Source organism: Eretmochelys imbricata, chromosome 3 (genome assembly GCF_965152235.1).
Source record: "Eretmochelys imbricata isolate rEreImb1 chromosome 3, rEreImb1.hap1, whole genome shotgun sequence".
Taxonomy (NCBI): Eukaryota; Metazoa; Chordata; order Testudines; family Cheloniidae; genus Eretmochelys; species Eretmochelys imbricata.
In genome coordinates, this window is record NC_135574.1 from 81,346,369 (window position 1) to 81,623,493 (window position 277,125).

The window sequence follows — 277,125 nt, forward strand, 5'->3', positions numbered from 1 at the left end:
TTTTTGTAACTACACTTTAAATTAATGTCTGTGCTGGCGTGTGATTAGTGATTTAGGGCTTTTGTCTTATATAAATGAATGAATGAAGAGTCTACTCCTTTTTGGTTCTTCCGTTTCAGTTCAATTTCAGCCTGTTGAGGGTTTGACCACCCATTGCAAAACTTGGTGCTCATTTGAAGGACCCCTATGAGTAGCTTATTAGCAAACACTAGATAGCAGAAGAGAAAGTGGAGGCAGGAAAAGAGAGTAGCACTGAATATTAATAGCTGAGTAAAAGATGTCCAGATGAATACGATCTGTTTAATAGTAGCTTTGCAAAATAATCCAGTGGAATCATTTGGTTTTTTATCACAAGGAAAGTAAAGAACTGGATTACACTATATTTAACTCATCTTGTTTATAATCATTTCTTGCATTTGTTTGCAGAGTGTCTACAAAGTGAATCTTCTATCTGTTAGCATCTTAGGTGAGACGAATTGAAAGAGGGAGGATTTTAAAAAGAGTCATTGTGGATTGCAATCTATTAAAACCATTATTTTAGGCCAAACTAATAACTGATCAAAATCTGCAATATTCTCTGTGTCTCCCATTTAATCCTATAGCTTCCCAAGAATCAGCAGTAAAAAGCTATTGAAATGTAAGATTACCAAATTGAAGCAATCAGACTGAAGTAATTAAGGAAGGGGACCAGTGTTTTTCTGAGATGACTAAAAGTCATTTTAGTCAGAGTTTCTTATCTCGAAACAGTTATTTCATAACTGGGTTTTAAAATACTACAACGAAAAACCTGTTTTTTCTTGTTAATTAAAATCTGAGAAAGCGTATTTTGCATCATATTTCTATTACCTTCACATCTAAAGTATTGAATCAGTCTTTCCTCACAAAATTGCATAGGGATTTTCAAAGAAAAAAGTGCTTCACTACTTATTCAGTAGTTTAACTGATTATATATCAAACTCATTGATGAAATTTTTGTTTCCTGAATTTATCTTAAACCTAAAAAATGGAGGTGGGAAGGTTCAGCTGAAAGGTCAGAATATTTCAGGATTTGAATCCTGTGAAATTTTTACTTCTTTCCCCTACCCTATCCTACCCAAGAACTGAGACTTAGAAGCTTTTAAAATGTTTTACATTCTATCTAGTTTGGATTAAAATACTTTAAACTGTCAAATCCCAGATTAATTAAATATCAAAGTAAATTTTACAACATCCTATGTACAAAAATATCACTCTGGGAAGACATACAGCATTTGGGGTGGCGGGGAATTTGAGCGCTGGAAAAATTCAGTAAAGGTATCTTAATGATAATTAATGTACATAGAGTCAAACATTGGTGGAAGGTGCCTTACAGATAGTTAAGACCTTGTTTCTGCTTCAAAGACTTTACAGTCCAAGGCTCTGATTCTGCAAACATTTATATGTCAGTAGTCCCTTTGAATTCAATGAGATTACTCATGTATGTAAAGTTGCAGAGTAGCAGCCGTGTTAGTCTGTATCTGCAAAAAGAAAAGGAGGACTTGTGGCACCTTAGAGACTAACTAATTTATTTGAGCATAAACTTTCGTGAACTACAGCTCACTGAATGCATCTGATGAAATGAGCTGTAGCTCACGAAAGCTTATGCTCAAATAAATTTGTTAGTCTCTAAGGTGCCACAAGTCCTCCTGTTCTTAGTACAGTAGAGTACTCCTTATCTTTTCATGTATGTAAAGTTATTCACATGCATAAGTGTATGCAGGATCCAGCCCTTAAGGAGTGTTCATATACAGTATACAGCCTCAACTACATTAATTTTTAATTTATTTGAGGTTCAGTAATCTGGTTGTTTATAATATATTTAAGAAATGTTATGATTTGGGATTTGAAATTTAAAATATAGTAGCTTCTCTTCCTTAAGCAAGTTGAGGACCATGTGATGTTTTTTTAGCTTGACAGTCTGCAGGCAGACTACTTCTGGTGATTTTCTTTTGTGTCTGGAATAACTGTCAAACTGATTTAGCTTATCTGAAGTTACATTTATTTGCTTACCATTCAAGCTGGGAAGAAAATAGTGATGATCAAATTATGTGATAATGTGAAGGGAAAAGTGTTATCCTCTTCCTCATTTGTCATGATGCTGATGATCTTGGGTTAAATTAAGAGCATTGCCACTGAAATTACTTTCAAGTCTGGAAAATTTAATCAGCAAAGGCCTTGGTAGCTATAAATTTGTGGCAGCAGTCCCTAATTCATCTTGTAATTCTATGACAGGCTCCAAATTGCCCGTATTTGGACAGAGATCATCACCTCAGTGAAGTTAATGAAAGAGTAGAGGGAACATGAAGGTCAATCATACTGAATTCTTCTCCCTAACCCTCAATTTTTATTGTAACAGATATTGATTTAATATCATTCATTTAACAGAGCTCTTTTTGTTTCATATATACTGAAAGGTGAATGATTTTGCTCTTGGTTTATGTCTCTTTTCTTTTCTCCCAGTATACACAAAACATTCCAGACTAGAAGCTCCCCATAGTCAAAATATGTCCCTAGAAGTAGCTAACCAAAATCACACTTCTAGCCTGATAGCTTTAAATTCCTATCTTTATTTAGGTATAAGAATAAAACCTTCACTGACTGCACTGGCTGCTGCACATGCACATGTACCTGACTGCAGAATTTGGTCTGACGTGCATGCATCTGAAAATCAACTACATTCATCAGCTGCACACACCCACAAACCTCAAAAAATACTTTTTAGTCCCCTGTGTAACTTAACTACATAGTAAAAATTCTAAGTGATGAACCCCTCATTTGAGTAAAAGTAAATCAGGAGATTCTGTTCAAACTAACAGCATAAAATGGCATTAGGTAATCCTATTGGTCAATAGCTGGGTCAACTTTTGTTTATGAGCCACATCACAAGTGACCTCCACAACTAATGGCTGCTGACCAGACAAAATACAAGATTTTCTAGTGACCTTTAAAACACTGTGATTCTATTTAATAGGGTTCAGAGTAACAGCCGTGTTAGTCTGTATTCGCAAAAAGAAAAGGAGTACTTGTGGCACCTTAGAGACTAACCAATTTATTTGAGCATAAGCTTTCGTGAGCTACTCACGAAAGCTTATGCTCAAATAAATTGGTTAGTCTCTAAGGTGCCACAAGTACTCCTTTTCTTTTATTTAATAGGGGTTCTTAACAACAGTTGGGTAAATAATGATGTAAGGTAACCTTGTCTCTTTCCTGCAATATATCCCCTTCTTGCTTTCCTAGTTTGGGTGTTTAAAAAATATGTTTGTTAACTCTACTTTCTCTTTTTCCGGATCCCTTTTTTCTCTGGAAGTCAACAGCCTTACCTCTTCTTCTCCCTCGTTAACTCTCCTCCCCCAAACCCTCTTCTCTCCTTGGCTTCTTGCTCTCCTCTTTCCTTCCTTCCCTGCTTTTCTTCTTTCAGCCTCCTCTTGTTGCTCCATCTCTTCTTCCATTTGTCTTCCACTTCTTCCTAAAAGGCTCTTTAGCTTGATTTTTCTTTTTTAAGAAGTACACTAGTGACCAGAAGGAAGAGAAATGTTGGAAAGACAAAAGCAGTGGTCATTCAGTGCATAACTCCCAGTATCACTTCAGTTGCAGCAGGAAGCCCTGCTACATCTGATGAAGCTAGATCAGGAATCTCGTACAGCTTCAGGGTCAGCTCTCTTCCTACCAAATTAAAGCTAAAAGCTATTTTGCAGGGGAAAGACAGGAGGTGAGAGAAGTGGGTGGAGAAGGCCACTTTCTTCCTGAGATGCAGGGAAAGCTAGGAAGAGTTTAGAGGTGAGTTTATTTTTTCAAGGTCAGTGGTTAAGTAAAGATTCAGACCTATTCCCGAAGGAATCTCTTTTGTACAACCTGCAGTAGGGACAGAGGGACTAAAGGGGTGAAAAAATTAACTATATAAGACTTGTCTGTTTTTTATCACTGTGGTTAATGTGTAGTCAAGGGTTGCCTCCCCCATGTAAACTCTTTAAAAATAGCTGTTCCCAAAAGGCTATCATTTAGAATTTCACTTAGTTTTTTTAAATAGGCTGTTGACTCACACACAAATTTCCCAACTCTAGTACAGCGGTGGTCATTTCAAAGGTCAACATTCACCAACAGTTACCACACCACAGTGTCTGAGATAAAAGCCGAACTGGGAAGGAACTAGAATTTCTGTTTTGTGGGAAATTCTGTGATTTCAAATTTAGTTTAGTTCTAAATTGGCACAAAAATAAAGAATTTCAAAATTTCCTGAAAAACAAAAAGTCTTACATTTAGTTTTGGGTCAGTCTAAACAATTCACTTCAATGTTGACATTTTAAAAAATTTAAATGTATAATAAAATTTCTAATGAAAAGTTATTTTGAAACTAAAAATGGAAACATTCCATTCCAAAAAATGTCAAAACAAAATGTTTTGGCTTTATCAACATGCATTATTTGTTTTTAAAAAAAAAAATCCAAAATGAAATTTTGTTGAAATTGATACATCCCATGGGAAATTTTTGTTTAGATGAAACAGCATTTTCCAGTGGAAAAACTCAGTGGGTGACCTTCTCATCCTCTGGGCACCTATTATGTATATTAGCACATACATAATAGAAAAGTCATACAAAAAAGTCTTCTAAAAAGGTCTACTCATCCCACCTTAAAGTATAAATGAAAACATATCTACCAGCAAATACAATAATAAAATGAACTCGTAGTATACATAACAAACCCACCAACCCTCAGCCTGTCCTCTCCCTAAAAGCTTGAAGAAGAAAGATGGGTTTTGCAATGAGATCATAAGGGTAACAATTCTAAGCTCTGGCAGACCCAGGGGAGAATGAATTCCGAAGTGAATGATCCCTCATAGGGAACTCCCAGCCAGAATTTTCCACCTCATTTGTATAAGGGGAGCTCCAGTTGAAGGGACTTTTGTGGATCCACTGTTGTGGATCAGAGATGGCAGTGTGGCATGGGAAGAAAGGTGGTCTCTTGGGACCAGTCCTACAATTGAATCTGCACTGATGAAGCTTTGTGCCTGCATGGAGCCCTTTAGAAGTCGATGGGTCTCTGCACAGGCATAGAGGTCCACCCATGTAAACTCAGTTGCAATACTGTGACCTTAGGCAGTGCTTAATTTGTAATGAAAGAGGTGCTGGGGCTCAAGCAATTTTTTTATACTCCTAAATGATGCAGCAAGCCCAGAGGTGCCGGGGCTATGACTGCCAAACCTAGAGGTGCTGATACTTAGCCCTGGCAAGCTTTGGCACAAATTAAGCACTGGCCTTAGGTAGTAAGGATATGCTGCCCTTAGTGCATACATGCAACCCTCAAGAGCTGCATAGCCTTAGGGTTGTCGATGGCCCTAAATTGGCCAGCACATTATATCAATCAAATCCTTGTTGATCACAAATTATTTTTGGTCTGCTTCAGATGAATGAGAAGAAAGTGAAATGTTATTGCCAGATCACCTTCTCACAGCGTTAAAACATAGCATTATTCACTGATAACATGTCTTCAGTTGTACATCTCCTAAATTTTCACAAGTAGCCAGTCTGAGAAAGCTGGGAAACCTGACGGGAAGTGACCAGGATCTGTGCAACTTGTTCTTGCATTTTTTGTGTGCATGCATAGCTTACAGCATTAGATCTTTTATGTAAAGTTGATATGAAGGAAGTAATTTCAGAGTAGAAAAATGGCTTACAGAAAATCTTGGAAATGTTTTTGTTTGTTTTTAGCACCCAGTAACTGTAGCCTTAAATAAACAATCTTGTGCCTAAATACCAATCCTTTATAAAATAATGATTCATAATAAAAATAACAATAAATATTCCTCATTGTGAGAAGAGAAAAAAGTATTAGTGCGGATCCTGCTGGCAGGGTTTCTTTTTACAACTGATTCCTCTGTGGAATGCTAATCAAGTCCATTCAGAAAAGACTTAATTAATTTAATTAAAATCTGTCAGATCAAACTGATTAGCTTGACATCTAGACCTGGATGGAGGAAGTGGGCTTCTGGATGGTGCTTCTGTTGCCACTGCTGTTGAAGTGGGCTTGCTTTCAGCAGTTAAAGATGGATAGTCGCTAAAGTGATCAAAGCACTCTGTCTTTCATTACCATTGGAATAAATGTTATGGTTCCCCCAGGCCAGTAATCCAGTTTCTTTTTGTTAGAGAATATTCTATAATTCAACAGGACCAACAGTTCAGGTAGTGGCAGGTACCCAGCTCTGATTATGACTGAAGGAAAGAGTGGGGTGGCCTTTCTTACCCCTTTGACAGCTGGAATACAGATTAAACATTTTTCATCCCTTTGCGATTCCCTGTCTTAATCATTGGCCATGACCACTGCCACACTTGCAGGAAAGAGACAAAGGCCATGTCATGTGACCCCTTCAGCGATTACTATTGACACAGAAGGCTTTGAGATCCACATTTTAGAGTGGCAGTGAGTGACTTCTCTGCTGTGAAGAGGGAAAGCATTGCTCAAGTGCAGCACTCTCCTGAATGGTCTGGAGATCAAATACTATTAGAAGCTTCTTGAGGGGAAAAGTGAGTATACATCTGACAGTGGGCAATGTTCTTTTTCCATCAATGACAAAAGACAAGTGGGAAGGAGAAGGGTGGAGAGTGAATTTTCTATTTATTGAAGGGGGTAATCCAGACTAACAACTTTCTGCTGTATCCTGACTGATTTCTGTAATCCACTATTGTAGTGAAACATTTTTTACTCCTAATAATGATAAAAATCAAGCAGTACCAAATCAGTACATTTGAGCTTGCAAATTTTCTTTGCTTTCTAGTAGATCAGAAATACATTATGGAGTTCAAGTAAGTAGGGGACACACAAGTTAAATGCTGAAAAAAACTGATGTTTTCCCTAAGAATACATACTTCCATATAACAGTCTGTCTGATTGAGATGTCTACATTTGCTAAAATGCATAATGCTGAAAATGTTAGGACAACTAGAGTATAAATGAAATTAGGATGTTTTGGGGAATATTGCTAGATTGTTCTGCTTTAAAGACATTTAAAGTATTAATCTGATTAGAGAAATCTACCCTTCTTACTTAATGTATACTAGGGAAAGTTTAATTGTAAACTGTTATTTTATTTACTTATTTAATGCAATGATAGGGAAGATGGGAGATATTACAATTATGCAAAATGGAGAAATAATTTAACAGTTTAAGGAACACCTTTGTGCTTCTCAGGTTTTTTTCATACACAAGTTGTTGCAAAAAGAACAGGAGTACTTGTGGCACCTTAGAGACTAACAAATTTATTAGAGCATAAGTTTATGCTCTAATAAATTTGTTAGTCTCAGGATGCCACAAGTACTCCTGTTCTTTTTGTGGATACAGACTAACATGGCTGCTACTCTGAAAGTTGTTGCAAGTGTGTATATATCAGAGCTGTCCACCACTGGAAATACTTCATGCATATGGGGAATTGTTTATCTTAATTTCAGAGACTGAACTGAGCTTGAAGTTGAGAAGTTGCATCCTTTATTATTGGATTAAGCTTGTGAGCTTGTCTACTGAAAATGTCAGGTACTTCCTCAAGTACACAAAGCTTCACAATCCTACAGCTACTAATAGTGAGTTGTAGTTTCCATGGCAAACATCAGGCCCGTCAATACAATCAGTTTTTCTACCCTTCTCTCCCTCTTCTCTCCTTCCACCCCCCCTTGTCCAACATCCACACTTATGCACTTACATTACATTTTTCATCTTCAAAGCAGTTTGTAAACATTTTATATCCACAGTTATGGGCTAGATTCATCAAAAGGATATGGCTAGTTGCTGTTCAGATTTGGGGCCCTGATTCTACCAGGACTTGTGTTTTAACTTTATGTACTGTAAATAATTCCATCAGCTTCAATGGAACTACTCATAGCTCATAAAATTAAGCACATGCATTAGCCTTTGCAGGATGGGATTGTAGCGACTAAATAGTAGTATTCCTATTCAGTAAAAAATCAAAAGGTAGATGAAATCATTCTACTGAGTATCAATTTACTTTATAAGAAAATTTACTATTTATAGAAAACCAGCATTTCTGACAAGGGTAAGAATGGTGGAAGTTGATATTTAGGAAGTGGCCAGTAATCTATACATGTGTGGTAATTATTTGTTGGAATGACTTTTAGAACTTTAATGACCAGAAATGCCACTTGTGTGAAAGTGGAAGCTGTCCAGTCCGATGCATCCAAGGCATGTAGTATAGTGAAAGGATGCTCAAGTGTTTGATAGAAACACGAATAACTTTAGTACTTGGGTTTAAACAAACTTCTTGTCAATATAATTCTACAGCTGCATTGTTGGCAAAGAAAGCAGAAACATGTCTACATGTCACCTGCGGCTATAGTCCCTGACTCCTAACTTTCCAGCTTTATGGCAGTGGCCGTCCAATTGATACGGATATCCTTGAAACAGGCAAGGTAGCTTTAATTTGAACAGTGAACCCTGCAGTAAAGAGAGTATGTTTGGTCAGGGTAAGGTCTTATCACTGGGGAAACATGTTTTATTGAACACATGAGGGTCAGAAGGGTAGGGCAGACAAATGCCACAGAAAGTAAAGAAATTGGCAAATATATTTATAAAATATTGCATTATTTTCTCTTCTTTGCTATATAATACTGTCTTTCTGCCATGCTGGGAAATCTCGGAGTCTCTCTGAGGCCCTGATCCTGCAATGAGCTCTGTGTGGGCACAGGAGTCCACCCACTAGGAACTCATTGCACCGTAGGGGATTTAGTAGACACTATCTTCAGTGATGTCTCCTGATGATGGCTATGCCATGGCACGAGGAGCTTGTTGTCATTGGACTCCCTTTGCATCAGCTATTGCAGGCACACTGCCAAAGTCCTGAAGTATAGTATGCTCACTGCACGCTCATTTTTTACTGTATATTCTCTTTCCTGAAAGTCTCCACACTTCTCCATTAATTTTTGTCTTAAGATGATATACAATTAAATTATAATTTAGTTTACTTATCAAATATTTTCTTTTACATTGTCAAATTTAATCCTTCAAGTACCTATCTTGAGAAAGCCAAAGGCTTCCCCAAGGCCTAGAAAATATCACTTCACATAACAGAGAATGAATCCTTGGCCCTGAACACTGGTATTACACAGCTTACTAGGGATGAATGTGTTGGGAAAAGAGACTTATTTTTTTAATATTATTGACATCTTTTTTTTTTATTTGTCCTATTCCCAAAAAGTCATTGCAAATTATGAATTAAAATAGTGTTCCATTTTCCCTTTTTGCGTCTTAACCTAAAATCTATGGAGAAACTGCACTAGATATAGTGTAGCTCTAATTTTTTTCTCCTTGGTCCTTGGCCCCAATTTAGACCCCACTTCAGCAAAGGGCTTAACTTTAAGCACATGTTCATGTCTCATTTAATTAAATAAGAATTAAGCACATAAATAAGTACTTTGCTGAGCAAGGATGGACTTAAGTATGTGCTGTAAGTTATTTGCCCTAAAATGAAGAAATTTCTGTGCTAGAAAGATGCAAAAAACAAAGGACCTGATTTTGATCTTACAGTGAAATAAATGAGGACATGAATAAATTGACATGAATGGAGTTACATGGATGTAAAAATGGTGTAAAAGGAAGCATAGGCTTGCGGTAAAGGGACTGGAGGTGATATGGTCTCAATTCCTGGCTCTGTTTCAGACTTACTGAATGACTTTTGACAGGTCACCTATGTTCCAGTACTGAACCTTTCTCTGCACAAGTGAATGCCAGCACCCTCAAAAAGTCTCAATGCAGTTAAAAACTGTTTTGCTAAATCCAGAATTGTAGGATTGGGGAAGTTGCCTATGCCTCTGTTCTCTATCTGTAAAATGGACACAATAACATTTCCATTCTTCACCCTTTATCTGTCTTCTCTTTGTAGACTTGTAAGCTCCTTGAGACAGATTAGTGAGCCCAAAGAGGGTTGTTAGAACAATTTTGTTTTAGTTTAATTGCAAAGCCTTTTTGCTAGCATTGAGTACATGGTTGTCTAGAAGTTTGGACTTAGCAAAATAATTTTTGTGATATGACTACAAATCACTTGCAACTAAAGACTTATTCATATGTTGCATTGAAACAAAATAATGGCAGCATCAAATAGTGTTCAGAATTACAGTTCCGAGTAACTTTTATAAGACTACAAAAAGTTGTAAAAATGTAGAATTTGTAGAAATGTGGTAAGCTTACAATTTATAAATTGACTGCTGCTACTTAAGCATATGAAAATTAGACTTTTCTGAATATCAATATGCTCTTCAGCAAATTTATCAGAGGAGGGGAGAATGACCTCTTTATACGGACTGCTTTTATGGTCTTTGTTAAAATATGCATCCCTCTAGGTTGAATTTTTAATGTTTGTCTATGTAATTGTGATCAGTTTTCAATATAAGTAAGAAAAACAAGATGGGTGATGTAATATCTTTTATTGGACCAACTTCTGCTGGTGAAAGAGACAAGCCTTTGAGCTTACACCGAGAAGCTCTTCTTCAGTATTTAGGTTTAACTACCACATGCACAAACAAGAAGCTGGTGTCCAAGCTTAGTGTAGTACATGTTGTTTGCAGTGTTGTTGTTTGTGATTTTCACTTTTAGGCACTTATGATTTTCTCTTGTGTTGTGCCAATTCGTTTAGGTGCTGCCATTCTGAGTAACAAAAGTGGTTGCCCTAAACTGCACGAATGTAAAAATATGTTAATAAGCACCAATGGCGAGTGTAATTTGATCTCTATGGGGTTTTGTTAATGGTTAGCTGTCCCTGCTGAACCTGTGCTCCTTAAACACTACTCGTGTGGGATGAGCTGCTTTTCCCCCCTCCCTGCATCCCAGACAGAGCTTAGGAAGGCTGTGAGACTGGGGCTTTCCTCTTAAGCGAATAGGAGAAGACAGCAGGAGAGCTTTCACTGCCTCTTCAAACAGGAAAGGAAGTCATCATGTGTCTAGAATTGCTATTTTCAAATAAAGACTGGAGGGATGGGTGTGCCAGGGTCTCCGATCTGTCCTGGAGTTCACAGGGCAACTGACCTCACTCAGCTGTTATTTTGCTTGTTTAACTGACTGGTGTCTGAACAGGTGCCCAATGCAGTGTAAGACTGATTGAGATAGCTGGCATAACTTTGCTTTCACACTTCAAGAAAAGGGGAAAAAAAAAAAAGCAAAAACATGCTTTGCACAGGAAGTGACTGTGTGGCGATATTCTGCACAGTGATTGAAGGGGCAATATAGTGATTAAGCTCTGCACTTTCTATATATATAGGTCAGGTAAGTGGAAGGTCTGTGAAACTTAAAGCTGCACTCTGCCATGAAAACGAGAGACTGTGTGCTGATCATCAGATAACAATCATGTTTCTTGAACTTATATATATGATGGCAAAACTTTAGAACTCTGCCGCAAGAGAGACTTCCCACAAGAAGAAGTCTCCACGTTTTGGAACAACAATAGCATTGCATTACCACCCTGCTCAGCGTAAAAGGCTTAGATTAGGGGTAGGTCTGCACCAAAATCCCAGTCTGAACAGCCCTCAAACTTTGGGGAAACTTTGGATCTGGATCTAATTGTTACAGTTCTGGGCCATCTTTTATTTAAACTTATTTTTAAAATAGAGTAGTAAATCAGTTTTACACACATTAAATAAGTAATTATGGTTCTTGCTTACTGTTTCCAAACTCTTACTTTCTACGTGTAGATGGCTGAAATTCAACGTAGAATATCATTGTTGGTTTTAAATCATGTCTAGGCTAGAATCAGTGTATTTCACTCTTTTTTTAATTATTGCCATTTGGTATTCCAGGTTTGTGACCTTGGGTAGTGGTATAGGATAGAGATCAGCAAGCCTGCAAACTACTCCCTCTTTGCTTATGACTTCCTGACTTTAGGCCGTATAGCCTTTTTTTCTTTGATGACATCTGCAAATATTTGCCCTACAAACAAATGAGATTGCTTAGCTCTGAATAAAGTAATAAAATTATAACTATGTAGCCTCCACAACTGGCAACAGAAGCAGCTGTTAGGAAGAAAACTTTAAAATGTAACTGGAATTTGACAAGTTAAACCTATTTTTACTATCAAGATAAAAAATCCTTGTCTGTTAGTATGCTATAGTCTTTTCTCATTTAGACTTCTGATATAACTATATTTAATTCAATGGAGTTACTCCTGACTGCTGTTAGTGAGAAAATGATCAAGTCCTAAGAGAATTAAAAAAAACTAACGTACTTTTCACAATTTATGCTGTTTGTTTACAGTATACTTCATTTCACTCAGGTTGCACAATTAAACTAGACTGGTCGGTTTCACTATTGTTAATAGTTTTACTCTCTAGTTGTCATGTTATTGAAGCTACAGTGCTCACAGTGAATGTCTAAACAAATTTTCACTGAATTTAAAAGGAAATGTATTGGGACAATTGTGTTCTTATTATGTTTTTTAAAATCACTTTTAGAAAGCAAAACCTAAATTTGGGACCCAAAATTATGGTAGTATCATGTTATCTTGACAGACTATTCATACATGACTATTTATTTAATATGATTATTAAAAGCATGGAATTGATGTAAAATAGAGAATGAAATAAAAGCAAATGTGTGTATTTGAAATGGATCAAACAAGAATTTTGCCAGTGCTAAAACATGACTGATTTTGTTTTGTAAATTCGAAGTGATTTTTGCTTAATTTAGGAGGAAGACACACTACATTCAGGAAATATAGTCACACACTGGCTATTCTGGTGTATTATTTTATGAGTTTCAAATTTAGTTTAAGTGAATTTGTATACAAAGGATAAGGCGTGAAATTAAACTACCTCAAGCGAGTCTGAGATTAAGAATCTGAAATAAGAGAATGTCTTTGGACTAAATATTTATTTCTATTTGTTTATTAAACAAAAATCTATCCTGAATTCTGATCCTATTTTTTGCTATTTAGCTTGGAAGTGCATCTTATTAAGCACAGCTATCTTGAATACTGTTCTGTGTTAGGCCATGTTACTCTGATTAAAAAGAATAAAGTCTAGATTCTTATGGAAAAATACTTTTTTAATATAAGAGTCTTTACTAACATTTGTTTTATGGCAATTTTATCAGTTGCAGTGTACCTGCCAAATATTTATAATGCTTTCCCTGGGTGGAAAGTTCATCTGAAATCTTTAACCTTCACAGAACAGAGTGTAGGTCCTAAAGACTGTCTGGAGTACAAAGGTTATGTACTGCTTGTAAAATATCTCCAGAATAAAAGCCCATTTGAGCCATCTCAGCAAGAGAACATCATTACTGGGTTTGAGCTGTCCCCCCCACCTCACCCCAAATGAGATTGAATGTGCTGAAGTACCTTGCTGGGTGTAAAAGAATAAGAATAAATATGAGATGGCTGATGATATTGATCTATAATAGAGCATCCCTTTACAACATTTTCTTTATTGGGCTTAACACCATGAAGAGTAACAAATATATTCTGGGTATTGTATATGGGCCTCATCAAGTGCGCATCAGTCAGTAGAAAGACTTCCATTGATACGAATTGGATTTAGATGGGGCATAAGGCCCAGATTTTTGAAGGCATTTAGGCATTGCTCTGTTCACCATTACAAGACCTAACAGTGGGATTTCCAAAAGTGCCTAAGCACTTTTCCACTGTAGGGGATTTAGACACCTAAGTCCCACTTTCAAAAGTGCCTTGGGCTCCATTGATTTCAACGGGAGTTAGGCACCTAACTACCTTTGAGGACCTGGGCCCTAGGCATTTTTGAACATCCCGTTAGGCAGCTATCTGGATCCTTGGGTGACTAAACACGTTTTTAAAAATCTAGCCTTAAGTGTACATCTATTTGGAAAGCCCTCTTTCAAAGGAGCTTTTCGACTCAGCGAGAGTAATCAGTTTCCTTAGTTCTGTATAAACAGTTTTATGAGTGCATTTGCTGTTTGCCACAAGCATTCAAACTTCTGTATCATATCTTCTGCACCCATTTTTTAATGCTACAGAATATAAACTTATGTCTGGTCAAATTTTTATAAAAAAAACCTGAGTGGAGGAACAGCATATCCTTTCAGTTTATAGCATAATACATATTATTCATCTCCCTTTTCTATTTTGTCGGGGTGGGGAGGAGGGAAATTAACTGAAATTAATTTGATATGAAGTTCTAAAGCAAGCTATTTGACAACAGCAATATCTGTACAGCAGCTAACACTTTTTTTAACAGTCAGTAGTTAATCACCGGGTGTTTGTAACATCATATGGTCCTGATCCAAAGCCCACTGAAGTCATTGACTTCAATGGACTTTAGGAGAAGGCCTTGAGTAACCAACTATTAAATCTGTCCCTTACTAGTAAATTATAATTGAGGATTCCTCTGTGAACATATGTCTCAATCCTTGAAGGTCCTGAGTACCCTCACCAAAATGATTCCTAAGCGCCTTACAGGATTGGGCTCATCGTTTTTAAATTAAAGGTTTATTTTGTGGAACATGCAATTCCCAGATATGCCCGCTGAGCAGTATAAATTGGCATATGAAGGACAGTTTGTGTGTAAATCTAGTTTTGTTGCAGTTGGGGAGCTTAATTTGCAGCATGTCTTAACCAAACATGGAAAATTGCTGTAGAAGGAGGCTTTTATAATACTTAGCTCCCATTATTTTAACACCATTTTGTAATGCAAGCATTAATGAATGATTAGCTCTTACAGAGACTCTTAAACACCAGTTTCTTACATACCTCTAATCTATAGTTATTCATTCAATTCTGTGAATATAAGTCCTGCAGAAAGCAAGCAGAATGGCACATCAGCACTCCTAATTCTTAAAGGACCTTGTGTCCCCCAGTGCTTGCCAATATCTGTTTGTTGAGTGATGCAACAGTTTGCTAATTAAACAGCTCACAGTGGTGAATGGAGCAGAACTTGTGGACATTTAACCAATTGAACAATTTATTGCTGTAATTGAAGGGGTTAGTTGGTGTTTATTAACTAGCCTTCCTGTCATGTTTACAGATGAATCAGGGGAATAACCCTTGGCCCCTGACTTTTGTTTTTAAATGTTCCATAGGTATTATTGACATTTCAGTTGTCAGAATTCAAAGTTGTTACTCCAAGGTCAGAACTTTACTTAATCCCATTTTGCAAATTCAGCAAAGTTATTGGCTTGTTTTTGCAGGGGTGGAGATATTGTATTATAAATGGGGGACTATCCTTTGTAGCACAAAAAGGAGATTTTAGTTACAAAAACAGTGAAAATCTCTTTTGCTGTTCTGGAGACTGGTGGGGTTTCTTTTAGAAAAAGCTGAAACTGCTTATTGTGGGAAAACTAGTTTTAGTCCATACAGTCTTCATGTAAAAAGAAAAGGAGTACTTGTGGCACCTTAGAGACTAACCAATTTATTTGAGCATGAGCTTTCGTGAGCTACCGCTCACTTCATCGGATGAGTGAGCTATAGCTCACGAAAGCTCATGCTCAAATAAATTGGTTAGTCGCTAATGTGCCACAAGTACTCCTTTTCTTTTTGCGAATACAGACTAACACGGCTGTTACTCTGAAACAGTCTTCATGTAGCAGTTCATTTTCCTTATTCAAGCATTGTCACTTCTGTTATCTCCATCATCATTAAAGCAGGCTCCTTAGGTAGGAGAATGACATTATTGCTGTGCCATACAGCAGGGATTCCCATGAAATGTCTGAGGCACATGCAGTTTTGAACACAGATCTGTTCAGTGGAACAATGAGTCCTGATGATGACAACAGGCTGCTTCTCCCACTTCCAAATGAAAGCTGTTTAACTAGAACTAATTGGCCGTTCCTAACGTGCAATTAGCAAGGATATTAATCTAGCCCTGACAAGTGTGAAAATTAGTTTCTCTAGCCCACTCAATAGATACCATATCTGCTTCAGGCTCCCCCAGTTGTGATTATAAACTTGCATGGGGTTTAATGTGTCAGAACTGAAAAATAGCCCATTTTTTCAATCACATTTGACTTGCACAACATAACACGAGAAATTGATGGGAAGGAAGTAGGCTTAATATATCCAGAATACTTGCTGTCAGTTCCACAGTCAGTAAAGGAAATGTTTGCTTCCTTCTTTGTTTTTTTTTTTAATTAGAAGGATGGGTCAGAACTATTCTGAATTAAAATTCAAGCTGTAATTGATAGAACGGATTTTCTATTCATTCTATAGACCCACTCTCTCCCTCAGCTTTCATTGCTTGTTTATTTTTGCGTTTAATTTTTCTTCATCCCACCTCATTCTGGGCACACTGCTGAGGTATAATGACCTTCTAGGCTCAGCCACAATACAACTATTAAATAATGACAATTAATAGGCTTCTGATATTTGGATTCAAGAAGTGCTTGAGAAACTTGGGCTAGATCCCCATCTGCTGTAACTCAGTATAGCTCCTTTGCAGCGTATGTAGCTCAATGGATCTGGGCCCCTGAGTTCAGCAAAACATTCATTATGAATTGCTAAAAGAGTTCCATCTGAATCTCCAGACAGCTGTGCTAAGTGAGCTTTATCCTTAGAACTAGACAAGGAAATTTGTATTTCCTGTTTTAATTAGAAAGGACTTTCACAATACAAGAATAAAAGACAAAGCCTACCCCAAAGACATGCATCTGTTTTAAATAAAATGAATGCAGTATAAGTGTGAAAAATTGCTTGAAGATGGTCTTGATATTGAGAATATGCAGAGTATGTACTTCATAGTCAGCTGAGGCTTTCTTTGCCAATAAGGTTGGGAACCTCTATAATTTTTATTCTTCTGAGAAGCATGTTAATGATACTTCCAGAAGGATGAAACACAGTCTAGACTTCTATGATATTTCTTACAAGTGTGGGAAGGTGGGTGAATAAAGGAAAGAGATCTGCTCCCTTTTTAGGTGTAGAGTAGCTCCACAGCTTGGTCAGCCTGGCTGCAGTGTGTGTACTCTATGGCTGTTTTTTGTTGTCCATCTTAGAAGGCAGGGGCCAGAAGTGAACGTTTGCCTAGGGCCAAGTAATGAGTTAATGCGGCCCTGGTTGTGGGAACCAAATGGGTCAATTTGATCTCAAAACTGAGTAAAAATTATTCAATTTTGCAAGTTGGTGACTTACATTGTCTGAATTACCTAACACTGAATAAAGGGCCTGTTAAAACTGAAAATTGAACTGTGTGCAATTGTCAGTGGTAGGAATATACTACATTATGTTGCTTTCCCGTACCCACTCTTTTATATACAAAAAATGGAGCACAATGAAGATATTTGTTGCCTCTTGCTTAACCCCAAGGAGTTTATGTAGTTTTTAATCATAATTTGATTGTGTTTTCATTCCTATTCAAAACTTCTGTATTTACAAGTTATTTCAGAACCTACATTTCAAAATTGCATTAATGTGTTTTTTCTCTTACAACTTTAAAAAGTAATAATGATGATGGGAAAAAAACCCACCCTTTCCTGCTCTTACTCATTAACAGTATGCTCCGGCTTCTGCCACCTGAGCAGAAAATCGTTGATCAAAATAAAATGTTATCTAAATAGTAACATAGCAGTGAGAGAAAGCTGCAGCTCCTTGCAAGGCAACTGCAAAGAAGCAAGAGAATGAATAATAGCTACCACTGTCCTGAGTTTGAAAAGTCAGAGGAAATGGCAACAAGGAAAAGCAAATGAAGATGGATGAAACCCCAAAAGGGTGAAGGAGATCTCCTCCACAGTGGACAAGGATGGACGACTGACTCCTGGGGGCACCTCAGCTGTTGCTTTTCATAGTGGTGTTTTGAAAGGGCAGTGTTTCAGAGGAGTGCTTCCTGACTGTGACTGCTGCACAGCACTTACAAATGCTGTGTCGGTCAGTCAGAGGTCACTGCAAGTTGACTCAACACCTCAGAGGGAGAGAAAGCTCTAGGGAATAAACCATTTAATATCACCATGTCTCAAAGGCACTTTGATAGTTCAGATCCAGTTATTTGAATGCTTTTCAAAATAAAGTTTTGTGGAGTTTTTTTTTTTTAACACTAGGGGCCTGTGGTGTAGTGATTTTTTGGTTCTCCAAAAAGGCTGATCCAAAATTGATTTGGTTTCTCCCAACTTCATGGTTTTGTTTTTCTCTTTTAAAGCTTGAGTAGATTTCTTTCCTTGAGTTTATCCCTTTGAAACTCTGGGGCCAGTTCTGGCCTCCATTGCAGTCCCTAGGGGCTTCCATGATGATACAAGGGGGTAAAGCCCTGGGCAGGACTTTTTTAATCCCATTCCCCCTCTGCTCCCACATTGTTTCTTGCATTTTTATGCTGGTCCCACCTGCAAAAACCTTAGATCTTGCAAATCCCACAAGAGAGACAGATTTCTCCATGCTACTTTAAAAAAAAAATCAGTTAATATATATGTGTAAATGGAATTCAGACACAATTTTTAGCACTGAAAAAATAAAACCAATCTTGCTTAAAGCATGTAAAAAAACTTCAACTCCTGTTGTAATAGACATCAGCTCTCTTCCTATACCTTGCTTAAATTTAAGTATTAAAACCTTTATTTATTAAATAAAGAGAAACTTGCTTTACATTGTTGAAATTCTATTTATGACAAACTATTGTGCATATCACACAGAATGCCAAAACAAATTGCACCACAGGTTTGCTTTAAAAGGTGCATATTTTTGAAATGATTATAAGAAGTAAGTTTTTTAAAAACCCTGGAATTTTTAAAACTGCTTCTGCACCGTTTTAGAACTTTGAAACATACCATTCGCATTATTTATATGTCATGATTATTATTGCTTTTTGAAAAACATTTAACAGAAAAACTGCTCACAGCACTAGGTTCTTGATAGAAATAAATTTTAGAAAGAGGCTCAAACTAAGTGATTGATAATAAGGTCAACTTAAACATCAGGTGTAGCTAAATTTGCATTCCTCCCTTCTTCCCCCGCCCCCTGCAAATTACTGCAGTCTGTTTTTTTTGCCCATCCAATCCTGCCCAGCACTCACAACAAAGTACATTTTACCAGCTCCTGCTATTATGGCAATGAGTCCTGTGGCACCCACAGGATCCAAGTCCCGCTGCAGAGCTCTGTATGGGGCAGAGCTGCACAGGGATAGGGGAGGAGCAGGAGCAGCATACCCTGCACTCTTGCAACCCCAGCCTAGGCAGCATGCCAGGCCAGTGTATCAATGGCAGCATATAGTGCCTAATACTAGAGATATTGTAAGCAGCTGTGCAAGGCCATAGACAGCCTTAAAGAGGTTGCCATAACCTCTACAGCTGCCCAGAATCCAGAGTGTGTAAAGGAGATGAATATCATGCTACATTGTGCTGTCAGCAGAAAATATAGATAGTTAAAATGTAGAGTGTAAAACTGTGAAATCAAGATTAGAAATTACTTGTGGTATGTCTGATGCCTGTCTGTATAATGAAAGTCCCATCTATGTATTCTGTGGCAAACCAGACCCAGCTCTCTTGTTGCAGGCTGGAAATAGAGTAGCTTCATTCCAATAAAATAAAATTCAAATAAAAATAAATAAATATGAAAATGAATGTTAGAAACAGTACACAGTACTCCATTACTTTTTATGTTGATTTCCGTTTACTTTACACTGTTCCCACATTTTTTCTTTTCAATATGTCGGAAGACCCTGTCTAAATGGGGCTGAAGGTGGATATTGCTGCATGGGTTTGCTCCTGGGTCACATTCCACGACCAGGAAGGCTAAAAGCCTAACTTGTTACAATATAAACTTGGATTCTAAACAAAAGAATTGGAAAAGTTTAGATTTTTGAAGCACAAGGTTTGAAATCTACAGCAAATTCTGCTGTTTACTGACTACTCTGTCCCTGTAAGTAACACTTTTTGGCATGTGTATGTATTGTATATGTGAATAGATCAATAGACACTTTCAAAAATATTTTCTTGTTTCCAATAAAAGTATTTCATTAACTAAACTTTTTCAGATAAAAGCTTACAAAATCGTAGACTTCACATATCCTTGGCAAATTATTTATGAGTGGAAGAGAGCCTGACGAGGTTCTGGTGTTGATTCTGTACATTTCCTTTATTCTTGTGGTTAAAAGGAAATTATAACTTGTTGTTAAGTCAAATCATAGCCTGTGGAGTTGAACTAAAAAGAACCTTAAATGGACTAAAATGCCCTTTTGGTAAAAGAGGAAAATACACAGTGGCAACATAGGATTTCTTTCATTTACAAAGTTGATTTAGGTATATTAATTTGAGTTCAAAGCATCTCTCAAAGGATATGATGCCCACATTTTTAATTTTACCTAATACTGAGCATCTGGTGTGGACTGGTTTGTGGTACAGAGAAGAAAAGGAAATACATTACTCATAGATGAAAGGAGTGAGGGAGAATCACTGTCCTGACTAAAAATAGTCTTTTTCCACCAGCTAATATCAGCTGGAGGTTTGATTAAACAGTAATTATCTAAAAAGACACAATAATTAAGTGTGACTGTTTCCTCTCGGAGGCCAGGCCCAGTGGTGAAAGTTAAGTATTGTCCTTCAGATAAGGTCCTGAAAGCCGTTTTCCTGGATGTCCACTCAGCACTTCTGTAAAATGTCCTCTCTGGGTGCTGAGCTGCAGACAGACATAATCCAGGCCTATTCACAGGGCAGCAGGAGCTTTTGGAGATGTAGCTCTGGAGGATTTTATGACTCCATATTGGATACAATCTGCCTCACCTCTTTGGCTAAAACTCTAACGCAGTGGCTCAGAGATTCCATGAGACAAATGGGTTTAAATTAAGAAATGGAGCTGAAGTCTATAAAAGTCAGAACACGTCTAGTAGGCAACATGTGTAATAAGACTATAATGTTATATCAAATGGGGATATTGAAAAGCCTCTCTAGCAATCCCTCGTCAGGTGTGGATCTGCAGAATTAAAGCCCAGGGAAAGATAAATTAGTTAATCTTTTTCCATTTTCTAGTTAAGACTCTTACATATTTTTTAAACGTGTACTTTGTTTTCAGTACAAATACCATTCTTTTCCTTGTGTGCCTCCCAGTATTCCAGCACACAGGTAACTGGCACAGACTTTTTTATATACGGTGATTATACTACTTAAGTTTTCTGTAGTATTTTCTCTCTAAAGGACATCCTAGTGCTTTATAAACATTAATAAGTAGCACTTGCAAAGCACTTTTCATATTAAAGTATTTAAATATTACCTGATTAATCTTTGCAACCACCCTCTGAGGCAAGGAAGTATAAATACTCCTATTTTGTAGATGGGGACACTGGATCGTAGTGAGGTTAAGTAACTTTCTCAAAAGCCACAGGAAAAAATCAGTGTTGGTACTCAGATTAAAACATTAGGATTCCTAGGCCTGGTTTTAAACCATTAGACCACAATACCTTTTTGAGTTAGGTAAGATTATTCCCATTTTATATGTGAGGAAACTGAGGCACGGGGAGATTAAGTGACAAACAAAAACCACACCAGAATCTTGTGGCAGAGCTGAGCATAGATCCCAGATCTGCTGACTCCAGGGTCTATGATTTAAACACTAGACTCTGCTCCCTCCTGTTATATTTTAAAGTATTTACAGTAGGGTGCCTATTAAATGCAAAAGTAAAGACCCATTGTTATTTGTGTGAGTGGTTTTACGCTTTCTCATTAAACCTGAAGAAAAGCTGCACGAGAACTCTCATGTGTACCTATACAGCCTAGTGCTAATTTTTTCAAAACAGTTGGGCTTGTCTGTGAATACCAGTTCGGCACCTACCTCTGCTGGGAAACTGTTAGCCTTCTGCTACCCACAGATTGGAAGGATAAAATCTGAGAATGCCCACTGAGAATATAATCCTTGTCTGCAGGGGGTTCAGAGATTTCTTCACCTCAAGGAGGTTGCTGGGTGTTTAGAACCTTGGAACCTGGGACTCTTAATTTAGGTTCAGCACAGTATGCTGTACGTACCTAAATTAACAAGTACTGACTGCTTTTAAAAGGGAGGGCGGGGAGGCTGGAGGCTGTTAGCTAACAGTGAAAGGTGATTAGGTTGTCAGTTTCTTTAATGTTTGTCATCCAATTATATATCATAAGGTCCTATTAGATTTGGAAACAATTTTTGAAATGCATCTTTTTAATTACTCATGAAAAGCAAATATTTTACTGGGCTTCTCACCCAATAATCTCTTCTCACCCAGTAATTCATCTATATTTATCATTTTATTTGAATAAAAACTGGGTCAATAAGACCTCGGATAAGAGGTTAAAATAAAGGAAGATTGAGAGTCAATTGCTTCCATATTTTGAGCCTATGACTTCCAAAATCAAAGGTCTGCCCTAGTAATCCTAATGGATTGACTTCCAAAATTCCTTGGATTTGTACTGCTGGACTTGCCTCTCTCCAGGGCTTAGCTGGATCCCTGCAGATAGATTTTCAGGTTTATATGCTGTAATACCACTTAGTCCAGCTGTAAATTTGTGGCGGCTAAATTAATACAACATTATAGGAAAGACCCTAGTATACCTACGAAAGTCCTAGCTTGTATTTCAAATACTCTGGAAAAAAACAGCCTTTTCAATTAGTTGGTTGTGTGGCCTGATTGAAGAACAGCCCTATGGCTAACAAAGCTTTTTCTATAGTATCAGCTTGCTCCTCAGCCAACAGGACAAATAGTGATTCTGTGGTTGGTCATTAACGGGCTAGCCATTGGGTGGGGGTTTTGTTCTTAAATGGGGACTTTGTCTTATCCCTGCTGTTTAAGCCCCCTCCAAGCACTCCTCACCTGTCATATCTGTCATACATTTAATTCATCACGCTCTCTGGTCAAAAGCTACACTGATAGTATCAAAAGGAGAGGAGGGGGCTTCTTATAACTTTAGTGATCAAAGGAGATTACCAAGAAAATAAGATTTTAATGAAGAAGGCAGGTTTGTGAAAGAGAATTTAATGCATTGTGATTCACTAACATATAAAAAGGTTCATTTTCTCCCCTGGCATTGCAAAATAGTATACCAAACCAAAAAATAAAAAAAAATAAAAAAATAGGGGTGCCTAGATTTTGTTTGTTTGTGATTTTTAACTGAAAACTGGGTTGGACAAGATATAGAAAAGGTTTATTTCTACTACTAAGGTTTATTTCTACTACTAAAAATGCCATATTTTCTGTAAAAGTGTAAGCAAACCATTTAAAAATAACAAGTGTGTCACAATGATGACAAAAGCACCAAGCAATCATTTGCCATCAGACCCACACACAGCAGCATATTAGTCTTTGCTTTTTGGATTAGCTTTCTGGAATATTAGTCATAGTATCAATGTAAACTTGGCAACACTGTTTTCAGAGACAAACCAAATGGGCAATTTCCAGTTCCAGATTTGAGCGCCACAGTATTGCTGTGATGAGTACAGAAGCAAGGCCAAAGATGAAGAAATGGACCTTCTGTGTTCACCAATATTTTGTCAGGAAATTAATCCTATATGGAGTTGGGGGAGGGAGGGGAGGTTGCTTACATGTTTACAATGAAAAATACCAACAGCATTCTTGCTATTTTTGTGTGCTTTTTAGTAAGCTTCAAGTATGTAATATTCTGATCAGTGAGTACCCTGATTCAGGCTTCATTTCAACTGAAATTTTAGTCTTTCCATAGTATGCCTACCTAAGTCTAGACTAGTGCTCAAGAACAGTTAACTCCATTTTCTAATAATTTAAAAGCAGCCATTGGTAGGTTATGTATAACAGATGCTGCTGCTACCTGAGGGCAGTGCTGGAGTACTGAGTGGTCAGAGTCATTCAAAAATTCAATTAACTGCAAAGATTTTAAACTGAAAATGTAAAGCAGAGATTCAGTAACTATTTAATCTCACTGCAGTATATTGCCAAACATGCATGTCAACAGCAGAGTTACTAACTGTAATTTATTTGAAAGCTTTGCATAGTGATAAACAAATTTTCTAAACACTAAGTGTAAATAAAGGAAAGAACAGTTACTTGTATTACCACAAAGGTTACCATCTTTTATGGAAAGATGGAGAAACTTATCAAATAGCCTCTATATAGAATTAAAAATATACTGTCCAGATTCTCAGACCCTGAAATCAGCAGAGCTATGCCAATTTATACCAGTCGAGGATCTGGCCCATGTAGGTTTTTTTAAATGTAGTATTGTCTGAGTCTAGTTACATGTGTGAGGAACATGGAGGAGGAGGAGGAGGAGGAGATAACGAAAGCCTGGTTGGGCTTGTCATTGCAGGGGTGGAAACTTTGATTCTCACTTTCCATCCAAAGACACTCACCTTGAAGTACTTTAACCTGAATGTGGATTACATTATTTATTTAAGAATTTAAACATTTTGTGGACCAAGGGCTAGACTTTTAAAGGCAAGGTGCCTAATAAATACTTCTAAAAATCTGGCCTCATATCCTTAGCTCATGTTAACTAGAGTAGCTTCAATAAAATCAACAGAACGAGGCTGATTTACCCCACCAGAGAATCTGGACCTACAAATCTTGCTAAATTTGGTGCTGACTTTGTGTGACTTTCCTGAAGCTGAAACCTAACTTAAGTTAACTGCTATGTTAATTTTCAGTAGCCCCTGATAAGGCCCTTTTACACTATAAATGAAACCAGGTCTCATTGTAGCTGCTATAAAAGGTCTGGAAAACAGTACTGTAGCCTGAGTATCTGAGCCCTTGACTGAACTAGGGAATTTTATCCATAGATGACAACAGGCACAGCTGAACCAGAACTGAAAGCAGTTTTATGTATACGTGTTTACAGGATCAAACCATGTTCAGCACCATTTCAGAAACAATGGTTGAGTCTTTCTTGGAGTAAGGTAAACTGGGTCTTCTAATGTCACACTCACTCAGATGCCACAAGCTTATGGCTGAACTAAGTGGAATTATAGCTGGGAGAAAAGCATGTTTTGGTCATGTCTACCCTTGCAGCTAAACTGTTTCCAGAAATGGTTTAGCTAAACCCATTGCTACTAATAATGTAGGGACTGGAGGGCTCAGGGGTTTTTACCACCATGTCAACCAGATCTGCTTAGAATAAGGCCTTGTCTCCATGAAAATTCTGTAGATTAAACTAAATCAGTTTAGATGAAGTTCAGAAACTGACTTGATCTAAATAAAAGTGTTCACACAAAGGGGTTACACCAATTTTAGTCAAATAAACCAATTTAAACCAAATTAGTTAATAAAAAAGTGTGCAGACAAAGGCTAAGCTCAACTAACACAAAACCACTAGAAGCTGCCAGAGATCTATCTCCACTAGGTTTCTCACCAGCACCAACACTGATTTAAATGAATTGGTATTAGCACCAATGGGAATTGTTTGGTAAAATTCTCTGATGTAAACACAACCAATGCGTGTGTCAGACACACATCCAATATATTGAATTAAATGCAGTTGAAAGACTTTCCAGCTTTAATTCACAAGGAAACTCTATTTTCTTTTTCTAAATACATGTGATGGCACCAGCAATCAAATTATAACAAAGACACCCCCCTTCTCAAATTAGGAGTGCAGTTGAGTTACATGGTACTTAATCTTAAACTCTGATTGTTAGTCTTTGTTATATGTTGTTCTGATTATTAGTCTTAATAGGTATTGGCAGGACTGAACTATTTACATTAGGGAGTGCTTTCTAAAATAAGGAAAGTCCACATGTCAACATATAGAAATCAAATGGCAAAATGATCTACTTTGCTTATATCTACGAAGCTACTTTTTTTCAGTAAGTCCCTAAAATGTTCTGTGGTTGGAGATTTATTTTTAAATCACTTTCTCTCCAAGTTAAGTCTGCCTACAGAAAACTTACCCCATGTGTTTTAAAAACCAAAAAGAAAAATATACCTGTTCAAAAGAATAATTTCAAACTATGTACCCCCTACCTGGGTAGGGAAACAAATGATCATCTGAAATTAGGCAAAAGTTTTCTTTTTCAGCAGAACAAAGTTACGGTGCCAACACTTAGTAATGCAACCCATCAACTGTTCTTATAGGTCATACTTTATTCTCTGTAGGAAAGCTTTGATGGGGGGGGGGGGGGGGAAGAGACACACACACAAGCTCTTCAGAGCCCAATGACACGTGCCAAACACGTGGAAGGTAAATCCCCTAATTCAGTCTATTCTTCCAGCATTCCCTGGCAGGCAGCCAAGCTAAATATTTCTGCTGGATAAAAAATGCACTCTTGTATGCAGCATTCTCTTAATAGGGTGACTGTCTACTGTAGCAGAAGGGGCTTCTCCACAGGGAAAGCACCGCGAGAGCCGACATGTGTGTTCTCTTATCTATTTATTTATTTTATTAAAAAGGGTCTTTATGGGCTGATTGGATTAACTTAGTGAACCCTGGAGGAAGAGGAAAAAAACAAATTGGGAAACTGGTTTAGCGCCCCCACCTTTTTTGTCATCTTCTTTTGGGATTTCCTGGCTGGCTGCCACCTTGAGTCTGTTGAATGTTCTTTAGATAAATCAATTAAAAAGGCTTTAATATTTGGATGATTGGAACACAACATATGGACTGCTGATGCCGGTGTCATGTGGTACTTGCAGTTAATTGAAATGATTAATAGAGGTGTTAGTTTCTTTAAAACTAATTGAAGAAAAGAATATAATTGGAAGCATGGACTTTAATACTATTGTTGCTGAAGCATTTTTAATAAATGCGCCCCTTGAAGCTATTATGTTTTTGTAAAAAGTTACTAGATGCAGTGATTTGCAGAATATTCTGTGCTGTAAATTGGGTGAGGAGGGAGTACAGAGTTTTTATGTAAGTTTATCTGAAAAATTACTTTTTGGGGAGGAGGGGACAGGATTGTATTTCAGCAACCAGCATATACTCTGAGTTTGATATTCAGTTGTCTTTAGATCCTTGTACAGTGATTGGACTTAATAATGAGGTTGGTAAACCAGTTCACTTTACAGCATACACCACTGGGAAACCTAGCTCCAGAACCTAATCTGGATTCTCTTACTGCCCGTAAGGCTGGAGCCTCAGCTAATGTCCTTTAAAGTCAATGGAGCTGTGTCCTTTTACTCCAGCTGAGGATCTGACCCACTAGTGTCTAAGCACACCTCAAAGATAGCAAGTACGGACATTTAAGAGAAAATGCTAACAAGGCTGCATTAGTGCACAGGGCGTCCATGGTTTGATTGATACCCGCTGCTGCTGCCATCTTTTCCAGAAGGAGCCAGCTGTCTATACTGATGGCTGGAAAAATAGTGAATTTTACTGCCAGAAACAGACAAAACATGAGAGAAATTCAGATGATTAGCGTGAAAGCATGCCCTCACTTAGGACTGATCTACATACAGATTTTGTACCAATTAAACTATCTTAGTTAGGGGTGTGATTTTTACAAAAGTGGTTAAATCAGTTCAACCCCTAGTGTGTATACGGATATATCAGTAGAAAGGTGCTTTATATTGGTACAGCTCCTTGTGGAAGAAGAACCTTTACCCTGCAATAACTGCATCCACACTAGGGAAGTTGTATTGCTTTGAGGATACCAATATCATTTTGTGTTTAGACAAGTTCTACATGCCAGTTGGTTGTTTTGCCAGTTTTAAATACTTTCCTCTGTGTCTACTGTATTGACAATGACTGGTGAAACTCAACCTTCAGCTGAACCACCAAAGTAGTTTGTTAGTTTTAGACAAGCTTTTGAAGTTTGTTTTAATTCTCCCTTTCACTTTGTATCCTGATCGAGAGAAAAAGAGATCCACAAAGTTTCCTTTCTCCAGCTCTCTCCACCTGCCTTGCCTCTTCCTCTTTCTATCAACCCATATCAAGCAGATCTCTTTGGCTTTTAACCCTTCCATCATAAGATCTAGTAATGTGGCAGGCAGGCATAAAACTAGCTCCGTTTACATCTTGCATTGTCCTAGAGTTCATTGTATCTGTTATGTATGTACCTATCTGTATATCTGTGGTAATACAGTAACATTCACATCAGCATTCTAGGTGCTTATCCTATAAATTAGGCCTGTGTGGTGATAGTCCATAGTGGATTCTGCAGTCTACCCTTTCCAAATTCCAGAAAGCTCTCTGCTCGTTCTCTTCCCCGTCCCCCACCCTCAAGTAATTATTTTGACTATTATGGGAAAATTTTAGCAAATGATGAATATTGCAGCATGCTGTAAAAGCAATTAGCCTTGGGTGAGTGTAGTTCTCCTAGGCCTCATCTAGATTAGATTTGGAAGGTGTTAACTAACATAGAGAGTTAACATATGATTGGTTTAACACATGTAAAAGGCATACTCCCTTGTCTACACTAGGTTGTTAACATGTGTGAGATAACACCTTCCAAATCCTAGTCTAGACCGGGCTTGATAGCCCATTTCACAAGTTAACCTACTTAACCGAGAGTGCTGAATTTTCAGATCTCACATGCTTTGCCCTTGGTTTTGCTACCTGCCTCGTCCAAGAAGACAGAAGCTTCTTGGCTAACCAAGGATGGAGAGCCATCCTCTGATATTGCTGGATTGTAATCTATTGATGGCCTTGAATTGGCATCAGAACGGAACTGGCAGCTAATGGATGATACAAAGCAGGGGTGCTCTGTGACTAACCCTGCTGAAGAGGTGGACGAGCACAGATCTAACTAGAGATGGTCAGAGTGTGTGACACTCACATGAGGAGCGTAAAGGCAAGAACCAGCAAACGTTCTGTCTGATCTGCTGGACCCCATAATAGGAAGGATAGGGCACAGTTACTACAGTGATGGGCAGTATAGAAAATATTTAGCTCTGGATTATTTAAAGAGTAAATTTATGACTTGAATAAAGGGGTATGGACATGTTTGAAGTTGTATAGTTAAGAAAGGAAGACAAGGCTGGAGGTGGGGTCTTCATCCAAAGAAAACCAAAGAAATTCAGATTTGGGAAAACACCTAAAGGTGTTTATCTTTATTTTCCTGGGGACTCAATGCATTGTTTTCTCCTTTGCCCTCCCTGTCTCCAATTGCTAAAGTAGGAGAAGCATATTAATCTAAAAAAAAAAATCACATTTTGGGTCAGAACTGTCCTCTTGGGAGGCACTTGCAGATCATCTTATTGTTTTTTTGCATTTGTGGTTCCGCTTATATTTGTGCGTCTACTTCAAGAGTCAAAAAGGTTATGTTAACCCAAAATAAATGAGAACAGAGAAGTTGTGGGGCAAATTTAGAATTAAAAAAAATACAGGACTGTTTTAATATTTCATACACTTCCCACACAGATTCTTCGTGATGCTTTGAAGGGAGCTTTCTGCACGTAAAGACTTGAGCTTGCCCAGAAGATGTGTCCTGTTTTGTGTACAGATTTGACTGAAATGGATTGTGGAAAGGAAGTAGCCATCTTGTGGCGGTGGGCTAAGAGGGAAGGAAGAAATGAGGACTGGATGCTAGCTTTCCTTACTCCCAGTTGTTTGATTTGTGGGAAAATAATGTTGAGAATTTTGTAGGAGGAATTTCCTATCTCAGACTAAACTTCTGAAACTCATTTTAATTGATCATTTTAAGGGCAAAATTGGGCATTTTAGGACACTGGTTTACCAAAACAGATGTGTGCTACTGGATTTTCATTCATTTCAAGAAATATATTATCTTACTTTACTAACATGAGCACTTTGACTGCACCTCCTTCCTCTATGATCAGTTCAGGGACACTAATTTTTCTAAATATTACTGTTTTAGGTGTATTTTGGGAATCCTCTGGCTTGGACACAGAAGAAAAATTTTAAAATTCATATTTAAACATTTTTGGTTAAACAAGAAAGCAGAAATTAGTGCATGACTACACTTTATGACTATTAACTGAAGGTTGAATTACTAAGGCCTCAATTCTGCAATGTGATTCATGCAAGTTGGTTCTAATGCCCATGCTGAGCAATGGGGCTGTGCACGAGTCCACAATAGTCATTATAGGATTGTAAAGCTAAATTGCAAACTCCTTGGGGCAGAGAGCTTCATCTACTATATCTGTGTATAGAACCATGTGGTACTTTAGCATTAATTTGATCTAATTCTAGTGTGTTTAAGTGGAACTATAGAAAGAAGAATAGCAGCCTGAGGAAACTAGATTTGTCTATATACAAGTCCTTATATGTGATCTGTATATTTTGCTCATATTATCATTCACATAAAAAAGAGAATTGTGGGTGTGGTGGTGGGGAAATAAACTGAAACATGCTATGTTGTAGACGGGGCTGGTAGCACCACCTATTAAGATTTCCAAGCACTTCCCATTGTAAGACTTTGCTTTCAGCTGTTTATAACTTTGTTAATATTTAACCATTTGGTCTGAAAGTTTCCATGCTCGGAGTCTGCCTCAAGCTGATGGGTTTGTGGTGGGAATATTTCAGCCAAACTGGTTCAATCATTTCTGAGAGCAAGGCTAAAGAAAAGCACATTGTATCCATGCTTTGGAGCAGGTACTTGACAGGGAGGTGGCCATGGTGTCAGGGATGTGCCTTTTGACACCCCCCTGAAAATCCACCCAAATTTGGCCAAATTATATAAGTCTTTGAAAAATTGCAGTTCTCTCATGCCCAGTAGCAACTTCTTAGATTTTAGCAGCAAAATTCCTCAAAGATTCCGTCTGCATCAGGTACAGTGTTCTTCAGCACAGTGCTGACCAGGACTTTCCCTGCAATTGCACCTCTGTGCTGATACGGACTATGTCGGGTCTGGGTCCGGGCACCGAACAGAGAGCAAGGAGACTGTTCTGTCCTATCAGTAACTCTCACTAGGGCCGGGCAGTGTGGAAGAGGAGGAAGCTGCCTGATTCAAATGAAGAGGGGAAAAGGGTGTGGGGGGGAATACATTAGGACAAGGAGACAGGGGGTTGGAGAGATGGAAATTGGGACTGGAGACTGGCAGGCACGGGGAGAGGGACCTGGGAGTTGGGAAGACACTGAGTTTGGGTGGGCATGGAGACTGGCACTGAGCACTGGGGACAGAAACTGGGACTGGGAGCCAGGAGGAGAACTCCAACTGGCTAGGCAAGGTGACTGAAACTAGGAGCTGGGGAGAGGGGGCACTGAAAGCTAGTAGTGGGGTGAGGAGGGGATCAGGGAAAGACTGAGATTGCATGAGGTGCCAGGGGAAACATGGACTGTCTGGGTGAGGAGACTGAGAACCAATGGAGCAGAGGAAAGGAGGTGAGGGAGAGGGAAGACAAATCTGAGAGAGAGCCAGGATGTGAGGGGGAAACTGGGACAGTCCAAACAAAGAGACTGAGGCAATGAGCTGAAAGGGAGGGATCACTGGGATTGGAGGAAGAGCCCCGGGAGGAAGATTGGGAGTCCAGAGGGATGTGGAACGTGAGTGGGGAGGACAGCTGAAGGTCAGCATGCAGCAGAGAAATTGATTAGATGAGGAGCCGGGGTGGAGAGGGGGGGACTTGGGAGTGGCCGGGCAAGAAGACAGGGGACAAGGAGCTTGTAGGTGAGGAAGGGGAAACTGGGAATGGTTGTCTGATTTGCTGAAGCGCTGAGCACTCACAGCTGCTAATGGAGTGAGTGGGAGCTGTGCTTTGAACATATGAAGGGTTACATATTGCTAAGTACTCTGAAAAATCAGGTTTTAGGCATCTCAGATTGGGCACCCAAAGTTAGTGGATACTTTTGACCTTAATCTCTGTATCCTTGCTCAATTAATAATTAATAATATTCCCTCATTTCACAGGTATGTTGGGAAAATAAATTCATTGATGTTTTTGATGCACTCAACCACAGTAGTGACGAGTGTCATAAAAAAGCTCAGAAGGAAATTTATAATTATATCTTCATAGCATGGTTTGAATAGTGTGCAGTTAAATAAGGCCACACATTGAGCTACAAGGAGAAAATGAAATATTGAAGAGCTGCTGATTAATTGAGCTCTATCATATACATATATGCAAAGAATTAAGATTACACATGCAGCTGTATATCTGGCATTTCCTAACTTTTGAGTGCTTAGCAACCTTAATGTCTTTTTTAATGTAGTTTTTTGTGTAATATTATTATATAACATGGCTTTTTATATTAGGCTATTGTTTTACAAATCTGATGGCTCATTACAAGTCTTTATAGAACATTGACTCAAGGCAAGAATGTGGAAGAAGTAGAAAAATTAACTGCTGGAAGTTGAAACTTTCCCTGTGTTTGTGCAATGTGCTCTATTTTGAAACCTTTTGAAATCACATTTGTTGTCTGTCTGCTCAGAAAAATACCTTTGTGCAAATATTGTTGACTTCCAGTGGAAATTAAATCAGTGAAGTAGAGAAATATACCTACCGAATTAGAAGCTCATTGCACAGTTGCTGCAATGAGTGTAGTAATAAATCCTTTATAAAAGAACTTTAGCTTTCTGTTCTTTTAAATTTTTTTTTATCTCAGTTGTTGCTGTAGTTTTAAATAATTGGTGAGATTGCATCTTAAAAGATAACTACTTCATTCAGTTTATATAAAATTGGAGTTGAGAAAATGTCACATAACAGACCACTTATTCAATTCTGGTCTTTCTTTCTGTTCATGAATTCTCCTTGAGCAGATTAGTTTTCACACATTTATTCAAAAATTTAGCTAAATAACTTTAACAATAATTAATTTGGTCTGCTGGTATTTGTGAACAGTTTGTTGCATATATTAAAAATCTGAACTGTGTTAGTTAGTTTTGGTTGGACACACTGATATGTTGTTTCTGTTCTCTGATTGCATTAGTGTCACTTCTAGAATTTTGTTTTAATTCAAATACACATTTACCAATTCAAGATTTGTTCTGGGCAAATATTCTCCAGGAGCCTGATCCAGAACCCAAGGAAATCAGAGGAGGGGTTTTCATCAATTTCACTGGGTATCAGTCACTAGTTGATGTTTTTGTGACATTCCTGACAGTCAACTCATCCAACTAAAGTATTAGTGGAAAGTGAATGGAAAGCAGGTGCAAACCCAGCACAACAATTTTTGAGGCATTAGCCATCAGTTCTGAGCCATAGGTCAACAGGTAGGGAAAAGGACAGCTACTCAAACTGCAACCCATATTTTACATCTCACATTATATTCTTTGGGTCACCGGATAGTTCAAATACAGGAAAAAATTATAAGTAGCATATGTGTATTAGTGTGCATTATAGTCAAGCAACTGTACACTAATATATCAGTGAAAACAATAGTATGAGACAATTGAACCAACAAAGGCATTTTTAAGCTCTAAGTTCAGAGTAGATATTTTTAAGTATGGAATAAAACCTATTGTTCATATAAAACAATGGGGGCAATTAGGTGCCAAAAGGGTATTGTGCAATGTTTTAATTTACCTTCATTTGAAACCCTCTTGCATATCTTAAAACATGACAATCAGAATTATCAGGCCACCGGGATGAGAGGAGTTTGTTTTGTTAATTGCTCTTGCTAAGCCTAATTACTGCATGGGGTGGAGTAGATGTGAAGGGGAGGGGAAATCTGCTAGCAAGAGGAAATTCTAAAGTCCTAAGAGCTGTTTTAGGGAGAGCTAGATGAGAAAACCCCTAAAACCCCTCCAACGCATTATTAAGGATCTACAACCTATCCTAAAGGATGACCCAACACTCTCACAAATCTTGGGAGACAGGCCAGTCCTTGCCTACAGACAGCCCCGCAACCTGAAGCAAATACTCACCAACAACCACATACCACACAACAGAACCACTAACCCAGGAACTTATCTTTGCAACAAAGCCTGTTGCCAATTGTGCCCACATATCTATTCAGGGGACACCATCACAGGGCCTAATAACATCAGCCACACTATCAGAGGCTCGTTCACCTGCACATACACCAATGTGATATATGCCATCATGTGCCAGCAATGCCCCTCTGCCATGTACATTGGTCAAACTGGACAGTCTCTACGTAAAAGAATAAATGGACACAAATCAGATGTCAAGAATTATAACATTCATAAACCAGTCGGAGAACACTTCAATCTCTCTGGTCATGCAATCACAGACATGAAGGTCGCTATCTTAAAACAAAAAAACTTCAAATCCAGACTCCAGCGAGAAACTGCTGAATTGGAATTCATTTGCAAATTGGATACTATTAATTTAGGTTTAAATAGAGACTGGGAGTGGCAAAGTCATTATGCAAGGTAGCCTATTTCCTCTTGTTTTTTCCTAACACCCCCCCCCCCAGATGTTCTGGTTTAACTTGGATTTAAACTTGGAGAGTGGTCAGTTTGGATGAGCTATTACCAGCAGGAGAGTGAGTTTGTGTGTGTATGGGGGTGGGTTTTTGGAGGGGGGTGAGGGAGTGAGAGAACCTGGATTTGTGCAGGAAATGGCCTAACTTGATTATCATGCACATTGTGTAAAGACAGGTTTCAGAGTAACAGCCGTGTTAGTCTGTATTCGCAAAAAGAAAAGGAGTACTTGTGGCACCTTAGAGACTAACCAATTTATTTGAGCATGAGCTTTCGTGAGCTACAGCTCACTTCATCACGAAAGCTCATGCTCAAATAAATTGGTTAGTCTCTAAGGTGCCACAAGTACTCCTTTTCTTATTGTGTAAAGAGTTGTCACTTTGGATGGGCTATCACCAGCAGGAGAGTGAATTTGTGTGGGGGGGGTGGAGGGTGAGAAAACCTGGATTTGTGCTGGAAATGGCCTAACCTGATGATCACTTTAGATAAGCTATTACCAGCAGGACAGTGGGGTGGGAGGAGGTATTGTTTCATATTCTTTGTGTATATATAAAGTCTGCTGCAGTTTCCACGGTATGCATCCGATGAAGTGAGCTGTAGCTCACGAAAGCTCATGCTCAAATAAATTGGTTAGTGTCTAAGGTGCCACAAGTACTCCTTTTCTTTTTGCGAATACAGACTAACACGGCTGTTACTCTGAAACCTGTCTAGATGAGAATGCGTGTGCAAGAGTGTGAGCGCGGGTGTGGTGTGTATGTGGGTGTGCATGTGAGTGAGTGACAGACATTCCATAGGGACTAAAATCCTGGGATGTACGAATTGGAGACTGGGAACCTGTTCTATGTAGATACATGGAGGTACTGCTAAACAAGGAAATGTGCTGTATTTGTCTTTGTGCGTTAACTAATAGCGTGTAGCATTATGACTACCTATTTTAATGTTAGTTTCTTAGTTTCATGATTAGTTTCGGGTTAGGCCTGTTAAATGATGTGCTGTGATATTAACCCTTGATATTCCTGAGTTGTTGGGATTAGTTTGATTTATATAAAAAGAAAAGGAGTACTTGTGGCACCTTAGAGACTAACCAATTTATTTGAGCATGAGCTTTCATGAGCTACAGCTCACTTTGTCGGATGTAGCTATTGATCTATACTGGCATTACATATTTCCTTTAACCATTTTTCCTTATCACCGTTACTGTAGCAAAGAGACACTTCATTAAATAATTGTAATTATTTAGAATGAGTATAATGAAAAGTAACTTCCAAAAAGTCTGTAGTGCTTGATATTGTATTGATTAGTTTGAATGTCATGTATTACACTGGTAGAGGAGTTATGAAGTATGCTTGAATAGTATTGTAGGACTACATTTTCCCTTGGGACCTTCATGGGTAAAAGCACTGTGTCTGATAAGGCTGTCCCAGTGAGCAAAACTGTAAGTAAACTATTATATAACAATTATATGTTGTTCTTAGGGTATGTTACCATACTTGTTTGCTGCCAGGCGGCATTATTGGGTGAAGGGAGGAGACTAGAACAGCAGAGGAGTCACACACTTGTTTTGTTTAATCATAATGTATGCTTTTAATAAACTCCTTAAGTGACATGAATTCAATGGTATTCTAATAATACAGGAGAAGAAAATGCTACTGTTGCAGCTAGGACAGCTTAGTGGTTGGGTGGCTGGAGTAGGTTTGGAACGCAGGGGCTTTTCTTGGCTTGCTGGAGATACTGGTGGGCAAATGTGTTTACTTTTCCTTGTATTTATACTAGTTAATGTGTTGCATCAGATAAATCTATTTCCTGAGTCCATCTTTCAGCTTGCTCCCCTTCCCTCCGTGGTTGACAAATGGCTTGTGTTTGACACAGTTTTATCAGTTGAGCCCCTGCTGGGTGCTGCATGCCTGCCTGTTTATGCTTTACCATGAAAAGTGAATTATCTGTAATATTTTGTTTCCATTCTTGCAGTTGGCAGGCCCCTAGTGTAAGGACTGATTTAGTCTCCATAAGAAGAGTCTGTCATCTTTCTTTGCAAAGCCCAATTGTTATTGTACAGGGCAACAAAAGATTGAGAGCTTTCTGTATTGCAATCTGCTGCTGTCCCCCTTTTTGGTGGGGTGTTTTGTTTTTTTGTTACAGTTACATATGCTAAAATGAAAAACTGAGTGGACTTGTGCAATATCTTAAACTGCAATCTCAAAGGCTTTGTTTGTTTAGGATGACATAAATTATTTTGTAGGGGGCCTCTGATATGTTTTGAACTAGGTATAAGATTACAAGCAAAAGGGAAAGCATCAGCATCTTAAAAGTAGAAGTTGCCTAAGGAAGGGCTGTCAGGAGAGGGACTCTACTGACTTATTTCAAGTTGGCTCCAAATGCTTTAGGAATTAATTAATATTAATGGAGTAGCTGTTTCCTGCATTCAGCTGATACAATCCACACTCTAGGTTTTGTTTTGTTTTGTAAAGGATAACCTAGACTCCAGTTTTAACACTTATTCACATTAATACAAGGACGATAAGCTAAAGTTAAACAGACAGAGACCCCTGAGTTTGTGAGGTCGGCCTCTAAGAGTTCTGGAATTTAGTGTTATATTTTACCTATAGAGTGTGGAAAATCTTGAGTGAGGCCTTCAGGGCAAAAAGAAAAGGAGTACTTGTGGCACCTTAGAGACTAACCAATTTATTTGAGCATAAGCTTTCGTGAAGGGCAGTTTGTGAAGAGGTAGGAGAGAGGATCTGCTAGATATTTTACCAGATGAAATTGTTGTGGGGTAGAAACCAGCTCTGTGTGGGTGAGTGAAAGATCATTATCAAAATGATTTTAAGGGATGCTGACCTTGAATGTTCTAAAGACAGAAATAATATTGCCAACTTCGAGTGTTCAAAAACCATGTCAGGGCCTAAAAGAACTCATGAGATTGGCTGAAAAGTCTTAAGGGTTGGTTTTGTTATGTTTTGTTTTTATGTGGGGGTCTTTCAACATTCTTCTTTGAGTCATTAGCATTCACATTTTCAAACTTTGCTCTGCCACAGGAGGGCTAGAAGCATACTTTAAAAAAATCTAAGAGTCTCGTGTAATAACATGATATGGGGCTTTAAGCAAAATGCCAAATATCATGAGACTCAGGATTAAATTGTGAGAGTTGGCAACACTGTGAAAGGACCTTTCTGATCATAGTCCGACTTCCTGCAGAATGCAGGACGTAGATTTTATTCAGTCATTCCTGCATCTAGTCCAACAAGAACATCTCCCTTTTTTTTTTAAACTTAGACAGGAGTTGTACCATCTATTTCAGAGGAAAAGAATAGTCTAGGCAAGGCATTGTCTGGTAATGACAACAAAATAAGCAAGATAGTAGATACAAAGAGCATCTCTGAAGCCCACATAAATACCCACAAGTTTGGCAGCTAAGATTGATATGGTGATTTGAATTGTCAGTGTGCGTCTGCTCCGTTTGTTGAGCCTAATGAAAAGTAGAGTTTAATCATGGGTGTGCCAAATTGAGCATGATTAGCTGTTATTGCAGATTAGTGCATTGTCTGGAGCTTCAGAATTATTGATCTAGGTGCTGTGTTCTGATGTTTTCCTTGCCCTCTACACTAACCCTCCTCAGTGTTTAGAGGAGGGGAAGAGGAGGAGGAAAGAGGTCCAGATGGGAAGAAAACAGGTCCTGAAAAGACCACATAGGAACTAGGTCAGGTACTCTGGAGATTAAAGAAGCATGCTTCATCCCTGTGTGCAGGAGGCAGGGGCAAGTAGCATACAATTACGAGGAATTAGAACAGCAACAAGTAGTGCAGATTTATCGGCTTTAATTGTCTATTGTCAGGACAGAGCCCTTGTAGATCAGGCCGCAGCCAATGCCTTAATACCTCTAATGGACTCTCTATTGTGGGATTATCTCTCTTAAGGACAATGTCTTTCTTTAAAACTAGTGCTTGTTTTTTTAAAAAAAACATAGCTTCAGCCCTTGGTTTTTCTCTTTGATTCGTTGCATTCTGCAGGAAATAGCTGAGAGCCTCGTGTTGCTGTTCTGTCAGCAGCAGTATTCCTTTAGGGGAACTGAGAGATACCTATTGAACATTAACCCCCTTGTTCCACTTACTTCGAAGAGTCCCATCAGGAAACAATAGCCTGTTGATAAAGAGCAGATAAGCAAGGACACATGGCTTAAGAGTCTCTCTGCTCTCTCTATTCTAAAAGCTTTCCTGGGTTTTGCAAAGTAAACATTACAACATTTAAAGAAGGATAAGGTGTCAACTATTTGTTGTGTTTAATACAAGATGAATTCTTCTTCCCTCCCCACCCTGCACACATCAAGTACACAAGAATGAATAGACTGTCACTTTACCACTGTTGGATATGAAGAGGCAACTATATGCTTTATAGTGAATAGCAAGTGCAAGTCCATCTTTTTCAGAGCCCTAGTTGCCATTCAATTTTTAGCATATAGTTGCAACTTCAGATCCCTTCAGCCATAAATGAGTTTATTTCTACTTTAAGCTCCTTTACGGTGTGTATTTTTTGTTTTGTTAACCTGTTTTGAAACATACTCTGTGGGCCAGATCCACAGCTGTATAAACTAGCATAGCTCTATTCACTGCAAGAAGAATGGATCTGGCTTTTTTTCTCTAATGTGTCTGTCCCCACAGTATCTGGCTGCCTACGCACTAGTTTAAATAAAAGCAAAATTAAGCAGGAAGGAAAACTAGGGTCTGTCACACTGGTTCAAGTCACTCTTTCTTACTTACTTACTGGGAGCGGTGTGCGATGGATCCTGAAAAAAATCATAAGCTTAACGTTAGGAAAAAAGCCTTGCTGGGTTTAGCATATGCCTTATGCCTACTCTCCCAAGACAGTCATCCCCCAGTATATGTGCTCCCTCTGAGAAGCTCCCACATGTATGATGCCTCCTCTGTGATACATCTTCCCTCCCTTATGGGATATGGAGGTAGGTCCTTTCATTCAGTCCTTTTTCTCCTCCTTCTCTCCCTCACCACCCAGAATTCTATTTCCCTCTACCCACCCTAAAACTAAAAGAGATGTCATATGGCATGGTCTCTCCTGAGATTTCTTCCCCAACACCCTCACCCTAATCTGCGGAAGGGAAAACTAGAGAGGGGGATAGTCTCTTCCAGCCCATCTTCTTGCCCTTCCAGTGCACCCACATCAGATAGACACAAAGGGGTTGCCTTTCACAGCTAATTCTTTCCCTCCACTAGGAAAGAGATGTACAAAAGTAGCCCCATTCAGGCTGATCTTTCCTCCACTGAAGGTCCCTGAGGCATTGATTCTGGCTTTTTTCTGCTTCAAGAGAGAGACCTTTTCCCATAAGTGGTTGATGAGAATTGTTTTGACTTGATCCTAAGTAATCTGCACAATATTTGGTTTTAATAAAGCCCAAGTGAGAACAAAAAATAATAAAATATTTTCATTTTTTTAAGGGGGATTTTTAAAAACAGGTGGAAGAACACTGAAATAAAGAGAGATTCAATCTTGCACCAAGCTACAACTGAGAGCATACCCAATAGTGTTTCTCTATTGCACTGCAGAGTCAGAAATAAAGGGGAAGGAATTTGGAAGCCTTACAAGGTAATGACCAAGGTGCTCTGTAATTAAAGGCCATCCCTGAAAGCTGTATATATTAATTCAAAAGCCTCCCAGCTACAATACACACCACCCTAAACTTCCTGGCAAAAACACTCCATGTAGATTTAAATTAAATTTAATTTATCTCCTTGTAGGCAGCATCACACTGAAGTAGTCTAGGACATAGAAAGAGCCTCTTTTAGATCCTATTTAAAGCCTATAAGTGTGCTTCTGCAAGGTCAGGACAGTATGCAGTGTGAGCACCAGGTTTTAATGTTATCGACTGCAAATTTCTCTGCATGGTGACCACTTCTCTTTTCTTTGTATCAGCTTCTGGTCAGGTTTTCAAAAATGCAGGTAAAACTGAGTGGGAAAACTAAGAGGAACAGCAACTTGAATATAGAAAAAATCCTTCTTTGGGCCTTACTTCTGAAGTGATTACTAAGAAAGGTGTAGTGGTCCAAAGACCTCAGTTATTTTCTTCAGAGTAATGGCCACAGTTGGTCACCAAATGTTTACTGGTGTGAAGATGTCTATATACAGGAAGAGGGAAATGGGGTTGGGTCTGATTATTACTATTGATGTGGTCAATCTGCCCCTGACCTTGTTTGGGTAAGGAAGGGGAAGATGTGAAAATGAGACTGTGCTTTAATCTCTTGTGTGCATTATTATCTCCCCTCCAACTTCCTAAAGAAGTTTATTCCACTGGAGCCAGCTTCTCAGACTCATTCTCCCCTCCCTCCTTCTTTCCTCTACACTTACACAATCTCACAGGCATAGAGAAAATAACGCAGCAGCTGAAGCTGAGTAGCATCAGTTTGTTGTTGAGCTGAAGTGGTGATAGCATCAAAGGAAATGGATGGGGATTTCTGAGATCAGAGCTGTTAGGGCCATTCATGATTTGTTGCCAGGCTGAGAGAGGCTGCAAGAGAGATCTGCCTGAGAAATGCTGATTAATAAGGTAATTGAGGTTTTCTATGAGCGAGAGGGGGAAAAAATGAAAATATGACTAAAAATGTTCTTTTTGAAATGAACATTTTGAGATTGCAAATTCCAGACAATAGCAGCAGCTACTGCTATGAACGATTTCTATACAAAAGCAGCAAACTGCCAGTCGAATAAGATGTCTTTTTATGTGTCTCTGTAGGGAGGAAGGTCAGAAGGTCAGTGTCTATTTTTTTTTTCATGGTAAAGTTTCCTCATGCTTGCTACTTTAATACAGAATCTTTACTGTTCGTCTTTATGTCCATCTCTGCTTTCCTTAACATGAGAAGCTTATTTAGTTTTATTCCCGATCATTAGAACAAGACCTACATGAAAGTGAAATCCCATCTCCTAAACTACTGTAGTTCTGCTCTCAGGCCTTTCTTCGCTCTGCTAAAACACCTGGAGCTAATTTCAGGGTTGCTTTGCTGAGTGCCACAAAACTATTTGAAGTGCGTACGCTCCATAAATTCCAGCCTGCTCCATCATCTCTGAAGATGGATTAAAACTGAGTTGGATTGGTGGCATCCTCCTATCATCCAAATAAATATTTGGTTTGATTCAAACAATCTTCTTCCTCTTCCTCACTGAAAAAGTAGCCTCATTTCCTTGAGGCAGACTTACCTGTCCCCGGTTTTCTTTTACTTTAAGTTGATCAGCCCTTGAATTGTGTGTGGGTTACCTTGTAACACACAGGGGTTTTTTTTTTTATGCTGATAAGGAAGTGAAAACACTGAAACATCTGCATCTCAGAGTGAGACTATTTTGTGTGCGTGTGTGTGCGTGTGCAAAAGAACCACTTCAGTATGACTACATTGTTTTTCTGCTCTATGTGGTGTGACTCAGCATCAGTTAATTAACCCAATCAAGTAGGCCGGATTTCTCTTCTTCCTGTTTCAGAGCTTTCCTAGACCTCATTTTGGATGTGCCTTGGTTATACCCTATATATCCAATTACATTTATACCCATCAGCACCAGTGCCCTTGCCACTTTCTTGTGGAATTACACACTGGTAGCAGTTAAGCCAGGACACTCGCTCACAGCAGTTGCCCTACTTACATCCAGTGGCATGAGCCCTTCTGCATTAGAACATGCGGAAGGTCTTTACACAGATATACTATTCTCAGCATTGCAAAACCTAGAGAGGCAAATAATCCTTTCCACCCTTCTTTTTATCAGCAGGAATGGGGTGGGGTGAGGGTGAGAGGGAGGTGTGTACACACTTGAGAGAGCTAGCCATCTGATTTCACAAAACAGTATTTTTCTGAAAAGAAATATGAAACATCCGCATAGGCCTAAACATATAAATGTGTGTTTGTGGGGGGAGGGGGAAGTAAAACATGCTGCATCCTTAGTAAGAGGAAAGAAATTATAAATATGTCTGCAGATGTGAGGCAAGAAGGAAAAGTAGGAGACTTGCCCTTCAGTGAGCCAACTGGTGTTTGTAATAGGGTGGCTGACTATAAATGGAATTGTGCATCATTGTTTCTCCAATCTGGAGGATTCCTCACTGAAGAGACAGGACCACTTGAAGGAAGTAAGGCATCTGGTTGTTTTGTAATGAGAAGCAGGAATGCTCTTAATAATAAACAAACAGGACATTGTATGCCATCATCACAGGATGTCCTTCCTTCAGTCACACATTGACTTGGAGAGAAGGAAAAAATTGACGAGGGCTCAGGGCCCACTAATGACTATACCAATCCTTCTTCCACTAGCAGCGCACTCCCGTTGAATACTGTCTCATACAAGCTTAATGCTGACTCTTTTTTTTTTTACATATTGTACTTAAAATTTGGTGCATGAATGTTTTTTTACTATGTGTTGTTTTGTAGGTATTTAATAAGCTTCCCCATTTATTACTTAGGGTGGAGGAAGCCACTATCTTTTTTTAAATTGATGTATTTTTCCTAACTTCCTTACTAAATATCAGTGTAAACAGATTTAAACGTAGAATTAACTTGTAGCCCTCACTTTTGTAAGAAATCATTTAAATTCCGAGACTCCTGAATTGTATCAAATAAAATACCATAGTTGTTTAGATTTATTTGTTGGAAGCTTTAAATGATATTTTTATATTCTCTAACCTGGAAACGACTTTTTAATTGTTAGTTTTATGGCACCTCTTTTTTTAATTAATGGGAAAATTAGCTGTGTCCTTCAGACCTCACAGTTCAAAATAGTGGTGTAAATTTCTAGTAGACACTCAACGAGACAGCCATAATAATACGAAAGTCATATGTGTGCTTCATGTGGAAGTAAGGCTGGCTCCAGGGGAATGCTTATATCCATATGTAGTAAGAGGAAAAACTCTGTGAAATGTTGTCAGAAAGAAAAAAATTCCCCTTGGCTAATCTCCATATGAGTTACAGGTATAGCCCCACCCCCTGCTTTTGGCAGCCATGACTGTGAGTAAATCAAATGAGTGGCTGAAACAGGGAGGGGAAAGGAACAGGCTGCTTAGTTAACACAGAGACTGAAAGTATTGTAACACTCAGCCCTCCAGTGTTTCTGAGAGGCAAAAGCAGTAAGTGCAGCAGCACCTGTCTGACAGAGAGAGAGAGAGGCACAAGCAAAAGGAGTTAACTCTCTAGGTGTGAGTCAGTCTTACTCTAACATACCCAGTGGAAGGAAGAAGAAATGTTTACTCGGTAGATATGAGCGAGACTTATCTTAAACGTGGAGCTTCTGTTTGGAAACATTTGTGGACTCTACCTTGGTAAGGAACTTGATTCCTTTTTCCCCCCCTGGATCTATTATTGACATTTTAGTGCTGTGTTAATCAATATATTAATCTAAACACTTAGAATAAATAGCAAATGTTTCTTGTTAGCCTTTTCTGCGTTGATTTGGAAGACCTAGATATTAACCCTTTCACTTCTAGATATAACTGTCAGTTCACTGGAGTTTCAATATTAGTCTTTATTTTCATCCTGATATTCACAGTCAGTAAATATTTAGCTGATGATTTGATTTGGCTATAAATTAGACCAAAATGTAAAGAACCAGTTTCTTCCACCCTATAAAGCTAGTGGGAGGCATTATTGTAAATATATGTCAAAAATTAAATGTTGTGATGCAGCATAAATGAGGTAAACTTTGTGTAGAATGTTTTTTTAAATGGATCTACATTATCCAGAAAGAAAGTCTTGATGTGGTTACTGGATGTTTTATTTTAACGAGGAGTCAGAGATTGACAGAGATAAGTTCTCTATCCTTTCCCCCCAAAATGTTTCTTTTTATCTTGTAATCTATTTTTTCATTTTTGGGTTGGGAGAGGGAGGTAGAGGAGTGAACGGAGGAAATTCCATAATGGTTGAATATTTTTAAAGGAAAAATGAGTTTTTGATCCTGAATTTGAAAACCATTTACAACTACCAGTTTAAACAGCAACTGCATTATTTGGTTCTACTTTATCTTACAGAAAGATGATGTTGTAATACCAATCTGACAATTTGGTATTGTATCTGTCCTAAATAGAAATAGGCAGTCAAAGACTTGATGGAATTTTCTCACAAGGATTCTATCTAGTTCCTTAAGCATATAATTCTGTAAGATGTCATCAAGACAAAGAAACATAAGGATTTTTTTTTCTTTTTCATTTTGGTCCAAGTGAATGTATTCCAGTAACTTGTGAAAAGCTTTTGCTGCAACGCTGTTGGCAGGATGTCGGCTTTTTCAGCCTTCCACGCCAAAGGATAAGAGGACGTCAGAAGGGAGCCAGGTTGTTTTGAGAGTTGTTTGTGTGTTGGAAGCCGGTGGGAAAGTTCAGGCTCCTCCATTTGGAAAAGGCTAGGCTGGGTTCCGCTCTTCCAACATGCGCTTTCCATTTTTAGCTTCACTCAGACGCAGACAGCAGCTCCTTCCTCTTCCTCTCCTTGTTTGTGACACTTTTTCTGAGGCAGCTTTTCCACAGGCACTGAGTGGTCTTGCGGCCATGACCCCAGATATTCTTGGGCACAGTACTGGCCTTGCAGAATTTCTTCTGTGAGGTGTTAAGAAAAGGATCTGAGAAAAGTAATGCAGATGCTGATCTTAGGGATTTCCCCCCATTCTTTTGGTTCCCTGATTATTATTAATTATTATTAATAATTATTATTATTACCAAGGCTGGCATTTTAAGATATTGCTTCAGTAAAGGCAACATAGTTTTATGCTGCCTTTTTTTTTTTGGCTATTACTCAACTGTACCAACTGTACTGCATACGCTTTTAAAGTGGCACAGACTGCTGTGTTAGTCACACTGTCTCAAAGGAAACCACAGAAACTGAAGGACAATGAGGATTAAAAGATTTTTTTTCTTCTTTTCCAGGCTGCCACACAGTGTAGCTTGGACGTTGTGAGTTTCCAAACGCTGGTGAAAGGGACGGAGTGGGCAATGAAAATGGACATGGAGGATGCTGACATGACTCTGTGGACAGAGGCTGATTTTGAAGAGAAGTGTACATACATTGTAAATGATCACCCCTGGGATCCCAGCGATGATGGAAGCACCATAACTCAGGCGGAGGCGTCCTTGCCAAGGAACTTGACTTTCAAATATACATTGAACTGCAAAGAGGTAAGCAGCCATCTATTGGGGAAGGTTGGATCCCAACAGCCAAATCACAGTGCTTTGGAAAGTGACCGGTTCATTATGCTTCCGCACGCTAACCACCTTAAAAAATGCCACTGGCATTTTAGACAAATCCTTATAATTCTTTAAGGAACTGTAAACAAATAATCCATCACTTAACACTTCCATGGCTAAGTCACACATCCCTAAAATTGGTTCTGTACCAATTAGCAAACAGTTAAATCTTCAGGCAACTGCATAAGCACGTTTAAAGTGTGGGTTGTGTCCCAGTTTCTAGGCTGCTGTCGGCCAGTCCATTCATTGCCTCTGGTCTAGAGATTAAAGTGCCTCAGTTGTACAATAGCTTTGAAAAGGAAAAAAATATAATTCCTGGAAATGTGTTTAATCATTTTACTCTTCTTTTATGAAATTGCTTTATTCTTTTAATGAACTTGCTTTATTTGCAACTTCCTAAATTCTCAAAACTCTGGCCTACCTATTAAGAAATGTTGGTAAAATTATTGCAATACTGTGCTATGTCTGCATGCCTTAAATTAACTATTGTTTATCTGGGGCAGTACTTTTACTTGTAGCTAGACATGCAAGTATCCTTATCTCTGAAGTGGGTACATTCTTTGTTGTTGTTGTTGTTTCAGAAGGGCTGGGAAAAAATGAGCCTGGATGAGCAATTGGTCGTGTGTTTACTCCATATATACTAGCTATTATCGCTAGGTGTGATGTTCAACAGCATAATAATCCTAGGGACAACCCTTAATTTCTCCTTGTCCTGCGACTTGTGGTGGAGCAGCTATTACCTGTGTTACTACTATGGCTAAATATACTGACCACAGAGCTAAAAAGGGATGTAAATTCATTCTTGTCTAACTATCAAACATGTCCTCCCAAAACAAGTACCATGGAAATGCATTTGCTTGTTTAATCCTGTGTATAGAAATAGGGCCAGATCCTCAACTGAAATAAACTGATGCAGCAGAATTTGGCCCTACAGGGCAGGCTAGACTGCATAGTGGTTTGGCAAGAGGTTAAGGCTAAACATCAAGTGGGAGGGAAAAAGGTATCCTCTAAAAGTCTGAAGGGGAAAAGGAAGCTTAAAACCAGAAAAGCAAAAAAGCCAAAAATTGCTCCTTGTTTGTGGGGTTTTTTGGTTTTTTTTTTTTAGTTAAATATTTTTGTGTTTGGGAGATGAAGCTGTAACTCTGTGATTAACACATTTCCATATTCATTCTGGGTTGCTGACATGAATATGCAGTTTGGGATCGTTCTGAGTTTTATTTTTTTTTTTAAGTTGTTGAAAAGTTTTTCCAATTCTTTCTTATAAAATATGTCCAACTGGGATCCTTTTACTACAGGGAGTCTGAATACAGAACATCCTTTTTTTGTTTACCAAAGTTCCCCATTGTACTTGGCTTGTGCTGAGCGGCACATAGAGTAAGAAACAAAAGGAACTTTTGATTCCTCTCGTTTTATTCCATAGCTCTGAATGAAAGAGCCAATCTGATTATCGCCTTCTATTAAAGCTATAGTACTTCATTTGTAGGCTTGCGATCCACTAGTCACTTGTCAACGTAGTGAAATAGTTGCAGATCGCGTCGGTCACTTTCATCATAGTACCTCTTATTAATTTGGCTCTAAACATTTCTTTTTCCGATTGATTTTAAGGTTTTGTTTTGCTCTTCTGCCCTCAATTTTAGTAACCTGGTTTTTGTGCATAAGTGTTTGAAGGATCAGACCCTTATAGAGGGAGTGAGAAGGGAAGATAAAGGGAGCTTGATTCTGATCTTACCCCGGGTGCCACATCAGTGTAACTCTAATGACTCTAAAAGTTATTCCTGAATTGCAAAGGGTGGAGGTACAAATTGGGCTCTGTGTGTGTGTGTGTGTGTGTGTGTGTGTACGCACGTGCATGTGAACATGGATCTATGGATTTTGTGAGTGAGTTGTCTTCACTGTAAACTTTGGGAAAAGATTGCATATTTATCTTGAGGAAGGATGTGAGCACTGAGCCAATTTATTGACAAAACCATACAGTACATGGTTTATGAAATATTAAAGCTCTCATAATCAGATCTGTATTTTGTAACATATGTCCTAAGGGACTAGGAATACGACAGTGTTCTATGTGCAGACTTGGGTGGCTTTGTTTGTTTGTTTGGGTTGTTTGGTTAGTTTATTTGCAGGGGGGAAGGCTTTTTTTTGCGGGTTATTTTTCCTTTTCATGCATCCCTTAAAGACTTTTATTGAAATGTCAAGAGATTCCATGACACATCATACTTCTGTTTATTCTTGGACCTTGCCCCCGGGATTTTTTTTTTTTTTGAAGGACACGTTTTTCACTAGGAACTCATTATATATGTCAGTATCTTTTTAAAATGAATTGTTTCTGCTCTTAACATTTGGAGTTGTTAGATTTACATGAAGACAGCTGTATATTTTTATGTGGCAGTTAGCTCTTTTCTCCACTTTAGCAATTAATGAAGACTAAAGTGATATACTTTGCAATATTACATGTGACTAATCTTTTTAAGATAACAATTTTAAAACAACGCAGAGTCCTTGTGGCACCTTAGAGACTAACAAATTTATTGAGGCATAAGCTTTCGTGGGCTAGAACCCACATCATCAGATGCATGGAGTGGAAAATACAGGAGCAGATATAAATACATGAAAAGATGTGAGTTGTAGCCATCGAAAGCTTATGCCCAGATAAATGTGTTAGGCTCTAAGGTGCCACAAGGACTCCTCGTTGTTTTTGCTGATACAGACTAACACAGCTACCACTCTGAAATTTTAAAACAGTTTTTCAGGAAATTTCCTTCTGCTTCAATCTTAACACACTCCCCCCACCCCCGCACTTCTTAGTATAAAATATCAGTTAGAAGTTTGGGACCATCAACACACTATTTATCCTGTTGTTTTTACTAAATCTGGAAAAGGATAAATTATGAGGAGTTTACAGAATCCATTACCTGTAGCATAAGATCCTTAATGCAGTACTTTCTATAATAAGGCTACTCTTCAAAGGGATGAGTACTGGATTCCGAGCTGTTTTGACCAAGTCTATTATAAACTGCTTTAAATATACACCTCACTAACCTCACGCACTTGCCCTTTTACAGATAATTCACCGAAGCTGTGTTTTATTTCTATCTTAGATAATTAAGGAGGATATAACCAGAAAGCATTTCCTCTCACTTTACCACTTTTAAAAAATAAATCGCAAGCTGCAGGTCTTGGTTCAGCTGCAGTTTTCTTCCAGTCAATTTAATAAAAATTTTTGTATGTTTCAAAACAAAATGCTAACCGAACCACCATTCCAGATTTACATTTACAATTATTATGAAAATATACTGTAATAAATTGAACCGGGGTGAAAAAAACATGCTATTTATCAGATTTATTTAAGAGCATCCCCTTCTCTCACAACTAATGTGTTATTGGTTAACTCACAGCCCCTACTCCAAACAAAGGAGTGTAAATTCTCCTCAATTTTTTAAAATATCAAAATGAGAATCTAAGGAATACTGTTTTTTGTCTGGGAGCCATGACTTGTCAGGATGTGCTTTGTGACCCAATCCATTGACAAAGATGGATATGCTGAAATGGCAGGGAGGTCGGTGCTGGCCATAAAGTATCTAGTGGAATGGCTTCTGTGGGGGTAGATGAAGCATGAAAGTGTTGAAGCTTTTCAACTTCTCACTGATGTGTTTATAGAAGGCATACAGCAGCCTGCCCCAGCAGTAATTCATTAGGACCCTGGTCAGTTCCAATGGTGTTTCCTTCCTGGGTTAGGTGAACACTGTCATTTAAATGGCCTTTTGAACAAACCTGAGTTCAAGCAGAGTATAAAAAGCAATTATTTAACATCTACATATAATGCACCAATCAAAACACAGCAGTGCTTTCCTTGCAGACAGTATCGGACAGGATCATTGAAGATTCTGCAGCTTGTTGTTCACAATGAGGCAGCTGTCTGCTCTTCTAAATGCTGGCACCTGGTTATCTTAGCACGCAAGCATTGTGTTCATCCTATCACACACAAAGTGGGGTGAAAGTGTCTTAACTTACTTTAGTAAGGAGCATAGCTTATATACATCACAGAAGATATTTCAAATCACAAATCTAACATGAGAAAATGTTTTTTATTGTAGAAATATTGTTTTTCTGATAATGGAATTAATGATAAGTGTTTGTGGCAGTATTAAGAGATTTGAAGTGTCTATACCTTTAAAAGGGAGAAACATAATTTCAAAAAACATTTTGAAAACAGATTTTTGTTTTGTTGCAAAGTTTAAAATTTTAAATCCAAAGATTTTAGAAAAATCCTTAAAGCCTTAACGTTTTTAGTAGTAGCTTACTTGTGAGAGTCATTATCAGACTCATGTTCATCCACAAGATGTGGTAGCTTCAGACAGTATCCTCACAGTTCACAAGGAGTGTGCTGAAGGACACCTTGTGGACAGAAGTTTGAAATGTTTGCTCTGTATCTGCTTTTGGCAACTAAGGCCCAACTTCCTTTCTGCTTTTGATCCGTAGCATTTTTTCTGATTTGTCTACAGTCCTTGGCAACCTTGATTACCAACAAAGAACGAAGTACAATAACTAAATCCCACTACACTATGGCATGGCAAGAGTCTCTTTGATCTTGATTATGGCACAGGACCAGCCTCCTGTCTGGCATGAGATCTAGAACCCAGAGTTGTCTTGGTGTCATCAATGTTCCTCTGCTGGCTTGTGATTTTGAGTTTAATGCTACTTGTTCATAACAGTTGAGCTTTTAGAGACATAATTTATACTATACACTCTGATCAGAAACCACAGGTGGCAAAAAGTAGATAGTCAACAAAACAAAAAAGGGTGTTTAGACACGCATGTGTGTACGCACACTTCTAAAAAATATTATGCCAAAATATCTTCCATTAATTATTGGATGATAAACCATATTAATGTTTTATATATTGGGAAAGAATCAGATGCTGTACATATATAAAAAAAGGATCTGCTGTGTCAGAGAAGCCAATATAGTAAATGTTTCAAGTTGACTACTTCAAGCAGTAGTGATTTCTAGACATTCTGAGAATTTCATTAGATATTTTAATTAAGACCAAGACATTTTAAAACTGTGAAAGAGCTAAAATATACTTTACAGTTAAACTGCTATGAACTTTTCTAGAAAGGGCAGATGGATGTAAATGAAGGTAGATGGGGAAGATGAGAAAGAACATCTGCCTTTTTCAACTCTCTACGAGAAATGTACAAGAAGGATAAAAATAAAACTGGGCCACTGAACATGTTTCAACTTGTGGTAGGTGTAGGAAAATTTCTGGAAGTCCCTTTTTCTCTCACTCTCCAGTCCAGATGCACAAATCTTTGTGTGTGTGCGCACACGCACACACCAAAACACTTGCAAGACAGCATTACCATCTACCACATAATCACCAATCCACTTCCCAATGGACTATATGCTTGATTCCTCAGTAGTTCTTGTTCAGTTCTGTTTCCCATTTCACATAAAACTTTGCTAAGCGTTAATTGTTTGTTTGCATTTCCAGTCAAGAAGTCAAATCAGAATATTTATCCATAGACAATGTACAATACAACCTTACTAATTCTCATTTCACTAATACACAAACCAATAATGTGCTCTCATTCACACACACCCACACACCCAAACAAAACCAGCGTAGCCCCATTTTTCAGCAAAGATTTAATAGCAGAAACAGTGGTTGGGTTTCATGTTATAATGCATAGTCACGTTTACAAAATACCATGTACGATGCAGAACATTTGCTAGAGCACTGTGAAGTGCTTCAAGTAAACCTAAATGCTTACTCATCTGAACAAAGTACATAATTGTGATGATCCTTAATTTATTTGGTTAACTGTGTTTGTTTATTTGTGAATTTGCAGAATTCAGGAATCAACAATGGGGTTCCAATTATTAGTGCCAATCAGCAAGGCTCTGCTGTAGTTCTATGGCACAATAAGAAGTATTACCTAGTAAGGTGTATGAGAGGACTGTATTTAATTGGCTTTACTATGAAAGTTCAGTAAGGTTACCAAACCAACAGCCTGTTTTATTTCTCCTCCCTGCTTCTTAAGCAGTCTTGCAAAGTCCTGATTTTTGGTTTACAAAATTATTCTGCTTATAACACATTGTTTAAATACACAAAAATTCAGAGGACTGGTGGAGAAAAGGGAAGGACAAAACCAAGAACTCAGCCATGTGTTGTAAAGGGTTACTCAAAGGCACGTTCTTCTGAATAATGATGAATTGCTTCCTGATTTGTGGTCAGTGACTTTTTTAGTGTAATTACTGTCAAGGAGGAAGCTGAACAGCTACAATATGTATCTTAAACTTGGTACAGCAGAGCATTTTCACCAAAAACCTACACTTCCTTGACCAGACCCACGTAACACATATTACAGGAACCTCTGTCTCTTTTAAAGACAGTAATCTGTGAGCACACTTTCCCAAAGTCAGTTCATATTGTTTGTTGATTTTTATTGTATGGTAATGGAAGAGTTGTATGTTTTGGATGTTTTTTCAGCCATTCAACAAGGTACCAGAGCAATAAAAGGGTTTTATTTTTATCTAGAAATAGAGACTGCACTGAACCCCTTTTACAAGAAAACTACAAGAGAGTGGTAATTTCAGCACACTGAAGTGCTTACTACTGAATATTTTTAGTTTCTGAGACTAGAATTTTGACATTCACCTTTGATAAGAAAAGCTACATCTGTAAGTGGTTGGGAGTGGTATTAGTATCAGTAGGTTAGAATTCTTTAATTTGCTGATCTTTTCTTAACTCTGAAACACCTGACCCTCTTGTTTTAAGGGAAAAAAATTGCTTTCAGTGAGTCTTTCTGTTTCTGCTTACAAATACAAACAAATTTCTGTATGGCAGTTTTTCATTATTTATGCACCTGAAGCTCTTTTCACTACTGGCCTCCATATTTTTCAGCAAGAAACTGTAAGTTGACATAGTTTTTCATATCAGATGTCAATGTGGCTGTTAGTTTATTTCTGCTTTTCTGACCTCTCATCAAAAATATATTGGGCGTGGGGTTTTTAGTAAGAACAGGAGTGACTTTTGTTTTCTATTGAAGATGGGCTGATCATTTGCTCTTCTCCTTGCAGGTTACTGGAGTTGTAAGTAAAGAGTACATCCCGAAAGGAACACGTTTTGGACCCCTGGTAGGAGAGATCTACACCAACGATACAGTTCCCAAGAACGCAAACAGAAAATACTTTTGGCGGGTAAGCAGGAAAAAAACAGCTCCATGTTGATGCAGTAATCAGATCACTAAATGAGTACAGCTGAAAAGCTGGGTCACTTCCTGTTTCAGACCTGTGTGAGTGCAGGGGGCAACTTCTTTACTCTGACATATATGAACAGAATTCTGAGAGAACAGTGGTGAACTAAGCTGAGTAAACCTCTGGCCCTCTTGGAAATGGGGACAGTGTGGGTGGAGAGTGAGGGAGATGCACAACAGCTCTTGGCTCTGTCTTCTGCAACACATCAGTGCTTGATCATATAAAGAAATAGCTCTGCTACTTGCTGCCAGGGTAGGTTGATTTGCATTTCTACACAAGGAAATAATAATAAGTCCTTCTTTAAGACTAAGAATGTCATGTATTCTTGATTTCTAGCTAATACATACTTGAGAGTGAGTAGGATGTATTCTATAATTATATAATCTTTTATGCTAGAATTATTAAAATCTGAATAACTTTTTAAGCATGTTTCAAATTCAGCTATTGTAAAACAGTGTTTATCTCTTCAATATGTGTATTTTAAATGAACAGACATTTCTAGGGCCAGTTGAGAAAATGTTGCCAAACTGGCTGCCTCATCATGGCCATGTACCCCACTAATGGCAGGCAGAAATGTTAATGTGATGTTTACTGCTCATAAGGTAGTTCAGCGTGGTATGGAGTAGGAGTCTGTGTGTGCTAACTGAGCACTCTGTGTTGATAACTTAGGCACTGGAGGAGTGCCTTAGGCACTCCCTGGAGGAGTAAGGATAGTCTCCTTCCCTTCCGCCCTCCATTTATCTTCTGCCATCCCTTTCATTCAGCCCTTCCTTCCTTCCTTCCTTCTCCTGGTGATTGAGAAACCTCAGTGAACTAATCCCCCAACTTCCTCCACAAACACTTTACCAGTTCTGTATACATCCATTTTGCTCCATCTTCTTCCATGGAACTGAACTTGTTGCCCTCAGATCACTAAGCCGGTCTATCACAGGATTTGATGCAAATATGGGTGAGTGGGAAGAGAGATTTGTACTCTGTATCTGAGCCTTGCCACTGGGAGCCTAATCAAATGGCTTTTTAGTAAGCTTCAGGTTTGCTCTAATTGTCCTGGCACTTGCTTGCATTCTTTATATAGAAAGACTACTGCTACACTGTGCATGCATAAAAGCATAACTTTACTTTTAGGCCTTGTCTACACTGGCCGTGGTGTATATTATATGTGTAGCTACACACTTCAGTAGAATGCGGGCTGCTTCCACACTGCTGCATGCAACAGTGTCAGCTCTAGCACGAGAAGGCAGTAGAGAAAGCTTCTGACAGTGCAGACATGGGAGGAACGACTTGGGCATGTAGGGAACCATGTACGGTACATACCCTAATGTTCTGGAGTGTCTTTACTCGCCTAAGCAGTGCCTTGTCAACTACATTGCTATTTATACCTGTGCTGGGGGGCATGCAGGATGCATATTCTACATGCCGCCCTAAGTGTAGACATAGCCTTAGTGAGCTTTTCTATAGCTCTTTTTGTGGCCTCTAAGGAAAAACTAAGTTAAGTAATTACCTCATTTGGGTTTTCTTATACTTTCTCCCACACAATTTTACTCATTGGCACATGGATAATAATTAACATAAATGTTCACACAAGGTGCAGGAGTGTTTTTACGCTTGTGAGACAAAGATCTTGTACTTAATTACCAGAGTCGAGGTCCCAGAAGGGACTTAGGTGTTGCAACACTCAGCGTTGCCACACCTAACTTTTAGATGCCTTGCTGTCCAGCGGAATCCTCTCAACCCTGAGTTAGGTGTCCAGGCTCCTTTTGCAATGCATGGGAAGAGTTAGGTGCTAAAACAAGGGTTTCACAGATGCAAGCGAGTTGAATGAGGAGTTGCCTAAACTAGCCCATAGGAAATGCTGAGGAGAGGGAAGGTATTTTAGGTGTCTATCTCCGCTCAAGCTTCTTCTGGAGTTAGGCACCTAAGCCAGGTAAGCCCTTTCTCACGAAAAAAATAAAGATAGAGACAGTCACCCACCCTATACCATTATAGCCAATAGTCCAGTGGTTAGAGCACTCACCTGGGCCACGGAACACCTGTTTGCAGATACCTGCTGTGCCTGGTTTGGAGCAGGGCCTTGAACTTGAACACCAGCCTATGGAGTAAATTTGCTCTCTTTCTGAACTAATATTTAATACCAAGTGGAACAGCTCCAAGAGGAGATTGAGCACTTCTCACTCCAGAAGAGCCAACAGTCTGGTGGTCAGGGTATGCACTTGGAATATGGGAGACCTGGAGTCAAGTCTCTGCTCAAATTGGGCAGGATGGGAATTTGAAAACAGGTCTCCCACATCCTGGGTAAGTACTCTAACCACCAAACTATTGGGCTTTCTAGGACACCCGCACACCAGCCAGCCCCAAAAATTCCCCATCTGGTCACTGCTGGCTGGCTTTTTGTGTCAGGCCCAGTCCAGTAGGCATGGTCTGAAAACGCCTTTCTGGCCCCACAGATGGGGAAGTGCCTGTTTTTTGACTTAGGCATGAGGCAGGGTGCCATACAGCTTAGGAGCATCAGGCTTTCAGCAATTTTGCACATGCCCAGCAGCAGAAACTTAGTTGCCAGCAGAGACATTGCCAGCAGAAAGTCAGGCATGTGAGGAATTTGGGTGCCTATATGTTTACTTGGTAGCTGACTGGGTGATTTGAGGAGCTAAGTGTTAGACTTAGGTGCCTTTGTGGGGCTAAGTCCAACACCAGGAGAAAAGAATAATAACTTTTTTGTGTAACATTACCTGTGGGGAATAATTCAGCAAATATTCAAAGATGGTTTTTAACTATTTTCTAGGATTTTAGTTATATATTGCTGTAAGAAAGATGACCTCATTTTTGTGATGTTACTTTGTTTTAATGTAAAGCTTCTTGGAAATAATATAGGAGTCTTCTAAGGGTCATTAAACTTACTATTATAATCTCTTGATTCAGTACAGACACACTGCCGTAACTCAAATGAATTCCTTCCTCAGGGATTGAAACAGTCTTGCACATGCAAAGGAAGCTGTGGGAGATAACTTCCCACATGCTATAAAAGGCATCCTGATTTTGCTGGCAGGAACAGGAACATCTGCTCTGTGTGAACATAAATGTTCCATGCAAATTACACACATGGATAGGAGAAGGGGGACATGAGGGCTGTGCAAACCTCAGAGTGACATCATTTCTTGTAACTGTACTATGAGTCAGCACATTTTTAATCTTCTTGATAATATATGGAAATCTGGTGAGATGGCAGAATAAGGTTTTGTGGGGGTGTGTATGTGACCTCATGATACTGGTATTTTCTTTTTTTAAAAGAAGTACAGTAAATTGTACTATCTATGGAAGGGTAACTGGAAGACCTTCAGAGTAGCTTTAGAAAGCAGCTTCCGTCTCTAGTAGAAGTGCACAGCAATGGAACCCCAAGTTCCTGGAAGTTTGCAAATCGGAGTAAACAAAGAAACTTGAAAACTCCTCTTGATTGCAGAATTCACCCGGCTCTGTTCCATTTTCTCATAACAAACACACCGCAAAATCTCTCACTAGCTTCTTTGATGAAGCCACATGTATTTCCCCCTTCTCAATTTACAGGAAGTTACTCTTAAAAGAAAGTGATTCTGGTGTTTACTGCCTGCATTAAAGGGCCAGGCTGTCTTTTTCCCTTTTTTTTTTTTTTTTTTCTTCTCAGTTGACTCTTGCAGTTACTGTTCAAATGAAAAAGAAAGTAGTATGAGCATAGAGACAGAGAGAGATATATTTCACTGATGAGATCAAACATATTAGGTCTGTTCTTTAGAAAGAGAGAGTTCCTGCCTCAAAGAGATTCCAATCTAAAATCCAAATGGCTCAGTCTAAGACTAACTTTTACCCGATAACTTATTGTGAAACTCAGGCATTCTTAAATGGCTTATTTCATCAAGTAGTGGCTGAACAAATTATTTCCATAAATAAGCTATCTTAATTCTAAAGGACATATTTGTTGAGTTCATTAGATTTTCAATTAATTTTCATATTCTTATAACTTTGTCAAATGACATCTTCACTCATTGAATTGGGTTTTTTTTCTTGTGCATGTTGCCAAGCAGTTTTATACGGTTGGGTTTTGTTTTTTTTTTAAAGTATATGCCTAAACATGCCTATTGAGAGGAAACGTGACTTTCTTACTGTCAAATCTTGGCCCGTTGCCAGGTCTTCAGTTATGGCAGGTGAAGTTCACCTTAGCCCCACCCAGCTTTTCCAGAAAAAAGCTACATTCCAAGAGTGAGCAAGTGTTACTTTAGGACTGTTGGGGGTGGAGGATGTTTGCATAGTTTAAACCTTTGGGCGGAGGTGGTAGGAAACTGCAAGTACAGAGGCCATAGAATAAAACGGAGAAAGAGACTGTGTTTGACGTAGCCTAGCTAGTCAGTCTTATACACAGGTGACTCAAAGCATTAATGCAAGCACACACTCAAACCTGAAGTCAACAGTATCCCACACTTGTTGGATCATAGCAGCAGAAAAAGACCTCTAAGGTAGACTTACTTCAGACAACTCTTCATGCTCTGTGGCTTTCATGTGTGCACATTAATAGAGCAAAACGTTGACTAAACATAAATGGAAAAGGTAACTGGGAGAATGTACCTAATCAAGAATGAGCTTTATTACTCTTAATGCTGAGAATGTCTTATTTGGAAAGGGGACACCCATTTCTGTATTTATTTTGTTGGTTATTTAGTTGATCGTGGTTTTTTTTGTTTTTTTTTTTTAAAGTAATCTCTTATTTGCCATATGTACTCTGTGTGTGTGTGTGTATACACTATACATATATATTCATAATATTCTGCCCTCATTTAGATCTATTCCAGGGGTGAACTTCACCACTTCATTGACGGATTTAATGAGGACAAGAGCAATTGGATGCGCTATGTGAACCCAGCCCATTCTGTTCAGGAACAGAATTTGGCAGCTTGTCAGAATGGAATGAACATCTATTTCTACACTATCAAGCCCATCCCTGCCAACCAAGAACTACTTGTGTGGTATTGTCCGGACTTTGCAGAGAGACTGCACTATCCTTCCTCCAGAGAGCTGATGATGAATCTCAGTAAGTGGATTACAGCATAAACAAAGAATGCTAGTAATGTCTCTTCTGCCTATGTGATCTAATAATATATTGTATAATTATATAGCTGAATCATCTGTTGTGTCACAGTAGGTGGTTTGGAGTAGAAAGAAGGAATTTAAAAACAGTTTCTTGTGCTGTTTAAATACAAACAGATGATTAAAAATTTAAAGTTATTGGTTTATAATCTGAGAATTATCTGATGAAATCCTACACAGACCATTCCTCTCCCTCTCCCCTCCCTTAAAAATAATTGACATTGCTGCATGCTGAGACTTTAGAGATTCTAGGTTTCATGGGTCTATTTAAAAAAATTCTGCTTTGAAAATGTTCACAAAGGGATGTTTCAGAGTAGCAGCCGTGTTAGTCTGTATCCACAAAAAGAACAGGAGTATTGTGGCACCTTAGAGACTAACAAATTTATTTGAGCATAAGCTTTTTTACATGCATCCGGTGAAGTGAGCTGTAGCTCACGAAAGTTTATGCTCAAATATATTTGTTAGTCTCTAAGGTGACACAAGTACTCCTGTTCTTTTTACATAGGGATGTATATTTGGGTTCCAAATGGACTGTCCTTACTGTGCAAGGAACTGGACCCAGGCCATGTGCATGTCTTCCAAACCTTTATGTCTAACTTCATTTCTGATAACAACAAAACTCAATTCTCTCTCGAATCAGTTATAGTGTAGTTTAACACAATGTTGTTGTTTTTTAAATTTCTTTCCATGTGTGTCAAAATTGCTAACGGTGTGAAGATGCATTCCTTTTTTTTTTTAGCTGTATGTTCTGCCATGGTTTCTGACCATCTCCAACTTTAGACTTTTATCCCTAGATTTGATACACTACTGGGGTCTCATCCAGCGTTAACTGAAAGCAGCAGAAAGACTCCAATTGGCTTTAATCAGACCCTTAGATTCAATTTTCTGTTAGCCTTATAATATGCCTTTATATATGTAAGAGTTGGAAACAAAAATTGTAATGCATTTATTTTTATATGAAATGGGATTTACTGCTATCTGGTGATGGAGAATGGGTTATCAAATATCAGTATTAGTTTGGGGGTGGATCAAGATAAAAATGCAGTCCCCATCTTTGTATACAGCACAGACTGCTCAGGAATTGCCAATACACATTTCTCCTCCTTTGTACTTTCATTAGTTGCTTCCCACCCCCTTAGTGATTACAAAGCATGTTTACTCTTTTGAAACACTAGAAATGCTTATTTAGGTACTAAGGATCTGAAGTTCCTAGGTTCCTTACTCAAACAACATTGATTTGCTGACTATAACCTTATCTCAAATGTCATTTCATTAGTTACCATGCAATTTGGTCTCCTGTTACGCCTAAACTGTGCAGGCCTATCCATGTGACATGTCAACAACATTAGAGGTTCATTGGTTCACGTGTACAAGTAGTTTGCAAACATATAATTAGTCACATTTCAAAATTTATCTATGCATCCATTTTTTCCATCTCTGCTGGCCTTTTGTGTTACCTGTACTCCCCACTGATACAGCAAGATATTTGTAAAGTACTGACAAATACTCTGTTGACTATTGTCCAGATCACTGTGTGTGTCTGGAAGCATTCAGCATCTGTATCTTTATGAAACTGTTCTGTAAAAGTAGGTTTTAGATCTGGATTGGAGCCACTAGCAGTGTAAGGAAGTGTACTGTTTCCTAACAGTTTTGTGTACTTGAAAATAGACGACAGAGAACATCCTATATTGGCATGTGGATGGACATAGAGACTGATAGGTCTCTTCCACTTCTGATTTTTGACATTCCTTAAACTCTCTATCATTTTTATTAACTATATTTAAATTAGAGATTGTCCTTGCCTTGCACATCTACAGTTTAGCAATACAGAGAAATGAGCATAAGTCCTTTAGTTTTTTAAATGGGCTTCCTTCCACTGTTAGCACTGGCCCTCCCCTGTTAAAGCAAATCTTGTCTACACTCTTCCTCTCCCCCCCCCCATATCCCTGTGACAAATATGTTTTGGGCAATGAGGCCTACAGTCTGGCAATAAAACCTTCACAATAGGTTGTGTCCAACAACTTTTCTCACCCATTGGACCATCAGACGTTTGTGGTCTGTTCATTGAAGGTATAATGTAGCATTGCAATTCGTACAGTGGTGCTGGAACAATTTTTGTAGTGGGGGTGCTGAAGGCAGAAACCATGTATTTGGGTTGTTATTCCTTCTTCAAACCAGGGGGTGCAGGAGCACCCCTAGATCCAGCACTGATATTTCTCCAGATTTAATATTAGAGAAACTACTATACCAGGAAAAACAACAAGGAGTCCGCTGGCACCTGAAAGACTAACAAATTTATTTGGGTATAAGCTTTCGTGGGCTAGAACCATACCCAAATAAATCTGTTAGTCTTTAAGGTGCCACCAGACTCCTTGTTGTTTTTTGGATACAGACTAACACAGCTACCCCTCTGATACTATACCAGCACTAATATTAGAGACACTGCTATACCAGCTTTAGCTTTCCTCAGCACCAGCTCTTACCAGTTAAAATTAGCAGATACCCACTAATTTCTCCAACCTTCCAGAGAGACCTCAGTGGCAGTCTCCAAGCTAGGAAAAAATCCAAAAGGCCTTGTCCTGGACTGTTAAGATCCTGCACAAGCTGTAGATTTTAGACTTTTTAGACTTTCCAGCGATAAAATAATCAAAGAATTTCCTCTAGCTTAACTGAAGCCCTTAATTGAAGGAAGTTATCAGAACCGCTACATAGAACACACACATAGACACACTCACTTGCCTCCATGAGGACAAATTTTTAACTTTAAATATAACCTTTCAAGTTAGTTCATTTAGGCTCCAATTCAGGAAAGAGTATGTATTCAGGACAGCATTTAAGCACATGCTTAATTATGAGCTTTAGTGCTTTCCTGAATCAAGCCTGAGGCCCATGTTCTGCAAACATTTATGCACAGTGGGACTACTCATTGTAGTAAAGTTGATCATATGCATAAGTGTTTGCAAGGAGATACAAGGTGTTTGTAGGATCAGGGCCCTGATTTGTCTTAGGGGAAGGAAGTATAATCTTACCATTTACATATTTCTGTCTTCCTTTTTTCTTAATCTATTGACATTGTTTTGAATCAAGATTTGAGTAATAACAACAAAGAAAATCACCTTCAAATAGTTCCTGTATTACATGTTGTGCAATACATGTTTTAGGTGTGGTGACACATGATTTCTACATTCTGTGGACCGAGAAAATAATTTCCACTATTTCAAACCTGCTGCACTTACTGAATAACTATTCCAAATGAATCCTGACAGTCACTAATAGTCTAAAGCCTATCATGTTTTAATATAACTGGCATAGACTCAGGAAATTTGATTGTGGTCCCTCATGTTCTGTGGAGCACCTCAATTTTAGAGTTGTGTTGAGGCTGTTTTTTGTTTTTGTTTTTTTGTTAACTTCTCCCAAATAGAATCATGTTGAATCAGGACATGACTGTGTGATACAGTGTCTTTCATTGCATCATAAGATGATGCAACAGCCTGCTGTCCTAACAAGTTTATCCCATCAGACAAACACAGGAAGGTGACACCCTATTTTTGATAAACCTGTGTGAAAGGTTTGGAAATATAATTTGCAGACCTAACAAAAGCCTTTTCAAGAGAGAAAAATGTTAAAGGGACACTGGCTGGGTTAAAAAGAAATCAATACCTGTGCTATCTATGTTAACTTTTGAACAAAACATTTTTTCAAAACTCTAATCTAATTTTCATTCTTTATCCTGCCTCTCTTACATTTTGTACTTCTTTGCTTAAAACAGTTAAAATAGGCTAGTTATTTTCCCATTTGTTTATGGTCAGTTTCACTTTCTGGTTTTAATGTAGTTGGACAATGCTACAATGTTTGGGTTGGCAGGAAATAGTAAAAAAAAAATTGGAATCTTAAAAAGGTCATGGAAAGATTTTATATAGGTTTTGTAAGAGACTTAAATTTGGGGCTAAATTTGACTTTATAGTGCCCCTTTAAAATGTTGAGAATTAAGTTAAGGCCTCTTTCAAAGACCTTCCTTATGCAAAACATTTTTTAAAAAATCAAGTCACACAGTCTTGGACCCATTTAGAAAACAGATGATCAAATTATATACTTGTAAATGTTGGTCTCCATTCTCGGTTTGAGTGGAAACGTTCTTTGTTTTGCCTACTTCAGAACTTCTAGGTTCTCTTTCTACTAGCAAAGGAGGTTCTTAATTTAGATCGAAAATGTGAATCGGCACAATTAAACTTCACCACTCGAAGTGTTGAGTAGCATTTTACTCTTGAAATGACTCTACCCGCCTACAACGGTTTTTCAAGTTTTTAGAAAAAAACAGATCTTTTGTTTTTGTTAACTATCTGAAGCTACAGCTAGGAGAGGCATAAATGAGAACAAAAAGAACTGACAGCTATTCAGCTCGTTGTGAAAATAGGCCCCCAAATCCATAAACTGGAAGGGGCTGAGGGGCTTCACATAGCCTCTCTTAAACATTGTATTAAAACTTTTGAGGAACAAGTGTTTTGCATCTATCTCTTACTCTTCTAAAGCCTGATCCAATATCCATTGAATTAGGTTGGAGTCTTTCCACTGACTTCAGTGGGAGCTAGCTCAGGCCCCTGTAAGAGGAGCATCTTTTTGTCAGTTCAGTAACTTAATGATGCAATCCTATGGTTCCTGTTTGTCACAAACCTATCAACTATTTTGTCTCAGACCAGATGTGTGATAGTGTATGTGTACAATAGGTGTTATTATATCACCAATGCTTAAAGGAAAAAACCCACTTTGGTAAGGAATAATTCAATTTATGGGTACTTTCAAGAATAAAAATTACAAACCTCCAAATCAACTTCAACCCAAGTTTCAATCCAGCTTGCCCAGTAGGACATAGGAGCCTTTCTGTAGGGGAATACTACCAACCACCTGACCAGGATGGTTATAGTCGCTGTGAAATGCTCAGGGAAATTAGAGAGGCTATAAAAATAAAAAACTCAATAATAATGGATGATTTCAACTATCCCCATGTTGAATGGGTACACGTCACCTCAGGACAAGATGCAGAGATAAAGTTTCTTGGCATCTTAAATGACTGCTTCTTGGAGCAGCTAATCCTGGAACCCACAAGAGGAGAGGCAATTCTTGATTTAGTCCTAAGTGGTGCACAGGAGCTGGTCCAAGAGGTGAATATAGCTGAACTGCTTGGTAATAGTGTCCATAACAGAATAAAATTTAACATCAGGGTGGGGAGGGAGAGGAAACAAACCAAAGCAGCCCAACACCATACCATTTAATTTCAGAAGGGCAACTACCCAAAAAAGAGTAAGTTAGTTAAACAGAAATTAAAAAGGTACAAAAGTGAAATCTCTGCAAGTTGCATGGAAACTTTTTAAAGACACCTTAATAGAGACTCAATTTAAATGTCTACCTCAAATTAAAAAACCTAGTAAGAGGACCAAAAAAATGCCACTGTGGCTAAACAACAAAGTAAAAGAAATAGAGACAAAAAAGCATCTTTAAAAAATGGAAGTTAAATTCTATTGAGGAAAATAAAAAGGAGCATAAACTTTGGCAAGTGAAGTGTAAAAATATAATTAGGAAGGCCAAAAATGAATTTGAAGAACAGCTAGCCAAAGACTCAAAAAGTAACAGCAAAAAATTTTTTTTGGCGTACATCAGAAGCAGGAAGCCTGCTAAACAACCAGTGGGTCCACTGGATGATAGAGATGCTATAGGAGCACTCCACGACGATAAGGCCATTGCGGAGAAACTAAATAAATTCTTTGCATCAGTCTTCATAGCTGAGGATGTGAGGGAGATTCCCAAACCTGAGCCTTTTTTTTTTTTTAAGGTGACAAATCTCTGGAACTGTCCCAAATTGAGGTGCATTAGAGGTGGTTTTGGAACAAACTGATAACTTAAATAGTAATAAGTCACCAGGAACAGATGGTACTTACCCAAGAGTTCGAAGGAACTCAAATGTGAAATTGTAGAGCTATTAACTATGGAATATAATCAAATCATTTACATCAGCTTCTGTACCAGACGACTAGAGGATAGCTAGTATGATGACAATTTAAAAAAAAAAAAAATTCCAGAAGTGATCTCAGAAATTACAGGCTGGTGAACCTAACTTCAGTATCAGGAAAAATTGCTTGAAAGTGTAGTATAGAACAGAATTATCTGACACATAGATGAACACAATTCATTGGGGAAGAGTCAGCATGGTTTTTGTAAAGGAAAACCATGCCTCATCAATCTATTAGAATTCTTTGAGGGGGCCAACTAGCATGTGGAAAAGTATAATCCAGTGGATACTTAAATTTTCAGAAAGCCTTTGACAAGGTCCCTCACCAATGGCTCTTAAGCAAAGTAAGCGGTCATGGGATAAGAGGGAAGGTCCACATGGATCAGTAACTGGTTAAAAGATAGGAAACAAAGGGTAGGAATAAATGGTCAGTTTTCAGAATGGAGAGAGGTAAATAGTGGTGTCTCTCAAGGGTCTGTACTGTTCAACATATTCACAAATGATCTGCAAAAAAGGGATAAATAGTGAGGTGGCAAAATTTGCAGATGATAGAAAACTACTCAAAATACTTAAAACCAAAGCAGACTGCGAAGAGTAACAAAGATCTCATAAAACTGTGTGATGGAACAACAAAATAGCCGATGAAATTCAGTGTTGATAAATGCAAAGTAATGCACATTGGAAAACATATCCCAACTATACATATAAAATGATAAAGTTTAAATTAGCTGTTACCACTCAAGAAAAAGGTCTTGGAGTCATTGTGGATAGTTCTCTGAAAACATCCACTCAATGCGCAGCAGCAGTCAAATAGCAAACAGAATGTTGGGAATCATTAAGAAAGGGATAGATAATAAGACAGAAAATATCATATTGCCTCTATATAAATCCATGGTACACCCACATCTTGAATACTGCATGCAGATCTGGTCACCCTATCTCAAAGATATATTGGCATTGGAAAAGGTACAGAAAAGGGCAACAAAAATTATTAGGGGTATGGAACGGCTGCCATATGAGGAGAGATTAATAAGACTAAGACTTTTCATCTTGGAAAAGAGACGACTAAGGGGGATATGATAGAGGTCTATAAAATCATGACTGGTGTGGAGAAAGTAAATAAGGAAGTGTTATTTACTCCTTCTCATAACACAAGAACTAGGGGTCACCAAATGAAATTAATAGGCAGCAGGTTTAAAACAAACAAAAGGAAATATTTCTTCACACAACGCACAGTAACCTGTGGAATTCCTTGCCAGAGGATGTTGTGAAGGCCCAGACTATAACAGGGTTCAAAAAAGAACTAGATAAATTCATGGAGAATAGGTCCATCAATGGCTATTAGCCAGGAAGGGCAGAGATGCACAGCCATGCTCTGAAGTGTCCTTAGCCTCAATTTGCCAGAAGCTGGAAATGAGTGACAGGGGATGGATCACTTGACTATTACTAGTTTTGTTAATTCCCTCTGAAGCACCTGGCATTGGCCACTGTCTGAAGACAGGACACTGGGCTAGATGGACCATTAGTCTGATCCTGTATGGCCGTTCTTATGTAGTTCCCCACATTACACTAGTTTGACACTATACCAGGGATCGACAACCTTTGACCCGCGGACCGCCAGGGTAAGCCCCCTGGCAGTCCGGGCCAGATTGTTTAACTGCCACGTCCGCAGGTTCAGCTGATTGCAGCTCCTACTGGCCGCGTTTCGCCACTCCAGGCCAATGGGGGCTGCAGGAAGCCGTGCCCAGCACATCCTTCAGCCCGCGCCACTTCCCGAAGCCCCAATTGGCCTGCAGCAGCGAACCGCGGCCAGTGGGAGCCACGATCGGCTGAACCTGCGGACACGGCAGGTAAACAAACTTCCCGGCCTGCCGGGGGCTTACCCTGGTGTGCCACTTGCCAGAGTTTTCCAATCCCTGAACTATACTGATGTACTTATTTATGGTTTCAGAGTTTCATCTGTCAGATATCTCCCACTGCAGTGGTGTGCTCAGGTGAGATTAGCATATACAAGGAGAAAAGGCAAATAAGGATTTATGAGAGAAAGATAACATGCAAATTCAAGAAGTCTGGCATGATTATACTTAAAAATACTCCTTAAATAGTTGAGGCTCCTGTCTACACACTGAAATTAGTAGGAGGGAAAGTATTATTGAGATCCCTGAAGGAAAATGGCAATTAAGTTCAGTCTGTCAAGTGGCAATGTTGGACTATTGTGCAAAGAAAATTACATTCCCTGAATAATCTTTCTTGTAGCTCACTCCTACACGTAACAAACGTACCTTCCACACCCTAATTGTTTAATCTCATCACACAGGAAAATTCATTCCTTCAGCTGAGACAGTCTGGATTCCTATGTCATTTTTTCAGCAGAGCTGTCCCTTCTTCTCTCTCTACCTTTTTTCTTCAAAAAACAGAAGTGGCAATTTGAACTTCCTGCTTGACAGGCCTTACTGATATGGGCCTGATAAGCTGATATTTATTTTTTGTCTAGTGGCTTCACAAGCCCTTCTCCTCTACCGGCTTTCAATAACCCCTGATCAGTATCTTTTCTGATAGTGTCACTCTGAATGTTTGCTCTGTGCTGCTGGCTCAGCAAGGAGCAACTGATAATAAGACAGAGATAACATTCTCCTAGAACTCCACTAGGGAGACATGGGAGCTCTTGAACCCAGCAAACTAATATATTGATATTAAGACTTAAAATTATGTATAATTGATTACTAGTTCACAAAGACAGACATTTCAAGTAAAACAGATTTTGTGACTTTAAAAATAAATAAATAAAGCTGTCTCCAGGTCATTATTTTCTCTTTCCTATTTTAATAGGATGGGTGATATTTTACAGGGATAAGCCAGGCTCTTTGTTGCCTGAGACATTTCCCAGAAATGTTGGCCAAGGAGAAAAAGGAAAATTCATGCTGTTATGAAAAGTGGCCTGGGCTGTTAAAAGTCCTCACATAATAGATGAGACCCTAAAAAAAATTAAAAAATGGAGGCCTTATTGAAGATCCACTAACTCTCACACAACTGCAAGGTACACCTTTAAAGAGTGAAGTGTTGAGAGTTCCTTGTTTATTATATTATTAGTAGTAGTTATTAAGGAAGATGTGAGGACTTGAATAATTATACTGGTATCTAGAAAGGCAATTGGGAAGTTGATTGATCATAAAGTACTCTCTGTACTTCTGTTTGTGCTTTCTAGATAGTATTCCAATTTAAAGCATTTGATGCTTAAGCATATGGACATCTCTATACTTTCAATAAATTTTTAAGGTATAAAAGCTGCTCATGTTTTTGGAATTGTCATTGAAAACCCCATATCTATTCCTGATGCTAGTCACTTGCCACTTGATGAAGATTTGACTTTGAGAATTAATTGTTCTAAGTGGAATAAGACTTTGAAAGGTCCTCTTTTTAACCACAGTATTTTTAAGTAAAGGATCATTTTTTGCCTCAGTGTAATACTGCAAATCATAGATTCACTGAATGATTCTCAGTGTTCAGACAACAAACCTATGACAAAAGGGACAGTGCTTACTGGCTCTTAGTATATTGCCTAGTGGTTTTAGTTGATCCACCAAAAATAAGTAGAAGTTTTTTACTGACCAGCTCAGTTAAGAAAAAAAGTCAGTAAGTAGAAACTCTGCAATACTATCAAATAGCACTGCTTCCTCGTGTCAATTGATAGCAATTTACCATTGGATATGCAAAAACGTAGATACAAACAGTTGTGAATATATCATCATTATTATTTGTATTACTATAGTACCTAGTATCCCTAGTCATGATTGTATAAAGCTTCTCTTGTGGTTTATCCTGTAATAAAACATCTTACAAACAATCACTGTATGGTTATATAACTACTAACTTTAGGAGATTAGCTAAAGCAAAATTCTTTCTACTAAAGATACCTCTTATGGTAATTTTTATATCACATATGTCTGGACAAGTATAAAGAGTTTCTGACAGATAATCTAAAATGGCTGTTCTGAACAAATTTAAATGGACACTAGCAAGTATTTTGTTTCAAAATGTAGATTTCTGTAGGGAAAAAAATTGACTTAGGCTGGAGCCATGAATCTTGCTTTCCTTTGCTCTAATTTGGTGAAGTCTTTATAAAGTACAGCTGGAAGTAAAGGGGTTTTGCACACACCGAAAGCCATAGAAAATCTGCAGTAAATAGCCTGCTTTGTTGTAGATGTTACTAGGCAGTATATTGAATGACTAATGGTCTGTTTACTGATGTAGAATACCTTCTTTCTGAAGAAGGCTTTCATCGTAGCCAGTCCCATATTTTTTAGTACTGTAAGTAATTGAACTGGCTGGTGAAGTGCCTGTTGTGGTTTGGCAAAGGTTGATTTGCCATGCCTTGCTATTCCAAGGAAAAGCGTTTCTGAGAGCTCAAACTCTCCAGAGGCTTTCTGTTAAACTTATATTATTAACAAATACTTGTTTATCCCAGTTATTAGAAATCTATTGTATGTAGGGAATTTATAGCGGATCTACTCAAATTCCTGGGGAGGGGGGATAAATCAGTTTGAACATAGACGACTGCCACTCTCAGAACAAATCATCATCAGACTGCTCTAGCTCTGTGTATACTTGCTGATATCCCTTATATTAACGGTGTATATCTGACTTGCTTTTTGTTAACTCTTTACATCCCAAAGTAGTCCTCCTTTGCACAGAAGCTAACTTTTTGGATGAGTTAAAAGATTGTACCTGACAAGAGTCACCTGTTCTTCTGACCTTCTTGTTAAGCTTGTAGAGGTAGATTGTACTTAAAAATGAGGAATGTTGTTTCATATTGACTTGTTAAATAATCATTGCCTTGTCTTTGTCTTTCAGCACAAAGCCACGTTAATCCAAAGCAGCAAAGCACTGATAAAAATGAGCTTTATCAGAAAAGTATCCCAAAGAGAGAGCACAGTGTGAAAGAAATCCTGAAAACTGAACCCAACCATTCAAAAGGAAAGGACTTATTCCAGACTAACATTTCACCAGTTACTCCAGAAAAACACTTGGATGACTTGAGAAAAAACTGTAGCCCGGAAAGGTCTTTCTTTCCTCGTGTTGTCTATCCAATCCGACCTCACATTCCAGAAGATTATTTGAAAACTTCCCTACTTTATGGGATGGAAAGACCTAGCTACATTACTCACTCACCCATCCAGTCTTCTACCACACCAAGTCCTTCAGCAAGGAGCAGCCCAGACCAAAGCTTAAAAAGCTCAAGCCCTCACAGCAGTCCAGGGGTTACAGTTTCACCTCTGGCACCTACTTCTCAAGAACACAGAGAATCTTACCCATACTTGAATGGACCCTATGGCTCAGAAGGATTGGGGTCTTACCCCGGATATGCACCCCCTAGCCATCTCTCACCAGCCTTTTTATCCTCTTATAATTCCCACTATCCAAAATTCCTGTTACCTCCGTACAGTATGAGCTGTAATAACCTGAGTGGTTTGAACAATATCAATGGCATCAACAATTTCAATCTGTTCCCAGGGATGTATCCTCTCTATAACAACCTACTCAATGGAGGAAGCCTTTCCCATCACATGCTGAACCCAGCTCCTCTTCCAAGTTCATTGCCACCTGAAGGAGGCCGTAGATTGCTACAACCCGATCATCCAAGAGACTTTCTCATACCAGCACCTAACAGTGCCTTTTCCATCACAGGTGCTGCTGCCAGCATGAAAGACAAACCATGCAGCCCCACCAGTGGGTCCCCCACAGCTGGCACAGCAGCCACTTCAGAACACATAATGCAACCTAAACCTACCTCAGCAGTGTTGGCTGCCACCAGTGAAGAAGCCATGAATCTCATTAAAAGTAAGAGGAATGTGACTGGTTACAAAACCCTTCCATATCCACTGAAGAAGCAGAATGGGAAGATCAAGTATGAATGCAATGTTTGCTCCAAGACCTTTGGCCAGCTCTCCAATCTGAAGGTAGGCATTAAGGAGATAGCCTAATTATAAGGAAAACATTCCCATCTTTAACAAAATATATTAAGTTTCCGTCATGGTTGGAAGGCTTATATTTTTTTTCTGTAACTTACCTAGCACCCATGCTTTCTTTCTTTTAAGAGACAACCAATTCATCTAGGTTTCATACTATACTTATCACCATGCTATCATGGTAGTAAACGTGGTGGTTTAATTTTTTTTAAAATGTATTTTTTTTTTTTAATGTTGGAGTGGCCTAAAAAAAGTAACTTGAGGATTTCCATGCAATGTGTTCTGCCTGTGGGATGTCTCTAGTAACTTTGCAAATGTTTGCGGGTTTTTGTTTTTAAAGTACTATCTTTGTAATTACTAGAAACTATAGTAAATGTTTTGTTTCTCATTAGGTCCACCTCAGAGTACATAGTGGAGAGAGACCATTCAAATGTCAGACTTGCAATAAAGGGTTCACTCAGCTGGCTCATCTCCAGAAGCACTACCTGGTACACACAGGAGAAAAGCCTCATGAGTGTCAGGTATGTAGTGTTCCATGCACAGCGAGATCATCAGCTTCACTTTTTGCCTGCTACAGCATCTGTCAGACAAGCTGTAGGCCAAATGCTACTCAGCAAGATTAAAAAGTCAATTTGGGGGTGTTTGTTTTAAATGTGAAAGTCTAAAGATGCAGTGATGGCAAGCTTTTTCAACACACCAGGCTTTCCTATTTATCTGCAATTACAAACAAACAAAAACAACCCTCCCACTCACTCACTGTTTGTTTTTGTTTTTTTTTTCCTGTCGCCTCCAAAATTAGGTTTGCCATAAACGATTCAGCAGCACTAGCAATCTAAAGACCCATCTGCGACTCCACTCTGGAGAAAAGCCTTATCAGTGCAAGCTGTGCCCTGCTAAATTCACCCAGTTTGTGCACCTGAAGTTGCACAAGCGTCTCCATACCAGGGAACGGCCACACAAGTGTGTCCACTGCCACAAGAGCTATATTCACCTCTGCAGCCTCAAAGTCCATCTGAAAGGCAACTGCCCTGTAGCCCCTGCCTCTGGCCTCTCAATGGAGGACCTGAATCGTATTAATGAAGAGATTGAGAAGTTCGACATCAGTGACAGTGCTGACAGGCTGGAAGATGTGGAGGACAATATCGATATGGCATCCATTGTCGAAAAAGAAATACTGACCATGCTCAGAAGAGAGCTAGAAGGAGCTAGTCTTAAAGTATCTTTGCAGAGGAACATGGGAAATGGACTTATCTCCTCAGGATGTAACCTTTACGAATCTTCAGACATGTCAATTATGAAGTTGCCTCATGGTCATCCACTACCTCTGTTACCTATAAAGGTCAAGCAAGAAACAGTTGAACCAATGGACCCTTAAGACTTTTTCCCCCCCCCAAAGAAGTGATTTTTATTTATGACTTGGCAAGTCAGGGTGCCTGTAGCAATTGTACATAGTTTCTATGCTGCAAAGCAATCTTGGCTTACAGTAGTTTCCCTCGTCCTCCAGTTGAAAGAAGGAACTCCAAAGTTACTGTATTCTCAGGGCATGAAAAGAGGCAAGGACTATGTATTGCCTCCCCACTTACTAAAAAACAATCACCAATCCATAATTACCTTTTCAATGACAGTACTTCATAATTTATTATGCAATTTACCATTCTAAAAGCAATAATTAGCAAACGTTTACAATGACCAGAAAATTCGTTGTAATTTTGAATATAAATCTTTATATTTTTATCTTGTGGCCATTCTTTGTAGATAATTTTTTTTTCTGTGCACATCTATTTTAAAAACTTAAGATTGGGGGAGGAAACATTACTTCAGTAAATGTGTCTATGTACCAGCGTTTTTGAAAATGAGGTTTTTGTATTGCCAAAGGTGGGTATTTGACATGTTGAATGGTTTGAAAAGTGCTGTGTACTTTCATGGAGCAGGTAGATGTGCAAAATCATTTCCCCTCTCCCCCCACCCTCTGAAAAAAAAAAAGTGACTAGCAGTAAACAGGGAAAAGAATACCATACCTGCCTATCTTTGAGTTGTAAAGAGATTTTTCTACCTGCAGCACTACCCATAACAGATGTGGAATAACAAATACCCAGCCTCACATAAATAATACAACAGGCAGGCTTTTAGAAAATAATAGTAGACACATTACATTCTGCAACTTTGTAACCCAAAGCAATGCATGAATGTGAAAAAGTGGCTGTTTCTAAAAATGACTATTAAACTTTTTGCAAAAACAGCTTAAAAGTCAAACGTATAGATATCCCAAATGTGCTGCCTACAAGGAGTATTTGGCTGAGACTTTATTTCCAGAGTCTTCTGGGGATCAGAAGATGGTCAGATTCCTTGAGAAATAAGGTTTTTTGTTTTTATTCCCCACCCAGTTTCCTTGGGCAGAAGGGGATAATGAAGTCCTTTCCTGGCACTTTTTTTTTTTTTTTTTTTTGGGCTTCCTGTACGATTCAGAGTTTCTTCAGTATTTGTGTTTGTACATTTTGTGGTTAATTTAATTAAAGATGAAAAGGGCATTGGCAAAGTTGTTGAACAACAATTACCTCATTGCGTGTGTCCAGTGGTGCAGAAAATGCTGTTTTATCTAATGCTTTGCTACTTTCGAGAAGAAACCAAATGTTCACAGAAAAGATAGAATGCACGTTCTTTTATCTTTTTGTTTTGCTAAGCCCAAAGATATCATGTTGGCATTGGAGGTGTAGCAAAGAACACATGTATATTTATAGATATATTTATACCACTATACCATATATGTATATAGATATATATTTATACCACTTAAGTTGTGAGCCAAACCATGTAATAAAACCTATTTTTCATCTAAGTGTGAAGATCAAATGTTATCCAACTTTGCATATCATCTGATGAACCCAACCCAATCAGAATGCTGCGTTAAGGCATTTATCACTTGCTAGTACACATGCACAGTTGCTCACTTGAGGCTTGATCTTGCAAACACATTAAGAACTTTACTGACGTGCAGTCTCACAGAATTCAGTGGGATTACACACTTCATAGTGTTTGCAAGACTGGGTCTTGGATCTCCTCCTATCTTTGCCGGTTGATTGGTTTTTTTGAATAACCAAATAACCAGAAAGCTTAACTGAAAAAAACCTGAAAATAAACCAAAAGAAATCAAAATCTCAACCATGTATGGTATAAATATAATACACAATGGTGAAGAGTGGAATGAACTATTTAAAGTAATGTGGATTATTTAGGATGACCCTAATGTCCCATTTTGCTCTGTCCCTTAAGAGTTATGTGGTCACCTGCAACTTGCAGAAAAATAAATGGCATTATTACACCCTTTACCACTGTATACATTCTATCTTTCTATCTACTTATCTTCTTACAAATTATAGATTTTTATAGACCACTTCATAAAGCCGGGGTTTGGGGATTTTTATTTTTAAATGTCATTCTAATGCCTTCTATTAATAAGTAAACCCCAAACCTAAGAAAATACAGCTTTTGAAGGACTACAGTTATACGTTCATTACATTTCTATTCCTATAAATTGTGCGGCTGACATCTTTTAATGTAGCAATGGTTCTCAAAAATAGTACTTAACTGTAGGACAAACCAAGGTATCACTACTGTCACTGGGCACACACTTCTCTTTTTATTTGCCTGTAGTGCTTTCTTTGTATTTGTTACAACTTTTACAAAGATATATATGCATCAGCTTTAAGAATTGTTACTACTCTTTACTGTTTTTTTCCACTTCCCTTAGAACTTTTACATGTGAATGTAGCAACAATCAGTGTTTTTTCTCTTTTAAGAAAGACTCTGACCAAAGTTAACAAGCTTTTTACTTTGCTAGAGCAACAAACTATCTTATGTTTACGTACTGGTTTACACCGTTATTTATGTGCAAATTGTCAAAATGTAAATTAAATATAAATGTTCATTGCTTTATTAATGCTTCACTTGTCTTCGATGTCTTACACTGTCTGCACACGCAACTGATTTTCAGACTACATTCCCACCCTTGGCCACAAACACATTGCAGACTGACAACTATCATGTTGTGAAGAATACTGACTTCTGCCTTTTGTGAGTTCTTCTTTCTGTAATTCAAATACAACATATAACAATGCCAGGGTTGAGTTTAGTATTTTCTTAACTAAATCACTCTCTTGGTTTTTAGCCTATAACACCGTCTTTCTTTTCTTTAGAATTTCACAAGTTATGATGAAAACATTTTTACAATATCTGCCTTTCGGAGACATGACCAGGGTTTTAATATTACATTTTTTTCCAAATGCTTATCATTTCTGGCCTGAAACTGTAACCACTGGGACCACAATGAGACAATCACAATGTTTGCATGAGACCACTTAATCCTGTATTAAGATGGTAGGAACTACATTCAAAACAAATGTGGATCTCACAAAATAGATGTGCTTATGAGCTAATTCTAGAAAAAGTTTGAGCTTGCTCAGCCAAAACTGAACAACAACAGGGGGATCCTTCACAAAGTAAATTCCGTGTTTGCTACTTACATCATCCACTATTAGATCTAAAACAGAATAGGCCATGTGGCGTCCTTTCTTACCTGAACGTTAAAGAAATAATGTTCCTTACACTCAACACTGTATGATGTTTTAAAAGTATTTCACTGTCCTCTTTAAATTCATTTAAACATCTGTCTCAAGAATTTGAAATATTGCCAACAGCGAACTGTGGAGTTAAGAAAACCAGAGCACTGTTGTCATAAATGTGCCAAATGGTGCATGTTATACTCTTTTATTCTACAGAGCAATTGCTGTAATTTTTTTTTTAAAGTAGGATAACCGTTACCACCATAAATCATAGTTCATTACTTGGCAAGGCATTGCTTTGTGCGGGAGAGTTATGTCCTGGGGACACTGGTAAGCTTTAGAAGATGTTTAATAAACCACATTACATAAAAAGACAATGCATATTATACCTCGCAGCCTCATTAGCCTGAAGTCAGCAGCTGTTGCATTTGGTTTTGGTGAAACTGAAGCTAGTTAGCAGGCATTAAAGAGAGCATATTGTGACCAGAAATACAGCGGGCTTTAAAAAAAAAAAAAAAAAATGGGGTTATTAACTGTGTAAGAAGCAAACTGTGCAGGTAAGACATTTTTCCTTCCTATTGCTTCATAGGGACCCAATCCTGCAAGGTATTTAGTGCTTCCTAGCAAGATGCTCAGAACCTACAAGTCCCACTGAAGAAGTGGGATGCTTGTTTACTGTACATTCTCAGTTAAAGTCCTTACAAAAGGCTTAATTTGAAAATCAATTTTAAATATTATAGAGGAAAAAACTCTGATTTCCAGTGGTTTTGCCAGCTGGTCTTGGGCTAACACCACAAAAGAACATAGGCCTTGCAACCTGGGAGAGGGGAGACCCATGTTCAAATGCCTGCTCCACATCAGGCAGAGGGAAGAATTGAACCAGGGTCTCCCACATCAGAGGTAAGTACCCAACCTAGCAGGTTAAAGGCTGTAAGGGAAGAAGCCACCTTCTCCTGTGTTGCAAGGGAAGCTTGCTCTGAGCACACCCACTAGCTCATGCCCTGTAGACAGGGTAGATGAGGCACTGCCTAGTTGGAGGGGCTGCTGGGTCTAAGCAGTAAGGCAGGCGCTAAGCTGCTGGAAGCAGGACTGAGGCAGCTGTTCACATAGCCGGCCACCAAGAACTAGGTGCTTAGGGACCCAGATGGCAAAAATGTAGATGCCAAGGTACTTCGGGGCCTACAGTTAGGCATGTCTGAGATCCTTAAAATCACTGCTCAACTGCTGCCTAAGTTAGATTTAGGCACCTAACTCCATAATGCTTGACACAAGAGCAAACTATATCTAAAATCAATCCAATAAAGCCTTAAAAAGTATTTTCCATCACTGAGTTGTAGAGACTTGTAGTTTAGGGCTAGACTCTAGGACAGAAATGAATTAATCCTCTACTGCTGGCAATGCTGAACTAGAGAAATGAAAAAGGGAAGAGTGACCCCATGAGTTATCATTAGGCTATAAAGCCTTTCAGGTGTAAGTTATTAGTTTGAAGTAAGTGGGCCACCATGCAGATATAGGGGGTCCACAGGCACAGTGGTCATTCCAGGATTGTTGTTTAGAGGTATTAAAGTGGAAAATAGTTTTATATACATAAAAAAACTATCTAATTATTTTTAGCCATGAAACACTCAGCTCAGTACTGCGTATGATAAACCAGAATGGAAGGTATACAGGTAAATTGTGTCTCTATAACTTGCTAGAATGCTTAAAATCAAACACAATCATGGAGCAAGGTCAATACATTGATATAATTTATTTAGAATCACAGAAGAATTTTAATAAAATAATTATAAGGCACAAGAGACAATGAGGGAAATACAACTGTGCTGTGATAAGGTCTAGTGATGGCTCTTAAAATGAGTAGGAGATGGGGAAAATATAAAGAATGATTGGCTAATTCCTAATGTGGAAAGAAGGGAGGGGTGGGGTTCAATATTTTACAACTTGCAAGAGGAAGTGAATTGCTAAGTAGCAAAATACAGCAATGGCACGGTTGTAGGTCAAGGCTGTGAGGAACTCTAGAAGGTCCTAAATACCCAGGAAATTGAGTAACCCAAACATAGGTGAAGATAAATATAGGCAAGTACAAGGAAATGTGCACTGGAAAAAGGAACAAGTCACAGCTGGCCTCACCTCCCCCATGCTGGAGACCACTTGCTCTCTTTAGACCATCCTTTGCTGTGAGTTGCTATGGTTGATTTGAAAGCTAGTAGATGACAGAACAGAACAGTAGCAGTTGTGGGGTGGAGGCTAGCGTGACCAGATAGCAAGCGTGACAAATAGAGTTTCCAGGTGTCTGGTTTTTGACCGGAACACCCAATCAAAAAGCGACCCTGGGGGCTTCGGTTAGTACTGCTGACCGGGCCTTTAAAAGTCAGGCCAGCGGCACAGTGGTGCTAAGGCAAGTTCCCTGCCTGCCTTTGTGCCGCGCAGTTCCCAAAAGCAGCAGCATATCCCCTCTCTGGCTCCTACACATAGGGGCAGTTGGGGGCTCAATGTACCATGCAATGCTCCGCCCCCAGTGCCAGCTTCGCAGCTCCCACTGGCCAGGAACCATGACCAATGGGAGCTGTGGGGGTGGCGCCTGCAGTGTGCAGAGCCGCCTGGCTGTGCCTCTGCATAGGGATTGGAGAAAGGACATGCCATTGCTTCCAGGAGCATCCTGAGTTAAGCGCTACCCGGAGCCTGCACCCCTGCCCCACTCCTGTACCCCAACCCCCTGCCCCAGCCCTGATCCCCCTCCCATCTTCCAAACCCCTCAGTCCCAGCTCAGATCACCCTCCTGCACCTCAAACCTCTCAGTCCCAACCCCACCCCAGAGCCTGCACCTCCAGCTGGAGCCCTCACACTGCCCTCCCTCACCCCAAACCCCTGCCCCAGCCCAGAACCCCCTCCTGCACCCTAAACCCCTCATCCCCAGCCCCACCCCAGAGCCTGCATCCCCAGCCGGAGCCCACACCCCAAAACCCTGAGGCAGCCTGGTGAAAATGAGTGAGGGTGAGGAGAGCGAGCGACAGAGGGAGGGGGGATAGAGTGAGCAGGGGTGGGGCCTCAGAGAAGGGGCAGAGCAAGGGTGTTCGGTTTTGTGCGAGTATAAAGTTGGCAACCCTAGTGACAAATCAGAACAGGAGGTGGGGGGTAATAGGCACCTATATAACAAAAAGCCCTGAATATTGGGACTGCCCCTATAAAATCAGGGCGTCTGGTGACCCTAGTGCAGCCTAAGTATGCTCTCTGCTGAAGAGAGAGATTACTATATACACTCATCTACTCAGCAACTGAGGCTGGAGAGAACCATTTTTTGGTAGCCATAGTGGGGTTTACGAAGGGGCTAGCTGAAAGAGGAACTGAAGCCATTTTAAAGAGGGGAGCAATTGATCAGCTGTGTGCTACAATTTTGCCTGCAATTTTACATAAGTGCCATTTCCCTTGACCAGAGTGTGGACAAATATAAGGGCCAGAGCATTGAGAAACTAGGAATTAAACAAAAGTATTAACTGTTTCAAAAGAACCTGGCCTGTAAAGCAGTACAAAAACTGTGTGTACACCAGGCTAAGGGAAAAGTTCTTCAGAAGAGCGTACTGGATGTTCGCAAAAAGAAAAGGAGTACTTGTGGCACCTTAGACACTAACCAATTTATTTGAGCATGAGCTTTCGTGAGCTACAGCTCACTTCATCGGATGCATACCGTGGAAACTGCAGAAGACATTATATACACACAGAGACCATGAAACAATACCTCCTCCCACCCCACTGTCCTGCTGATAATAGCTTATCTAAAGTGATCATCAAGTTGGGCCATTTCCAGCACAAATCCAGGTTTTCTCACCCTCCACCCCCCCACACAAACTCACTCTCCTGCTGGTAATAGCCCATCCAAAGTGACCACTCTCTTTACAATGTGTATGATAATCAAGGTGGGCCATTTCCAGCACAAATCCAGGCTCTCACCCCCCCGGCCCTGGGGAACACACATACACACACACACAAACTCACTCTCCTGCTGGCAATAGCTCATCCAAACTGACCACTCTCCAAGTTTAAATCCAAGTTTAACCAGAACGTCGGGGGGGGGGGGGCGGGTAGGAAAAAACAAGGGGAAATAGCCACTCCCAGTCTCTATTTAAGCCTAAATTAATAGTATCCAATTTGCAAATGAATTCCAATTCAGCAGTTTCTCGCTGGAGTCTGGATCTGAAGTTTTTTTGTTTTAAGATAGCGACCTTCATGTCTGTGATTGCGTGACCAGAGAGATTGAAGTGTTCTCCGACTGGTTTATGAATGTTATAATTCTTGACATCTGATTTGTGTCCATTTATTCTTTTATGTAGAGACTGTCCAGTTTGACCAGTGTACATGGCAGAGGGGCATTGCTGGCACATGATGGCATATATCACATTGGTGGAAGTGCAGGTGAACGAGCCTCTGATAGTGTGGCTGATGTTATTAGGCCCTGTGATGGTGTCCCCTCAATAGATATGTGGACACAGTTGGCAACGGGCTTTGTTGCAAGGATAGGTTCCTGGGTTAGTGGTTCTGTGGTGTGGTGTGTGGTTGCTGGAGAGTATTTGCTTCAGGTTGCGGGGCTGTCTGTAGGCAAGGACTGGCCTGTCTCCCGGCAAGGACTGGCCTGTCTCCCAAGATTTGTGAGAGTGTTGGGTCATCCTTCAGGATAGGTTGTAGATCCTTAATAATGCGTTGGAGGGGTTTTAGTTGGGGGCTGAAGGTGACGGCTAGTGGCGTTCTGTTATTTTCTTTGTTAGGCCTGTCCTGTAGTAGGTGACTTCTGGGAACTCTTCTGGCTTTATCAATCTGTTTCTTCACTTCCGCAGGTGGGTATTGTAGTTGTAAGAATGCTCGATAGAGATCTTGTAGGTGTTTGTCTCTGTCTGAGGGGTTGGAGCAAATGCTGTTGTATTGCAGAGCTTGGCTGTAGACGATGGATCGTGTGGTGTGGTCAGGGTGAAAGCTGGAGGCATGTAGGTAGGAATAGCGGTCAGTAGGTTTCGGGTGCTACCAGCACTCCCAGCTACCTTCGAGACACCACTGACTTCCTGAGGAAACTTCAATCCATCGGTGATCTTCCTGATAACACCATCTTGGCCACTATGGATGTAGAAGCCCTCTACATCAACATTCCACACAAAGATGGACCACAAGCCGTCAAGAACACTATCCCCGATAATGTCACGGCTAACCTGGTGGCTGAACTTTGTGCCTTTGTCCTTACCCATAACTATTTTACATTTGGGGACAATGTATACCTTCAGATCAGCGGCACTGCTATGGGTACCCGCATGGCCCCACAGTATCCCAACATTTTTATGGCTGATTTAGAACAACGCTTCCTCAGCTCTCGTCCCCTAACGCCCCTACTCTACTTGCGCTATATTGATGACATCTTCATCATCTGGACCCATGGAAAAGAAGCCCTTGAGGAATTCCACCATGATTTCAACAATTTCCATCCCACCATCAACCTCAGCCTGGTCCAGTCCACACAAGAGATCCACTTCCTGGACACTACAGTGCTAATAAACAATGGTCACATAAACACCACACTATACCGGAAATCTTACAACAAAAAAACTTCAAATCCAGACTCCAGCGAGAAACTGCTGAATTGGAATTCATTTGCAAATTGGATACTATTAATTTAGGCTTAAATAGAGACTGGGAGTGGCTAAGTCATTATGCAAGGTAGCCTATTTCCCCTTGTTTTTTCCTACCCGCCCCCCCCCCCAGACGTTCTGGTTAAACTTGGATTTAAACTTGGAGAGTGGTCAGTTTGGATGAGCTATGACCAGCAGAAGAGTGAGTTTGTGTGTGTATGGGGGTGGGGGGGTGTGAGAAAACCTGGATTTGTGCTGGAAATGGCCCACCTTGATTATCATGCACGTTGTAGGGAGAGTGGCCACTTTGGATAAGCTATTACCAGCAGGAGGGTGAGTTTGTGTGTGTATGGGGGTGGGGGGGGGTGAGAGAACCTGGATTTGTGCAGGAAATGGCCACCTTGATTATCATACACATTGTGAAGAGAGTGGTCACTTTGGACGGGCTATTACCAGCAGGAGAGTGAGTTTGTGTGTGGGGGGGCAGAGGGTGAGAAAACCTGGATTTGTGCTGGAAATGGCCCAACGTGATGATCACTTTAGATAAGCTATTACCAGCAAGACAGTGGGGTGGGAGGAGGTATTGTTTCATGGTCTCTGTGTGTATATAATGTCTTCTGCAGTTTCCACGGTATGCATCCGATGAAGTGAGCTGTAGCTCACGAAAGCTTATGCTCAAATAAATTGGTTAGTCTCTAAGGTGCCACAAGTACTCCTTTTCTTTTTGCGAACATCCAGTATGCTCTTCTGAAGAACTTTTCCCTTAGCCTGGTGTACACACAGTTTTTGTACTGCTTTACAGGCCAGATTCTTTTTGCGAAGACAGACTAACACGGCTGTTACTCTGAATACTGGATGTTGTTAGCAGTTCCTTTAGCATAGCTGGTTAGTGTAATTATACTCATTCTTACAGATGGGGAACTGAAGCCCTGAGAGGTGAAGTGACTTGCCCATGGTTAAACTGCAAATCAGAGGCAGAATGGTATAGAAGCCAGATGTCAGACTCTAAGCACACTTCTAACTACTCAACCATGCCTCATGTTTCTGCTACTCAGAAGGTCGCTGGCTCAAACTGGTGATTTCATAAAAGGCACTAAGTGCCTGCCTCGGTTAACTTTACCAATCAAATGGGAGGAAGAAACTGGATTGGCTGCTGGGCAACAAGAGCCATGAGAATGACATTAGGGCTAGGGGGGATTACTAGTTAGTGCTTTTGACAGAAGACAAAGTTGGAGCCAAGCCATTCTTAGGCACAACTGCTGCCACCCAATGCTGCAGTCCCCCTTTATGCAAGGAGCTACATGTTACTTCTCTGCAGGTCATCTGAGCACCTCCCACCTCTAAAAGAGCCAGACATACAGCAGGGAGTGTGGAAAGAGAGAAGGAAAATATCCCTCAAGCCATCAACCAAGTGAGAAAAATCAGAGAAACACCTGCAGCTGGGAAGCGGGGAGGTGAGAAGTGAAACTGAGAAGCACAGGGAAGCCCAAGAGATGGAGCAAAACAGAGCTTCTACTGGGACTAATGCCAAGCAATTAGAGCATAGCCTCGATAATGGGATCTTGGCTTGGTTGGTGAGGCTAGGGAGTTGATGTTTTCATTTGGGGGTTGTTTCCTCTTCCCCAAGGCACACTTAGAAGTTGGAAGGATGGGGGTATGGGACAGAGAAGTTTTTCTTTTAAAAGAAAGTAGGTGGCCCGCAAGACGATACAACAAAAGAACTGGGCAAAACAGTAAGAAGGCATGAAGAGGTACCACGTGTGCCCCTCCTTTCAGCCTTTAATGTAATGTATCCATTTTTAATTCTGAAGAGGGGAGAGATGACAGGAAGTATCACTGTGATGATGATGGTGATAATAATAATAAAGGCAATATCAGAAAGTCACTTTTCTTCAGTCACTGAACAAGGAAGGTACTTTTATTAGAATGACATGAATAGAAACTGTGTTAAAAGAACGATAAGATTGCCAAGTCAAGTATTGAAGTTAACAAATGCCATTATTAAGGTTGCCTGTGTGACCTTAATTCAGCCCTCTTGTGCATATGGATAATGATGCAGGGCTTATTTAAATGATAACATACTATATTTTCCACAGGACCGCTGCCTCATTCTATGAAATACTACCCACACACCCTGTCCCTACCGCATCCCCTGCGCGGCTATCTTCTGCACCTATCATCTCCCTCGCCCACCTCTGCTCCTCACTCCTCTGCACTCCGATCAGACTGTTTTTTCCACCTCCTCTTTGCTGCCTGGCCACAAGGAGTGGGAATATTGAGGGTATAGGCGAGTCAGTCTCTCCGCCACAACAGCCCTTCGTTATCAGGAGGGGCAACCACAGTGAAAGTCCTCAGTGCAGCATGCTCAGTGTAAATGGAATCTTCAGAGAATTTAGCTGCTGATCTCTAACAAGTCTCTACTGAGCTTGTACAAACTGAGATTTTTCAAAGGCATATAAGTTGGCAAAATGTGGGTAGTTTTCCATGGCAATGTTAAAAGGCACATCCCTGACACCAGGAGAATCCCCTGGAAAATTTCAAGTCTCTGCTTTATAGCACAGAGTTGCTAGAGCTTCTTATTAAAGTGGGTGTCAATTTTTCAACATGGGCAAAATACAACCTCATTCCCAGAACTATTTCAGCTGAAATTTTCCATAAAAAATGCAGCCTGAGACAGACACCCAGCATGGAAAATATCAGTCCAATTGGTTAAACTGAAAACGGGGTCTTATACTGGAAAGCATCCTTAACTATAGGTGTTGCTGCCTGTTCCACCTATAATAAGGAAAAAATTATTCCTAAAACTCTCTCTTTCCATTGAGCTGTAGAGCTTCAGCCTAGATCCTTGCTCTTCTTCTCCTGCCTGGCTTCCTGTGACAAAATTAAAGAAAGAAAACACTTATCTTCACTGAGAGAGAGCAGAATGTAGGAAAGGGCACCTTGAAGTTGTGTGTTATAAGGATGGGGAGGGGACCACTCCCAGTTTTGCTCAAGGGAGGCCATCCACAAATTATTATACCTGGGCTCAGCAGAGAGGCAAGTGACCTAAGTGGCACAGAACATAAACTACCCTGTCACCACCTAGAGGTGGAATGTGGTAGGAATCTTGCATTACTGCTGCCCCTGGATTAGGAGAAGACTTCATTTTCCAGGGCTCTCTATCTGCTTTCAGTACCATTAAAATCTCTTAAAAATAAGAGAGAAAACATCAATAAAAATAAGGGTGACTCAATAATACATGCTATTGTTCCTGTGGTGCATTGGGCAAAGCCATTAGTTCTTTTCCAATTGTATTTATCAAGAGTGTGGAATGAGGAAATCATAAACTGGATTAAAAAATAACATGAAAGCAAAATGACTCCGCAATTATGGAATCTAGTTATTGGAAAAAACAGTTGAAGCCCTAGTCTATGGTTTTCTGATATATAATAAACCTTTGTTGGGTGAGTTTAAAAAGGAAGTAGGAAAAAAAATTGAAACTTTCTGGATGTTTATTTCTCCAAAGAGAATAAGGCCACGTCTACACTAGCACTTACGTCGGCAAAACTTTTGTCACTCAGGGGTGTGAAAAAAAACACCCCTCTGAGCGACATAAGTTTTGCCAGCATAAACGCTCATGTGTACCACTGTTCATTGAGCTAGTTTTATTATGTCAATGGGAGACATACCACGGCTACATGAGCGCTCTGACAGCAGAACAGCTGTACCAGTATATCTGTGCTTCTGTAAATCGTCTTAGTAATGCCACTTGGGCCTATGACTTTTAACAGAACTTAAGCAGGGTCAGGGCTGGTCAGTGTTTGGATGGGAAACTCTGTGTACTTCAGGAAGTTTGGTGTTAATTTGGTAAGAGCATAAGAATGGCCATACTGGGTCAGGCCAAAGGTCCATCTAGCCCAGTATCCTGTCTTCCAACAGTGGCCAATGCCAGGTGCCCCAGAGGGAATGAACAGAATAGGTAATCATCAAGTGATCCATCCCCTGTTGCCCATTTCCAGCTTCTGGAAAACTGAGGCTAGGGACACCATCTCTGCCCATCCTGGCTAATAGCCATTGATGGACCTATCCTCCATGAACTTATCTAGTTCTTGTTTGAACCCTGTTATAGTCTTGGCCTTCACCACATCTTCTGGCAAGGAGTTCCACAGGTTGACTGTGCATATGAAAAAAATACTTCCTTTTGTTTGTTTTAAATCCTGCTGCCTATTAATTTCATTTGGTGACCCCTAGTTCTTGTGTTATGAGAAGGAGTAAATAACACTTCCTTATTTACTTTCTCCAATCCAGTCATGATTTTATAGACCTCTGTCATATCTGCTCTTAGTTGTCTTTTTTTCCAGTCTGAAAAGTCCCATTCTTAGTAATCTCTCCTCATATGGCAGCTGTTCCATACCCCTAATCATTTTTGTTGCCCTTTTCTATACCTTTTCCAATTCCAATATATCTTTTTTGAGATGAGACGACCGCATCTGCACGCAGTATTCACTGGTAGATACAGTACTTCACTGCCCACTAAATTAAAGCACTAGTTTGGTGTTTGGGTCACTGTGCTGCTGAAGGTTCTGTCTGTCAAATCAAGCTCCTGACCACTTGGGATCATAACTATACAAGTCCTGTGGCACTTGCTTGAGGAGTAGAGCTGTTACTCCCGGAGTTCTGGCCAAATTCCAGTGTCTGTAATTCTGTTTCCCTAAGTACCTGCCTGTAATTTCAGTTGGATACACCATTCTTCTTCACTTCCTTTCCTAAACTGTTTTGTTTTGAGGATCAAGGTGATTTTGTCTGGACTGGCATTTTTTTACAAGGAAGCTGGGTATTGCAACTTCACACTTGTGGTAGGAGTCTTCGCCTCTAGGACAGAGGCAGGAAGACCTCAAGCAAGGAGCACAGTCTCTCTTCCCCTCATTCTTTTGTTGGACTTGGGAAGATAGTTGGGATTCCAGGCCACCTAACTAGGTGTGACCAAATAATCATTCCTAAGGAAGCCAAACCAGTATGACTTCCTTTTTGTGCAATGAGTAGAAAAGGCATCCCACTATGGAACCTGAACCCAGAGCTCTGTGTCTTTTTCCATTAATTGTGAATAGCCTTGCTTAATTTCCTCATCCAAGTACTGAGTGAGATTCCTTATAGCATTCCAATCCATTAGTGGCTACAGGGCTGGGAATTAGTTGTAGCAATGGGACACAGAGTTTAGAAATAGAGCACAAAATTTAGCTAGGAAAGGTTATGCCTTTAATCTTTGCAGCATGCAGTGCATTTGCCAGATATGATGATGTATTTAAGTATACCGAAACCTTGCTTAAATGAGCATTCAAGGGACTAACAGCAAGCAGTTTCTTAGCAATGAGAAGGTGGTGGTTAAGGCTGAGCACCGGACTCTAGAGAGCTGGGTTCAGTTCCCAACTTTACCACAGACTTTCTGTATGACTTTAAGCAAGTCAGCAAAGCATTCTGTGCCTCGATTCCCCAGCTTTAAAATAGGGATAATACTTGAAGAGGAGCCACCAAGGGAGGGCAGGGCAGCAGTGATCTATGCTTTAACTCCCCACCACCTTCCCCAGGAGCCAGAATTGGTCTTTTCTTTTCTCCCACCCTTTGCCTGTCTTGTGAATTTAGACTATATGCTCTTTGGGACAGATGCTCTCTCTCACTCTGTGTGTTCACAGGGACTAGCACAAAGGGGCCCCTATCTCAGTTGGGGCCTTGAGGCCCCAACCATACTACAATTAATAATCATTAATAGAGATGGACCTTTAGTAAAAAGTAAGATTTCTGTTCATCGTGTTCTGGGTACATTTGGGGAAGTCACTTAAGGCAGGAGGCTTCCTAATGATGGTGGTGTTTTTCACTTTATTTGCATCTGATGATAAAAAAAAAGTTAAACATTCTGTGGAAACTGTAACCAGGTGTGAAAGGGGCACAGATACATGAAAAGTGAAAATTCGTCTTTTAACTAAGCTGTTAAAAATTAGTTGAGTGTTCGAGAGGGAAAAAGCGCATGGGCTTCAAGTCATTTAGAGAAATCTTTTTGTTCATGGGACCCAAGAGCTGCAGAATGAGGCTCCTCATCTAACCTATATTGCAACAATTAGTGCACGTCTGTAGCTGTGGGTGTTATGTATTTTCTACTTTACTGGTAAGTTTCAATTTGATTCTCTTTCAGAAAGATGTGGGGGCATTTTGCACTTGTCTTATCACTTCAGAACACAAATAGCATGACTTTATAACGTACCCTGCCTATTGACACTGCAAAACAGATACAACTCTCTTTAAACATAAAAGTGACCCAAGTAACAACCAAACTGTTTCTCTTCCCGCCGCCCCTCCCCTTCTCCCCACCCAGGGGATCAGAAATTATAACTTACACTTACCAATATTTAAAGGTTTTCCTTCCAATTTCTCCGTTCAGGATCTGAAGGATCCTTCTGTCTCCAACAATGACATTTCAGTTCTACTTTACTTCCCCACAGGAAACCTCACAATACGCCATGTGTACATCTGAGGAGAAGAGCCACCTAAACATAAAAGATAGGTGGGCAATGCTGCACTGGGAGGGAAGAGCTCTAGGAAGAGCAGAGAAGAGGAGCCACCAAGGGAGGGCAGGGCAGCAGTGATCTATGCTTTAACTCCCCACCACCTTCCCCAGGAGCCAGAATTGGTCTTTTCTCCCTTCAGATAAAGGAGTTAGAAATGCATTACTGCCGCTTTTCACTGTGATTCTCCTGAGTCAGTATTATGCATCATGAGGTGGGATCTGAGACACCATATTACATTCAAACCCAAACTGCAGCAAACAGTTGGAAGGCAGCAAGCCAAGTGTAGACATACCCTCATGTTTGGCCTGCTGCCTTCCAACTGTTTGCTGCAGTTTGGGTTTGAACGTAGTATGGTGTCTCAGATCCCACCTCATGATGCATAGCACAGTAGTTTGCTAAATTCGGACACAAGAGGGGAAAGAGGACACCAGCCCCACCTCCTCCTAAGCTCTTTTTTCCCCAGCAGTGGGAATCAGTGTGGTGGATCTGTGTTCTGTTGAGCATTTTAGCCCCTGGCAGTTAGGATCCACAGAGAAATAGGATCTTTGTTTAGACTGCCATGGTTAGGTGGAGTTTGTGGGCCTCCCAAAAAATTTCCCGGCAGGCCACTCCAAGCCAATGGCAAGGGAAACCAGATACTTTCCTGTCATGAATTCCCAGAGCAATCAAGGGACAAATTGTGGCTTTAAGCCATAGCTTTGCATGGGTGCAATGGGTTCTGCAGGATACATTAGACCTGAGGAGCTCAGGTGCCGTACCATTTGCAAGGAGAGGAAACCCTGTAGACCAGAACAAGAGGAGGAAGGCTCATGCATCTCCTCACCCCCTTGTGAGAGAGAGAGTCACTCCACCTACAGATGCTAGCCTGGAGCAGTCCTGGCACTCGGGAGATTACAGGAACTGAAATGATATCTGGCCTCTGTGCAGGGAATGTCGGGGGAGGGGGAGAGGGGCTTTTGCACACACTTCCACTCTCTTCAGGGCCTGGCACAATCCATCTCCAGGGTTTTATTATCCCAAACGTTAACTCCCTGCTTATATATTTGTATCCAAAATAAACTACATTTTTAAAATATAGCACTAGAGGCACGCATAGTGCTTTATGGAAATACTAACCTCTTTTTGTAAACTATTGTACCACCCTCGTCACCACAAGCAGATCACAGAGTGCCTTCCAGCAGTGCATTATGTGGTGTGACTAGCATCTGTCAAAAGTGGTTCATTCACTCACACTCTCCGCAGGGGGAGAACTCTGTGTGCACAGGAGTCTTCTGTTATTATACGGTTTGGGGGGGTTTAAGTGTACATGCTTCGCTATGTTTAGGTTAGAGAAGTCAAGGAGGAAGACACACATCTTGCACTTGGAGCGGAAGGTGGTGAGATTTGGAATGGTCCTTTGTTCCTGTGGGACTTGATTCCAGTCACCTTTGGGAAAGTTCTGTTTCCTGCATATATGAGCTTGACTCTTGAAATGAAAGGTCCCTACCCTGAAGTGTTTACAGTAAAAGAGCTCAAGACTGGAAACCGTTACTTCCATCTGTAGTCCTGTTAACGTCAATGGGAACTAAGTGCCATGTTGAAGGAGGGCCCAGAGCAGTTTTATGTAGGGATGATGGAAATCTTCAGGGAATTTCCTCCACAATCTGCAGCAGACTGAGGGGATTTAACCAAAATCTATGGGGATTTTTTCTCCCATATTCTACCTGACTTGACTTTAGGTCTTTAATGCCAGATATTGTAATATATCAGGAGGCTCACTAATAAAATATGTTCTTTCTCAAGTAGAAATGCACACTTCATAGAAATAAAAATCAACAGCTAACAGCAATATTTAGATCAGAGGTGGGCAAACTATGGCCCATGGGCCACATCCAGTCCATGGGACCGTCCTGCCAGGCTCCTGAGCTCCCAGCTGGGGAGGCTGGCTCCAGACCCCTCCCCCGCTGTCCCCCCTCCTCCGCAGCCATGCGGGCAGCACGGCTTGCGCCCACCCACCTCCCAGGCTTTCCAATAAGCCTGTCCTGCTGCTCTGAGCGGCATGGTAAGGGGGTGGGGGGGGAAGCAGCCAGGAGACAGGGAGCGGGGGGGGGGCGGTTTGATAAGGGGTGGGGTCCTGGGAGGGGGCGGTCAGGGGACAAGAAGTGGGGGTGTGTGTGGAGGGGTTGGGGTCCCTGGGGACTGTCAGGAGGCAGGCGTGTGGATAGGAGTCAGGGCAGTCAGGGGACAGGGGGATTGGATAGGCGGTGGGGGAGCAGTTGGGGCAGGGAGTTCTGGGAGGAGGCGGTCAGGGGACAAGGACTGTGGGGGGTTGGATGGATTGGGGGTTCTGAGGTGGGCAGTCAGGGGCTGGGAAGTGGGAGGGGGCGGGGGCCAGGCTGTTTGTGGAGGCACAGCCTTCCCTACCCGGCCATCCATACCTTTTTGCAACCCTGATGTGGCCCTCGGACCAAAAAGTTTACCCACCCCTAATTTATATAGAGTTAGTTGAATTAGTTGATGTTCCCCCATCCTGCTGCCAAAAAAAAAAAAAAAAAAAAAGTCAGAACTGACTATATGATTTGCTGAACAATCGCTTTTGTTGCTTGTGCTTCCTGGAGAATTGTATCGAGCATTCAGTTATTGTTTTCCCCCAACAAACACAGTCTCCATATGTTTTTATATGGGCTCTGTCAGTACACCATCTGAGCTCTTCAGCTATAGAAATGAATTTACCATCACAACACCCTTGTTAAGTAGGGGACAAATATCCCCAACTTTGCAGAGGAGGAACTCAGGCAGAGGTAAAGGCTGGGATTTTGATGCCCAAAACACATTCAAATTCACAGATTCCCAGCCACCGAACACCTTTCAGCTCCTTTGAAAATACCAGCCTAAATCACTTGCCTACATTCACCCAAGAAGTCCGAGGTAAAGCCTCCAGTTAAACATAGCTGTCCCAAGTCCTACTTTGGTACCTTGTTAACAGGATCAGCCTCCCTCCCACACACTCACACTTTGTAAAAGGTTCTAAACATGAAAAAGGGAACATCTCAAACACATGAGAACTTTAAATCCATGAATACTAGTAGTTACAGCCCCAAGCCACAAAGTTCAGATCCAGATCTGAATTTCCCCAAAGCTTAGAGAGTTCAGATCTGGGATTTTCAGTCAGTGCTATCTCTAGTTCACATCACCACTGAACCGGAACATTTATGCAGTAATTTACTGATTACATCTGAGTATACCTGTAGTCCAAATTTGTACAATATTGTGGATTTATAGGCTTAAACATTTTAATGGAAAATTCAATAATTAGAGGTAGGACAGGGGTCAGGAGGAAACACTCATGACTGCTAGGTTCTGTCATCAGCAACACCATTAACTTGCGGTGTAGTCTTGAACAAGTCAATTAATTTCCCTGTGCATTATTGTACTCCTCTGTAGCATGGGTATGACGATTCATGCAAGTTCTAGCGTCAGGCTGAACTAACCAGGCTTTGAGATCCTCTGATGTAATATGCCACGTAATTGCAAATATTTTTACTATTCCTAGCAAAAATAGGGTACTGAAAAATCCATTGGCTGGGTGCAGAGCTTAAATATCAATTTTCTCTCCTCACATTCCCCAAAAGTTATTTTGTATGAGGTAACACTTCCAGTTGCAAAGATAGTCAGATCTTGCCTGATTAATTAATTGTTCGGGCCTGCAGTTTTGAAACATAGGAGGGACATAAGTCCAGTTCATGGAGATTAATGTAAATTTCAAAAGAATACTTACAGGACTTTTTTTTTTTTTTTTTTTGGTGGTATTTGCCCATATCTACTTAGGACTCATGTTGATGGTGTGGGAAGCTAAAGAGATATCTTTGCTTTTGCAGAAACTAATAAGTTGTGGAGAGCTGTTTCCTTTTCTGCAGCTCAAACAACATTTACCACTTAGGCTGCATGCAAATAACTTCTGCAGGAGCTTAACTAATCTACAACTTAAATGCAGATAGAAGGTAAGAAATGGCAGTTCAGTTTTTATCTTTTTATAAAAACAATGAAAGCTTAGTACTGAACAGCCGCCACTAGAATTTTTTGAACCTTTTAAATACAGTCTCCTGTTAGAGGATGATAGTAACAAACATTACAAGAGAGATTTATAGTTTTATGGGACTGGACTGATAGTCTAGTGTTCATCTTCTTTGGTCTGATCTACATGTGGGTTCCAGGCAAAAACTGACATTATCTAAAGAAAAGCATTCAATATCTTTTCATATAAACTACAGCTGGTCAACAACTAATCCCAGCTTTAAACATAATATATTATCTCTCATCTGTTGCCAGAAATATTACACACTATTGAAAGGCTGGGCCCCCAGAAAATGTGTTAAAACCGAGTGGGCCTTCACCTCACTTAGCTTAGAAGCAAACTGACACTGGAAAAGACGTTCCTCTCTAGGTATCGAATGCAGAGAGCGAAAATTATTACACACACACACACAGAGTTAAAAGAAAATAAGGTTGAAAAATCAAGCACTCAATAATCAGAAAATGCCAGAGTTAAGGTTGCCTGTGCATATGCATTACGATATAGTTTTTAATTATATGAACAAATACTATTTTCCACCCAGGATCCCTGCCTCATTTAGTGCACAAAACAGAGGGAGCTATTCAATATTTTGTTTTATCCTCATTGTTCAGTGCTTGGCCTTAAGCCTTATTTATGGCACACTATTCAAACCCCTTTTTGAAGACAGAATTGTTCATTTCCTCTTGAGCTTTTCTATGGCCCATTCATCACTATAATATCTGAATGCAGGATGGATAGATATAGATAAAAAGAATGCTGGCTTTTAAAAAAATATTTATATCACATTTTTTATCTACATTGATTTTTTTAAATTTAAATTAAATTAAACACAGGTTTATTTTAAAAAAATTAAATTTGAAATTATGACAACCTATGTTAAGTCCTAAATTTATTATCTATTAAAATCATTTGACTTAAATAAAAAAATAATATTAAGCAGTACATGTTTGCTGCCAAGTTTTAAGGAAATTGAAACCACTCACCCAGTGGAAGTCGCTGGCTAAGCACCTGGAACCAGAGTTTGCTGAAATGCTAAATCAGCTTTGGATAGCAATAGCTTCTTCTGCAGGTGCAGAGAGATATTTTCTTCATTTGAGTTTATTCAACTAGTTCAGTTCAGTAACTAGTTGATTCAAAGTTAAGAAGCCAATGGGAGTTGAAAAAGCAGAATAGCTTGTTTTTCTCTTCCAATTGCAAAATAAAAATTTGTGAGAAAGTGAGATCTACTAGTTCTAAAATCTTGAAGGACATGGTAACCAGAAACAATCAGTTCAATTCACTAACTACAGATACTTTCTCTATTTAATAAATCTATGAGTTTTAAATGCAATACATGTTGTGATAAACTTTCCGATAATTTTTCCCTTTTCCAGCACAGTTAAGATAGTTAAATAAAACCTAATAAAAACATTTTAATTGATAGTTTTGTGCATTTTAACTAAATTTGAATTTCCATCCACATAGACCTTGACACCCCCAATTCAGAATTTTAAAATTTAAGCTACTAAATAAGAAATGCATCATTCATTTTCTAACAATAAAAGTTATAAATATTAGGAATCTGAATAAATGTAAATTAAGACATGTAATAATTGCTAAAATAAATGAATAGATATAGTGTATCCTCCTGGCTAGCAAAAAGACTAACCAAACAGTGTAAAAGCTACATTTAGTTGCAAACCAACATGTTTTAGTGGTCACTCACCAATGACAATCAACCTTTCTTTAGGAAAAGAACTAAAAAATACAAACACAAAACAAGATAAAAATCTTGTATTTAAATAAAGGTTTCCTGCTTGCCAATTTAAATCATGATTGAAATCAATCCACCTTGCCTGAATGCTTCACAGACATGAATTAATTTATCTTCCCAACACCCCCGTGGGGTGAAGTGGTGGTATTATCCATATTATACATTTGGGAAACTGAAGTCCAGAGATTAAGAATAAATATTTATTATTATGCAGCACTTTATATGCTCAAAGCACAGCTCCCACTGACTGCAGTTACAGTTACAGGTGCTCAACTGGTGCAAATCAGACCACTACCACCCCCCATCTTAACGCAGGCACCCAGAAAATTAGAAAACACCCATGAAAAGTTTGGTTTAAGTTACTTTTGGAACATCTATCAAGGTTCCTTCCTCACTCTGAACTTTAGGGTACAGGTGTGGGGACGTGCATGAAAGACCCTCGAAGCTTATTCTTACCAGCTTAGGTTAAACGCTGCCACCACCAAAGTGGTGCACAAAGAACAGGGGAAGTACCCACTTGGAAATGTCTCCCCCCTGTCATAAATATAAAGGGAAGGGTAAACCCCTTTAAAATCCCTCCTGGCCAGAGGAAAAATCCTCTCACCTGTAAAGGGTTAAGAAGCTAAAGGTAACCTCGCTGACACCTGACCAAAATGACCAATGAGGAGACAAGATACTTTCAAAAGCTGGGAGGAGGAAGAGAAAACAAAGGGTCTGTGTCTGTCGGTACACTGCTTTTGCTGGGGATAGAACAGGAATGGAGTCTTAGAAATTTTAGTAAGTAATCTAGCTAGGTATGTGTTAATTTATGATTTCTTTAAATGTCTGAGAAAAGAAGTGTGCTGAATAGAATGACTATTTCTGTCTGTGTGTCTTTTTTGTAACTTAAGGTTTTGCCTAGAGGGATTCTCTATGTTTTGAATCTAATTACCCTGTAAGGTATCTACCATCCTGATTTTACAGAGGTGATTTCTTTACTTCTATTTCTATTAAAAGTCGTCTTGTAAGAAAACTGAATGCTTTTTCATTGTTCTCAGATCCAAGGGTATGGGTCTGTGGTCACCTATGCAAATTGGTGAGGATTTTTACCAAACCTTTCCCAGGAAGTGGGGTGCAAGGGTTGGAAGGATTTGGGGGGCAAAGACGTGTCCAAACTACGTTTCCCAGTAAACCCAGTTAGAGTTTAGTGGTGGCAGTGGATATTCCAAGGACAAAGGATAAAATTAATTTATACCTTGGGGAAGTTTTAACCTAAGCTGGTAAAAGTAAGCTTAGGAGGTTTTCATGCAGGTCCACACATCTGTACCCTAGAGTTCAGAGTGGGGAAGGAAACTTGACACCCCCAAAATATTCCCCCCCAAGCACTACACCCCCTTTCCTGGGGAAGGCTTGATAAAAATCCTCACCAATTTGCATAGGTGAACACAGACCCAAACCCTTGGATCTTAAGAACAATGAAAAAGCAATCAGGTTCTTAAAAGAGAATTTTAATTAAAGAAAAAGTAAAAGAATCACCTCTGTAAAATCAGGATGGTAAATACATTACAGAGTAATCAGATTCAAAACATAGAGAATCCCTTGAGGCAAAACCTTAAGTTACAAAAAAACCCCACAAAAACAAGAATATACTTCCCATTCAGCACAACTTATTTGATCAGCCATTTAAACAAAACAGAATCCAACGCATATCTAACTAGATTGCTTACTAACCCTTTACAGGAGTTCTGACTTACATTCCTGCTCTGGTCCCAGCAAAAGCATCACACAGACAGAGAGAACCCTTTGTTCTCTCCCCCCCTCCCCCAGCTTTGAAAGTATCTTGTCTCCTCATTGGTCATTTTGGTCAGGTGCCAGTGAGGTTATCCTGGCTTCTTAACCCTTTACAGGTGAAAGGGTTTTTCCTCTGGCTAGGAGGGATTTTAAAGGTGTTTACCCTTCCCTTTATATTTATGACAATATAAGTAAGCTGTAGCTCATGAAGGCTTATGCTCAAATAAATTGGTTAGTCTCTAAGGTGCCACAAGTACTCCTTTTCTTTTTGTTAATATCAAAGAGGAACTCTTCAACAGAAGCAGGGATAGAATCCAATCCTCCAGGACAGCGTTCAGCTGCCTTAACTATGTGACCCTGATTTTTAGTTCCTACAATTCTCTTCCCCGACACCTCTGACTCTGTTGCCAGGACTTCTTGTTGCTCGTAACTATTCACCTGCCTTTGGCCTGCTAAGCTGCCTGCCTCCACCTGCCCACTTGGGGATTGCAGCTACATTCTACCACAAGCGCATGTGGATACATATACCCCCTTGGGCTTTCCTTCCTCTTCCCCTCAGTTTGCATTGGACTGGTAGACCGCCTCCTCTTTCCCTTGCCTGCCTCCCTCCCTTGCAGTTTGCTGCCCCTCACAGCTTTGCCTGGTCCCCCTCTCCCGTACAGTTCACCACTCCTAACTCCCCACCAGTCTTGCCTGGTCTGCCTCTCTTTTGCAGTTCACTGCTTCACCCATTTCATGTGGTCGCCCCACTCCCTTGCAGGTTATTGCTCTTCCCCCGTTTCATGTGGTCCCCTCATTATCCTCATTCCTATATTTTGTCACCTGCTTCCCTTGCTGCAGTGGAGCTTCCCCCTGGTTGCTTGTTACCTGTCTCCTCTATCCCTCCCAAGGACCCTTCCTTTGTATTTGTTGCCTGCCTCCCCTTCTCTGCCTGCCCTCCCTCATTGTTCCTTGCCTGATTCCCCTGCCCTCCCCCTTGCTGTTTGTTGCCTGCATCTCCTGTCCAGCCAGGGCCCCTCCCCTTCACTGCTTGTTGCTTGCCTCCTCTGCCCTGCCTGGCCCCACTTGCGCTGTGCACCTGCGTACTCCTTGCACTTTTGATCCCGCCATTTCGTCTGATACACCATTCACTGCACCTCCCCCGCCACGCACACTTATATCGGTCCCTCAATCCCAGTGCAAGCGAAGGAGGTAGTTCCCCCCCCAAAAAAAACTGACTCCAGGGACTCCCCACCTTCCTTTATTTGCTCCATTAATCCTCCTCAGTTTCTGTTTACACCTTCTGCCCCCCCACACACAGCCCAGAGGGTAAGAATGGTTATGGTTAGCCTCTCTTTCCCCCCACCCCTTTATCATTTCTATCCCCTACACCCGGCTCCTCTTGTGGCTGTTCCCATCACCAGCCCTCGATGGCAGACCCCCCAACCCAGCCACTTGCTAGGCTTCTTCTCCAGCAGCTTTTTCCATGAGGAAAAGGGAAGGGACACTGAGTGAGAAGGATCCCCAGCCGCTGTCGTCACCCCAGCTCAGCTTTCTCCCTCATCCATCCCCATAGCTACCAACACCTCTGCTGGCAGCTCAGCACCCCCACTAGGGCAGTAGCAAAAGGCACAGGTAGGGACTCCGCTGCCAAGTCTCCTACCACTGCCAACATACCCCATTCAGTCAGCAAAAAGGGCCAAGGCAGGAAAAAGGGCAAGAACCCTGCCCACAAGGCTCCTTCTGCTGTCCCCACCACAAGCTATGCAGGGTGCCCATTTCAGAAGGTGTAGGCTTTCCAGCCATCTTCGTGGAGACTAAGGCCCTGAGAGCGATCCCTCTAGCCCAGGGGAGAATGATGCTTTGCCAGTCCATCATAGCTCCCCCTTTTCCTCATTCCCTTTCCCAGCCTACTGCCTGGGATGCTGCTGCTGCTGCTCTTACTTCTGGGGTGCCCATGCTCTTTCCATCCTCCCCAGCTGTGGATGGTGCCAAGTTCAAAGGTGCTGAGTCCATTGAGGCAAAGGCCAGAGCCAAGCATCTGGGCTCAAAGCTTTCTGGGGTGCTCCCACCTGTAATGGAGCTGTAGTTCCTGGAGCTTTTTGGGGACCCCCAACACCCTCAATCTTCTGTCTGATTTCATGGCTAGGCGGGCCAAGCCCAACTTGGTGCCCAAGTCAAGCATTATCAAGAGGTCCCCTGCCCATTCGACCCATGAGATAGTGCTGCACCTTGGCAACTCAGTCACTGTGGATGCTAATACCACTCCCAACCCCTCCTTTTTCCCCTTCCAACCACTGGGGCTGTCATCCTCCCTTCCTGATAGGGTGACCCTCAGGAGGTGGTATTTGTGTTTCCCCTCCCTGCTCCATCAGGGGCTGCTATGCTCCTTCTGCCGCTCACTCCTCTATTGGGGGAAAAGTAAACCATGGAAAGTGGGTCGTGCTGCACCAGGGTTCTGTCACTGTTGAGAGAGAGGAAACTATACCCCTGCCCAAAGGCCATAGGGATGCTGACGGGGGCCAGCTGGAGGATACCTGAGCCTGTGGGCTTATTCAAGTCTACGGCCCTTTTGGCCCACATTGCACTGTGGGATGAGCTGCACCAGTTCCTGGATGACTCTTGAGGCTTCAGAAGGAAGGTGAAACTTGCTTTCCAGCAGTGGGGGATTTTGATCTCATCCTCCAGGGTGGGAGGACTTTTTTGTGGAAGGAAAAAGAGACCCAGGGGTGGTGTTCCGCAGCCTATCAATGGGCTCACAGCTTCCACAATTCCCTTGTCAACTTTGGGATCGACCATGGCTTGCTGGGGTGAGTGGTGCTGTCACCAGCTGGGAGGATTGTCAAACCCCCCAGTGAGACCTACCACCAGCGTGTCTCAAAACATCAGCAGCTTTAAAGTGAGTCTCTGCAGATGCCAGGTACCCTCCTTCCTTAGGGTGGAGGGATACTCTGTGATCTTCCTGCAGAAGACTCACTCCAATCCAGGCCATTGAAGCCAACTGGTGGCTGGAGTCCGGGGACTGGGTGTACTTCAGCCACATCACTGAGTTCTTGGGCAGAGTGGCGACCCTGTTCTCCCTGGACCTATGGCCCGAAGTACTAAAGGTTGCTGAGCTTGTGCCTGGTCGCTGGCTGCACCGCTAGATCTGTGTTGACAGGCTGATCCTTTACCCTTTTAACATTTATGTCCCAATACCAGGCCCAGAGTGGGTGAAGTTCTAATGGCAGGTATATGCCTTCCTAAGCATCTTGGATCCCTACAAGTGCTTAGTCCTGTAAAGGGACTTAAACACCATCCTGAACATGCGGGACAGCATTGGGAGAGAGAAGTGCCAGGCTGCTGCAGATGTCCTCAGGAGATCACTGGACCATCACTCCCTGGTGAACATCTGGCACAGCCACCCCCTAGGTGACTCTGCCACGTTTATTTACATCCAGGTGGAAGACACTCAGTCATGCCACACTCAGCATTTCTCAATTTAGCATTTTGCTGGTGCACTCCTCCATCATCAGCCCATACCCATTATCTAACCACCACCTGGTGACCACAACAGTCTCATTGATGCCCGAGCGGCCCGGGCTGGCCTACTGGCATTTTAACAGCAGCTGATTGGAGGATGTGGGCTTGTGGTGTCTTTCCAAGAGTTCTGGCTGACCTGGCAGAGGCAGAGAAAAAGAAAAAGAGGGGTGCCAAAAAGCACATTACTTGCTTCTTGGAAGCGGATGGCACACCTCTTACGGATCCAGTGGCGATGTGGGAAAGGGTCAAGGCTTTCTACTCCAGCCTCTTCTCTCCAGACCTGACTGACACTGAAGTGGGCAAAGTCCTGTGGGATGAACTCCATAAGGTCAATGTGGGTGTCTGGGACCAACTAGAGCAGGGGTGGGCAAACTTTTTTGGCCTGAGGGCCACATAGAGTTTCCAAAATTGTATGGAGGGCCAGTTGGGGAGGCTATGCCTCCCCAAACAGCTAGGCATGGCCTGGCCCCAGACCCTTATCCAACCCCCCCCTTCTCGCTCCCTGACGGCCCCCCCCCCAGGATTTCTACCCCATCCAACACCCCCTGCTCCCTATCCCCTGACCGCTCCAGACTCCCCGCCCCTGACTTCCTCCCACCGCCCCATCCAACCCCTCCTCTCCTTCCTGACTGCCCTCCCGGGACCCCTACCCCCATACAACCCTCCTGTTTCACGCCCCCTGACCGCCCCGACCCCTATCCACACCCCCAGCCCCGACCACCCCTTTGAACTCCCCTGACCTCTATCCAACCCCCAACTGCCCCCTTACCACACTGCCTGGAGCACCAGTGGCTGGTGGTGCTACAACCGCGCCGTGCAGCACAGAGCACCGGGTCAGGCCAGGCTCTGCAGCTGCGCTGCTCCAGGAGCTCGCAGCCTCCGCCCCCCACCCAGAGCATTGCGCCAGTGGCACAGTGAGGTGAGGCTGCCCAGGAGGGGGAACAGAGGAGGAGGGGCCAGGGGCTAGCCTCCAGGGCCAGGAGCTCAGGGGCTGGGCCAGCGGGTCCTGCAGGCCAGATGTGGCCCACGGGCTGTAGTTTGCCCACCTCTGAACTAGAGCATCCCCTCACGCAGGCTGAGTTTTTGGTTGCCCACCAACAAATCTCTGGGGATAAACAGGCTGACCCTGGAGTTCTCCTGCACATTCTGGGACATCCTTCATTCAGACCATGCCCCTATGTGGACCTAGTCCTTTGGGAATGGGATATTACCTCTGTTGCGCAGGTGGGCTGTGCTTTCCCTGCTGCATTCTGAGGAATTGGCACCCAGTATTGATCCTCGGCACATAGTACTGGCCATCTCAGTCATAGTGAAAGCCAACTAGCTGCAGCTGACCAAACCTTTATCATCCCAGTCCAGACCATCTTGATAATCTCTGTCTGGTCTGGGACCCTCTCCAGATAGCATATAGGGATGGTCTGTCACTCACCCTCCTGTTCCTCGACTAGGAGAAGACATTTGACAGGGTGGATCATGGGTATCTCATGGGCACTCTGCAGGCATTTGGCTTGGGTTCCCACTTTGTAGGGGTTCTCCAGATGCTGTACACCTGTGCAGAGTGTCTGATGAAGCTCAACTGGACCTTGACTGAACCTATCACCTTCATCTGGGGAGTACATCAGGCCCACTGTCCAGCCACTTGTATGCCATCACCATCAAGCCCTTCCTCCATCTCCTGTAAGAGGAGGATAGGGTTGGTGCTTCAAGACCCAGACTTGTGGGTGGTCCCTGTCAGTATATACCAGGAGTGGCCAAACTTACTGACTCTCTGAGCCACATACAATAATCTTCAGAAGTTCGAGAGCCACAAGACACACACAGCCTACCCTATGGTGCAGCATCTGCCGGAACACAGGGCTTCTGCCTCACCCCCATGGGGTTAAGGCCCTTAGATTCCCCTCCCTGCAGGGCAGAAACCCCTCGTCCCACCACCTCACTGCAGGACAGAAGCCTCTAGTCCCATCACCATGCCACAGAGCAGAAGCTCGAGCTCCCGCAACCTCGCCCAGTCTGGTAGGTGGAGAATGGGGGTTGTGTTTGGGGGGGCTCAGCAAGCCGCATTTTAACTGTAAAAGAGCTGCATGTGGTTCACAAGCCACACTTGGCATATAAGACTATGTGCTCCTCATCGCCCTGGACCCAGGAGACTTGATGTGGATGGAGACTTGCCAAGCCTTCTGTTCAGCATTCTCTTCTGCCCAGGTCAACTGGATCAAGAACTCTGGCCTGATCAGCATGGGTGGAATGTGGGCTCCCCCTCATGTTCTGTGCCTTCTGGTGGGGCACAGTTCTTCTGCTTTATCTTGACATGTACCTTTTTGCTACTGCTGTCTCCCCCCTGAAGAACTGGATTGAGCTGGAGGCCAGGGTGTCTGACTAGTTGTGGAGGTGGATGGGGCTGCTCTGGTGTCTTTGGGGGAGGCTGCTGCTGATCAACCAGCTACTCCGGTCCATGCTCTGGCACCGGTTCAACATTGTGAGCCTACACCAGAGGACACTGTCCAGACTCCAGAAGATGATCTGGCCTTTTTCTGGCCAGGGTGCCCTGGGTCTTCTGTGGGTGTTCTTAGATTCCTCCTGGGAGATGGCAGACAGGACCTGGTCTGTAGCTGCAGCCAGATCCACATGTTCCACCTACAGAGATGCCTTTACAGTGGTCTTAATCCAGCATAGAGCATACTGGTGCATGCCTTCCTGCACCACCTCCAAGAGATCCAGTGGTCATATTGGCAGCTCTTTTATCTTCATAAGAATGGTCTCCCCAAGACCTCTCTGAGCTGTTGGTCTTCTTCCAGGACCTCCTCAGGACTTGGAAGCTACTTTCAGCCACCAGGTCCGCAGCAGCCACTGGGGGAAGATTTCCTCATGGAACCCCTAATACACAATCCACATCCTTGTGTGCAGGTGCTGGAGTCCCCACTAGTGCCACCAGCCTTCCTCATCTATGATCAGAGGCACTGGGCGGACCTAGCCTCACTCAGCCAGCACATGGGGCTGTCCACCCTGTGCGACTCCATTGTGGGCTCCAGGAGGTGAGGCCTTGCCCACTTCTTCTCTTGCTTTTCTTGAGAGAGTCCTGCAAGAGGGCATTCACCTATCTGGGCCTTCTGGAGTTTATCTTCAGGCTCCTGCCCTGTGAGCCTCCCCAGCCACCCCTGACATGCCATCCAGCTGGACCATCTCTAATTCACCCCCCAACAACATCTGTATATACTTGTGGTCCTTACCATCTGCTTCCTCATCCACATATCCCATCCCATCTCCAAGTGGTGGGACCTGCTACCACCTCCAGAGGGCAGGGAGCCCTGGTGGGCCATCTTGTATTCTACCAGCCTGCTGGGGATATTAGTTGATGGCTCCTCCCTGGAGCCATTAGCACAGGAGCAGATCTGGCGTGATTCACAGAGTTCCCTGACACCTGTCCCTTCTGCAGTGAAAGGGAGGCCCTGGCACATGTCTATATAGAGGGCACCAGCCTGCAGTCCCTCTTCCAGCTCCTTCAGAACCTCTTACTGAGGTTCTGGCTGCTCTTTTCCCCATATCTCCTGATCCTGGCACACCCCATCCTTTGCTCCTCAGTCACGAGATCTCCTCAACAACCTCCTCCTGGGGATGGCTAAGATGGTCATCCATCACACCAGCAAGAGGAATCTGTATAGTGGGGGTTATTCTACAACTGTAAGGCCTATTTCCAGTCCCTTGTTAAATTACTCCTCTGAGCAGAGATCCTCTTGGCCATGTCCACTGACTCCTCAGACATCTCTGAGGAGCAGCAAGTGCTGTCAGGGTTCTCTGCTCAGTGTCCCCTTCTGGTTCTCTGATTTTCAACTTTTGACCCTCACTCCCATTCCTGTTTTTTTCATTTGTTGTCCCAAGACTTGATTTGTGGCCTGGGTTCAGTGGTTCCTCCACCGCGATTGAGCTCATGGGCCTAGGCCCACCCATCCCAGTACCTGCAGTAGGTACACACCTTCCAACTTCTGCCACAAATGAAATAGGGTCCTACAGACAAGTCTCCATCACTACACAATCATTCTGCAAAAACTTAGCCTGAGGCCTTGTCTACACTGGCACTTTACAGCGCTGCAACTTTCTTGCTCAGGGGTATGAAAAGCTGCAAGTTTCAGCGCTGTAAAGTGCCAGTGTAGACAGTGCACTCTCAGCGCTGGGAGCCGTGCCCCTCGTGGAGGTGGGTTTTTTGAGCGTGCTGGGAGAGCTCTCTCCTAGCGCTCTGCTGCGACTACACGAGCCACGTGAAAGCGCTGCTGTGTGCCTTAACGTTGCCAGTGAAGACATGCCCTAAGACCTATGTTGTTCTCATCAAAGTTAGTGCTAATACCTGTAAAGTCCATGTTCTTGGATTTCCTGAGCTATTCCCAAAGGGGATAAATGATACACTTCTATTTTACCCCTTTTCAGGAGGTGTGATTAGCACTGGCACAATTTAGCGAGGAGGAGGCACCAGCTGAGATACTGAAATCAAGGGTGGGTGTCTTTCTAAAAGATAAGATGTAGTTCAACCTTGATGATGTGGACAAAATTGAAAGGACTGTAAAGCAGGAGGTCAGATCAGATAGTCACAATGGTCCCTTCAGAACTTAAAATCTGTTGATTTGTGAGGTCTCCTAATAATTTTGATTCTTCTGGTAAGGTGCTGGCTTGTCTCCAGCCACTGAAGGACCCACACATCCAGAGTCTTTTTCCAGGCACAGTTGCACACACACACAAACAGCTCCACCGGCCATCCTGGGCTACAGCTTTCAAGTGATTTTCCTTTTTGTCTCTCTCAGTTCCTCCTGCTTCAGGGCTTACTGCAAGATTCTTCCTTGCTCTCTTAGCTGAGCTCTGGCTCCCAGGGCTTTCTGCCCAGCAGGTTTCCCCTCCCAGAATACTCTAGCAGCCTCTTCCTGAACACATCCTGCTACCCCTTCCTTACTGACAGCCTGCTCCTTTATATGGAACACCCATCCCCTCCTCAGCTGCACCTTTAATGAATAGTGTGGGCTGGCCCTTCAAATATTCATGCCTAATATTGTTAGCTTATAGGGTTAATTTTCAGGTACTTAACATTTTATTTGATCATTCTTATTTATTCACCACACCTTCCCCCTCCATCTTTATACAAGATTAATTTTATTAAGATTAATTTTGGCATTGATGGCATGGTACATAACAACATGTTTACTTTGAATCTTGTTTCAGAAATTCTGATTGATATATTGCCCTTAAAATGATTAAAACAGCCGGGCAGGGTGGGGGGAGAAAACTCCACTGTTGACAAGACTTTTAGTCCTAGTACATATGCAAATTAAACCTACCCTTTTGTCTCCTCCTCAAACCACAAAAAGGTGGAATTAATATTGGGGAGTGAATATTATGTTTCGTCTCCTTGCTGCTGTTAAATCATGGTGAGTAAATGATAAACCTGCTTTTCATCTTCTTTTGGAACCTCAGTTAAGATTCTACTTGGTAATAAGTGAAATTAAACTGGTTGTTGCAGTTTAGTTTCTCTGGGCCATTTCCTCACATGAACTAATCACTCCATAGTAATACTTAAAAGACGGATGAGAAGGAAGGGTGAGTACTCTTACCCAACCAGCCCAATTAATGTCATACCCCTAAAATAGAGTTGTCCCTCCAGTTCTGCCTGTTCCCTAGCACAACTCTGACAGTTTGAACAGTGTTGGCAATATTTGAGCAATTCCAGGGGGAGAGGTCAGTATGTATTAACCTCAAACTCCGGGTGTGGGTTGCCTTGTACCAACAGCCACCCATGATGTGTGACTATTACACAATAATCATGAACTCTGGAATTTCTTCCTTTCAATTAGAACATGACCTGTTTTGTTTTAATTTAGCAAAGGACACTGATATCGTTAAATCCCACGATGAGGCTGACTTCTTCAAATGGAACCTCTCCTATCAAGACAGTAAGGAGATTACAAGGAGAGAAACTTCTACCATTATCACTTTCATAAATATTAGGGGATATATCCTACCTTTGGCTTGCTGGTGCATAATCGGGGAAAAGGTGGTGTCAGCCCCAAACTGAGTGCAAGCAGAAGAGCTGCCTGAAAAACAGGTACATTTTTCATGAAAATTTTCACAAAGATTTGTCCCTTTTTTTGTTTTAAAATTTTTGACCAGTTCAAGCAAGCAGTCTGGGCTGCAAATTGAGTGGCCCATCATAACCTAGCCATGGTGCTCAAGACAGTAATAGAGACTCAGCTAAAAAATGCATCTGGTTAACATACATGGGATTGTGATTGGCAAGGAGAGGGGAAAAGCTATCTCCAAAGCCAGAATGCACCTAAGATGATGCCCTCAGGAACAAGCTGTTTGCCAATGAGCTGTGAGCAACTGAAACCTGCTAAAAGCAACAGCTAAAGAGTGCCCCGATAAAGCAATGAGTAAGGCTGTTGTGTGAAATACTACCCTGCAGCAGCAGGATTTCTTGGAAAGTGGATGCACTAACCAGCACGTCTGCTCCCCTGCACGGTGCAGATGTTTGGTTGCATAAATAGAATTTGGCCCAAACCCAGCAGAAATATTAATAGAAAAAAGGGAGGGATATACTGTAAATGGTGCTTAAAGTAGATGCTTGTTGGGTTTTGTGTGGTTGATTGTTTTTTTTGTTTTACAAAAGGACATGCACAGAATTGGAAGGTTCAAGACGTTCTGCTCTCCCACAGACTTCCTGGGTCCTTGGACAAGTCACCTACACCCACATTTTCAAAAGTGACCAGTCCTTAGGGGCCCAATGTGAAACACTTCGATCCACAAAGGTATTTGAAACCAGTGGAAGTTAGGAGCCTAATACACCTTTATGGATCTGGGCACTAGTGACTGATTTCAGAGATGCTGAACACTCAACTCCCACTGACTTCAATTAGTGTTGTGTGTACTCAGAACTTCTGAAATCTGTCTCTAGGGGGTCTCATGTTGAGCACCAAGACTTGGTAGACGTTTATGAAAATTTGGGCCTAAATTCTCCCCTCAGTGAAATGGGATAAGACTTCTTCCCTCACTAGGATGTAATGATGCTGTAGTTATTGACGTTCATTATACATTTTGAAATCCTTTGGTGGGGAGTACTATACAAGTGTTAGATTATTATTACTATTAACAGAATTGCTATTGTAAAAGCAGTTCACTAGCTCCAGTGGGTACAGTCAGATGTGCACTTTACAGCATAATATCAGCTCTGATCTCCAAAGTGCCTTCCTCTCTGACCCAGAAAAAGTAAACCATGAAATTAAGGTTAGTGACATGGGACTGATAAGTCACTACACCCTCATATGGTGTCTCATTACACATCAACTGGGTTTCACTATATATTTTACACTATGTAATATACATTTCGCTATGCACCACAAGTATTTCAATATGTGATATTCAGAAAGTGGCAGTTTACACTTAAAGTTTCAGTATGTGGTGGGATATTTCAATACTAAACACATAATTTCTCCTTTCAAATGTTATGTACTGTATAGGTTAGTTAGAAATGGTTTACCATATGTGGGGTTTTTTCAGAATATGATTTAATGCTTCATTATTCTATTAATATATTTATTTTACTATACATATCAATGTGTCATACACTCTGAAGTGAGAATGTACTAAACAAACTACATAAGAGGTATACAAGCCTAATTTATGTTTCTTAGGTTGATTTATCAAACAAACTAATTATACTACATTTAAATTATTCTGATATTTTACTGTTCATGACAGAAAATTGTTAATATACTGATGCCACTCAAAATAATACATGTAAATAAACCTCTTAACAATAAAGAATTTCCAAAAACAAACCAATAACTTGCACTGAAGCGCTTTTAAATGAATAAATAAGCAAAGAAATTATCTTATTAAATGAAAACAGGCATCTTAGATTAATGTATGTTCTATGTACTAAATCAAAATAAAATTAATTAGAACAGAAAAACCTCCTAAGAATCAATTGTTAAAACAATAATTTTGGTGCTGCAAGGTTATCCATGTAACTGTTCTTTCCAGTACATTGTTTATATCATCATCACTTAAAATACAAAAGCAGGAGAAAGAACTGCAGAAATTAAGACACAAAATAATCTTCATTTAAGCAATGGGCAGATTACAATTGGTTTGAGATCAGCCAGTCACACTGTACATTTTCTGTTACCATGTTATTAGTCCACATGCTGACAAAACCATCGCTATGTGTTAACAAAAGGGTATTTCACAGCAATGCTACTGTGGTAGCAAACTGCAGGTGCGTTCATAAATTAAAGTTATTGGGTCAATCCATTTTTTCACATGAGATTCTCCAGCTATAGATCACATAGAACACATTTTAAAGATATTAATCAAAAAGCAAGTGCATGGCACCTCAAAAGTGATTAAATGACAAATTAGGCCAAGTGGGTAGAGCCCCGCAAATCTGCGGATATCTGCCTTATATCTGTGAATATCCGGATGCAGATATCCACAGATCATGTTTGCTGATCGCAGACCAGTTGAGGATACAAATTTTGTATCTGCGCAGAGCTCTCTACAAGTGAGTCCCCATTAAAGTACCAACTCCAGTGATTTCCATCAAAGCTGCTATGCTAAAACTTCTACACAGAGGTAGCACAGTAGCCATCACATTGCCCAAAGTATATGCTGGGGAAAAAAGTAGTGAGATAATGAAGGTTTGACTTTTCTTCCCCTCTCTCTCTCTCTCGTTTTAATGAGAGCCCACATGAAGCTGAGGCTTTCTAAAGGGATCCACATTATTCAGGGAGTGGCCTGAGAAGAGGCTGTTGGAAAATAGCACACTCTTACCCTACAACAATATCCATTAAAAACTCCCACACAGTTAGGCACTTCTATAACACCTGGCATAGAGGGTTTCAAAGTGTTGTACAAGGATATTAAGTTGAGCTTTAGTACCCATGAGGGTTGGTAAAGCATTATCCTCCATTAGCAGAAGAAGTAAGCAGAGTGAAGTTGTAGACTATGAGCAAGTCACCTAGTTATTGAGCAAGCTGGGATTAGTTACAGCCTAGGACTTCTGACCTGATTCCTTGTCCCATGATCTGACCAGCAGATCTCACTGGCTCTTTGCCAAATAGTTTAAGCACCTATTAACCGAGAAACAAAATAAAGAGCTTGGAATGCAATGTGTCAGATTTAAGCATGATTGTTTTAAGTCTTCTAACCCACACTAGTAGCTTATCTATATTCTGGGGCCCAAGACACTGATTTTCCACTGACCTAGGAGGAGGACTGAAGTTTACTAGCATAAGAATAGCTTTATTAATTGAACTGAATACTTTAGACTTTAATATACTGAACGAGTCATCAATTTAGGATCTTAAGAACAAAAATAGGCAAGAAGTGTGACAAATTCAGACAATGCCACAGTGGTTACACTGAGCTTGCTTTCAGTTCTCTTGTAAGAATGCAACTCCATTTTTAAGCAAGCTCTCATTTTTAAAAATGTTTATTTTCGATAGTGCAGCACATAACCAGGAGTGTTTCCGCAGCTAAAGGGGAACTGAAGGCAGGAGGCCTTTCCCTTCTGAAGTAAGGATTTAAGATATTAAACTCAGTCATCTGGAGCCTCCATATAGTCTCCCACCCTTTTATTCTGGATTACTGTTATTCCTTACTTACAGACTATAAAGTGATATAGAAAAGGTCCCCTGGTCTGGTGACACTTTAGAGAAAAACCCATGAGCTGTCAGGTGTTGTTCATTGACATAATTGAAACCAACAGGCCAGATTATGCCCAGTTGCTGTGTGGATGCATAAGGAAGGTAGAGAGCATTTCCCTCCCTTGTACCCTACACAGGGGCTAGGCACAATGGCTGTCATTAGACTCAGGCCCTCTCTCAGAACTCTAGTAGAGCTGATCAGGCATCAATGTGTGGTGAGGTTGCTCCCTCTTCAAAGTAGCAGAGCAGCCACCCTCCCCTGTAGTCCCTGGGAGCATCAGAACCTCCCTAACATGCAACGGTCCAACTACCCACCAACCAACTCTTGCATTTAAGCTGTGTTTTCTAAAAACTCCATAGTCTTGCTTAGTCCCTGCTAAAATATCTTATACCCCTTCCCCACTCGGTAAATATGCCCAATGGCCTGTGATGGGATGCTAGATGGGGTGGGATCTGAGTTACTACAGAGAATTCTTTCCTGGGTGTCTGGCTGGTGAGTCTTGCCCACATGCTCAGGGTTTAGCTGATCACTCTATTTGGGGTCAGAATTTTCCTCTAGGGCAGAGGCCCTGGGTTTTTTTTGCCTTCCTCTGCAGCGAGGAGGAACGGGTCACTTGCTGGAGGATTCTCTGCACCTTGAAGTCTTTAAACCATGATCTGAGGACTTCAGTAGCTCAGACATAGGTTAGGGGTTTGTTACAGGAGTCGGTGGGTGAGATTCTGTGGCCTGTGTTGTGCAAGAGGTCAGACTAAACGATCATGATGGTCCCTTCTGACCTTAAAGTCTATGACTCTTATCCCCCCTCCCCAAAATGGTCTCAGGGATTTTTTGAAGAAAAGCAGAAAAGGGGAAAAATAGAACTTTAATCACTGATTTTTTTCCCTGCTAGTAAACATTTAAGGGGGCTGCTTATTTTGTCACCAGTTGAGTGGCTGACATCTTGCTTTTAGCTTTGATTTGGAGAATTCTTCATGACCACCTTCCTAAATGGAGCGAGATACTCATCCTATTGTCTGTCAGGGAGACCCTTCCTTCACATTCGCTAAAATATGGCCATCTATTGATTTTCATTCAAGATATTTAAAAAAAAGATGTAAAGATAACATTTTAAAAGTGCATTTTTGGCTTTTAAAGGTGCTGGATTAACAGAACTGGAAACTGAGATCCTCTGTTTCTTGACAAAAAGCAGTACAGACAATAACAGTCTAAACTTTCCCAATGGTGTGTTTCAACCCAGACTTAGAGGGACTAATTCTAAGTGTGAAAAGTTAAATGTTTATGTCCGTCCCCATCCTTGGTTTCACTGCTGATACTGCCAATAAATGTACGAATTATGATGATGCTTTTTGTGACCAGGTTGGCAGTCCAACTATGGATTGAAGAGATCAATTTATGGCAAATATTACCTAGATCCCCTTCCCAAACAGCTTGGTCGGAATGTAACTTTACTCACCGTTCTTATTATTACTAACTCAGTTGAATTTGTGGCGTAGCATACAATCATCATCCTTTAACCATCAGCTCTCCCAGTAAAAGTATATTAATTAAATTCACTTTGGCCAAGTCTACCCAAGGATTTCCCCTCCCCACCCCCCAAAACACACTCATACTTGAGTTAAATCCTGCTCACCACGGTCCTTCTCCTGCTTTGGATTATGTTTTCTTCACCTCTGCAAGTCTGCGAGTGAAGTAGTGCTTCAAAGGCACCCTCCTAATTCCATAGGAATCTTAGAATTAATATCCAGGAATACAGAATTGTTGCATGTCAGAAAGTATTAGGGACATTTCTTATTTCTTCAAACTCAATTTTAATAAGTCCTAAATTATAATATCCTATTTTCCTCTGATTTAGCATAGAGGTTCTCCAGTACTCATTCAGTATTCAAATATCCAAATACCCAAAATGACACTTTTCAGAGATGGAAAAAGGAAACATAGCAAAAAGAATATCTTGTCATATTTTTTTAAAGTTTGTGCTCATTTCATAAGTAGGTCTGTACATTTCTTTCTATGGATTTCCTTTTAAAGACAACCTTGCAAAGAGAAAAAAAAATTATCTCTGCCTCTTTACTTATTTATGATACATAAAGACTGAAAAAATTCATTTCCACCCCAATGTTTTTTCCATTCTTGTTTCTTATCTTACAAATATCGTACCTATTTTCGATCTTAGAATTCTTCCCCACACTCCTAAACAAGCAGCTACTCTCTTAGATACCAAGGGAGTTCCAGTTTGAACGTCCACAGTGACTGAAAATGTGAGAGTATTGTACAGAAAGATCCAGTTTGGATTTTGAAGTTAAATGCTAGAGATCCCCAAAGTGTGTGTAGGCCAATAACATATCATTGGAAGTATTATGTTATTTCTGAAAAAGCAAAAGGTTAGGCTAGGCCCAATCTCTCCATTCACCCGTTGCTGAAATAGGTTAGGTTTCTACACCGTCTTCCTTTTTAGTAGCCGGAGGCATGGAAATACATATTCTTAAGGTTGCCTAAGTGTTTCTATTGAAAGGGGCCTTTTCCAGATACTCACAATATGGCTTGCTTGCTAGAAGACCCACAGTAATTGCTTAACTCAGAACCGGTTGGATTTTTTTCCTAGGTGGATATGGAAACTTCTTTTCAGTTCTGTAATCACAGATTGTTATATTTGTAATAATGATACAGCCTCTATTTACAGTCTCACATCCCCAAAGTGCTTTATAAATTTAAACTGATACACGGGAGTCAGTTTTGTGACCGATCGGCAGTATCATAAGATAGATGGCCAAATGGCAGCAACTAATAACAGTTACTTGTCACACATGAAAATATTTAAAATCTGAAAGATGTGGATCTTCTACAGGAATGCCTCCTTCTTACACAATGGCATTTTACTTCCTGGGACAATGTATATCTCTCTCTCTATGGCAAAAAATAGCTTTTTGTCAGTTTTTTTTCTAAAGTATTTTATATTTGCTGTTTCCCTTCTTCATGAGATCATAAGACAACAATATGAGAAAGCCAAATTCTGCTTTGTAACACACATAATCAAGTACAACAAGGAGTCTGGTGGCACCTTAAAGACTAACAGATTTATTTGGACATAAGCTTTCGTGGGTAAAACACCACTTCTTCAGATGCAACTTCTTCAGTTGCATCTGAAGAAGTGGTGTTTTACCCATGAAAGCTTATGTCCAAACAAATCTGTTAGTCTTTAAGGTGCCACCAGACTCCTTGTTGTTTTTGTGGATACAGACTAACACGGCTATACCCTGATACTTGACATAATCAAGTAGAATTTCATCCACAGTCTTTCCAAATACAAGAAGAGATAAAGGCAGATCTTAATGTTAAAATATGAAAATTTTAAAATGCCTTTTATCCAAACACACACAGACATACAGAATTGCAATGTTTTTTAAGTGCTTTTCAAAAAATGTTCCTGATTGTGATTCTAGCTAAGTACTATTTTGCCCCCCATAACCATAAAATTCAAGCACCTCTATTGTATTTATGGATTTAATCTCCCAATATCCCTGGGGCGTAAAGTAGTATTCATCCTTAAAAAGATACAGATGGAGAACTGAGCACAAGGAGGTGACTTGTCAAAAGTCACATAGGAAACCTGTAGCAGAGGTGGGAATTGAACCCAGATTTCTTGCATTGGACTGAAATTTCTTAACTACAAGTCCATCCTTCCATCTGTCTTCCCTTTTGCTGTGAGAGAGGGAACATGTCCTTCCCCTTCTCCAATGGAACTTCAGTTTCTCCCTATTAATTCATTCATTCTTAAACTCTGCCTGTAGATCGGTAATGTCTAACAATTTGAAGTAGTACATAGAAAATCCAAACCACAAAGTACAGAAATAAGAACAGTAGCATAGAACTGGCTTCCATGTTCCTATTTGCAATGCATAAAATTAATCTGAAACCCTCACTAAAATAAGTTCTGCCCTTGGCATTCACATGTGAGAAGACATTTCCAATGGAGAGGATGTAAATTGTATTTCCTCTAATTATGCTTTACAAAGACCATTATAAGGAGAAAAATAGATGGTATATATATATTTTTTATTTCAGGTAGCAATACCAGAAAGTGTATTAAAAATAACAATTTCCAGCTATCTTGTGAGCTGCAAAACAGACATTCTCTGTTAGGAGAAGTTATAATTCACAACTGACCAAAAGCAGCCTATTAACTTCCTTCATAACTGATCACAATATACCTGAAGCCTTCACAATTGAACTCCACTTATAATTTTGGACATGGCTAATAATTCATTAATGATCTCCAGACTGCTCAGTATATGCAACGGTAGGTAGACAAAGAACAGGAGGGCAGGGACGCTTGGTTTATTGCATGAGTTACAATTCATCCCACCTGAAATGAATAAAAGTTGCACCTGTCAGGAGAATTTGTTTCCCTTTTGAGAAAGAACTGTGAACAGAGTTGATAACTCTGGGTCTTTCTGTGCATTCTTAATGTAAAATAAGTAAGCAATTAATGTAGAGAGGAAGGGGGTGGGTCTCGTGGTTAAGGCATTGGAGTGGGCTTCAAGAAACATGTGCTCTATTCCCAGCTCTGCCACAGATTTCCTATATGACCTTGGATAAGTCACTTGATCTCTCTGCACCTCAATTTCCCATCTGTGATGTGGGGATGATACTTTGTCTGGTAAACTCTTCAGTGCAAGGACTGTCTCTTACTATATCAACATACAGTGCCTAGCAAATACAAATAATAAATACATGAAGTAAAAAAAAAAAACAGTCTGGCTAGTTTGTTAATATATGGCCACCAGCCATAGCAGTTTATGTTGCAATTTTATCAGATCTCATAAATTGAGGAGAGCTAGGCTTGTAAGAAAGACAAGAAATGTCATGGGCTCCTATCTCAGTTCCCAACAATTTCTGAACTTTTAGACTTTAGGATAAAGCATGTAACCCCACAGGCTCTATAGCACAAGTTTCGCACAGGAGGGAAGCTATCAGCAACATTTCTGCAGCCTTTAACTGTTGCTGACCCCAAACTACTTGTAAAAAACCAGAGCAGGACCAGTCCAACCCCCTAAGCACCAAGTCATATGAAATTCTCAAAAGACGCTATCGGAAGGCACAGCCTAACTGCAGAAAGGAAAATTTCCTTCCCAGCTACAAATATGGGGTCAAATCTTATTCTTGAACTTCAGTGGGTTGGTCATGAACAATGATAACTCATATCCCTAGCAACTGCCCTAGCGAGGATACCAACCAATCTAAAACTGCTGGTAAACAATCATGACAAATATCTTTGGCCTTTCATCGATATAACCTGTGTCTGCTTCCTGACTTTCTATACCTGAACATAGACCATAGCAGCTAATCTAATGTACTGGCAGCATCTAAACAGTCCATCACCAGGCCACAGAACTATGGGAGCCAGTCATTCATTAGGAGAGCAGGCCATGTGCCATAGTGCCATCTTACCAAAGTCATAGCAAGTAACCTTTGCAAGTATAGGTGGCAGAAGTATAGGCAAACAATGCTGTTTCAATGGTCATAAAAATATGGTGACTGATGGAAAACAGACAAAATTATTACACTTGTCACATTTATTCCACAATATTTTAGAGTACACAAAAATTCCACACTTGCTAGAATACATAAAAGAGAACAGACACACTGACAACAGCTCTCTTTGTTAGAAATAATTAAGACGTTTTAAGATTCTCAGTTAACATGAGGTAACACTTTGCCGTGGTCTGGTCTTATTTAAATACTTTTGATACTATATTTTAAAGGTCCTAGCCTTATATTCTTTTACGTGACAAAATGTGCAGTAACTGTATACGTCTCCATGATGAAGTCTCATGCCATCATACTTGTGCGAGCTGCTGTTCTTCTTTGATGTTGTAATCTCAGACTGTGCAATATTCATCCTCCCCTTTTATTTACTGAAAACTGCTCTCTCCAGCCTCAACATTTTGCCCATACTGTGTGTGGGAGAATTAGATTTCCAATCCAGTCAACATTCTGACAATTATGTCCTCCCCAACTGTGCCTCAACCTCAGCCTTATTGGAATTGAGTCTTATAAAAAGACTTTTGAAATATCTTTTATTTATGAGATGAGATGTGAAAAAGTTGCCTCGTATCTTCTGGACACAGCGCTAAAGATACAATGCGAAAGAGGCATTGCGTTATGATGCATGCGTGCACGCTTTTCGTAAACTAACTTCACTTCGCTTTCTAGTTAACGTTGAGCTGGCACACCATTTTTTGTTTCAAACAAAGCCAGAAAAAGAACAGATAACTTTAAACTGAACAATTTAAGAGAAAGCCGGGGGAACACTTACAATGAATTAACCCCCCCCCAATCTTTGCTCTATTGTGCCCACTTGTGCTGTATCTAAATAATCCATAAATCCAGATGCAAGCTGCGACAAAAACCTCTTTGGAGAGCGTGGGAAGCTAAAACTCTGTGTTTCCTATTAATTAATAATTATTTTCAGCTGTTTTGGCAAGCGATTAAAACAAATTGTCTGCCTTTAATGTTATAATATAAAGTTTTTCTCTTTAACGTCTTAAAAATCAAGTGGGAATTGCCTCATTTGTAGAAAGGTATCTCTTGACTGGACAGTATTTTTCTGAACAAAATGTACAAGTACGACACTTCATTTTGGAGTGATAGCTATAAAATTCCCATTAAAATGATTAATTGATAATAGGAGTTGAGATCGCAACATAACGTGAGCTAATTAAAACTATACTTAATGTCTTAATTGAACATGCATACTCTTCAGATTCTTCTATATATTGTACATCTGTATATCATCTACAGCAATATTATGTTACTCTGTTAAATTAATCTCTGACGAAACTTTAACTATGCTCTCATGATCATTCCATCATAATTTATTATAGCACTTTTCATTCCAAGCCACTTTACAAATGAATACTCTAACCACAAGGTATTACTAACTCACCTACAGGACACAGCAGGAGCAGATGGTCCAGCACTAGTGACTCCAATCATGTATCTCCAGCAGAACTCAGAGAGGTGATGGGTAACTGCTTCTCCTCTCCCAAGGCCCTCAGCTGTGAGGTTCCACAAAAATCATACTGTCCCTGCTTCTCTTCAGTATCTACATGAGATAACTGTGAGAGAGACACACACTCTATGGGTTCAATATTTCAGTGTAATTGGCATAACGCTAGCAACCAAACCCATAGAGTGTGTATCTCTCTCAGTTCTCTCATATAATTCTCAACTGATGCAAACACTGCCACTACTAAAATGTCAGGATGCTGCCTATGGGAAATTAGCTCTTGTATGAAGATCATCTAGCTGAAACAACCCAGACAAGACTAAAGATCTGGCTAATATGTTGTCTCCACCTTCTATTGAAGGTATACAACCCCCATTCATCAAAGTGGTGTGAAGCTTTGGGGTACTGTTTAACTTCTCACTAAGCTTGGATGACCAGGTAGCATCAATTTCCAAAAATGCTTTATTTCACTTCCAGCTTGCTAGCAAGCTTCATCCATCCCAGATGAGGACCACAGTGGTCCAGGCATTTGTTACTTCCAGGCTGAATTACTGTAACTCACTGCATCTGACGCTCAATATGAAGATGATGCACAGACTCCAGCTGGTACAGAATGTGGCTGCTCACTTTTTCTGTGGCTCAGGCCACTATCAGACCTGTGCTCAAATCCCTCCACAGGTCTGAGAACATCAGACCTGTGCTCAAATCCCTCCACTGGCTCTCAGTCAGTTTCCAATGCCAGTTTAAGGACTTGGTCCTAATTTTCAAAGCAATTAATGGATCAAGCCCTAGATTCATCAAAGACCAAATTTTGATCTATGAATTCCCATGACACCTGTGCTCCTGTGCAATAATGCAAATCACAAAGCTCAGGCCAAAGAGCTTGCAAGCTGTGAAGAGAACATTCTGTTGAGGGGATCCAACTATGAAAGAAAACTTCCAGAGGTGGTCAGATGAATCCACAGCCTATTTTTAGGAATGATGCAAACCTTCCTCTTCAAAAAAACCTTTCCACCATAAGTAATATTCACAATTCAAACACCCTTTTAGCCCCAAACCTCTACCCCTCCTCCCACAAAAACACCTACAAACAAACACTATCCAGAAAAAGCTTTGACCCCCAAGAGAGAGAGAAATGCCAGAATCCATGAAGTCCATTAGGGATTTTGCTATTGCTATTGATTTTACCTGGAAGGCACTCAGATACTAGTGATGGGTAGCAGTATAAAACACTAAGATAGAGAATACAGATATACCTATATACAGACACATAACCCATTTGCGCTCTCAAACATTAATGCAACACTATGGCTGAGAAATTTCTATTCCCTTCTGACAGGTTTCAGAGTAGCAGCTGTGTTAGTCTGTGTCTGCAAAAAGAAAAGGAGGACTTGTGGCACCTTAAGAATCTTCTTCATCCAGGGACAAGGCTTCAATTTTGTTTCTTTTCCTTCTGGAACATGGAGGTTGTGGCAGCTTCAGCTAGTTTGGCTTTTCTCCTTTGTCCTAATGCTGGATGCTCTTGAATCTGAGAAGCCCTGGAAAAAGAGCAATTGTAGCCTCTGAAGTTAGTGTATCCTGACCCCTGAATGTGGACAGGGGCATATAACATTTTGTATAGAACCTCCAAGATTAAAAAGTTGTTGGAATCATACCGAATAAATTGCTGCATAAATTGGGATTCTGTACCCAGGACACTGTGTCATAACATTGGACAACAGGAAGTCAGAAATGTTAAGCATAATCCACAGGATCTCATTGGGATATTGGTATTGAAAAGTATAACAAAGCCAGAATTCTACCCAACCATGAACGTTGCAATAAAAGATATGGTCTTCAGGTGGGAAATCTGTACTAAATAGAAAATAAAATGCAAAAACTATATTGACACCAGATAAAATTCCTGAACACGCTTAGTACAAGGTTGACACAGATCTATTTGAATAGCAAGAAAGATTGTGTATTATTAGTAAACTACACAAAATGTGTGTAAGTTGAGATACTACATAATACAAGTATCAGTGTAATAAAATACTGCACATCACAGTTTGTTTGCCATGGGTTTTCAGATGAGTGAGTAACAAAATGTTCCAAAATTCATGAATGGCTTATTTTGACCATTTTAAATATATCTGTTCAAACACAGTGTAATGAGATAGAAGTAAAATCAGTTAGTGGAATTTTTAAAAGCATCTTACTGACTTGGGAGCACAAGCCTCATAAAAGTCTAAACTTCTGTACCCAAGTCACTCAAGTGCTTTTGAAGCTCCTACTGAATGTAAATTACTAAGTAGTTAGGGAGAAACTTAGGTGTCAACAACAATCTTCTCCTCCTTCCATTGATAGGTCCCTAATCCATTTTACTGTAGCACTTCACATCTCTTAGGTCCCTATATTCAAAAACAGAACACCTAAATCTCATTAGGAGTTATACTTTCCATAAAGGAGAGTGAATTTTGTATTGATCCAAAACATGTGATAAATACATTTACGTTTAAGAAGGGTGTTCTATTCCATTTCGACAAAACTTTTTGGACGCTACTTTTGGGATAGTGGGTTTAAATACTACTGCTGTGAACTGGATGCCATTGACAAGAACTACATTAATTTTTAAAAAGGCAGTACACATTCATCACCAGAAACCACTGAAATGATCAAATTCATGCAATTCCAGATATAATCAAATGACATGCTGAAGAAAAGACAGTTACCTTTTATAACTATTGTTCTTCGAGATGTGTTGCTCGTGTCCATTCCATTGTAGGTGTGTGTGTTGCCACATGCACCAGTGCTGGAAGTTTTCCCTTCAGTGGTATCCATAGGGGACTGGCTCTGGTGCCCTCTGGCATAATGCGCATATGCAGCAGCGTAAGGGGTGCCGCCAGATCCCCCCTCCCTCAGTTCCTTCTTGCCAGAACTCTGACAGAGGGGAAGGAAGACGGGTCATGGAATGGACATGAGCAACACATTTCAAAGAACAGCAGCTACAAAAGGTAACTGCCTATTCTTCTTCCGGTGCTTGTTCATGTCCATTCCATTGTAGGTGATTCCCCAGCAATACCATCAGAGGCGGGTAGTTCACAGAATTTAGAATTGATCTAAATTACACAACTTCAACTAAGTGAATAATGTAGCTGAAGTCGGCGTCCTTAGATCGACTTACCGTGGTGTCTGCCACTCCCCTGTCGACTCTGCCTGCATCTCTCCCAGCGCTGGAGTGCAGGAGTCGACAGGAGAGCGCTTGCGGGGAGGGGGACTTGTCAAATTATCGTGTCTAGACTAGACACGATAAATTGATCCCCACTGGATCCATTGCTGCCCGTTGATCCGGCGGGTAGTGAAGACATACCATGAGTCTGCAGAGAGCCTGTCTGGGGTTAACTCAGATGCCCAGTGATAATACACTAAGTATCACCTATTTTACTGTTCAAGATATGTAATAAAGGAGAGAGACAACCGTGTTATAAAGATCTGCATGCTCTGTGAGACATCTAATTTCAGAGGCACAAGTGGGTGGGCTTGGGAGAATACGGTTTGGTTCTGTATTTTCACTTATTCTTTTCCCCCAAGTCAAAAAGGATCTAAGTTCAAAATGCCTAGCAGAGCTCAGCAGGGCATCTAAGCCCCACTGAGGGAAGCCAAGCCCAGCAGAATCCATGAGTGCGATCAAACCCCACGTAGTGGGAGATGAAATCAAGGAGTACAGTCCACTATCATGTTCTGAAAACACACATACACACTCTCTCTCTAAGGAAAGAACAAGCAAGCATAGCTTGGAATAGTGCCACTGAGTTCCCCCACCTTTATTTGATCTCAGAGCAGAACTGGGAAATCACCACTTTCACTTAGGCCAGTGACGCTATGGTTTCTTAATGAAAGGACATTTGAGAAATACAGTGGGTACAACTTTGCTTATTGCAGAGTTACAACTACTCATCTAGTGCTCGACTTGAGAACAAAGGAAAATTGAAATACAACTCTGTATGTAATAAAACAATATTTTACAGATTCCATACTGTGTAAAGTCCCTATAATTGGCTGGATGATTTAGAAAAACAAACCAATACACCAGCAGAGAGGAGGAAGCCATGGCATATTGTTTTATTTCCCCTAAAGGTGCCAAGCTGTGGAAAGCAGCAGAGCAAAGATAGAAAACTCATATTAAATGTTCTCTTTTTTCAGTCCCTGAAACCTGATCCAGAAGATTTGTTTAAATCTTCTTTCATTACATTACATAGTCCTTCTGCTACTTGTGTCTTGAAGTAGCAGAAGCCCCATTGTTTCAATTCTTCTAAAATTAGGATTGGCAAAACACCCCAGGAGTTAGTGTGAGGAAGAAGATACATGAGCTGATCTAAAGGTTCTTCTCCAGTTCTAACTACATTGACTCCACTGCACAACAGGTGCGTGGTGATCCCTCTTCAAAGTGCTTGTTTTTTAAATTTTAACAATAACCCCAAAATACAAGTTATCGTGTGGCTGCCCCTTTATGATTCTTTTCTTGTTAACCACTGTGAATAGTAAAGGAATGCAGAAATGAAGACCTCAGAAGATGCACCGGAGCATACATGTCTAGTTTGTCCTCATAGTACTAGCTAGGGTAGAGCCAGTATGACAATCATCTACAAATATTTGCTACCTGCACGTAAAAATAGCCCTGGAACTGCTATATATTACCAGGGACACCACTCATCAGCAACTCTCACAGGGCTTGTCTACGCGAACATTTAGTTCGTGGCACGCTGTGGGTTAAATATACCCTGCACTAGCCTGCCATGCACCACCTGTGTGGACCCTGTTGACATACATTGAAGAGCCCGAGGAACTTAGCAGGATTCACACAGACGCTGGGGGTATGGCTACACTGCAATTTAACACCCAAGGCTGGGCCTATGTCAGCTGACTTGGGGTTGCAGAGCTTGGGCTACAGGGCTGTAAATCTGCAATGCATTCAGGATCTGGGACCCTCCCACCTCACAGTGTCCCAGAGGCCAGGTTCCAGCCTGAGCCTGAACTATCTATGTAGCAATTTTACAGCTCCATGATCCCAATTCAGCTGACTCAGGCCAGCTGCAGGTGTTTAATTGCCGTGTAGACAAACCTTTAGTGCACGGCAGACTAGTGTAGGGTAGTTTACACCCCAGTTTGCCACAAAGTAAATGTTTATGTAGAGAAACCCATACAGTTAATGAAGGTGGATGGTAGATTATTAATCATTCCTCTCAGAATAGTTTTACAAAGCACTACCCCAACTGTGGCTGCGTAACCCAGAATTTGAAAATAAAAAAAGGTTCCAATGGTACTGATAATGCACCTAATACTTACTTGCAATTCTAACCAAGCCTGAGAAAGAAAGATTTTAATGTTTATTATACATTGTCTGAACTTTATTCTGTTACAATGTATGCAATGTTCATAAAATTACAATAAAATGTTCATAAATAATACAAATAAAACCACCAAAAAAAAAAACCAAACAAAAAACATTGACTTCCACAACGCAGAAGGTTCCAGTATGCTAATCCATAACTTACTGTATGGTTGAGCAAAAATAGAATGATTCATCCCTTTAAAAGACACAAAATATGTAGGGAAGTAACAAAAAATGGTTCCGCAAATCACAGTTAGGTTTTGCTGACAGAACTCCCCCACCACTGGCAATTAATTAAGGCATCAGTCTGGGATCCATGGCAGAGAGGCAAGAGATGCCTACTACCACAAAATTTTCTCTTAAACTGATACTATATTATAGCTACATTATACTAAAGCCTCTTTAGCAATGAGCATAATATAGCCAGGAAAAAAAAAAAAAAGAGGTACTGCCCCTAATAATGAAGAACATGAAAGAATAAAGAATGTAGTTAGACACCACACATAAAAGAGCAGTATCAGTCTGATGTAAAATAAGAAAAGTAAAACACTTAATGGAAGCTAGAGGACTGAGTAAACAGGAAAGCTTAGTGAGATAAAAAGGTTGCCTCTGTCATTTTACTCCCCACTCGTTACTTTTCTCTCACACCCCACATCCACTGTTTGTTCTTGTTTATCTGTCTCCTCCTCCACATCTGCTTCTTTCATTGTTTTCCTATACGGCTGCTCAGTTTGTGGTAACAGCAGAAAGAAACTAACTTATGTCTCAAATGCTGAAGAAACAGCACAGAACAGAGTCATGGAGTGCTTTAGAGATCAGGATTTTAGTCACTTTCATTCTACAGTTACTGCTACTATTAAGTGCATAAAGGAAAAAAATTAACAAAAAGCAGAGGTGGATTTCAAACCGGTTGAGGGAATGAAGCGAATGAAAGAGTTCAGGAGAGGGAGCAAGCAAAACTTGCAACATTATTTTCATTGTGTGCCTAGTAATAAACTACAAAAGAAACCCATATCACTTTCTCGAGTGTGCCAAGTGCATAATGCCTGAATTTCTGGGGCTACTCCCATTAATTGATCCCCACCCATGATTTGTCTCATACAGACTTCTTCAGAACTTTTAAGGTGTTGAAGCACTTATTATTTATTATTTTATTTAGATTTCCGAAAATGCTAAAAAGGGCACACCTATCCATATGTTCTAGATGCTCTTGATGGAATTTAAAAAAATATCCTAAATTCCGATTTATCTTCACTAGCATTGGTAGTATGGGGCTGCTATATAAGACCTGAGTTTCAATCCTGCTTTAATAGCTGTTGAATAGTCAAAAATTAGATCGTTTGAATAAACCATTTTCCTTCTGAACCAATGTTAAAGCAAGGTGAATTTCTTGTTTCGATTTGGCTCCCATGCTGAAAGTGTTACAAACTGTCATTTTTATAGTATTTTGGACACTACCAGCAATAAGCCCAAGAATGCCTATTGAAATTAATAATGTATTATAAAGTATCTCCTATATGGTGGTTTTCATCTGCTTTATATTATATTATTCAAAATGAAACAAAGAACAAAGAGAAAATCTAAACAAAATGAGAAAGCCTAAACAAATACTCCATTTCACTTCAGAATAGTTTTCACTCTTTTTTAATTAAAAAAGAGACATGTTTCTACAAAATATTTAGCTTTTGATGAAACAGTATTTTCCAACAGAAAACTGTTATATCAATTTTTTTAAACCACTTTTAGTTTTAAGGGTCTATATTTTTCTTTCTTAAAGCATAAAAAGTGTGTGGAATTTGCCAAACTTACAATAAAGAAACCTCAAAATTTAAAGGAGGTGCAAAACAAAGTACATAATTTTTTGGTTTTGTCAGCTTCACTCTTCTCGCTACTAGCAACTGATATCACGCCCAATGAGAAAATGTTTATTAAATGATTAGGTCATACATTTGTCCCCACCACAATTTATTTCACTTCATTATACGCACTGAGCTGTCTTACAGAGGTAATCTGAGGATAAATTAACTGTTTACAAAATACTTTGATAATGGAAACTACTATATAGAATGTTGTGTTACAGTAGAATCAAGTAGATTAAAATCAAGCTTCCCCTATTCAAACTTCCTCTTCTATTGTCTTCATCTTATCCAAATTGCCATTACAAATATGTTACCCCAAGCAATTTGGATAATCTGGATGACACTATATTAAATAAATTACTATTAAAATGCATAAATCTGGTGTTTGATCACTGGTTCATATAATTGTAACTCAAAAAAGTCACTATTTTACTCTCTTTGGTGACCTTTTATCTAAGTGAAACTTTAGGTTTTCAAAGCACAGCTAGAAAAACTTAAAATACTAAAATATCAGAGAGAACACATAAGGGAAAAATACATACACTTATCATATGGTAGCTTTAAAATCCTCTTGCTTTTCCATAGATTGTAATGCGGCATTCACTCACAGCGATGGAAATTCAAAATTCACATCTGAGCATTTGACTCTTCACATCTTTGTGCATCTCCCTAAAAAAGTTTAGTCCATAATTTTAAAATGTCAGTGACACGGTTTCAAAACCAAAATTCTTCACTCATTAAAAGGTCACCTAACATACTTGTCTTCATTTAGAAATATTTACATGACAAGCACAAAGTTTTAAAATCTTTTTCATATACTTTTTCTGGACTTGGATAACTTCATGACTATTTATGAATAATATCTTTCCTACCCTAAATATCCTTGAGTTGGTAACTTGATAGCTGGAAGGAGTTGAGAGGACTTTCCAAACTTTTCATTTCTAGCCTGGAAACATCATGAGAAATTTCAATCCCAAAGATATTTGAGAAAGTTATCCTGTTAAAAAGAAATCTGCAAGAAATGTGCTATTGTATCTTGAACTGCAGCCTTGCTACTTAAAGATTAAAATTTCTCCTTGATGCAGACATTTAATACCAAATTACGTTTACAAAAAAGAGTAAGATTGAAAAAAAGTGGTGATACACTACAGTTTTCCATTCACAACTCACATTTCAACCACTTGTAACACCAAAAGATTTCATTCATGGTGGATTGCACAATTGTCATAATATAATTGTCCCTCTTTCTAGCATACTTTGATCATAACTAACACAGTTAACAAAACTAAAATTTAACTATGAAAACCTAATTATGATAAATAACCTATTGAGAGGAACAGGAGCAATTCATACTTCAGTTATTTTCCAAGGTGTGCCTGTTTTCTTAGAGACAGAGTGAAATGTTGAAGCCAACAACAAAACTCTATTGGACTTCAATGACCCAGTATTTAATTTAATTTTTTAAATATGAAAGCTTAGGTTCTGGAGCACATGGGTCAGTCAGTCACCGGAAAGAGTCGTTTATAAAGCTACAACAAAATGATCTCCTTTTAATAATGGGGGAAACCCAATTTTTTCTCCCCCATACTGGAGAAATAAAATCGTAAGCACTGAAAATTCAAAACTGATATGAACTACTGTAGTCTTTTTCCATACTTATGCATGGGAAATAGTTGTGATCTCTTGGAAACCAGCGTGTGGTAACTACTGATAAATGCAACTTTAAGTATAGTATCACAAACAGTGTAAACTTGTCTTCACTCAAACCTTGTAGTGCTCAGAAAGAATTAATTGTAGGCTCTGATCCTGCACCAACACATGAGTAAGTGTTTACAGGATCAGGGCCTTAGTTTGTACCCACATAGGGAGAGAGAGATATTATGGATATTTAAAAAAACTAGACCCAATACTCAAGTCTGCTCTGTAAATTGTGGGCAAATTTCATCCTTGTTACAGCTAATTCTCTATGTATTTCAACAGGTCAGGTACTAATCAAGGTCATGTGCTGTAGTCTATAGCACAATTAAAATAAATTTAAAGTAGACTCATACAAATATCTTAACAATAGCATCTGTAAAAGTTACTTTGATTTAAATAAGCACTCAGTCTTGCTAAATTTACTTTAAACTTTTAAGCCTGCATTTTAGACCAATGTTAACTTCTTTAATGTTTGTTGTGTTTAAATAATTCTTACATGTTATTTCGGAAAGTATCTGAGACAATATTCACAAAAGCATTCTTTTGTCTTTTTATTATCAGTCCTCTTATTCAGTTTGTATATTCATTGACACGGGCTGTTTTACACCAAATGCTATTTTTTGTGGGATACATTTTTTTTATGACTCAGGATCAATTTTTAGCTTTAGCAGGTGTCTATAAATGAGAGCGTTGTCAAACAGATATACACTTGCACAACTTGAGGTTTATTTTCCTAATTATGAAAATGACAGGCCTGCAGAATGAAAATTATTCTCATTGCTGTCACACCAAAATATATGCACAAAAGGAAGTTAAGACTTAACTGGCATACAGTCTATAAAACACCGCAGTGAGTAGTGATCAAGTGTATTTACCAACTAATGGGTTTTTGGCAGCTAGAGTGAAATACACTGTCTAGGTCTTAGTGGACAGGCATCAACATTACAACTGGCATCCTGGTTGAGAGTCTCAAGCAAGTCGCTGAAGATTAAATAGCTTTGAGAATGAACTTTTTTCAAACGTCCTCAGAGGTGATGGTCTCTGCAGAATCATAGAAGATCAGGGTTGGAAGAGACCTCAGGAGGTCATCTAGTCCAAGCTCCTCCTCAAACCCCAACTAAATCATCCCAGTCATGGCTTTGTCAAGCTGGGCCTTAAAAACCTCCAAGGATGGAGATTCCACCACCTCCCTAGGTAACCTATTCCAGTGCTTCACCACCTTTGTAGTGAAACAGTGTTTCCTAATATCCAACCTAGACCTCCACAACTGCAACTTGATACCACTGGTTCTTGTTCTGTCTTCTGCCACCACTGAGAACAGCTGAGCTCCATCCTCTTTGGAACCCCCCTTCAGGCAGTTGAAGGCTGCTATCAAATCCCCCCTCACTCTTCTCTTCTGCAGACTAAATAACCCCAGTTCCCTCAGCCTCTCCTCGTAAGTCATGTGCCCCAGCCCCCTAATCATTTTCGTTGTCCTCCGCTGGACTCTCTCCAATTTGCCCAATCCTTTCTGTAATGGGGGCCCAAAACTCGACGCAATACTCCAGATGTGGCCCCATCAGTGCCGAATAAAGGGAAATAATCACTTCCCTCGATCTGCTGGCAATGCTCCTACTAATGCAGCCAAATATGCCTTTAGCCTGCTTGGCAAGAAGGGCACACTGTTGACTCATATCCAGCTTCTGTCCACTGTAATCCCCAGGTCCTTTTATGCAGAACTGCCACTTAGCCAGTCAGTCCCCAGCCTGTAGCAGTACATGGAATTCTTCTTGTTGAATGTCATCAGATTTATTTTGGCCCAAACCTCCAATTTGTCTAGGTCTCTCTGGACCCTTTCCCTACCCTCCAGCATGTCTACCTCTCCCCCCAGCTTAGTGTCAGCCACAAACTTGCTGAGGGTGCAATCCATCTCATCATTCAGATCATTAATGAAAATGTTGAACAAAACTGGCCTCAGGACAGACCCCTGGGCCACTCCACTTGATACTGGCTGCCAACTAGACACTGAGTCGTTGATCACTACCCGTTGAGCCCGATGATCTAGCCAGTTATCTCGTCATAGAAGGCAATCATAGAACAGGATTGAATACAATGCATGTATGAAGCAGTGCCCAGTACTGTTTCATATGTTTTCCCTGTTCTATGGATACATTACTGACTAAATCGGCACCACTGCAATCAATGCAGCGGTGATGATTTAGCGGGTCTGGTGAAGACACGCTACGTCAATGGGAGATTGCAATGTCCGTACTCCACCTCCCCAAGAGTTGGAAGCTATGTCTAGAGGAAAGCATGTCCCGTCGATATTGTGCAATGTAGACATTGCTGTAAGTCGACTTCAGTTACGTAACTGAACTAGCATAACTTAGATTGACTTACAGCATTAGTGTAGACCAGTGCTCAAGTTTCCAGGGGTGTCTATGGAAATGACACTTTTCACGAGGTCTAAGAATTCATTTTGTAAATAGACTACATTCATCATGTAGAACAGAAATACTACTTTTGATTTTGACTAGTTTAGAGTGAGTTTGTTTTCTCAAGAGTTATATCATTTCAAACTTTAGAGTAACACAAATTAGACCTCAATACATTTTCTGTTCATATCAGATTTGACAATATTCATACACAAATAGAGTAAAAATAAAACTATTCTGAAACTTAGAAACACCCCTGTGATTAAACTCAGATAAAACAAGCACCTCATTTCATTCTTGTGTTTTGTTTAGATATGTCTTTTGTTTAGATATGTAACTTCACCAGTTCTATATGTAAATAAGACAATTAAACCACATTTGCTATACTTGTAAATGTATTTCTCCCTTTGTCACCACATAACACAAACCTTTTTAGTGCCATTATACTTATTATTTTTACTGAAAAATAAATAGACTCAAACTTTATTTTATTTTTTAATAAACTGTAAGGTTGAAATAGTTAAAATAAAAAGAAACAATATATCAAAGCCAAGCATTACATTTTTGTCTTTGTTCCATACCAGGTTTTAGAGGCTTGACTTACTACTGAGTAAGGGCCTTGAGAAGAGACCCATATATTTAAAATGCTGGTGTCATAAACAGAGCATGTGTAAAGACTGGCAATGGCTTAATACCATTTATTTTTAAACAGACGAAACAGTCTTCATAGCTCATTTAATGCGCAGCCTCCCTTGAAGTTTATTTTGCCTCATTAACAGAAAAATTATATTATACCAGTGCCTACAAGCCTCCCTTTTATACTAATGCTCTACAAAATATTTGCTCTCCCTTTTGGCAGTACTTTGAATTTCTCCAGGATATTTAGACACCTTCACTTGAGAAAATTTGAAAGAAATCAGTCAAAATATTGTGGAGAAAACTCCAAACATAAATGGAAACTAGAATCCTTCAACAAAATCGTCCAGCCATAAATGAACTATATATCCATTCTGAATAAAACATAGGTCAACATATTTTTTCAGTTTTTTAATCCCTACAAATCCACAGATTAAGAATATAGCTATTTCACTATTCCTTGACTTTCCTTAATTATATTTCCTCATTTAAGAACACTGTTAAAAAAAATCCTGTTTGTTTCTATTTTACTCTTGGTCATACTGACTTTTTCCTTTAGGGTTTTATGGTTTTTCTGTCCTCATCTTCACTTCAGGTCAATGTTGTTTCTCTCCTGTCTTTGTGTATGAGTTTGGTTTTTTTACTCAAATACAGGTAAGTGCTCCTAAAAAGAGGACTGGGAGGAAGTGGGGGCAGAGAGCAGTATGAGCTATAAGGACAAGTCAAAATTTGCAAGTCAAAATTTCAGTAGTAACTGCAAATGTTTTCTCTCTTTTTATGAAAACATTTACATCACAATATGCTTACAACATACCCTTGTCTGCAGCAAGAATAAGCAGACAGAGTAATTCGGCGCATGACAAGATGAATGCTATATAAAATAAAAAAGGTAGGATCGTTGTAGCAACTGCAATGATGTAATGTAATAAAAATTTACAAAAATTGAAGCATGAGTTCCATTAACCGATAAATATATTTGGTAAATTAAGCAAAATCTATTGCAATGAGATTATAAAATTTTGATACTTCACGTGCTGATTGCCATGGGACTACATTAGGAAACTGAACTCACGAGACCTAGCTCAGAAAAGGCTCAATTTTCCAATATTCAAAATTGATCAAAAACAGTACATCTGTGTATCATATTATGATTTAACCAACTTCTAACCTATGGGAATAAATAGAATGGTATGATAATCTGCAACATTCTTTTACACTTTTACTGATTAAAGAAAAAATTCTCTCAGAAAAAAAATTTAAATTATCAGAAGAATGCCACAACAGATCCTGAGCAAATTATCCTACACCATTACTATTCCACTGAAAACTAGTTTGAATGATAAACATACACCAGGGTATATTCAGTGACAAACTGCATATAAATCAAAAATGCTTGCAGCTAAATTGTGTATGTTCTTAAATGACAAAATATGCTCAGAGGTTTTGTTTAAAAATTTCTCACTGCTGGTTATCAAAGTTAAAGACAGTTTTCATACCAATTGACATACTGTAAACATATGAAATTCCTATTAAGGAAAGATGGGTTTACTGTAACTTGATCTTTTACAAAAAGTTACTAGAAGTTATTCATAACATAATTTCACTTGGTAGCTAATTTTCTAGAAAATTAAACCAATGTTTCCACTCTAAACAAAGCTGAAATATTGTCATGTTAGGAAAACCCCTTTTTTATTTGTTAATCAGAAATACAAATCAAGTGGCACATATTTCCATTTGCTCTTCAGGCTAATAGTTTCAGCTTCATTATATTTTACAAGAAAACAGCAGACTTTCAATGGTCCTGTAAAGTCTTTCATGTCACAACTGAGGTTTAATGATGGCAGTGGAGAAAAGCAGTGGTGATGCAAACTAAGACCAGCCCAATTGTCCTTATCTAGTGATGAGATCTTTTTTCCTGTTTGGCTTGCAGCAGTGAGGTTTTTCTGGTCAGGTTGCCTCCACCAAGCCTGACATAAGTAAAAGGTTGACATGCCCTGGTAAATCCAGCCTGAGGATAATCCTTATATCTGATACAGTTGATTCTTCAATCTGTAGGTTGGGGAATAATACTAATGTGAAGAAAATTATCAGGATAGCTCATATGTTCACTTAGCCACTGTATTGGTGTCTCAAGCATCGGCTCAATTCCATGAACCATCACTTGATTCTTCTTTTCTCCATCTAATGCAAAGAAAAATAAAGACCACTGATCAATAATTCACAGTTCAAAACAGCTTTAAGTTTAATTTACTGTATGCTGAAAGTCATTGCAGCGATAAAGGGATGAATGCCTTGCTACTACACATTTAACTGAATGAAGAGCAGGAAATATTGACATGGAGAAAGATGAAACTGCAGTTTGCATCATCTAAAACAGAAACTGAGTTAAAATGAATTCTGAGAAATTCTGTTACAGTGAAACAATGAAAGTGTCCATTACTTACAGTTTTCTCCTACAGTAATGATTTGTTCTTAATAAAATTATAAAGACACCTCCACCATCCCCAACTACAGAAATCATACTTAAAAATCTGCTCAAATGACATGTCTTGCTTTAGTTAAGAAAAGTATAGCTCTCAAAACAAAAGAGCATGAACACTCAAGCACAATAAGTCACTATATCTATTTCAAATAACTAAAATATTGCTGGAGTACAATTGTTTTAATAAGAATTACTAAATTTAAAAGACTATGGTAGCATTATTGAGAGTTACTCAGAAAGTTAACTGCATTAGTCCAATTTCTCACTTAGTTTCATCTATTGGAATAACTATGATAGCAAGTGATTTCTAGTTCAAGAGGGATACAATCAAGAATATTTCAATTCCTTTTACTTATACTTGTCCTGAAGGATGAAAAAGCTCTGATCCTTAAATTTAAAGGATAGGAACCAGCTAAAACCGTGACCTGATGGCCACATGCTGAGCCAAAACTAGCTTTAAAAAAGCTTGACAGATTATTTGAGTCTTGAAATGAGAAGCAAGGTAATTTGAGATCTGCTTCAAAAGATGGTTAAAGAAAAGAAACCAGTGAACTGTAATGTTTAGATGCCACACTCAGACATCCTCATACTATAGGAATCTACCATAGAGAAATCTGCACTCAGTGTGCACAAATGTCACTGCCTTCCCTATACCATCAGTTACAAACCTCCCATTTTCCCCACAGAATTGGTTACACAAAATTTATGTAAAATAGCAGAATCTAGGAAATGAAAGCAAACTTGCTGGCTCTGTCACACTGAGGGCTGGTTACAACATGGTTCCTAATACATAGCATAGATAGGTTTCAGAGTAGCAGCCGTGTTAGTCTGTATTCACAAAAAGAAAAGGAGTACTTGTGGCACCTTAGAGGCTAACAAATTTATTTGAGCATAAGCTTTCGTGAGCTCACAAAAGCTTATGCTCAAATAAATTTGTTAGTCTCTAAGGTGCCACAAGTACTCCTTTTCTTATAGCATAGATAGGATCTTAACTGAGTTTTGTAACCAGGATAAAGCCTTGACAACCCTCTCATAACATGTTCTGACAGCTGGTTTGCATGGGTATCTCTGTCCTCACTACAGTTCAAATCATGCTAGCAACAGCTATGCTTGAACGTGGTTGTTGCTAGTATGAAATTGGTTTCACAAGCTACTAGACAGAGATTCTTGCCCAAAATACTGCATTATAGATTACCTACAGGGTATTATATATCCCATTTTGGTTAAAATAGTTCAGTGTTTAAAAAAAATAAAACCCTTGTCCACATACAAAGAAACCATCCCACAAAATCCTGATTAAACACATTACTTATTAGTTTGGTTTAACCTTAGGCCTTGGTTCTACAATGTATATGTCTGCAAGTAGTCCCACTCATTTAAATGGAACTACTTATTTGCATAAATGTTTGCAGGTTTGGGGCCTTATTGTGGACAGGGCATAAAATGGGTGTGCTGCCATTTTAAAATAAGATACGATAATTCAGACTAACAGACATTTTGCTGGGTTTGAAACGTTATCTGTCAAGCTGTCATCAATATACAGAGCCAATGGTACAAAAGAAATTATAGCTTGCACTAACCATGTGTTTACAATGGGAAGGCGGGATGCTTTTAATATGGTTAAAATAGACACTTCTTACCAAATATTGCAGTATTTTTTACAGCTTTCAAAATGAAGCTTCATTATAATACCCTTTTGGCTAGCTACCTTGCTGAAGAAATTATTTTATAGCAAAATTTTTTATTTTTAGGAAACAACTCCACCGTATTCTATATTAGGTGTTATATATCCAAGGAGGTTTATCTGGAGAGGCTATTACTTCTGGACTTTGATGCACTGGTACACTGTGACCGACCCACGTAGTTTGAGGAGCAAATGCATTTGGTTTGAGTGAAAAATGAATAATGGGAGCATGAAATTTCATTCCACAGACTAGTAACCTATATTGTTCCAAGATATTTGGTCATGGTAACATTTCACTGTCATCAAAATAAATCATACAATTTAAATATTGCAAGACTCACTGCTACAGTGTTTTTATTACAAGAATGTTCAGTTGAATATTCAAAGGGGACCTTTAATACTAGTGTTATTTTAAATATACTTTCTACTTAAGGTCAATCATTGTTTATAAGATTAAGTTTTCTTTCCCCTTTTTTCAAGCAAACATAAATAAGGGCTACCATTCCATGTTTTCCTCTACTTAATCAAATTATAACAGAATTTGTAATGCTCAAATTTAAAAAAAGAGTAACATGTTTTCACTGCAGCATCGAGAAGTAGGAGGATAGTGAGGAAAATGGTTTTGACAGGTTTTCAATAGTAAAAGGGAAATGCCAGAAAATATGGGCAAAGCAAACTGATTTTTCATATACATTCTCTATGATACAGTGCAAATATCTTCAAGTATTTAATATATTGACAAAATGCCTCCACAACTAGATATCTCCAAAATAATAATTAATAACTACAACATCTATTTACATAGCTGTCATAATTATTATAATACAATACAATAATATATACATTATTATTTTTGCATGTGTTTGATTCTTGTGAGGATGAAATTGTAGATTAATGTGACTGGATTGAGCCAAAAAAAATTAGGGCAGGTAAACAGACACACAGCTCTACCTCTTGGCTCAGATCCGCTAAAACTAATTCATAATACACATTCTCCTGCCTTCAATGCTTTAATAAATAAAGATTAAAAAAAAAGAAACAATTTAAGGATGTTCCACAAACTAAGAAAAGCTAGAAAATTCAAATTTAAGATTGATATAATCATCTTCAAATCACTCCATTGAAAACTTTTAAAAAAAAACACAAGATAAATTGATATAACTTGTGTGAATTATTCATTCTAAGACCTAATTCAGTTTCCTTAATCAGTTTATTACAAATTAATATTAAAATAATTAAAATCTTTAAAATAAACTTTCATGCAAGAATATGAACTACGGAGGAAAATGGAAAGCATATTACAAAATAGGTATTAGAAACTTAGCAATAAATGTTTCATGAAAAAATATTCACTGTGTTTGTACACAGAAAATATTCTGCCTGAGATCATAACATTTTACAATGTTATTGGGACAGCAGGCAAAGACTTATTTCAGGCAGAGCTGTCAACGCAATTCTCCCTCTCTTCCTCCCTCAAACATCAGTAAAGCAGCAACACGCAAGTAATGAGCATTAATTGGACACACCAGTCAGTCAATACTTCAGAAGTCAATATGTGCAATCAGACAGTTAAATTAGGACTGACATGGCTTATCTGAACCCACCTATTGTAAACCACCATTGGCTAATGACACTACAGCTGCTATTTATAAGCTAGATCACCCTTAATGAATGAACTATTTTCAATTTCTTATTGTCAGACATCACAGTCCAAAAAACCAGAGATGAATAGAGAGAGCACTTAAATCATAGCTACACCAAAAATTCTCTTTTAAGGGAAAACTCTAGTAATTTTAAACACTTAGATAAGTAAATTGTTTTATATTATTACAGGCAACATTGTTAGGGCGTCCTTAACTATAGCAATTTACATTATAAGCCTTTATTTTCAATGGCTTATAACTTTATCAAACTAATCATTCAGACAGAAATTTTCCATGCTTGGTCTCTGCCTCAGGCTGAATTTTTTTCCCAACGCTTTTTGAGACTGTGGTTAAGGAAAATACGTAGTTTTGTAAATGTTACAATATTTTTCTAATAATTTATTTGAAGATCTTTAGTACCTCCATAGTTTTGAATAGGGACTTAAAATTAGCAGGGTGGTTTGTCCTTAGATCAGGAAAGTCTTTTACTGTCCCTATGAAAATCAACAAATCTAGATCTGGCTGAGACATAAACCTCTAACCACCTCTTTGTTAGAGACTTGCTGTTCAGAACATTATATTTGCAGCAAGCATACTACCAAGCCACATCCTTCTCTCTAAGGGTATGTCTATACTACACTTGAAGTTGAGACTGTAGCATGGATAGACAAACCTGGACAGCTTTAGTTTAGATAGAACGGGTAACAACAGTAGTGTAGCCGCGGTGACATGGGCTTCAGCATGGGCTGGCAGCCAAAATACAAACCTAGTAGAAACCCTGGGTACACAATCTGGTTGCTAACCTATGCTGAAGTCCATGCTGTCACATCTGTACTCAATTTCACTTGCAGCGTAGACATATTCTAAAGGCTTTGGAAAACAGGCAAAACAGCAGCTGCAAAATACCCTTTTGGCCTATGGGAAAGTGAGTTGGGCTAGGAGCCAGAAGACGACCATGAGTTCTAGTCTCTGCTCTTCTACTGACTACTATTCATATGTTTGGATCCTTCACAGTCCTCACTACTGAAGAAAGCTTCATATTCCTATCTTACAAGGTAGGCCTGGCACTATCTCTCCTCCTTCCTGACCACGTCTTACAGATGGTATAGCATACAAATAAATTACATCAGAGACTATTAAGTTTACACAGTCAAGCACTGTACAATAGGAAATGCCAGGATTAAAGCTTCTCATGTAACTTTAATTCAGCCGCCTTATTTGTACGTATATACAGGAGAATGAAGTAATCACATACTATTTATCCTACTGGACCGCTGTCCTATTTAGTGCACAGGATGAACAGTTAATTAGACCGAAGACTGAAATGGATAGAAAGGTGAATCCATTAACCCTGAGAGAACAATACTTAGATCCCAAGAAAGGGGACAGATCTCTGATTGGGAGGTGTATCTTCATAAGGCCCTTTAGGAAGCCGGCTACTGTAGGTGTGTAAATATGGAATACCTCTGAACTGGAGAGCGCAAAACAGAGATGACTGCTATGTGAGCCCTCAGGAAGCTCACTGACCGTCCAAAGTTCTTTGAAGTATTAAGTATGTCTGATATCTGTGCCAGGGATGGAGATAATTGGTGCTGTTGCACCCAAACCGTAAATCTCTTCCATTTAACAGCATAAGTATTCCTCTCAGAGCCTTTTCTACTGTGAATTAGGATGTTTTGTACGTCAGATGAACAGATTTCCTCCACAGAAGTCAGCCAGCAAGCACCCATAAAATGAGATGCAGGAAATGTGGATTCAGATGGAGGATTTGATATGACATCTGGTAGGAGAAGCAACTATACTGGAGGTTGGATGGAGAGATTCTTCACTACTTGGACCTAAATTGTCCCAGCCACACTGGAGCTACCATGATAATTCTGGCTGAGTCCTGCCTGAACTTTCTGAAAATGCTTGAGATTAATGGACCTGGAAGATGAAAGTACATCAGGCCTGGGGACCATGTTATCATAATGGCATTGGATAGGGATACCTGACTCTGTCCCACTCTGGAGCAGAATTTTCAACACTTCTTGTTTTCTCTGGCAGCAAAGAGGTGTTTGGATGGATGACACCACTTCAGAAACACGTCTTATATTTTGTCGTCATTTATCGGCCACTCATGGTCGCTTACAAACTATCTGCTGAGGTGATCTACTAGCATATTCTTTGCATGTGGTACTGCTCTCAGGGTAATCTTCTGGTGGATACAAAAGTTCCACAGACCTGCAGCTTTCTGGCAGAGTGGACATTGCTATCCCTGGCTTATTGATATAAACCTGGCTGTAGGGTTGTCTTTCACAATATGACTTGTCAGTCATTTTATGGCTCTTAGCTCCAAGACATTTATATGAAGTCCTGCTCCCACATACCTTGTGTTTTAGAGTTGTTTACATGGGCTATCCATCCTAGTGTGGAGGCATCCGTTACCACAGTCTTTGATGGTAATGAAGGGGGAAAGGGCATCCCTTCGCAGACTTTCTACAAATGTAATGACAAGCCTTCTGGTGGAATGTGTACTAATATATCTAGGTAATATCTGCTTGGCTAATATATAGCCTTCAGCCATACTTTCATGCAAGTAAGGTAAGGTCTGGCATGCTGCGTTGTGTATATGCAGAAGGCCATACGGCCTAGCAGCTGGAAACAAGTTTTCACTGATGTTCTGGGGTGAGTTTGTAGGTGGATGAATAGGTCTAGTATGGCTTGAAATCTTTCCTGTGGTAGATAAAGCCACTGCTGATGTGGAGTCCAGCACAGCTCTTATAAACTCTGTCCTTTTGATGGAGTCACTATTGGACTTTTCTCTGTTTACTTTCAGGACTAGGCAGGCAAAATGATGCAGAGTCCTTTGACCAGAGTCAAATGTTCCATGAATGAGACACTGATCCAAATATGGGAACAAGTGGCCTCCTTGTTTCCCGAGGTAAGCTGCCACTACCACTAGGCATTTCCTAATTTCCCATTGTGCTGTCGATAAGCCAAATGGTAGCACCCTGTACTGATAGTGGGAACTGCCCATCTGAAACCTCAAATACCTCCTCTGGGTAGGGTAAACTGCTGTATGAAAGCATCCTGGAGTTTGAGAGCTGTACACCTTAAGTTTGGATCTATGGTTGGAATTATTGAGGCCATAGTCACCATCCTGAACTTGAAGGGTGTTCTTTCATCTCTGATCCACTGTAGGGCACCAGCAGTCTTTTTGTGAATCAAAGTAATGAGAATCAAATCCTTTTCCTGTGTTCTTGAGGAACTTTATCCACTGCTTTGAGATTTAGAAGTGATTGAACCTACTGATGAAGGATGCTCTCAGGAGATAAGAATCCAGAAAAGGGATGGGGAAGGCTGGTGGGAGGGGGGTCTCAAACTAAATGGAATAGCCTACCTCCTGATTTACAGGACCCAGTGGTTCACAGTGATCGTACTCCAGAACCCACTGAAATTAAAAATAATTCCCAAATTGAGGGGATATAACTAGAAGATTCAAACTAATTTGAATGCCAATCCCAATCAAGAAATCAAATCTGTTGCCTTGATGGTGATGAAGACTAATAAAGCTCCCTTGTGAGGTGGAGAAGGGGACCTAGCCCTGGACTGGGAAGCAAACATTGGTCTTCTGGTATGGTACATCCCCCACAGAGCTCAAAAAGACCAAGGATATGGATAGGTGTAAGGGGAAGGTGACCAAAGGGGAGGATATCAGGGAGTAGAATCCCCCTGAGCTTCTTTTCCCAAGTCCAAAAAAAACCCCACCTCAGCTTTTGACTCACTTTCTGTTTGAAATAAATCCCCCTAAGTCTCAGAGGAAGAGAGTAGCAAAAGGCACAAAAAGGGTCCCCTTAACACTGATTAGTCCCTCAGGACCAGTTCCCTCAGCACCCCTTAAATCAACTGGTACCAACCTCTGGGCACTGAGGTCCCCAGTACTGATATCCCCGGTACCATCTACTCTGGTATCAACGCCATCTACTCACCTATCCTTAGCAATAAAAAATTTGGGACTAAAATCCTATATGGTGTTGAAATACCTATTGTGTCTCTTCAGTACTGGACTCCCCATTATTAGGAATGATCAAACTGCCTCCTCCAGCATCAGCGGTACTGACCAAAGCACAGTCTAATGGAGATTCCAACACACCAGCTGACAGCTCCTCCTCTTGGGGAGGACTACTCATTTACCTCCTCAGGCTCTAAGGGAAGTAGGAAGGCTTGTAAGGGTGCTTTAACTTTTTCTTTATTCCTTATGTGTTTAATAAAATGTTTTTAGTAGTGCTTGCTACCATGGGAGTTAACCACCTATAATAATGCAAAACCCAAACCAAACTGAACTGTTTAAAGTTTACGAAGTTAAATAAGTGTTTTAGAACTCCTTATACCTGGTTGGGCCCAAGACACCACCCCCACCAATACAACAGTCAGCCACACAACTTCATGCACATACCATTATAAAAAATAATTTAAAAAAGTTTTCACAACAATCTTTTCTTGTATCCCTTCTCTCACAAGTATGGAATTTCTCCCCTAACCATATGCTGCCTTAGCTATTAGTCCTGGATCACTGACAGAATTAGAAGTCCAGCAGTTTGTAAAACATCAGGACCAGAAATGGAAGCTTTATACCCTAGATACTCAGGAATCTCCCCCAAATCATTACAGTGGGAAAAAAGCACTTGTTTCTAGATAGAATAGAACATACCTTAACACATCTTTAACTACAACATCATTCTTGCCAAAAAATGTTTAGATTTTTTAGAGGTCTCTTTAGAGGTTTCATAAATTTATAAATAATTTCCCTTCCCCTCCGAATCCTGTATAGCTGACCTCATGGATCTAGGTCAGCCTGAATACACAGTTAGTGAATACCACAGATTCATTTCTTTAACTAAAATATTTTTTAAAAACAATTTTTGTATAAATGCTGGTATAGATAGAACAAATGCTGAGATGACATGGTAAGGTTTTATTAGCACTAGTTTGCAAGGACATATATAGCTTCATCATTTTCAACAATATGGGTTATCCCAAACAAACTCAAAGCAATAAAACCTCCCACACCATCACATATTCTTTATGAATATGTATACAAAAACACACATGCCTCCCCTACACACACATTCTCTCTCCCCCCCACACACACACACACAAATATTTCATGCTCACTTCAAGAATGCTGGCCAGGACTTCATTTTTAATCCCAATTATTTTTTTGCTTAATATTTGTTAAACCACCACGTTTAAAATCTTGCAATCATGCTTTAATTCTAATGTGTGTATTTTTTGATGTACTTTTCAGCTAATCAAGTAACGATGCCCATTTGTAAGATGGAAAACTGGATGGATTACTTGAATTGCCAGCTAAGTGAAAATACAGCAAATGGTAACAGGCTTATTTATTTTCATCAAAGCAGAATAACTGGCTAGTTTATCATCAAGGGTTAATAAACTCCTCAGAGTAGGACATTCAGAAGTAATTATAGTAATAGGTTAAAAACATTTGCCTGCAAGGTGATGGGAAATTTATACAGAGCAAAAGCCTAATGATTACCATGTCATGTTTGTACCTTTTCATATTTAACTGAAGGAAAAAATAAGCTGATTTGCCATTTTTGCTACATTATATTACATATAATACTGTTCTACATTCTTTAACAAGTTCTTAAGTTGACAAGCAAAATAGAACAGCAAATGGAGATGAGCTATTCAATTAACCTGAGAGAGTCTGGTGAGTTTTGTTCCGTGTCTGACAAATTCTTTAACCTTTGTAAAAATCCAGCTAATTGAATCCATAGATGAGAAAACCACAGGCTGAAGTCTGTACTGCATACATCATGCTGAAAGATTTCTGCCTCAGCCATGGCGGTAATAGTCAGTGAGGTCAGGTCAAAGAGGGTTAAACTAAGTCAGGATATAGCCAAAGGAATACATCAAACACGGATTTTAAAAGGGCAATTAATCTTAGACAGAAATGCTTCCTGGGGAATGAGATCTCAATCTTAAGAGCACACTACATGATGTAGCAGTAAAAATGTACATATACAAGCTCAGAGAGCTTTCATCCTGTGATCACAAACAGAAGGGGAGTGCTGTTTATCAGAGAAATACAAACCCTTTCTAAAATACTTACATTAACTTCTTCCGGGCCTGAACTTATTGGGAAATAAATGCCTTAATGAATACATAATATAGTTTGCACACACACATCAAGTATCAATTTCTGTATATGGACTGCAAGTATTTTTGCACTGCTACTGCCTGAAAATGTTTATTGAACTCTGCAATAGCTAAAATGTTCCAGTTATTCCAGAGAATTTAAGGAAGGGTTGGTGCAGAGGTATAAGGTAGCTGCATTACAGATCAGTGGTAGCTGCTCCATAGTTAAGATCCAAATGAGTTTTCATTATAAGCCTCACTTTGGTCCTTACACTCCTTTTAAATCTCCCAAAAAATCAGCTTCAAAGTAGATACCAGACTTGAACTGAATCAGATAAATGGTTCATGACTGGTACCCTAAAAATAAAGCTGTTCACTTAAAGCATTCAAACAGCAATGTTTTTGCCACTTTGTAGCAAAAAACAGGAAGAAAAATACCAATAAGTGATAAAACTTAGTTCGCTGAACTCTTGTAACAGGCATTTATGTATGCAAAAGGCAACAGGATTACAAAGCAAATCTGAAAAGTTAATATTTTTAATTAGTAATGTTAGGACTCATTAGCTCTGGGAAGCTTAATAATATCAAATGACTGCTTGAGACCTTAGCTTTGATGTAAAGAGAAGTGTCTCGCCTTTTTTCACAGAAATAGACTTCAGAATGCAAGCCAGTCATGGAAGAGGCCTGTTAAGGGAAGAAGGAGAATATTTCCACAAAAATGAAGTTAAATAGATAAACTATTAGTAAACTGAGACACTTAAGATGGTGGTGGTGATGATGATCAGAGTTAAAAGATTCTGCTACATCCTAGCTTTAGAACAGAGTGAGAGACAACAAAAGCTATATTTAGTGGATTAATCTATTAAACGGTATTGATGAGGCTGTTACCTGCTCTTCCCACCATTTCCCCTGAGCTCCTCTTACCAGGACTCTCCCTTCTTTTGTTGATTTCTTACCATAAGGGGCTCACTTCCTATGTCGTTTAGGGGGGCTGCAGGATATGCAGATGTAGAAGGGGAGCAGTGGAAAAAGGAAAAAGAGGAGAAATGCAAAAAGGGAGCATGAGGGTCAACATCAAGGGGTGCATTGCACTCTATAGACACATTAAAGCGCCTATCAGATTCCCTCACCAAAACTGTGTTGAGGCCACAATTCCGATGTCATGCTCTAAGCTTTGACATCTTTTCTGGAGGCCCTACCCCCTGCAAGCCTTATAGGATTATTGCCTTCTCCCAAAAACATCAACAGGTTCATTGGGGAATCCCTCACAATCACCTCTCCCCAATTGTCAGTCTGTGAGGCCCAATACAGGGTTTTCAAACTTTTCATGGTAGTGACACCTCATTCAAAGTAAAAAAATTAGAATCATAGAATATCAGAGTTGGAAGGGACCTCCGGAGGTCATCTAGTCCAACCCCCTGCCCAGAACAGGACCAATCCCCAAATAAACCATCCCAGCCAGGGCTTTGTCAAGCCTGACCTTAAAAACTTCTAAGGAAGGGGATTCCACCACCTCCCTAGGTAACGCATTCCAGTGTTTCACCACCCTCCTAGTGAAAAAGTTTTTCCTAATAGCCAACCTAAATCTCCCCCACTGCAACTTGAGACCATTACTCCCTGTCCTGTCATCTGCTATCACTGAGAATAGTCTAGATCCATCCTCTTTGGATCCACCTTTCAGGTAGTTAAAAGCAGCTATCAAATCCCCCCTCATTCCTCTCTTCCGTAGACTAAACAATCCCAGTTCCCTCAGCCTCTCCTCATAAGTCATGTGTTCCGGTCCCCTAATCATTTTTGTTGCCCTTCACTGGACTCTCTCCAATTTCTCCACATCCTTCTTGTAGTGTGGAGCCCAAAACCGGACACAGTAGTCCAGATGAGGCCTCACCAATGTCGAATAGAGGGGAACGATCACGTCCCTCGATATGCTGGCAATGCCCCTACTTATAAACCCCAAAATGCCATTGGCCTTCTTGGCAACAAGGGCACACTGTTGACTCATATCCAGCTTCTCGTCCACTGTCACCCCTCGGTCCTTCTCTGCAGAACTGCTGCGAGCCATTCGGTCCCTAGTCTATATTGGTGCATTGGATTCTTCCGTCCTAAGTGCAGGACTCTGCACTTGTCCTTGTTGAACCTCATCAGATTTCTTTTGGCCCAATCCTCTAATTTGTCTAGGTCCCTCTGTATCCTATCCCTACCCTCCAGCGTATCTACCACTCCTCCCAGTTTAGTGTCATCCGCAAACTTGCTGAGGGTGCAATCCACACCATCCTCCAGATCATTTATGAAGATATTGAACAAAACCGGCCCCAGGACCGACCCTTGGGGCACTCCGCTAGATACCGGCTGCCAACTAGACGTGGATCCATTGATCACTACCCGTTGAGCCAGACAATCTAGCCAACTTTCTACCCACCTTGTAGTGCATCCATCCAGCCCATACTTCTTTAACTTGCTGACAAGAATACTGTGGGAGACAGTGTCAAAAACTTTGCTAAAGTTGAGGAATAACACGTCCACTGCTTTCCCTTCATCCACAGAACTAGTTATCTCATCATAGAAGGCAATTAGGTTAGTCAGGCATGACTTTCCCTTGGTGAATCCATGCTGACTGTTCCTGATCACTTTCCTCTCCTCTAAGTGCTTCAGAATTGATTCCTTGAGGACATGCTCCATGATTTTTCCGGGGACTGAGGTGAGGCTGACTGGCCTGTAGTTCCCAGGATGCTCCTTCTTCCCTTTTTTAAAGATTGGCACTACATTAGCCTTTTTCCAGTCGTTCGGGACTTCCCCGGATCACCATGAGTTTTCAAAGATAATGGCCAATGGCTCTGAAATCACATCCGCCAATTCCTTTAGCACTCTCGGATGCAGCGCATCTGGCCCCATGGATTTGTGCACGTCCAGTTTTTCTAAATAGTCCCGAACCACTTCTTCCTTCACAGAGGGCTGGCCACCTCCTCCCCATGCTGTGCTGCCCAGTGCAGTAGTCTGGGAGCTGACCTTGTTTGTGAAGACAGAGGCAAAAAAAGCATTGAGTACATTACCTTTTTCCACATCCTCTCTCACTAGGTTGCCTCCATCATCCAGTAAGGGGCCCACACTTTCCTTGGCTTTCTTCTTGTTGCCAACATACCTGAAGAAACCCTTCTTGTTACTCTTAACATCCCTCGCTAGCTGCAACTCCAGGTGTGATTTAGCCTTCCTGATTTAATTCCTACATGCCCGAGCAATATTTATATACTCATCCCTGGGCATTTGTCCAATCTTCCACTTCTTGTAAGCCTCTTTTTTGTGTTTAAGATCAGCAAGGATTTCACTGTTAAGCCAAGCTGGTTGCCTGCCATATTTGCTATTCTTTCTACACATCGGGATGGTTTGTCCCTGTAACCACAATAAGGATTCTTTAAAATACAGCCAGCTCTCCTGGACTCCTTTCCCCCTCATGTTATTCTCCCAGGGGATCCTGCCCATCAGTTCCCGGAGGGAGTCAAAGTCTGCTTTTCTGAAGTCCAGGGTCCGTATTCTGCTGCTCTCCTTTGTCAACCCCCTTTATATTTTGTATTTTCATAGCAAATATATCAGTGATGCTAAACCTACATAATATATTTATGTGTTTTGAGAGATTGACAGAGAATATTTAGTCGTGACAGGAAAGGGTGTGCAGGGAGTAGGAGAGATTTTCTTTGCTTTACATTGCCATCCAATTTTCAACACCTCACAACCACCCTGATTGACTTTCATGACTCTGTTGAAGGTCACAAACCACCAGTTGAGAAACATTTGCTTAACAGATAGGACACTAAGCTAGAACTCAGGAGACCTGGGTTCTATTTCAAGCTCTGCCTACCTGCTGTGTAACCTCTGAGAGGCCACATCTGTTCTTCCATTTCCCTCCCTCCTTTGTCTATCTTGCCTATTTTAACTGTAAGCTATTTAGGACAAGGATTGGATGTCTGTACAGTGCCTAGCACAAAACAGTCCCGATCTTGGTTGGGGCTTCCAAAAACTATTATCATAGACAAATAATAATTAGTGCTTGTCAGAAAAACCTCCAAAACAGGTTTGTCGGAATTTCTAAAAATCAAAATGTTCCGCCAAGACAGTCTGATTTCGACGAAGTTCCTTTGGAAACCAGGATGTCCAGACTCTGCGGCTCCTGGCTAGTCACCAGGCAGATTCCCACAAAGTGAAGGCTCCATCCCCTTTTCACAGAGAATTCCAAAGTTTTAGATTTTTATTCCAGTTTGGAATGAAACTAAACTAGGAAATAGCCAAATCTTCTGTGAAATGGAATATATATCTTCACCCAGCTCTAATAATATGAGGCTTGGCAGATCTTGCTGTGTCTGAAGAGTCATGGGCCCTCTAACAAGCTTAAACAGAATAGGCTCGAGACTGACAATAAGAAAACATATTGGCTGGCTGACCATACAATTTAGTTCAGGGTCGAACCAGTTTCCTAAGAACTTTCAAGGAGGTGCTCTGAGGCTCCCTATCCTAAGCTTCTCATCTCTCCATTTCCCCATTGTCTTGTGCACAAGCACATATCTTTGAAATACTCCTAAATTCCATAGAAAGGGAAACAGTGTTCTTGCTGACCTTAGCAAAACTGCTGGGCGAAAGAGGAAAAGTCAGGAAGGGGACTGGGGTTCACAGAAGGGAAGAACTTCCCAGTAATGTTTGTCATCCTCATAAGCCTTATCCTCACTGGTAACTCACCATTCACTATATTTTAATGAGTTTTTGTAGTCTCATTAGAAGCCTAAGATGCCTGCTTTGGCAAAATTGACTGTCTGCCCCGATGAGTCTAATTTTGGCTTAGAAGCCTATTAAGACTGTGAAGGAGCCCCCAGAGTATCTACTAAGGTTCAGAGCAGGGATGAGTTGAACACCTCAACAGGGTCCCTAAGGCTCAGAGGGGAAGCTTATGAACCTTTTAAGTGGACAGTGAGGGCTCATGAGATTTCTAAGTCTCACAGTGACGCTCAGTCACGTTAAGCCTCCCACTGCTTGTAGAGGATGTAGTGTGGGAAGGACCTTAACCATCCTCAGAAGGCTCAAAGAGAGTAGGATGAAGGCCCCTTGATGATCCACCTAAGGCTTGTGGGCTGCCATTCTCCCAGAGCTCACTGGAGACACCCACAACAAGCCTCCAAAAGGGTGTAAAAATTGGTAGGCTCCTGGCAAGGCTCAGAAGGCTTGGCAGGCAGTCAATGCACTTACCCCTGTTTTACTTAAGGTTCCAATGCTCCCCCTGTTAAGGAGGTTGTATTAGCAAGGCAATTCAGAAAGTCAGGAAGGAAGAAGGAATGTGCCTTGTATAAAAACCTCCTTTTTACAGTCCTATGACCAAAACTCCAACTCAAGACAGATTTAGAAAGCTTGCAGGCACATCTCAATGGTTAGAGTATATATCATCTTTCATTAGTTTTAAAAAAGCAAATGAACATGTAATGGATTATGTATACATTATAAGTGTATAAATTATAGAAACCTAGGAAATTACTGTCACAAAAGCTTAGGCTTAAATAAATTGGTTAGTCTCTAAGGTGCCACAAGTACTCCTTTTCTTTTTTCTTAGAAATAATGTAATCCTTTGAAAGTGTGAACGTACACAATTAAAATAGCCACACTACCCTAACTTTACCCCCACAGAAATGGCAGCCTACCATCTTCCCTTTCTTTAAATGTAGAACATTGGGCTCTATTATTCAGATATTTAGGCCCTATGATTCCATGAGGCAAGTAGTTATCCAAGTGTCATAACAGTGTCTCCATACACTCACCTCATATACCCAGATCATGAAATCATAGCACTTATACAAAAAGAGCAAGAGTTAAAGTAGTGACAAGTCAACACATTTTATTATTAGAGACATTTTTAGAGAGAAAGTCTAGAACTAATGATGTGGGGTATGCATTTTAAAATACACTACATCTCTAAAAGGGAAAATAAGTCTGCCCCAAAGAGATGTTAAGGTAGTTTTCAAGAATGAGAGTTAAACATTAGAAACACAAAACACTTAGAAGTATTTCTATACAGCAAAATGTTTGGGTCTCTTCTAAGTTTTCTCTCTTACCTCTGAATTTTCTGGATTTCTATCATTTGTTTTTGCTTTTTTAAACTTATGTGTAATATAAAGGTAATAGACACTGAAACCACTAACATACAACTAAAAACATTGGGTAAAGTTTACAAAAGGGCCAAAAGTTACTTAGCAGTATAAGTCCCATTCTCAAAAGTGATTGGTTAGGCACATAGGTGCCAGCTTCCTCCTTTCCTGGAGGTGCTCAATCCCCACTCAGCCTCAGGCCCTGCCCTCATCCACCTCTTCCCCCCAAACCCCCACCCCTGCCCCTTCTTGCTCCCGCTCCGCCCCCACTCTACCCCTTCCCCCAAGGCTGCACCCTGCCCCACCTTTTCCCATCCAGTTCCACCCCCTCCCCTGAGCATGTCCCGTCTCTGCTCCTTCCTCTTCCCCCCAGCACCTCCTGCACTCCATGGAACAGCTGATCGTGGCAGGCGGGAGGCCCTGGGAGGAGTTGATTAGCAGGGCCACTGGCAGGTGGGAGGCATTGAAGGGGAGGGGTACAGCTGGCTGTTGGTGGGTGCTAAGCACCTGCTAATTTTTTTCCTTGGGTGCTCTAGTGCTGGAGCACCCACAGAGTCAGCAAGTATGGTAAGGCACTTAGGAGCCTAAGGAACTTAAGTCTCATTGAAAGTCAATGGGACTGAGACCTAGCCCATACTTCAAATTTTACCCTTCACCATACAGTTTTGACTAGGAATTTCTTCTTTACAGAAACTATTTTACCACTAAATAGAACACATTTAAATATTTCCTATAAGTTACATTTCTAGAGGATGACTGGTGTAAATGAAGGAATCGAAAAAGAGAAGGAAGTTTCCTTTAAGATGCAAAAACTCATCTTATTACCAGGACTTTTCCCTTATAACACTGGAAGTAGATTATTAGCTGTGCAAATGCCAGTATTCTCTATTTCTGGAAGTTGTTACAGCCCACTTGGTTCATGTAACTGTATTAGAATTACTGTACCACAGGAGTCTCATACTCAATTTACCCTTAGGGCCAGTGCCAGTCCTCAAATCCTCCCAGAGGGCCAATGATGTCACTGAAGATGGTGTTCAGAAAAGAAAACATTTATATTGTATTTTTATTTCAAATTTCTTAGAAATAAAACTGTCATACAACATTATACAATTCTTTGCCTGCCAGAGAGTTTTCAGTGTTTGCCAGACACCTGGCAACTCTTCAGTTCTGTCAGTTTGTTGATGTTTGGCCTCAGTGACTGAGCAGTTGAAACTTTCAGGATTGCAGCAAGGTGGGCATCAGATAGCTGTGTTTGGTATTTTGACTTGATTATATTCATTGTGGCAAAAAGTGACGCTGCCTCCATGGCTGACTCTGCCCGGCAACTAATGATGCTGCGCATCCATGGCTCTCCCCCAGCCAACTGGAGCTGCAGGGGCAGTGCCTGCAGCAGCCATTGCTGGCAGCGTGGCTGCATGTGTCTCTCCTCCACAGGCCACAGTGGGGAGGTTCTCGGGCCACAGATGGCCCACAGTGGGGACTTTGAGACCCCTGCTGTACCATGAGGTAGAGCGAGTAACTACAGAGCAGTAACTTGCAGGGATCTTCTGACCCTTTCCTGTAATCTTTCTATCTTGTTAATATAAGGCATATAGAAGAACCATTGCATCATTTCTTGTTAGTGGTAGCTTTTAGAAAAGACAAATGCCCTCAGACTAAAATTATGACAGTACACATTGGCAAGATTACCTGTGTGTTATACCTGGTTATTTTTCAGTAGACAGGAAAGTAGGTAGAGTGTTTTAGGCCAAACAGAAAAAGTTACCAGGAAAGTGAAATTTGGATTTTAAATACTCAACTTTTTGCCATTCATCCATGCTTACCGACAAGACATGTAGAAAGAACATGCAGCTATACAACTATCCACTGAAACTAATAATCTGTTCTTAATTTAAATGTAATTTCAGTCTGTTCCTCTGCCAAATATTTCACTTCTTTTATTATACCAATGAAAGGATTTGTCTTTCCTGCTGCTTTCAGTTTGAAACTCTAAAATGGAAGTTCTGATAAAGCCACAAACTCAACTCTAGCGTATAGGCATCTATAAAAACTAAAAAATAATTATATCTTAACGGGTGTCTTTCACACTGGAGAAAACTACCAAATATCAGTCAAAACTGGAATCCATTTATCTTTCAAATGTTTCCCATGCCTTTTCTTAGCATGTTTATTAGTTATCATCTCAAGGTGTTTAAATCATAGGTTTGTTCTGTCAACACATTCTCTCTAGTTGATTCTGCAGAAATGCCATAACTTCAAGTTTATAACTGCATTTCTTTTCATTAACAAACTGATACAACAAAGACATGAGTATGATTTTACTGCACAATCAATCTCAATGAGGTGCTGGGCTGGAAAAATGATATTCTAACCAAAAATACCAATATCTTCAACAGCAATAAAGATACACACAAACATTTCTATTTCAAAGGCCCACATTCCACAAAACACTTACTCCTGAGTGTACTGTGCCCCACCCCGACTAGCTCTACTAGTGCAGTGGAAAAATGTATAGTAATATGTCCTAGTCATAGTGTTCACAGAATCAGGTCCCAAGTTTATCCCAGAATAAATAAATGCTCCCTTTAAAATGTGAGTTTTCTGTACAGAAACAGAAATCAAGATTTTTAAAACATCTATATACGTATAACAGTATAAATGACTGTTACAAACATTTTATTGTATTCAGACTGTAGAGATGAGACCAAATGATCCTTCCATATCACACTAGTCCTGCTGTACTAATATTGAGACTTACCGCTAAGTGTTGTTTATTAATACAGATCTATAAGCATTAACATAAAACGAAGGGCAAGATTCTGCTCTGACATATTCCTTATGCAAATCCATTAAAGTACATGGATTTCCACAAAGCAGAGATCAATTCAGAAAATGGTCCTACATACTTATGCTTTGCTGTAGAGACAAATCAGCATTTTTCCACATTTAATTAAAATTGAAAATAAACTTGAACAAACAAAAATCCCAAACTTCAGAAACAACGAAAATACACGGCAATTTGCTCCAGGGATGACTACAGCCATAAGTAGAGACCCTTGACTGAATAATAATTTTGTATGGACACATAATGGGCAACAATCTTATAAATAATAAAGCATTAGAAGAAAATAATAAATTCTACTGTAAATGCAGTTTACTGTAGCATGGTATGCAGTTGGTACTTTTTTGTTTCAATTTAAAGATCATGTAAGTTAATACGTAGACAAGTCAATTTATATTTACAACAAAGAAAATCTCTACCAAATTGTTACCTCCTTAAGTGCTATCCCACACCAAAGAGGTAACACTTCATCAAGTTACCAGAGTGTTTTGATAACAGAAAATAAGAAGATTCCTAAGTTTACCAAAACTGGATAATAGTGACCCAATATTAATTTTTTCAAAGCGTCTGATAAGGAGTAAACACAAACATTTAATTCACCTTTTCTAGATATTATTTCATACTTTTATCTGATATTTTACAAAATTTAAGGTAATAACAAAGGGGTTTTGTGTGTTGGTAGACTTTGTTTGGGGCACTTTATTCTTCTGGCTGATAGGATCTGCATCCTTCATTTATCAGACCTGAGAGATTAGATTTTGTGCATGGGCCTCAGTTTCAAGGGTAGTAAGCGCCCACTGGATGCTCAGAGTACCTGAAAAATCAAGCCTTTTTCTAGATTTTTCTTAAAATAATGGGGAAAAGAAAAGAATTATATCTTTCATCCTGAGATTGAAACCAGCTGGAAAGAAATTTAAATGCTTTTATCTTTGTAAACATTTTATTTTTTATACAAAAATATTTCCCATGACTGTGGACAACTATTTTTAAAGGAGTAAATAATTTAACAAAGATAGACAACACAAAATCTGTTTCTGAAGGTTTCAGAGTAACAGCCGTGTTAGTCTGTATTCGCAAAAAGAAAAGGAGTACTTGTGGCACCTTAGAGACTAACCAATTTATTTGAGCATGAGCTTTCGTGAGCTACAGCTCACTTCATCAGATGCATACCGTGGAAACTGCAGCAAACTTTATATATACACAGAGAATATGAAACAATACCTCCTTTTCTTTGTTAGGCCTGTATATATATATAGAGCCAGAAGAGTTCCCAGAAGTTACCTACTACAGGACAGGCCTAACAAAGAAAATAACAGAACGCCACTAGCCGTCACCTTCAGCCCCCAACTAAAACCCCTCCAACGCATTATTAAGGATCTACAACCTATCCTAAAGGATGACCCAACACTCTCACAAATCTTGGGAGACAGGCCAGTCCTTGCCTACAGACAGCCCCGCAACCTGAAGCAAATACTCACCAACAACCACATACCACACAACAGAACCACTAACCCAGGAACTTATCCTTGCAACAAAGCCCGTTGCCAATTGTGCCCACATATCTATTCAGGGGACACCATCACAGGGCCTAATAACATCAGCCACACTATCAGAGGCTCGTTCACCTGCACATCCACCAATGTGATTTATGCCATCATGTGCCAGCAATGCCCCTCTGCCATGTACATTGGTCAAACTGGACAGTCTCTACGTAAAAGAATAAATGGACACAAATCAGATGTCAAGAATTATAACATTCATAAACCAGTCGGAGAACACTTCAATCTCTCTGGTCACGCAATCACAGACATGAAGGTCGCTATCTTAAAACAAAAAAACTTCAAATCCAGACTCCAGCGAGAAACTGCTGAATTGGAATTCATTTGCAAATTGGATACTATTAATTTAGGCTTAAATAGAGACTGGGAGTGGCTAAGTCATTATGCAAGGTAGCCTATTTCCTCTTGTTTTTTCCTACCCCCCCCCCCAGATGTTCTGGTTTAACTTGGATTTAAACTTGGAGAGTGGTCAGTTTGGATGAGCTATTACCAGCAGGAGAGTGAGTTTGTGTGTGTATGGGGGTGGGTTTTTGGAGGGGGGTGAGGGAGTGAGAGAACCTGGATTTGTGCAGGAAATGGCCTAACTTCATTATCATGCACATTGTGTAAAGAGTTGTCACTTTGGATGGGCTATCACCAGCAGGAGAGTGAATTTGTGTGGGGGGGTGGAGGGTGAGAAAACCTGGATTTGTGCTGGAAATGGCCTAACCTGAAGATTACTTTAGATAAGCTATTACCAGCAGGACAGTGGGGTGGGAGGAGGTATTGTTTCATATTCTCTGTGTATATATAAAGTCTGCTGCAGTTTCCACGGTATGCATCTGATGAAGTGAGCTGTAGCTCACGAAAGCTCATGCTCAAATAAATTGGTTAGTCTCTAAGGTGCCACAAGTACTCCTTTTCTTTCTGTTTCTGAACTAGCTATAGATTTACCTGCAAATGTTAAAGTGGAAGCCTTTTCAGGACATGAATGTCATTTTGACATACTTATTACATATCTGGGCCCTCTTTGCATTGCTAGAGTACAAATAAACTACAGAAACACTACATTTTAATTGATCGTTGTAAGCAGGAGCTTTGGTCTTTTTATTTTTGATTATATGTTTAAATTGGGCTATCTAAAGGAAATGTTTTTTCATGTATGAATATAAATGAACAATTTCTCATGATTTTTGTGATGGACTTGTTTCTCTTTCTACTTTCTGATGCATGTACAGAAATCTAGACTGGTTACTAGCCCTCCCCCTTCCTCCCCATGATCTAGTATTTCATTTTGTAATTGTTGGGAAAAATGTGAATTTGGGAGAAAACATTAAAAGGGGATAATCTGAAGACTCTTTCAAAATGGATTTCTAAAGAAATGAGAATAGCAAAATTCAGCACAAACTTGTGCTTTTCAGTCTCTGTGTTGGGATCTTCAAAAGTCCCTTCTGAAATTCCACTCAGCTTATAGAAATCATTGCAATATGTTCAAACACCATTTTCTTAAGGCAGCACTTGCAGTAAAGCTATTAAAAAGAGTCTGTACTGATAGTTGAGCATATTTATAAGTCTCCAGTTTAGTATAAACAAAAATAATTGGTCATTAGGAATACATTTGCTTTTAAAAGCAAATATCTTTAATGAATTTACATTTCAGGACCTGCTCGAAATAATACAAGTGCACAGAATTTTCTAGTACAGAACCAAGGAGACAGCTGTGAGTACTTAGGTACCAGTGAACAGAAGACTGAAAGTGAGGCTCAGTTACAGCAGTTTTGGTCTTCAAATTTTGCAACTTCAACTAAAACTTCAGGGCTCTTTCAGTTACTTGCAGTTTACTTTCCACTTCTTTGAAAGTTAACTATCACCACACCCAACATCTCCTCGTACACCATAAGGAAGCAAAGAACTACACCCTTTGTTTCCTTACATTTTATTATGTTCCCTTAAAAAATATAAACACTAATTATCCTTTTGTATCTGATCTGTTGTTCCTTGCTGGGGAAGTGGAATACAATGGTTCCACTTGAGTTGTGCTACCATCACTTGGTAGAAAAATGAATGTAACGTGCAAGTGTAGTAACCATTTTATATATAGTCTTCCCAGTGTTGCATGCGAGGGAAACAAGGGGGCAGAAACATTTTGCCTTATGCACCTTGCTCTTAAGTATAGTTTTTATTTACATAATGATTTGGTGTTATGAACAATGCATCTAAAATGGCAGAAAATTAAAGTTAACATTGCAAGCATGTTTGTTTTCATTTTCCACTGAGATAGCGCAGAAGGAAATAGAATTACTGAAACTTCTGCCAAAAACAGTTGAGTAAATGAGACATTAACTACAGGGCAACAAAACAAATCAATACTTCCTTTTAAAAAGGGCTCCAGAGGTGATCCCAGCAATTACAGGCCTGTAAGCCTGACTTCAGTACCGGGCAAACTGGCTGAAACTATAATAAAGAACAATATTGTAAGACATATAGATCAACATAATTTGTTGAGGAAGAGTCAACATGGTTTTAGTAAAGGGAAATCATGCCTCACCAATCTACTACAGTTCTTTGAGGGGGTCAACAAGCATGTGGACCATGGGGATCCAGTGGATATAGAGTACTTAGATTTTCAGAAAGCCTTTGACAAGGTCCCTCACCAAAGGCTCTTTCGCAAAGTATGCTGCCATCAGATAAGAGGGAAGGTGCTCTCATGGACTGGTAACTGGTTAAAAGACAGGAAACAAAGGGTAGGTATAAACAGTCAGTTTTCAGAATGGAGAGAGATAAATAGTGGTGTCCCCCAGGGGTCTGTTCTGGGACCAGTCCTATTCAACAGATTCATAAATGATCTGGAAAAAGGGGTAAACAGTGACATCATAAAATTTGCAGATGATATAAAATTACTAAAGATAGTTAGGACCCAGGCAGACTGCGAAGAGCTACAAAAGAATCTCTCAAAACTGGGTTACTAGGCAACAAAATGGCAGATAAAATTTAATGTTGATAAATGCAAAGTAATGCAAATTGGAAAGCATAATCCCAACCATACAAATAAAATCAGGGGGTCTAAATTAGCTGTTACCACTCAAGAAAGATCTTGGAGTCACTGTGGATAGTTCTCTGAAAACATCCACTCAATGTGCAGAAGTAGTCAAAAAAAACTAACAATGTTGGGAATCATTAAGAAAGGGATAGATAATAAGACAGAAAATATCATATTGCCTCTATATAAATCCATGGTGTGCCCACATCTTGAATAATGTGTGCAAACATGGTCGCCCCATCTCAAAAAAGATATATTGAACAGAACAGGTAATCATCAAGTGATCCATTCCCTGTCACTCATTCCATTTATAGATTGCTACAAAATGGGAAAACTGAATATTATTTGTCACCAGGTGGAACTCAACTATCGTACAGGGAAGGGTGCAATAAACTTCATCTCCCCTGCCTCTCATCCCATTTTTAACCCCATCACTTGCGTCTTATAAAATAGTTACTATTCTAACCCTCTTACTGTTGCTGGTATAACGTAATTTTGGAGAATCAGGAGGGAAAACAACACAGGTGCTTACGGAAAGCATAACGTTGGTTTCGGCCAGACACTGCAACATACAAAGAGACCATACACAGAGATCTGGCTAAAGTACAAACTGCAACTTGTATTCGGTAAAACAGGGGAGGAACAGATAGGTGGCTCCTCCCCACACAAACTATCTGAAAACATAAGTGTGGTGCAGTTCCTAAACATTTCTACAGCAATCCTTAAGAGGCAGCTACTCTTAGCCCCCGCACGTGAAATTCACCAGGGATTCAAACCAAGGACCCCAGATCCTCTCTTACAGGGGTTGGGGGGGGGGGGTAGGAGAGGGAGGGATGAGAGTTTAACCAAGGAATGACTTTCTGTACCAGATAAAGAAGCTCTCCCATCACCATGCAATGTGCAGTAAAGGGTTAATTAAATACTATCCAGCCAATGAGTGGGTCTGCTGCAGCAACTCTAGCTCCCCGCTACCTCAGTTAACCTGCACTAGACGCAGGCTACACAGTTATGACAAGTGACTATCAATATTACAGTAGCAACTCATGTGCTCAGAAGAATGCAAACCCCCACGCCTTTAGCTGCGAGTTAAAGGTCCTTAAACGTGCTGTGGGTCTTGGCTAGTGCCACGTGGGAAATCTAGCAATGAGAAATGGAGGGGGGGGGGGGGGGGGGGGGGGGGGTGTGTGTGTGTGTGTGTGTGTGTGTGTGTGTGTGTGTGTGTGTGTGTGTGTGTGTGTGTGTGTGTGTGTGTGTGTGTGTGTGTTGCTCAGTGAAAGAAAGTCCAAGAGACAGGCCAAGTGGGACCAAAAAAAACAGGAACAAATTACATCAACGCTGGGGAAGAGCAATGCAAGTTGCCTCTCCTTCCACACTGAGGGTGCCATCAACCCAAGGAGATGTGTATGCAGGGCATGAGTAAGCCAACTGGGCAGTGGGACTAGGGGCCTCCAAACTTTGCTTAAGTTCTGTTCATTTACAAGGCTATTGAGGGGTAATGATGGGGCAGTGCCGCTCTTTCCCAGGACCCCACAGATGTGCCTTTCTTCCACTGATCCAGTTAACCCCACCCTGGACAAGCAGGGATGGGGAGGTGGGCAGCTACATTCACTTCCCATCTAGAGTTGTTCAACAACATGTATTCCAGACCCGATACAGCACTTATCACTTGTGACAAGAGAGACTGAGGCTTGGTCTACACTACGAGTTTATGTCAAATTTAGCAGCATTAAATCAAATTAACCCTGCACCCGTCCACACAATGAAGCCATTTCTGTCGACATAAAGGGCTCTTAAAATTGATTTCTGTACTCCTCCCTGAGGAGGGGATTAGCGCTGAAATAGACATAGCCATTTCAAATTAGGGTTAGTGTGGGCGCAATTCGATGGTATTGGCCTCCTGAAGCTATCCCACAGTGCACCATTGTGACCGCTCTGGACAGCGCTCTGAACTCTGATGCACTAGCCAGGTATACAGGAAAAGCCCCAGGAACTTTTGAATCTCACTTCCTATTTGGCCAGGCGAGCTCATCAGCACAGGTAACCATGCAGTCCCAGAATCAAGAGAGCTCCAGCATGGACCAAACGGGAGATATTGGATCTGAACGCTATATGGGGAGACAAATCCGTGATATCAGAACTACATTCCAAAAGAAAAGATGCCAAAACATTTCAAAAATCTCCAAGGCCATGATGGACAGAGGCTACAGCAGGGACGCAACACAGTGCCGCGTGAAACTTAAGGAGCTCAGACAAGCATACCAGAAAAACCAAAGAATCAAACGTACGCTCCAGGACCGAGCCCCAGACATGCCGCTTCTATGCTGAGCTGCATGCAATTCTAGGGGGAGCCGCCACCGCTACTCCACCCCTGTCCGTGGACTCCGATGATGGGGTACTCTCTGCCATGCCTGAGGATTTTGCGGACAGGGAAGATGAGGAGGAGGAGGAGAAGCTTGAGGAGAGCACACAGCACACCATTCTCCCCGACAGCCAGGATCTTTTTATCACCCTGACTGAAATACCCTCCCAACCCAACCAAGCCAGAGAAGGGACCACTGGTGAGTGTACCTTTTAAAATATAATACATGTTTTAAAACCAAGTGTTTAATCATTAAGTAGCTTTGAGGATTTGGGATGCATTCATGGCCAGTACAGCTACTGGAAAAGTCTGTTAATGTGTCTGGGGATGGAGCGGAAATCCTCCAGGGACAACTCCATGAAGCTCTCCTGGAGGTATTCTGAAAGCCTTTGCAGAAGGTTTCTGGGGAGAGCAGCCTTATTCCGTCCTCCATGGTAGGACACTTTACCATGCCATGCTAGTAGCAAGTAATCTGGTATCATTGGATGACAAAGCCTGGCAGCGTATGGTCCTGGTGTTTACTGGCATTCAAGCAACATCTGTTCTTTATCTCTCTGTGTTATCCTCAGGAGAGTGATATCATTCATGGTAACTTAATTAACTTCCCATATTTCAACCCAGGGGACATTCAGAGGTGGCTGTTCCTACTGGGCTGTTTGCCTGTGGCTGAAAAGAAATCCTCCCTGCAGTTAGCCAAACAGTTGGGGGCGGGGGCGGGCATTGGCGCTGAGCTATTTGCATTTGGCTAGCAGTAATCATCCCTGATACCAGCCACGCAGTGGGGGGAGGGGTAAAGCGATCATCCCAGAGAATTGGATGGGGGGGGGGGGTTAGTTTGGTTTCTGCTGCTGCATGTTAACACGAAAACTGCAGCACTAAATGGCCAACTCAACAGGCTTTGCTTGGTATGGGAAATGAGGGCGCTGCTGTTATGAAGGTTGCAGAAGCCGAAAGACTATGGCTTACCATGGCTGCCTGCAAGCTGAATTCTGTTGCCCGGCACTGCATGTGTGATCTCTAACACCAAAGCAGTAGGCACTCAATATAAGATGCAAAATGCGACTTTGTACCGAAGTCACATGTGCTATGTAACATGAATAGTGTTGTTCAACGTTAAAGAGTATAGCCATTGTTCTGTAAAATGTATCTTTTTTTAATATTTTACTCCCTTTTTTTCCTCCTGTACCTGCAAATGTTTCAAGCCTCCCTCCTCCGTCCCAAAGGCTATCTCAGATAAGGCAGCGAAAAAAAAACGCACGCATGATGAAACGTTCTCTGAGCTCATGCAGTCGTCCAGCACTGACGGAGCTCAGCAGAATGTGTGGAGGGACACAGTTGCACAGTACAGGAAAGAGGCCAATGAACGTGAGGACAGGAGGGACAATCGAGATGAGAGGTGGCAGCAGGAAGATCAGAGGAGGCAGGATGCAACGCTGGGGCTACTGCGGGATCAAACAGACACGTCTGGTGGAGGTTCAGGAACGGCAGCAGGAGCACAGACCGCTGCTGCAGCGGGGGTGGAGGGAAGGCTCCAGGCACCCAACCACTCCACCCCAGTGGACAGCCCAAGCAACAGAAGGCTGTCATTCAACAAGTTTTGAAGTGGCCTTTTCCTTCCCTCCCACCTTCCTCCCACCCCACCCAGGCTACCTTGTGAGTTATCAATTAATAAAGAATATATGGTTTTTAAATGATAGTGACTTTATTTCCTTTGCAAGCAAGCTGTGGTCGAAGGGGGAGGGCAGGTGGCTTACAGGGAATTAGAGTCAACCAAGGGGGTGGGTTTTCATCAAGGAGAAACACACAGAACTGTCACACAGTACCCTGGCCAGTCATGAAACTGGTTTTCAACGCTTTTCTGAGGTGCAGCGCTTCCTCCTGTGCTCTTCTAATCACCCTGGTATCAGCGACCAGGCAATTTACCTCAACCTCCCACCCCGCCATAAACATCTCCCCCTCACTCTCACAGAGTCTGCGGAGCACACAGCAAGCAGCAATAACAATGGGAATATTGGTTTCGCTGAGGTCTGAGCGAGTCAGTAAACTGCGCCAGCGACCCTTTAAACGTCAAAATGCACACACTACCACCATTCTGCACTTGCTCGGCCTATAGTTGAACAGCTCCTTACTACTGTCCAGGGTGCCTTTGTACAGCTTCATGAGCCAGGGCATTAAGGGATAGGCTGGGTCCCCAAAGACAACGAGAGGCATTTCAACATCCCCAACAGCCCAGACACAAAAACGACCCCGTTGTCAAATTTCAAGTCCAAAGCATGGAGATGTTAGATCATTTCAAAGAAAAGGCAGTTAGAATTTTTTAACATGGGCAAAACAATGTATTTTTCCCTAGCTTGTTATCGAAAATGGCTGCACTGTTTTGACTTTAATTGCCAAATCTGCAATGAAAGTGTTCTTAAATCAAACAACATATGCTGGGTCATCATCCGAGACTGTCATACCACAAAATATATGGCAGAAGGTGGGTAAAACTATGGAGCAAGAAACATTCAATTCTCCCACGAGTGTAGTCACAAATTAATTAACACATTACTTTTTTAACGAGCATCATCAGCATGGAAGCATGTCCTCTGGAATGATGGTTGAAGCATGAAGGCATATACGAACATTTAGCATAACTGGCACGTAAATATCTTCCAATGCTGGCTACAAAAGTGTCACGTGAATGCCTGTTCTCACTTTCAGGTGACACTGTAAATAAGAAGCGGGTGGCATTATCTCTCATAAATATAAACAAACTTATTTGTCTTAGCGATTGGCTGAACAAGAAGTAGGACTGAGTTGACTTGTCAGCTCTAAAGTTTTACATTGTTTTGGTTTTCAGTGCAGTTATGTAACAACAACAAAATCTACATATGTAAATTGCACTTTCACAATAAAGAGATTGCACCACAGTACTTGTGTGAAATGAACTGAAAAATACTATTTCTTTTGTTTATCTTTTTTACAGTCCAAATATTTGTAATAAAAATTATATAGTGATTATTGTATATTTTGCATTCTGTGTTGTAACTGAAATCAATATATTTGAAAGTGCAGAAAAGTATCCAAAAATATTTATAATAAATTTCAATTGGTATTCTATTATTAACAGTGCAAATAAAGCTGCAATTAGGTTTTTTTGAGTTAATCTGTTTTGAGTTAATCACTTGAGTTAACTGAGATTGATAGTCTTATTTTTTATGTTAATTAACTAGCATGATCTGATAAACATTTTTATATTAATATGTGCGCACACACGCGCACACCCACAAACCACCCCTCATGTTTTTCTAGAAGAGATGGGGAATGAGTCACAACTGTGGATAATGGAAGACAGGAAAGGAAGTGACGGCATTGTGAAAAGGAACAAGAAAGTGTTCACTATTGTCAGTTAGCTTGTTGTCTAAAGATTGCAACTCTATTCTGGTAAATCCTGTGCAAGCCCTTCTCTGGAATAGCAAAAATATACTTCTCAAAATATCATTGTTACTTAAGGAGAGGTTAGCTGTTTAAAGATACTAGTAAGATGGTGGCAAATAAGAGAAAAATGAAATACAGTAGAAAAAGCCCAGGCTGCAGTCTGCCAAAAAAATCTTTATGTTCATCCCACTTAATATGTACATCCAACAACAGTTTCAATAAACTCTGATCTTTCCTGGATTAAATTCAAAACCAAAGAATTGTAGTTGCCCGTGTAGCCACTTACCAATACAATGCAATTTGTGAAATAACAGGATACTATACCAATGGATTGTTATTCTGTCATAGAAGTGTGCTGTTAGAAACTACATGGAATCGGTTAGATAATTTTAAAAAACTAGACAGTGATTATAGGTTGATTCTTATCTGAAATGTATCTAGCAGAATTACAAGAACAGCACATCTTTTTTTTTAGTATATGCATTTTTAAAAGCCATTAATTTTATCTTTGCATGTAGTCTTGGCCACAACAAGTTCTGTAAGAAAATCAGTGTTTCTGAAAGAAGCTTCAACTTCAAGCTTTACAGAAGTTTGACATGTCTGATAAAGTTTAGGTAATTTAAAGTTACAGATTAGTAATTTACCTTCATAGAATTTTGCTTTTTGTAGTTTTAATTTATAGCAATTGGAAGAAGAGTTCTCTTCATTTGGATAACATGGAATTAATTAGTTAAAGGACAATGTTCATTATGGAAGAATGAATTCTGGTTTTCTGAATAATAAATACCAAAGAAAGCTGTGGCAGGCACTTGATCACCCCAAAAAACCTGCATAACTAAAGATTGTCTCCTTAATCCTCCTTTTAACATTTGTGAAAGAATACTCACGGATTAAAAATCAAATTTAGGAAAAAGCTTTCAATATAATATACATACCATTATATACAAAAAACAGTTAAAACTAAATTTAGACTGCGCAAGGTCAAGCACTCAAAAGTTATGAAATACCAGATTTAGGTTGCTCATGCAAACTTAATTCTGTCTTGAGTGTCCATCCTTGGACATTGAATGAGGCCATGGCCCTGTAGAAAAAAGTGTTTTTAGTTACATGATCGTTACTGTCTCTTACTTAAGGGCACAAGAAAGCAGAATTAATGTTGCACATGCAACCATAAATTTGGCATTTCCTAACTCTCAAGTACTTGATTTTGCACCGAGAATAGCATTCTTTTGATAGAGTATTTTAAATTAATTTTTTAAGAAGGAAGATGGTAAAAAATGAAGTTTTGCAAGTGCGCAAATAACTAATAAGACTTAGGCTCCTAAATTGTTTCGGAAAATGGGACTTAAGCTCCTAACTCGCTTGGGAACTTCTGAAAATGTTAGTCCAAAACAAGTTTTAATATGTATTTTAGCCCTTAACAACACTCCTTACTCCTAGGGGAATTCTGTGTCACTGCATGTGCACAGAATTCATATCCCCTGCAGATTTCTTTCCTTCCCCACAGAAAAATGACTTCTGAGGGGGAAGCCAAAAGAGCCATCACACACCCCTCCCCAATAGCACAGGCAGGTTGGTTCAGGCGCCCGGAGCAGCCATACATGTGAGCAAGAGAGACAGACACACTGTCCTTCTTGCTCACTATTGTGGCATGCTTGGCATGAAGGAGCAGGGCTTTGGGGTGTTTCTGAGGAGGTAGGCGTGTGGCAGGCTCTGTCCCCTCAGGCAGAGCAGAATGTAGCAGCCTGCCTGATTAGTGAATTGTTCTGACTGTCTTTGTGAATTCCCTCAGGAGTATAAAACAGGTATAAAAGTTTTAAGGCTCCTTTACATTGCCAGAGTGGTGTAAATGATAGCATGGTTTATAAATGCTTATGGTGCTTCAGAGATTAGAGCTGGTGTAAACTTTTGTACTGAAAAAAATTCCTATCCAAATGTGCTCCATGAACTGTTTCCTACTGACCTTTCTGGAGACTGTCAGTAGCCAACATAAATTATGAGTTTTATTCTCACTTGCTCTTCAGTGGCCTATGAGGTACCACTGTGTATATGGCTGCATATATTTGTTGACTAATAACTAGAAATAAAGGATCAAACCTAACTACATCTTTATTATTAGGCAAGGGGATTTGGGGATTTCTTCCAATGCTCCCCGCTTCCATTCTCCATCCATTATATTGCAGTTTAAATAAATTACCTAAATAATTGAAACCAGTGTGATTATATTGCATTATTTTGACAAATAAAACATGCAGAATTTTAAATTATTGTGGCAGAATTTTTAATTTTTTGGTGCAGCATTCCCCCAAGAGTAACTCCTGCCCACCTCTGATGCCATAATGTATCATCAGCAAGTACGAATCCTGAACCTTCGGCATCATAGCTCATACTTCTACTATACTTCAGGTACATAAATAAGGAACAGTAAGAAATACTATCTCATGCTAACTGTTTATAAAGTACCTTCAGGAGTAATTGCAGCAGGACAAACTTCTTTTAAGAGATCTCCCAGGGTATTTAGCTGCCCATTTGCAGCAACAGGACGAAATAACTTCTGTATAAAAGGTCGTTCCGTTGTTACCTGTTTTTAATACAAAAAAGTTAGTAAAACTGCAGTAATTTAAGCTCTAGGAAAATGAATCAATCATACCACTTTTGGGAGGGCTAATGTTTGGCATTTTAATGCCTTACACATATTTGCCTCTGTTTTCTATCAGAGGCAAAGTGCTACAACCTAGTATGACACAGCTTTTAACAGTTTTATATATGTTGACACATTTATCTTCTTTCATAGGGGAATGGATCCTGGATATACTTTTGAAGATTCCTCCCCAACGTACCCCCTGATTATGTTGCTCAACAACCCCTCTCACAAGAAATGGAATGTCATGAAACCATGATGCAAAATGAAGTTTGAGATATCTTAATAATGGTCAGATGTTAGGTATGGCAGTTAAAAACACTTGTGTTCTATCATTTATAAAGAAGTGGGTGACAAAAATAAAGTGCTCCTTAATTACGTAAAGAATTAACATAATTCTAACATAACGAACATAATTCTGTAAAAATTAAAATTGCTTATTACTAGTATTTGCCCAACATGTTCACTATCTCCCTCTCCGCCCCCATGTGACTGTGCTACATGAATTAAAAGAAAAGGTTCTATCCTCCCCTATAATATTTGAGGAAGTTACGGGATACTTCTATCACTTCGGAACCTAAGCCCCATTTTCAGAAGTGCTTTAGGCCCTTAGATTCTAAGTTAATTTTGAAAATGGATCTTAGGCATTTGAGAATTTTATACTTAGGTTTTTCAAACTGTAAAACTGACTAATACAAATCTAGCTTATCAACAACTTTCTAACATGTTATTTAAGAAAGCACTGCAATATGCATGAGCCAGTTACCAGTATGAGGAAAATACTAATATTGTATATGTTACAGTATTACATTACTTAATCATAAAATGCAAACTGGTATTGTTACTAATACAACATAAAGAAATACATTTAAGTATAACCGTAGCGTTAGTTCACCTGACGAATGTGCATAGGATATTAACCACATTAACTTTAGCTGTTGTTATGGATTTTATTTATATTTGTACAGTATTTAGCACAATGGGGACCAATGTGGATACTTTTAATATTACCACATAAATGTTAAATAAAAAAATAAAGCTCAACCGAAGCAGATCTTGACTTGGTTAGTATTCATATGGAAGAGACCTCCTATTAGAGCCCAAATGCAGAAGAAAACAGTGGTCCCTCTTTTCATAAATTAATATTGTGCCTGTGCTTCTGGACATCCATGTCCACTTCTGGACATCCTTTCTGCTTACCAAATTCTTCCTACAGTTTCAACTAGATACAGTATTTTTCACTTCCTAATCCACCACAATATTTAGTGTTGGACTGTACTGTTCAGTAAATCAGCAGCTGGCAAAGTTAATCCTATCTAGAAAATCAAAAATACCCTCAGGTGCATGAGCATGGCTCCTGAGGCAAGAAATTGGTCCACAGTTTGCAGGCACTTTGTACTGATATTGACAATAAAATAATTTTCAACTTCTACTTTTAAAAAAGTAAATATTCAACTGTTGGTCAATATATTTTTCTAGGAAGTTTAAATTTATTGCTATTAAATATAAAAGTATTAAATAAGATCTATATAGCACCATAAATGTGTACTGCACTTCAGAGGATAAATGAAGACTGAGCCCCATTCCAAGAAGCCCTTACAATGTAAGCAATGATTTAAAATGTTAGGGGGTAAGTAGGGACAGCATCAGGAAGGGGTAGGATGAAGCCATGGATAGTAAGACCACATGGTCACATGGGAGCCTACTGTATGCTTTCTGAGTTGCATTCACATTGCAAAATGACAGGGTTTCGACCAGAGTCACAGTGGGACTCAGGCTCTGACCCTACCCCCAGCAGGATCCTAGGACCTAGGTCCTGAGTGCTTGCTCACCCAAGTCAGACTCATTTGTGCGTGGACGAAAGCAGGTTAGGCTCAAACCTGGGCTAAGTGTGCAGAGTAGACATACCCTTAGTGATTGCATTTTTTGTATATGCATTTTATTAGAGTATAGTTTATAAGTAACTCTGAAGATTAACTGCATTTTGAACTGATAAACTGGAAAAGAAAGATGGTCCAATAATAATGACACTAGCCTGGGAGATCCAGGTTTAATTCTCTGCCTTGCCACCGATTTCCTTGTGACCTTGTCTAAGTCATTTAGTCTCTCAATCCTTCCATTCCCCATGTGTAAGGTGGGGATAACAGCACTACCTCTACCTCCTAGAGGTGTTCTGAGGAGAAATGTAATAAAGATTGGGAGGTGCCCAGATATTTGGTATAGAAATGCAGGTCATAATACATAAAACAGACTAAGGAGAGACCTAAATTGAGGGGAATGTATAATTATATATTAAGTTAGGAATGAAAAGCTCCTTTACTTTTGCTCCACAATCATATAGTCTAAAAAAAGTCACCCCTGCTTCCCTGGTTCTTTTTGGCATCAACAGCACATCAAATACTGCATAAAATCCACAATTAGATTAGCCAGACATTTTATTCAGGATGCAGCTTAAAATGAAAAAAGCATAACCCACAGATAAATGTTGAGTTTTAATCTCAAAAACCATAGAGTAATCAGACTTTCCATCTAAATGAAAGTCTTGGGTTTCCTAACTAAATATTCTGCTGTTACCCTAATTGTATTCAACCACTGCAAATTACCTTACATTCTGAACCCACAATAGAAACATCTTTAAAATTTCCATATGTGGACAGTTTGGCAACATGAAAAAGTAAAACTTTAGTCTTTCCTGCATACTCCATTATACTTACAGCAACATGCCAAAAATCATATTCTGCAGAACTTTTGCAATGACCATCGTACTTTAAAACAATTAAAGTGTTTCTGATAAAGCAATAATTTATCATTACTTTTAAACAAGTGTAAACTTAACCACAAATTTTTAAAATGAGCAGTTGGAGCTCACATAATTAAGTTTCCCATACTTAGGACAGTACAGGCACATTTAACTACTCTCAAAAAATGAAATATATTATACTTATTTTACATAACTTGTACCAAATTTTATGTTGTTATCCAGTAAAAAGTATATTTTTCCATGAAATATTTCCGAAAAAATGTCTTTGGCTTTGCATAAATGCTTTCAATTAGAAATCCTAATAAAAAGAAAAAGTGTTTAAGTTACAGGTGATAGAAATAGCTTATAACCAACAATAGTGTCTGACCAAAAGTATTACAATACTGCATTCTTAGATTATATTTTTAGTAGAGGAAAGGTAAGGCATAACTCACTTTGGTGGAAAAAAAATGTAGACACTTTGGACCATACATTGCCTTCATCTACACTCTTCAACATCAAGAGGAACTGTGTACATGCTTACTGAAGACAATACAGTCCAAACTTTCCAAGGTCAAGCTTCTCATCCTCACCTTCAGTTTGAGGACTCAGCTTCACCTCTCTCCCCCATTCCACTCTCTTACTTTGTTCACTGCACCGTGTCCCCACCTTGGAGTTCTTTCTGGCTGTTCACACTATTGGATTATTGGTAAAGTAACAGGTGGGCCACCTATAGAAGAACCAACTTCACAGTGTGTCTACAATACCTAATGCTATTTTGCCCAACATTCACATTTGTGCTTCACTAGAAAGTTTCAGTTATTGCCCTCTGAGTATCTCCGTTCGCATCAGAGTTCTCTGAAGCAAGGGTCAAGAAAGCCTTTGGAGACTTCCAAGAACCAAATGAACAGGGGAAGAAGAGGTCTAACTCCCATAAATCCCTCGGTGCCAGTGCCATTTCCTAAACCTTTCCTCAAATGGAGCCCAGCCTGAATGTTCAATTCTCACTCCTTGCGCAAGAAGGAGTTTTTGAAAAGCAGTCAGGAGGGCCTCCACGGAGCTTGATACTCCAATGAACTAGAGATTGTATTATTCAGCGGTGATAAAAACCTCAGTGAATTATCATGGCAATTTAGGTCACACAGAGTGATCAGGCAAGGTACTTCTCTTTGCACTCAAGATGGAAAGGACATCATAAAGTAATGCTAGATCAGTGCAATAGTAGAATGAAGGGAAAGCAAGTATGTAGTGGTCATATAACTGGACTAACAGAAGTTACTTATTACAGACTAACAGGATGATCAAAAATCTCTTTGCAGAGAATCCCACCAAGGAAAAATGGCAATTTTTGAGAGAACATGGGAAAGGCTGTTAAGTTTTCAGTAGCATAATTCCCGCTGATATTAGAGGAATAGCTTATTGGAAGGAGAATGAAGATCTGAGTTTCAAGTCATGACAGACAAATATACATTGCCCCAAAATGTGATTACAAAGCTGGAAGTCTTGCTTTATTTGTTTACTTTGGTCCCACGGGTTAAGATAAGAAGTGCTAAGATTAACAAGTATCTCCATAAAAAGAACAGGAGTACTTGTGGCACTGTAGAGACTAACAAATTTATTAGAGCATAAGCTTTCGTGGGCTACAGCCCACTTCATCGGATGCATAGAATGAAACATATAGTAAGAAGATATATATATATACATACACATACAAGCAGACACACACACACACAGAGAAGGTGGAAGTTGCCACACAAACTGTAAGAGGCTAATTAATTAAGATGAGCTATTATCAGCAGGAGAAAAAAAATTTTTGTAGTGATAATCAAGATGGCCCATTTAGACAGTTGACAAGAAGGTGTGAGGATACTTAACATGGGGAAATAGATTCAATGTGTGTAATGACCCAGCCACTCCAACTAACACAGTTGCTACTCTGAAAAGTATCTCCATGAGATTTATAGAGCTTTATCTCCTATCCAATATCAGTAAAGGACAGGCAATGTAATTATTTCCTTAACTCTCATGGCCTGCATTATTTGTACATTTATTTTACATATTACCAGTCAGAAAAATATGCTAATAATTGTTTATTATACATTAAACAAGACAGCTTGAAAGTTGACTGCAGATAGGCAAAAACCACCAGCAAAGTGTGGAGAGGGAAGCAAAGACTGGTGAGGTAGGAGGAAACGTGAACACTTTCGCTCTTAAGTGACACTTCATCTGCATGTTTACAACCACTATTTATGAAGTTCATAAGATCCCCACAACACTCTTCCCTTAGTTCCCAAGCCTGCAAAATCAACTCCATTGGTACATGTTACCACAAAACACGCTAGCTTGTGCCATCCTTGTCTTCCTCCTACCAAACATACTTAAGCCATCATCCCCTAGATCCTGAATCCATCCAGATTCTGGAAAAATGTCCAGCAACCACCAGACTGTCTTTCTGGTCCACCCTCCTCAGTCTCCATGTGCATTTCTGAGATACAATGTAGCATCTCAGTCCTATCCAAAAACAGTGCTTGTTCTGTGAAAAGGCAAGTCATGAGGATCTGGTCCAGTGAACAATATTTTCGACCCTGACCCAGACCTTCTGTTATTCTATGAGGTCTTACTGCGAGGTTATAAAGGATCTTCAACAACCTTTCTGCTAACAGATAAAGCACAAAATGGAGTATTAGTTTTGCTACAGACCACCAAGTAACACTAGGAAACAGGATGACTGTGCCTTTTATGCACCTATCTACAATGTATACAGAAAAAAATTGCGTCATCCTGAGGCACTTCATTTGAGTGATATACACTGGAGGTCTCATGCTGCCAGCACTAAAACATCCTTGGGGTTTCTAAAATTTATAGATGACAATTTTCTAACAAAAAATGTCACAGCCAACACAGGGTTTTATTTATTATTAGACCTAGTCCTAACATAAAGCATTGTTCATCACAGCCAGCATTGACACAGAAATTGAATACAGGATATGCTGTGCTAGCACATCTTTTGGAAGACTACTCAAACGAGTCTTCAATGACAGGGATCTACAAACAGGTACCAAGATCTTGGTTTACAAGGCAGTTGTCATCCCCACCCTTCTCTGGGTAACCTACAGGAGACAGCTCAAGCGGCTGGAGGGTTCCAGCAGCAGCGCTGCCTCAGGAGGATCCTCAGGATCAGCTGGGAAGACTGACACATTAACATCAGTCTTCTCTCTGCAGCCAACATCAACAGTACAGAATCGCAGGTCATGAAATATAAATTCCTCTGGGCTGGCCACTGTGTACGTATGCCTGACACTCGCCTCCCGAAGCAAGTACTCTTCTCTCAGCTAAGTCCGGAAAAAAGGGCTTGCGGAGGTAGCAGAAGCATTTCAAAGACATACTGAAAGGACATCTTGAAAAGGGAGCATTAACCCAACAAACTGGGAGGACCAGGTGTGGAAAAGAACACAGTGGCGCCACACCATACAACAAGCCACAGCTCACTTTGAGGAGAACAGATGTCTTCATGAGACAGAGAAGCAACAAAGGAGGAAAGAAAGGGCACAGCACTCCAGCCAACAACTATGTCTCCTCCAAAATTACACCTGTCACTTCTGTGGGAAAATCTGCAGGGCAAGAATTGGGCTCCTCAGCCACTTAAAAAACCACCAATGAACCCCTTTGGCAGACAGCATCCTCGTATCGAGGGATAGCTGAAGAAGCAGCTAATTACAGAACTAAAAATTAATTGCAGCATAGGTACAAGTGATCATGACTTGATTTCACTTACAGCAAGCAAGCAGAATGAAGTCTAGACCAGTAAAATATAGATAGATTTACATATATACATATACTTGGTGCTTTAACAGGGCCAGTTTCACAAAGCTGAAAACAATTACGAGCCAAATCAGCTGGGAAGAACAATTTAATCAGAAAAATGTGAATGACAATCGGGAATAATTTGAGAACACCTTACTAGATGCTCAAAAAAAGCCACAATCCCACTACTGAAGAAGAAGGCCATGCTGGTTAAAAAACTGGCCTGGTTTAGAAGGGAAGCGAAGGAAGCTATATGAAATTAAAAAAACATAACTGGAAGAAAGAGGGAGTTGATAGTAATTAATATTAGTTAAGAATTGTAGAAAATTGATAAAGGAAGCAAATGGACAAAAGGAGAAATCTATGGCCAGCGGAGTTAAGGGGGTGGGGAAAGGAAAAAAAAAAGGGGGGGGGGGGGTTTAAAGTTTTTTAAGAACAAAAAGAATCCTGACAACAGTACTGGTCCATTACTAGATGGAAATGCAAGAATTATCAATAATAATACAGAAAAGGCAGAAGTGTTCAATAAATATTTCTGTTCTGTATTTGGGAAACACAGATGATATCATCTCATCAAATTGTCATAACACTCTTTACATTCCATTAGTATCTCTGCAGGATGTTAAACAAAAACTAATGAAGTTGGACATTTTTAAAACAGCAGGTACAGTTAACTTGCAACCAAGAGTTTTACAATAGCTGTCTGTGGAGTTTGCTAGACAGTTAATGTTGATTTTCAATATGTCTTGGAGCACTGGGAAAGTTCAACTGGAAGAAAGCTGATGTGCCAATTTTTGAAAAGGGTAAACAGGATGAACCGCATAATTAAAGGCCTGTCAGCCTGACATTGATAATAGAGCGGCTGATATAGGACTCAATTAATAAAGAAAGAATTAAAGGAGGAAATGATATTCGTGCAAATCAACATGGTTTTATGAATGCTACTGCTAAATTATTCTTTATCTTATTCTGCTAAATACTGCTTTTGTAAACTTTCTGTCATGCTGTCAAGTTGCAGTGTAACATCATGTTTCAGAGTGCCAGGTTTACCATACTAGATAATAGAGCTAGTCATAGAATTCTTTGAAACAAGAACTAAATAATGGTTTTACATCTCCATTCTGTAACTAAAACTATGCAGTGAAAGGAAGGAGTATAAACATGCTCAGCACACGTATATAGAAGTTACCAGAAAAACTGACTCACTGGCAGGATGGGACAGATTTATTTGATTTGCAATGAAGTCAAATAAAGAACTAAACACATGATTTTTTTCAATATATTTTTAATAAATTATGTATTTTCAATCACTATAAAAAATTATCGTATTTTCTTACAGTATTTACTGTACTATAACAAACATTTTCAATTTATCTAGCAGCTGTATCAGAACTTCAGCAGTTAAACAATGAAGATAAAGCTTTAGTTTAATTGTGCAGTTAGCCACTTTATGTCGATAACTAATGTGAAGTATATGTTCCACATTGTCTTAATTGCATGACTTCAACATTTCCATCCAACCATCAACCTCAGCCTGGACTAGTCCACACAAGAGATCCACTTCCTGGACACTATGGTGCTAATAAGCGATGGTCACATAAACACCACCCTATACCGGAAACCTACTGACCGCTATTCCTACCTACATGCCTCCAGCTTTCACCCAGATCACACCACACGATCCATTGTCTACAGCCAAGCTCTAAGATATAACCACGTTTGCTCCAACCCCTCAGACAAACACCTACAAGATCTCTATCAAGCAATCTTACAACTACAATACCCACCTGCGGAAGTGAAGAAACAGACTGACAGAGCTAGAAGAGTACCCAGAAGTCACGTACTACAGGACAGGCCTAAAAAAGAAAATAACAGAACGCCACTAGCCATCACCTTCAGCCCCCAACTAAAACCTCTCCAACGCATCATCAAGGATCTACAACCTATCCTGAAGGATGACCCATCACTCTCACAGATCTTGGGAGACAGGCCAGTCCTTGCTTACAGACAGTCCCCCAGCCTGAAGCAAATACTCACCAGCAACCACACACCACACAACAGAACCACTAACCCAGGAACTTATCCTTGTAACAAAGCCCATTGCCAGCTGCGTCCATATATCTATACAGAGGACACCATCATAGGGCCTAATAACATCAGCCACACTATCAGAGGCTCGTTCACCTGCACATCCACCAATGTGATATATGCCATCATGTGCCAGCAATGCCCCTCTGCCATGTACATTGGTCAAACTGGACAGTCTCTACGTAAAAGAATAAATGGACACAAATCAGACGTCAAGAATTATAACATTCAAAAACCAGTCGGAGAACACTTCAATCTCTCTGGTCATTCGATTAGAGACCTAACAGTGACAATTCTTCAACAAAAAAACTTCAAAAACAGACTCCAACAAGGGACTGCTGAATTGGAATTAATTTGCAAACTGGATACAATTAACTTAGGCTTGAATAGAGACTGGGAGTGGATGGGTCATTACACAAAGTAAAACTATTTCCCTATGTTTATCCCCCGTTCCTCAGACGTTCTTGTCAACTGTTGGAAATGGCCCACCTTGATCATCACTACAAAAGGTTTTGTCCCCCCAACCCTCCCGCTCTCCTGCTGGTACTAGCTCATTTTAAATAATAACTCTCCTTACAGTGTGTATGGTAACACCCATTGTTTCATGTTCTCTGTGTATATAGATCTCCCCACTGTATTTTCCACTGAATGCATCCAATGAAGTGAGCTGTAGCTCACGAAAGCTTATGGTCAAATAAATCTGTTAGTCTCTAAGGTGCCAGAAGTACTCCCTTTCTTTTTAATTTTTGTACAAGTGCCTTGACGTATTACGAATAGAAGAATTTTATAAACAAAAAAATTAATAGGACACACCCTAGGACATTTAAGCAGTATTGATAATAGTCATACACATTTCAAGTTAAGCACATGCTTAAGTGCTTTGCTAGATCAAATTCTAGAGATGCCCCTGTGACCATTTGTTTGTATATCTGATTTGAATACAATCATGGTAACTGTGCACTTAAGTTACATCTTCCAAAATTATGGCACATTCAGGGTTTCCTACTCTGGAGATCACGTGTTCATGTGAAATTATAAAAAGTTATAATGGAAGCTGTTAAAAAATGCTTTGTAATAAAATTTAGAAAAGGTAAACTTGCTCAATGAATCATTATTTTTCTATTACAGATGAATATGCATCAGCTACTCCCAATTATATTCTATAGTTACTTACAATATGCAGATAAAGTTTGAAAATAATCAGACTTGTCATTATTTAGACTTGAAAGACCTTAACTTGCATATAGCCTCATTAAGGTAAAAGTTAAGGATTATACATTAAAGTATTAACTTTCACGAGTTCTATGCAAGTTTGAAGCTCTTTAGTTCTTTAAAAATTAATATTTACTATTTTAAAAAGCTGAAACAAATACACATGCAGTAGGCCCTTGGCAGAAGCTTCTAGTTGCCAGGGTCTGTTATTTGGCAAATTTTATCATTACGTCTACAGGTGTAACAAAGTAAAGTGATATTAAGCTAAAGACCACTAGTGTCAACTGAGACTATAGTTAAATTAAGGCAGTCATTAGAATTACATACACATCTGGAATGAATTTAGGATTTTTTTACATTTATATATATATATAATGTAGTAAGGCTTATTACAGTTGTGTCTAGACAATAATAGTTTTTGGTCACAAATGGTTAAGGACAATTTTCCTAATCCCATGTGGGCAACAACTCAACCCATCCTCACATTGGACAGGATATGTTCTATGGAACAACTGTGATTCTTCCCTGATCTACACGATTTAACAACCACCACCTAACATTACTCTATTACAAACCTATAAAGAAACATGGCAACTATTTAGACTGGCTCTCCCACACAGATGGCTTATGATGATTCTTTCTTGTTAACCTCCCATAAAAAAGAAACTACCCGAAATATCAGACTTTCATATCGTTTATTCAAATTGGCAGGATGCCTCCCAGACTTATTTTAGAAAAATCTTTTCAGAAGAGCAATAAAGCCAATTGTTATTACATCCATGAAAAACATTTGAAAGCTAAACTAATAGCATGTGTTCTAGTGTTTGGAATAGGACATATGCCTACTCAGAAAATACACTTTACTAAACTGAGGTGGCTCAAAGTTTAATATGTTGATCTAATTACATTATCTTAAGAAAGAACTGTTACTTTACAATAACTGTGGTTCTTGGAGATGTGTTGTCGGTATGGATTTCATGCTACGTGAGCATGCACCCCATGAACATAAGATCAAATTATTTTGGGAATAGTGTCCCTGTATACCTCCGCATCCCGAACACACCTGAAGGCACAAAGAACAGGATGGGTTCAATCATCCCTCAGCTCCTTTCAATATTACAGAATCTTGTAATAGCAGGGAAGGAGGTCAGGTTGTCGAATCCATGTGGACAACACATCTCTAAGAATCACAGTTGCTGTAAGGTAAGTTACCTTTCTTTGTTCTTTGAGAGATTTTCCACATGGATTAAACTCTTGATGACTAACAAGCAGTTATTGTTTTGTTTGAAGATTGGTACTAGCACTCCTGCTTAAACAATGACTGTAGGACAGCCCTACCAAAGCAGGCATGCAGTCTCTACCAAAGAATAGCATCTACCAAGCCTCTACCAAAGAATAGCATCAAAGTGATGGGCTATGAAGTTGACCTTTGCAGCAGCATGCTGAATGAGACAACATTGCATTTATCAAAGTCAGAGAAGAGGTTGTTCAGTAATCAAAACATGAGAAGATGAGTTCCTGTACAGAAGTTTTAACTCTATGAATGGATAGGAAAGACTGTACCACAGAGATGTTATGCAGAAAGAATTTACAAGATGTAGACATAGTCTGGATGTGAGGAGTCATCTTTGATGCCCAGTGTACTGTCCACCACCTACCTCTTGCATCTCCATGGTGCTCAGCCAGCCAACATCCAGACTGTCAGTTGCAACAACTTTGGATCTGGATGCAATATTTAGACCTGATCTTGTGACACCAGGTCCAGGCAGCCTGGAATCCTGATTCATGGGTGCATGGACATCTAAAACAAGCCCAACAGGGAGCTATGAGGATGAATCTCGCCTGATCTCATCTGGCTTTAGCTATTGTCTGGGAATTCGTGAAAACGATAGAAAGGCATAAAGAAGGAAGGCACTGTAGAAGGAAAGCGTCCAGTAAAGACGCTGGGCTCATGCTGCCTCCTCCTCTTGCACAGAAGTTTGGACACTTGGTGTGTCCTGGGTGATGAACAGGTCTATGACTGAGTTTCTCCACTGGTGGAATATCAAGTTAGTGATGGATTTCAGCAATCAACACTCATGGCTGATGATGGATTGCCTGCTTAGAAAGTCCATCAGGCTGACTTCATCTTCTGAAAGGTGCAGGACTGTTGGGATGGAAGGAACACCACTTCCATAGCCTGATCGCTTTCTTGAGGGGAGGAGGAGGAGAAGGGATGAAGAGTGCCCTCTCCCTTGTTCATGTAGTACATTGCACATGTATTGTCTCCTACTATCTGCATTCCTGAGTGTAACAGGGCCAGGAAGAATACCATGCACGCCAGTCTGATGGCTCTGACCTCTAAAAAGTTTGTGTAGTTTCATTTCTTCCAGGGTTCAAGTCCCTTGTATTTGCAGGTGGGCTTCCCAACCTTGCTAGATGTGTTCATAACTAATGCTCTGGGATGGTGATGTAGACACAATTGACACCCCTTTCTACACACTGTTAAGCAGCAGCTGATATCAGATTAGTGCCAGGAGTACTTGGGATGCAACTTACTCATCTCATGCTTTGCAGGGAAATAGACTGATCTGAGTCAGAGATGCAAGGATCTCAGGAGAAGTCTGATGTATGTACATGCATCATGAATGTACATGCAGATAAAAGCCAAACATAAGGCTACTATTCTTGATGGGTGTTAACATCAGTTTTCCATAATGTCCAGAGTGAGAAATCTGTCCTGAGGTAAGTGAGCCCTTGCCATGCTGGAGTCTATCCTGGCTCCTATGAACTTTATCTTCTGTTATAAGGCAATTTCTGCAATAGGATGAGAGAGAATCTCTCATAGTTCACCAGGAGGCCCAGCCTGGCAAACAGGGGGCGAGAGCACTGATTACACCTTTCAGAGCTTCCTGATGTGACCTGCCTCTGATCAGCAAGTCAAGATACAGATAGACACTGCTGCCCTTAGAGTACTCTGCCATTATGACTAAGCATTTTATAAAGACTCTTGGTGTTGTGGAGAGTCTGAATGGCAGCACCTTGAGGTACTTTCTGAGAGTTGAATGGATTGTGATGTGGAAGTACATGTCCTGTTAGTAGATGTCCACAAACCAGCTCTGAGCATGTAGGGATGGAACAATGGAGGCAAATATTACCATCCCAAATCTGAGACAGCTGCAGATGTATTTGTTTAGTCTCCTCAGTCTCCTCCTAGGATAGGATGAAGACTCCCTTTCTTTTTCAGAATGCAAGTATTGGGAGAAACATCTTCCCCTGTAATCCTGTGGATCCTCTTCTACAGCTCCTACACAAAGTAACAAGACCACTTTTGTTTGAAAATGTTATCAGAAGGATCCTTGAAGAGAGACAGAGAAGTGGAGAGGGTAGGGAATAAGGAAGTGAATTGCCATAGGAAACAATGTTCAATACCCATTTATTGGCTGTAACGTCCATCCACGTCGGGTTGAAAGGGACAAGGTATTTTCCAGAGGTCAGTTCCACGGTGGTCTTGGCATGGCTCTAAACTGTCTCATCAAATCTGCTGCTTTTGGGAGGAAGGTTGGTGTGAGATGGAGGGCGCCTCCACATATATGGAGTCACTAACTAAGTGGATACTCAGGATGGAGACAGAAAAAGATAGTGTTTCTCAGTCTCTGAGGTGGCTGGTACTGGAAGAGCTTGTCTTCTTCTTCTTCTCCTTCCCATTTCCCAGCTAGCTGGGGTTGGGTCACCAGCTCAGTCTTTTCCAGGCTTCCTGGTCCAATGCTCACTCCATATCCACTCTGTCCTCCCACACAAAATATATCCTCTGTTTTCTTGTCCATCTCCTTGCTCTCTGCTGATGAACTCTAATCTCAAATGCGTCCCTAACAGGATTTCCTTCATCCATCCTTCATACATGCACAGATCATCACAACCTCCTCTCTTGCAGCTTCTCTCTGATACCTCGGATGCTGGTCTCACTCTTGGTTACAATCATTCTGCATGTGATCCAACAATGTCGCTCCTCTCGCTGCCCTCAGACAACCAATTGCAATGGCTTCAAGTCTTCTCAAGTTCCTCTCTTTGGTTGCCCATGTCTCTGATCTGTACAGAACAGCTGGTCAATCATGGTTTGATACAGTTGTCCCTTAAATAGTCTGGGTATCTGTTTATCATAAATCACTCCACTTGTCTTGTACCAGACTTCCCATGTGCTCAGCAGCCTTGCTCACAATTCTCTGTTGGTTTCTCCATTGGCCACTAACCAGCCCCAAGGTATTTAAATGCAGAAAGATGATTTAGGTGCTGGCTCTCAATGTTGATATTCCATTTGTCTTGGGTCTACTTGAGTCACCCACATGACTTCAGTCTCCTCTTTACTAATTTTGTGGCCACCGCTTGTTAATATCCTGTTCAAGAATCAATTGTCTGAACCAAATAGTACTCACTACTGGCCATTAGCACAGTATTGTCTGCATAGATCAACTTCAAACCATTTGGATTTGCTTACTTATGAAGTCCATCACAATTATGAACAGTAATGGGCTAAGTGCTGATTGCCAGTGGTGCCCAACCTTCCTTTCAAAACCCTACATTACAACCAAAAATCATCCGCACTTTTGTCAGACAAACCCATCACCACCTGGACATGGTCCTCCTGTACCCCACAGAACTGTAGCAGAGGCACAAGCCTAGGTACTTTCTCAAATGCCTTCTCCAAACTGAGGAAAGCCCATCCATGCTTGATGTTTCCCTCCAGCTTCTTTTCCAACAACCATCTAATGGTGAATGGACCATCTATCATCCCATTTCCTTTTCCAAAACTAAACTGCTTCTTTCCTAAAATGAATATATAAGGAATATATAAGGAACATTTTTAAGGGTCAGCATATTGTAAATATAACAAGAAACAAATAGCTAGATATTTAGCCAAACGAATTAAAATTTTGAAAAATGTATACTCAGCAATATATCCAACCCACATCAGCTGCACATGTGGCAAGGAATTAGCCAGCTAAGAACTTCAACTAAATTCCTGCAGTTTAATATTAGAATACTTTCAGACATTTCTTACACTTGTTAATTCAGACCATATTCCTAGACTATGTTGTCATTCCCTTTTTTTTTTTTTTTTTTTTTGGTTTGTTCCATGTACACAAATTTATTTTCAGACTGCCTGAAAATATTTATTGGTCTTTTCCAACAGACTCAGAACAGTGTACACCTTTGCCTATCCTGACTTTTCAGTTTGCTTCACAAATTTAACATGAATCTTTTTTATTTCAATCTAAAAAAAGGAAATTAAAACTGAAAATTAAGCAAAATATTCTGACATATTGGGTAAATGTATAACTAGGCAGCTTTAAAAATGTGAAATTAAACTAAGATTCACAGATTTACTATGCAGAGGGAATTATCAAAGATGATTTTAAAATTTTCATTATGAACTAGACTGCCTTTTGCCATAGCCCCAAACAAGGGGTAGTGCATAAACTGCACCACCCCAGAAATAATCCCAGAAGGAATTGTGCTAGAGACCCACCCATCTAACAATTCCATTCCTACTTCCCCCTTGCTCCAGGAGAATAGTTTCTTGCTATGAACATAAGGTATGGGTGACCTAACTACAAAGGAGTATGGTCATAACAAGAAATCAGAGTTGGTTTGAAAGTTCCAGCTGGAAAAGAAAATCTTTTAATTCTCATTTTGTAATGAGATGTCAAATGGAACTGAATATAAATGGAACAGACAGGTCAATGTGTGTTGTACAAGCTGAGTAAAATGCATATAGGAAAATAATCAGCCTATAGAATTATTTTTAAGTGACCCAATATGACCCAATTTTTAAGTGACCTACAATGTTCTCACTTAGTTTAAGTATTAAGGCAGTTATGCCCTTATTTGACTCATTACTATACTGTAATGCATCCCTTTGAAGGGATGGTCAAAGTTATTGTGGGAAACTTGGAATTTTCTGATTTTTAAAACTGAACAGTTAAATGCTAAGAGTTTTGTGTAGTGAATAAAGACACTGGTTAAAATCTGAGGTTCTAAATTTAGGTCTGCTGCATACTCATTTACATAGATTCAGTTTGTTGCCAGAGATATTGGCACCAGACAGTTCAAAGTTGCTATCTTTAATTTGATTTACTACTTAGGTTTAAGTTTTATATAAAAATCCACACCGAAGGGTACCAATTTTTGCTCAAAAGTAGCCTGCAAATCTGTATTTAGGAAGAACTAAGCACATAAGAAGCTAAGACATTTTTGAGTTATGAATAGCTAAAGACAGTACATTTCACAGAAAGTCAGGTTTTTAATTCAACTACATTATAACTCAAAACACAATTTGTTCAGGTTTCTTCTCACTTTAAAAATAGTATAACAATTTTCACAACAAAAGAATAATAAAGGTAGACACTTAGATGCCACAGGGACAGGCCCTGTAAGACCCTAAATAGATTAGAGAACAGATCAGATGGGATGAAAATAGAGTTTAGAATGAAATAGTTCTTATTGGTTTAACTATGGATTATGGTTCCATTATGGAACACTTCCAATTACATTGTATATAGTCCACAGATATACAATTCAGGCTAGTTAAGATATCAAATAGTATACCACTAATAAGGTGATTTTCACATGAGAAACTATTTATCGGCCAAAACAGGATATTTCTTACTAAGACCCAAAATAGCCAGTGGTATCTAAAACTTACTTTCCAATCCAGAGCTTCACTCCTGCACTGAGAACTTTGTGGGCACAGGGTTAAGCTTGCACAGAGCCCCAGTGAAATCAAAGGGGCTTCACATGGGTGTTTGGCTGTGCCAGGCATCTCTCAATGTACAACTGAGGTCCCTATCACTTAAGATAGAGATGGGCAGACTGCAGAATCTGAACAAAAGCCATTTTCACCAAATCATTCTAACTTTTGATATGGCTGTGCTAGTTCAAGACACGTAGTTAGTTTATGCTGATGTTTCATGGACCCTTCCTGCTCCTTCTGCAGCTTCTCTCCTCTTAACTCTCTTCTTAACTCCTCCAAACTACTAAGTTCTTCAGCAACTTCCTTTGCTTAAGAAAAGCAAATGTTCATATTAAATAGGCATTTCATAAGCCACACATATATTGTAGGCATTTTGATTGATACTGAATCTCAACTAAGCTGCTGTGTACTGCAGTATATTAAAATAGTAAAATTAAAAGGACACTAACTTTTAATTTGTTCTTATATCAGAGCTATGAAAAGTAAATACTATAGGTACCAAACTGAACTGTAATCTATTTATATACACAGTACTGACTCAGCTAGTAATTTAAGAATCCCCCCAATACACAAACAATTCTCTTCACCTAATTTTTAAAATGGAACAGTAGATTTTAGAAAAAAGGTAACCCTCTGAAGCATGCTATTTTTCCTTATCTCTAAAACACACACAATATGAGGTTAAGTTCTGATGCAGAATACTCATACTTCTAAAATGTTACTTATTCATATTCATTGCTATTGCCTATGGCTATTCAGAGTAAGTCGCTGAGTGTAGTTCTGAGAAAGCTTATGACAAATTAGCACAACTGTAATAATAAAAAAGCCTTCTCACTTTTACTTCGGACCAGAGGGATAGTCCAATTTTCCTTTAGGCCACTTAAATTCCTAGCTGACTTTCTGTAAACTTTCAGTTCCTTAGACAAACTAACCATATTTTCTGTCACATCGAAATGCTACTTTATTCTTTCTAAAAAGCGTGAATATATTCAGGGACTAAGTTTAACTTACATTAAAAAGCCATTTTGTGAAATTGCATTGTAAGAAAAAAGTTACACAATGATTTATGGATAGTTTAAAAAAATAGCAATTTGTACAGTACCACAGTAAATACAGAAACTTGTGTTGTGTTGCCCTCTTCAGGTCACTGACCATCACATTTAATATTTCTCTTCAAAGATCAGTGATAAAGCAAGTGTGATTTCCCCCTGTCCCCTTTTGTTATGAAGTCATGAATTAAGACATTTAAATAATACAGTAAAAATATTTACTCTTTAATAGGACAGCTAAACAGACAACATAGTAAATTTGGCAGACCTGTGTAAAGTTTCAAGAAAAATCTACTTTATTACTTTTTGACTAAAATATGTCCAACTAATGCAGTGTACATTTGAGGTATTTGTGGTCTCCAATGCTGTGGGTCTAGACCCTCCTTGATTAATATTTACATTTCGGTGGGCTCGAAGGTATATTTGTAAATTAAAATTGTGTGTCTACTTTACATCAACATTAATACAATGAATATATTATATATATAAAACTCAGGTGAAGCTATGGTAAATATCTCATCAGTTCTTCCATAATATACAATTTCTTGTTCTAAAGAAAAAATATTTCTCTCTACAGAATTTACAAGTCACCAGGTATAGTAAATCAATTGTCAGCTAGGTAATACCAAGAGGAAGATTTAAACTTTCAAAGTATTCAGGATTCTTTCCCCTTCATCTAGTAGATATACTGCATATCAAAGGATGACAAAGGGTATCTACTGCATCATTCGTACAACTCAGATGCAGGCTTTGTCGGTGGTTGGGGAAACTATCTGTTGTCCATCTTGCTCCCCAGGACTGTACTACTAGGAAGTGGAGAAGGAACTGGTGTTATAAAGTAAGGGTGGGGAGGAAATCCTAGAATCTATGCATAATTCTGGGTGGCTACAGCATTTGTACAGGTAAAGCAGTGTGTTTAGATACATAACAGTATTGGAGACATTAATACTCCTTCACCTCCAAATTTATTAAGGAGAAGTAAAAGGGAGAAAGCACCTCTATTTCAGCAATATAAGATGGACAATAAGGTGGATAGAAAGCTGGCTAGATCGTCGGGCTCAACGGGTAGTGATCAATGGCTCCATGTCTAGTTGGCAGCTGGTATCAAGTGGAGTGCCCCAAGGGTCGGTCCTCAGGCCGGTTTTGTTCAATATCTTCATAAATGATCTGGAGGATGGTGTGGATTGCACCCTCAGCAAGTTTGCAGATGACACTAAGCTGGGAGGAGTGGTAGATACACTGGTGGGTAGGGATAGGATACAGAGGGACCTAGACAAATTAGAGGATTTGGCCAAAAGAAATCTGATGAGGTTCAACAAGGACAAGTGCAGAGTTCTGCACTTAGGACGGAAGAATCCAATGCACCGCTACAGACTAGGGACCGAATGGCTCGGCAGCAGTTCTGCGGAAAAGGACCTAGGGGTTACAGTGGACGAGAAGCTGGATATGAGTCAACAGTGTGCCCTTGTTGCCAAGAAGGCCAATGGCATTTTGGGATGTATACGGAGGGGCTTGCCAGCAGATCGAGGGACGTGATCGTTCCCCTCTATTCGACATTGGTGAGGCCTCATCTGGACTACTGTGTCCAGTTTTGGGCTCCACACTACGAGGAGGATGTAGAAAAATTGTAAAGAGTCCAGCGGAGGGCAACAAAAATGATTAGGGGACTGGAACACATGACTTATGAGGAGAGGCTGAGGGAACTGGGATTGTTTAGTCTGCGGAGGAGAAGAATGAGGGGGGATTTGATAGCTGCTTTCAACTACCTGAAAGGGGGTTCCAAAGAGGATGGATCTAGACTGTTCTCAGAGGTAGCAGATGACAGAACAAGGAGGAATGGTCTCAAGTTGCAGTGGGGGAGGTTTAGGTTGGATATCAGGAAAAACTTTTTCACTAGGAGGGTGGTGAAACACTGGAATGGGTTACCTAGGGAGGTGGTGGAATCTCCTTCCTTAGATATTTTTAAGGTCAGGCTTGACAAGGCCCTGGCTGGCATGATTTAGTTGGGGATTGGTCCTGCTTTGAGCAAGGGGTTGGACTAGATGACTTCCTGAGGTCCCTTCCAACCCTGATATTCTATGATTCCATGATTATCTATTAGAAGATAATGAGATTTAGTTTTGGTGTAACTGGCAACTGAAAGTGTAGCAACCTACATTTAAATAGTTCTTTACGAAATGGTTTGGATAATTAGAAGTAGTATAATCGAACTCCCAAAGTCTTTTTGGTTCACCAACTTAAGATTGCCCATTCCACTGATCAGTTAATTATGATTTTGCTGCTTTGACTTTATAACTTTATTCTGTTTTCAGTGGGCTGTGGAAAATAATAGGATTATAACTCTGCTCTAGTTAGTACATTTAGAAGACGTGCTGAAGAAATACTTAAAATGACCTGTGGTTAGTTTAGTTCTGAGTTACCAAGTGTTTATTTTTGCCTTGTCTTGCTCCCACACACCATTAAATTTGGATCCCACATGAGGTCTGATTCATATTCTTCTTTAAAAATGTATTTTAATAGATATGCTTTGCAAAAGAAACAGCTTTTCAATTGTGAAAATACCAATCCTTTACTGAAAAGTGCATTTGAATATTATTTTATTTTCTGTTTCTTTAACAACTTTCCCCAGGGATACAGTTTGAGCACTGTTAGGACTGATTTTCATCTATTGTATTTTTATTATGATCCAGCTCATTCCCTTAGATGAAAAAACTCACATACAGGAATCTATGCGGTTCCCTTTGCAGAGTTTCCTCAAGGTTATTTGTGGTGAAGAGAAGAAGAGGAGTTTCCCCCTCACAGAACAGAAAGGGGACTGGTCCTAGAATCCCTGTGGCTCTCAAAAGACACATCTGAGGCCACAGACATCCACACAGGCCCTGTGGCTCTCTGTATGCTACCAGCTGTCTGCAACCCTCCATTACATAACTGCCAACATTTGCCCCAGAACTGACTCCTTAAAAAGACAATTCCACAATACGTAGGGTTCAATGCCTAACTTAATACAGCAAATAATTCAGAAGGTGCTCAAGCTATATTTGAAAAGAAAATAAGTTACACATGAAATATTTGCTGAGAAGGGAGGAGTATCAAAGGGTGGGGCTCTGGGGAAGAACAGGGAAGGGGTTTGCGGCTGAGGCATGGGAAGATGGTTTATGGAAAGGGGGATAAATGGGGATCGGTGGTAGGGACTCAGGTCAGGAGGAATGAAGGGATGGGGGGGTGGCAAGGGGAAGTGTGGAAAATAGGGGAAGGGGTGTCTGTCAGCCCTACATTCTGTATACACCAGGATCTGGGGGAGGGTCTGAAGCCCTCTCCCTACCCCCTGTGTGGGTGTTGCAATCTTGGGACCCATGTCACTCCAGAGGAGTCTGCCTTACCTGTCCCCTCCATGTAAGCCAGGATATGAGCTCCCAGCCCTGTGGAGAACATCTGAGTCCCTCTCCCAAGTCTTTGTGGGTTTTCTGGGAACTGGGGGACCCTACTCCCATAGGGGTATCTGAGCCCTCTCCCTGCCTTCTCTCATATGAGCAAAGATTGGGGGCCTTTACTTTCTGGGAGTGTCTGAGACCCTCTCCTGCCTTCCCTATGTGTGCCAGGATCTGAGGGGCCCTTGTCCATCTATGGGTTTCTGATTCTCCCATGTGTGCCAAAATCTGGGGAATGGAGTGGGGACAAAGGTAACACAAATTTAAAGTCTGACATCCAAGAACTGAAGGTAAGCATCACCCCGTGTGCGGCGGAGGGCTGGATACTGTGTGTGCGGGAGAGGGCAGCTTGGAAAGGGGGAGGCAGTCAGGCTTGGGACAAGACTGGGAAACCTGATGGAAGCAGAGATGGGGGCCCAGCTATCGGGGTGTATTAGGTATGAGAGACCCAGTCCAGTGTGTATCGTAGCCTACATAATCAAGAAAGTGCGCACTAGGCTGCTGCCTTGGATATGTGTATACAGCAGCAGGCAGAAAGTGACAGCAAAGAGCAACTTATCATACGTTAATGTCTTCTACAGTGCTAAATAATGGCTTAATGGGACAGGAAGGGGAAAGTGATCTGGAAATGCTGTTAGGGGGGTTATACGTTGTGGGGAATGGTGGGGGTGGAGAAAGAGACACTCTTCTCTCACACACTTAAAGTAATTGTAAGCGCCATGTTGAAAAAAAAAAAAACCTGTCAAGCTTTTGGGACACACGCCATGTCTGTGATTTCTCTCACCAGCCCTCTCGATCACAATGCACTAGAACTGTTATCCCTACTGCATTACAACAAAATGAACAGGGCAGGGTAGGAGCTCTTAGGAATCACATAGCAACTGTGCAGCATTGTGGAGAGACAACTGCATAGCAGCTATTCCTGGTTCTGCCATTCACCTGCTGGGTGACTTTGGGCAAGTCATTTTACCTCACTGTAAAATGGGAATAATGATGTTAAGTTCTCTAAGATCTATTGATGAAAAACGCTACATAAGAGCAAGGTTTTTCTGGGAACGTCTACACTGCAATAAAAAACCTGCAGCATGTTCACGGCTGGTCCAGTCAGCGGACTCAGGGCTATAAAATTGCAGCAGAGACATTCAGGCTCGACTGGAGCTTGGGCTCTGAGACTTCACAAGGGGGAGGATCTCAGAGCCTAAGCTTCAGCCCAAGTCCAAACATCTACACTTCTGTTTTTAGCCCCACAGCCCAAGTCAGCTGACTCTGGCTCTGAGACTTGATAATGCAGGTATTTTATCACAATGCACACATACACTTTGTTATTACTTAGCTACAGTAGCATATCGACTGCAAGCCTAGGTGACAACTACAGCTGCCTAAATGACCAATTATTCCTATTATAAAGATTTCTTTGTCTGTTAAAAGAAACTAGGAAATTCACTGACAAAACCTTTGTTAAGGCAGAGTTAAAGTTGCCCAGAAGTATCTCATGTCTTTTCTGAACATCAAGTTCAGCAAAAACGCAAGCCACTGAAAACTAGGAAACAGAGTTAAGGTACATGCCGATAGAGCTTTAATGTTGCCCTCTTTGAGGGGGACCCAATCATGCGCATAGCGCACATACTCATTTCTGCCTTTCCAGACAATGCACGCTCAGAGAACAGAGACACATGACAACTGCAGCACAAAGTCTAATATCTTCTCTTAGCCAAGGCAAAACTTGTTTTTAGGTGAGCTGTACTGACTAGGAGCTACCTGAACTGTTCTGTACTCAAACACTGAGCTTACTCCCCAGAAACAACTTTGTACGTATTTTACAACTTCCTTTACTCTCATTTTACAACACCGTCAGTCCTGATTACTGGATTCCATCTAACATTATACTTTCACTTACCCATCATTAAAACCACAGACTGCTCTCATATCCCACCTCACTGCTGACAATCCCCACGGTTAGATGACCCCTGTACCCTGCTACCGACACAACTTCCACAACTTAGTGCTGAAATAATGTATCTTGGATCCCTCAAGGTAGACATGCACCTCTTTCCTCTGATCACACCGATCAGGGGGCTCAGATCTCATATCACTATCACAGCTCTACCAACCTACTCCAATTAATCTCTCCACCATTCAGTTCAACTATACCCAACAGTACATGCAACTACAGTATATTTAGGTAATGCTCAATGAGTACCGCCAGCTCCAGAAGAGCACAGTTAAGGTCATGCTGGTGTGAATTCAATGTGAGCAGTTTTGAATAGTTTGGGTTTTGAAAATCCCACCCAATATCATCTGGTTCACCCAATCCAATAAATACATATATTGCCATCAGCAGCTAGTACTAATTGACAGATTGTGGCTGTGCACATTATCCCTGCAATGTGAAGCAGCATAATGCAACACATAGTATTGTGCCCCACCCCTCTGCAAGGAATCTTGTCCTAGCTACATGATCCTTTGTGGCAGAGGACACAATGAACTGCATTTCCACTCCTCACTGTTTCAACAAACAAGGCAGGATTAGGCCTCATTGCTCAACTTTCCAGATCTAAAACTACAGAATTTGTCATTCAACCTGAAACATTCTACATATGTCTCTGTGAAGAGAAATTAAGGGCTGTTTGCACTGCCAATATGGGCTTTACATGTAAAGATATAAAAATTGATTTTACACAGGGTATGGGATCCCTACATTATTTAATCAGCACTATCTCCACTTAATGAGTCCATTTCTGTTGCTGCAAAAACATTTCTTAGCACCGAGCAGTAAACAAATTAGTCAGTGACCAAAGACGATGCTAAGAGAAAATTGCATCTATAGGTTGTGATGCACACATACAGAGCTTACCATCTGTTACAATTTCTGATAGCGCTCACAAAATAACTGTGACTTCCGTTCTCAATCTTTAAAGTTTCACTATGACAGTAAATTTGTCTTAATTAAATCTAAACACAAAGTTACTACAAAACAATTGTAAACTTCTTTAGAAATGTTAATAAAGCATTTAGATCCAGTATAAAGTAATACTGATATATTCAACATTAACAGATCTCCTTTTTATAGTGACTGGTAGAAAACTTCAACACCTTTAATCATTTGCAGGATACATTTTGGATGTAATTTATGAAGACAGACCATCAAAATAGCATGATTGACTGATTCTCTTCTAACTGAATTTTGGATGAGTATACAACAGTGCCTTAAACTCAACTCAAAACATAACACCAAAGTTCATGCCATAAGAAAGCAGAAGGCACAGAGGAAAGAAAAATTAAAGAATTCCATGACTTTTCTACAGAATCTTAACATTCTGCTAAAAGAAAACTCTTGGGCAAAAATAAAGAGACTAATCATATTCTTACATTAGAAATAAACATAGATATTGCAGATAGGTTTGGAGTTGAGGAATGGAGATAAGGAGAATTCTCAAAGATTCTGATGATCCCTAAATGTAGCTATGGTCTCTAAATCTAGTCTAAACATTCTATAAACCAACATTTCTGGAACTAAAAATAAAAAGCAACTAATTTACCCAATTAGTCATTCATTAAGTTTAGAAGTACTGGATTAATATCCCATACATTCTCCAACCTGCTTTTCAATTTATTAATCATCATACAATGCAAACAGCAGAAAATGGACAAACTCATTTTACATTTTGTTTTATGAAAAGGGACCGATCACTCGATGATGGCCTGTTCTGTTCATTCCCTGTGAAGCACCTGTCATTGGTCACTGTTAGAAGAAAAGATACTGGGCTAGATGGACTATTGCTCTGTCTCAGTATAGTCGTTCCGACGAAGTGGGTATTCACCCACAAAAGCTTATGCTCCAATATGTCTGTTAGTCTATAAGGTGCCACAGGACTCTTTGCCGCTTTTACAGATCCAGACTAACACAGCTACCTCTCTGATAGGTAAATGTGTAATTTAACATGAAGGGGTTTATAAAACAGACTGACTAGAGTATATAGACAGTCTTTAAACAATTTTTGCATAGTCTGCAAAAGGAGGAACTTTTAATTCTGAATCAGCCACCACGATTTACAATTTTACACTTTAACAAAGAACTACTCTCTGCTACTTTTTAGTGTGCAACAATCTGAGGCCTCGTCTATGCTGGTGGGGACAGAGAGGGGATCAATCTAAGTTATGCAACTTCAGCTACGTGAATAACGTAGCTGAAGTCAACGTACTTAGACCTACTTACCGCGGTGTCTTCACTGCAGTAGGTCGACTGCTGCCCCGTTGACTCAGCCTACGCTTCTAGCTCCGGTGGAGTACCAGAGTTGACGGGAGAGCACTCGGCGATCGATTTATCGCATCTTCACTAGACGTGATAAATTGACCCCTGCTGGATCAATCGCTCCAGAGGTAAGTGTAGACATGCCCTAAGTGTGGGTTGCTCTTGTCTTTACAAGCTGGGAGGCAGACCCAATGTCATTGACTAGCTTAGCTTTGACTAGTATAAGCTTTGCTCGCTATATGAGCTACAAAAAATTTTCTGACTCCTGCAATAGTAGCAGGGCAGTTCCATACTACCAGATATCACAGAGATAAAAAATGCATCACTGAAAATTTCTAAAAACCTAATTCAATTCCTTTTTGAGCTTACTTAAATTTGCACCTTTTTCAATATTACACATTACATTCACATACTAAGTATGCTATAAGAATAGTTAAGTAGTATTTTATTGTGTTAAAACTTGTCTTTTCAAAATAAAGTAGCATGATTAGAACAGATAGGAGCAACAGATGTTCTAAGTGAAATTAGCAAGGTGAGTAATTTTTCAAAGACAATACCTATCCCACTTGCTCTCTCATGGGGCCTATAATGACAGAAAATAAGAAGATGCTTCTCCAGAGGCTGAGGAAAACGTTCCTCCTGAAATGCTTGCCTCAAGCTCTTCAGTTGGGGGTGAACTCTGGCTGTTTTGTGTACAGTGGAGCCTTCAAGGGCAGATATTACAGAAAGTTCTTCAAGTAGGGATCATTTCTTATTTGTCTATAAGAGGGACAAAGTGGGTGAGGTAATATCTTTTATTAGACCAACTTCCGCTAGTGAAAGAGACAAGCTTTTGAGCTACAGAGAGCTCTTATTCAGGTTTGGGAAAGGTACTCAGAGGCTGATCCCTGGTCTACACTATACAGTTAGGTCGACATAAGTCAGTTCATAATGACCTAACTCGGTAAGCATCCACACTAAAATGTAGCTCCCACTGATGTTACTTACCCACTACACCAACTTAATTTCATCTCTGCGAGAGGCGTAGCACTTAAGCTGATGTAGTCAGGTTGACGCAGTGTTAATATAGACACTGCGGCGCTTACATCAAGTGTTGTTGTCTTTCAGAAGCGTTTCCACAATGCCCAACACTGACAGTTAAACCAGTGCAAGCACTCCTGGTGAGGACATGCACCACCGACACAAGGACCAATTGAATTACTTAGATGGTTGTATGTCAATGTAACTTAGGTTGACTTAAATTTTGTAGTGTAAACATACCCTAAGTCTTACAAACTAACATTGCTATACAGTAGAACCTTAGAGTTACGAACACCTCGAGAATGGAGGCTGTTTGTAACTCTGAACAAAACATTATGTTTTTTTTTCAAAAAAGTTTACAACTGAATATTGACTTAATACAGCTTTGGAACTTTACTATGCAGAAGAAAAATGTTGCTTTCCCTTTTTTTTTTTTTTTTTTTTAAAGTTTACATTTACCATGGTACTGTATTTGCCTTTTTTTTTTTTTTTTGGTCATCTTTAATGCTGCCTGATTGCATAATTCTGGTTCCAAATGAGGTGTGGGGTTGACTGGTCAGTTCATAACTCTGGTGTTCTACTGTAATTACATAGCTCAGGGGTGTGAAAAATCCACAACCCTGAGCAATGTAATTATACCAACCTAACTTCCAGTGGAGACACCACGATGTCAACAGGAGAGCAACATAGCTACCAACTCTCGTGGAGGTGGGTTAACGACACTGTCAGGAGAAGCTCTCTCGTCGGCATAGTAGCTTCTTCACTAAAGAGGTGCACCTGTGCTGCTGCAGTACTTTATGTGTAGACAAGCCCTTTGTGACAGCTAAATACAAGGTGGAACTGATCGTTTAGCACAGGTAGTTAACACTTATTGTAAGAGACCATTCAAGATGAAATGATCCAATAACCCCTCTGTAATCAAAGGACAAAAAATGGGGGTTAATGGGTTACAGATTGTTGCATTAAGTCATAAATCAAGTCACTTTATTAAGACCATGATTTTTAGTGTCTAGCAGAGTTATGAATGTAAACACACAGGCTAGTATTTTGTTTTATTTGTTTGTAAAGCACTTAGCATACTTTTGTGTATTGTGCACCTATTTCTGGCACAATGAGCAGCAATTACTTATTAGGATCAAGTGAGAGTAACAAGCTCTATGGACTTTCTTCTATTTCCTCAGTTAATTCATGCAACTGAACAGCCCAGCAAATGTGAGGAAACAGACCACCTAATTCTACTTTCCAGCTAAAAATAAGTGGACTTATCATTCCATACGGTTTACTTCCATTACATTTGACAGATCTCAGCATGACAACAGTTTTGTAAAACATGAGGCTTTTCATGTTGTCTCCTACCTGATATATTCTAAATGGGATGTAGCGAAATCCACTATCTTCTGGAGGATACTCCATGAGTTTCCGATTTATGGCCCAAAATTGGTCAAATTTGTCTGTGAAAGTAAGAGTTGTATTAATTATTAGCATTAATAATGTATATGCTTCTTTACGGAAAAAAATACACAAAATATGATAGGCACAATCATACACGCAGGAAAGTGGAGCATCTAAAACCCTTTTATCACAGAATTTTTGCCTGTGAGTAGGTTTTTTTCCCCATAATTCTTGTTCCCTATATAGCCTCAAGAAGGGGAATTGCCCTCCCACACTGCTGAAAATAAACATAGAGCAGGTAATCTATGTTGTGCCACCAGTCACGATGTGATGACTTGTCAGAAACTAAAGAGAAATTGATTTCATTTCACTCTGCTTCTTCCAAGGGTAGAGAAATACTGTGTAACACAGCATTAAGAATGCTGCTATTTCAACCAGAAGCAGATATTGCTAATGCTCTCTGCTACTACTGCTCTCTGCTACCCATTTTTTCATATTTAACAGCTTTTTTAACTTGAGAGGAAAAATCAGGTGCAAAGTACAGGAGACCTAAGAGCAGAAGCAGCAACATGGAGACAAAATTTATTTTTGTCTCTTGACATTTGCAGTTAGAGAAGGTCTTTTAGGATAATCTGCTCTGGTACTCTGGTAAATATGGAAGCACTTGTAAACAGCGAAATCTCAGAAGAAATGTGTAACATTTTGATGGAACAACCTGAAAATAAAAGTAAACGTTTAATATGTTCAACATACACACATCAATTTTTGTATATTATACATAGTAATTTATATTAAAAGTTAACTGGTTTTAATGTTGGTAATATCAGAAACAATGAAGTAGTTTCAGAGAGCATACATTCCGTCTCTGCCAAAGCACACTGAGTGCCGTGCAACACAATAGCATTAAAATATGTAAAACAAATGTCTTAATTAAAATAGGATAAGGAAAGCACTTTAAAAGGGCAAAGAGGATATTCAGATAATATCAACCAAGCAGAACAAATACCAAAAAAAGGAAGGGGAGGAGGGAGATGACATGTGGGGAGCTAATCACGCTCATACTGAAAAATACCTTTAAAATTGAGACAGGTTTGTTATTAAGAAGTAGACAGAGATAGAGAGACATCAGTGCTCTAGGGGCCCACAAAGTCCTGATCAACTGCCAACCTAAGACACAACAGATGGCTCTCTTAAGGCATATATGTTGTAGATTATCACACATACCCAATGCAACAATGCTCAACTGGATCTCAGATACAGTCAAGGTCTACTTTTTTTATTTATTTTTTTTAAATCCAACATGTTACAGGTAACCAAAGTAAATAAAATTAGACAGGCATAATATGATTGCTGTGGTTCAATCCAGGCAAAAAAGGTTTATCTGTATCCTGAACAAGCTACCAATGATTGATACATATTATAGAATCATAGAAACATAGGGCTGGAAGGGACCTCAAGAAATCATCAAGACCAGCTCCTGTGCTGATGCAGGATCAAGTAAACCTAGAGTCCAGGGGTTCGCTCAACAAATTTTTTGGTGGCCTCAAAGTGCGGCCACCCACTCTTGCTGGTGCTGCTCTGACAATTTTTCCTAAAATACTTAATTTTAGGGGGGGAAATGCACATATACATATCCAAATCGTACTTTATTTATGTAGGGCTTTTTTTTTCAAACTCAGTAATCAAGATAATGTACTGTTGTGTCTATTCTTTACTGGACCGAAACAGAATAGAAACAAAAATAAGGTGCTTTTCGTGTTCTTGTCTTTTGCTGCTGTTGTTACTTTTCCTTTTTTGGGCTGCTTTTTTGTTTTAGACTTGCTAGCTAGCAAGTCTGCTGTTGTGAAAAGTGGTATGTGTGTGTTTGTTAATATTTTTCACAGAAGCAGACTTGCTTGCTAGCAGGGAGACAGTGAAAAGATATATTAACAAAAATACAAATATCACTTTCCACAGCAAATTTACTCAGCCCCGGCAAGCTGGGGGACAAATTAAGCCCTGAATGAGGAGGTGGATAGGGAGGCAGTAGGGGTCAGGGGCAATGGATGGGTGGACCAGAGGAGTCAGCAGAGGCCAGGTGCGATGGGGAGGCGGCTTAGGGGCTGGAGAAGGCAGCAGGAGCCAGCGGTGATGGGAGGGGTGGCAAGCTCGAGGCCAGCACGTGAAGCCCAGGGGCCAAGCTGAATCCCTGCACCCAGGGACCAGAGCCCACCGCTCCACGGTCGAGCTTGCTGCCACTACCCCAGTGCTGAGGCCGGAAGCCCGAGCCCCACTGGCCCCAGGAAGGTGGGGAACTCACACCAGCTGTCTGCTCTTCCAGCGTTTCTGACTCCAGAGGGGGACAGGGCCCAACCCCTGCTGGCAGTCCCGCGGAAGGGGACGCTGCTTGCACCCACCCCTGCAATCATCGCCCAGGAGGCTGTGGCCACAAAAAAAGCCCCTGGTGGCCGAATGCAGTCGCAGTGACCGCATTTGAGAAATGCTGGCCTAGACCATCTCTGACAGGTGTTTGTCCTGTTTCTCATTATCTCCAACAATGGGGATTCCACAACTTTTTCGCATAAGTCAGGTTTTCTAAACCTTTTATCATTTTTGTTGCTCTTATCTGGGCTTGCCCCAATTTGTTCACATCCTTCCTAAAGTGAGTTTCCCTGAACTGGACACAGTACTCCTTAGGAGGCCTTACCAGTGCTGAATGGAGCAGGACAATTACCTCCTGCATCTTACATATGACACTGCTGTTAAAACACCCCAGAATGATGTTAGCCTTTTTCACAGCTGCATAACACTGCAGATTCTCATTTAATTTGTGATCCATTATAGCCCCAGATCTTTTCCGTCACTACCACTTAGCCAGTTATTCCCCATTTTGTAGTTGTGTATTTGATTTGTTTCCTTCCTAAGTGTAGTACTTTGCCTTTGTCTTTATTGAATTTCATCTTGTTGAATTCAGACCAGTTCTCCAATTTGTCAAAGTTGTTTTGAATTTTATTTCTGTCCTCCAAAGTGCTTGCAACCCCTTCCACCTGGGTGTCATCTGCTAATTTTATAAGCATACTCTCCACTCCATTATCCAAGCCATTAAAGAATATATTGAATAGCTCTGGACCAAGCACTGACCCCTAATAACTACTCTTTGAGTACAGTCTTTCAACCAGTTTTTCACTCACCTTATAATTTTATCTAGATCACATTTTCTTCCTTTGCTTAAGAGAATTTCATGTGGGACTGTGTCAAAAGCCTTACTAAAATCAAGATATTGCTACAAGCTGTAAGAGGAATTAACTTAAATTTGAGGTCAGTGGTGCTGTTTCAATGTCAGGCAGCAAGGGCACAGCCTGTGTGAAGTGCACAAATGAAATAGTTTGATACCACATCTAAACACATGGCTTTTCATGCATGTTCTCCATTATGAGCTTTATCTGTTTGCCCCGATTAGTGGTAGAAACTGGAGACAGGTGTATCTGACTGTCCTGTGTTCCAGGAAGTTGATGTACAGAGAGGTTTCTTTAGGTGTTTATCTGTCCTATGGTAGGTGTCTAGAATTTTTGTGCCTTCATAAAGGTGTTGAGTAGGCCTTAAATCTAGGATAGGCTTCCAACTGCCATCCTTTTTTGGAACCAGGAAATACCCAGAATAAAACCCCTTCCCTCTCTGCTGCACAGGAACCAGTTCTATAGCACCCTGGAGTAGGAGAGAGTCTTTTTCCTGTCATAGCAAGTTCTCATGAAAGTGGCCTCTGAAGAGGGATGGGGAACGGGGACTGGCAGATGGAAGAGAAGCAAAGTGGATGGAGTACCCTGTGAAAATGATCTCCAGATTATACTTGTCCATAGTGAGTGACTTCCAAGCCTGCTGGAAGCAATAAGGGTGGCCACCAAAAAGAGGAAGGCTGGAGAATCAATTCAGCTGATAAGAATGGGGATGCTAACTCAGGACCTCAACCATCCTGTCAAAATGGGTGCTTTGAGGTGGGAGTCTGTGAGGTTGAAGGTTGAGAAGTGGGTTGTTTTCTTCTCTGGAATCTCTGTCTTTGGTGTTGAGGTTCATATGATCTCTGGGACTTAAGAGTTGAGCAGGACAGGATCTTTGCGCCATCTGGGACTTAGTAAACGCTCTCTTGTGGGCAGGTTATAGATCAAGTGAACAAAAAGTAGCCCTGGAGTCCTTTAACGGGTGCAGATTAATCTGTGCTGTCAAACAGATTAGTACCATCAAAAGGGATATCTTCAACCAATATTTTGGACCACCTTCGGAAATCTTGAGAGCTGGATCCAGGAAGCTCTCCTCACAACTACCGCTGTAGAAATCAAACAAGCAGCAGTATCAGCAGCATCGAGGGAGATATGCAGAGATGTTCTGGTGAGCAGTGGGCCTTCTGCAATAATTGCCTGGAATTGCTCTACGTTCTGCTGGTTGATGCTCAACAAATGAGTTCAGCTTGGTATGATTGTATTTCACTATTAATGCCTGGTAGCTGATGCATAAAATTTTTCTACCAGAACACGTAAAGGCGTTTACTATGATCCTTGTCGTAGTGCGTAGATTTCGGTTGGTGCTGCCTCCCATGTTCATTAAACATATAAACCACCAAAGAGTTAGAAGAGAGATGAGAAAATAAAAATTCTGAGTCTTCTGATGGAACATAGTATTTCTTATCCACTCTCTCGGATGTAGGTGAAATTGTGGCTGAGATGTGCCAGATAGATATTGAGGCCCCACTGGACCCTGCGAAGGTTAATAGGCAAGGCAATGCAGGCAGATGAAGTTGCATAAAGAAGGTCAAGCAGCTTCTGATGTGATTCTTTAACCTCCTCAAGAGGGATCGGCAAAGAATCCACAATTTTTTTGAGAAGGTCCTGAAACTGCTTGAAATCCTTCACCAGGAATGGAAGAGGTGGCATAACTGCTTCATTCAGGGATGAAGAAGAGCTGTTGGCTGGTGGAGGGACACCTTCATCAGCCCTAGCTTTTTGTTTCTCAAAGGTTTCTTCCTGAGGTTCTCATCTCCTAGAGAGGGAGGATGATGAAGACTATTTCTTTGGTGGGTGGTGCTCAACACGCTAGAGAATTGCTGGCGATAGGCTGCCCAAAGGTCCTAGTATGACTAACGAGGTGGCGTATATTGCATGGTTGGGGGCATCTATGGGTGGTCATACCAGCAAGTCTGGGTGTACCACGAGTGAAACCAATCTCCTCAGAGACCTCTGGAAAAGAGCTTCTATAGAATGGAGAGAAGAACCTTGCACAGATATTTGGGAGACCAAGACAAGATCTTCATCAGAATTCTCCTCTTCCAAATCACTCTGTAGCGGTGGAGCATTGGAAGAAAGAGGAGATGAAACAGTCAGTACCATTCGAATGTCCGGAGACCAGCAAGTCCTTGGAGCATATCGGAGCCAAGCAAGTGAGTTGGGCATCTCAGACATAGCAAGGTCTCAGGAATTTAGCTTTCCTTGAGGCATCAAGAGTGTTGCCAGTACTGTGTCCACGGCACGCAACGAAGTAATAGTGGCTGAGGGAGTTGATGGTATCATGGATCTCAACTGCTCCGAGCGAAGTCCACATGGAGCCCAAGCTGGCTTCTTCAGTACCAGGTGAGAAGAGGTAGAGCTCTTCTTGCTGCCTCGCTTTGCTGATGGTAACTTATGACCTCTCAGAGCCCAACTGCTCCAGGCACCCAAAGCAATGCGCCTGCGCTGCTGGGGAGGTGCGTGTGACTGCTCTTGCAGCTTCCCTTTACTTCCCAGTCAGTTTCTGTGGGTAAGCAAAGAAATCCATGGGGGACATGAATTCTGCACACACACAGTGTCACAAAATTCCCCCAGGAGTAAACTATGCTAAGGACTGTCATACAGAGGACAGTGATCAACAGTTTTCAATGTCCACTAAAGGAAGGACAACAAGTAATCTTAATCTGCAGCAAGGGATATTTAAATTAGATATGAGGGAAAATGTTTTACTATAAGGATAGTCAAGTACTGGAATAGGTTACCAAGGGAGTTTGTGGAATTCCCATTATTGGAGGTTTTTAGAAACAGGTTAGACAAACAACTGTCTGGGTCAGTCTAGGCATACTTGCCCCTGCTTCAGCACAGTGGCATGGGTGGGTGTCATAAATATAAAGGGAAGGGTAAACCCCTTTGAAATCCCTCCTGGCCAGGGGAAAGCTCCTCTCACCTGTAAAGGGTTAAGAAGCTAAAGGTAACCTCACTGGCACCTGACCAAAATGACCAATGAGGAGACAAGATACTTTCAAAAGCTGGGAGGAGGGAGAGAAACAAAGGGTCTCCGTCTGTCTCTATGCTGTCTTTGCCGGGGATAGACCAGGAATGGAGTCTTAGAACTTTTAGTAAGTAATCTAGCTAGGTACGTGTTAGATTATGATTTTTTAAATGGCTGAGAAAAGAATTGTGCTGAATAGAATAACTATTTCTGTCTGTGTATCTTTTTTGTAACTTAAGGTTTTGCCTAGAGGGATTCTCTATGTTTTGAATCTAATTACCCTGTAAGGTATCTACCATCCTGATTTTACAGAGGGGATTTCTTTACTTCTATTTACTTCTATTTCTATTAGAAGTCTTCTTGTAAGAAAACTGAATGCTTTTTCACTGTTCTCAGATCCAAGGGTTTGGGTCTGTGGTCACCTATGCAAATTGGTGAGGCTTTTTATCCAACATTTCCCAGGAAAGGGGGGGTGCAAGTGTTGGGAGGATTGTCCATTGTTCTTAAGATCCAAGGGTCTGGGTCTGTAGTCACCTAGGCAAATTGGTGAGGCTTTTTACCAAACCTTGTCCAGGAAGTGGGGTGCAAGGTTTTGGGAAGTATTTGGGGGGGAAAGACGATTCCAAACAGCTCTTCCCCAGTAACCAGTATTTGTTTGGTGGTGGTAGCGGCCAATCCAAGGACAAAAGGTGGAATATTTTCTACCTTGGGGAAGTTTTGACCTAAGCTGGTAAAGATAAGCTTAGGAGGTTTTTCATGCAGGTCCCCACATCTGTACCCTAGCGTTCAGAGTGGGGAAGGAACCTTGACAGTGGGATGATCTCTCAAGGTCCACTGCAACCATACATTTGTACGATTCTATGAAATCTGTAGTTTGGATAAAACATTTGTTCAATTCTTCAGTTTTAAAGCTATTACCTCTTCTAATAGCAAAAATTAACTGCAAAATACCAAAGCAGCATTCTGGGTCTCAGTATTGTAAGACAAACAGTGGAGATATGTTATAGACATGTGTTAATGCAGATGCATACTACCTTATCACAGCTGTTAGTAATCTACCTTGCTCAACCCAGCAATCTGACAGTTCAAAACTGAAACAGCATTTCGGTATGAGTGGCTCAGGGGGAATAGTAAAGGGATTCAAAGCCTTTCACCTTATATAAATTCACTATTTTGACTCCAATGTAGTTGCTAGAGACTCAAAAAGTTGTCACCTGATGGATATCATGGCATGGAAGTCTCCATCCAGCAGACCTTTCCCCCTCAATCGGTTCCAGCCCTTTAAAGGAACATCACTAAGCGATTGATGCAGCAGGGTCGATTTAGTGTGTCTAGTGAAGACACGCTAAATTGATAGCAGAGCGCTCTCCGGTTGACTCCAGTACTCCACCGGAACGAGAAGATTAAGGTAAGTCAATGGGAGAGCATCTCCTGTCAATGCAGCGCGGTGTAGACACCGCAGTAAGTCGACCTAAGCTACGTCAACTCCAGCTATGTTATTCACATAGCTGGAGTAATGTAACTTAGGTCGACTTACCGCGGTACTGTAGACAAGGCCAGAAAGCACTTCCCTCCCCACCCAGCCTCCTGTATTCTTCAAGCAAATTCTGTTTACAATTAACAGATACCAAGGCCAGAAGGAACTGTTGTGATCATCTAGTCTGACCTCATGTATAACACAAATGCAGGAAGCAATGAGACCAGATGACCCACCTCCCTGCCTCTACCTTGGCCTGCATCAACCCCTGCCCTACCCATCACAGTTGGCTTATGTGAAATCAGGTGGTGATCGAAGCTAGTGTACAATTGTCCACAGTACACAACATTTAATTGTCTTTTGACAGTCTTAGTAGAGGTGCCCAGGATCCAAAGTTCATGGAGACATGCAGTCATTTTGGGAGTGGCTCCTCTAACACAAGTTTGAGGCATCGGTGACCCACAATTATGAAACTTATACCATTGCTGTCACAGCTCTACTAGTTGTAGAAATAAAGGATTGCACCTTCCATATCACTCAATTCACTCTTTCACAAGCAACTAAATTGCATTTATGTTCCTTCTACTGCACATCCATGGACAACATAAATCATACCAGCAATGTGTAATCGTAAGTATTTGGCAGAACCATTACAAATCAATCAGACTGTTAAGATGCCAGCTGAACAACAGACCATGAGATGCTCCTATTGACAAATTAGCTCTGAAACTACATAACGCAAACAATCCTATGGAATTATGCCTAGAAGTTAATGTGGTAAAATGGTATCTACCCTGCCTATCAAAAATACCCATCTTTCCCATTGATCAGACCCCTAGCACACATTGCCTCTACCCGGGAAGAGGGGAAGTAGCCTTCTCCAAAGTCAACACCAGTCCTACCGTTGTAGCTCTAACACTGTTGGACTAGTTAAAAACACTTTATAAATCACTTTAAATTGCTCAGCCAAACAGTCATATTATGTATGTGAAGATCTCTTTTTATCCAGAATACCTCATACATAAAGCAAACATTCTAGAAGCATTACATTTAAAACTTATCCTTTATCAACCACATTTACATTATATTATATATAGAATTAACATTTAATTTAAAGTTGGTAGTTCTTTCGTGGCTTGGCTATTGAAGGATCCCTCTGTAATATGCCAAGATCATTCAGTGTTCTTGTATCATAAAAATGCAGAGCCAAACAACCAACAGTCATGATGCTGCTGCTGTTTTGGTAATGGAGCATAGGAAGAGTTAGAGATAAAAATTTGCCCTGCCTATCTGGGACTACTGTCTAGCTGTTACCATTTTCAGACTAACAAAGTATATCTGAATACTGACAAGATATTTGTTATGTAAGTATGGAGAAGACTTTCACTTTTAGCTTTACACTGCCATAAGTAGAAAACAGAAGTGTTTTTTCTTTTTCATAAAGGAGCCTTACAATCACTTTTTTTTTTTATGGAAAAGTCCCCACGATATGTTGACCTCTTGCCAACTGTTTTATTACTGAAGAAATCCAAGTAAGTAAATAAAATTGTCCAGATGATACCTCTGAGCACTGCAATGTGAACTCACTGTTTGGAGAAGTTGGCAAGTTTGCAGGTATTTCCAGACTACTTCCAGGTATTAGGTGACAATGATCTGCTATGGAGAACTAGAAGGTAATTTGTTCCATGGTAAAAGATTCAGGCTAAATAACTGCAGAGAAATAGATGCAAATGGTGTTACACAACAATATAGATTTCATATCCCATCTTATGGGGCTGACTGACAGAGCTTTCACCAAACATTTATAATGGGAATAAACTGTTGCTTCTTTACATTAATACATGGCATTCATTCTTTAGGAGATGACCTCTAAAGTAAATACTAACTAATGCCATGTGTCCATCAATCCATTATTAAATTGGTTGATCTCTTATAAGCATCACAGAAGAGGCAGGTATTGAAAAAGAGATCTGAAAGTAAGTGGAGAGAGTAGTGACCTTACAGAGCAACACAGGAAGGCTTCCCATGCATATAGTTATTCAACTGTGAATTTGGTTTTAAACATGCAAACTCAAAATACATTGAAATTAAGTTAATATTAAATAAACGTCACGAAATTCACAAGCCTATAACACCTTGATATTAAAGGTGCCATCTTATGGTTAAATTACCTAATTATGCCTATTTATTGGAAAATTATATTTAACTAAAGTAAATAAGGGATTAGGACTTTACTGCAGACTGAAACTGTGCCTTTGGGATCAATTTGAGCAGCCAAGCTGAAGAATCACAATTCTTCACGTCCAAACTGCAAACAAGACACCTAATATAAATAAGGAAAACTTTAAAGCACTGTTTAAAATTAGAGTGTGTAGTAACATAGCTTTAAAAAAAAAGAAGAAGGCAGTTTAACTTTTAAATTCCCCCTCCCAGGCATTTATCACAATGAAACAGGCACAGTTCCAGCGGACAAAGAACTCTCATATAATTTTATATCTCTCTGGAGGCCATTTACAAATGTTTTAGGAACATAAGATGTAGAGGCCTTTGATCTATCACATCTACAAAGAACAGTAAAACTGCTGGTATACTGTAGACAAGATACAAATGGCCAACAAGCAATAGCAGCTTGAAAATGTGTTACAAACATGATTATCTGAATTATTGTTACAAGGGAAAGTGACGTTGCTCTATTCCAGACAGGTTACAGAGAACGGCCTTCCTAACAGAGAATGGCTTATTGTGGAAGAGAGTTCATTCTTTAAATAGTTTTCCTTCTGAAAATTTTAAAACTTGAATTTGTATAATATCAAAGTTTTTGCTTTTCTTTTGTTGACAATGCAAAGGAGGAGAGAGAGTATACATATGGGAAACACAAGTCCAGACAGGGATGGAGGGAAGGGGAAAAGAAACCTAACAAGAAGGAAGTATTTTTGTGGGAATGGGCAGTGAGATAGAAGGATTAGGGAGACAAGGCTATCTGGAAGAAAACTAGGTATGGGTTAAAGAACTTGTCCTGACAAAATTTAAAAATGAGCCTTGTGGGAAATGGGAAACAAAACAGATTAGGAAGAGTGATAAGAAATTTTCAGCAACAGAGATGGTGATAAGAGGCAGAAAAAAACAGAAATGAACACAGAACAGGCAAAACAGAAGATAAAGAGTAGGGAAAAAATTAACAACATTACATGGAGGATTTAGAAGTTAGTGAACTTCAGTGTTTATATTACTTTAGTTTTCTGAATAATGTTCCACAACTACTTTTTTGGGAGGAAGAGGTCATAACACAATGTTATTGATAAGATTCAAGTCAATTTGTTGCAGGCATTTAACTATGTTAATGGGTCATTTACTTTGAAAAATTATTTGACACAGCAGCACGTTACATTCTCCTGATTGTCAAGCCCTGAAGATAATTTTTTTTTCAGATGTAAGTAGGATACAACCTCTGTAATTATCTTCACTTAATGTACAAGCTCATGTATTGAAGTTTCACTGTAAGTGTTCTGTTTTATTGCATTAGAAACTGGCCATATAATTTCCCCTTCTAGGTCATCAGTGTATCTAGATGAAGCTCAAGTAAGGATATGCAAGGCATCAGGCCAAAGTATACTTTTTTCTTTAAGTAGAAACAGCAACTGTACTTCTTCCCATTGCTCCTATGTGAAAACACACATCTTATTACTTAAATACGGAGTGTAACAAGGCTTATGTTATGGCCAAACAATGACACATCTTAGCAGCTGTTAAGCTAGGCCAAATAAAGGAATTTGATTATTGTTCCATAGAACACCCCAACTACCATGTCTTGAAATGATAAAATATTAAGTTCTAAAGAAAAATGTGATATGAGAAAAATACTTCTAAAAAAGAAAAAACACAAAATCAGGCACATGAGGAAAACAGTCACGAAAGTCCAAGAATTTTAGTAATGGATAACCAACACCATTCAAACATTTCAGCAACAAAACACACTGATATAATATTTTAAAGACAAACCTGAAATGGCAAAAAAGGAAAGCTTTAAGATACCATTTCATTAACCTGTTCCAGCTTCTCTTGCCATGCCTCAGACAACTGACTAACACTGTAGGAAGAAGAAGGAAGCAATAAAAAGTAAAGTAATATAGTAGTTTTACAGAATATTTTTTTTAAAGAGCCCTCAATTTGTATTTGTCTCCCAAATACTTAAACACAGAAGTTGCAGAAGGCACAGAGGTGGATCGGAGGAACACTGAAGGTAAAGAATCATAGAATAATTACTGTTTTCTATAAACCAATCACAATAATCACAGCTTTTTAAAGTGTTATACTAAAAAACCTTTATTTTCTCTTTAACTTTCACTAGTTGTATTTTTTAGCGATATTAATTAATATTTTCGTTCAGTGCTACGTTTTGCCAATCTAATGGAAGACTCCTAAAAAGAACCACCACTTGGGTTGGCCTAAAATTTAAATCATGCTCTCAATAAAAGACATGTAAAGCTAGTGTTTTCCTGATTGTTTGATAGGACTGAGACAATCACAGAACTGGAAAGGACCTCAAGAGGTACTCACAGTAGGACTCAGTATTATCTCTAGACCATCCCTGACAGGTGTTTGTCTAACCTGCTCTTAAAAATCTCCAATGATGGAGTTTCTACGACCTCCCTAGGCAATTTATTCCAGTACTTAACCAGCCTGACAGGTAGTTTTTCCTAATGTCCAACCTAAACTTCCCTTACTGCAATTTAAGACCATTGTTTCTTGTCCTATCCTCAGCAGTTAAGAAGAATTTTTCTCCCTCCTCCTTGTAACAAACTTTTACGTAGTTGAAAACTTATGTCCCCTCTCAGTCTTCTCTTTTCCAGACTAAATAAACACAATTTTTTCAATCTTCCCTCATAGGTCATGTTTTCTAGACCTTTAATCATTTTTGTTGCTCTTCTCTGGACTTTCTTCCATTTGTCCACATCTTTTCTGAAATGTGGCGCCCAAAACTGGACACAAAACTCCAGCTGAGACCAAATCAGCACAGAGTAGAGCAGAAGAATTACTTCTTGTGCCTTGCGTACAAAACTCCTGCTAATACATCCCAGAATGATGTTCACTTTTTTTGCAACAATGTTACACTGTTGACTCATATTTAGCTTGTGATCCACTATGAGCCCCAGATCCCTTTCCACAGTGCTCCTTCCTAAGCAGTCATTTCCCATTTTGTGTGTGCAATTGATTGTTCCTTCCTAAATGGAGTACTTTGCATTTGTCCTTATTGAATTTCATCCTATTTACTTCAGACCATTTCTCCAGATCATTTTGAATTATAATTCTATCCTCCAAAGCACTTGCAACCCCTCCCAGCTTGGTATCATCCACAAACTTTATTAGTGTACTCTCTATGCCTTTATCAAAATTATTGATGAAGATATTGAACAGAACCGGACCCAGAACTGATCCCTGCGGGACCCCATTCATTATGCCCTTCCAGCATGACTGTGAATCACTGATAACTACTCTTTGGGAATGATTTTCCAACCAGTTATGCCTTATAGTAGCTCCATCTAGATTGCATTTCCCTACTTCGTTTATGAGAAGGTCATGCGAGACAGTATCAAAAGCTTTACTAAAGTCAAGGTATACTACAAGAAAAGGAGTACTTGAGGCACCTTAGAGACTAACCAATTTATTTGAGCATAAGCTTTCGTGAGCTACAGCTCACTTCATCGGATGCTGCATCCGATGAAGTGAGCTGTAGCTCACGAAAGCTTATGCTCAAATAAATGCTACGTGTACCGCTTCCCCCCATCCACACGGCTTGTTACCCTGTCAAAGAAAGCTATCAGGTTGGTCTGACACAATTTGTTTTTGACAAATCCATGCTAACTGTTTTTCTTTAAAAAAAAGCCTCATTCACCTATTCTTCCTGGTTAGGTGATCTGTAGTAGACCCCTAACATGACATCACCCTGTTTTTTACCCCTTTTATCCTTACCTAGAGACCTTCAACAAGTCTGTCTCCTATTTCCATCTCAACCTCAGTCTAAGTGCATACATTTATAATATATAAGGCAACACCTCCTCCCTTTTTTCCTTGCCTATCCTTCTTGAGCAAGCTGTACCCTTCTACATCAATATTCTAGTCATACTTATTATCCCACCAAGTCTCTGTGATGCCAACTATGTCATAGTTGTGTTTCTTTACTAGCATTTCGAGTTCTTCCTGCTTATTCCCCATACTTCTCACATTACTATATAGACATCTAAGATACCAATTTGTTACACACACACCCCGCTCCTGTCTTGTCTCTTCCTTATCCCTGCTATAACAGCCCATGCTCCCTCCAAATTCCAAACCTTCTCCCAGGTCTCCATATTTTTTACTTATCTGTGGGCTTTGGTCACCTACCCCCTTCAAACCTAGTTTAAAGCTCTCCTCACTAGGTTAGCCAGTCTGTATCCAAACATGCTCTTCCCCTTCCTTGATAGGTGACACCCATCTCTGCTTAGCAGTCCTCCTTCCTGGAACAGGATGCCAAAGACAAGGAAGCTGGAGCCCTCCTCGCAACAACATCCTCACAGCCAGACATTCACCTTGAGAATACATCTGTCTCTGCTTGGGCCAATACCCTTGACTGGAAGGATGAAAGAGAACACCACTTGCCCTCCAAACTGCTTCACCCTTACTCCCAGAGCCCTTTAGTCATTTCTGATCTGCTGAGGGTCATACCTCGCAGTATCGTTAGTGTCCACATGGATGAGTAATATGGGGTAGTAGTCAGAGGGCTGGATGATCCTCGACAATCCTGCCGTAACGTCTCGGATATGGGCCCCTGGCAGGAAGCATATCTCCTGATTTGCCATGTCAGGGCAATAGATGGATGCCTCCGTCCCTCTCAGAAGAGGATCACCAACCACCACTACCCTATGTTTCCTCTTGAGAGTGGTGGCTTTAATCTTCCCAGCCTTCGGGATACATGGCTTCTCCGCTTCCACCTTTGGAGGTGATTCCTCATCATTCATTGCCAGAGCAGCATAACAGTTTTCCATCACCATGGTGGGTGGGTTGGGAGTAGGTGGAGCACTGCTTGATGCCAGAAGTAATCAGCAGCCAGTGTCCTCCCTGAGACAGAGCTATATCCTCCTCCCTGGTGATGTGACAGCAATCCTCTGTAGTTGGATATCTTCCTCAGCCTTGCATGCCTACATATGAATATTCTCAAGGAATTCCTCATGGGCACGGATGCTCCTCAGCCTAGCCACCTCCTCCTGGAGCTCTCTCACCTCCTTCCTGAGAGATTCCACCAGCAGGCACCTTTCACACAGGATGGTCCCCCCAGCCTGGCTTTCTGTGAGTGGGAAATGCAAGCCACATTCTCTGCAAATCCACACCAGGATCTGGGTAGAGGCATCCATGGTTAGGTTGTCTGTCTGGATAGAGGTGCACATGAAGGAGACAGGAGCAGCGTTGATGATGCAGCCCTTCCTAACCATAGCGATTCTATTAAATCTCCCTCCCACAAACTCCCTCTTAAACTCCCCTTGTCGCTTACCCTCTGGTCTTTAAGGCCTTCTCTCCTAGGTCAGCCCTACGCCCTCATTAATCACACAGGGGGAGGGTGATCACAAGGCTGATTGAGGTTGATCAAAGATGACCAAGGTTGATCCAGGGAACAAAGGCTCAAACAGTCCCCAGACACAAAATCCTAACTTACCCTGTAACTGAAATAATCTGAAAGAGAAAAATAAACTACAAACATCCAACAAACTCACTCACCCCAAAGTTAGTAATCACACCTTGTTCGTTCAGCAGGAGGATCTCCTTCTCCCCCTCTCAAACTCCATTGCCTGCAGTCCCCTGTATGCTAGCTCCTAATGAAGATGATCAGAAAACTTTGCTTAAAAATTTGTTGAATTTAAATTTATGGCTTTCCTTTTCAACTGAATCAGAAAATCCTATCTTTAATGAAATGGATCTATGAGAAGCACCATTTCCCAAAAATCTCAGAGTCAAACTCTAGAACAGAGGTGGGCAAACTACGGCCTGTGGGCCACATCCAGCCCACAGGACCCTCCTGCCCGGCCCCTGAGTTCCTGGCCTGGGAGGCTAGCCCCGGGCCCCTCCCCCACAGCCTCAGCTCACTGTACCGCTGGCGGAATGCTCTGGCCAGCGAGGCTGCGAGCTCCTGCTAGGCAGTGCATCTGCAGAGCCATAGCCTGACCCGGTGATCTGCGACGCACGGTGGCACGGCTGGCTCCAGCCGGGCGGCACGGCTGCCTGTCCTGGTGCTCTGGGCGGCGCGGATGTAGCGCCGCCAGTCACCGGTGCTCCAGGCAGTGTGGTAAGGGGGCAGAGAGGGTTAGATAGAGGGCAGGGAAGTTTGCGGTGGTGGTCAGGGGTGTGGATAGGGGGCGGGGTGGTCAGGGGGGGAACAGGGGGATTGAATGGGGGCAAAGGTCCCAGGGGGGATGGGGCGGCGGGGGGCCATCAGGGGCAGGGGTTCCGGGGGCGGTCAGGGGACAGGGAGAAGGGGTGGTTGCATGGGGCAGGGATCCTTGGGGGGAGCAGTCAGGAATGAGAGGAGGGGTTGGATGGGGCGGTGGGGGGGCAGTCAGGGGTGGGGGGTCCGGGGTTCGGTCGGGGGACAGGGAGCAGGGGGAGGGTGGATGGGGCAGGAGTCCCGGGGGGGGCGGGGATCAGTGGGTGAGAAGCAGGGGAGTTGGGTCGGATAGGACGTGAGGGCAGGCCATGCCTGGCTGTTTGGGAAGGCACAGACTCCCCTAACCAGCCCTCCATACAATTTCGGAAACCTGATGTGGCCCTCAGGCCAAAACGTTTGCCCACCCCTGCTCTAGAAGGACACAACACATGCTATAAGTGGTCAAATGCAGTCCATAATGTGGAATCAGCTATGCATTCATGGTAATTAGCCATAGAGCTAATCAACATTCAGTAACATTTTAAACATTAGACTGTAATAGTGAGGTATGTGCTAGAGTGAACACTTGGGCAGGCGGGTTCTTGAAGGTAGAAAAGGAAAAGAGCACCACATCTCACCCTGGGCCCACTAGAAGCTCGGATAAAATCTTCAGACAGGACTATCTGTTGAGTCTCTTCCTCCCCTTGAGTCTTATTGCCATGTCTGGGACAGACCAACTGATTTTAGGTGCAGGGAGGGAACAGAAGAAGCCAAGACTGAAGGAAAGATGGCTGCAAACTCAAAATTACGATGGAGTAAGTTATAAGCACCAGAGAGAGATTCTGAAATTGATTTCAAGATGACAGAATGCTTCTATTTTCCATCACCAATCTGGTTCCATTTCCTGATGGGAGAGAATAGTCTGAACATAGCATTCTGAACACTCTGAAGCATAAAGATTTAGGAAGATAAGGAAGGGAGAATGCAGGCACCAAGAAAGGAAGCCCTTAAGGAATGAATAAGGACTTCAGAAGAAACAGGGTCAAAGCGAGGAGAAATTCTAAGTAAAGCTCCCGAGACTGCAATAGACATTATTTTACAGACAAAGAGATGTGGGAAAGAAACACCACTTTCAGCAGTGGAGGTGCATCCAAAATTCTGAAAATATGCATTTGTTTGGTGTTTTTTGTTTTATATTGGACACAAAAATAGCAAGTTAGAAAGGGAAAACAAACTAAAAAACAAAGTTTCCTTTCTAATGTAACTTGCTCTGACAGATGTATGTTTCCATTCCCGAAAAACAAGGAAATAGCTTAGCCCTGTCCCAAGTTTACCCAAATTCCTACCAACAGAGAAAAATACTATTCAAATTTTGACAGAGCTATGGGAGCTGGATGGTGAGAAGAAAGATGGTTTAATGATTAAAGAACTTGTTACCCTCCCATTCACTTGTTCTCATACAGAGCCCCTGACAATTTTCCAAATAAATATTATCTGCTTTACTAATTTAAAACAGACAACTTTTGTTTAGGTTACAAAACCCCATTTGAGATTAGGGTGATCTGTTCCTCATTGTCAAAATGTGCTGGTCAACTCTGACTTTATAACAAAATTTACAATGAAATATATTGTAGGAGCACAGCTAATAAGTGTTTCTAGCAGTACAATAATGTATATTAACAATCTTTTGTTAAGCCCTGTGTGTCGTGTATATTCAGCACAATGCAATCCTGAAGTGCTACCTCAATGCAAGATCCTAGCTATTCCTATTTATTGTTTTACAATGCCTTAAGAATGTACCTTAAAATATTTTAGACATGACCCAGAACAAACAGTAGGATGGGGTTGAGAGCGTAAGGATGTAAAAAAGTAGCATAGAGTAGTTTTTTTTAGATGAAAGTAATCTCTCTCTTAGCTGTCCAACTTCCTGTAAGCACCTCAATAGAAAGAGGTATTAAAGAGAATTTATGGGGAATATTTTAAGCAAAAAATGTGCCTTTTATCTTCTATAATATATAAAAAGGCGGCCTTACAAGTTTTTTTTAACAAAAGCTTCTGCTGCTTATTTTCTACTTCAAGTATCAGAAACAAAGTCTGGTCTTCACTGGTTTTGCTTGAGGAACCCATGAACGTTTCAGAGCATGTATCTTCTGAGTACAGCTGTGTGTCTGCCATGGAGGTCATGGATTCCATGACTTTCTGTGACCTCCATGACTTCTGCAGCAGCTGGCATGGCTGGCTCTGGGGCTGCCCAGCAGCCCCTGGGTCAGCCATGCCAGCTGCTCCTGAGGCAGTCTCAGGCCATCGTGCCCCTCTCCAAAAGCAGAAGCAGTAGTTTGGGTGTGGGAGGCGGCTCAGGGCTGGGGCAGGAGGTTGGGGTCTGACGCGGCGCTTACCTCAGGGGGACTCTCTGGAAGCAGCCAGCATGTCCCTACAGCTCCTAGGTGGAACAGCTGGGGGCTCCACTGCCCTTTCAGCTCCCATTGGCTGCGGTTCCCAGCCAATGGGAGCTGTGAAGCCGGCGCTTGTGGCAGGGGCAGCATGTAGAGCCTCCCTGGCCTTCCCTCCTCCTAGGAGCTGCAGGGGCATGCTGGCCGCTCCCGGGGAGCCAGGTAGGAAGCATGTCAGCCCCGCCAACCATCCCCACCCCCAGGACCGCTGTCTTTTCCTGCAGTGGGGGTCCCAGACTGCATGCCACCCCCTGCACCGCTGTCTTTCCCCCTCCCCCACCCCGAGTATCCACAGCTCCCAGGTCCAAGTTTTAGTTAGGAATATATAGTACAAATCATGGACAGGTCACAGGCTCTGAATTTTTGTTTACAGCCCATGACCTGTCCATGACTTTTACTAAAAATACCCATGACTAAAACGTAGCCTTACTTATGAGCTCTTACATCAAATAAAAAGCAGGTGTGCTGAATCTTTAACCAAGACTTCCTTTAACACTTACAACTTCTGTTACTAATAGTTTTTGATAAAGTTTTGAACAGTTCAATTAAAAATAATTTCCCCTCTTAAGTTGTTCAGCTTTCACTTTCTTGATCCTGTGACATCATTTCACTATAGACAAGACCTGAATTTCTAATGTAAAAAACAAGCCAAAAAACTTAAACCAATCCCTACCCACACCAAAAAAAACACAACAACCTGTCAGGCCTCCTTGATCCATCATAATGATGGAACAATAAAGTGACTCAGATGCAAGGACAGCAATAAGAAATTTCCCTGTAATTAGAAACAGAGATACAGCTTTGTCATCAAAACACTCTCATGGATCTTTGATTCAGCTTTTCCTCTTTGCTCCCACAAAGTTTCTCTCCTCTGTCCTGTTCATCTTCTCCCCTGCATCCTGGATTAGTATGGCTCACACGCATGTCCCAACCCTCTAGTTGAGGAACACCAACTTAGAAATAGGCCTTTAATGATGTTGAAAGGATAAATGAGATCACCACAAATGGATGGGCAGAGACCTGACCTCTTCCTTGATTTGGTGGCTGATCAGTAGGCCAACCAAAGGGACTGAAGAATGATAGGACACCAGGTCAGGCAACCCTAACACAAGATTTGCCATAAATCTACTGTTACTGCTCGTCCCTTAAGGGACACTAGGTCTACAGAGAGTGTTGCTGGAAAGTTACCCATGCAACCAGACAAGGCAACTGCAGTTCAGTTAGAAAGACCGACCCAAACTAATTTATGATATTTGTAATATTGATTGTCCCTTCTGACATCAGAAAATTATGCAAACTTGCTATTTACAAAAAAAAAATCACAAGTTTAACGTCTTAAGCCATCCAGTAAGTTTGATTCAGAGTTGCTTATGCTAGTAGTACTTAAAAATGTAACTACCATTATTTTTGTTTAAGATATGAAGAAAATTACTTGAAGTTTCATAGAAAAACAATCTGCAGATGTGTCTCATAAGGTATAATAAAGCAGTTATCACAAATGATACTTTCTTTTCTTTTTTTGTGGTCATAAACTTTGTTTCAGAGAGGTTTAAAATCATTACATCTAAAACGAAAGCCTATAAAAACATACTGAAAGGTACAGCATGTCTTAAAAAGAGTTTTCTTAGTTTCACAAGCTTTTCTTATTTCTCTTTTACGGAGAGCTGAGACATTAAAATTAGCATTTGAAAGTATTCAAAAGCTTGTTAAACTTCTCATGTAGATATCAGGTTCCCCAGGTGCTGTTTCTCACGAAATACAGTGAAACCTGTACAAAACCAACCTTACTAGGCAAACTCCTGTCTTAAGATCATCATTCCCAAATATATGTAGTACAGTTCTGGTTCACTATAACTGATAAACACCAATTTTTGGTTTATCCCTTAAAGATACATGCAGTTACAATGAAACCTAACTTATGTTACACTTATAACTGAGCTAGATGTTTCTTAAGCCATACTCTAACAAGTAGCTAGCAAGCTTTATTTTAGATAAGATGACATTCTGCAACTGATTTTTTTAAACCATTATAACAATAGTAGAATCTATAACTAGCACTGCCCTAAACAGTCCCAGCACTTAACTGGGCCTATTGCTAGAGAATAAATTCAGTTAAGAGGGCACTAAAACAAACCTTATTTCACTTGTATAATATTATCATTTGATTCCTCTAGACAAATGTAATAGTAGAATGTGCCAAGAGAAATTATAATAGGCTCATTCGCTCCTCAATTTATTATTTATAGTAATCAAAAAATTATAGAAGTGCAGAACTGAAAGGGACCTGAAGAGTTCATTTAGTCCATTCCCTAGGGCTGAGGCAGGACTAGATATTATCTATACTGTCCTTGACAGGTGTTTGTCTAACCTGTTCTTTAAATCCTCCTATGATGGGGATTCCACAACTTTCCTTGGTAACCTATTCCAGTATTTAATTATCTTTATAGTTAAAAATTTTTCCTAATATCTAATCTGAATCTCCCTCGCTGCAAACTAAGCATACTACTTCTTGTCCTAACTTCAATGCATATGGAGAACAACTGATCACCAAATTATGCCTTGACGTATCCTTACAGGATTCTGTAGCACCTGAATAAAATCATCGTATGTCAAATGAGGGACCTTCATTCATATTATTTCCTTTCTCTAATATGCCTGATATACCTTAATACTCACTTGGTAATTGTGTAAATCGTTCACTGTACTTTTTATAAAGCTAGTCATAAAATAAGAGCAAATAACTACCAACACAAAGCATTACTATGAGTATTTAAGTGCTGGGACAACCACACAAATGACAAGTTTTCATTTCCAAAGAATATTGAGAGTCCAGAAAATATTAGCGTCTCAAAACAAGAAACCGTTACGTAGGCACAGTGTTCCATTCCATTTCTCTTTAATACAGTTGTTTACGATACAGATGATACTGTTATTTCGTTTGATGGATATGGGTATAGCAAACCATTTTCTCAAAATACAACTTCTGAAAATATGCATTCTTACTGATTTACAAGACAATCTGCCCTTTTAAAATAGTTTACTTTTAAGAGTAATATGGTTTTCAGCCAGCTAAAATTCTGTATTTACTGTTAATGTAAAAAATATGTCACTCACCCAATTAGCTGCATTTACACCAAAATGGATATTCACAACTAATCTTTTTTTTTTTTTTTTTTTTTTTTAACTGACCCAAACTTTAAAGCTATTTCCCACTAATTACAGGATGCAAATCTACGGAATTATATTAACTACATCTCTCAGACCTCCACCAACCAATGTCAAACTATCATGACTCTTTCATCTTCCCACTGTCCCTTATGGGACCCAAAACATCACATCTCCCCAGGGAAGACATCATCAGTACTAACAGTATTTGGGGCTAACAAACTCAGAGGTTAGTTATTTTGCAAGCCAGAAGCTACTTCAAATGGCCAGAATAATTTCAGACTGTGACATTAACCAGGGGAAAAACCCCCCCACAAATTCAGGCTGACATTTTATATGTTAAATCTTAACTAATTTCCTGACTTTATTGGTTCTCAAGCTTAACATGCAGTTTTACAGTAAAACCTTTTTTAACGGGCACACTGGCAAATTAAGAATGCCAGTTAACTCAGAGGGAGGGGTTTGGAGTGCAGGGGCAGGGGATGAGTGCGGGGCTGGGGCATGGAAGCAACTGTGGGGCACAGGCTCTGGGAGGAAGTTTGGGTCCGAAAGGGGGCTTGGGGCATGGGCAGGGGTTTGGGGTGCCGGATGAGGGGGAGGCTAGGCTCGCTTCCAGCAGCTCCCCATCCCTGCTGCTCCTGGTGGTGGAGGCACGGCCAGGCAGCTCTGCAAGCAGGCACGCTGCCTCCATCTGCAGGCGCCTCCCCCAGCAGCTCCCAAGGGGCTGCGAGCCGCAAAGTCAGCACTCAGAGAGGGGGGACAGAGGCAGCATGCCTGCAGAGCCACCTGGCTGCACCTCTGCCAGCAACAGCAGGGACAGGGAGCTGCTTGTGGGGAGCCTCCAGAGGTGAGCCCCCCCATCCAGCTCCCCAAGCCCCTCCTGTGCCCCAACCCTCTGCTCCAAGCCCTCTCCCGGACCCAAACTCCCTCCCAGAACGCACCTTGAGGCTCCTCCCATGCCCCAGCCCCCTGCCGGCCCCACACCAACCGCATTATAAACTGGACTTTCAGTGCGGATCAGAAACGCCGGTTTATAGAGTTTGCTGATCGGTGAAGTGCCAGATAAAAGAGCTTTTACTGTACTTGGTTTACATTCAAGAGTTTTCCTTGTGTTGCTCAAGTTAATATGCATTTTGGTATGATTTACATATTCATATGTAATGTATAGTGTTTTATACATTAAACTCATTAAATTTACATATTTGAAGGGTTTTACTCCTGCGGAAATTCTGCACCACTGCACATGCAGAATTTGCGCAGAAATTACTGTAGTACATACAGAATTTCCTTTTTCTCCCACAGAAATGGGCTGCAGAGCTGCTGGTCACCACTAGGGGCTGCTGGACTCAAAGGAGCCCAGCTTGCAAATAGAAGACACAGGGTGAATGGGCCGGGGGGAAGGGTGTTTCTAGGCAGCTGCAGTTCTCAGCACACCTGAAGGAAGGAGGCTGCCTGCAGGAAACTCACACAAACCCAGGACCCAGCATCAGGCTGTTTCTCCCTCTAAATCCCTGGGTTCTGGGGATAGGGGTGTGGGTGTCTGAACTGGGGGAGGGCATGCCTGGGCACTGGGGAAGGAGGAGGTGCAAGCGTCTGGGCAGGGGGGCTCTACAGCTGGGCTCTGGGGGGGTAGGGGATACATGCAAGTGTCTGGGCTACGGGGCTTGGGGATGCGGGTATCTGGGCTGGATGAGGCCATGCAGCTGGGTGCTAGAGGGGCGTGGCTGGGTTCTGGGGGAATAGAGGGTGTGGGTGTCTGGGCTGGGGTAGATCCTGCAGCTGGGCTCTGGTGGGAAGAGGTGTGCAAGTGTCTGACCCCCCCGCTGGGCTCTGAGGGGGAGGGGGAAGAGAAACAGGGGGTTCTTTAACTCTCTGTTCCTCGGGGAACTTTTTTGTGTGTGTCTGTATTGTTACAGACATAGTTGCTGACAGGTATTTTGAAATAAGTTACCAAAATAATTGAAAGTGGCATGATTATATAGTATTATTTTGAAAAATAAAATATGCGGAATTTTGAAGAATTTTAAAATATTGTGCACACAATTTTTAATTTTTTGGTGCAGAATTCCCCCAGGAATAATGGTTTATATCTTGTATAAGATTAACCAATATTAACCAATGGCATCTTCTAGAAATCAGACATACAAAAAGATATGAAAATATATTTTAAAGCATTTACCACACAAGTACTATAATCTTTTCTCATAATCTAGTCAGCAGTTAGTGAAATATCTACATCCTGTAAGAAATGAAGTTATAAAGGTGCTTAGCTGGCAGATAAAGAACATTTCCCAATTTAAATTTGGGGTGGGAGAATGGGCAAGATTATTCATATGCCAGAAATTGTAATGAAAGTTTACCATTGTTGCCCCAGCAATGATCTCAAACCATAAACCAGAACACCACTTTTTGGGGGGTTAGAGATAATTCATACTCAATACTAATTAAGATCTGGGTGTTTCCCAAGTTCAGACTGGCAGTTGCATCAAACTACATTAAATATTATGTGGCTCTGATGTGAACTGAGTCACAACCCGGTTTATTTCTCAGAAGATCTCAAGCTAGACTTGCATCTTGGTACTAGAGATGAAAAACAGTTGAATCTCCACTAAATTGCTTAGCCCTTTGATTAGACTATAGTGTGGAAAATGGCATTTTACATGACCCTGCTACAATAATTCAGATTTTGAAGAAAAACTTTTCTAACATCCTAATAAATTGAAATTTCTTTAATTTGACATGTTGTATTTACCATTCTGTAACCCCATCCAGAGCTGTTTATGATCCTTTTTCTGCATCTCATTGATGACTTGACTTTTGTGCTTTAAGGCATCTGCTTCCTTTACACAAGCCATGAAATGAGCTTCAATCACATCTTTAGAAGGACAGTGCAGTAGGTCCTTTTCTGGGAAATTCTACAAAACAATTTTAAGAACACAGACCAAAAGAAATAAGTATATTGCGCATCTCTTAGTAATAGACAAAAATATTTATTTTTCAGCAAGCACAGAGACAAAGCAAATAGATCATTAATCCTCATCCAGTTTATAGACTTCAGGTTTAGTCACAATACCTATTTGTGAATTAAGAGATTTAAGTTTTGAAAAAATGATTTATAACCAAAGCATCATTCAGATTTCATGGCTTCACTCCTGGAAGAAAAAACATCCCCAATAATCAAATTGGAAATTTTTCAATGCTTGCATAGTATTTGACACCTTTTAAGTTTTGGTATCATATGTTGGCCATTTCTCTGCAACGGTAGATAATACTGTAAGTTATCTCCTCCCAACAGCATCTTTCCTGATGGGCCAGTTTACCAGTTTCTTTCAGTCATTCATTTTTATTTCCTCCATTTGGGTGTACTGTACCAAATTTTCAACACACAGTATCAGATACTACATGTAAAATGACAATACAGAGAAGTAGGGCCATATCAAATTCACGGTCATGAAAAACGTGTCACGGACCACGAAATCTGGTCTCCCCCTGTGAAATCTGGTATTTTGTTTGCCTTTACCCTATATTATACAGATTTCATAGGGAAGACCAGCATTTCTCAAATTGGGTGTCCTGACCAAAAAGGGAGTTGTGGTGGGGGGAGGGTGGTGGTCGCAAGGTTATTTTAGGTGTGTCATGGTACTGCCACCCTTATTTCTGCGCTGACTTCAGAGCTGGACAGCCGGAGGCAATAACATATCATGTCATCCTTCCTTCTGCGCTGCTGCTGACAGCAGCTCTGCCTTCAGAGCTGGGATCCCAGCCAGCAGCTGCCACTCTCCAGCTGGCCAGGTCTGAAGGCAGTGCCAATGCCAGCAGCAGTACAGAAGTAAGGGTAGCAGTACCGCAACCCCCTCCTACAATAACCTTGTGACACTTTCCAACTCCTTTTTGGGTCAGGACTCCTACAATTACAAACACCGTGAAATTTCAGATTTAATTTGCTGAAATAATGAAATTTACTATTTTTAAAACCGTATAACCGCGAAATTGAACAAAATGGACCATGAATTTGGTAGGGCCCTATAGATAAGGCAACACCAGCTGCAAGTACTTTCCCCTGAAGACAGTGCGAATCCTTACCAGCCTTATTTTTACTTGTTAGGGCTAGGATTTATTTATTAGTTAACTGGTTCTTTAATGGTTTTATGTGGCTGAAGCTGGTGCATTGTACTCTCTCAAGCACTACAGATGTAAGGTTTACTACTTTTAAAAAGACAGCAATTTCCAGTAACTATATCTTTCCTTTTTAAAAAATTATAGTGAAACCTTGTTTTTACAAATACTAGATGTGTTGCACTTATTTAGCAAATCCAAAAGATTAACAACTTGAGAAACAATACACTTAATGTACTAGACATATAAACCCCTGTATGGTGATAAATTTCAAAATAGTTTAACTTTTTCCTTTCCCAAGGAGTATAGTGCCCCTGTTAGTGGACATCTAGTCCACTGATTAAAAAAAAATTGAACTGAATTAAAGTGTGATGGTGATGACCAAGCCCATCAGGCATTTGTATTTCTAACAGAAATCAGCATAACAGTAAGCACACCGGATACACAAGCCAATCCAGAGAGCCAGGACAAATTCTTCCCCTTATGAGAACCCCCAAAAAGAACCCAAAGCTTGATACTTCTGGAACTCCTGAGCACAATAAAAGTAAATTTGGATGATCTCCCCTATCGTTAATGAAAAGCAACAGGATTTCTTTCCGTGATGAGGGAGGAGGATTGAAGTTTGAGAGATAAATGTCCTGATTAAGGTGGAAGAATTAAACTACATTAGAAGGACAGACTGGCAGGTACAAAAGGATTACCTTTTTCTTATGAAAAATCCTGAATGGAAGATTACAAAAGAATGCCACAAGCTTCCTAATTCTTAGGGTCAAAGAGATGATCACTAAGGTGGCTAGCTTCCACGTCAGAATAAGAGGGACTAATAGAGGGATTCATGTGAGTTAGAGAAAAACGGATCTTAAAACCGAGTTAAGGCTACAGGGAGGCACTGGAGACTTGACTTGGACCTTAAAGTATCTCTTGGCAAAATCTGGTCACTTAAGAATAAGCCCTCATACAGCTTTCCTCCAGGTACTAATGGCAGAGCCCAGAGCCCTAAAAGGTACATAGAAAAGATCCTGAACAAAGCCCTCCTGAACGTACACCAGAATTGCTGGGAAAGAGATTCTCTAGACAAGGTTGTACAATCCACACACCAGACTGAAGACAGAACAGACCCTATAGTACGCTATGCTAATTCTTCATTCTAGGATGCAACAAGCTGTTGAAGACCTTACTGAAGAAATTCAAGCTCTTGAGGAAACTCTTCTCAGGAGCCACACAGAGACTCAGGATTTCAGAAATGGGGCACAGAAAAGGGCCCTGATAAAGAAGGGAGCACCTAAAGGGAAGGCTGTTTCAAAGGCTTTCTGAAACACACAAGAAGCCCCTCCAGAGCTCTGACAATCATGTGTCATCCCCTTTCAGGATGGGGAGTAGAAGTAACCTTCAACCTCAAGAGACAAGTATCAAAATACACCTTTGAAGATGCTGATTTGAATGAACTGGGGTGATGACCTTTATCTGAATGAGATAAGAATTAGCTAAATTCATGGAGGATAGGTCTATCAATGGCTAATTAGCTAAGATGGTCAGGGATGCAACTCCATGCTCTGGGAGACCCTGAGCCTCTCACTACCAAATGCTGGGACTGGACAACAGGGGATGGGTCACTGAAGATTGTCCTGTTCTATTCCTTCCCTTTGAAGCAACTAGCATTGACCACTGCCAGAAGACAGGATACTGGGATAGGTGGTTCATTGGTCTGACCCAACATGGCCCTTCTTAAGTTCTTATTTTAAGGGTCAATAATATTTTCCCTTCTTTTTATGAGTTTGTTGAATAGAAGGAAAAGATTGAAGTTCTATGAAATAGCTCCTCCTCATGACAAAGACCCAGACACTGGCAAAGGTCATGGCTTATTGGTCTTAAGTCAGAAGTTCCCAAACTATTTTTGCTGCATACCAAGATTCCCTCTAATTTTTTATATCCATGTGTGGAATGAATTTGTTACATGTACCAATATGGAGGAGATGTGTGGCGGGAGTGAGGCCAAGGAGTTCGGAGTGTGGGAGGGAGCTCAGGGCTGGGGCAGAGGATTAGGTGTGGTGGGGGAGTAACGGCTCTGGGGTGGAGCTAGGGATGGGGGTTCAGGGTGCGGAAGGGGGCTCTGGCTGGGGGTGTGGGTTCTGGGGTGGGGCCAGGAATAAGAGGTTTGGGGTGCAGGCTGCCCCGGGGAGAGAGGACTCCCCCCAGGCCTCTCTCACTGCAGCAGCCTGGGGCCGGGGGAGAGGCGCCTCTCCCTGCCTGTGCGGCATTTGATAGCCTGCCGCATGGCCGTGCAGCTTAGCGGGAACTTAGCTCCACGCTCCACTTTGGAGAGTTATCTCTCATGTGTGCTCCCCACTTCTAAAAAAAAAACCCAGTATTTTTGCAGAAAACAGGAGAATTTTATTTTCTCAGCTAGCATAAAGGGGAGAGGGATTTGTAATATGTGGTGAGAGATGTGCAAGGGGATGGGAGGGATGATTGCCCCAGGGTAGAGCCTCCTTGATATCTTACATTTGACTACCCCCTGTCATTCCCAACCTTAGGAGCCCAGCCAGGAGTCTACTGGGAGGACGCGGGAGGTGTATCAGACCTGCCTCAGGCTGGGATTTTCAGGCACCAACTCCCCACCCCCACCCAATCTCACAAAAAAGGGGCCTGGGCCACAGCTCCCTCCCCAGTCACCTCTTGGCAGCAGAAACCACCGTGTCCCTGGATATCTACTGCTGGGCAGGTGGGGTGGGGGGGCGGGCAGTGCTTTAGCCCCGTCAGACCATAGCGCTGGAGACACCAATGATTCAGGAAAGCGTTAAAAAGCCTAGCCAGGCCCTTCACCTGAGTTCCTGCAAAAGGGGAGACCCAGAGCTGCTGCCTCCTCCTGACAAGGCCAAGCATGTCCCAAAGATCAGAAGTGTTTCCATTCCCCCACAGCAACGGGGGAAGGGCCACATGTGCCCTGCCACGGGGGGAGGGGAGGATACCATATTTAAAGTTCCCAAATAGAGGACACTGCCAGTAGATAGGGTCAGTGTGGGGGTAGGGTGGGTACAGTTACTATCGCAATACCATACTATGCCATCCTTACTTCTGCGCTGCCCAGCTTTGAAGGCAGAGCCACTGCCAGCAGCAATGGAGAAGTGTAGAAATACCATACCTTGCCACCCTTACTTCTGTGCTGCTGCAAAGTGCCAGAGCTATCTTCAGAACTGGGCTCTCAGCCAGCAGCAGCTGCTCACCTGCCCAGCTCTGAAGGCAACGAAAAAGGACGAGAAAGGAAAAATCATGGACATTTGTTCGTATTTTGAAAATCAACTGTTTAAGTAAAGACAGTCTCCCACAAAGACGTAAGTGGAACCACAGAATAATAGGACTAGACTGGAAAGAGGTGGTCCTGTCCTGTCCATCCCACCACATGGAGGGATAAAGGAAAAGAAGGCTGTTGCCAGACTTCCTTTGTTTCTGGAACAGCATGGGTTTGGTGTCTGACTTCTGAAAGGAATGATGTTGGTATATAAGCCTTTGGGGTCAACTGCTGATTAGAAATCTACACCCAGAGAAATAAGGCTTATTCCTCTAAATGAGGATAGACAGGATTTGAGACATCAAGAGGAAACGGCAGGAAAAAAACGATTACTCACCTTCTCGTAAATGTTGTTCTTCAAGATGTGTTGTTCATGTCCATTTCAACCAGGTGTGTGCATGCCAGCCAGAAGATTTTTCCCTTAGCAGCGTCCGTAGGGTCGGCCTAGGTGTCCCCTGGAGTCGTGCCTTCATGGTGCCTAATATAGGGCCCTGCCGACCCACCACCCCCTTAGTTCCTTCTTGCTGGCTGCTCTGACAGAGGGGTAGGAGGGTGGGTATTGGAATGGACATGAACACCACATCTCAAAGAACAGTTACGAGAAGGTGAGTAACCGTTTTTTCTTCGAGTGCTTGTTCATGTCCATTTTAATCAGGTGACTCAAAAGCCTAACTTCAGGAGGTGAGGTCGGAGTCATCCACTGACTGGAGCACTGCTCGTCTGAAGGCCGCATAGTCTCTGGCCTGCTGCGTGATCGCATAGTACGTGGTGGAAGTGTGTACAGATGACCACATTGCTACCCTGCAGATTTCCTGGGTGGGAACCTGTGCCAGGTATGCTGCTGAGGAGGCCTGAGCCCTGGTGGAGTGCATGGTGATAGACGGAGCGGGCACCTACACCAAGTCATAGCACTCCCGAATGCATGACGTGATCCATGACAAGATACATTCCAATGAGACAGGGAGACCTTTCATTCTGTCCGCCACCGCCACGAATAACTGGATGGACTTTTGGAACAGTGTCGTTCTCTCGATATAGAAGGCTAGCGCTCTGCAGACATCCAATGAATGAAGCCTCTGCTCCCTGATGCTTGAATGGGGCTTATGGTAGAAAACAAGGAGGAAGATGTCCTAGTTGATGTGAAACTGGGTGACAACCTTGGGAGAAAAGCTGGGTGAGATCTGAATGAACCTTGTCCTTATGGAATACTGTGTAAGGGGGCTCTGATGTAAGGGCCCTGAGCTCAGACACTCTCCTAGCGGAGGTTATCGCCACCAGAAACGCCACCTTGCATGAGAGATAAAGCAGGGAGCACATTGCCAATGGCTCATATGGTGGTCCCATAAGTCTGGAAAGGACCAGATTGAGGTCCCAAGATGGAATAGGCTGTCGTACTTGCAAAGATAGTCTGTTAAAACCTTTAAGGAAATGTCTGACAATTGGATTCGCGAAGACTGAGCACCCCTCTGCACCCAGATGGAAGGCAGAGATGGCGGCCAAGTGAACCCTTATTGACAACATGGACAATCTCTGCTGCTTAAGATGGAGGACGGAATCCAGTATAAATGGCACAGAGGCGAGCGTCAGAGACTGAAGATGCTGCTCCAACCAGACTGAGAATCTCTTCCACTTGGCAAGGTACGGCGCCCTTGTGAAAGGGCGAAGAGAACTTGTCTGACTTGATCAGAGCAGGACAGCTTCACAGCATTCAGCCATGGAGCGTCCATGCTGTGAGGTGGAGCGACTTGAGGTTCAGATGTCGAAGGCAGCCATGATCCTGCATTATTAGGTCCAGGATGAGTGGTAGGATGACCGGAGTTGCCAAGGACATTTCCAGGAGTGATGTGTACCAGTGCTGGCGTGGCCAGGCCGGAGCTATCAATATCACCAGGGCTCATTCCCTGCAAATTTTGAGGAGCACCTTGTGAATGAGAGGAATCGGTGGGAACGCGTATAGGAGGCGGCCTCCCCATGGAAGTAGGAAGGCATCCACGATGGAGCCTGGGCTGTGACTCAGGAAAGAGCAGAATAGTTGACACTTCCTGTTGCGTTGCATAGCGAACAGGTCTATTTGGGAAAGCCCCAGTGTTGGAAGATTGAGCTCACTATGTCCGGCTGGAGGGACCACTTGTGGCCGTGAAAAGACCTGCTGAGACGGTCCGCCAACTCATTCCGTATCCCAGGAAGGTAGGATGCCTGCAGGTGTATCGAGTGCTCGACACAGAAGTCCCATAGCTTGAGGGCTTCCTGGCACAGAGGAGAGAAGCATGCACCCCCGTTTGTTGAGATAGAACATTGCCGTGGTGTTGTCCATGAGGATTGAGACACATTTCCCTGATATACAAACTCTGAAAGTCTGGCACACTAGGCGCACCACTCTCAGTTCTTTGACACTGATATGCAGAGCAAGGTCCAGAGGCCTTGTGTCCTGAGGTCTCCCACATGCGTCCCCCATCCCAAAGCTGACGCGTCTGTCACTAATAAGAAGGATGGCTGGGGGCTGGTGAAGGGGACCCCTGCACATATTACCTGTGGGTCAAGCCACCACAGGAAGGAGTCTAGTATCGGGCGAGGCAGGGTTATGATACTGTCCAAAGCGTTCCTGAACTGGTCGATATACTGATGCTAGCCATGACTGACAGGGGCAAAGCCTGAGTCTGGCATGCTGTACTATGTAGGTACAAGCTGCCATGTGTCCTAGAAACTTCAGGCAATTCCTGAGGCCCGGTATGATGTTCCCAGAAGCCAGGTTTCAGTCACTGGGCAAGTATGATCTGGCTCGAGTCAAGTCTAGCACTGCCCCTATAAACTCAATTCTCCATACAGGGGACAGCATCGATTTCACCTCATTTAGAAGGAGACCCAGTTCATCGAACGTCCTTCTTATGAGACCGACCTGTGCCTCCACTTGAGATCTGAAGCGGCCCTTGATCAGCCAGTCGTTGAAATACAGGAACACCTCTACGTGCTGCTTGCACAGGAACGCCGCCAAGACTGCCATGCACTTGGTGAACACCCGAGATGCTGCCGACAGGCCGAATGGGAGGACAGTAAACTGACAGTGGCTGTTCACCACAAACCTGAGGTATTTTTTGTAGGCTGGAATTATTGCTATGTGAAAATATGCATCCTTCAAGTCGAGGGTGGCATATCACTCTCCTGAATCCAATGAGGGGATAATGGAGGACAAAGAGACCATGCAGAACTTGAGTTTTCGGACGAACTTGTTGAGTTCTCGCAGGTCCAGGATGGCTTTGGCTTTCCGTATTACGAAATACCGGGAGTAGAAGCCCTTGCCCCATTGCTCCTGAGGAACCTCTTCCACTGCCTTGATAGAGAGGAGCGAGGGCACCTCCTGTATAAGGAGTTGCTTGTGAGATGGGTCCCTGAAGACGGACGGGGAAGGGAGATGGAAGAGTGGGAGGGCACAGAATTGGATGGAATATCCCCTCTCTACCATGCGGAGCACCCAGCGTCCGAGGTGATACAGGACCATGCACGGTAGAAAGGGGATAGTTGGGACGAGAAGGTAAGTAGGGTTGGATCCAGTTTCAGAACTGGTATACCGTCCTCCACCGCATCCTCAAAAGGCTGGTCTACGGCCGGGTGGTGGCTTGGGCTGGTCTGAGCCCTGGCTGAGAAGGGGTGCTGCCTTCTTCTACCACTCCTATTCCTCCTATGAGGAGCGTCCTGGCAGTTCTGAACTTGGTAGAACCTAGAGGGAGGCTACAGCCGGAAACATCTACATTGAGTGACGGGGGTACCGAGTCCCAAAGATCTGAAGGTGGCCCTTGAATCCTTCAGACAATGGAGACTTTTATCCATTTTATCGGAAAAAAGGGCCAAACCCTTGAAGGGAAGGTCCTGGATTGTTTGTTGGACTTCATGGGGCAGACCAGAGACCTGCAACTAGGAACTCCTCCTCATTGCAACCCCTGTGGCCATTGTACATGAGGCTGCATCTGTGGCGTCTAATGCCGCCTGTAGGGACGCAGGAGATCAGTTTTCCCTCCTCCACTAATGCTGAGAAATCTGTGTGCGAGAGTCCTGCAGCAGCAGCTCTACAAACTTGGCCATCGCAGCACAGGTGTTGTGTGCGTATCTGCTCACGATGGCCTATTGATTTGAAATGTGGAGCTGTAGTCCCCCAGTGGAATAGACCTTCCTGCCGAAAAGGTCTAGTCTTTTGGCATCCCTATTCTTAGGGGAAGGGCCCTGATAGCCCTGGCGCTCTCGCTGATTGGCTGCATCAACCACCAGAGAGTCGGGGTTGCATAAATATTCATACCCCTAAGAAGGAGCTAAGTACCACCTCTCATTCCTCTTGGCCATAGAGGCCAGAGATGCAGGGGTCTGCCATAAGGTTTTTGTCATCTCTGAAATCATCTTTAATAAGGGTTAGGTGATACGAGAGAGTCAGGAGGGTGCAAAGGTATCGACAACTGGGTCAGATTCCTCCACCACCTACTCCGCCTGTATGCCCAGGTTCTGGGCAACGCGACGTAAAAGTTGTTGGAGGACCCAGTTATCCTCCAGAACAGGGGCCATCAACGCCCCCACCACAGCTTCATCGGGGGAGGATGAGGAGGAGAGGCCTAGTAGCAGGCCCTGCTCACTCCCTTCAGCGCCTCGTTGGTCTCGCGGTACTGCTGAACCCCCAGGTGCCGCGGCCACTGGTAGCAGAAACATTGGTGCTGAAGCAGGTGGTGCCGAAGTTGTTGATTCCAGCAGCACTGATATTGTCAACACCTGTGGCACTGAGAATGCACCTGTCAGTGGTGCCGCTGTCGGTGGGGGGGGTGAGGGGGGGTGTCGGTGCTGGAGCTGCAGGAGACAACAGTGGTGTCAGTGGTGCTGCTGCCGGCAGTGCCTGCAGGGACACAAAGGACCCTGATACAGAGCTGGACCTTGAGCCTTGGATCTGTCCTTAGCTCTGGTGATACGCCCAGGGTGTCCAAAAGGACCACTGTGTCGAGGGTTGCCACTGTGGAAGCCATGGTGCCAGATAGGGCAGGTGGTCGCAGCAGGATCTGGACCTCCTGCTCCTGGTCCTATCGGAGCAATAGGATTCCACCTCCAACTCCATGATCTCTGTGTAGGAGGACCATGGACTGTCAGAGACCAGTGCCAAGAAGTCAGGGACCGGTGCACTCCTCTGCGTGGGCGGGCCGTGCCGGGCAGAGGTGCGCCGGAGATGGGGATCAGCGTGCCATCATCGCTGGTTTGCCCCTTGATTGGAACTGGGGCTACGTGGTCACCAGCGACTGGTCTCTCCTCTGCGGGGAGGACGACGTCATGAGGCAAATGAGGTCCTTGGCTGCCTTGAATGCCTCTGGCGTTGAGGGGAGCTGGAGGTGACCACCGTGGCAATCCAGGGAGGGTTCGGACTCAACTGTACCCCAGACGGGGCAGGAGTCAATGATACCCTGGAAGGCTGGAGAGTTGAGGTGGTCTGGCTCGAAATATGCTTTGATGCCGCAGATCCCTTGGTCTCTGGAAGGGGAGAGCGACCCCTATCCAGCCTTTTCTTCTTCTGTGGCACCAGGGACTGAGAACGGTGCTGGACAGAGAAGGTTGCTTATGGGTGGAGCCACAGTGGTGTCGGGAGTCTTTAGAGTCCTTCCTCGGCGTCGGCTCACACACCATCAGCGCTGGAGCACTGCGGACCTACGAGGAAGTGCTCGGTGTGGGTTCTGCCAACCCCAAGTCAGATTGCAGTCGGAGTACTGCTTCCATTCACAGGATTTTCAGCCTTTGATCCCAGTCTTTAAGGATCTTAGGACGAAATCCCCTGCAGATTCTGCACGTGTCCTTCTGATGGCTCTCCCCGAGGCACCATAGACAGGAAGAGTGTGGGTCAATCTTTGGCATAAACTTGCCACAGTCCTCGCATAGTTGGAATCCTGGGGACCGGGGCATACTCCAGAAGCAGGGGAAACCCTCAAGAAATCCTAAAAACTACAACAACTAACTTATGACTAACTAATTCACTATTTTAAACTATGAAAACTGAAGAGGACACTGTCGAAAGCACTTGCAATGCAAGAGTGATAGCTGTTCCAGCTAGCTGTCACCGGCAGTAAGAAGGAACTAAGGGGGTGGCGGGTCACCAGGGCCCTATATTAGGTGCCATGAAGGTTCCCACACCGACCCTATGGACGCTGCAGAAGGAAAAATCTTCCGGCTGGCATGCATGCAGCGCATGCACACCTGATTGCAATGGACATGAACAAGCACTCAAAGAAGAACAAAATTTTCTTTTTGGAAACCTGCTCCAGAACAGAGTCTAGAATATCTTCAAAAGCTTATGCAGAGCTATAAGCCTGGACTTTAGAAAAAATCCTCCTGAATGCCTCTCCTCTCCCACCTCCCCCCCAACATATCTAAACTCTGGTCTACACTTAAACTTTAGATTGAACTAGCTATGTCACTCAGGGGGGGTGAAACATTCACACTCCTGAGCACTGTAGTTTAACTGATCCAACCCACGGTATAGACACAGCTAGGTTGACAGAAGAATTCTGTCCTGGAAAAGAGGACAGAGGCATTAGAGGAGACACATACCATCTCCAGCATCTTAACAAAATGTTGCACTGCCATGGTCTTTTTTGGATTTACCTACCTTCATGAAAAACAGGAATCTCCAACTTGGCCCTCAACCAGTGAGATTTAAGGGTCTGAACACGATGGGACAAGCAATTTCAGTCTTTGGGCAGACCCATTTAGACCTTCTATAGACATGTGGAACGAAGCACAGAGTTACATTTTATGCCAGAGTCCAGTTTACCCTGAATTTCATCTGGGAGGAAGTCTAAGAGGACAAAATCACATCTGAGTGTCAGTCTTGCAAAAAGGTCCCAGGAGACCACCAAAGAGGGCAAGGAGCCCTGTACTGCCCAGGGCACAACTTTTGTAGGTAACTTCCTAGGAGTGAATCTATAAGGACCCCGGGAAAGAAGGGGAAGGAAGATGCCTAAACCCTGTTAAATCAGGCAATGGTCCCTGTCTTCAAGGTTTTTCCTGCAGCTCGAAAAAGAGGCCTTGGGGACAGCAACAATCTGTGTAGATAACTACCTCAATATCTCCCACAGCATGGCTGGCAGGGGTACACAGCAGGCACATGAGTCCTGCAACAGAGGACTGGAAAGGATTCCCACATTCTAGACACTTCCTCTACTTTCTTTTTTAGGGAAAGAGGAAGAGAAGAAGAAAGTGTGGTTGCATGATTCTGAATTAACTGGCTCATCCACAGAGTATTCTGAGCAGAGGGTGGAAATCACAAATAAAAATGCTGAAAAACAAAAAAAGACTGTAAAAATAATGGTGCCTTCGATAAAGATACTTACAGCTTCTGCAAGAGGCAGTGGAGACCAGCGATACCTCAGGAAAAGGCACTGTCCCCCATACTCTAGTCTCAATGTCATTTGGCATCACCTGCCCAAATGACATTGAGAAACACCATATGCTAGGGTCCACACAGGTGAAAATCAAGTCACAGAAATTTTAAAAAAAATATTCTGCATGTCTTCACTGACTTGGCTATTCAGGACATACCTATATTGATTTTTTAATCCCTGTTAAGAACCTTTTTAAGTAAGTTGTGTTTTTTGTGTTTGTTTTTATAAAGATAACTAGGGCAATTGTAACCAAATTGTCAGTCAGCCTCTGATTATACAATTCTGAAAGTTGCTGGAGCAGTAAGTAGTAGTTCCAAGAAACATTTCAATTCAGGATGTAAGGTTTTTTGTTTAGTTGTTTGGCTTCTCTTGGCATTCAGTATCTTTACTGTAACAGACATCTCCAAGTTTTATTTACACCAATGAAATTACCATACATAGTTTACAATATATAGCCAAAAAACAGTACTGTGTCTTCCTTACAACCAGCAACACTGAGTTACTATTTCTATGAAGTCGTTCCAGAAACATATCAGCTAACAAGTTTCACCCAGTCTGGTTTCATACTCTGTTCCACCTAAATATAGCTGTCAATTCTATTTTACATAACACCTGTTAACATGTGAACAGTCCCTCACAGAGACTGAAAAATTACTTACTACAAAATCACACTGATAACACAGTCTAAGGAAAAAAAAAACAGTTGATCCACTAAGTCATCCATAACACAACTAGAGTGAAATGAATAACAGACTGCAAGACCATTCATTCCCTATCAAATTATTGCTTCTGTGAAATTTTATTGAACCCATATTTCTAATACATACAATCTTTAAACTTACCAATGAAGCTAAAGATTTATTTTAATCTGGTAGTAGATTTCTCTCAAAATAATACAATCCACATATACACACTCACATCTCTTTACAGGAAGCTATTTTCCTCTACTGTTTCAATTACAGCCTAGGGCTGTTGAGGGAGTCAACAAGCATGTGGACAAGGGGGATCCAGTGGACAAAGCAAACTTAGATTTTCAGAAAGCCATTGACAAGGTCCCTCACCAAAGGCTCTTAAGCAAAGTAAGCCATCATGGGATAAGAGGGAAGGTCCTCTCATGGATCAGAACCTGGTTAAAAGGTAGGAAATGAAGGATAGGAATAAATGGTCCGTTTTCAGAATGAAGAGAGGTAAATAGCGGTGTCCCCTAGGGGTATGTACTGGGACCAGTACGGTTCAACATATTAATAAAATGATCTGGAAAAAGGGGTAACCAGTGAGGTGGCAAAATTTGCAGAGGACACAAAACTATTCAAGATAGGTCAAGTCCAAAGCAGACTTTGAAGAGGTTACAAAGGGATCTCACAAAACTGGATAACTGGACAACAAAACGGAAGATGAAATTCAACGTTGATAAATGAAAAATAATGCACACTGGAAAACAATCTCAACTATACATATAAAACGATGGGGTCTAAATTAACGGTTACCACTCAAGAAAGATCCTGGAGTCATTGAGGATACAGTAACTCCTCACTTAACCTCGTCCCGGTTAACATTGTTATGTTGCTGATCAGTTAGAGAACAGGCTCATTTAAAGTTGCACAATGCTTCCTTATAACATTGTTTGGCAGCCGCCTGCTTTGTCTATTGCTTGCAGAAAAAGCGGCCCATTGAAGCTAGCTCGTGGGGGCTTGGAACCAGGGTGGACCGGCAGCCTCTATCAGCTCCCTTAAGTTCCCTGCTATCAATTGCCGGCAGTTCAGCTGTCCCGCCCCCCACTGCCATGTGCTGCTCCTGCTCTCTGCCTTGGAGCTGCTCCTGGGAGCCTCCTGCTTGCTGTGCAGAGCGGGGAGAAAGAGGGGTGCTAACATCAGGGTGTCCCCCTCCCCAGGTACCCCATCTCCACATGACAGGGCTCAGGATGGAGGGAGCTTGCTGGCAGCAGCTGCTGTCTCAACTTGCTGATTCCAACCCTGATATTCTATGATCTACTTAAAAAGGCAGGGTATTTAGAGTGGGGTCAGGGAACTTAAAGGGGCAATGTGAGTCTCTCTCTCTCTCTCTCTCTCTCTCTCTCTCTCACACACACAGTGTGTCTCTGTCTCTTTCTGCCATGCTGTGTCTCCTCCATCCATTTGTGCTGCTTGTAGAGCGTGAGGCTACATTAACAACATGTTAACCATTGAGGGCTCAGATGAGGGATAGTTCATCATTTAGCAGTAAGGCATTCCCTGGGAAATATCCCACCTTCTTCCACCCTGACTCCACCACCTCAATCAAATTTCACAATCATCATTGCTGTGTACAGTATTAAATTGCTTAAAACTTATACTGTGTATGTGTGCGCGTGTGTGCACATCTCTCTCTATAGCTCTAGCTATCTTGAGAGAGTGAGCGTCAGTCAGTCTTTTGTCTGGGAAAAAAAAATTCCCTGGAACCTAATCCCCCACCTTTACATTAATTCTTATGGGGAAATTGGATTCACTTAACATTGTTTCACTTAAAGTAGCATTTTTCAGGAACATAACTAAAACATCAGGCGAGGAATTACTGTAGTTCTCTGAAAACATCCACGCAATGTGCAGTGGCAGTTAAAAAAGCTAACAGAATGTTGGGAATTATCAGGAAAGGGATACATGATGAGACAGAAAATATCATATTGCCTCTATATAAATCTATGTACTCCCACACCTTGAATACTGCATGCAGGTCTGGTCACCCCATCTCAAAAAAAGACATTGAAATTGGAAAAAGGTACAGAAAAGGGCAATAAAAATTATTAGGAGGATGGAACAGCTTCTGTATGAGTAGAGATTAATAGGACTGGTACTTTTAATCTTGGAAAAGAGAAAACTAAGGGGGATATGATAGAGGTCTATAAAATCATGACTGGTGTGGAGAAAGTAAATAAGGAAGTGGTATTTACTCCTTCTCAAAGCACAAGAACTAGGAGGTCACCAAATGAAATCAATAGGTAGCAGGTTTAAAATAAACAAAAGGAAGTATTTCTTCACACAATGCACAGTCAACCTGTGGAACTCTTTGCCTGAGGATGTTGTGAAGGCCAAGACTATAATAGGGTTCAAAAAAGAACTAGATAAATTCATGGAGACTAGGCTCATCAATGGCCAGGAAGGTCATGGACGGGGCCCCTACCCTCTGTTTGCCAGAAGCTGGGAATGGATGACAGAGGATGGATTACTCAATGGATTACCTTTTCTGTTCATTCCCTCTGAAGCATCTGGCACTGGCCACTATCGGAAGACCGGATACTAGACTAGATGGACCATTGGTCTAACCCAGTATGGCCGTCCTTATGTAGGGCTCTGATATTGCAAACATTTAAGCACATGCTTTAAACATGTACGCAATTGTTTGTAGGTACAGGGCCTAGGTATGAAATTTGCATTTACACAAAAGAGGAGCTTTTGAGTATGAGCCCCTTAAAGCACACAGACAATTTTGAGATCTGCATAGCCAGTAACGCTTATATATAGTATTAAACTGTTCTACCGCTCAAATTAAGTAACCGACCATTATGTGTATTCATTTAAATGCATCTTAGTAACTGATCAAAATTACTTTCGTTCATTTACCTTCCAAGACCCAAGTTCAAGGTTCTGCACTTTCCCTGCAACAGCAAAAGGAAACATGGAGAGTAATTCTGAATTCTCATCTTGGCAAGTGAAGAAGGAATTGTGGTTAAAATTGCAGCTAAATATATATAAATACCCAGAAAGATACTGGAAGAAATTATTGAATTATTTTGCCAAATTACTTTTCCAACAGATGTCTGCATAGTTAAAGCCCCCCGTTTCTATCTTGTGTTTTGGATACTTCTGTTGTTTCTTCTAGAAATGCCTAATACACCTCCTCTCCCTGATTTGGTGGTCTATAGTATGCACCCTTACCATGATGTTGCCCCTATTTTTTTCTCCAAATATCTTTATCCAGAGACTTTCACCTGGTCTGCCTCTCATCTCCTTCTGGACCTCAGAACAAACGTATATATAGTTGACATATAGTGCAACATTTCCTCCCTTTTTCCCCTCCTGTCTTTCCTGAACAAGCTATAACCCTCTACACCAATATTCCAGGCATGAGACTTATCCCACCAAGTCTTTGTGATGCCAATTAAGTCATAATTTATTTTATATACTAATAATTCCAGTTGATTCCCCATACTCCCTGCATTTGTATACGGACATTTAAGATGTTGAGCAGATTCCACCACTGATTTCCCTTTTGTTGCGCCTATGACCCTCCTCTTCAACCTTCCCTTCCACCCACGTTATCCCCCCCAAAATTGTGTGTGTTTTCCCACTCTCCCAGTGAAGAATTATTTAAATCACACATTCAAATCAAATTATGTAGGTTCCAAGGCTGCATGCCCCATAATGTACGGCATGTGTAAGAGCTCAAAAAATTGGTAGCTGATTGCTTGTGTTAGGCATGAATGAAAACAGCAAAAAAATGGCAAGTCCCTCTCTCTTATCCCATCTGTGATAGTGTGTTATGATGTCAAAAATGTCAAGACACCATTTAGATTCTTAGAATGTTTGTACTCATGATGTGGTTAATACAGGAAACGGGCCAGTAAGCGCTACTTTTCTTAGAATGTACAATGATTACATGGCACAATCTAAGAAATTGAACAGGGTCTACAGTATCATTTGGACATTTTCAAGAAGGCTTTGTCAATGCCACCTATCTTTCAGGTATTTCCAAAAGGAGCTCAAGAGTTCTGGTGGCTTCTCTGCAACATGCCTATCTTTAAAAACTCATTTTAAAGATGATGCTTAGAGGTGCACGCTGTAAGGAACTCAATTAGAGGGCACACCTCCTAAAAGAATCAGAATAGGCATTCCTGGACACTTCCATATTTTTTTAAAAGGAAATTTCTGTAGAAAGAAGTGTATAGCATGAATCTTATTTTATCTTATTCAAATATCGGATTGTCTTGTTTCCTTACCTATTTCCTCTAGGAATCATAACCCATATTACCTCAACTAGTCTACATTCTTTTATCTTGTATAGCTTACACCTTTTCTTAAATACTTGTATTTTCAATTATTTTCTAACAAGCTACTTTTATGTTTAATAAAAAATAGTAACTAAAAGGAAATGTAATGTGAAACAACTATTAGTGTAACGTTAAGGCAGAGGATTCAGACAAAATAGGTGCACACAATTCCAAAAGTAATGAATTTGTTTAAAATCTTCCCAGCAGACTTCCACACAGCTACAGGTTCTCCAAAATGCATGTCACAAGTACCAATGATTCATCTGCAGTGTTCCTGTTAGCAAGACTTCCTAAACTTTTTTAAAATTATGTTGTTCGAATGTCCCTCAGCTCAATTAGTGAGGGCATTCAGAACAACCTAAGTAAATACTTCCTAATTTTGCTTTCCATTTCACAATCACAAAACACACACACAGTCAACAAGCCAGTTTTTCCTAGCAACAAAATATTTTGTTCATCATGTTAACTCTTTTGCATCTTTGCAATAGAAAAAGAGTGAGTTTTGTTTTTTATTTTAAAATGATGAAAATTGCTAATATGGCATGGAAGATTCTTTTGTGATTTTGACTTCAATTCGTATTTGAAAGTACTGTGTATGACTACTGGGTGTAACATAATTCAAGTTCAATGCTAATTCAGTGCAACTACTCTCCTGAGCAAAGATCAGTAACACTACTAAATTATATTTGACAGTTTTACGATGTGTAATCAGTGCACTGTTTTCCCCCCAGTGACTAAACTGTTGCAAGGCTACCAAACTCATTTCACTTAAGTCCTTGAAGGGGACCCAGACCAAGTGTGCTTTCAATATACCAAACAGTCATCTGATTTTTCAAAGATTTGTATAAGCCTATGCCCCTCCAAATATTTCCGAAGAAACAAGCATTCTAACTGTGACTTTCCTTCTCAAGTTACAATGCATCAAAAGACAACTGTAGAGAATTCTTGCCTTCTCCTCTACCCAACTGCACTAGCATACATTCAAACAATTTATTCTGAAGCAAACAGTTCATTTTTTAGATTAAAACAGAGAGTCATTTTCCAAGACAGGTCATTTAAACACATATGCATACTTGTTGGACAGAAAAAGCCAGCTCTGAATTTCCAGAAAGTTCTGAAAAGTTGTACTGAAGCACAAACTTTCCCCTTCCAAAAAAAAAAAAAAAAAAAAAGTATATACTTGAGCAATAGGTGTAAGTATAATTATGAAACCTTCTGGTTTCAAAGTTTCATGCAGTTCTTACTAAGCTGATTTATTTTTAACCAGAGAAAGAACGTATTTTAATCGTACCTTGAAATGTACTGTGATGTTCCAAGGAAGAGCTGTATTTGATGCATGAAGGTCAAATAGCAATCCAATTGGAAAATGCCTAAAAAATAAGGTGGGAGGGGGGCAGGGTGAAGAGTATATTAAATGCACACGAGTTTTACATTTAGAATTATATATAACAGAAAATATACTTCCAGTTCCCAACTTCAAAATTGCCAGTTATTCCCCACCTTTTTAGTCAGCGTTAAGCATGCTCAAAGCCCTGTACAAGGAGAGATGATTGACTTGGCTTAGTCACTGGCAGAGTCGGAACTAGAACTCAACAGTTTCTAACTCCAAGTTTTATACTCAATCTTACAGAATATCACATTAACTCTGGACATGACTCCCTATCCCGCCTCCCGGCTTACAGCCTAAGTGAGTGGTTGTAAACAAGCAGCAGAACAAAGGCATGTTGGCAGGTAGGTTGAGTGAGGCATGGCCAAGCAGGATTTGTGCCATTTTTAACCCCATTACTATAAAACTAGTCAGAATAAAATAGAAGGAAAAAGTATAGGGAAACTGGGATTTAAGGTTTACGAGCAATACCATTAAAACTAATATAAGTTACAAGAAAACAGACTGCACCCTTTAAGTGTTCACTTTCTACCTTGAAGTAAAAAATGTAGATAAAATTTACTATGTCATAAAAGCTGGCCTTTTGCAATACATTACAGGCCTGGTCAAGAAAAAATATTGTATTTTAAACCTTTCCCAAATATTTACTTCATAAAACTTTTCTACAAATCTTTTTGTACAGAAATCTAAAGACGACCATCTTGTTAAATGTCTCTCTTAATGAAATATGACAAGTGCTTTAGTACTCAGTAGAATTTTCTCTTGGATTTGGCATATCATGCTCAATTCTCTTATACCTTCAAAGACCTTAGAAATTAGTATTTTTGGAAACATGACAAAGTAAATCTGTTCTCTTAGGCCCTGATCCTGCAAATATTTATGCATGTGCTTAACTTCAGACATTGAGTAGTCCCCTCTGAATTCAATGGGATTGTTCATACAATCAAACGTGTGTTTAAGACTTTCCAGGACGGGGGCCTTAAAGAGGAAGGATTGAAGGAGAAGACAACATCATTTCTAGATATACCAGAACACTTTTGTAACAGCCGAAAATATATATAAACAGTCTAGTGCTTCAGCACCATCTGCTGGCTAGTTAGCCCAAAAGCTAAGACAAGTTTAGAGATACAAAATGTGAGAGATAATATCTTTTATTGGTTCAACTTCTGTTGGTGAAAGAGACAAACTTTTGAGCTTACACAGAACTCTTCAAGTCTGTGATCTTGGACCAACACAGCTCCAATAACACTGCATTCAAGACACGTCTTGTAGGTTAAAAATTCAGACAGAAGTGTGATTTTTTTAAAGTTGATATTCTTTTGAGTTTAGTTATTTAAAAATTCCTAACATTAGTGAGAAAGGGAGAAAGAACAAGAAAGTGGCTCCATGACTGCTTTTTGATGGTAGAAAATGAGAACAAAGGATGGATACAGAGCAGGACTTTTAAAAAATAGGGATCCATTATTAATGCACGTTTTTACTGCTCAGGGTTTTTAACTAGTAGAAGTTCTGTGGCGTGCAGTCATGGCACATGAGTCCTACAATAAAAAGACCTGCAAAGGCAATTCATGGAAAAATATTTTATTTAGCCCACCAGTCAAAGTTAAGTGCAGACTTCCTTTAAGAATTACACTACTACACAGGGAACATATTGCATGACACCTGGCTCTTAAAGAGCCATTTTTAATTTACTATACAAATACAGATACCAACTAATACATAAAATAAACTTCTTGGTATACCTCTGCTACCTTTTCCCTTTGGTCTCCTTACTTCAGAGAGTATGAAATAAATTCACATGCTTAAGAGAAATAAGTGTTCTTCAACAACTGCTTCCAGCGCATGTCCTTTGCTGGATCCTTTTATGAGGAAGTATTCATGTCACTTTGTTCCCATCACAGTACTTCTGAGGCTAGTTCTGCAGACAGAATCCCCACCAGAGAAATCACTTGCTGAGCAGAAACGTGAATCCCCATTAAAATTAAAATGCTATGACTACAGTATTACAATCTTCAGAGCTACAAACAAGATGGTTTCTTCCTCTAAAATTCTGAAGCAGCACTAATGTGCACGCACTAGCATTTAACTCCAAGCCATCACAGACTTAAAATAATGCCACAAGACTGCATTCCACTCATTTTCAGGACCTCTAACCTGAAATGTATTTTAGGAGCCAGGAACACCTATGGTATTGAGCAGCACCTACAGAGAGACCTTTTATAGTTCTTTCAAATAAAAGATGTTTCTAAGCCAAGGTAGACAGAGTGGGCAGGAACACACCAACAGAAGGGGAGGGGGGGGAAGAGAGGGTTTGTTTGTTAGCAGAGGATGGGGATAGTTACATTCTCCATCCCATTCACACAGAACTGAACTTCTAGGGAAGTGCTGTGACACAGGAGCACTGTTTCTAAAGCACGCCTTTGTATGGGACACTACAAACAAAAAAGCATGTTAGGGGCGTGCAAGCACAGATCATTGCACCTATAGAGCTCAGGGGAGGAATAAAAAAAAAACAAATAAAAAAAAAATACAAAATTTTTCAAAGTAAGCAAGTACCAAAGAAATTGGCAGAAAGTCAGACAACATGACTGTGCAAACTACTTAAGGGAGGTTTCCTGTTCAAAATATACTGTTTGATTACCAGAGTCAGCCTGAACTGGATTTTGAGCCCAGGGCAGACAGGTCTTGTGGGGGAAAATAAAAAAAAGGAAAGGAAAAGATTCCAAGAGGCCACAGTTCTCTTTATAAGCTGCTGGAGCAATTCTTAGTTTTGGCAAGGCTTTAATCTATAAATGCATAGCAGTAATTTGACTTCCAGCCCCGTCCATTAGTTGTTGCTATAGTATTACAGAGCAAGTGCTTGTGAGGTGTAAGTGTGCAGCTGCAGAACTCTATTTAAAGTTCATTAATATTTTCAAAAGACATAAGGCAACTAAGGAAAATTAACGGTCATCAACTTTACAGCTTTTTTTTTTTTTTTGAAGCTTTGAAAAAGCATTGGAGAAGATGAAGTGTGTCAGCCAGAACAAGTAGGAGCACTGTTATTTTCATGCTAGAACCACTTTTCTGTGGCGATAAAATAAGACACGTGTAGCATATAAGTCACAAAGGATAGAAAAGAATTCCCATGACACAATTTCTGGTGAAGGTGAAAGTTGAGAAAATGCAAGGTATTTGAAGTCTACTAATTGCCATATTTTCTCCTCCATCAGTGGAAGTTTTGGGTGTATCAGAAATGAAGGATCAGGTCCTAGAGCATTAAAATTTAGTAAAAGAAATCACCTGTGGCCATCAGTTTAGGACTAAGATGTGGAACCAACTCAAAGTATGCAAGATGGATACAGAGATAGAGGGTAGAGAGCATACATCTCTATTTTTGTTATGTTTCGGTTTCTCATTGTGTGTTCATAAAATAGAATACAAAATTCCTATTTAATCAATAATACTTGAGAGATTACCACTTTATGAGTTTCTGGGGCTTCACATTTATTAGCAATATATTTACTTTCCACCCAATGTGCAGAATATTGTACTAAAACTCTTGCAATGACTTTTTAAGTAGCAGTTCCGCTGCAGTTTTGTTTACATTTATTTTTAACTCACCAACATGCCATTATAAAGAGACATAATCAGCTTTAAAAAACCAACATTGTAATAAGTAAAAATTTTTAGTCAATTAATGGGTAAGATTTCTATAAATAGTGGATCAGAGACTTCCCCCTCCCCACGGTTTGTTTTCTTTGCACTTCAATACACCAGTTTTCAGGTAGACTGTGAACATTTAATTAAAATGTATCTTTTTTGAGGACTTTTAACACTGCTTGGTCAGTGAACTAGTGCATTAAGTCCTCTCAAAGCAATAGAGGAGAAAAAATAAATTTAAAAACAATTACCAAACTTACCCAATCCCTCCTGGTGATTTTTATTGATACCCATTCTATTTGTGTAATGTCCTAATGTTGCCAGACTATATCAACCTACATTTGTTAAATACTGTTTAGCATTAACATTATATACTGTGATGGCACCTCCTGACAGTGCAAAAAAGGCTTACTATTTTTAATTTATATAACACAGCTCACAATACTTTGCCCATTTGAGTTCCCCCAACTCCATTACAATGCCACTATTCCCTTAGCCTGCTGCCTTCAAAAAGCTAATGCCAGCATAATCAGCTCCATCTCACCATTGTTTCTCTGCCATAAGGGCTCTCTCTTGCATGGTACCAGAAGAATCTATATTGATCCTTTTCCGTTCATGTCATCTATTAAGCTGTTGAAACGGTTAACACACAAATGTGGTCCATGCACCAAAGCCCAGATTTATTAACTTTTTGGGCACACTACAGACTCCATTTTTCACCCCCTCAGGCTTCTGAAAAGAGCGGAAGGTTAGAGGGGATAGTTTTAGGACCAAAAGGGGGGTTAGTGGGTTACAGATTGTTGTAATAAGCCATAAATCCAATGGCTCTATTCAGTCCATAATTTGTAGTATCTAGCAGAAAAATGAATTTAAATTTAAATGCTTATTATAACAATTCATAACCCACTAATCCCTTCTTTTTGTCCTATGACTGCAGAGATGTTAACAGGCCACTCTACCTTGAGCCATCCCTTAAAGTATGAGCTAACTACTTATGCTAAACAATCTGTTCCACCTTGCATTTTGCAGTGACGCTAGGAATACCTTTCCCAGATCTCTCTGTGGCTCCAAAGCTTGTCTCTCTCACCAATAGAAGTTGGTCCAATAACTCACCTATCTCGTCTCTCTGAAAATTACCAACATCTTAAATAAATGTGAGAATGCCTTGTAATTTTAGGTTCCCTGGTCTTCTAGTAAGCACAAGGGGTACCCATGGGCCATTCTGTAGTACTGTTGCAAAGAAGGCCACAAACTTCTCCATGCAATGGCTGTCATGTTCTCCATTCTCTTATCTCCCAGGGGAAGCCAGAGTTCCATAATGCTTGGGAGCACCTCCCTACAGCTCCCCCCAAAAAAACAAGTTAAGACCCTACGCATCTTACATTAAACAAGAGTAGACTGTGTCACTTTACATCATAAAAAAAAGGTAGTTAAATCAACTCCTTGGGGCAGGACCCACATATTCTCTGTTCTGTACAGTATTCACCACATTGCTGGTGCTCATCAAATATTAAAAAGGTCCCTCAGATGGCCCAACACTTTCCTATGTAAGTAAAGCTTACAACAGTGAAAATAAGGACCTAATCCTGCAAACACTTGTGCACATGCTTAATTTTATTACTGCAAGCAACCCCACTGATTTCAATGGGACTACTTCTGGTAGTAAAGTTAAGTACATGCTTAAATGTTTGCAGAATCACACCATTAATAGCCTTGATCATTATTAAGCGACCCCATTTTTACTTGGCTGTTTACCTTCTAAAGATATTCCTCCTGAAGTAGTGCCTCGTGCTCCTAGAAATCAGTCTAATTCTAATGTCCTTGGAGCTGTTCTCTACTCCATACCTGTGTCCTTCTGTTCAAACTAAAATAAACCTGTCTCTTGGACATCTCCTCCTGGATGTCTGGCTGCCAGTTCAAGCTAAACATAGCCAAAACAGAGCTCCTAAACTCCTTTTTGATAACTGTGTACAACACCACAATCCTGCCTGTCGCTCAGGCCTGTAACCTGGGCACAATCTTCAACTTGAACCTTTCTGTAGGACCTCACACCAAGGCTACATCTGAAACTTGCAGATTCTTGCTACACAACATCTCTAAGATACGGCCTTTCCTATCCAACCACGCAGCTAAAAACTGTCATCCAGGCTTTCATCATCTTGTGTCTTGATTACTGCTACATCCTTCTCTCTGGTCTTGACAAATGCAACCTTGCCCTGCTCATATCTATTCAGAATGCTGCAGCAAAGATAGTTCTCCTAGCCCATCATAGACTATGTCTCCCCTCATTTTGAATCCATCCATTGGCTCCCCCTTCTGCATCAAAAGTAAGCTGCTTATTTCCATTTTCAAGGTCCTTCACTGTGAGACCCCACCCATCAACTTTTTCTTGCTAATGAGATGTCGATACTCGCCTCCAATCAGCCAATGATATTGTCCTCCACTGCCCACTTGTTAAATTTTCAAACCCTTTCTGATTTCTCCCAGGCTGCCCCACAGGCTTGGGAAGAGCTCCCTGTAAATGTCCACAAAGCAACTTCATCATTCACCTTCAAATCTCTCTCCTCATAACTCTCCTTCGCTGTGATGCCTATAAAAACTTGACAACTTTTAGGTTGCTGGTATACAGAGAACAGTACCTACCATGCTAACCAATACTGTCTCTTTGTTGCCTTGTATTCCCCCCCAATCGGTCTGTATCCATCTGTTATTTCATCTTATACTTATATTGGAAGATTCTTGGGGCAGGGATCATCTTTTTGTTCTGTGTTTGTACAGTGGGGTCCTGGTACATGATTAGGGCTTCTAGGTACTACGATGATACAAAGAAAAAAGAAGGGGATAGTCTAACAGAAAAGTATCAAAATACAAATTAGTTTTTAGTTAAAGCCATTCTTTTTTTAAACCAATAAAATATATTAAGAGCCCAGTTTCCCTTTCTCCACCGTTACAACATAATGACAGATTATAGAGGTCATAATATTTCACCTATCTATATAATATAGTGCTTGCCGCACAATGTCTTACTATTTAAACAGTATGTAGTACATTGGGGGCTCTACAATTCAAAGTAATAATCACCATTGTTCAATTCTAAGAGACACTTCCACTGTGGATGTACAGATTTCTTACATATATTCCAGTTTCCTTCTTTTTGTATTGCTAACAATTAGGGCTGTCAAGAGATTAAAAAACAACATCACAATTAATCACACTATTAACAGAAGAATACCATTTATTTAAATATTTTTGGATGTTTTCTACATTTTCAAATATATTGATTTCTATTACAACACAGAATACCAAGTGTGCAGTGCTCACTTTATTTTTGACTACAAAGATTTACACTGTAAAAACACAACATAGTATTTTTCAATTCACCTAATACAAGTAGTGTAGTGCAATCTCTTTGTCATGAAAGTTGAATTTACAAACGTAGAATTATGTACCAAAAAACAACTGCACTCAGAACCAAAACAATATAAAACTTTAGAGCCTATAAGGCCACTCAGTCCTATGTCTTGTTCAGTCAATCGCTCAGACAAACAAGTTTGTTTACATTTGCAGGAGATAATGCTGCCCGCTTCTTGTTTACAATGTCACTTGAAAGTGAGAACAGGCATTCGCACGGCACTGTTGTAGCCAGTGTTGAAAGATATTTACGTGTCAGATGCACTAAAGATTCATATGTCCCTTCATGTTTCAACCACCATTCCAGAGGACATGCATCCATGCTGATGAAGGGTTCTGCCTGATTACGATCCAAAACAGTGCAGACGACGCACGTTCATTTTCATCATCTGAGTCAGATGCTACCAGCAGAAGGTTGATTTTCGTTTTTAGTGGTTCGGATTCTGTAGTTTCCGCATCAAAGTGTTGCTCTTTTGAGACTTCTGAAATCATGTTCCACACCTCGTCCCTCTCAGATTTTGGAAGGCACTTCAGATTCTTAAATCTTGGGTCGAATGCTGTAGCTAGCTTTAGAAATCTTACATTGATACTTTCTGTCAGGGTTCCCTCCCCACTTTGAATTCTAGGATACAGATGTGGGGACCCGCATGAAAGACCCCATAAGCGTATTTACTTAGTCTTTTTGCAATATTGAGACTCATTTTAGGATGATTTTAGGAGAAGGAGTTTTCTGACCTGATGCTTCTCTGCTTCCCCAGGGAACACAAAAACAAAGAGCACAGACAAAGCCTTCTCCCCGCCCCCACAGATTTGAAAGTATCTTCTTTCCCCATTGGTCCTTTTGGTCAGGTGCCAACCAGGTTATTTCAGCTTCTTAACCCCTTACAGGTTAGGAGGAATTTTAAGCTACCCTTAGCTGTGTGGTTATGACACCTTCTTTGCCTTTGTCAAATCTGCAGTGAAAGTGTTCTTAAAACAAACATGTGCTGGGTCATCATGCGACATTGCTATAACATGGAATATATAGCAGAATCCAAAAAACACAGAGCTGGAGAAATACAATTCTCCCCTAAGGAGTTCAGTCACAAATTTAATTAACACTTTTTTTTAACAAGCGTCAACAGCATGGAAGCATGTCCTCTGGAATGGTGGCCGAAGCATGAAGGGACATATGAATCTTTTAGCACATCTGGCATGTAAATATCTTGCAACACCAGCTACAAAAGTACCATGCGAACACGTGTTCTCACTTTCAGCTGACTTTGTAAATAAGAAGCAGGCAGCATTATTTCCCCTAAATGTAAACAAACTTGTTAGTCTTAGTGATTGGCTGAACAAGAAGTAGGAATGAATGGATTTGTAGGCTCTAAAGTTCTACATTGTTTTGGTTTTGAGTGCAGTTATGTAACAAACAAAAATCTACATTTGTAAATTGAAGTTTCACAATAAAGAGATTGCACTACAGTAATTGTATGAGGTGAGTTGAAAAATAATATTTATTTTATTTTTATAGTGCAAATAGTTGTAATACAAAATAATATAAAGTGAGCACTGCACACTTTGCATTGTGTTGTAATTGAAATCAATATATGTGAAAAAGTAGAACATACAAAAATATTTAATACATTTCAATTGGTATTCTATTGTTTAACAGACTGATTAAAAGCGATTAATTTTTTTTAATAATTAATTTGAGTTAATCACGTAACAGTGATTAATCGACAGCCCTAGTAACAATTTCAAGCAACACCTTTCATAGGAATTCATTAGCGCGAGAGTCACAAGACAACACCTGCAAGTCAGCAGTACAGTGCAAAGCAGAGTCCACTAGATGACATTTAGTTTTCACAGAGACCCCAGTCGCTAATATCAATATTTTTCTTCCCATCTACAACATATAGAAATGTATCTAAAAACCATGTTTAAATCAGTTTGCCTTGTACAATGCTTGACTAAGAACAAATGCTATTTCTACTGAGGTAGCACACACCATACTTTTCAAATCACCTGCTTTAAAAACAGTTCCTTATTTATGGAAGAGAAGTATTATTCCATGAAAGATTATTGATTAGTAATGTTTCTTTTTACAGTTCACAGTCAACAGCAGAAAGTACAAAGGGATCAACTAGGTTCATGAAACAGTTGCCAAACACCACAAATCTGTTAGCTCCCCCCTTTAGCCAGGAATACAATTACTAGCCAGTTTATAAAGATGCATATAATATTTATAAAGTTGACACAATAGTCTGAATATTCCATGTATCCATAGCATGTCATATTTCAATATAACAGTCCTTGAATATTCCATGCTTCCAGAGCATCAGATCTGTCACAGTAAGCATTTAATTAAGTGTTCTACAGAGAGACAGTTTAAATACCACTCATCCCAAAACTAATTCAAAATGTTTGTAAATGGTAATATTGTGATGGGTCTCTCTGAGAAGATGCTATTGTACTGAAACTCTAGTCTTTACGGTAAGATGTGATTAGTTTATGATGCAAATACTGACAGCATGCTTAACTCAAACTTTTTATACAGTAGTTTTTAGTACTATACATGCAAAGTTTAATGTTGCAAAGTTAAATCAACTCACCATTTCAGCGGTGTGCCTTCATATTCAAACCATATCTCAGTAACATCTTCTTGTCTCATAACCTTCTGAAAGTGTTTTTTCACTTTGTCCGTTACCAGCGTCAAGTAGCTTATTCTAGGTAAAAGCAACTGAAAGGAAAGTTTGTACAAGCAGGTGTCATTTATTTTTTGAAGTTTTAGAAATCTAATATACAGCCAAATATAGATACTGTTTTTCAAAAACAAAGACAAAATATGCAGTTGGGGTTTTGGGTCTTTTTTGTTTTGTATTTTTAACATGCCATACTTTTAGACAGTAATAGTAATTTGCTTCTTAAACGCCAATAAGTTAATGCTATCAAATGATACTTATTTTAAATCAAGTTTTGAATGTAACTGGCTTCAGCACTGAAAATATCTTAACACAAAAAATAGTCTGTAAATTGTTTTTCTCTTCCTCACTCAATGCAGCTGGAAGGAGACAGAAGAAATTTACTAAAAGGCAGAAATTACTCAGTGGTCAGGTCCAGTTACATTTCTCATAACTGGACCCTTTTCTTTCAAAGAGGTATAAAAATAGAGTATGCCATATCATTAAACAGGATAGATACATTTCTATAAAGAACTGCTTGAAACTAAAGATTCACTTGCACTAAAAATTTTGATCAGATAAACATTTGATACTTTAAAAATTTGTAATCTGAACTTTTCAAAATATTGTTCAATTCATATGAACAGTGTCATAGTGCACTGTGCATTCTCTGCATCTTGCAAGTTCCACCCTCTTCATATTTTGTATTCATATGTGATACCCATCAGGATTGTTGCGATTTTCCCCAGTCCTTAAAAACCCACTGACTGCCTCCTCAAAAATAGAAGGAAAAACTATCATTTTATAAAATGAAACAGAGACACACTCTATGCAATTCACCTTTTAAGTATATTTATTTCTCAAATAGAAGAGGCACATTATCCAAAACAGAAAGTTTGCAACTCTAAGTAAAAGACAAGAAAAATAATTGAATCCTCCATCAGTTAATTAGTTACTCCTAACACTCTTACCTGCCCATACTTCTCATCTGAAACTTTTATACCTATTATTAAAAATTGTAACTATATTAAAGTAGCAAAAGAGTATTTTTAACTAGTTTTCACGTTTGACTGCACTTATATAGAATCAGTTTCAACATTTCCTCACAAAGTCAGTAAGAGAGGAACTAACTGAAAAGGTCCTTAGACACATAAGGTGAGCAGAAAAGCCCTTACATAAAAATGTAGTTGGTTTTTTTAATAGACTTCAAAATATGCTGTTTAAATGGTTGAATCAAAAGATTGGTTAACTTTAAAAAAAATTAAACCAAATCAGAACAAGTTGACATGGAAGTCTTTTGTAAAAAAATTATTACTTAGCATTCCCACAAGATTTAAAGGTTTAATACTGCATTTCTAGAGCCTGTATTTGCATGAATCTCTTCCCACTTGGCTTGAGCATTTAACATTGGGAGAGAAGTTAAAATAACTTAAAATTTTTTAAATGCCATCACAATAAGTTTGGACAAGAAAATTTTGTGCCTGAACTGGTAAATTATGACAATTTTGCAAGGTTACTTAGCGTATTTCATTCAAAGGCCTCAAACCATTTTACAGACTAATTCTAGTCAGTTCCTATGCTTGAGACGGGGGTCCAGACATTTGTGATTTAAAATATCAATTTTTATTTATCATGCATCTTTCTGTTTCTGCATCACATGACCCTTGTTAGTTTCCTTTTGCAGCTAGATCCATGTGGGATATGTTTCTACATTACAGGTATACTTTCACTGTTGCTACAGACCAATTTTCTTCTGTGTAGGGTGGGGCAACAAGGTGGTCAATAATGTATGGCAAATCCTTCACAGAAGCCCTTTTAGCAGGGTTCTTGTGAGAGGGTATCAAACACTGCTTTCATCAAAATCTTGCTTAGCTATTCTACTTTAGTCCAAATTGTAATACCAATTAAGTATGGAATAGTATAATGTGGGAATATGATTTTGTTTCTGTTTTTTAAGTAACCGGACAGTATGATCACAAGTTAATTTCATTGATGTTAGTAATTTTAGTCAAAATTTTCAAATATAGGTGCCTAAAGTTAGACACCTAAATCCATAGCTAGTCATCTAAGTAAAAATGGCCACATTTTCAGAGATCTCAAGCACCTACAGTTCACGTTAGATCAATGGAAGCTGTAGATACTTAGCATATACAAAAATCAGGCCACTTACATTTAGGTGACTCACCCTGGATTTAGGTAAGTAATTTTAAAAGAGAAAAAAAAAACATTTCAACCGTGGATGTTTAGTTTCTCTCAATTAAACTAATTCATTTACTTGTTCTTAGGATTTCAGAACTTTAGTAAAGCCTATAAATATTTTTCACAAATGCCTAGATCACCCTATCGGTTAAACCTTCTGAAAAGTAACTTACTTGTTTCTTCCCTTCCAATACCCGCCAACTTAGCACTGGTGTGGAGACATTTTCCTGCTGATACAGTTTCCGCCTCTTGTTGAGGTGGTGTAATTATGCCGACAGAAGAGCACTTTCCCATTGGCACAGTGCGTCTTCACCAGACGCGCCACAGCGGCTCAGTTGCACCAATGTAGTGTGGTAAGTAGACTAGCCCTTAGTCTAAAGAAGTATTATAAATATGTTCTGTCTACTCCTAATAGGGTAACACTTCTTAGGACACATCCATTATTTTCCATTGAAACCAGCAACCTTATTCACATACATTTAAAGGCATTCATTGCACAAACTGGACATCACCATACCCATGTATGCAACACAATTAATTTGAGGTTCAAGTGAAAAGCCCTGCCTACACCTTTTAAAACACTCATTATTACAGTTTCATGAATGCTAATAATGGTGAGAGTTTTACCACAGGCCAGACACCCCTTTCTTTTTTAAACTCATTGTGTCATCTAACTCTCCTTGAATCAAGTCTAGGTGGAATACTGATAAGAACACCAGCAGCTACCTAGTCACCACCTATACTAGAACACCCACTCTCGCTTGCATTTAAAAAAAAAAAACCCACACACACAAAAAAACATTCCCACCAGAAGCATCAAGACCAAAGAGCCTGAAAAAAACCCCAGATGTGATTGGGCTAGCCCTGCCTATCTTCATTGTACTTACATAATAAGGTTCAGCTTCCCTTTCAGTTATCTCATCCTGATACAGCATGAAGCAGGTTGGTATTCGTCCAAACCACACATCTCGAAGCACATCTTTGTCATCTGTCATTCTTCCAATGGGTACTGAAGCACATGTAGACTAAATTATTTCTTCAACCAGAACTATGCCACACCCCCAAAAGACAAAAAGCAAGATCAGCTTTTTCAAATAAAAGATACAAAATTTTACAGTACTCCCTTTACTATGGTCCTTTGACAAAAGGTAATAAGAACAGAGTTCTATTTATCAAGTTACCAAATTTATTAATTGCTACAAAAAAAAGGGTTGACTGAAACGGTCTACAGGTAATATGAATTAAATAGCAGAACATTAAAGAACAAAATATACAAAAGTTAACAAAATATACAAAAGTTGCTTAGCTGTCAGACATGTAGGAGGTAGTGATGATCTGGAAGGGGCCTCGAGGTCATCTAATCCAGTCCCCTGCACTCATGGCAGGACTAAGTATTATCTAGACCATCCCTGACAGGTGTTTGTCTAACCTGCTCTTAAAAATCTCCAATGATGGAGATTCCACAACCTCCCTTGGCAATTTATTCCAGTACTTAACCATGCTGACAGTTAGGAAGTTTTTCCTAATGTCCAACCTAAACTGCCCTTACTCAATTTAAGACCATTGCTTCCTGTCCTATCCTCAGCAGTTAAGAATTTTTTTCCCTCCTCCTTGTAACAAACTTTTATGTACTTGAAAACTGTTATGTCCCCTCTCAGTCTTCTCTTTTCCAGACTAAATAAACACATTTTTTTCAATCTTCCCTCATAGGTCATGTTTTCTAGACCTTTAATCATTTTTGTTGCTCTTCTCTGGACTTTCTTCCATTTGTCCACACCTTTTCTGAAATGTGGCGCCCAAAACTGGACACAAAACTCCAGCTGAGACCTAATCAGCACAGAGTAGAGCAGAAGAATTACTTCTTGTGCCTTGCTTACGAAACTTCTGCTAATACATCCCAAAATGATGTTCATTTTTTTGCAACAATGTTACACTGTTGACTCATGTTTAGCTTGTGATCCACTATGACCCCCCAGATCCCTTTCCACAGTGCTCCTTCCTAAGCAGTCATTTCCCATTTTGTGTGTGCAATTGATTGTTCCTTCCTAAATGGAATATTTTGCATTTGTCCTTATTGAATTTCATCCTATTGACTTCAGACCATTTCTCCAGTTTGTCCAGATCATTTTGAATTTTAATCCTATCCTCCAAAGCACTTGCAACCCTTCCAAGCTTGGTATCGTCCACAAACTTTATAAGTGTACTCTCTATGCCATTGTCTAAATCACTGATGAAGATATTGAACAGAACTAGACCCAGAACTGATCCTGCAGGACCCCACTCAATATGACCTTTCAGCTTGACTGTGAATCACTTGATAACTACTCTCCGGAACACTTTTCCAACCAGTTATGCACCCACCTTACAGTATCTCCATCTAGGGTGTATTTCCTTAGTTTGTTTATGAGAAGATCATGCAAGACAGTTTGAAAGCCTTACTAAAGTCAGGATATACCACATCCTCTGCTTCCCCACATCCACAAGGCTAGTTACCATGTCAAAGAAAGCTACTAGGTTGGTTTGACACAATTTGTTCTTGACAAATCCATGCTGTTACTTTATCACCTTATTATCTTCTAGCTGTTTGCAAACTGATGATGAGCAGGCATGCATCTTCTAAATTATCCTGGTTCATACACAGAGGTGGGAGCACTTGTATTCTCAAAGTGCCTGCCTACACTGCAGCTAGACACCTGCATCTGGCCTCTGCCAGCTGACTCAGGCCCCTGGGACTTGGGCTGTCGGGCTGTTTAACTGCAGTGTAGATTTCCAGGCTTGGGCTGGAGCATGGGCTCTAGGATCCTGCAAGGTGAGAGGGTCCCAGACTCTGGGCTGCAGCCCAAGCCCAGAAGTCTATACTGCAATTAAACAGCCCCACAGCCTGAGCCCGAGTCAGCCGGCATGGGCCAGCCGTAGGTTTTTAATTGCAGCATAGATATAGCCAAAGAGGGCCGAAATCATTTGGCAGCACTCTGCCAAGTGACAAGGCTTAGGCCTGGTCTACACTAAAAAATTAGGTTGACCCAGCTATGTTCTTCAGTGGTGTAGACAGAGAGCACTAGCTCGACAGAAGAATTCTTCCACTGTCCTAGCTACTGCCTCTGGGCGGTGGATTACCTATGCCGATGGTAGAACCCCGCCAAATGCAGTGTCTACACCAGGAGTGGCCAAACTTCTTGGCCTGAGGATCACATCTGGGTATGGAAATTGTATAGCAGGCCATGAATGCTCATGAAATTAGGGGTTGGGGTGCGGGAGGGGCTCCGGGCTGAGGTAATGGGTTGGCCTGTGGGAGGGGGTGAGGGCAGCCAGGCAGTTCTGCGTGCTGCCCTGTCCCTAGGTGCTGCCCCCGCAGCTCCCATTGGTACTTGGGGTAGGGGCAGCATGTGGAGCCCCCTGGCTGCCCCTATGCATAGCCAGAGTGGGGACATGCTGCTGCTTCCGGGAGCCATGGCACATACAGAGCAGGGCAAGCCGCAGACCGCGCTCCCCTGTGGGAGCTCGAGAACCGGATTAAAGCATCTGAAGGGCTAGATGTGGCCCACGGGCCATGGTTTGCCCACCCCGGTCTACTCTGAAGTACTGTATCTGCACCACTGTAGCGTTTCAAGTGCAGACCAGTCTTCTGTGCCCTATATTTTTAAAAATGCATTCTTCACAAGTTAGAGTTAGAACTGCAAAACTTGTAAGAACAGCTGTTTTTGAAAAGTAACTGATTTTAACAAGTCTACGTTCATTTTAAAATGAAGTCAATTAATCTTTAACAATGACTCTGACTAAAGGCTGGCTGATTACAGAATAGCATCTTCAGAATTACCAGTAACTGCAGGACAAAACAGAGCAGCAGGGAGAGAATGGAAGATGGGGAGGGCTGGGGAATGCAGACAGACCTAATGAACTACCTTATCCCCACCCAAGCGCATGAATAGACGTGCCTATATTAAAGAAATTTTCCAAAAACATGCCACCATCCATCTCTGCCAGCGTCAGCAACATGCAGAGCCCTAGTGTGGCCAGGCTATTTGCATTTTAAGCAACATTTAATCCAACCCTGCTGAAACCAGACATAACATGGTGCTTAAAACAGCAGCACTCATGGCCTAGCTACATTAGGTCTCCTAAGATTGCTTACTGGTGAACTAGTACTAATAATGCTGAAAAACATTTTCACAGTCTTCCTACAAAGTCTTGTCCGTGAATCAACAGGACACAGTGGGCATGTCTACACTGCTTCACAGGGTGTGACTGTAGCTCCTGTAGACACATGTGATCTAGCTTTAACCTACCTAGCTTGGGTACTGGAAGTGAAGTCATAGCAGGTTAGGCTTCAGTGCAGGCTGGACAAGCCCATCCAGAACTCTGGGTAATTACTCAGGTAGCTATCCCACGCTGAAGCCTGGGCTGCTGCTGCTGCTGCTCCTGTACCTGAGCTAGATAGGTTAAAGTTAGCTCAGCTATGCAATGTAGACATACCCAGTGATGGGCCCATAACTATGATCAGAACAAAAAACTAGCCAAAGAAAACCAGATAATAGCAAATAAGTCAGTATGTTAAAATACTGCCTCCTTACTCCAGCTGCTCTCCATGCATATTTGGAGACATTCACGCTTATTTGGCTGACAAAAAGAAGATTTATTACAATTACTATATTCGTCCTGCCCAGTCAACACAGCATAATGGGCTGGATTGCTCTCTGGCCCACCAAGGCCTCCTGAATGACTGTAGAATCTCTGGCATTCTTGACTAACCCCAAAAAACCCAGGTGACTTCCAGACCACAGGAGAAACTCAGGGAGCGAAAACATCTGTTCACCCATAAACACAGCTAATTTGCTCTGGAATCACCAAGAGCCAGATGGGGCCAGAAAGCCGGAAGCCAGCAGGAAGGCTCCCTCCCCTCCCCGCCCCCCCCGCCATTACCCCCCTCCCCCGCCGACTCACTCCCCTCGCCTCACCCCAGGCCCAACTAGCTCCCTGCCCAAGTCACCTCCACTCTCATCTCCATCCCGCCTACACCCCACGCATCGGCTCCACGTGCCCCATCCCCAGTCACTCACACCCACGAGGGGCCGCGCCTCCCGCGGGGGGGGGGGAGGGGAAAGGGGGGAAAGGAAGCTACTACCTGAACCTCTTCCGCGCGCCCCCCAGCCGCGCGCATGTGTGACACAGCGGCGGGCGCCCTCCGCCACTCAGCGCGCAGTCCGCCTGTCACGTGAGCAGAGCCTTCCGCCCTCGAGGGAAAACCCTCGCAGCAAAGGCGAGTTGCGGCGGCGCGGCAGAATGACGTCACGAAAACCCTCCCGGGTGGGGACTTGCGGCTGCTCTCTGCGGGGTGGGGCAGAGACGGTGTCCCGGAGGCGCCGCTCCGGCCAGGGCTGGGGCTGACCCAGGCCGGGCTCAGCGAAGCCGAGGGAGGTGCGCGCGCAGTGGCGAGTCTGGCCTAGGACACAAACGGCTCCCTCCCCCCATTCCCTACTTTGGGTGCACTGAGCATGCCCAGTGACCTGCGCCGTTGCCACTGCCCTCACTCTGCCCTCACTTCTACTTACGATTTGCTGCCTCCTTCTTGGAGGGGTGTAAAAGGATTAAGGGGCGGGGGGGCAAATCGCAGCGGCGGGTGGGTGTCAGGATCTGAGCAGGGGGCAGAAATGTCCTGTGGGGGGGGGGGGGATCAAGCTACTGTAGGTAGCGGCAGGAGAGGGGCTGAAGGGGAAAAATCGGGGGGCCGGGGGGGGCGCGGACCCTGTGGGGGGGCAAACCCCCCGTTTAGGGAGGGGGGACAGTGACCCCCTGGGATGAGGCGCCTGCTGTGCTCGCAAATCTCGGGGGGGGGGTGCAGAGGCTCTTTTCGTTCTCCTCGCAGGCCCCGGAGCCGAGGGCGGGTGCTGGGGCCGGGTTCTTAAAGGCACAGGCAGCCCAGTGCCCGCAGCTCCTCGCTGTGGTAGCCAAGTGCTGCAGGGCGACGCTACTGCTCCGGCCAGGCCAGGAGAGGGACTGCTGTGAAATACTGACCAGTCGCGCCCTGCCTCAGGCTCTGCATCTCGCATTCTGAATACGTAAAAGAGTCCTCTGTCAGTTTCTGTGTCTGTATGACATCACTGCAGCGCCTTTCTCTTGTATGAGCTGCTGAGTTGCTAACTCCCTCCCAGAGCCCACATGTCTGCACCCCCTCCTGTACCCCAATCCCCTGCCCCAGGTCAGAGCCTGCACTCCTCACCCAAACTCCCCATAGCTTGCAACCCTCCTGCACCCCAACTCCACCCCAGAGCCTGCACCCCAAAAAGGGCCGAATTAACCTTTTGTGGGCCCAGTGCTAAACATATTTGTGGGCCCCCACGGGGGCAATGGGGACATGGTGCAGGGGGGCAGAGTCCTCAGAGCGAGGGGCTGGCTGGGCACAATGGGAGATGGGTCATGACATGCCATGACCCAGCCCTGCTCCACCCAGCCCAGTTCAAGAGCACTGTTTACAAACCGGGAGCTGCCAGAGGCACACTGGCCAGCCCGGCCCTGCACTGCCATCATGCTTTTTCCCCTTGGGGGCGGGCCCATGCTGCACCATGCTATCCCCCTGCCCAGCACCCCTCTGACACCCTACACCCAGTGCCACACCACCCAGAGACCCCCCACAAACCCCCATGCCCAGTGCCCTCCCACAGACCACTATGCCCAGCACAGCCCCCCTACCCAGAACTCCCCCACAGCTCCTCTCACTGCCCAGTGCCCCCCAGCCGAACACCCCCCCCAGCCCTCCCACAACTGCACAGCACCCTGCACCTCCCTGCCCAGAGCCCCCCCAACCCCCCGCCGCCACAATTGCACAGTGTCCCACACAGACCCCCTACACTTCCCAGCACCCTGACACACACATCTCCCCCACTGCACAGCCCCCCGACACACACAGATCTCCCCACTGCCCAGCACCCCCAGACCCACTAGAGACCTACTCTCCCACACCCTGACCCCCGGCCACAATAGCCAGCCCTGATGGGAGGTGACTGTGTCTGCCAAGCTGAGCCGGCAGTGCAGCCAGAGCTGATCCTGCAACAGGATAACTCCGGCCCCTTGGGAGTGGTGCAGTCAGCCAGGCTGGAGCAGGAGCAGAGCCTACCCAGGCCAGGCTCCCTCAGGAGCCACATGCCTGGCAGGACCCACTCAGCTGAGCCCCGCCGCACTGTCCCCTGTGACTGGCTGAGACTGGCCCAGCCTCTGCACCAGTCCCAGGTGGCTCTTCCCCCGGGGAGGCAGGTGGGGCCCCACAGGTCCCAGGCAGCAGAGATAGCTCAGAGCTGGAGCAGTGCTGGGGAGCGGGGCAGATCCCACCCAGCCCACCCATTCCCATTTGCCCCGTGGCCAGCAGCCCTGCCGAGCCTGAATGGTGGCCCCCAGCTGCTGGGTGATGAGCCCCCTACTGGCGAGTGGAACCTGCTGGCTGATAGCTGCTCATACAGCAAGGCCTGTGTACTGGACTGCCCCAGGTGAGGGGCCAGACCTGGCTATGTGGATGGGTTAGAGGGGTCTGTAATGGACCCCTTCCCAGGGTGGGCCTGATGCCACAGCGCCATTGGCACCATTGTAAACCTGGTACTGACCCCAAGCCCCCTCCCACAGCAAAACTCCCCTGGACCTTTTCTGGACGCCACCAAAAAATATAAAAACCTGCTGCCCCAGTGCTACTTTACTGCTACAGGAGACTTGATGCAGTGAAATAATTTCCCTACATTCCATCAAATTCTGCATCACACATTTTGAGTATTGAAAAGAGTCTCTTATCACTATTTGTCTATGTGAAGTCTCATAACAGTTCACAAATTTTAGGATTGCTTTTTGCTGCATTTATCTTGCCTGTTTCAGAGTAACAGCCGTATTAGTCTGTATTCGCAAAAAGAAAAGGAGTACTTGTGGTATCTTAGAGACGAACCAATTTATTTGAGCATAAGCTTTCGATCACGAAAGCTTATGCTCAAATAAATTGGTTTGTCTCTAAGGTGCCACAAGTACTCCTTTTCTTTTTATCTTGCCTGTGAATCCAGCCCTTACAATCCCATGTTCACACATCATTGCTTGTGTGTAGAAGCTGATTCACAAATATTCAGTAAGTGTATTATATGGTGACATCTTACATCCTTCCCAAGGGCAAAACTCCTCTGCAACAATGAAGGCTTGGGCTCATGAGCAGCAGCTGCAGAACTTTTGGATGTGCAAGTCCACATTTCTGCATCTGTGTGCAAAACTCACCAAAATAAAATTGCACTTACAATGGAGAAGAAAAAATAATTGCACTGTGGAGGATTTGCAACACCAGATTCTTATTGATCAATCAGTGGTCTCTTGCCTAAACCAAGGTGGAATGGATTTCTTTAAGTAGTCACAACATATTGTTAAAGATCATTTCATGCTCAATGCCCTGTTAAGACCTCTGCAGTCACAGATAATACCTGTCTTCTTGGGGAACCAGGGCACAGTATCCAGTCTGTCTGACTCCTGAAAGGACACCCACCAAAACTGACACCAGCAACAATCACTATATGTTCAATGAGCAATAATTTCTAACTATACACTGAAATTCCCCCCTTGTACTCAAGGTATTATGAACCTTATTGTATATAGATGTCTTTGATAGGCATATGCCTTATAATTAATGAATGGCTTTGCAAATAAACGGTCATAGCTTAAGTGTAACACATTGCCCCCACCCCAGCCCTGGCAGAAGCCGCGGGGCAGCAGGGGAAGCCCCTATGCCCGACCCCGTCTCCATCAGAAGTGCCTGGTGGGGCAGGAGAATCCACAGCACCTTGCTCCTGGTCCCCGAAAGAACCGCAGCATCCAAACTGCAGCCCTGGGACTGGAGGAGCTCTCACTCCCTGTGACACAGGGACAGAGCTTTTCCAGTCCTGGGGCAGTGTGGGAGAGCAGGGTGGGTGGGAAATGAGCAAAGGAGTTGTGGGGCAGGCAAAATGGTGGGGAGTCTAGGTGGAACATGGCTGAGATCCTGGGGAAGAGGACGAAAGGGATAGGGCCATAGCTGGTTCAGCTGGCGGACAGGGTGGGTAAAGGCCCAACAGTTGCTCTGGCCCAGGGCCCCGAGAACCCTTAATCATCCTCCGTGCTCCATCTTCTATTATCAACAGAGGGGACATTGTTCCATTCTGCAAAAGGAAGAAAGGTTGTCGTGCATACCATGAAAGAAGCCTTGCAACTCTTTGAAAGGTATCATGACAGTCTATTGGGTGGACTTCTAGGAATATTCAAAACGAGGAATATGCTGACATCAAAATACTATTGGCCAGGAATGACAAAAGACATTGCCAATTGGGTATGTAAAGTAATTAAAGTAATTCCTGAAGAATGCTATTTACAATTGAAATAGAAGTTCAAAATGTATAAAAGAAATATAAAAATATATTTGGTGTGCAAATGTGAACTCTGTACCCTTGCAATACTATTTCCATAACGAAATGTTAATATCATCATATTGTTCCATCAAAAACAGGTTGCACGATGTCTGTCTTGCCAGAAAGAGGGAAAGGAATTAAATCTGGATACCACTTTGAAAAGCATAAAGGTGAATTTTGGAATCAGACACATTATTGTTTATCAGTATCCATTGTTATTTCTGCAATACAATGAGGCTTTGGTTTTGAAAAGAGTCCAATGCATACAAGTGGCACAGCATAGTGCAGCAATTACCTCTAATGCGCCTTTGCACTGACTGGGGATATTTCTTCAGCTTTACTCTTGTATTGTTTTCCACAACCCATTCCTTTTTGTTTCTTTGTTTTTTCTTTCTTTCTTTTTCTTTTGTATTTAAAAGTGGGCTTTACATTCTCTGCTTATGACATATGGGTTTACTGAGAACATTTACTAAGAAACACGTGTAGTATGACTGTAACTGGTACCCTTGTATGTAGGTCACTCGGATCTGGGAATTGGTGGGAATGGATTTAATAGGACCATTACCAGTAACAAAGGACGGATACCAGTATATACTGACAGCCATAGATTATCTTTCAAGATGGATGGAAGCCTTTCCACTTAGAAGTAAGTCAGCATCTGAGGTGGCAAAGGGCATGTACAAAATTATTGTTCGACGTGGATGACCACAGCGGATACTGACAGATCTTGGCCTGGGATTCAATAATAAGGTAATGACTGTTTTTTTCTGGTTATTTGTACTATGTAGTCAAACTCACTCTCAGGTCATCCATTGATCTCAAACAATCACCATACTTTTTTTTTATAAACTGCTTTTGGTCACCGTCAGTGTTGCTATAAAATTATTTTTCGGTGTCTTCATATCTAACAAAGAAACGCACAACTACTTGTTTCCAAAACAAATATTAAAAGATGGACTATTCCTGTTGCTAATTACACATAAAAGTAGTGGCAAATACACAAAAGAACATTCATTAACACAAGTCTCTGTGTAAATTTATGGTGTAACTTATTTTCTTTCAGTTTAACCTGTATATTTGTGAAAGATTGAGAATAGAACGTAGCTCGACCAGCCCATACCACCCACAAACCAATGGCCTGGCTGAAAACGCTAATAAATCCATAAAAAGGTAAGTGAATGGGTGGGAATATTACAGTACTAATGGCAAGTAGAGTGTGCTATGCAAGAAGATACAACTCACAAAAAAATCTTCAAAAGCAATGTGTTACATGGAAAGTTTTTTTCATTATGTATTTTACCTTTTTCATTATGTATGATCTGTTTCAGTCAAGACCATACATGTGACTTTCTTTTTTTAAACAAACCAATCAATGAGCATTTGTTACAGAGCATTGCGGAAGATGGTTGATGACTATGGGAGTAATTGGGATGAATTACTTGACCCCATTTTGTTTTCTTTGCGAACTAAAGTACATGCAACAACAAAAATTTCACCCTTTCAACTAATGTTTTGTGCTGACCCAGTGTTTCCAGAAGAAGTCTCAGAGAATTACACAGTAAGTGTATGTTATTACCAGCACCTTTCATGTACACATGGCATTCAGTGTGTCTTCATTTTACAAATACAACCCCTTCTCCATTTGTTTACAAAGATCCCAGATGTGAATACATTCAGGGAAGATTTCTGCAAAGAGTACAGCATAAATATGAAATCGAGACATGATGCTGACATTGCACTGGCCCTAAGTAACATTTCTAAAGCACAAGAAAAACAACAAAGACATTATGCTAAAAGAAAGAATTCTAAATATGGGGAAATAACATTTGATGTTGGGGACTCTGTTCTGTTACTGAATGCTAGAAAGAGAACAAGAAAAGGAGGCATACTGGAACCTAGGTATCGGGGACCATACAAAATTACGACTGTTGAGGGTAAGAGAGTGAAATTACAAACCATCTCAGGGAAACGGTTAGGAACCATGTACAGTATCGCACACTTAAAGCCATTTAAAGAACCACCAACATTAGCTGCTGAAAGCACATCAGAGGGAAAAACCGGAACTGAAATTGCAGTTGGTGACACTGAACCAGAAACACCCACAGAAGAGATTAGAAAAGTGGATGGCACTGTATCTTATGACAGCACAGTGAAAAACAGAGGTCACAGCAATGGAAGAAGAGGAGTATATAGGGCAAGATGTTTCAAACAATGATACAAGTGATGCTGATGACAAGTTTGATGACATGCTTATGGAGTAGGTGGAAGACAAGCAATGGATTCTGAAAGGTAGTTGGTTACTGCACCTTTCTTAAACAGATTAACATACTTCATAAATGCAACTGTGTTAAAGGTTTTCATGTACAAAGTGGCAGCATTCACAGTAGTAAAACAGAGAAAAAAGGAAACTGTATTACCATGCATGTAATATGTGTTAATATTTTTTTCCTAGTCAAATTTGTAATGACTGGCAAACACACAGAGAGATGGGAGGCCAAAGTGAGAAACATAAAATTGTATGGCTCTTCATTTCATTGCTTGAAACCGAGAAGCTGGATAAGTGATGAGGTACATTGAAGTACCACTAAACATGTATTTGTTAACGGGATTGATTCATCAAATATTATTGAAATTGTGTCTTTTCTTTCATCATGCGTTGTAGGTTATTGATGCATATTTGAGCTGTGTGGTCGAGAAAGCAGATGGAAAAGTAGGCTACTTACTGTGATGGTACATGAAAGTACACATTGATTCAATAAGTAAACAATTACATGAATATGTGGCACAACATCTTCAAGTCCAAATACCCTTGAAATATCAACATAAATCTGAAATTGCAACATTTCAGTGTATTTACTGCTGCCAGACATTTACTGAAATGTATTTGAAGGTGCATATCGGACATACAATACTAGACTAACTGAGGGCCACAGTTAGTGGCTGTACAGTTTTGCTGTACAGTTCAGTGGGTCCACTAATTAAACATAAGTATGCAAACAGCTTAGTCAGTTTTTACATTAAGTAAGACAGAGCACATTGATTACAAATCGTTTTTACAGGACTCTCTTACATATCTGATTTGTGACACTAAGGATCCCTTGCATGTCAGTATATATTAAATTCATTATGTTCTTGATGTGCCAGAATTATAAATGCATTAATAACTTTGTTGACTATCAACAGGTACAAGCCATCTCATCGGTAGTTTCCACTGTCATTCTCTCAGGTAGAGCTCCACAAATGAAAGTGAAGGTAAATGCTAACACACTTTCATACATAGCATGAGCAAAGCACAATTTCATTCAGTGAATTAAACACAGTGTGAAACAGCAAATACCATGCTACGTCTGATGTGGAGGAGTACTCTAATAGTAATACATGTAATGAAATTGAGAAATACAGTATAATGTACATTTCATGGTTTGTTTCACTGGAAACTATAATTGCATTTCTATTTTTTTTAAAATAAATATAGAGTGAATTACTTCAAAATGATATATCATTGCTTCCTTACCACACACCAGGTCATTGGGTTCTTGCAGTAACATGTTTTCTATTGTACTTCTGGGTTATAGGCAATCAATATGGTATTAAATAAGAGATTTGTAACACAACTATGGTAGCAGTGATATAATTTCCCATGTTGCGGATTTTCAGTGAGTTCAGTGCATACAAAGGAAAGTGGAATGTGAATGTTAAAAATAAAATGCTACTGTCAAGTTACATTGTTAATGTAACTTGGAAGAATACATTTTGTATTGAATTGATCAATGATTTCACAGTATGCTTTTCTCTTGTGTGTTACTGAGACATTACAAACAAGAATATGTTAATTGCATAATGATTTTTGATAAATCAGTATAAAATTTTTGAAATAATCACATTACCAATATAATTTGTGAATATATTTACACTTACAGATAGCCTTGATGAGAAAAAAGGAATTGTTAATAATTGACCCCTTGTGTGATGAGATGAGATATGAAAGAACATGCCTGAGGAATTGGAGGTGATTTATTAGATACTTACTTTTACAGTGGACATGAATTGTTCTGTTGAAAAAAATTTTAAAGGGAATATAACAATATTGAGACTAATATCTTCCTGTTAGCTACAAATAAAAATTGAAACAGCATGTACTTTTACTAAATATGCTTAGTAATAGACTTTGAGTGAACTTGTGTGATTTGACTCTGGAGAGTGACTTCACAGAATGTGGACACCGAACAGTAGCACGTTGCATGATTGAGAATGTGTTATTATCAACGTGGGGCACAGAAAATCAGGTGATACATTGTGTAAGAGTGAGACAATAATATTGTGTGTATATATGTGAGCAATAAGTCATTTCAATCATTAATTAAAAAGAGATAGAATTGATTTGTATCTATGTCCAGAAACTGGAGGGGGGAAATAAAGGAAAGAAAAGCTCATTTATGCAGTCTGCTAATGTACCCCCTAAAAATTTCAGAAACTTCATCAAACAATTAACTAGAAAATCCTCATCTGATTGGAATAGTAAAATTGTTCAGCATCCCAGACAAAGTGATGGCCACAGCTGCAGATCACTCACCTTAAAGGTATTGAACACCAAATTGCCATTATCATTTGTTATGTATGTGTAATTATCCAGGGTGAAAGTAAATGCCAGAGATTACCAGTGGGCACTGCACTGGCATCCTTGCCAAGGTGTGTGGGGTAGGCTTGTGGCCCCCAGAAGGGATGGGGTCTCTGGCGGAAGGTACGGTGTTTTGGGGGCCAGATTCCACAAGCCAGCCCTTCCTGACAGCTGCTGCTGCAGTGGCCAGGAGCACCAGGCCCTGTACATTGGCGGAACACAGGGCCCCTTTTGCTCCCCCACTGTCAGCGGCCCTGCCAGTAGCATGCAACAGCGTTGCCGGACCCTATGGCAGGGCCGCTGATGCATGGGGGGGATGTGGGAGGGAATTGGGATAAAGGGGGCAGCAATGTTAAATCATAAAGCCCTGCCACAGCGGAAGTGTAACATCAGCTGTGTACAGGCCAGTACTGGTGGCCGGTTCTTAACGGTATCCTGGACCGGCCCACTTTCACGTCCGGTAATTGTGATGTTTATTCTAAATATCAGTGTTGTTAGTTTGCAGAAATGTATTTCAGAGTAGCAGCCTATTCATTTTCCACTGAATGCAATCCGATGAAGTGAGCTGTAGCTCATGAAAGCTTATGCTCAAATAAATTTGTTAGTCGCTAAGGTGCCACAAGTACTCCTGTTCTTTTTTCTAGAAACGTATTTGCAGCACAAAGACATCAGTATGGTAGAAACAACACAAGAGGCTAATTCTGCGTTTAGAAGACATATAGCAATTCTTCTAATGAAGGAGTCAGGTAATTATTTTCTACCATGTACTGTGGACTCATTAGGTACATGTGAAGATAATAGGAAGAGTGGAATTATGTCACGTAGCAGACAGTTATCTTAATACCCCTGAAGTGGGATATCTCACAGGTTTGGTTCTCTAATGGTGACTCTGAATCAATAATATCTTTAAGTACACAAAAATTTGAATGGGGTGAATGGTTGCTATTGATTGACCAGTTGAATGAAATTGGTATTCGTATATACAGGTGCAGTAAAGTAAAAATATGACTCACAAAAAAGAAAAAGATATGTTCAAACCAGTGACTGGATTAAAGTATTGACAATTAATAAATCAAGATTTGCATTTTCAGTGTTAGTCATAACGTATTCATCATTTCATAGCACTATATTTATTTTTAAGAAAGCATGGAGGACTATTGCATATACTGCAACCTTGTCAACTGTGAAAAGGAAAGTGAGGATTGCACGATGGTAAGAAACATAGAATTGTATGAGAAATAAATGCCATAAACTGCCTAAGGATCACGATTCTTGTAAAAATTCCACATCAGTAAAGATTTTCATCATGCTGATAGGCATATGTTAGGTAATGCTGACATGTGGAAGGAATAGCATGAGTGAATGCAAAGTATGTGTAACATTATAACTTCTGTGATTTCATTTTCTCAATTGTTACTTATCAAAGGTCCAGTGTGATTCTTGCAAGAGGTGGGCACATATGCCCTGCATTCCAGAAGGAACCAGTCAAGACTACCTGACTGATGAGAAGAAAGAGCACAACTGCAAAAAATGTGCATAGTTCCCTTCTTTACCAAAAAAAACCAAAACCATTATATTTAAATGCCTCTTGTTCAAAACATAATGCAACCAAAAGAAATTTTTTTATTTATATACCAGATTATAATAATAAATGTTTTTATTTAAAAAAAATTATTCTCAGTATTTGTGTCCATGTGTATAATGCAAATTATAAAAGCAGCAAGGAGGAAGCAAATTGTGAGTGTTTTCGACCAAAAACCCCATCCCTCCTGATTTGCAACCCCTGGACCAGGTGGTAAAATCAATTTGGCACATTAGCAGGGAGGAAGCAAATTGTGAGTGTTTTCGACCACAGAACCTCATCCCTCCTGATTCGCAACCATCCCTGGACCAGTGACAGGTGCATGGGCAGCCAAGGCATTGGAAATAAGCAAGGAAAGGAAGCCAGTGAAAAAAATCAAAGGGGCCACTCTGGTATCACCTTGGGCTCATGGGCATGCTCCGTACCCCCAAACCTTACCTCCCTTTTCACGTACTCACACGCAAAATGAACCAGCACTCCTCAATCATCCAATAAATTAAAATGCTACCATTGTAGGTTTTCCCTTCTAGTGAAAGAATGGTATGGTACATCTCAAATCAATGAAGGCTATACTCAGAAAGACCTCAAGACTTCTGGAATATGCTGCTCAACAGTTTCACTTTTGTTTCTACTGCCTGTCCCTCCCTTCTCACATTTATCTCCAGACTTCTCCTCCTTGTCCAGATCTATTCCGCCCGCAACTATCTTCTATTCAGTGAACTTTTTGAAACTCTGCACTTTTAGAGAGAGGTAAGGGATTGACTCTGTGTACACAAATTTGCAGAGGGACAATAGGGTTGAGGTCTGTTATTTCTCACCTCTCTATATTATTTATTTATATATTTTAAAACATTTTTGCTGTTAACAAGCATGTTATCTCTGGAGACACAAATCCACAGTTTGAGAACTGCAAAACTAAGCATCTCTGATGGTATCTTCTAGACTTAGCACCGAGTCCCATTGGGTAGATAGAAAGATTAACCTAAATAATCTATACAGAAGCCCCTGGAACCCCATAAGATTGGGTCCCTAATCCATGAACTATTGGAACTCATTTACAAAATTTTCTTAAACTTTACATGAATATATTGTCTCATACTATAGAATTAGAATTTATAATCCCTATTCCATGATGAGATACATTATAGCTCAAAGATATCTTAATTAAAACTATCTTTAGGTCAATTTTTTCCTCAAAAAACATGTTATCAAAACATCTGATTTAAATAAATCCGATTTTTTTTTTAATCATTGATTTTTATCCACCCTAGGAACAAATTACCTAGGAAAGTGGTAGATTTTCCATCTCTTGCTGATTTCACATCAAGTGTATATGCTTTTCTGGAAGAAGGGGCATGCACAGGAATTTTAATTTTACCACTTTTGGAGGGGAACTGGTGGGGTATTTAAAATGTGTCAACCTCTGTTAAACTATTCAATATTTATTAAAATTATTTTCATAAATGTAAGTGTGTTTATTAAAGCAAAGGTACAAAGTTGTTGGAAAACGTACAACTCTGGGAATCATTTTGTGTGTTTCCACAAACTTGGTCAAACTAAGGTTTGGCATTTCTGTGATGGAATTTTGCAATTAATAAGGAAGTGAAGTTATTCCAGCTACATAAGACGACTTCTCCAAATTCCTTGAAAAGGATAGTACACCAAATCACGTTGCTACTGTACAAATGTCATAAGCAACACGAGAGACCGGTTCAACTAATTTTAGGCTATTGGAATAAGATAGTAATCCTAAGTAGTTTGAGAGCCCTCCAGTGGTGATCACTGTGTTCTGTGTTTTAGAAGCTGTCAGAGCATTAATATACATTAAGCTAGGTCTTAGAATCATAGAATATATTTTTATGTAGTTAATAAACATGATTATTTGGTAACTAACTGTGCCCCTTTTCTCATGTTTTTGTGCTGTAATGAGCAAAGGAGACAACACTAATTCTACTGTGGATCTTTTTATTTGTAACAAATTTTGATAAATATAGACATTTTTCCTGGTCTTAATTTGTTCAAGAACAAACTAGGGTTGCTATAGACCAGTGATACTCAGACTGAGGCTCAAGAGCCACAAGTAGCTCTTTAATGTGTCTCCTGTGACTCTTTGCAGCACATGATATTAAAACACTGTGTGATTTAATTATTAACCAATCAGAATGCTTTAGCTATGTTATTAATCACTTGTAGTTGATAAAATAATAATACTTGGTAAGTCATTTTGCTGTGAGAATTTTTATTTCCCCTGCCATATTGTTTAAACATGAATATATAGTACTATAATAAATGAAACAGTGAATTCACACTACCGTGGCTCTTTTGGATAATGTTGATTGCTAATTTGGCTCCTGAACCACTGAGGCCTGAGTATCACTGCTTCTTAATTTCTAAGTGTCCATATAATCTCCATGGAATAATTGTAGCTGGATTTGTAACAAATTGATTAAATATTGTTTTTAGTTGATTTGTGTATGTATATTGTAAGTTTACTAACAAAGAAAATGCAAAATAGAAAAGGGGGTTCAATATTTTTCAGGATTGCTCAGAAAAGAAGTTTAGGCTCTGGAAGTGTCATATCCTTGTCTCTTCATAATGGTTGCAGGGTTGTGTCACTTGGGGTTACCTACCTGAGAAGCAGTTTGTCATGTACAGCCAGTCAATGTCCAGTTTCTTACTCAAGTGCCATTTACAAAATGGAACTGGGTGTGTGAGCTATGTCAGCATGTGGCACAAGAATAAAGCGTTCAGTCAGGGGGTGGGAAACACAAATTCAAGTCATTTGGTGAAAAATGTTGAAACATCTGGTTCATCGCAATGCAGAATTAAACCAAATGCTGAAACCTTGATATTTTTTTCATTAAATACAGTGCTTGTTTTCCAGTCAGCCTTACCCAAGAAGCAGTTTGTCACTTACAGCTAGTTAAATCCAATTCATTATTCAAAGAGCTTTTGCAAAATGGAAGTAGGGTTGGGATGTGGCATGTCAGTGTATTGCTCAGGAATAAAGCTTCAGGTTGGGGAATAACCTATATTCCAGCTACTTCTGATCAATCTAGTGGTCACAGGGACTTAAGAAGCATTTTGTCAAATACAGCCAGTCAAAGCCCAGTTCCTTATTAAAGTAATTAATAGAAATTGTTAACTTTAAATCACGTTTATTTTGATAAAATGTCTAAAGTTAACTTTACATTGATTTTTTTTTTAAAAAAAGGCTTTTGAATAAGGATCTGGGAATGACAAATAAGGAACCCACTTCATCCTTGTATTATTGTTGACCCAATCATCATTAACTTACTCTAAGTCCCCTCCCCTCCGCCCTTCATTTTGGAAACTCCATCCTGAAGAAACTGTACTGATGGCCCCATTCTTCTGCGAATCGCCAGAGAGCTGCCTGGATCTCAGGGGATCTGGTGACTTAATTATTAGTAGTAGAATTCTTGGCTGTTTCCCCACAGGGGTAGGGTCAGGCCTCCACCCCTAACAAACATAAGAATTCCAGAGAAACTATGAATCATAAACTTGCAGCTTCCCTGTCCATACGCATCATAGGGGAACAATTTAGTTAATAGTTAAGGCTTAAGTTTTTGTCATGGATATTTTTATTTTTAGTAAAAGTCAGGGACAGGTCACGGGCTGCCGTGAATTTCTGTTTATTTCCCGTGACCTGTCCCTGACTTTCACTAAAAATATCCCTGACAGAAGGGGTAGGTGGATTCAGCACCCACTGTTGCTGGGGGTCCCGGGTCCCCCACTGATGCAGTGCATGGGAGCTCTGGGGTTCCCCTGCCCCTGGGGCTGGGCTGCTATGGGATCCCCCCACCAGGTTTGGGGCTGGGAGCTGCAAGGGTGGGGCTGGCTGGGAACTCCAGCCCCAAGGCAGACAATGTCACAGAGGTCAATGGAAGTCACGGATTCCATGACCTCCGTGACATAATTGTAGCCTTGTTAATAGTTAGTAGACTATGATGGCCTTGCAATTCTGTCTTGAAGCCACCAGGTGTCCGTTGTGCTGCTGTAACTAAAGATTTCCTAATGGTCAGACTTCAAGGGAGTTGAAGAGTTCAAACAATAAACAAAATTACAATTGATTTTTGTGTTTTTAGCTGGACCGTGCGTATCTAAAAATCTGTGTTGCTATTTTTTACCAACTCAACGTTTTGTACTTTTTTTTCCAAAACAAATATCTTAATTTGATGTATTAAGGTTTGGTTTTGTTTAAAAAAACAAACAAACACATCTGTTACATTTATGTAAAGGAGTACAACTCAGTATTCTTAATCTATTTCTCCCTATAGCTGGAATATACTAAATATGGGCCAATATAGACAAAGAGAGGTCAGGAATGAGATTTTGGTTAACACACAGGAATAGGACACCCAAAAATGATTGATTCCTGGCTCTGGAACAGACCTTTTGCAAGACACTTGCCCTGTCCAGTCATTTTTTTTTTTTTTTTTTGAGTGTGTGCCTGATAGGAAAAGTAGATACCCTGAGTCTCAGGAGTACATAGAGACTAAATTAGTGTTTTTGAAGCATATTGAAATCCTTAAAGGTCTAAAATAATTGTACCACCCTCACCCCCCACCCCTTCTCTGCACTGGACACAGGTGCCGGTAGATGTCGTAAGGTACCTGCACCTATTTCTCTTCCGGTCAGGCATAGAACCCTTTTGTTTATGTGTGTGATAAATGAAGTGTGGGGGGGGTGAGGGTAGCTCCCTTTGATGGACACCCAACCAGCCAGTTAGCTGTAAAATCCCTCTTGGTAGCTGTTCTCTGCTTGCTTTACCAGTAAAGAGTTAAAAGTCTCTAAAAGGTAAACAAAAGGAAGTGGGCACCTGAACAAAAGAGCCAATGGGAAGGTAGAACTTTTTAAAATTGGGAAAGAACTTTTCCCTTTGTCTGTTGTTCTCTGGAGAAGGAGACACAGAGCAGGAATGTTATAAGTAGGAATGCTGTGTAAAGTTTGAACCAGATATGAAAACCATCAGATCATATCTAGAACTACTTTTAACAACCCAAATATATAAGTAAATTAGGAATGTTTAGGAAGATGCGATTAGGTTTATTTCTGTTTAATTTTTAAGGCTTGTGGACTCCTCTATGCTAACCCCAGATGCTTTTGTTTGCTTGTAACCTTTAAGCTAACCCCGAAGAAAGCTATTTTGCGTGCTTAATTTTTGGAATTGCTCTTTTAAAATCTAGCAAAAGCCTAAATTCCAGATGTATTTTTTTCCTTTTTGTTTTTAATAAAATTTACCTTTTTTAAGAACAGGATTGGATTTTTGGTGTCCTAAGCGGTTTGTGAATATGCTGTTTGATTAGCTGGTGGAACAGCTAATTTCCTTTGTTTTCTTTCTCAGCTCTTCCCTGGAGGGATGGGGTAAAAGGGCTTGAGGGTACCTCCCAGGGAGGAATTCCCAAGTGCTCCTTCCTGGGTCCAGGGTTGTTTTTTTTTTTTGCGTTTTGGTGGTGTCAGCATTTACCAAGCCAAGGTCAGAGAAAAGCTGTAACTTTGGGAGTTTAATACAAGCCTGGAGTGGCAAGTATTAATTTTTAGAATCCTTGTGGGCCCCCATCTTCTGCACTCGGAGTGACAGACTGGAGATTCAGCCTTGACAATGTGGATCCCAAAGTCCCAGACAAAAAACCCCAGTTGCATACAGAGGAGTTCAGAGGCCGTTCATAAAGGAATATTAGGCAAGAGAAGGGGTACAGACCAATCGGCTAAAGGGCTGAGGGACTTAAGGGAATTCAACTGCAAAACTGTTAAAAACAAAAAAATCCCTTCCCCTCAACCTTCAGAGGTGTCCAAAACCTTTCCCCTTTCCCCACCATCACCACCCAAGGCCTCTAATCCCACTAGTGGTACACATAAAGATGAGATGCACTAGCCTGGTGGGGTGCGCAGATAGTGGCTGCTCAGTCTGCACTCCCAGCCTGGTGGAATATGCTGCTTCTCAGCCTTCACCTTCCCTCAGGCCTCAATACTCCCATACTCAAGCCTAAATCTAAAGAGTTCATTACCAGTGGGTGCGGAAGGAGTGGGGTCTCAGGCAGAAGAGTTGGGGCCAGGTGCTAGTCACGTATTGCCCATTGTGGGCAGGGAACTCTGGGTTAGGCAGTCTACAGCTGTTCCCTTCCCTGAAGACTCTTAAGAAGTATGCTGATACTCGGTGAGTTCCCCAAATTCCAAATGTTTGAGTCAGGTTCTAAAATAATCCAGGGAAGAATTCCAAAAACTTCACAGCTAGACATTAGAGTTCCCTGACTGATTGTTCTGGAAGTGAGCCACAATGAGGAATGGGGATACAGGAGTGTTGTAGGCATATTTCCACTAAACTGGAATGTCCAGTGGAGCCTCCTCCCATCCAATTTCTGATTTCCTTGAGTGGGAGGAAACAGTATTTGAAGGGAGAAAAGGGTCCCCACTGAACAATCCCATTTTGTGGGATTATGCCAAACAGAACAGAACCATGACAACACCCTTAGGTTATTATCTCTGTTTTACAGAATGGGAAACTGAAGCTGAGAGGTGAAGTGATTTACCTAAGGTTACACAGGTTCATTACAGAGCCAGATTTAGAATTCAAGAATTCCTGACTCAGCCCTGTGAGAGGAACGAGCGAATGGACATGGAGACTGAAGAACCCTCTCACCCCTAATACCTCCAAGTCCAGGCTGAAGCAAAATGGTAGGATTTATACCATGCTGGCTAGACTGTGCCTTTTCCGTGGATTAATAGAGGAGTGCAGTGTCTAGAACAATCAATCCGGCACCTTTGCAGATAGTTGATTCACTAAAAAAATATAAAATATGTAAAGAGTGAAATATGGACAGGGCAATTTGAGAAAAAATAATAGTACTTGGTCAAAAGGAAAACTGTATGTACAAAGAATTTCAAATTGCTTTACCAATATTAATGCTTTAAGCTTCACAACATTCCTCTGAGGTAAATAAGTTAATGATCTGATCTAATTAAGACCAATTACAGGATGCTGGAGATAGCCATAACAACTTAGCTGGCACAGTTGGAATTCAGTTGTGAAGCCTATAAGCCTGATAGTTCTGAACAGAACCCTACTTGGTGCAAAGCTCCTGATAGCTTTTCATTGAGTCAGCTCATGTGTAATAAAACCACACAAAAAAGAGACTGCAATAGCATGAAGGATTGCTATGTGGATATCTGAATTAACATTTTTATTACATTTTGACTGAAAGTCACAGTGCATCTGTAGCCTAATTAGCAAAGAGTCCTAGTTACCATCTTTTATTTTAATCTTATAACATCTGTCCAATTGGACCCAGCCATAAAAGGCTTTCAGTGTGAGAATAAAACAGTTAAAGCTATCTTTATATTCTAATAGCCTCATTTTTTTTCTGTCAGACCGAGAAGCAAGTTTAAGCATGATCTTTTCCCTCATGTAAACCTTTTAACAGCAGGCTGTTCTGTTGAATGGAACAAGTCTGTAGTACATTGCCTAAATACATGTTCTGTTTATGCTGTTACAGGATGACTGGTTCTTTTAAAAGGGAGTGGGATCCAATGCACCTGGACTGATTACTGTCTGCCCAATAGGGCTTAAAGGAAGACACCTGGGCCTTATAAAGGGGGAGACAACTGCAGCTAATTGTTGGCAGGTGCTTGTAGACAGTAAAAAGGCTTCTGCTGGGTCCTGAGTTAACAGAGGGAAGGCCAATGAAATAGGTTAAACTCTAGGTAAGACATGCTGGGAGAGTAGGCTGATACCCTCTCAGGGAGGTGAGGTTGTGTGCAGCTTGGGTCTGGGGTAAAATAACAAATCCAGACCAACTGCCTGCTGGGGAGGGGCTGGGCCTAGGCCTAGCTAAAAGGGGGATGGAAACTTTGTAAGTTTGAAAACTTTCTGTGGGATTTAAACTGGACTGTAGATGGGGGGATGTTTTTAATACCTGGCCTGTGTAGACTTCTTAAGGGGCTTTGAGTGAAAGGGAAACTGAGGTAGGGCTCAGCAGAGCTACGCTTAACCAGAGGGGAGTGCTACAGGACAGGTATACCGTTTTGATGTTTGCACATTTTGAAAAGCATGTTCAGGAATGGTATTCACAGAGAATCAACTGTCTTAGTGTGTACTTTTTACTTTGATCTCAATAACATTTATTCTTTTTGTTTTGTATTATAAAAATGAACCTCCCAATAGCTCTAGGACCCCAATCTAGAGAAGTACTTAAACACGTGCTTAATTTTACTCAGATACTTGAAGATAAGCATGTGCTTATATGCTTTGCTAACTTGCGACAAGTACTCAGTATATTGCAGAATTGAGCTTCTAATGTACACACCATGGGTTCAATGCTGCTGTATCTGTGCATGTGGGCTCAGTGGGATTATGAGTAAAGTTACATATGTAAATGTTTGGTAGAGGCAACATACTAATTGCCTCCTTTTTTTCTGATGCAATTTTATTAAAATTAATCTCTCCATTAGTTTTTAAAGATATCAAATTAACTCAGATAAGCAACAAAAAGGATTTTTAAATAAGCATATGGGTGACATGAGCTTCCCTAGTATCTAAGTAAGTATTTTGAGCCAGTAAATTCATTGGCTGAAGAAAGGATTTGATGGGGAAACAAATAATTTTATTCTATAAACAGTATAAAATGCATTTAATCCTAATCACTCTATCAGGGCTAAAAGACATCCAGACCTTCATCTCACATTGAAGGTTTATGAAAAACTGGCCAACTCATTTAAGGTTCAGTCATGCTTGCATTGAACTTAAGGGGGTTTTGCCAATTTACTTCATTGAGAACAAAACCAAACCTTAACTCCTTATAACTTTGTGCATTCAGTAGATTCTTTATGGTACAGCCTACATATTAAGAGGAAAATTTTGGTGGGGTAAAGCTTTCAATTACCTCAGTGAGGGAGCTAAACATGGACATTCTGTGATGGCAGCTGGATTCTTGTGAGTTTAGAGGATCTCTTCTATCTTTTGCTATTGATTCAGCAACATAAAATTCAGAAAATATAACAAGTCAAACAATTAAATCAACAAAATGGCAGGAAACAACTCCAGGGAAAATAAAAGATTAATTAATTGCGATTTGACAGCCTGTCTCCAGTAAAAATTGATCAGACAATCTGAGCTTCCCACTATGGAGTCCACCAAAATAACACCTTCCCTTAGTACTAAAATAAAATGGAAAATACCAAAGCAGCATCTGTGGCACAAATAAAAGCTATAAACATGATAATTCTAAAATGGAAGAGATGCACACAAAGAAATGAAGCTGAAGTTGGAGACAATAGTTTACATGAGCAGCCAAAAAAAAAAATGCAAGCAAACTAACTCCTTGTAAGAAAAATTTACCAATGTTAGAGTAGTATGTTATTCTTTCTTAGTAATCCTGAAGTGAAGGAGACTTGACTTTTTTTTAAGTGCATTATAGCAGACTTTCAGGTTGGGTATAGTTAAGGTTAAAATTTATGCAAAAGCTAAGGGTTCAGTGCTGCTTCCATTAATCACTGGCAAAATTGCTATTATTTTAATGGAAGCAGGACTGAGTCCATAGCATCAATACATGTTTGATATAATTGAAAATAGGATATTGTTTAATTTTTTCTAGGCTGAAATTCCTCCTTGCCATATTAGGCAATGTAAAGGAATGTAGGACAGAAGTAGTATTGACTCCTCCATGATTCGGAACAAGAAGAGTAAGATGGTTCTGCACTGCTTGTCCACTAAAGCCTCATACATCAGGCATGTGGTTTTAATACAGTTAAATGTAAAAGTATACATCTCAGAATAAAGAATGTAGGCCATACTTACAGGATGGAGGAGTATCCTGGGAAAGGAATAACTCTGAAAAAGATTTGAGGGTTGTGGTGGATAATCAGCTGAACATGAGCTCGCAGTGTGATGCTGTGACCAAAACAGCTGATGAAATTCTAAGATGCATAAACAGGAGACTCATGAGTAGGAATAGATAAAATAACCTATCTCTGTTGGGCACTGGTGTGACCACAGCTGGAATACTGTGTCCAGTTCTGGTGCCCCAACTCAAGAAGGATGGTGATAAATTGGAGAGGTTCAGAGAAGAGCCCCCAAAATGACAGGGCTTAGAAAACATAGCTTATAGGGTATGCATAAGCTACAACAGTGGATCTCAAACTTTTTTTTTTTTTGCGGACCACTTGAAAATTGCTGAGGGTTTCAGCAGACGATTTAATGATTTTCCCAAATGTAAAGCATTTGGATAAAAGCACCATATTAAAAAACCAATGTTTTTTGTTGTTAAAATATGAGCTGTGTGCTCTTAGTCTTAGCTTAGAAAGTATGTGATTTCTAATGTGTGAGCTGTGTGCTTAGAAAGTCTTAGTTTTCTAATGTGATGGATGTGCTTTCTCTTCCCTGCCACGGCAGTCCCCAAGCTGGGGCTGGGAAGGAGGACCGTCTCTCCCTGGCAGCCGCAGCCCTGGAGCTGGGGAAAGTCACCTCTTTCTCTGGCCGCTGCAACCCTGCACGTCACAAATTCCCACTGCTCCCTTCCACCTACCCCCAATCACCACCAAGGCCACCACCTCACCTTATATGTGCGTCTTCTCCAGAGTCCAGGCACCTACGCAGCTCCACTAATTAGGTGGGTGGCCCTTCATTCTCTTGTGTGTGGCTGGTCAGGTGTGCACCATAGAGGAATCACAAACCACCTGAAGGGAGCTCGCGGACCACAGTTTGAGAACATCTGAGCTACAACATAAATTCAGGCTTCAGCCCAAACCCCACTTCTGTTTACGCACATCTCTCAGACTCTGGCTCAGACCTAGGGTTCTAGGATTCCACAGTGTAGCTCATAGAGTAAGCTTTAGCATTTAGACTCCGATCAGGCCATAGTGGAATGGAGGGTTCGAGCCCAAGTCAAGCAATGACCCCAGGGTTTGAGCCCTATTGCTTTGCAGTGTAGATGCAGCTCCACTTGCCTGGGTTCTGGGAGTCGGCCAAAAGTTTCTCAAGGCCAACTCCCTTTGTCCTCTCTATCCCCAGAATCTCCAGTCAACTCCAGTGAAAATGGAAGTAACCCTTCCCTTAGCATACAGCAGCAGCTCAGTGAGTCAGCATTAACCCTTCCATTGTCCTCTGACCACTGAGCTGCAAACACACCGCCAGAGAGCCTGTGATGGTTGACAGTTGTTGGAAAGGTCACCAAGTGATTAGGGGGTCTTAATATGGAGGGGAAAGGGAGCTTGTGTCCTCCCACTCTACTGGGCTCTGGCCAAAGGCCACCAAAAGTTACTAACTGCACCTTCAGTCTGTCTGGGCCCAGCAAGTAGACTTTCCTTTTTCCACAGGGGCTGCTGCAGCAGCCTTTCTTAGGAGTTCCCAGGGCAGGTCCTTCTCCCTGCCCTATCAGCCCTTATGGAGGTGGATTAATTAATGGTCTATGAAGGTACATTGAGCCAAGTTTACACTGCATAGTGGGCGAGCTGTGAAGGTACTGCCGCCAGTAGGGGTGGAAGGGCCTGCAACAAGACACACGGGGCTCAGTGCAGGAGCACAGAATTAATTCTTGTAGAATTTTGAGGATATAAAATGTTACTTTCAAAACTGAACTTCAATATATTGTGAAAGGGATGCTTCTGTCCACAGAAGCTCCCTGCAGGCAGCCTAGTTAATTGCAGTAAAAAGTGCTGAGACAATGGTAAATTAAAAATTCAAAGCTGTGTTTTCTAAGTGGCAGAATTACTTGGATTGTGGGGTGGCAGGGCGGGATGGGACATAGTCAGTGGTTTTGCTAAAAAGAACTTCTATTGTTTCAGGCCTTTCCTATTTTGTTCTGGTGGTGCCCTATTGACAAAGGGAGATGAGATTCCAAGCTGCTGGTGGGAAACCTTCAGTTGGCACATTGAAATGCCCAGATGTTTTTGTCTTTCAATTCAATTTCTTTTAAGATTTCCAGGAAAACAAAATAGTTTTAATCATCTATTTCTCTGATTCTTCCGGATCATTTATCAGTGGATGTTATATCTTCAGGCGTGATGTATTCATCAAACGTTTGTTGATTTAAGCCTTGGGTTTTTTACAGGATTAGAAAATATTACTTCTGATTTAAGTAGGGTTTAGAGGACAGAAATCAAATGCCAAGCAGTAGTTACACAGTCACAACTTAAGAATAGCCTTTTGTGCGAAGCTGAGGCCATGCCCCTCCCCCACAGGAGCTCAGGCCACCCCCAGGGCTTGGGTGGCCTGCACTGGGCAGGCAGCACAGTGCAGCCCAGCACAGCTATCCTGGCAGCCCTGAGTCCCTTCAGGAGGTACACTGTCCTGGGGTCAGGGCAACGATAGGCTGTTTGGGGAAGCACAGCCTCCCCTTGCCTACGATATCCACGGCCCATGGAATAGCCCAATGGAATGGCTGGAAAACAAGAGCCATTCCTGGATTTTCTGGAGTAAAACTTCTTCCCAAGAGAAGCCAATAAAGGACCTCTCAGTATCTATCCAGACATTGGTTTCTAGCTGTTCACTGAAGCAACTGTTCTGTATAGTGAGCATAATTAACTGTTGGAACAATTTACCAAGGGCTGTGGTAAATTCTCCATCACTGACACTTAGAAAAACATCCAATCTTGATTTTAAAAAAAGAAAAATGCACTAGGAATTATTTTATGACCTGTGTTACTAGTGTGAAATATGCCCAAAATAGTTAGTTGAAGGGTTTCTGTTCAAGAATACCACTTCTGCTGTCCATTGCCTATTTTCTTTGTATCCAACTCCCCAGGGGTGCATAGCTCAAGAAGTTATTGAAAGTAAAAAGAAACTATCCTCTGCTGAAGAAAGGACTTTACAGCTGCACACAAACACAGATAACCATTTCCAGTATCACCAGTGTGCAGAGCAGATTAGAGCCGCTTCATCCTAAATATATAGGACAGCTATTTACTAGAAAACTTTTTTCCATTTTTTCCTTGATAGCAAATATTTTCTTTCTTAAATAAGACATGCAAGCTACAGAGGTGATGTATGGATCACAATTCAACAACCTAACAATTAATTTCATATACTATCTATCTTTATGCATATTTCATTTCTGAAGACTCTGGCTACTGGGCTATTGCCCAGTTACTCTGGGATCTTCTCTTTGGAGATTGCCTAATAAGGAAGGGGGTTTTGTTGTAATAGTAAAAGATTGAAATATATCCCCAGCTAGTCAGTAATGGATATGGCTCATAGCACCCATGAAGTAAACGTGTGCAGATGAAGGAGAAGGGGAAAGAGCTTTGCAGGGAGGGAATGTGGTCAGATAGGCACCGTGGTCTGTCTCTTGTCTTCTGTGTGGAAATGCAATCAAAAGGACAGCTGATCTAATATTTTAAAAATGTTGAAAAACAAGTGCATTTTTTTACTAATTCAACATAAAATGTTTGCAAATTTTCCTGTGAATTTGATTTTTCAACCTGCTCTTGTGACCACTCATTCTAGTGAGAATATTTTTGTAAATATGGCATTGCACTTCCCAAATGTATCCAGAAAATTGGGTCCAACCTATTTGGTCTAAAAATAAATTTAATAGACCCACAAGAACTCTAAAGTATCCTGTTAAAAATAATATAACAATGTAGGTAGCTGGAGGAGAAGAAGAAAAAATCTCTCCCTCCCCTGGAAAAATGCAGTAAGTAGGGGAAATCCTGAAGACCTAACAGTGGGAAATTTGTGGTGTGATTTGGCAGCAGTTACAGAACTTGAGCTCAGTCTAACAGACGCAAATGGAAGATTACTTCACTTGGCAAATACGGTATGTATTAATTTTATTCCCTTGCTACTGTAGAAGATTACTTAGGTTTTTCAACTAAATTGTACAGGCACACCTGAGCCCCCTCCTAAGATACCAACACTGTTTCTTTCATTTAACTCCTTCACCTACAAAGATATACTTAGCAAGGCCAACAAATATATTCTGGTGAAATAATATAGTGTGGTGAAATGAGACTATAGCAACAGATAAATTTATACATGTAAAATTGTCCAATCATAGTAAGGAGTAGAATGCTACTTAATCTAGTATTCTTTCATCACCAGATTCAGTGGAGATTTACTGTATGTTTATCTTCAGGACTGGGCTTAACCTTCAGGATAAATCATGCTTTTCTATGCTTAAAAAAAAAAAAGGCTGCAAGATGGTTCAAGATGAACAAAAACTGCAGTGTTTCTGTTGAATGATGCGGATGGAAGGGCTGGGTTTCACTACCTATCTAATGTCATGGACTTTCAGGCCTGCAGATATTGAAGTATCTGCAGAGGCCACAGCTACTGTGCTTTGTGGCAGCCACTCACTTCACAGACTCTCCAGTCGTGTCTGGACCAGGCTTCCAATGCCCCACATAGGATTTGACATGCCCCACAAAGGATAGGATATCTGACCAAGGCAGATGGCAAAATAGAAACCCCTCCGTATGACCTCTACATGTTTGAGGCGCTTTGCTTTTGAAGGACCTGTCAGTATTATCCAGCCACTCCCCTTCGGTAGTGTTTCCTGGGGAGGATTTGGTCACGGGTATTTGTGCTGGGGTAACAGATATTAGACTTCTGTATCAATACTCAGCCCTTCACACATGCTGTGAGATTAGTAGACATTCCCTCTGGATCTTGGGGCATCTTTGGGTTTGGAAGTCAGTATTCCCCACTCACAAAGCGAGAAAACAAATCTCTTCTCCAACAGGGGTTAAAGCAGTGGCTTTCTGCCTAACTTTGCCCTCCTGTGGCATTTTTCTCAGTAAGATATGATTTGACCACCTTTGTATGGCAAGAGAGATGATTAGCAACATTTTCTTAACAAATTTTGCATTACTAATCATACCAGGAGACAGAAAAATGGATGTCTGGTATCCTTTTGACAACATTTGTGGTGTTAATCTCTAACCCATAACAGGAGCACTCCATGGAAGTTGTTGTCTTGCCCCCAATTTAAACAATAAGCTACATCTATATCTGAGTTTCTCAAAGTGGGGGCCCAAAAGGGGATTGCAAGGCTATTGTGGCGTGGGGTGTGTGGCAATCACCATTTTTTTTTTTCCTTGCATTCAGAGCAAGGGAGCATATGCAGTTTTTTAATCTTAGTAATATCAACCACTACCCCAAAGAAGAATTCAAAACCATTGCAAATAATGTCATAGGATGGATTTGGCAGAATAGGTGCAATACAAAGGAATTGGCTCCCTGGTGTATATTACTACTTTTCAAGTGGCTATTTTGTCCCACATTCCTTGTTTTCCCAGCAGGATAGATTTATAGCCAATCTAGAGTGGAAGGGAGGGAACTCCTAGAACAAAACAAAAATATTTGTAATGCCAAAGAACCTCAGGCAGTATAGCACTCCCCAATTTGGAACCATATTATCAGACAGCATTACAATGAGTCATCTTTTGGCAGCCAAATCTGAGTACCTGACAGTGGCTGCATATAAAATGGGGAGAAGCTTTAAACTAGCTCATAATTACTTTAGACAAAGTCTAACAAATAAAACAGACTTATTTTCTGTCCTTTTTTACATTGTTAGGTCAGAGCATGCCCTTGTGTGAAGTCAGTGGAGATGAATGATTGTAAATGAGGCCAAAATTTGGTCCCTAGAGACTTACCAAATATATATTAGTTGCATTTTTTCTTTGTTTTCACATTAATGTTTCCATTGATTCATTTTGCATTTAATGTAACTTTGATAAATATAACATTAGTTTTTTAAAAGTACAAAGTATTGGTCAGATTGGTGTGGATGGAAAACCCATGAAAGGAGAACAGGTTACTCTTATAATGACCTAGTTCCCCTCAATTAGGAAGAAATTCTGACAGTGTTGAAGTCAATGGCAAAACTCACATTGAAATCCTAGTCCAAAAATCACTCTCCCCCAGATTGCTTTTTTGGGAGCTGAGGGCTTTTCCACAGAAAGTGTGAAAAGATTTGGTTGCTAGAATCTGTGGACACCCTGAGATCCATATTAATCCTTACAAATTATTTCCCCAACTGTTCTCTGGACAATGTCAGACCACATTCTGGTCTTCTTTCTTGTGAGAAGAGATATAAAAGTGGATTGTGGATAACCTTAATATCCCTCCTTTAATATGCTTTCTGGGTTTTGAGAAGATGCAGCAGTAGATCAAATAAAAGCCATAGTTCTACTATTATATGCTGCTAAATACACCATTGTGATCAGGACAGGTAGGTGAATAGGGACAGACACAGGGACAGATTTAAAAGGTAAATTGCAACTTAAGGCAGGGGTGGGGACCTATTTGTCCCATCTTCGCCAAGTCTCATGTACCAGGCATTTAAATGGATCCAGTGTGGGTGTTACAGGGCTCCCACCATGTAACCTATAAGTCAGGGTAGGCTATCCTCAGCTGATCCCTAGGATTCAGCTCACCAGACCTGTGCCAGTTTAGCCCTAATGGGGAAAATTTCTTACCTGACCCCCAAAATAGACAATTGCTCAGAGCTGCAGCAACCTAAAGCTATAGTTCCTATACTACAAAAGACAAGAAGGAAGGGTGGGACAGCTAAAATGGAGTAAGAGGCTCCAAAAGACTTGGGCAAAGGTTTAAATTAAAGTGGCTCCTCATCCTCCCCCCCCCCCCCCATCAGCTCCCATCTCTCTCTGATTGCCCAATGGGAGGCAGAGAAGTCTTTTTAGGAGGAAGGGCCATCCCTGCTTTTCTCCCTGGTGGGATCCTGGAGCTGTCCCCACCATGTCTAGTCCTATGAAGTTTCCCGCTTGCTGGGCTGGGTGGTAGCATTCTGCTCACAAGCATTATAATGAAAAAAAACAAAAGTATTTTCAGTAATTATATGGAAATATTGATCCCACTAGTAGCCAGATAACTATATCTTTATCTAGGCAGCTATGACACATGGCATTTTTTCAGCTGTAATTTCAATTTATGCTTACCTTGTTTCTGTACTTAAGGAAGGATTGTTCATACCAGGATAACTTTGCCCTGTCACATAATTATTTATGCTTTTGTAATCTATTGATACTAATATAATTTTGTATAACAGATATGTGTAAATTTAGAGATCCGTTAAGCTATTTTAAACTTGTTCTTGTCTAAATATCTGAAGTACGCTCAAAGCCCATGTGGCTTAACTTAATAGTTAACACTCCTTTACTTATTTTATTCTAATTTAAAATGTATTTCATGAATTATTTCATTTTAAATAGGGATATAAAAATTATCACAATTTCTCTTCCTCCCCCTCCTCCCACCCTTCTATTATATTTCAAATTATAAGAGTAATCCTTTTGGTGCTAAAACAGGCTTCTGGGCATCAGAAGCTGTTGGTTTCTTTTTCTGGCTCTGTCACTCATTGTGGGACCTTGAGTAAGACACAACTCAAAAATGTCTGTGTCCACTAATGTTTGGGTGCTCAACTTCACACAGTTAAGGCTTAATGTTTGGAGGACACTGAATTCTAAAATATGCCTGCAGGGATCTTATTGACTTGCATATCAGAGAGTAAAAATATTTCTCATTTAATGTACTATTTATTATGATTTGTATAGTACCTAGAACTGGATTTACAGTGGTTTTCAGGGATGCAGCCAGTGGCCTTGCATTTGAGGATATCATGTTCTGCAGTGCAATCTAGACTAGTAAGGGACTGTGTCGCTGCCTGCCCTGTAACGCTGGGGGGCCTCACAATGCTTTGCTTCAGCTTCCAACATGGGCCCCTCACAAAGAGCCCAACAGCATGCAGATCACACCCTGAGTATTTGTGTATGACTGCAGCCTGCCAGCAACACTCCAGTCAACGCTCTGACTTCCAACAGCCCCAATTACCATTTGCAGGTTGACTCCAACACACTCCCAATCACAGATTTTCCCCACAACTCTGTGTGTTCTGCACTGTCCAGTCCTCTCATGGACAATTCAGATATTGGAGGGCTGTTACTCCTCTGAGGTCGATGTACAAACAGTTTGCTACTTTAATTGGACAATTCAGTTTAAACATGTCCCAGGATTAGTTCTGATTAAAAAATAATCTATTTAATACAAAAATAGATTTGAAGTGAGTACAAATATAAGGCATTAAAGTCAGAATAGTGTCTAGGATGTGAATACAGGGGTGCATTCAGTCACAGAGGGCCTCCCTAAAATATACATTATTTTCTACGTTGTTCTTCAACTGGTGGCCTGTAGATCAGATTTGGCTCACAGGGGCCTTCTGTTTGGCCCACCACCTGGTGTCAGCTGCTCCTCAATGCTTTCTGGAAATTGGCAGCCCATCAGAGCTGCTCATGAAGCAGCAGACCTCTCTCCCCCTTCCCTCCCTAGCCTAGCCTATTCACACACGGTGGGAGGGGGACAGGAGTAGAAAGAGCCCTGCAACTCAGGTTGGCTCCACTCCATTAAAATGTATTTGTATAATGGTGTACAAGATTTCATTGGAATATTGTCTACCAGCACACTTAACCTTTTATATTAAGATTAATAAATGCAATCCAGCACACAACTCTGGAAAGGTTAATCTCTGGCTGATGGCAGACTTACTAGAGAGCAAACAACTGAAAAAACCCTTTGTCCTGCCAAGATTGGGACAGTGGCTTATCTAGACTACCAGAAAATGGAATTGAATACCACTGATATAAGTAACTGAAGTCATAGCATCCCTATATGTATTACTACAGTTATGTGCCGAAATTAACATGGTCTTGTTCATTTTAATTTTCATTCAGCTTTACAATTGGTATATCACATTGTAAAACTCTACCTGAAATAATCAAGGTACCTTCACAATAAAGTGTTTGGTCTCCGAGCTGGGTGGTGGTAAAGCAGTAAAGAGAAGGAATGGAGTATGCAAACGGGACCCCAAAATTATAAACTGCCCCAGGTCCCCATCAAACATAATCCAACCCTGATAGTACCAACAGTCTGCTATTAAATTTAGGCCAGATTTTTCCACTGTTCCTCATGCTATCTTACTCTGAGAAGTAGCCC

The 277,125-nt window shown here is 40.7% G+C and overlaps 3 protein-coding genes across 9 annotated transcripts; 2 read left to right on the forward strand and 1 right to left on the reverse strand.

The window, feature by feature from the left end:
* The first annotated feature begins 45,034 nt into the window (after positions 1-45,034).
* On the forward strand, positions 45,035-71,013 carry PRDM1 (PR/SET domain 1). Of its 2 annotated transcripts, XM_077811695.1 has the most exons (6): positions 45,035-45,229; positions 52,383-52,502; positions 57,363-57,612; positions 68,524-69,629; positions 70,031-70,159; positions 70,438-71,013. In XM_077811695.1, the coding sequence occupies exons 1-6, from the start codon at positions 45,047-45,049 to the stop codon at positions 71,011-71,013; spliced, it is 2,364 nt and encodes a 787-aa protein (XP_077667821.1). In that variant the 5' UTR covers positions 45,035-45,046. The 2 variants fall into 2 exon arrangements, with proteins under 2 accessions (XP_077667821.1, XP_077667819.1); XM_077811693.1 differs by lacking the exons at positions 45,035-45,229; positions 52,383-52,502 and adding an exon at positions 57,123-57,131.
* A 54,927-nt stretch (positions 71,014-125,940) lies between these two features.
* Positions 125,941-243,572, reverse strand: ATG5 (autophagy related 5). Of its 5 annotated transcripts, none has more exons than XM_077812879.1 (8): positions 243,451-243,572; positions 240,296-240,423; positions 230,553-230,631; positions 212,189-212,351; positions 187,689-187,783; positions 159,832-159,949; positions 156,500-156,657; positions 125,941-128,275 (listed from the first exon to the last, which is right to left on the reverse strand). In XM_077812879.1, the coding sequence occupies exons 1-8, from the start codon at positions 243,556-243,558 to the stop codon at positions 128,252-128,254; spliced, it is 873 nt and encodes a 290-aa protein (XP_077669005.1). In that variant the 5' UTR covers positions 243,559-243,572; the 3' UTR covers positions 125,941-128,251. The 5 variants fall into 5 exon arrangements, 4 of the variants coding, with proteins under 4 accessions (XP_077669005.1, XP_077669006.1, XP_077669007.1 ...); XR_013345607.1 differs by lacking the exon at positions 156,500-156,657 and adding an exon at positions 138,654-138,734 and having other exon boundaries at positions 128,149-128,275; XM_077812881.1 differs by lacking the exon at positions 156,500-156,657 and adding an exon at positions 158,376-158,449 and having other exon boundaries at positions 128,158-128,275.
* Positions 243,573-252,094: 8,522 nt separating this feature from the next.
* Positions 252,095-258,194, forward strand: LOC144262062 (uncharacterized). 2 transcript variants are annotated; one of them, XM_077811697.1, is made up of 9 exons: positions 252,095-252,128; positions 252,475-252,708; positions 253,022-253,128; positions 253,348-254,247; positions 254,411-254,526; positions 255,142-255,210; positions 255,879-255,967; positions 256,430-256,538; positions 257,221-258,194. In XM_077811697.1, exons 5-9 carry the CDS (start codon positions 254,422-254,424, stop codon positions 257,254-257,256), a joined length of 408 nt encoding a protein of 135 aa, XP_077667823.1. In that variant the 5' UTR covers positions 252,095-252,128; positions 252,475-252,708; positions 253,022-253,128; positions 253,348-254,247; positions 254,411-254,421; the 3' UTR covers positions 257,257-258,194. The 2 variants fall into 2 exon arrangements, with proteins under 2 accessions (XP_077667823.1, XP_077667822.1); XM_077811696.1 differs by lacking the exons at positions 252,095-252,128; positions 252,475-252,708; positions 253,022-253,128; positions 253,348-254,247 and having other exon boundaries at positions 254,364-254,526.
* Positions 258,195-277,125: the final 18,931 nt, after the last annotated feature.

What these genes read in the sequence shown, in the direction of transcription:
- ATG5 (XM_077812879.1), bottom strand. Translation starts at nt 243,558, where the DNA reads ATGACAGATGACAAAGATGTGCTTCGAGATGTGTGGTTTGGACGAATA. An exon ending in ACATCACAGTACATTTCAAG is followed by an intron (nt 212,352 to 230,552) that starts GTACGATTAAAA and finishes ATTGTTTTGTAG; the next exon opens with AATTTCCCAGAAAAGGACCT. An exon ending in TGATGATGCTCGTTAAAAAA is followed by an intron (nt 128,276 to 156,499) that starts GTAATGTGTTAA and finishes TCTTTGCATTAG; the next exon opens with ATGGAGAAAAGAAGAATCAA.
- PRDM1 (XM_077811695.1), top strand. Translation starts at nt 45,047, where the DNA reads ATGAAAATGGACATGGAGGATGCTGACATGACTCTGTGGACAGAGGCT. An exon ending in ATACATTGAACTGCAAAGAG is followed by an intron (nt 45,230 to 52,382) that starts GTAAGCAGCCAT and finishes TTCTCCTTGCAG; the next exon opens with GTTACTGGAGTTGTAAGTAA. An exon ending in AAAAGCCTCATGAGTGTCAG is followed by an intron (nt 70,160 to 70,437) that starts GTATGTAGTGTT and finishes CTCCAAAATTAG; the next exon opens with GTTTGCCATAAACGATTCAG.
- LOC144262062 (XM_077811696.1), top strand. Translation starts at nt 254,377, where the DNA reads ATGCATGTAATATGTGTTAATATTTTTTTCCTAGTCAAATTTGTAATG. An exon ending in ACATGCCTGAGGAATTGGAG is followed by an intron (nt 255,968 to 256,429) that starts GTGATTTATTAG and finishes TAAAAATTTCAG; the next exon opens with AAACTTCATCAAACAATTAA. An exon ending in GCAGATCACTCACCTTAAAG is followed by an intron (nt 256,539 to 257,220) that starts GTATTGAACACC and finishes TCTTTTTTCTAG; the next exon opens with AAACGTATTTGCAGCACAAA.